Source organism: Carettochelys insculpta, chromosome 1, assembly GCF_033958435.1.
Source record: "Carettochelys insculpta isolate YL-2023 chromosome 1, ASM3395843v1, whole genome shotgun sequence".
Lineage (NCBI taxonomy): Eukaryota > Metazoa > Chordata > Testudines > Carettochelyidae > Carettochelys > Carettochelys insculpta.
In genome coordinates, this window is record NC_134137.1 from 363,166,794 (window position 1) to 363,455,151 (window position 288,358).

General features: G+C 43.8%; 1 protein-coding gene across 2 annotated transcripts; it reads right to left on the reverse strand.

Moving 5' to 3' along the window:
* Positions 1-12,321: 12,321 nt before the first annotated feature.
* LOC142025035 (semaphorin-3D) lies at positions 12,322-240,838 on the reverse strand. 2 transcript variants are annotated; one of them, XM_075017431.1, is made up of 18 exons: positions 240,590-240,838; positions 178,077-178,268; positions 144,101-144,261; positions 130,193-130,255; positions 127,287-127,406; positions 120,020-120,113; positions 110,129-110,257; positions 103,511-103,653; positions 70,527-70,641; positions 69,021-69,090; positions 61,487-61,631; positions 44,868-45,090; positions 41,795-41,883; positions 39,364-39,405; positions 37,348-37,505; positions 35,557-35,621; positions 32,831-32,970; positions 12,322-20,064 (listed from the first exon to the last, which is right to left on the reverse strand). In XM_075017431.1, exons 2-18 carry the CDS (start codon positions 178,225-178,227, stop codon positions 19,648-19,650), a joined length of 2,325 nt encoding a protein of 774 aa, XP_074873532.1. In that variant the 5' UTR covers positions 178,228-178,268; positions 240,590-240,838; the 3' UTR covers positions 12,322-19,647. The 2 variants fall into 2 exon arrangements, with proteins under 2 accessions (XP_074873532.1, XP_074873542.1); XM_075017441.1 differs by lacking the exon at positions 240,590-240,838 and adding an exon at positions 193,469-193,705.
* Between the last annotated feature and the right edge of the window lie 47,520 nt (positions 240,839-288,358).

Consider the following 288,358-nt stretch of genomic DNA (forward strand, 5'->3'; position numbering starts at 1 on the left):
CAGAGGGAGCTGCAACTGCCGTCATAAGAGCTAAAGCCCATGAGCTGAAGACCAGCTTATGCTGAGCAAAGCTGTAGAGCAGAAACTTCACTCTCCCTAGTACGTGGTCTCTGCCTCTAGGGTTACACCATGAAGAGAGAATTTGGCCCTGAGTGCCAGGGTTTCCTCCAACCTCCTATTATTCCTACCTTGGCAATTCATTCCTATTAAGATCTTCAGCAAAGTTTTAACTTGATGTCTTTGCTGATGTTTCTTCATCTGTACATTGGGTGTAATGGCATATATCTGTCCAAGAGGGGGATTCTGTGAGGTTCAGTTTTTCAACATCTATACAGTGTTTTAAGGTCCTCTAATGAACAGGGCTGTAGAAACACAAACTATGTATGCTCCTTTATATATGTCATGTAATATAAAATCATAGGAGAGTCCCATGCTATGCACTAATATCTTACTAGAAGAGCTCATGTGCTTTTTTGCAGTGAGCCAAAACACAAGGGGAAATGACCAATCTAATATAAAATAAAATAAAATATCAAATAAAAGCAGACATATTAGAAAGGGATTAGCTGTTTAAAGAGGTGACCATACACTATCTTAAAAATGTAGTTGAATGTTTACCCTGAAAATACAAAAGCTCATAGGATTGGAATTAGAACAAAAACCACTCAAGGCAAGTCTGATTTTCAGATAGCTTCTTAATATAGAGCTTCCACCATGAGGGGTTAGAACAACATGATGGCAAGTTACTCCCACCTGTATTTTATTTAAGGCGGTTACTGAATGATCGAACTCGGCTATGTCTATACAGCAATTAAACACATGAGGTGGGTCCCTATCAGCTTAGTAATGCTTATGGTGCTTGGGTTGCAAGACTGTAAAATTGTGGTGTAGACATTCTGGCTAGACTAGGGCCTGGGTTCTGGGCCCTGAGCCCAAATATCTGTACTACAATTTTACAGCTCTAAGCCTTCTAATGGGGGCCTGTCACAGTGTTTAATTGCTGTGTAGACATACCCTCAGGGACATGACCTGGGACCTTTCTTCTAGCTGAGTCAGTAGATGCTGTACTAAGTTGTTTCAGCTGGAAACCAGTCTTTGCATAGTTTACAGACCCTCTAATCTACTTCCACTAATTCACCAGTCCAAAGAACAAAACTCAGTAACTTTCCAACTGGCTCAAAAATCCCCACAAATCAGTGTTATCTGACATTTATCTCTCCTGTAAAACAATATCTGATGATGCAATTATAAATACTTTTAGCTACACCATCTAATTTCAAAGCTTGTCACAATATCTGGACATTTTTTGTGTGTCTTGATTGTATTTAATTTAGTAGGTCTAAGGTGCTTCAGGTATCAAGTATATGGTGTGTTACATTTAATATTCAGTTATAGAATTTGACAGAAAGTGAGATCAGAGATTACACTGTCTGAAGTTGTCTCAGCTTTGTTGGCTTGGACTTATTTTTTTCCATTGTTCAGACATATAATGCCAGTCCTAAAAACCTGAACGCGTCCCATTGCTTCATTCGGAGCATGCCAGTGGAATGGTATGTGGCAATGAATTCTCCAAAATGTATCGTTATATAGTGTTGTGGAATTAGAGAATGTGTGCAGTGAAATGTAAAAGTGCATCTTAGATATAAAGCAAACACACAATGTCCAGATCATCTGACATTTGTTCTGACTCAGCATCCTCTGTAACACTCATGTCCCACGTAAACTCTATGTCTAGATTGCAGTGTTTTGTCCACAGAACTTTGTGTCAGAAGATATCTTGTGACTAAACTTCTGTCAACAGATTGCATCCAGACCACAAGCCAGATCAAAGGAGCTATCTGCTCTGTCAAGAGAGTGCAGCCAGAATGCCTGGCTGTGCTACCATCAAACCGACAACCCAGGACCACATCAGAAAGGGTTGCAGGTCACCAGTTCCTCCTCTTCTTCTCTGAGGATGAGACCAAGACAACTTTTGGGGAAGGTGCCCTGGGTGCAGGACTCTACATCTGTGTCACCACTCCCACCCCCTGTGCACAGGCAGCTCTTGAAGCACCAACCCACTTCTGACTGGTGGGACTAACTGGTCATGGAGCAGTAGGATGAGCAGCAGCGGCTCCAAAACTTTTGAATGTGGAAGGCCACATTCCTGGAACTCTGTGCCTGGCTCGCCTCTGACCTCTGGAGATGTAACGTACACCTTGCAGCCTGCCATCCCCGTGGAGGAGTGGGTCACAATTGTCCTCTGGAAGTTCTCCACCCCTGACTGCCACCACTCAATGGGGAACCAGTTTGGTGTGGGGAAGTCCACCGTTGGGGCCCCCTCATGAAGGTATCACACTCTTGGGCTGCCATCCATGTCCCAGGGTTTTGGGGGCAAGAGTGTCCTGCCAAAGGGCGATCCCTGGGAAATGGAGTGGGAGTTATGAGGGGTGGAGTTACGGTTGGTGGAAAACCCCATCCCTGGAGGACTGTGACATCTCATCTGCCCTGATGTGTGGGAGCACAACATCCACCAAGTTGTGGGGCTTTCTATTCCCTACACAACATTGTGAAGAAGGGAGAGGCCTTCCTTCTAGAGTGTGGGGTGGCCACCAGTAATGCGGTGCATGCCTATGAGCAGCTGAGCACAGCTGTCATCCACCAGGTCCATCAGGACAGGCTGCAGATCTGTGAGGTCCTCAGGGAGACCTTCTCCCATGGCCCTCAGTAACACTCTCTGGTACAGTGCCAGTGGAGGCCTCAGGCCCACAGTCCTAACTCATCCCAACCATAACCCCTCCCCTAATCCCCAATCCCCCACAATGTAAAAGGGATGTGGCTGTGGTGAACAAATAACTGCTTCACTAAAATAAAGAAAGATGTGTCCCAAATAATAACAAACAACATACAATAAAGTGAAGTGCAAGGAACTATTTACAGTGCAGGGGGACTTGAGACGGGGGAAGCTCTCAGACCTTGGATGGGGTGGGGGGAGCAGGACCCCGAGCTGCCAGCAAAGTGTTGAGATTTTTGACAAACTGCCAACCAAACACATTTTTGTGTGGGTGTGCCACCAGTTTTGTCAACAAAAACCAGGCTTTTGTCAGCAAAACTCGCTAATGTAACCATTGCCCCAGCCATGAGGCACTACAGTGCTATAGATGGATTCTGTTGACAAAAAAAGCTGTGTGGATGCTCTGGGGAGGTCTCTGTCAGTAGACAGGGCATCCAGAACACTGGGCAGCCCTGTCTGCTGTGCTTCCGGGTGGCTGTTTTGCCAAAAGAGCAGCCCTGCTGTCTAGCTGGTCTGTCAACAGAGCTGAGAGTTCTCCCAATTATCTTTTGTGTGTGGCCATATTCTGTTGACAAAAGTTTAATCAGGAAATCTCTTCTATCATTGTAGTGTAACCGTAGCCTGCGAGTTTTGCCATACTGACTTCAGTTAAATTAGAATTTGCCCACCAGAGAGGTGATATTGAACTGAAAACCTTTTCCAGGAGGTTGTAATATATTTCATAGCTAGAGTATCAGTTAACCACAAAGGCACAGCAATGCTGCTCCCTCTCTCCCTTCCCCCCCACCTTCCCCTACCCCCCGCCATATAATGAATGAGTTGCACCATCAACATTGCTGAAGGACAGAAGGAAGTTCCTGTTGGTGTTCACCGATGGGGGAAAGCTTCCAAAATCAGGCCTTGATAGAGCATCCTGCCCTACTGTGACATAGATTATGGGAGTCTCTTTTGAGCCCACCCCACCAACCATGAAATAAAGGTCAGTCATTGCCCTTGCTATACACTGTGTTCACAGAGCAGGATTGCACTGTAAGTCAAAGTGACAGCATACCACCATCACATTACTGATCTTTATTTCTGTGACCTTTCATAATTTTTAAGCCCACTTTCTCACTATCACTAGTCAACACGCTATGCTACCTACTTGTTTTAGACTTTTTCCTAGCCAGGACTGAATTAAGCTGCTGAATGTAGTCCCGATTTCTATTCTGTGGTCCTGTTCAGTGTCGTTATCCCACCTCCCTATGGGGTAATAGCAGGTTTCAAAGTTAAAATGAATGACACAGTTGGACTTATTGCTTGAGACTGTGTGCAGACTCACCAGAATTGGTTACATTTGGCTCAGGTTCTCAAGCTTTTTAATGGGAACAGGTATTTTGAGCCCATCAAGAAACTCTATGAGCTGGTATCATAGGCATTGGTGTCTTAGGCATTGGAGTCCTAGGTATCCCATGAGCAAAATAGGTCCTGGAACCCTATGGCTCAGGCTTTCCTGGGAATAAGTGCTCAACCATGTGATGGAGGCCCACATGACAAAGAGTTTTCATACTCTGTCTTGTGCTAATCCAGCTGACATGCTAGCATCTAAATCATCAGTAGGTGCAAAAGGAATCTTTTTATGAAGGAGCAATAAGGAGCAATAAGTGGCAGTGCAGAAGACATTGCTGCAACTCCCTTCTGCTCTCATTGGATTTCTCCTTGGACCTCTGCAATAGCTATACACTAATATACTTCTTCTGTAAGCTAAGGCAGGGTATTTCCCTCAGAAAGTAATAATATCTGCAAAAATGAAATTGTGAATCTTCAGCACAAATGTGAAGAGTGTGTTCTTGTATGGATGCAAGACCTGACATTCTAAAAAGTCTTCAAAGCACAAGCTACAGACATTCATAAACAGATGTGTGAGTTAAATCCTTCACATCAAATGGCAAGACTTTGTCACAAATGAGGAGCTTTGGAACAGAGCAGGACAAGAACCACTTGATATTTAAATCAAGAGAAGAAAGTGGGGATGGCTGGGCCACACTCTCAGAAAACCATCATCCAGCACAGTACATCAATCTCTCAAATGGAATCCACAAGGAAAATGCAAAAGTGATGTCCTCAGACAATGTGGAAAAGATCTACTGACTTCTGTTGAAGGACAGCAACTGGGGAACTCCTGGAATCAGCTAGAAGATTTGTCCAGAGACAGAGTGAAGTGGAGGAGACTTGTAGATGGCCTATGCTCCATTTGAAGTACAAAGGCTTATGTTTTATGTCAATTCCATTTGAGGCACATCCTATCTTTCTGATACAAACAAACCCTTACATTGTTTTAAGTTATGATAAAAGGAAGCTGTATTCCAAATTTGGTAGTCCTAGCTCTTATCATTTAGGAGGAGTTCCTTATCAAACAGGTAAAGAGGCAAACTCTCTAAAAGGTATAGTAGATAATGAACAAATTTAGTAAACCCTAACCAGTAAAGGTACTAAGTAATTCCCTGGAAGTTTATGAGCTTTGATTCTGTAATCAAATGACCCATCTCAGTGCAACAACTAAAAACAAACTGTCTTTTTTTTTGTCACTCTCAGCAAGTATTTTGAAACCATCCTCTGCAATATTACTTACATAGTTTACACCATCAATAGTTTGAATCTCTAGCACCTCACCTGTATATTCAAAGACACTTTGTTCTGTGTCTCTCCTCAGCAGATGATAACTGTCTTTGCTGCTTCATTCCTTTCCATTGCTATCATTGCCTCCTTTGCCTCCTCCTGCATTGCTCGTTGGCTTTCAATAGTTTTTTTCTTTTTGTGAGTTTCCCTCATACACTTTTAGATGCAAACTGGGGGCTTTGTTCCCAGTTTTACAGTTCAGCACTTTCTACATGCACAGCAGCTTATCACCTGGTTCTGCTGACACTGAAGTGAGCCAGAGGTTTTCCATGAACTTCCATGGAAAGAGAATTCAGCCATTTTGAGTACACAGTCAGCCCTTAAAATTACACATTAAGATGACATTGTAGATCATTCTGCTCTTCTCAAGTTATTTGTATTTTGACCAGCTGAATGTTTAATGTCATCTTGGCTCATTGCTCTGAGGCTGCACCTTCTCCAATCTTTCTTTATTTCCACTGCTCTAGTCTACATGGCTACTTCTGCACTAGGGGAAAACTTTGAAATGGCCATGCTAATGGCCAAATTGGAGAACACTAATGAGGCTCTGAAATGAATATTCAGCACCCTATTAGCATGCTGCTGGCCACAGCACTTCGAAAGTGCCGCATTTTGCTTGCGCGCATCTCGTCTACATGGGGGTCCTTTTCGAAAGGACCCTGCAAATGTCAAAATCCCCTTATTCCTATCCGCTGGCAAACTGGCAAACTGCATGTGGCCCAAGGACTTCTTGCAGCTGATAGGAACAAGGGGATTTCAATGTTCTCAGGGTCTTTTCAAAAAGGACCCCCGTGTAGATGAGCCATGCGCAAGCTAAATACGGTACATTCGAAGTGCCATGGCCGTCAGCATGTTAATGAGGCGCTGAATACTCATTCAGCGCCTCGTTAGTATTCGCCGAGTTGGCCATTAGGATGGCCATTTTGAAGTGTTCCCCTAGTGTAGACGTAGTCCATGTGTTCTTATCTTGCTTTCCTCACCATACTGCGGGGATGGACAATAAGAAGACCATGGGCCACATACAATTTGCCAGGGATGCCTGCGTGAAAAGGGCTGTATTTACCCATGCGTCTGCAGGTCCAACCAAACCAATTGCAGCCCCTGCTGGCTGTGATGCTACTTAAAAATATGATTCAAAAACGTTGGGTTGATTTTTTTTTTTCAGTTTTCCCGCTTGTTTCCAAACCTTTCAGCTGAATTCAGTTCACATTTTCAGCCGTTCCTGAACAGCCACCAGGGTTAGAAAATACACTTCTTATTTTAAAAAATAAATAAATAAATAAAACTGAAATTCACTCTTAACCCTTGACTCGAGGAGTTGAGAATTTAAGAAAACATTAGATTTCGTGAGCCTCATGACGAAAGCATGATGACTGGTAAGCAGCATGTCAGAGTTACATCAGGTATGAATTTAACATATATTTTGTAGACTATTTGGCTTACCATAAAATATTTTGGTTTAAGTACAGGAAACCATTGGATGCCTTGGTCCTCTTTGTTTTCAAATCTGTGCAAACTTAGGTGAAGTATTTGTAGAAGACTTTCACAGGTTTCCTTTCATTACTTCACTTACAATTTTTATCCAGGCCTATTATTTGTGCTCCTAATGGATCCCACAAACAACATACTCAGGTTCTATAAATAATCAGCTTTGTAAATACCCTTTTAATATAAACAAAGTATTAAACTAGATGTATTGGAAATGCCATATGACTGTTAGGCAGTGTGGGACTGCAGACCTGCTCTGTCTTTTGAAACTTTCTCTATTTTTTGCTTTTCTTTAAAGCACTGTGTTTTGCTTAATCATGCCACCTCCAGCCAGGGTCTGCAGATAATTTTTGTTTTTGCCAGTAGATAATTATGATGTTCTAAGTGGAAAAAGCTTGAATCAGCACCAATAATTTGGAGTACAGAAAACAGACAATATAAAGACTTTACATTATCATTTTTGAGTGGGGCTAGTTACCTTAAGCTAAGGTGGTTTTTATGTGATCATAAAAATCTCTGTGAAAAATCCCCAATGTCAAAAAGGGGTGATTTTTGTCTTTCAGAAACACAGTATCTATTCAATGATAAACAAAATTTTAACTTACTCTTTTTTAAGGAATAAAGGCAATTTTTTATTGCTTTTTTCTCTGACATACTGTTTTCTTGAGTACAAACTAATAGTTCAGGGCTCCATCTAATACTGTCCCTTTGCACCATTCTGTGATGTCAATGGGCCAAGTATCTGGTGGGTCTAACATCAGAGAATTCCCACAGTTAATGTTTTTTTTTTCATCTCTACTTTCTCCTTTTGTGTTTCCATACTTTTTCTTTATCCTATTGCAATAATCAATAATGTTGGCTTTGAGTACAGCAGGTCAGAACATATTAATTTTAAACAAAAATATGTTCAATTTTTAAACAGTTATAAGTGTAACTCCAGAAAGGTCCAAGGGAATTTCAAAGCTTCGACAGACTAATGACCCATATCAGACTAGCATTTGTTGTCTGGGAGGCTTAATGGTTATAGAATCATAGAATCATAGAAGGCCAAGAACAAGTTTTCTCCTTCCTCCTTAAGACTCCATTTTAAGCTACGTCTACATGTGAATGCTACATCGAAATAGCTTATTTCGATGTAGTGACATCGAAATAAGCTATTTCGATTAATAGCATCCACACGTCCTCCAGGGCTGGTGCCATTGACGTTCATCATCGACTTTGGGCAGCACCACATCGAAGTAGGTGATGCAGGGGAGCGTCTACACACCAAAGCGGCCCACAATGAAATAAGGGTGCCAGGAACAGCTGCAGACAGGGTCACAGGGTGGACTCAACAGCAAGCCGCTCCCTTAAAGGGCCCCTCCCAGACACAGTTGCACTAAACAACACAAGATCCACAGAGCCGACAACGGGTTGCAGACCCTGTGCATGCAGCATGGATCCCCAGCTGCAGCAGCAGCAGCCAGAAGCCCTGGGCTAAGGGCTGCTGCACACGGTGACCATAGAACCCCGTAGGGGCTGGAGAGAGCGTCTCTCAACCCCTCAGCTGATGGCCGCCATGGCGGACCCCGCTATTTCGATGTTGCGGGACGTGGATCGGCTACGCGTGCCCTACTTCGACGTTCAATGTCGAAGTAGGGCGCTATTCCCATCTCCTCATGAGGATAGCGACTTTGACGTCTTGCCACCTTATGTCGATTTCAACTTCAAAATAGCGCTCGCCACGTGTCGACGTGGCGGGTGCTATTTTGAAGTTGGTGCGGCTGCTTCGAAGTAGCCGGCACGTGTAGACGCGGCTTTAGATACCTGAAAACCGCTATCATGTCTCCCCTCAATCTTCTCTTTTCCCAACTAAACAAGCCCAATTCTTTCAACCTGCTTTCATAGGTCACATTCTCTAGATCTTTAATCATTCTTGTTGCTCTTTTCTGGACCCTCTCTAGTTTCTCCACATCTTTTTTGAACTGCAGTGACCAGAACTGGACACAATGCTCCAGCTGAGGTCTAACCAGCACAGAGTAGAGCGGAAGAATGACTTCTCATGTCTTGTTTACAACACACCTGTTAATGCATTCCAGAATTATGTTTGCTTTTTTTGCAACAGCATCACACTGTTGACTCATATTTAGCTTGTGGTCCACTATAATCCCTAGATCCCTTTCTAGTGTAGTAGTTCCTAGACAGTCTCTCCCCATTCTGTATGTGTGAAACTGATTGTTCCTTCCTAAGTGGAGCACTTTGCATTTGTTCTTATTAAACTTCATCCTGTTTACCTCAGGCCATTTCTCCAATTTATTCAGATCAATTTGAATTATGACCCTATCCTCCAAAGCTGTTGCAACCCCTCCCAACGTGGTATCATCTGCAAACTTAATAAGCATACTTTCTATGACAGTATCTAAATCATTGATGAAGACATTGAACAGAACCGGTCCTAACACATACCCCTGCGGAACCCCACTTTTTATACTTTTCCAGCAGCACTGAGAACCATTAAGAACTACTCTCTGGGTATGGTTATCCAACCAGTTATACACCCACCTTATAGTAGCCTCATCTAAATTGTATTTGCCTAGTTTTTTTATAAGAATATCATGAGAGACCGTATCAAATGCTTTACTAAAGTCTAGGTATACCACATCTACTGCTTCTCCCCTATCCACAAGGCTCATTTTCCTATCAAAACCAGTTTACCAGTAGGCCAGCCCCCCTTCCAAAGCAGGCAGGGGAATGTTAAAGCCCCATGGGCTGCTGTGGGACTGGATGCTTCAGCCCAGTAATATTAACATCAGTTCCTGGTGGATAATCGCAGCTCCCCACTGCCCTCCCCACCCCCCACACCTTTAATTAGTTAACCAGTTAAATCTATCATTTAACCCGTTAACCAATAAAATGAAACGTTACAGCCCTAATTCTAATATCTGCTGAGAGTTAGTCATCCTAGACTTTCCTAACCTAAGAAAAAGGTATTGTTGATGGTCACATCTTTTACCAAGTTAGGACAGAAACTCTATGCCACTGATCCAGACTCTGGGGTTATATAGCTAAGACAATGCACCATATGTTCAACTTGAGATTTTGATCTTACACAGTGACAGCTGGAAATGACTTTTATTAGTCTTATCTTTGAACAGGTGAAATGCACAAATGAAACCAGAATGTGCACATTTAACTAGATTTTCAAAGATAACACCAACAGGGTGACAGAATGAACAAAAGAAAATATCAAGCATCTTGTCTCTGGTAAGTTTTGTTTGATATGATTCAGCAGAGAAGCACACAAGTGCGTGAAGGACTAGGTTGTATTTTTGCAAGAAGATAAATTTGTATGCAATCATGTAAGTTTTTATTGTAAGGAGTGTTAAGGTTGCACATAGCATGACCAGGTGAGCCATTTTTAAAAGGTCACTCCCCTATTTAAGCCTTGCTGCAGGTGTCCTGTCTTTTTCTTAAAAATGAGCAAATTGTCCCCCCTATTTCCTGTCTCCCATCCTAATGGCAGGTCCTGCAGCTAGTCAGATTCCTTCTCACCAGCTGCCTGACCACTGGCTCGGATTGCAGGGTCCATTGGGAGTGCAAGGCTAGAGTCAGGGCAAAGATGCAAAGCACAGGGCTAACTGCTCCTCCTGCTGGTCTTGGTCACATTTAGCCTGCCCCTGTCACATTTCCAGCTGGCTATGGCTGCACACTGCAGTGTCTGGTATGTATGAGCATACACCAGGCAGCCGCTGGTTCCAGGTTGCCTCTGCTGCTTCTGCTGCCTGCCCATCGGCCTTTTACGTACTCCTCCTTTTGCAGTCCTCTCCCTGCTTTGCCTCTTTGTCTTCCGCACTCCTCTGATCCTCCCTATCCTGTCCAGTGTGTGAGTCCCTCTCCCACCGCTGTGTGGAGAAGCAGCCCCTGGCCAAATCATTAGGCTCCCTAACAGCCTGACCAGCAGACTCTTTCCTTTCCCCGCTGCCTCTGGTTGGACCATCACCTCTGGAATGTGGAAGATCCCATTCAATCCTTGACATGATAGCCAAGATGGTGTCATATCTTATCCCCTGTGGCTAAGTGCAGAGAAGATCTTGAAATACACCTTCACCAGCAAACAACAACTGCTCGGAGTTAGGAATGCCAGTTCTGGCCACTGTTTCCAAACAACGTATTAGTTGTCAGCTACATAACCATACAGAGAAAATGTGGTACTGAGAGTCGTCCCTGTGAGCAACTGGCTGTTTACTTTCCCCTCACTCCAACATTGGATCAAATACATTACTTGATAGGAACTTAAATGAGTGCCCGTCTCAGGCTGTCATTAATATTATAAATGTTGTTGTGTGTGAATAGGCCCCAGAATTCTTCCAAATGGCCAGATTCCACCCCTCCTTCATTTTCTCTCTTTGACCTGTGCCTTGGGCCCTAATGATTTCACAGAGACTGGCTGCAGAATAATATACTGTTTGGTGTAAGCAACTGCATACAGAAAATGTGTAAAAGCTCCTTACTTGTGAAAGGAGCTCATAATTAAAAGGACATGGCAAATCAGAGACTACACTAATGAGCTGTAAGTTTGCCACTACCCCAAAAACCTTTTCAGATAAAAATAAAAGTGTCAATTTAATGTTCTTTCCTGTCTTCAGGTGCTCCTGAATTAGTGCTGTGCTTTTGACCCTCCCAACTAAATATGTGGCTAAAGAAACCAATGTAATGATTTATTTTCCTCCCTCTCTTTTTTCTTCCCTGTTGAGCAGCTTGCACGATGTAGTGAATAAATAACAGCACAATTCACACACCGCTGAGTTCAGGCTGCATTACCAGCTGCACCCAGCACCAAAGCCTGATCATACTGAAGTCAATGGCAAGTGACTACAATGGCACCAAGACTGTCCCCACACAGGGGATCACATCAGACACTTTACTGAAGTGGAGCCACCTCTGTGCGAAAGGACACAGCAACTGCCTGCAGTCCTTATTCAGGTCAGCTCCAGTAGAAGTCAATAAGATCGTTATTTAAGATTTGCTCTGTTGACATTGGATTAGTTCCATAGGCCATGTCCATGCTACAGAAGTCTGCTGGCATAGCTACATGGGTCAGCAGTGAAAAGAGATGTGCTGTGCTGGCAAAAGGCCCTAGTGTAGTATCGCAAAGTTGTCCTTTTACTGGGGTAGCTTGTTCTGGTCAATAGGCAGTTTCATTATTCCAAAACAAAATTGGAGCTTTGCTGGAAATATTGCATTTGCACTAGGCCTGCTTTGCTGGTATAGTATAAATATATCACTATGCCAGTAAAGCACTCATACAGCAAACATGCTCTGTGTCTTGCCCCTTCTGTCTCATGTTGCAATCATTGTTCTTTGGAAACCTATATTTTACTATTTGGAGTGATTAGGGGAAAAGGAGACAGCAAAAGTTCTGTCAGCATTTGCTTTTTATTATAATAAAAACAACATATACATTTAACAATGTCAAGATACTTTTGGATTATAACATTGGAATTCCTCCTAAACCAGCATGACTGCAACATGCTAACCTGGTCAATGTCCATGTGCAAAGCTTAGTTGCCTAAGTAGGGATGTTGTTGTAGCTGCGTCACTTTCAGGATGTGAGGAAAGATCTTTTTATTGGATCACCTTCTTTTGGTGAAAGAGACAAGCTTTTAGGTTTACTCAGATGGAAGAGCTCTGCGAAGTTCAAAAGCTTGTCTCTTTCACCAGCAGAAATCAGTACAATAAAAGACAATGCCTCACCCACCAGGGCTCTATAATTAGAGCTAGTGATTTACAAATGGACCCTCTCCACCAATTTCCCCCATACTCTTCTATAAATAATGATACTGTACAAGTGACAGCAACAAGGGGTCCTGTGGCACCTTATAGACTAACAGAAATGTATGAGCATAAGCTTTCGTGGGTAAAGACCCACTTCGTCAGATGCAGAATGTAAAAGTGAAAGTGACTCCCGTGCAAAGAGTCAGTTGATGCACCAATTAAACCTTAGAAAACAAGTCAGGGATAGGCGATAAGCAGCCTGTGAACGAGATACCAGGGTTAGTTAGCTTGTGGTGGGCCACCAAACACTTTATTCACCTAAGCATTCACAAGTTCAGCTCTTCACAGCTCCTGTTGACCATGGTTCACTATTCCTGGTCATTGGAAGCTGAAGTCTGTGGTGTGGGCTGAGCTACCGCTTCCCACAGCTACACATTGGCTGGGAATGGCAAAGTGAAGCCAATGGGACTAGCCCTAATGAACCGCATCTGTCCTGCAGGCTCATCCCTTATTTAAGTGGTGCATAGTTCTTGTGCTGGGCTTCGGAAAGAGCATGAACTTTGACCTAAGTAAAAATATTAAGCATTACTGCCAGAATATGAGGCATTAACCATATCCCTTTTGGTCAGCCGGTTTGGCCTTGACTTTCGTCATGAGAGCATTTGGAGAGCTTCTGAGCAGTTTCCTTTCTTCCCAGCCAAACCAATCCTAAGGCATTTAAATTTCTCTGCCATTAACTGGGGAAAAGCCTGCATCTTCAAAAAAGTGACTGACTATATTGTAAATCAGTCTCTCTTGATTTGTGTGTTACATAGATTTCTATACTTCTCCAACAGTAACATATTCCAGTTTTCATGATGTCAAGATGTTGAGAAACAAACTTAAAATGACCTTTTAAAATATACATTACATAAACGTCTCTTCAATTTAAATCATGTAAGAGATCATAAATAACAGAACATAAAGAATGTTAAAGCCATTTAATTTAAATGTGTTGTTTTTTAGAAAATATGAGGCAATTTTCATCTTGTTATAATTTCTGATATTTCCATTGTTTCCTGAATTTTCTTGTGCAAAATTCATTTTCATACTGAAATTAAAAAGGTTATTTTTTGTATATTCCTTTTCACTAACGGCTTGTCTATGTGGGGAAGTTAGTATGTGAATTTAGAATGTACTAGCTACTGGTTTGCACTTAGTACACAGCAAGTGTGGCCACAAGTGGAGTTAATGTGAAGTAGACAGTATGCAGTAGCTACTCCACACCAAATACACTGTGCCTTTTTCCTCATGTAAACAAGCCCTAAGATGGTCAGTCAAAATTGGCCATGCACCCAGCTCCCCAACTCGCTAAAATATGTAGTCTGAAAAAAGCAACATCTAGGCAAATCTTTTCTTTCCAAATTTCCATTGATTTTTTTTTAAATGGAAAAGTCTCAAAATTGAAGGTTTTATTTATTTATTTGTTTGTTTTTAAAGAAATCATTTTTGGAAAATGGCCACACATTAATAAAGTGTTTTCCTGTTAAACTTTGATAATTTCTAGGTATCATATCTTTGGAAAATTGCCACACATTGATTAAGTGTTTTCCTTTTAAAATTTGACCATTTCTAGGTATCATAATTTTTCAACTTTTGATAATGGATTTTATAAACTTAGGTGGTGCTTTGAGGTATTGTAAATGAAAGTTTGGTAAATTCACCTTGATTTTTAGCCAAGAGCCAGAAATATGGCCCTGCCCATGAGGTGCTGAATGCTGTCAAAACTCATTAAAGGTGTGAAACCCACACAATTTAGCAGACTATTTATCCAGCTAAGCCTTCTGTTTCATTTGCTATTACCACATACGTTGAATCTTCTGAAAATGGCTGGTCTTGGACCTGCTTCCATTTAACAGCAGGAGTAGCAAGAACAAAATGATATAACACATAAAGCAGCCAAATATGCTTACACAAAATGAGAATAATGGAGCAGAATATCAAAAACCACCGAAATCGAGACATTTCTGAGTCCATTAAAAATAAGATGGCTGCCTATGAGAAAACAGATGACTTTCTTGGCATGGACTGTTTGAAACCTTTAACTAGCAGTTCATAGGAGTAATAAAAGTCGCCTGGAAAAGTTTTTTCTCATTCTTACATCATCCAAAAACTTTGCCTTAAAGCACAAGAGACATTGGTTTTAAACTGTGGAATTGTACACAATGACAACACAATAAAGAACAAAAAGACCAACTTTAAATAGGAGTTTCAAACTCTCACTACTGAGGCAAATTTCTCCTTCAAATCAGTGATATGTCTTTCAATATCTAATTTACATCACTGTCCATCACTGAATAGTTTTGTGTCAAAACATTAGGAAAATTTGTGGAAAATCTATACAAATACAAGTTCCAAAGGGAAAGAAATGTTGTTAGAGATGATCTAAAAGGGCCATCTAGTTTGCTGAACATTATACACCAAGCAATGAGCCAAATTAGAAAATTGTCATTGGTTTTGCTAATCTTTTTCTTGATGTCAGCAAGTGTTTGTGTGAGGAGTGAACAAAAATCAAGGAAGGATTTGGCCCAACAGCATTAGCTAATCATGGAAGCCTAAATCTGAGTGACATTTGCAACACTAAGGCAAAATATAATAAGGCACCACTTACATTTTTATATGTTGTAACAGAATATAGTAGAGGAACATGTGGACTTGATTTTCTTTTCACACACTTCTAATCCTGTTAACTTCCACGCAGTTAAATCCAGACTCTCATCTGTAAAATGAATCTCTACACAGTTGACTATACACAAGGCTGTCTTGGAATAACTTATTATAATTACTTTGATTAGTTGAAAGATATATTCCTCCAAAGCCACTATAACTTTGGTCGCTGACATCAACGGGAGACGGTTCTGTAAGTATTTTCATCTCATATTAATCAGTTGCAATACTCTTCTGTAAAGCATAACATAAAATGCATCCAATTGTTTATATAACAAGTTATACATCTTTCAGCAATTTACTGGTAAATTCAGTTTCCACTAATAATTTATTAATTGTGATAAGAGATTTGTAAATATTAAATGCATATCAAGACATACACATTTGATTAAAATTTCAGAGTGTTTTAAACTGTGGGCCAACTCTGATTTCACATGAAAGTAAACCAAGAGTAATTCCATTAAGCTTAATTGAGTGCATCAGTATAATTGAAATAAGAATCAAGTCCAATGACTATTCCTTTTTTTCTGCTAATCCTATTGTCTGTTTCATTTTAACTGACTTTAGGTTTACAATGGTATTTGGGACCCCGTTGGATCTTAAAATGTTTTTATCAGTTTTCAGTATTCTAAATACTATCCAAGCTGCACTGGCTGTTCTGTCAGCCCATCTGAAACTCAGGCAATGCTGGTTGTGTCATGAAATGGGATGAGAGGGAAGTGTTTTATCTGTTGGTGGTGTTATTCTGTGGTGGGAGAATAGCATGTATTATCGATCAGAACAAAGTATTATTTTTAAGTCTGCACTAGGGGATCTGTTTAAAACCTTCAGATATTAATGTGGAGGTGACTTTTTGTATGTTTTACCCAGACTTTGGTTAGCATTACTTTTATTGAGCCCTATAAGGAGGCTGGGTTCAGTTTCAGTTTAACTGTGAGCCTGCTGTGGATCATGTACAGCTCATATGAATGTTTAAAGGAAGGGAATCCTTTCCTGAGTTGCTCTTGATGCTACAGGGGATTGTATATAATAGAGGAATCCATTGCTTTTCCTCCTGACTTTGGTTATTGACTAAATAAAACACAACTGTCTAAAGAAGTTTCTTCTTACCCTTCTTCACTGTTCTCTGGGATGTCTAGCTAGTTTACTGGTCTCCATTGCTCATTGGAATCATTGCCAGGGTATTATCTACTGTGTAAAACAATGTGCTAGTTCACGGAATATCACTTACGAAATGTACTAACTTCAGATTTTTATCGGTACAATATTATTAAATACCCATCCCAGGGGTGGTATGAATTCAATGAGGCATAATGATTAATAGGCTATTTAATTTATTTTCTCTGAAAGGAAGTGGCTTAATTCCCTGCTTGGGGATCACTTTGCTATGTCACCCAGGAGCAATGATGAGGTAGTCCTCTGAGAGAAATCCCACCACAAGACCATTTAAAAAAATCTTGAATTTGAGAGTAATAACATTTTAATTCAGTCTTCTAAAACTCACATCCCCAGTGCTGCAGCTCTTAGCCCCACACAGATCTTGTTGAAGCTGACGGAGAATTTTGGAGGAGGATTGTAGCACTAGGCCCTGCAAAATTATCTAAAACTATTCTGTTCAGGTAACAAGAAAGATGACACAAGTAGTGAACAAACAACAAACATCTTACGTAAGGTTAAACCCTGATCTCTTATGTCACTGAGTAGGGCTGCTGGAGTCCAGTGGTTCTACTTTTATGAACATAGGTAAGTAGGATTTAGGCTGTAATCAATAATTAAAATATTGAGTTTGGTCCTTCTCCGATTAACTTCAGTGGGAGCAGGCCATTTGGCAGTAAGTGTAAGAATGGTCCACGAATTGATTATTTGGTGCAAGCACCTTAGCTTAGTGACGGCATGGCACCACTCATTCCCACAAAGTCTGAGCCTGAAAGACACTACACTGGACTGATAAAATCCAACAAGGAATACATTGGCGGCAAAAATTTTTGTAAGATATTCACTGTTTTGAGCACCTCATTTTTGGGTGCTCAACTTGAGAGTTCTTAAAACAGCCTCATATTTACAAGATAATACCCCTACAGAGTTTCAAATTGAGCATCAAGCTTAGCGGCAGCCAAAATCACTAGTCTCTTTTGTAAATCTTGGCCTAAAGGCCTATTGCTGTACAAGCTTACTTCTGAGCACAATGCTTACTACTGTGAAAGGTTCTATGGACATGAATGGATTAGTAAGAGTAGTAAGGATTAAACTTACTAGAAAGTGCCTAAGCATCTGTCTCTTTGATTAAACATCCTGTACAATGAAACTCCCCAATCATCTTTTATAATATTTAACACTTTCAGAGTACACTATCAAAATCCTGTACACAAACTACATAATACCTTCTAATTAACTAATGTATCTCTTAGTGAAAGAATAAAAAATAAAAAAATCTAAAATTAATGACACGTTACCTCTTGCTTTACACAATACATGCACATTCAATTTCAGTTTGTTTTTCAATAAACTTGAGTCAGCTGAGGTTCCTTCCACAATCTAAAAAATGGATCACTATAGTTGTATCGTTTATCACAAAGGAAATGTACAATACCACAGTTATTCCTTAATGAACTGCACACCCATTACATGGGTTTCCCACAGACTTTGCTCTCAAGACACGTAGAATGAACCAGTGGAGTCTGTTTTGTTAGTATCCATCAAAGCTTTGTTCCATGTGAGGCAATGGTTAATTTGTCATTTCACAATCAAAGAGGCATGAATGGCAAAAGAGAGGAGGTTTGGGACAGTGGGGGAGAGGGGCAGAGAAGGACAAGAAGAGGTGATAAGCCTGATTTTGATCTTGCCTACGTTAGCGTAAATTGGGAGAAAGTCCAATGTATGAAGCCAATGGAGTTACACTGATGCAAATCATATTTGAAGGAAGCACAATGTCTCTTGTTCATGAAAGCAGATTTATCTTATCAAAGAACAGAAAATAAAACTAGGAACATATTACAAATGATGTTACTGGAAATTGCAAAGCTGCTCATCCCTAACTTCTACTTCTGTTTATTTACACTTGGGTTTTTTGTTTTTATTTAACTCTAATAAAATAGTATTATTTTAAAAACAGAATATCTTGCTTGAAATACACAAGATGTTTTAAAAAACCACAATATCTTGCTTGAAATACACAAGATGTTTGAAAAAAAAAACATAGACTATACAAGTCTGAGAAATTTCTGCTCTTTCCCCATTTATATACCTGGTGTAAGAGCATTGTCAGTTTCTGTCTGTCACTAAATATATTTCCTCATTGTCTTTTGACATCAAGTTCAGGAGGGTTTTTGTGCGTATGCATTCTTTTTTTTTTCCTGAACAAACTAACCATGCTCCAGAAAATGAAGCTAGATGTTGGTTAGAATTGCAGTGGTGAACAGAGACAGTCAGGGATAAAATTTTCAGAGACAACAGAGGTGGAGGCAGAAATTTGTGCGCACACCTTCCACCGGCTGCTTAGCAAATTTACTCTCAAGCATCTTGCTGGGAGGTTCAGTTTGAGTCAGCATTTCATTTCAGCACAAGGACTGCAGACTGGCGGCTACTTGTGCCCTAATGAATAAAATGTTACATTTCCTCCTCTTAAAATGAGATTACATTTTAATGAGGAAAACGAGCATTACTGCTCAGCTGATATTTAATTTGATTTTTTGCTTTGCTTCCCCACATTAGCAAATGCCACCCATGATCCTAAATATATGCCCAGTGGGTAATTTGGTTTAGTTTTGTAGATCTGTCATCAAAAGACAGTATTTATATGGCACCTCCCATTCTTTCAAGATCCCAAAGCAGTTTTATAAACACATCCGCCTACCCCTGAACTGCAGCCAACTCTGGGGAGGTGAAGGGAATGTAGCAGTTGATTAATAATACACGTAACATACACTTTAAATCTCATATTAAAAATTGTGGCAGGGAAGCCGAAGAATACTGACATGACATATTTCATGAATAAGCCTTCTCAGACTTTTCACTAAGTGTTAGCCACAAAATCTGAATTTCTGGAAATAAAACAGATTTCAAACTATTGTCTTGAGTGTGGTACTCCAATAAAGAATTTGTCTTTTGCTATAATATTCCAGTAATACAGTGCAGTCCTGTACAGAGCAATAATGCTGTGTGTTATCTAACTTCAGTGAGAAGCAATATTAATTAGTAAGAAGGATGCACAAAACAAAACACAGTATTTTTGCTTGTTAATCGTCCTTTCTTTAAATAGACTATAAAAGCTATGCAGTATGTGGGCTGCTGGCAGGTTCATGGTGCCTTCGATTTCGCTTTTTCTTTATCTCCTGCACGTGCTTCCATTTTGCCCCACCTTTGTTCCGCTGCCGCCGCTTCTCCCGGTACCACATCTGTTCACAATACTCATCCAGGCTGAAGCTGGGGCTGCTGACGAGCTGGATGTAATCCTTGTACCTCAGCCGTGACTCAATCAGCAAATCTCTCACCCGTCCCTCTTCACCTTCCGTTTTTTGAGTGCTTTCCATTTGCCCATTCTCAATGACATTCAGATTTAATTTCACGATGGTGTGAATGAACGTGTGCTCCTGCGCTTTGCAGTAATATGCACCTGTGTCCTTTCTCTGCAGGCTACGGATCAGCAGTCCGTACTCTGTTTTGATGATCCTCTCATCTGCCTTCAGCTGTGAAGTTGGACCAAGCAGAAAATAATGTATTAAAAGCACAGGAAAATAAAATCTGATTACAGGTTAGGTGGAGAGTAGGGAGATGGGTTGGTTGGTGGCCTTTTACTTCTAGGTCATGGGCACAGAAATACCTTTGATAAACAGCTGTGTTTGCAACCATTTGAATCTCAGAATTCTGCTGTTCAATTGATAATTATAGTGTCATCAGCATGCAGTGAAAGTGCATACAGTCCGAGAGGATGGAGACAGCAAGCAACATAAATTTAAACAGACCCAAACAACATCAAGGTAGCCTACCTTTTTGAAAGCAAGAGTTGAATAGCTAGTGGGACAAATTCCATTAGACAGTAAGCTCTTCAGGGGGTCTGACAGCTTCCACAGGCCCTCAGGTAAGCTGTGAGGCGGGTCGGGTCCACACCCTGGAAGGGCTGGAGCCTTGTGCAGAAGAGGCAGGGCTGATGGCATCCCATAACCAGCCTTCAAAACCACACATAGCGTGGGGCTTGGTTCTGCAGCTGCAATTTAAAGGTGGCCCAGGGCTTCCACAGTAGCAGGAGCCCCAGGCCCCTTTAAATAGCTGGACCATGGGGCAATTTTACCTTCCCCCCCACTCCATTTGCAGGCTTGATTCTGTTTATACAACATGTAGCACAATGAGGCCCTGGTCTATGACTAGGCTGCTCAGCAGCATTCCCTCTGTTATTTTTCTGTCTATGGACAGAATAAATTTTGTTATGTGCACCAAGGCATGAGCAGATGTGCACCACCAGAGAAAAACATGCCCCTGGCTGTGGGTGGCTGTGGACACTCTGCTAATCAGCTGGGCTGCACATGAACCTTTGCTGGGCTGCTGCTGAAATGCTTAGCTTACAGGGAACACTGGTGCTCAGCCATTACTGGAATAAATGTAATAAATGAATAATAATAATAACAATTAGGCCCATGAGTCTTATTTTAATCTGACACTGGGTTTACAACAGTCTCAACTTTATTAACTTCAGTGTAGTTACTCTTCATTTACACCATTGCAAGTGAGACCAGAAAAATGCCAGTCAGATTAAGTGAGAGAAAACCCAGTGCAATTATTTATCATGGAGGGTTCAGGAGCTGTGAATGAAAAAACCTAGAAAAACCTGAGATTTAAAGAGAATTTCTATGCAGTATGTACCCTACTCCCTGCTGCTTTTGTGAAACTGAACCTACGGAAATATTTGCAATATCTGGCACAATATAACATATAAGCCAGTGGGGTCCTGGCTCAATATAACTTGTGCCTGAGGTGAAGAGCCACCCATGCTGTCAGCTACTTGCAAATCTAATAACCTACAAGTGATTTTCCAAATTACTTAAGCCTCACAAACTCTCTTTGAGGCACAACCTCCCTCTGAGGTTAGGAGCTTTGCAGATGAGGGAACATGGCTGTTAAATGAGTTGCCCAAGGCCACACACAGACTCAGTGGCACAGCTCTGTGTGGCGCTCCGACTCCCAAGCCATTGCTCTAATCACATAATCCAGAACATTCATTCTGAGGTAGTGATGTTCCACAAAAAGCTTCCACTTCTGAATGTGCACTGTTCTGATGCTGCACGGAGGGTATGGGGAGAACAGCAGTGAAGGGACAGTGATTCAGCTTGAGTAGCCCACAGCACAGCATGTGCTTTAAGCACATCTTGAGCAGTGCTGGTGGCATTGTTATCACAAGGACTCTGTTTAACTCACTATTGTGCTAAGTGCCTGACTAGAAAGGAGAAAGAAGAAGAAGAAGAAAGAAAGAAATCTAGAAAATGTTCTAGACTATAAATCTGCCCTTCCATCTTATTTCAGAGGATAAAGATCAGAGATACATAAAGATGACTAAATTAATTAATCGTAATGGGTAGACTACACACTGTTTTTATGTGAAAACTCTTTACACTATTCCCCATGCCCTTACGAATGTATCATCAGCATCATAAAAAAACAACCATGGGCTCAGCACCTGTTGGTGTCTGATGCCTCTCTCACTATTTCCTTCCCTCTTTCCCTGTCCAGTGGGGAGTGGCTTAGTTTCTGTAAACTAGCTCCACTCCAATCTAGTATATCATCTACCCATTCACTGTGGGGTCTGTCTCTCCTATTCGAACTGTCCATTATGCTGAATACCAGGGTCTTGATTTTTCATTCATTGTTCATTCTGTAAACATGCCCAAATAGCTGTAACATCCGTTGTATAACCTTCTCCAGTAAGTTCTCTTTCGGCTGTATCTTCCTATATAATTCCTCATTGGCGACCTTCTGCATCCATCCTATTCTCAAGATTTCTATAACAAGTCCTCTCAAATGCCAATATTCTTCTCTTTGAATTTTTCATTATCACCCTTGTATCACATCCATACAATATACTGCTGAATACGTGCGTTTTCGAGATGTTCAGCTTCATTCCTAAGTTAATTGCTTTGTTCTTCCAGATCATATCCATCTCCTTCAAATTCACTCTTGCTGTCACTATTCTACTCGTTATTTCCTTCTCACAGTCTAGATTATACATTATGTTGCTCCCCAGGTATGTGAACTTTTCTACATTCTCTAGTTCAATGCCATCTACACTGATCTTCTTTCCTATTTCCTTATGTCAAAATACCATTGTTTTTGTTTTAGCAGTGTTCGTAATCAGTCCATATTGCTTCCCTTCCTCGTTTAGCACCTGCACCATTTTGCTAGCTTCTCCTCATCTTCTTCAATAACTATATCATCCATAAACCTCAAGTTATTAATTCTTTTCCTATGCACAGATGCCCCTTCTACCTCTTCCTTGATCTTGTCTATTGCTCTCTCTGGCTGTGTGATGAAGATATCAGGTCTCCTTGTCTCATACCTCTACTCATTCTAAACCAACTTCCCAACTCCCCACATGTTCTCACTCTGCCTCCGCATCGTCATGTATATCCTTCAACAACCATATCAATCTGCTATCCATTCCGTATAACTCCAACACTGACCAAGTCACTTTCTGATCTATACTGTTGAATGCCTTCTGAAAATCAAGGAAGCAACTGTAGACGTTCTAGTTCTTTTGTCAAGCTTTCTCTGCTGTCAATCTTAATGCCAATATCTGCTGTATGATACTTCTATCTTTTCTGAACTCTGGTTGCTTGTCCACTAGATGTTCTCCTACGTGTGATCTTAGTCTCTCTGTCAGTATCATCATCAGCAGCTTGCTAGATGACTCATTATGGCAATCATTCTGCAATTGTTGCACTCCAATGTACTTCCTTTCTTGTGTATTGCCACAAGCATGGATCTTGTGCATTCCTTAGGTGCCTTATAGATTATGCGTCTATCCTATTTACTGGGCTCGCCACCATGTAAGCTAAGCCACTCATCATCCAGCAATGTGCAGCTGCCTATGTGCCATTTGGAAGAGAACTCAGGAGGTCATCAAATCCAAACCCAGACTCAAAGCATACCCAATCCAAACTAAATCTTCCCATTTAGGGCTTTGTCAAGGCAGGACTTAAAAACCTCTGGGGATGGAGATTCCACCACCTCTCTAGGTAACTTAATCCAGTGTTTCACCACCCTCCTGGTGAAAAGTATCAGAGGGGTAGCCGTGTTAGTCTGCATCTGATGAAGTGGGTCTTTGCCCACAAAAGCTTATGCTCCAAAGAAATCTATTAGTTTATAAGGTGCCACAGGACTTCCCATTGTTCCTCCAGGTGAAATATCTTTTCCTAATATCCAACCTAGACCTCCTCCACTGCAACTTGAGACCATTGCTCCTCATTCTGTCATCTGTCACCACTGAAAACAACCTCTCCCCATTCCCTTTGGAATCCCCCTTCAGGTAGTTGGACACTGCTATCAAATCCCCTATCACTCTTCATTTCTGTAGACTAAATAAGCTTAAATCTCTTGGCCTCTCCTCATACGTCAATGACCCACTTACAACAAAGAGCACATATCAGCTACCAGAGAGATAGAGTGTTCTACTGAACAGAACCTAGCTCTGACAGCTGGAGCTTACTTGTGGGTTCTATTTGGTTCTGTCACTGACACATAATATGACCTGGGTCACATCAGTTCTGGGCTTCAGTTTCTTCATTCAGAAACTGGCAATAGTAATTGTTACAGCACCCCAAGGGTGAAGGGAGGCTTATTAAATAAGTGTCTGGCAAGTGCATTGTGATCCTTTGATACCTGGCACTATACAACCCCAAAGTTTGTCTCAGTTAAACTAGATTGGTCATGGTCAAAATGTAAATAAATTAGAGCAGCTAGCAATCGTGCAACAGTAGGATGATAGACTAGTTAGGTAATTTAACAAGCCTTTTCCTTTACTTGATTCTATCATGTAGAATAGTATGTCACAAGCTTTTCAGGTTAGCATGCCCTTCTTTGAAGTAAAAGTTGTTTGTAAACCCTGTGCATTTATTGTAAAGTAACAATGAAAATGCATCAGTGATGACAAAGACAAGCTTATATAATTTATTTGTGGGTATCTTTGGCCTTATTGGGAGACAAAACTTAACCCTGAACAGTAAGGCTGTGGAGGCATTGAGGGAAGGAGATTTTTCTTTGGTTTAGATTATAATAAAATGTTTAGTGGCTTGCAAACCTATTTCATCATCTGAGGCTCTCTAGCAGCAGAATTTAGAGCAGATTGGGGGACTCTGTGACCTCCAAAGACCTATTTGCCTGCTGGGGTTCATCTGAGACAGCGTGCTCTGGCCACATCTCTGATTCTGGAGGGCAGACAACCTGCTACAATAGATTATGGTGACCAGATGTCCTGATATAATCAGAATCACCCAGTATTAGAGGTTTTGTCTTGTATATGCAACTATACCTCCCCCTGAATATAAACCTTTACAATTTTTCACACTTGCTATCTGGGCAACCTCCCTTAGCAACACATCATACTTCCTTCAGTAAAGGAACCTCCAAATGGTTGCTTAAGCTGGTTGTACACTGGTGCAAAGAGATGAATGGGCTCAGCCCGCTGTCAGATGAAAGGACGGAGAGAAGAATGGAGAGCCTGGAAGAATCTAGAATTGGAAAAAGTGCTCTTGGGTCACTTTGTCTGTATCCATACTAATTATTACGGGGTATTATTTGCAAAACAGTAATCTTCATGTGCTATTTGACAGAGTACAGTTATAAATGTGCTAAACATTGAAGTTCCACCACTTCCCTTGGGAGCCTTTACCACAGTCTACAAGACCTAATGTGATTGCATTCCTTAATATTAATTCATCTGTACCTCTGTTTTTAATGAATAGTCTTGATTAATGATTTATGGTGATTGTCACCCTTTTCTTTTCTGTGGCTTCACTGTTCATTCCTTTTTTATCCTCTGATTGAGCCACACTTTGTTACAATTTTCTCTCCCACTTCTCTTTTTTACTAGCCTGTTGATGTTGTTTTACCCATAGGTTCAGAACTCATACTGCCTTTCCTTTCCACTTTTTCCCCCACAGGACTCCAGAGTTTCATAAACACCTGGCGTTTCATTACTTGATAGTCAATCTTTAACCTTTCACTTGAATATTTAATTTCTTCTTTAGTTCCTGACCTGCAGACATAAAAATTTTTAAATGTTCAGTATAGTGAGAAGCCTGATTTTTGTAAGAGATATCATATTATTTCTGTCCTATGTGGTTTCATTATTTTCAGCATATCATGGTCAACAGTTCTGCTGGAGCTACAACTATTTTTTCCCCAATACGGAAGGCCAAATCTTTACATATGAGTAAGTGTTTTGTTTAATCAGGACTAAAATTGTGAGCCACAGAAATTAAGCAGCTAATTATTGACTTTTGCCCACTTGTCTTCTCTGGTATCATGGAGCTGCTTTGCTTCATCCTACAAATAGGTTGTAGTGTGCACCGTATATATTCTCAATGCCACCAGAGTTTGAGAGTATGCTTTATGTTCTTTCAGCAGCTTTTAAACAGTTTCCCTCATTGATATAAAATATTATATAAAACATGCAGGGCACAGGTACAGAAAATGCCTGACAAAGGAATAAGAGGTTCATTGATATTCATTGGTTCATTTTTGCAGCATTAATTTAGCAATGGGGGAAACAGTCACTGACAAAAGAAGGCAAACCTTGAAACAGCAAGATGGCAAACAACTGAGCATTGAAAAGTGGTATGGCATTAAGCTGGGTCAATTTCTTTTGTCCAGTGTTAATGCTGTGTCCACAAATAATTCACGTCAACTCTTTCACAGTTAAAACACTGCACCTGTCTGTTAGAAGACAGAGGCCTCAGAGCCTGCCTTCCCTCATTAATCAACATGTTTGTCAGAGGCTGGAAATGGGTGACTGGAGAGGGACCACTCAATGATTACCTGCTCTGTTCACTCCCTCTGGAGCATCTAGCAGTGGGCACTGTCAGAAGGCAACATACTGGGCTAGATGGACCTTTGCTCTGACCCAGATTGGCCGTTCTTATGGTTTTATGTTTGTAAGCTGACATTGCTGTCAACTCAAGTATATTTCCCCAAGAAAGCACATCACACCATCAGCTTATGGTTAAAAAAAAAAGAAAAAAAAAAGAAAATTGATTCCACCTTTCATTAAATTCAACAGCAAATAACTCAACTTTATACACCGTCCCTACCGGGAAACCTGTATTTTAATCTACCACCTTTCACTGGGCGCCCAAGACAAAAATCCCTTCTTAAGGGTCCAGGCCTGATACATGATGTTCTGCTATTAAATTTTTACTCAGTAATAAGGTCTATGCTCATAACTGCTCTTTTCACCCAAACTTCGCCCTCTTCTCCCTTCTACTTTCATTTGACTGGGTGCTGGGTTGGATAGTCACAGAATCTATTTGCAGTCACCACCAAAATCTCATGCCCATGAAGTCATGGCCAGTGAAAATAGGCTATAACCACACAAAAATCATTGACCCACTGACTAAACTGAGACCAATGCCTCACTCACCAATTCACCACCAAAAATGGCAACAGAAGAAGATAGAAATAACTGCCAGATGCAAAAGAACACTTTTCCATCAAACCAGGGCAAATTGCCTCCCTATCTCCAGTATGGTGACCACAGCAAGAGAGTTCAAAGTCCTACCAAACACACACCTTGCAAAACTTTACCAACCAGGCCCGACAGCCCAGTCCGTAGCCAACAACAGCACATGGAGGGACAGCACAAATGAACTTCTGTTCAGGAAGTTGAAATATTCTGTAGATCCCCACTGGGTTATCTTCCATTCTCCACACCATGCAAGGGTAACTGCCCATAGGTAGACTGGAACCTATGACCTCTGAAGCTTAGGGCAGGCTCCTCTACAGTTTGAGCTAAAAGCCAACTCCTCCACAGCCAAGGCTCTAAAAGAGACTCCTTCTTTTTCTCTTATCTAGGTGCCATTATATGGGACAGTGACCAAAACCTAGGGGAGTGGGTTACACAAGGAGTAAAGCCATATCACTGGACCAACCATCATTTCAAAATAGGTGGCTTGTTCTGTCTGCTGCAAAGGGTCATGATACCCTAGCAAACCTGCAGCAACAGGAGGCTCAGGGTCAGGGCTAGTCTAGAATTTTTTGAAAAAAAACATAGGCAGCCAATGTTAACAGCTTTGCAGGGAACCCATGGTTTGTTTCTCTGGTCCTGAAACCTATCATGTATTTAATACAACACATAGGAATTTTAAAAGGAATAAACAAACAGACACACTTAATTTGCAGGAAATTCAGCACATTAAAGTTTTATGAGCAAATCATGTACAGACTTAGTATTAAACTAAGTCACAAAAACATGCTCCCAAAAGTCAGTGACTAACCCTCCCAATATGGGAATAAACAGGATCAGTTGCGTGAGCAGAACTAGATACAAAAGCACCAGATAATTGACTCATGACCCCCCAGACTGCAGGGAAGTGCTCTCCCCCTGGCACCAGAATGACCTGGTGACAGCTCGTGGACTGCAGGAGATCCTGTCCCCTCCCATAGGCCATTCTGACTGGAAGTTGGACTCTGAGCCATGACCTTAGAGGTGAAATGCAGGAGACATCCTGCTGGGCCAAAGGCTCCCAATCTAGTCTGGATTTTGCCCTTTCTCTCCCCTCAGGAAACTGTATTACATGTTATGGACAAAACATAATCGTCTATTTATATAGTAAGGATTAAAGATCTGCTGAAACATTCCAGCTACACCACTGTAACTGGAAGTCTATAACGTAAGTTCCAGGTGCACTGAGTCATTTGTGAGGCATGGTATCGTCATCACAATAAGTCATACCTTTAAGACATTCACTGAAATAACATTCAGTGTTATTAGGAAATATAATGCAGGAAGAGAGAGCAGAATACAGAATTGTAATGGGAAAAGTTACAGCAAAGTATTGACTGAACAGAGATCTGGCTACATAATAAATACAACTACCTTATTTTTGTTACCTATAGTGCTTTGATCAAAGTAAAGCATATTTAAAATATCTCATCTTAATGCCACTTTATGTTTGAATATTCTATAGTGGCCATCCGTGTGGTATCCAACATCGAGGGCAAATTTGAACATTGGTGCCTAAAAATAGGCTATCTCAGTAAGAAGTGTGTACGATTAAGAAATGTCATATTGAAATCATTGATGCTAATTAACCCTCGCTAAACTTGAATTTCCTGTAAATCGCCGTGGGGTGGGCATTTTTCCCTGACAGAATGCAAGTTCTACAGACAGAAAAGCAGCAGAAGCACCTGGAGCTCCTTTTGAAAGGTAAATCCTCAGGATGAGGGGGGGCAGGTTTAAGCCTGGTAGTGAGTTCAGGCCATGGGAGAGGGGCAGAGGGGCTAAGCCTTGGGTGGGTTGGAAGGATGGAATTGAGCCAGGACCACATGGCCCTGTGGAGGGGTTGAACCAGAGCCATGTGCGATTGGTAAGCTGGAGCTGCGTGTGGGGTGGGGTGAGCTGGAGCCGTGGGGGTGAAACAGGGCAGAGGGTGAATCAGGGCTGTGTGGTGTTGAACCGGGGCCTGGGGGAGTTTGAACTGGGGTCATGGGGGGGGCATGGAGGGTCGAACTGGGAGTGTGAGGGAGTAGGGGTTCAACTGGGGGCCACGTGGTTCCAGGGAGGTTGAGCCAGGGCTGGGTGAAGCAGGATATTGAATAGTGCTTAACTCACATTAATGCGAATTAAGCACAACTTGAAATCGTGCATTTTGAGGGATTACTATAGCTGGTGCTCAGCATCTTTTAAAATCAGACATTTATTTAGATAGCTTCAGATCAATTTATTTCACTTCCCATTGGAAAATGCACCTCTATTAATTTTTTCTTTATCTTTCAAGATAGCAACAACTACAGTTACAACAACAACGCAAAAGAACAGCATTGTTGTAGTTGTGTCAGTCCCAGAATATTAGAGAGTGAAGGTGGACAAGGCATTATCTTCTACTGTACCGATGCTATTTGGTTCAAGACCACTTTGAAGCATTCACTGGCAAGCCAGGAGATGAGGTAATAGTTCTATCCTATCTCTAACTGCTATGCTCTCTAAAGTAAAACAGGATTTTGGCCGGGAACTGTGATGGGAAAAATAGTATACCAAAAAAAAAAAAAAAAAAAGGGAACATGGGCTCCAGAATCTAGTAGTAACAGCATGTGGTAAGAAACTATTTGACTGCAGTTAACACTCATAACACAGAAAATCAACCTGGAGAATTTTCTTATAGTTTGAGTCTGAGGGTTAATATGCCATGTTAGTAAAGTTTTGCTTTTCTTAGATAAACACTGTTTTTTACTCCCTCTGGGGCATCTGGCATTGGCCACTGTCAGAAGACAGGATTCTGGGATAGATGGACCTTTGGTCTGACCCAGTATGGCTGTTCTTATGCTTTTATGTTTGTAAGTTGACATTGCTGTCAACACAAGTGCATTTCCCCAAGAAAGCACATCACACCATCAGCTTATGGTTAAAAAAAAAAAAATACAGGGCAAATTGGCTCCACCTTTCATTAAATTCAACAGCAAATAACTCAACTTTAGGTTGTTTACATAATTGTTTACATAATGTCTCAGATTGTTTACATAATGGGAACCTAGTGAACGTTGTCTTGAAAGGCTGAAAATGTGTTCTGGGCGCATATTAAAGATGTAAATGCCATATACATATGCCTATATCCCTGTATGGCCTTCATACCATGTCCTTGGCTCAACTTCTCAAACCAGCCAGGGAATCCTGTGGCTCCGGAGAGGAGTCTCTGACTGCACAAAACTTACATCACTGACTCTACACTACGTGTTCTGAGAGCCCAGCCTAGGGACTGGGGCCAGAGCTTGCTGGAATATTGATTCTTCTGGGCTATTACATGTAGATGATAGTCTGCCCAGTCCTTATCTTGCTGTCATATAACCAAAAGCCAATTTGCCCTTAAGCCAACTCCAAGAATAAGTCAGATGGAGAGGCAGCTTAAAGGCACCTTTGCTTTGTCCACTACCAGTTACACTGATTGAATCTTTGATTTCTATTAAATAAATAAATAGTTCTCCCCTGAACTGGGTTGAACAAAATCCAGAGAGGAAAAGTCAGGAGTCAGGAGTTTCAATTCCTGATTTAGCTATGGACATGGACATTAGGCACACGCCAACCCTTTTGTATCTCATTTTCTCAATATGAAGATGATAATGCTTAATGAAAATACTTTCAGATCTAAGAGGTGTTAAATATTACCATTATTAGATATGCTCCCTTCAGAGGTAAAATCGGGTTACTTGTGATGAGTAAATCTTTTGAGAACCTTGGTTAGGTACTATAGAAGTGAAAAGCTGTTTCTATAATCACTGTAGTTCATCTAAGCCCCAGTTCCCGGTTATGGAACATAATTCAGCGTGTGCATAACTTTAAGCATGTGCTTAAATTCCCTTGAAAAGAACGAGACAAATAATTGCCTAATTATTTTCATATATTGTGTTGGATGAAATCATATACTTTAGAGCTTTTCTGAGATTGGCCTCTAGTGAGGTAAGGAATATAGCTTCATGCACGAGGGATTTGAAGGTAAAACAATTAGGGCAAGAATTACAGTATTGCTGGAGTGCTGAATAAAGGCCTTCCAAGCTGTAGATAGCACAGTTTTTCAGTGTAGCCACCTGTATTTATTAGTGTTCTTTGGCCATTCTTCAGATATATCAGCAGGCCTGATGATGAGACTATAATATAATTTTTCAAGTATGCAGTGTTGATAGATGTCAAAGATAGTGTTTTAACCATTGTAACTTAATCTAACATATTGAGCCTGAGGCATGACATGTACTAGATACAGGAATATATTTGTTGTGTTCTCATTCTCAGTGGTAAAGCTCACTTTGCTAAGCTTGATTACGTAGGAGTTAGTACAAAAAAAAAAAGCACCCCAAAGTCAGAGCCTAAAGGCAGTCCTGTTCTTAGAAATCATGTCGTAGAAAAACAGCTGCAGACTAAGCAACTTGCATATAAAATACATTATCTGATTGGCAAGGCTACTCACCGTGGCACACTACTGATATCATAGCCCTCATGCAGCCTTCCGCCCGGCCACTTTTTCCACAGAGCCTAGATGGTGCCCACAGTCCTCTACAATACACACCATAATCCCATACAGAGCTATAACCTCACAAGACTCAGCCATGGCTAGACCTCTTGCTCTGTAGACAGAAAGATTAATCTTGCCATGGCAGTCAATGGGAGAGTTGCCAGCGTTCACAATGTAAGGCAATGGTGTATATTTAGTAGTTTAATAGTTCTTGTCGGATTTTCATATTTAAATTCTGCTTGAGCTTGAAAGAAAAATTATTCAATGTGGTTCCAATACAAAGGCATAACTATCTAAAGAGTGAGATGATCATTGAACAATAAAGCACATCTAAAGATCTGGACCAATTTATCTATCCCTTTTCATTCCTACCACAATTGTGATGAGTACACAGGTAGTAGGGAGTGGGGCTGAGATGGAAAATGGCTTGTGTGAGGGCAAAAGGCCCTCTCTGTGACAGGTCCTTAGGTTTGAAACTCTGTCCAAACCAGTCCTAGTTTCCTGACATTCAAGACATGCTCTAATGTCCTTTTTTTCCCTTTTTGTAGCTATGAAAAGACTCTGTGGGAAATTCTAGAGACTATAAGGCAGGAGACAGCTTGGGTACTGGTCCCAGTCTGTGGATTTAATTCCACTGGGAAATAAAGGAATTCTGAAAACCACCACACCTTCAAGGTGTGTGTCTTCAACCTGCCTTTTTGAACTTAAATGCAAAGGAGCACAAACATTTAAAAAACCCCAAACAAAACCCAATCAAACTAAAAGTCACCTGGCTGTATATTCTGTTCTCCTTCTAGGGACAGAAGAGAGAAAGAACAAACTTCACATGAGAGATATTCCTCAAAACACTTGATTGGAAGGTTCTAGTGTGATGAGGATGGTATGGAAGCTTACAGAGAGTAGAAGATTCTGAATATGTTTTGACTGCTGAGTTATTCCATGTGTCAATTATTGGGGGCAAGGGTGTTTCTGAAGAAGTCTGTCTTTTCAAAATACTCCCAGGAGTACTTAGAGCAAAAGTTATTTTTAAATGAGTTTATTAGTCAGAATAAATAAAATATTGTGCCTATGGTACAGTGCAAATGGCCTCTCCCCCACCCCCTCTATGCCCCAGATAGTTGTACCAGAACACTACATGATACCTAAGGTGAAGGAACAAAAAAGAAAACATTTACTAATCCCAGCAGCTCCTGCCTTTGAATACTCTGGTGAATTCTCCACAGAGGAAGCCTTGATGCTTATTGCTCACCTCCTCTCGATGATCTTCTCCAGAGCGTTGAATATACCACCTTATAGAAGCTTGCTGGGATTTAGGAATGCATTCCAGAAAAGTTGAATTAAATTCAATGCCAAAAATCACCTTTTCATCAGCAGTTTCATGACTATTGCCTGGAAAGCAAACATGGCACAGAAGATTAACCCTGACCTGATTTTTAAAGCAATGGGAAAATAGGCTGATTCGGAACAGATGCTCTAGGAGCAAGTGAATTATAAAAAAAAAAATAGCAAAAGGAAACTTAACTTTTAGCTTCAAATATAACTGCCAGGATTTAGAGGCAGCTGCTACCTTTTCTCCAGTGCAACTGTTTTCTAGAGAGGTTAATAAAATCTGTAAGGCTGACTTGCTTAAAGATATACAGCCACTGTCAGTGAAGTTAATATTTTCCCATCATTTTCCTTCTATTCCATCCCCTTTGCAGGCAGGGGAGAACGAGCAGCACAGAGGTGAGGTAGTTATGAGAAATGGTTTTACTTCCACTAATTTGGAGAGCCACTAAGGACTGCGTCAGCACCCTGCATACATTAGAGCAGCCTGAAGGCAACTTTCATTCATTTCTTTTAATGGCCATCTGATAGCCAGTGATTTCTGAAGCTCAGTGTGTTCTCAATAGGGCACGGAATGAGAAGAAAGAAGACTTGGCTTCTTCTCCAGGCTCTGCCAATGATTTCCCATGTGACCTTGGAAATGTCACTCCACCTCTCTGCACCTTTGTTTCCTCTCCCATTCTTTGTCTGTCTTGTTTGTTTATATTCCAAGACAATTATTAATTATTGCACCAGAGAAAACACCCAACCAACTGATTAAGCTAGTCATAAATTCCATTTTGCCACCATAGGCAACATCTACAAAGCAGCCTTATTTTAAAATAAGCTCTTCTGAAATAGCTATTTCAAAATAGGTGCTGTTAAGACAGGCAATAGCACTTATTTTGAAATAGCTATTTCTAAATAAGCACTATCCTGGTTGTGTCTACACTTGCATTCCTCTTTCAAAAGAGGAAGTACAAATGAGGGAAATCAAAATGCAAATGATGCACTGATTTACATATTTTTGCTTCATTTGCATAATCTCTTTTCAGAAGAGATTCTTTCTATCTTGTTTCAGGAAGAAGGGGTCTTTCGAAGACAGGGTTTACATTCAAACAAGCCCATCTACACTGCTTTTTTTCTTTCAAAAGAATCTCTTCCGAAAAAGAGATTATGCAAGTGAACACAAGATATGTAAAACAGAGCCTCATTTGCATTTTTGATTTCCCTTGTTTGCATTCTTCTTTTGAAGAAGCCCCTGTGTCTTAACAGTACCTATTTCAAAATAGTTATTTTGAAAAAGGCGCTATTCCTCCTGAAAAGAGGTTTACTGATTTCAAAATAACACACCCACTATTTTGAATTTATTTTGAAATAGTGTGTGCACAGTGTAGGTCACAGCAAAATTGTTTTCAAAATAACAGCTGTTATCTCTAAATAACTTGTCTGTGTGGCTGTAGTCCCACTGGGCTCTGAATTGAGCTCACATTAGTGCAACATCTAAATAGATTTGTACTTGTTCAACAAGGACAATTATGCTGATAACCATTTTTCTACAGATACCCAACACCAGCTCTCAGGATGGCAAACCTTCAGTCTGTGACATACCTCAGGTACCTCTGTGAAGTAATTGTGGATGAATCCTGAGTGTGCAATACCAGTCCCATTGAAATCAATGAGGGTTTGGCCATTAACTTCAATGGACTCAGACTTTCACCCTGACTTTTTCGTGATGCCTGTGGTGGCTATGCACAGTGGGAGCCTACAATACCATAACACAGGCTGACCAGTCTATGATCTCATGGCAGACAGCCCTGCTTCTTGTGGTGACACACACTGAGTTCTACAGCAGGTTTCCAGCACCACAGGGGCAAGTGAACAATTGGAGATTGATCAGAGTGAGCTGCTTCTACTGCATCAAAACTTAAACTCAGCAATACTACCAATATTGTTGTGACTGGGTGGTTCATTTTCACAATGGAATGTAAAAATCCCAGACTAACCCAAACTTCAGTTTTGAATGTTTTTAATTTATTTTATGCTGCCACAGAAATCACAGAGTAACCGCAGGAATTAGCATTGACAGTACATATTGTAAGTGAACAGCAGCAGTTGCCAAGGGAGTGAGCGAGACTGCTTGGCAGCTGGGAGAGGGGGAAAGAGAAGGTTTTGTTAATACAGGGAGTGTTTAAGTAGCTGCAGGAAAGGGGAACTGGAGGGTTTGGCAGCTGGAACAGGAGTTTGGGAATTTTGTCAAGAGGAGGAAGAGGGAACATTTACTATTTCCTCAGTGGTTTTCTAACTTGGTTCTCTCTCTAGATACACTTCAAGGGAGCAAAGGTACTTGCATCTCCCTTATGGTATGGCCTGAGATATTCATGTCAGTGGCCTCATTTTCTCCCCTCATGCAGCTTTCTGCTGGTGTCGCTCTCCTATGGGGCATGTTGAGGGAGTAGTTTTATCCATTTACTTCTTTTAAGTTCCCATGGCTCAGTGAGTCTAACTGCTGAATGGGGGCTGAAAGGGGAGTTAGACTATTGAGGAATTTTCATTGCTTGGATGTTAGCTACCCACATATCTCCAGAGGCCTAGCTCCAAAGAGCAGAGTAAACAAGCAGACACACTGACCATACTCATCTTGTCAGAGAAAGAAGTGCAAATACTTACCTTCTTCCACATCCCAGCACTGAGCAACTGGGTCTCCATATCTGACATCTTGCCTCCTGGCTCGCCTATGGCAAGAGCATTAAAATTCTTAACACTTCAAGTATAATTGGTGGACTTTGCTAGCAAAAGGCAGAGGAGCCTGGCAGAGGTGGGACTGCAGCACTCCTGCCCTCTTGTTGACTATTACAGCCCTAAGTAAATCCAGCCTCACTCCCAAGCGGGTAAGTGGCACAGGGCGGTTTGTAAAAATGGCACAGAGACAGGCCTGTGGTTTACAAAAATCACTGTGGGGAGAGAGATCTGCCTAGAAGAGGCCGAGTGCAATTTAGTGGCAGAAGCAGATTCTAAATCAGCTGTAAGAGCACAGCCAGACCTAAGGGCAGAAGAGATGCTGTGATTTGGTAGGGATGGATCACCATGGAGACCATCAGAACCCTCCACACTGTATCATTTAAACCTACGAGGCTTAACAGACCACATTCCAATTCAATGGCCAACAGAGTGTCATGTCCACGGCTGAATTTCCAAAACAAGCAATGCTGGAGGAGACCAGGTGCTGGTTCAGAGACAACAATTTTGAGAATAGCAGCAACAGAGTTTGGTTTGGGGAGCTTTATGCAAAGATGAACAGAGCAGGAGACTGGGAGTCAAGATTCAATTCTCTTCCCAGCTCCACTACTTAACTTAGGCTACGTCTACACGTGCACGCTACATCGAAATAGTCTATTTTGATGAATAACGTCTACACGTCCTCCAGGGCTGGCAACGTCGACATTCAACTTCGACGTTGGGCAGCACCACATAGAAATAGGCGCTGCGAGGGAACGTCTACACGACAAAGTAGCACACATCAAAATAAGGGTGCCAGGAACAGCTGCAGACAGGGTCACAGGGTGGACTCAATAGCAAGCCGCTCCCTTAAAGGGCCCCTCCCAGACACAGTTGCACTAAACAACACAAGATCCACAGAGCCGACAACTGGTTGCAGACCCTGTGCATGCAGCATGAATCCCCAGCTGCAGCAGCAGCAGCCAGAAGCCCTGGGCTAAGGGCTGCTGCACACGGTGACCATAGAGCCCCGCAGGGGCTGGAGAGAGAGCGTCTCTCAACCCCTCAGCTGATGGCCACCATGGCGGACCCCGCTATTTCGATGTTGCGGGATGCGGATCATCTACATGTGCCCTACTTCGACGTTCAACTTCGAAGTAGGGCGCTATTCCCATCCCCTCATGGGGTTAGCGACTTCGACGTCTTGCCACCTAATGTCGATTTCAACTTCGAAATAGCGCCCAACACGTGTAGCCATGACGGGCGCTATTTCGAAGTTGGCGCCGCTATTTTGAAGTAGCGTGCACATGTAGACGCGGCCTTAGTGATCTTTGAGTGAATTGCTTCACCTCTCTGTGACTGTTGATAGGTTTCATTAGAATATTAGTCCTTAAAAATTGCATTTATTGATTCCAAGGGGATACATCTAATAATTTTCATTCTTCAGATGGAGAAACTGAGGCACAAAATGGCAAAGTGACTTCCTCAGAGACACACTGTGAGCCAATGTCATAGATGGCAACAAGACCTTACAAGAGCAAAACATAGGAGTGGCTAAGGCTACGTCTACACTAGCTCAGAAGATTGACCCACTCACAGCCAATCTTCTGGGGTTTGATTTCACTTGTCTGTTGGGATCACACTATTTTTTCTGGCCTAAAATCGCAGTGGGAAGCTCTGAAGCCCTTCATGCAGAGTACCTGAGTGGTGGATTTTCCAAAGGAGCTGTATACATGTTCTTACCTTTTAGAAGTTGGTGCATATCTGGAACATGAGTTTCCATCCCAAGCACAGTATGGGTCTCTGGCAAGGCAGCAGTCTGCACAGTACTTCCCATAAGTGTCACATCTGTGCAGAGAGAGCTGTACCAATCCATCTCTGGAACCAATGTACAATTGTTGCTGCAAATCAGGCAAAGTGAATGATTTAGAAGCATTCCTCAAGCAAGTTTTTAAATGCTCCCGTTCTCAGTAACACTCTCACAATCTTTCAGTCTTGGCCCAGAATTTATTTAAAGGAAAAGAATTTCACATTCACTGTAAAATGTTTCTCGGGTCACTGAGTGTGCTGGCCAGTCCCATCCACTTCAGATGACTTGACAGTGAAAATGGGCTATGCAACTGGAAGGACTAGGATCTATAACACTGCTAGGATATTGGCACATATTTAGAGTAGCAAAAATCAGCAGCAATCCCCCACAGCAACAGTTACTTTATTAATAATTTAATAAAGAGGAAGCCAGGTTAAGCTCAACAGCCCTTGGGCTTTCTTCTGGTTTATGTCTTATGTTCCTAAAAGCAGGACTGCTAAATCAATTTGTATAGTGGGGAAGCTGAGAGCCAATGAACCAAACTTTAAATCCAATATAACCACTTGAACCTCCAGAGTGACACAGCACCCCCCCAGTTCCAGCACCTGTGCCTAAAAGCTCATGCTTCAGGTTTTCAGAAGGTCACCTGCAAAGATCTAGGAAGGATTTTCTCCTTCCCATGTATTTTTTCTCTCCACCCTCCACCTCTCCACCCTCTCCACCCATGGCTGGAGTTGGAATACTTCATAAGGCAGTTCAGTGTCCTGAGGTGGCATGGGACACTTTCTTTCTTAGGGGCTTGGCAAGCTGGTTCTTTTTCACAGGTCGTAACTGATCATCGTATGCAAGGCTGCAAAGGCATTTTTTCTCAGGTCAGGCTGACAGGCTGTAACCACATCACCCCTCCCTTTCGGAAGGGGCAGGTAAATTTGAAAATGCAAATGAGGTGCTACCATGCATATGCAGATACTCATTAGCATAAAGTCAGTCATGTGAATTTTGAAGCTGCTAACTTCAAAGTGCTAACCAGCAGTCTAGCCATGGGTGCTTTGGAATACGTGCCCAACACTGAAATTCCCTTACTCCCAGTTCCCAGCTATTGGGGTTTTTTGTCTTTTTCTGTAGCATGGGAGTTCAGGGCATTTGCTAAGATTAGTTGGGTATATCTCACCTAACAATTTCTCTGCCATTGTAGGGACCTTGGATACTGTACACCTCAGTCTCTCTGCTATTCTGTGCCTGTAGCATATAATAGTTCAGTTTAGACTGGGAGGCAATATTTTGTTCTAATTTCAGTTATTGGAGGCAGTGTGCAGAGGTGTGTTGGTAGCTTGTGACAGATTAGATAGTTTGGTTGTCCCATCTGGCTTTCAGCTATGGCAGTGATCCAGAATTCAGCACAACTGGATGACGTCAGACAAATAACTTTCCCTCTCTGTCCCTCAGTTCCATACTTGAAATGGGAAACAACACCTCTCTTCTCCCACCTTTTGTGATTTGCTCATTTACACTGTCATCTCACAGAATAGGGACTACCAATTACTGTGTATACAACAATGCCTGGCACCTTGGAATCCAAACCGGTACCACTTGTAATACCATTACCATGAATAATAATAATAATAATAATAATAATAATAATAATAATAATAATGTCCTGTTGAATTGATTGACTATAGAGAGTACATTTTTTGTGGTGTCTAGAAATGTGTATGTATCAACTTCAATCACAAATCCCACAGGACTAACGAAGTGTATCTATGACTAATTACTAATTTGCACATGCAAACTACTATTTGTGAGTTAATGTCAATTTTCCATGCAAACTAGTTCACACATACACTTTCCAGATGCTTAAGTGGCAACCATTAGAAGTTTGGCAGAGAGAAATTGCTGAATGCTCAGAATACCAGGCTCGTCATTGTGAATTAAACAAATTGGTGAGTTACCTGCTTCAGGGATATCTCCATAGATGAGATAAATGATGGATGCTGAAAAATTAATGAGTGAATGTCAGGATAACTATTAATTTACTTTTTCATCCAACTTTAATACAAAATATGAAATAACTTAACACCTGCCTAACAAAATAACGAAAACTCCCAATCAATTTAATTGGCTTATGCAGATGTAAAAAAAGATCAGAAATAACAAAATACTTGTTTTCAAAAATGCACACCAGCAAATGTTTTCTGCTACTTGCCAGTAGATGGCTTATATCCAGAAAGAAGTAAATTACCCTGTGCCAAGGACCAAAACTAAGTCTAAAAACTCCTCTTAAGTACTATACTAAAGAGCTAAGTATGTCTTAAAGTATGCACAGGTAAGTCTTCTGCACCAATGGTGAATATTACCTCTAGTGAAATAATTGTATGTTGGGCCAGTGACTGTAGTAAGAACAGGATGGTCCTTGTATATTTTTATGCTTTATTTCATAATGCAACATCTATGCCTATTGTTTAATTGTGATGTGACTTTAGGAATAATGAATGGTTTGCAGCTGCTCTCTCCTCTTTAGTTTTTTGCATTAAAAATGTAGAAGCCAAATTCAGAAAGTGGGGGGATGTCTGATGAGAAAACCCCAACCCTTTCAGTGTTAAACATGATATGGTATATCTGCCCCGATGTTATGTTATAAGAATGCAGCAAATTGGTGTGCGCACTAAAACGCCTGATTACTTGGCAGACTGTTGAGCAATCTTGGTATTTTCAATGTAATATTTGTAATTGGTGCTCATGGCAGGGGAAAGAGGATATTCAGAACCTTTAAATCAAGAGGATTCTCATCCAATAGATGATGAATCAAAAGACACATGGAGAGATTAACTCAGTAATATCAGTTTTACAGAGTCCGTACTAGTGCTGGGTGAACTCACTGCACTTGATTTTCAAAGTCACTTGACCACTGTGAGTTAGAAAGTACAACTACGACCCCCCTGTTTTGTGCTTGCACTGCACTTAGGAAAGAGTCTATGGAGAAGAAAGAGCAGATGTGGAAGAAAGGAAAACACTAGCTAATCAGTAAGATGAAAAATGAAGTAGAGCTGGATGCAATGAAAAGGGAACAGGGAGAGACTATTCAAAAGAAGAAGAGAGAAACATTGTAGTGAAAAATATATCCACAGGCACATTTTGTTCTCCATTTCATGGGTGTAAATCCAGATCAGCTCGCCAGCCATTAATCAGGATTTATGTCAGTGTAACAGAGAGCAGAATTTGGCCAAGTACATATGTCATTTATAAACAACTCACTGCAGTTGGCCTGACTTAGTGGATTATTTATTTCTCTGACATTCTACCAGCATTACTAACACCAAGCACACAAAGGTTTGCATAGTGCTTAAAAAACTCAAGCCAAATCAAGAGGTTGATTTAAATATCATTAGACTTTAAAAAATAGTAGACACATATTGAACCTCTCCAGTCCAGAACTCTCTTGTCTATCAACATCCATGATCCAGCATGATCTTAAGTTAGCCAGATGTCCACTTAGCATGGGTGTGGCACAGTGTCTTGTGGGCCCATAGAGTTTGTTTGCAGCCATCAGTCCTGGCTCTGAGTGTTTGCTGTTATTTAACTCTAAGTTACCCCTAAATGCCTTTTAAGAGCCCCATAAGCAGTGTGAGTGTGGTAATGCTGCTAGACAATATTGACCTCCTGTGGTCTGGCAAATTCTCTCATTCAGCACTGGTCAGGTCCTGAGAGTGCCAGATTAGAGAGGTTCAAACTATATTTCTTTTGCTTAATGGCTTTTGTTTCTTTAGTTTTTAACCTTGATAGTTTGGTATTTGATACTTTTGGTACTTTTAAGGTTTTCTCCACAAGTATGAAGACTGGAAACATTCTTAAATGATAATGGGGAACACAGGGCTCCAGGAGCTGAGACTTTAGGGGAAAAAATGCTAAAAATCAAGCAGCACTGGTGAGATGTGTGAAAAAACAACAAGATTTGACAGAAGTGGCAGGAGCTTGAAAATTCAAGTTATTTTTGATTTAACCCCATTTGGAAAACCCAAGGATCTCAATATTAAAAATAAAATACGTTTGGGACCTTGCACTAGTTCTGAGAAATTAATTATTTCACAGGTTATAATAATATATGGAGATTCACATCTCACAGAGCTGGAAGGGACCTTGGGAGGTCATTAAGTCCAGTCCCCTGCCCTCTTGGCAGCATCACCAAGCACCACCCATTTTTTTTTCTTCCTCTTGTTGGCCCCAAATCCCTAAATGGCCCTCTTAAGGATTTAATTCACAACCTTGGATTTAGCAGGCTAATGCTCAAGCCACTGAGTTATCCTTCCCCCAGAGTACCCCTAGGCTTAAAACTCCCCTAATCTCTTGTCTGATGTTGTTTAAAGACCCAGCTGTTACACTTACCTTGAAAATCTGCAGTTCTTCCAGTACTACTTCCTCCATAGTCCATTTCTCTTTTTTAATACTCACAACTTTCAGGACTGTTCCTATGTCTAAAAGAGAGACACAAAGTATAAAAACACCGGCTGTGTTTCAATATTTCAATGTATTCAGGAGTTTGCCTTCTAAATACAAGTTCAGCCTCTGTAGTCTGGCAAAAACCATAATCCGGCATGATTTTAGTTGGCCAGATGGCCACTTATCATGGATGTGGCCAAGTTTTCCATGGTCCCATAAAATTTGTTCACAGCCACCAGTTCTGGCTGTCAGTATCTTGTGCTCTTATTTAGATCTAATTTAACCAAACATGTTTTGTAAGAGTCTAACAAGCAGTGGAAATGTTGCTAATGCTGCTACACAACATTGTCCTCCCATGGGCCATCAAATTATCCTACTTGCCACCAATCAGGTCCCCAGGATGCTGGACCAGAGAGGTTCAACCTGTACATTTGTCCATCCTAGGTACTTGTATGGCCCCTATTTTACAGATGGGGAACAGCTGCTCAGCAAGACTAGCCCACTGTGATACCACAAATGCATGGGGAAAGCAGAGAATTGAACAAGGGTCCACTGTGTCACAATCTAGTTTTAGCCGCTGAATCTTCTTACTTTTTCACTAAAAACTTCTACTTAAACTCATTTAGAGACCATAAAAGACCTGAAGTCCTTTGCTGAACTGGGTTCTTAGTGACGCCCACTATGCTGTGTGGCTGGATAAGACTTAAACCTGAATTAAAAAGCTTTTAAAATCAACACAAACAATTGTTTAAGATCCCAAAGTTTGGAATCCTCATACCTGCTCAGGCCCAAATGTGGAATCTGACCCAAAATCAGAGTTGTCTCTCATGCAAAAGTTGTAAATGACAGAGGAATCCTTTATTTTAGCTTAAATGACTCTTTGTAATCAGTTCCATGATTCTACTTTTCTGTTGTGAATAAATTCCAGCCATAATAGCATAGGGACACCACAGAATTGTGAGGCATTTAAATCGGGGGTTGGCAATGCATGACACCCTTCAATATGAAGCCCAGTTGAGAGGTACGCCAGAAAAAGGCCTTTAGCAACACTCACATCCTTCCTGGTCCTAACAGGGAACCCATGAGCTGCATAAAGCCTTGTGCAAGGATTATATGTCTTCCTGACAGTATGCAGAGTACATAGGGAGGCAGGCTGGAAGTCTAGTGAGCTGAGCACTGCACTGAGTGTAAGGCATGCTGCAGTTCTAACCCTGCTCTATCACTGATGTACTGAAAGGCTTTCAGAAACTCGATGCCTCCTTTTTCTGACCTCAGCAGGAATCCCAATACCTCCCTACCTGAAAAAGATGAAATTCATTGACATTTGCAATACCTTAAAAAGGCAGCAGATTTCATCATTTCCTGAGACTCCCCAGTAGGGTAAACTCCAGTTGGTGGAGTCCCAGATTTGCAATGGACCTAACAAATACTGCCCCCATATAGACAGGCTGGTGGAGGGTCATGGCCTGGATGTCTGGAACATGTAAGCTGGGACTGAATCAAGCCCATGCAATACTAACTATGAAGTGTACTATTCAGGGGGTGAAAGTAGCCTAAAATTTCTTAAAGGAACTGTTCTATGGCAAGGTCCCTGCCAGCTCTTTAAATAGTTCCCTGCTGGCTTTTGCCACAGCTTAGTCAGCTCTTTCTGGAGCTGCACACCAGGCGCCTGCTTACTTTCATCTCTGGTAGAATTAAAACAACAGAGAAATACATTTTAAAGCAAAGCAGGAGACTACAGCTGATGACATCACATGTAAGTTCAAAATGTCACTATCAGCCTTCTGTTTTCAACATCCTAATGTAGGCTTCTGCAGATACAAAGGGTTGCAGCTGGAACATCTGTACATAACAGGCAGCCTTTCTAAATGCTCCAGTCACGTTGGTTGAACATATTCTAAGCTCTTGATCATCTGGTGACCCAAACCTCCCAAGCTATTTGGTGTATTTTTATGCACTCATTATATTACCTTTGAAATGTTATCTTTCAGCATGAATTACCAGAGAAGAGATTTAAAATACAAAATGAAATAAAACTTGCTTCTGATGAAAAAGAGCCTCCTTTTTAACTAACAATGAGCTGGAGCTGATAATTTGTCTCTGTTCTAATCATGGAGCACCACCTAGTGGTCCCATAGCACCTAGCCACTTGCAATTCTCAGCACTGAAATAAAATTATAAGGAAGAAATAGATGTCAGTGCTATCTATCAGGAGGTAACCAAAAGAAGATTAGTTATTGAGCTAAGATACATTCATTTCATATGAAAACCTACCACAATGGAGGACAGGACAAAACTGAATATGAATTATACATATTGGGGAACTATATGTATCTCAAAGAGCTAGATGGGACTTTGAGAGGTCATTGAGTCTAGTCCTTTGACTCACACAGGCTTTGACTCACCATCCATCCCCCTTTTAATTTGTTTTTGGTTTTTTTTTAAATCTAACATGTCCCAGAGCCTCTCAAGGACCGAGCTCACAAGCCCAGGTTTAGGAGGCCAATATGCTAACCACCAAACTATGCCTCCCACATTACAAAACATCTCAAAACAATATTCTATGTGTTAGGCAGCATATCTCCTTTTCTGAATGTATGTTTAATTTTGTTCTTAACTTTTCTTTGTATGAAACGTGAATGATTATGTGTGTCTGTTGTGTGTATGCTTCAGAGGTATCTTACACTTGAAGGGTAGGGATTCGAAAGTGCATAATTACTTTCGTCTTTTGATTGCTGTCCAAAAGACTTCATTCAGAGAAGCAAAGCAAAGAAGATCCTCCAAGATCAGGGAAGGGCTTCCTCCTGGCAGACTAGCATTTCAGCATACGAAAGAACTTTGCTATGGCTTTTGCTTTCCCAGTACATCTCACTCTTCATTTATTTGCCTGAAGTGTGTGGGTGCTGGAAGAAGGGGAATAATTTTACCTCTTTTATAAATGGATCCCATTTACATTTTTAACTTATTCAGCTTTTCTATGATGTTACCCTGGAAGAAATATGCGAGCTCTTTAATTTACCTGTGCCTAGGAATATAACATCATATTGCCCATCTTCTGCCATGACATGATCCACCACAATCTGCGTCAGCCTATAGTCCACATTGATTCTAGTGAACACAGGTCCTCCAGTCACTGGGAAAACCGACTTGTACATCAGTGGATGGCGTTTTATAAAGCTAATGACATCATCAGGAAAATCTCTGGTAGATTTAATCAAGGGGTCATATGTTTTGCTTGGGCACTGAACGTAAGGGAAAAAGAAGATAAAAAGAGAGGATTACCAAAAATATTGATTATTGTGAAGGGTTCATTTGTGTGCTAGGAACACATTCACAAACAGCACAGGGAGATAAATTACTGTTTTGAATAACTGAAACAATTCACTTGCTTGAACGACAATGTATAACTTATGGGGAGCTGTGCAAAGCCCACTGAAATCTGTCGGAGCCCCTGGGTACAAAGCCCTATTGGGAAACAAACCACTTGTTTATGATGTTCTTAAATATGAAATTACACATGTAACTTTAGACAATCATTGTTTTGTTGTTGTTTAAACGTTGGTGTAATGTGTGTCTGTTGTAACTGTTTGCTTGACAGAGAGAAACTCAAAATTTTATCCGGAGGGAAAGTAATTTGGCCTAGAATTGGAATAGTTCAATGGTGTTTCAAGTTTTCTAGTCGCCAGGGCATGGAAGCACACTGGGGTGGTCAAAAAGTGCACCCAAAAAATCTTCATTGGATTCATCAGCATGACCCTTTCCCAATTCTCCTCGCCTCTTTGTTTCATTTTCCATGTCTTTAAATGTCAGTCTCTTTAATCCTCCTTGCTGTTTTCCTCCACTCTCATTAATTTTCCTTTAGCTTCTAAAACGATCTGAAAATGTATCATATGTTCCACTTCTTCTGAATCATATTGATTTCAGTCATTTAACTCACACTCGCTTGCACCAGTTTCTGATGTCAGTTATTCACCTGTCCAGTCCAGGGATCCATTCTCAGCGAAAACTTCCACTGAGGTCAGTGGGAGTGCAGGTCAGGTGCAGGTTGGAATAGTATGGATTGGCAGGCAGTTCTCGAAGGAAGCCTTTGTCTATCAAGCTTTAACATGAAGCTCAAAAAGGGCAATCGGGATTCAAGCACCCAGACTCTATTTCCCTCATTCACATAAAAGAGTCACTTAGGCTACGTCTACACTAGCACACTATGTCGAAGTAGCCTATTTCGATGTAAGAACATCAAAATAGGCTACTTAGACACACATCCTCCGGAGCTGGTGCCATCGACGTTCAACTCTCCCCGTCGAAATAACGGGTCAGGAAAGCCCGTGGACCAGGTCACATGCTGGACTAGCCCTTCCGGGTCAACAGCAAGCTGCTCCTTTAAAGGGCCCCTCCCAGAAACACCCGGCCTGCACAGCACGAGGTCCGCAGGGTACTCTCCACACTCTTGCAGACCAAGTCACAGCAGATATGGACCCCAGCAGCAGCAGCAGCAGCAGCAGCAGCAGGAAGAGGCCGCCCAGTTGTTTCTGCCAGAGGATCCCTCCCTGGGGGCAGACGGGGACGCCCCTGACCCCCGGGCTCCCCTCTTCCTCCCCCGCCAGCTGTTCCCCCACCTGTGGAGCTATCCCAGCAGCTCCAAGTGGTGGGAGGAGCTGGTCATGAAGGATTGGGACGAAGACCAGTGGCTCCGGAACTTCCACATGTGCCGCCAGACCTTCCTGGAGCTCTGCCAGTGGCTCACCCCCACACTGAGGCACCAGGACACCCGGCTGTGGCGCACCCTCCCCGTCAAGAGGAGGGTCGCAACAGCAGTCTGGAAGCTGGCCACTCCAGACAGCTACCTCTGTGTGAGACACCAGTTTGGAGTGGGAAAGGCCACAGTCAGGGCTGTCATCATGGAGGTAAGGAGGCCCGGGCACGCACCTACTGGGGGGCAAGGGGCCGGGTGTGGGGCTGGGGAGGGAGAGCCGCCGGGGAGGGAGGGAATGCGGGGGGGGTACCCGGGAAGGTGCCCAGGAGGGGTCCTGTGGGGAGGGCCCTGGGGCACCCTGCACACCCTCATGGGCACCTGTATTCCCTCCCCACAGGTGGTCCATACGCTCAATTCCATGCTGCTCCAGAGGGTCATCCAACTCAGGGTCCTGGATGCAGCCGTTGCTGGATTCACTGCCATGGGGTCCCCGAACTGCTGCAGGGCCCTGGATGGGACCCACATCCCCATCTGCGCCCTGGACCACAGCGGAGGAAGATACATAAACCTCAGGGGCTACCACTCCATGGTCCTGCAGGCCATGATGGACAGTCGGGGCCACTTCCAGGACAGGTAAGTGGGCTGGCCTGGCTGCACACACGAAACCCGTGTTTTTAGGAACTCAGGCCTGTGCCACCAGCTGGAGGTGGGGACTTACTTCCCCCAGAGGGAGATCCCTCTGGGGGACACCACCGTGCCCCTTTGCCTCGTGGCAGACGCAGCCTACCCGCCCAGCCCTGGCTCATGCGCCCATACACTAGCCACCTCAATGCCAGCCAGAAGCAGTTCAACGCCCACCTGAACCACGCACGCCAGGTGGTGGAGAGGACCTTCAGCTGTCTGAAGGGCCGCTGGCGGTTCCTCCTTGCCCAACTGGACGTCAGCCTCCAGAACATCTCCCAGGTTGTGGGTGCATGCTGCACACTCCACAACATTGTCGAGAGCAAGGGGGAGGCTTTCGTCCAGGGGTGGGTGGTTGACGCCGGCACGAGCTTCCCCCAGCTGGCTGCCGCACCCAGCCGCCAGGCCCACCATGAAGGGGTACGGGTCTGCAAGGCCCTGCGGGCCCACTTCAATCAGGGAGACACCTGAGCACCTCCCTTACCCTCTCCAGAGGACCCCCCCACACACAGCCCGCACTGCCGACACACCGCCCCCAACACCTGCATGCCACCCCCCAAACAAGCACATGCCTCCTGTTATTTGGAAAATAAAACCTTTCTTTTTTGAAAACTGCTAACTTTGTTTTGTGCACAACAGAAACTGCAACCAATATACAAAGGGGCCTATCAGTCTGGGGTGGGGGTAGAGGGGTACAACCCTCGGAGGGTACGGCTCGCAACGCCCCCACCCGGTGTCCGCGGTCCCTGGCGTGGCTGGCTGGGGGCTGGGAGGACCAGCAAGTATGGCCAGGATGCCTCCACTGGCCAGTCTTCAGCCCCAGTGGACTCTGGTCCTGTGGAGCTTGCAGGCGGTACAGCAGGTGGGGCAGCCAGCGGCGAGGTGGGTGGGGTGGCAGGTGGGACAATGGGTGGAACGGCAGGGAGGGTGGCCCGGGTGGCAGTTGGGGGTGGGAGCAGGGCGATGACCTCCTGGATCGACCCGGCTATCTCCTGGAAGACCCCCATGAAGTCCTCCCATGCCACCCACCGCCAGATGGACTCCTCCCTGTTGAAGCGGAGTCTCTCCTCCGCCACCTCTGTCTGCCGCCGGACAGCTGCCAGGAGCTGGGGGTCCACAGGGGCCATTCCCAGGGTCTGGCAGTGGTGGGACCGTCCCGCTGGCCTTAGGGGTGTCTCCAGGCACTGGTGGTGACTGACCTCCGGCAGGCTGTCGGGGACGATGGAAGGTGCCTGGCTGCCAGGGGCCTCAGATGGTGCAGCTGCAGAGAGGAAGAGAGGGAAGGAAGGCTGTTAGTACCGTTCCCTGGCCTGTGGCCCATTCCCCCCCCACCCTTTGGGTGCTGGGTCTCCATCCCCGTCGGTGGGTGTGATGTCCCTGTTGGCTGTCCCCATAGTATTGTCCCCCCTCCCCCGGGGTTAAGGCACAGTGCTGTCCATGGGTGTGGGTGCTGATGGGCGCTGATGGCCGTGCTATCATCCTGGGACCGTGCTGTGGCTGGGCAGTTGCAGATTGGAGTCGGCTGGGGGTGTGTGATGCTCCCAGTCATGTCTAGCGTCCCGCTGCATGGCCCGTGGGTGTGTGCCCTGTGGGGTACATACCTGGCCATCCACTGCCGCACTCGGGGGATGCCCGGTGGGCGGACGCCCAGCTGGTGCTCCAGTAGGGGAGGTCTATGAGGAGCCCCCTGCCTCCTTGCTGCTGGACCCCTCTTCCGCTGTCCTGAAGGGGGTGCTCCTCGGGTGGGCCCTGGGGTGCACAGCTGACATCCAGGCTGGACTCCAGCTCCGAGGCCTGCTGAGGCTCGTCGGCCATGGTGTCAAGGGTGGCCGGGGGGGAGGAGGTGTCCCAGGGGCCCAGGATGGCCCTGAGCTCCCTGTAATAGGGGCAAGCAGTGGGGGTGGCCCCAGACCAGGTGGCCGAGTCCCGGGCCCGGGCATACCCCTGCCGCAACTTCTTCACCTTACTCCAGACATGATCCGGAGTGGGGGCAGGGTGACCCCGGGGCAGCCAGGCCTTCGTCCAGTTAGGCAAATGCTTCTGCATTCCACCGCTTGCTCCCCATCATGTGGAGCACCTCCTCTTCACCCCAGAGCCCCAGCAGGTCTCGGAACTCGGCCTCTGACCAGGAGGGGCCCCGCCTCTTTTTGGCCCCCCGCTTGGCTGCCAGGGGTGCCTGGGTCCCCTCAGGAGGGGAGTCCTGGGGGCACTCAGGGTGCTGGCTCGATGCCATGAGTGGTGGGTGGATGGGTCGGGGCCTGTAGAGGGTGTGCAGGGCTAGCACGTGTGCGCGCTGCTGCCTGCATGCTCTCAGCTTCCTGCCACAGGAAATTCGGGTCCGTGGTGCTTTAAAGGCTGCTGCATGCGGGGACCATAAAGCCCTGCAGGGGCGGGACAGAGCGTCTCAACCCGTCCGCTGATGGCCACCATGGAGGACCCCACTATTTCGAAGTAGCGGGATGCAGATCATCTACACACCTTCAACGTCGAAGTAGGGCACGATTCCCATCTTCGGATGGGAATAACGATTTCGACGTCTCACCACCTAACGTCGATTTCAATGTCGAAATAGCACATGGCACGTGTAGATGCAACGGGTGCTATTTCGACGTTGTGCTGGCTACTTCGAAGTAGCCGGCTGGTGTAGATGCACCCTTAATGACACTTGTTCAAAATAGTAACTTTGGGGATTTGAGATATATCCATAAATGGGTGTGAAGACACAATCAGGCTCTTCAAGTCAGGTGAGTTTTATCTGGCATATAAAGCAGCAGTAGCCTCCTAAAAAAGAAACTAGTTTGGAAAAAAAGTGGCTTTTGACTAAGATTACCATTTTCGAAAGCATCTAAGTGATCTAGCAGCCAAAACTGCAACATTCTAAAGTGAATTAGGGGAATATTTTTAAAGATCTTCAGATGCCTAGAGAAACAAATATTAGGAACTCAATGGGAATTAGGTATATCTGAAATCTTTGGTGCCCTCAATACTTTTAAAATCTGGCTTTTAAGGCAGTTAGGAACCTAAGTCTCACTGAAAGTCAATGCAGCTTACAATTCCATGTGCCTACTTGGCTCAGATTTTAAGATATTTAGTCACTTAAGTCCTGCTATCCTTAAAACACTGTTGACTAAACGACTAAACGCTAAATAACTCAGGAGGTTCTGAAACTTCTACTCTAGGTTCTTGAGTAGTTACACCAGTGAAAGGCAGAACTGCACTTTATATCACCATGTAATCCATTTCCTTTCATTTAGTGTCAACCTACAATTTGATGTGCCGCTGTGGCCAAAAATGAAAGACTCAGCTGGAAAATACAGTTTCTCTTGCATTACTGCCTTAGGATAGTCATTCACTAGACATCTTTGGAAAACAGAATTTGGCACTAGCAAAGAAAGATGAGGACATATGTCAACAGGATAGTGTAGAAGTCTCGTTTGGAAATATATTTTCTTTTGCTGTTATTCCTACTGGTGTTATGCCAGTATTTACAGAAGGTCTTCATCCCCTGGTTGCCAGAGCATGATCACCCATGTTCCATAGCCTGATGTGCTTTCAAAACAAAAGTCATTACAAGGTTGCTCCCTGGAGTTTCGCTATAGTCAGATTCAATTGTGAAGAAAATGATGTTCTTTTAATACAAGGAATTTCTAACAGAATAATTTGCTTTGATATTATGTAACAAAGGCTACATCTACTCTAGCCCCTTGGAAAGGGGGACGTTAACAAGACACTTCAGGATATGCGAATGAGGCACTGCAATGAATATGCAGTGCCTCATAAGCATAATGGTGGCCGTAACACTTCAAAAGTGCTGCTTTCACTCATGCGCGGCTTCTCTACATGGGGTCCTTTTTGAAAGGACCCCGCACACTTCAAAATCCCCTTATTCCTATTTGATTATAGGAATAAAGGGATTCCAAAGTGTGCGGGGTCTTTTCAAAAAGGACCCCATGGAGATGAGCAGGCTCAAAGTTCTACAGCCACCATGATGTTAATGAGACACTGAATATTCATTGCAGCACCTCATTAGCATATCCTGATATGTCTCATTAGCATCCACTTTTCGAAAGACTGGTGTAGACAAAGGCAAAGAGAAATACGAGTGAATGTGATGAATGGAGTAGTGCCCTACTTCGAAGTTTAACTTTGAAGTAAGATGTGTGTAGAAACTCAACTTCAAAGTTGCTTACTTCAAAGTTGTACTTCAAAGTAAGCAACTCCAAAGTTATTTTTGTAGTGTAGACACAGTCATGGTGTAGTTATCCATTTTCATTTTCTTCACTGGAGCATGGATTAGCATAAGTGAGAATAGAATCAAGATGATTTCTCTGGTTCCAGATGTTCAGTAGCTCCCATTTATGCAATTTATTTTTGCTCCTTTGTTTATTTTTCTGTGATTTGCATGATCAGATGCTAAATATGTTATAATTTATGTGGCATTGTCCACATATTCAAGGGCTCTTTGTGTGGCTCCTCTGTTCACAAATGAATCCCAGCCAGTCTGTTTTTTTCTCCTGAATACAACAGTGAAAATCTAAATTAGCTTGAAAGACTGCAAGATGTGATATATGTTTGGAGGGCTAGTATGTGAGGCATTTAAACATCTTACTAGATATGTCTGTGAGGAACAACAAGAGACACAGGCGAAGGGACATCTGTAAAATCTGTGTGATAAAGAGCAAAACACCTACCAATATGGAAATGAAAATGGTTATATTGCTCCCAAAGGCCTAGATCCTTCAGTGTGCAGGGTTGGAATTCCCTGCCTGCACACTTCAATGGGCCACCAAGGACACTTGCACAGACTATTGGCTGGAGTGGGGTGTAAAGGCCTGGCACCAAGCTCTCTGAATTAGTGGAGTCCTTCTAGTGATTTCATTTGGCTTTGAATCATGTCCTAAAATATCCTGACCATTAAAAACAGCTGGCCAGGTGCAACTCTGTTGTGCTTGGCAAAGCTAGCTGTGTTGATAGGCATCCCTGAGAGTGGCACGGGATACTGGAGAAGAGAATGAAAACTGATTCTCAACAACCAACAGGACTTTGGCAAATCACCAAACAGCTGTTCAAAGTATTCTCCACCTATCATTATAGAACAATCTCTGTAGGCTTGGGTTTCCTTTTCTACTAATCATCATGACACATGATGTTAAGGGCTAGGCAGAAAAGTGGGTGAGTGTGGTGGCTTTTTATCTCTTGGAACCTGAGGTTACATCCTGGCACCAAGAAAATGAGAAGGGTGATCACCACTCATTCCTTAAAGGACATTAATATATGTCTGGAAGGACTAGACTGTGTGCATCAGACATGGAAACACAGCTCCCATGGAATTCAGTGGCAGTTCTACATTCACATCAGAGGGCACAACACTGGAAGATTAAGGATCCTGAATGTGGTGCCCTGCAACACGAGATTCTAACAAAAGAACTGTAGGAAGTGGACATGACAATTGAATGACCGGAAGTCCAAGAACATGATATATATGATTTTGATAAGAAGAAGATGGGTAACATCAGTACAGCAGTGCCGAACTTTCCAAGGAGCGGATATAGGCTCAGAACACAGTCTAGTGATTGCAACATCAATGTAAAACTCAAGAGAAAGTGTAAGACATGGTTTAAGAAAAGAAGAAATGTGGCGAGGCTCGGAGAGGAAGAAATAGGAAATGGGTACAGAGGAGTGCTTGAAGAGAAGATTAGGAATGTGGCCGCAGAGAAAGACCTAGATAAGAGAGTCAAAGGGATAGCCATGGTGATAGAAGAGGCAATTGAGCAGACCTTTCTGGAAGAAGAGAAGATCAATAAGAAGTGGATTACACAGGAGATACTGAAGTTGGTCCAAGAGAAGAGTGCTTTGAAGATCAGAAAGGATGTTTCTGAGAGGGCGGAACAGCAATATACGGTGAAATGCAATGAGTTAAGGAAAACGGCCAGAAAGACTAAGGCAAAATGGTTAGAGGAGCAGTATGAAGATATACAGAGGCATTACAGCAAATGTAAAACCAGGGAGATGTACAAAATGATTAGGAATATTAATAGGAAGTGGCAGCCGAAGTGGATGGTGGTCAAAGATGAGAACGAAGAGGTGCTCATGGACAATGAGAAGATTATGTAGTGATGGACGAGATATTGCACCCATCTATACAAAACACTGTTGGACCCAAGTGACTCAGAGAGACGAATGGAAAGAGATATCTCAGCTGAGCATTGAGAGCGAGACCTGTGTTTCAAAGGGGGAAGTAGAAAGAGCAGTAAAACAACTAAAGAACAACAAGAGCCCTGGAAATGATAAGCTTACAGGAGAGATGATTAAATATGGCAGAGAAACTATGATTCAGGAAATACACAGACTATGGGTGCATCTACACTAGCCGGCTACTTCGAAGTAGCTGGCACAATGTCGAAATAGCACGTGTCGCGTCTACATGCGCCGTGTGCTATTTCAAGGTTGAAATCAACGTTAGGCATCTAGACATTGAAATCGCTATTCTCATCCGAAGATGGGAATAGCACCCTACTTTGACGTTCAACGTTGAAGTAGGGCGTGTGTAGATGATCTGCGTCCCACTACTTCGAAATAGCGGGGTCCTCTATGGCGGCCATCAGCTGAGGGGTTGAGAGACACTCTGTCCAGCCCCTGTAGGGCTCTGTGGTCACCACGCACAGCAGCCCTTAGCCCAGGGCTTCTGGCTGCTGCTGCAGCTGGGGGTCCATGCTGCGTTCACAGGGTCTGCAACTGGTTGTCGGCTCTGTGGATCTCATGCTGTGTAGGCCGAGTGTGTCTGGGAGGGGCCCTTTAAGGGAGCAGCTTGGGGCTTTGCTGGCCCCTTATTTTGACAGGGAGCACTTGTGTGTGTGGATGCTCCGCATTTCTTTCCTGGGCAGCTCCTTTCGATGTTCTCTGTCGCTACTTCGACACTGAACGTCGATGGCACCAGCCCTGGAGGACGTGTATACGATAGGCGTCAAAGTAGCCTATTTCAATGTTCTTATGTCGAAATAGGCTACTTCGACATATTGTGCTAGTGTAGATGTGGCCTATGTGATGTAGCATGGAAAGAAGGGAAGGCACCTAAGGAATGGATGAGATCTGGGCAGTGACAATACACAAGAAAGAGGTGCATTTGAGTGTAAAAACTACAGAATGATTGCCCTAACGAGTCATCTAGGCAAGGCACTGATATTGGTACTGACAGAGAGACTAAGATCACAGATAGAACATCTAGCAGGGGAGTAAGTGGGGCTCAGGAAAGATAGAAATACCATACCAAAGATACTGACACTAAGATTGATAGTGAAGAAAGCTCAACAAAAGAACAAGGACATCTACACTTGCTTCGATGATTTTCAGAAGGCATTTGACTGTACAGATCAGAAAGTGACATGGATGGTGTTGGAGTTGTACAGAGCGGATAGCAGATTGATACGGTTGTTGGAAGATATACATGACAATGTGGAGGCAGCGCTGAGAACATGCAGAGAGTTGGGAAGCTGTTTTAGAATGAGTAGAAGTATGTGATGAGGAAATCCGATATTGCCAAGTATCTTCATCATGCATCCAGAGAGAGTGATGGACAAAATCAAGGAAGAGGTAGAAAGGATATCTGTGCACGGGATAAGAATTAACAACTTGAGGTTCACAGATCATGTAGTTATCACTGAGGAAGGTGAAGAGAAGTTAGCAAAAATGGTGCAGGTGTTAAATGAGGAAGAGAAGCGGTACAGACTGATTATGAACATCAATAAAATAAAAACAATAGTATTTTCAGATAAAGAAATAGAAAGAAAGATCAGTGTAGATGGGATCCAATTAGAGAATGTAGAGAAGTTCACAGATCTGGGGAGCAACGTAACTTATGATCTAGACTGTAAGAAGGAAATAGCAACTAGAATAGCAAAAGCAAGAGCAAGTTTGAAGGCGATGGATAAGATCTGGAAAAGCAAAGCAATTAGCTTAGAAATGAAGATGAGCATCTTGAAAATGTGTGTATTCAGTAGCATGTTGTACACCTGTGAGAGATGGTTGATAATGAAAGATTTGAAGAGAAGAACATTGGCGTTCAAGAAAAGTTGCTATAGAAAGATCCTGAGAATAAGATGGACGCAAAAGGTCAGCAATGAGGAACTATATAGAAAGATACAGCCAAAAGAGAACCTATCGCAGAAAGTTATACAACACAAGTTACCTCTATTCGGTCATATTTGCAGAATGAACAACGAATGACAAATCAAGACCCTGGTATTCGGCATAATGGACAGTTTGAATAGGAGAGGCAGAACCCACAGAGAAGGGGTAGATGATATAGTAGATTGGTGTGAAGCAAGAATAAGGGTTTCATAACCACACAGCTGGGGGAGGCAGGGAAAGATGCAGTTGCCCTGCAGCAGGTATCCCTGGCAGGGGCTGCTGCTCTAGAGAATAGGGCAGCCACCCCATAGAGAAGCTTCTCCGCACTGGGAGCTGCCTCCCCTAGGTGTGGGTTGCCAGAAAACAAAGCATCCACCCTGTGGCTGAGCTCACTGGCAGTGGGGGCTGCTGCCCATGGAGGAGTTCCCCTGCAGCAGGAGTTGCAGCCCTGAGACACTGGGTGCTGGGGAACTGGAGCCCCACAAAATACAGGACAATTGGCCCATTTTCTTTGAAAAGTCTGTGAGACAGTTTAAATAAGGGAGTCTCCTGGTAAAATGGGTCAGGAAATGGTACATTAAACTTTTTCAACTGTAAGTTAATTCAGATTAATTTGGTTGCATGATTAAATTTGTAGTATAATATGCTTCTGAGGACATCACACAAGAGGCAGCACTGCGGAGTCAAAATTATTTGTAAATATATGCTGACATTTTCAAAAGTGGGTGACAAATTTAAGCCCCCTAAATATATTTTGTATCAAAATTGTGACAGCTTTGTAGCTTTTATTGAAGTCAGTAAAAACTGCTGGATGCTTGGCACTTTGAAAATCAAGACAAGCATTTGGGTCGTTTTTTTTAATACAGACACCAAACATGTGCATTTCCCGGCACCTCTTGACTTTAAGAGTGCACCTTAAGTAGTGCATTGATGTTGACTTTACATCTTTAAAAAAATAAATGTGTCTTTATGCATATTTCAACATAAGGCTAAAGTGTCAGAGTTCCAAAAGCAACTATATCTCATTTTCCAAAAATGGTATCTGAACTGAGATACCTACATCACATTGAAAGTCAATAGGATTTGAGGTCCTAAGTTTCTGGGTCTCTTTTAAAAACTGAGAAGTAGGTTCCTAAGTCATTTGGGGTCATTAAACATAGTACCCAAACTTCTGTGTTTGATTTGCAGAGCATAAATTTCTCATGTTTATTCTGCATTTTGGTTTCCAACCCTGCCTTCCAACACCATCAGCGTATCTCTGTGTATAAAGACAGCACAAAATATGCAAGAGAGATCGCAGGGAGGTTCAGAAAGCACAATTTTGCACCAACTTTGTTGACATGTCATGCAGGCCCACTGCGTAGGCACACACAGGGGGCAGCAAAACAGCAAAGCTGGTCAAGGACTAACTTTTTTTTTAAGAAAAAGAAATATGATTTAAAAAGCTCAGATTCCCCTGCCTGATGCCTGATTACAGATTGAACCAAATGAAAAACAGTGTTAGTTCAGGTGGTGGTTGGAATCAGCTGCTCCTCTGTTCAAAGTTTGTTCTATCGAGTTCTACAGAGTGCCTTAAATGTGCTGTATCACTTTTCTTGTAATATGTTGGTATTGTTGATATTACAAAATAAAGGTAGAGAACTGCTTTTAGGTAGGCTGGAATAAGAAGCATCCACTAAGTGACCCTTGACTTTGCAGGCAGCAATATAGTGATCCCCATAAAGCTTTGCAAGTGCAAAAGTCAACTAAGGTTTGCTGAGTTCAGAAAAAATGTTCATAACTCAAAGATGATTCATATCAGGGAATGCATATGAGTGAGTAAGGAGGTGAAGGAGGTTTCCTCAGGAAAACAACATAAAGTGAAATGTTTCACTTACTCGGGCCTCCCAATTAGAGCGTGGAGATCAAAGGAGAGATGAATCGGAGAAAAGACGAATACACTTCAACCCACAGAGATCAGGAGCAACAGGGAGATTAGTCTACGCTTAATAAGTGAAACTGGGTAACCTCACTGTCTGATGAATATGCTTGTTACAGCAGTAAAGCAAACCAGAAAGTGGGCTGGTGGGAGTTTTTGGCAGAGAGTGTTGACTTTAAAGGATGCTTCCCATGGGGCCGTGCACAGTTAGAATGAGATGTACAATATCCCCACTGCCTGCATCTGCATCAAACCAGCAGAGGGGACATGAGCAGTGAAATGGAATCATTGTTAGTTATGGTGAGGAGCTCTACAGCAACATGAGAGAGGCACGGAGTAAGAAAGAGATGAAATCTAAAGAACCTCATTTAAGTTAAAATTTGTGATTTTTTTAATTGCAATGGTTTGAAAAACAAAGTGCACAAGCATACAGGTTTTGTGACATGCTTAGACACTAGTGATTATAGCTATTAAAGTAGACCAATTAAAAGTCTTTGTCCCCATAAATTGTTGAAAATACTTCTATTTTGCCTTCTGCCTGACAGCAATTTTATAAAGCTCTGATTATAAAAATGAAACCTTCAGAATACATTTCCTAGTGTAGACATACTCTTAGTTTTTTTGGCTGACTACTCAGTGTCTTAAAGGCCAGGTCTACACTACCAAGAAATTCAGCTTAAGATATATAAGTCCACCTGCAAGAACTGCATAACTAGAGTTTTCCTACCTTAGGTTGCTGTTTGGCATGGCCCCACTACAGGAGTTCAATGCGAGAAACCTTCCCACTGACTTCCCTTACTCCTCATGACTGTGAAGAGTACTGAAGTCAATGGAAGTATCCTCAACATTCAATTTACTGTGACCCTGCTAAATGAGCTAAACCGAACCCTGAAAGATAGACTGTAGAAGTGTCAGTCTACATGTAAGTATAGACTTGCCCCTAGTGACCACAGAAGATATGCAATCTCTGTTTTTAAGAGGCAAAAGCAAATCACAATGTAGTAGGCTTGATTTTCAAATGGATCTTCATTTCAGATCTACCTTCTGTTATTTTTTATTTGTCCCTTTTTTCATCTCCCAAATTCTAGTAAATGTCACTTATTTCCTCCTGGTTTAATTTCCATTTTTTCCTGGAGATTCCATTTAACAACACTGACATAGGCACAGATTAAACAGGCATATATCATACAGACTGTGTCTACACATGCCCCAAACTTCGAAATGGCCATGCAAATGGCCATTTCGAAGTTTACTAATGAAGCGCTGAAATGCATATTCAGCGCTTCATTAGCATGCAGGCGGCAGCGGCGCTTCGAAATTGACGCGCCTTGCCGCCGCGCGGCGCGTCCAGACGGGGATCCTTCTCGAAAGGGCCCCACCTACTTCGAAGTCCCCTTATTCATGGGGCCCTTTCGAAAAGGAGCCCCGTCTGGACGCGCCGCGCGGCGGCAAGGCGCGTCAATTTCGAAGCGCCGCTGCCGCCCGCATGCTAATGAAGCGCTGAATATGCATTTCAGCGCTTCATTAGTAAACTTCGAAATGGCCATGCAAATGGCCATTTCGAAGTTTGGGGCACGTGTAGATGTAGCCACACTGACCGGTCCTAGGAGTGTGGTATATCAGTGGTACTTGAACTAACACAAGAGGGGAGGCAAACAATGCAAGGGAAAAAAAAAACTGAAGCAAACAAGGGATCCTGTTACTGCTGTAGTTTTTAGTGTTGTGGAGTTATGATACCATGGTTGTGTTGGGAGAGCTCTGCTGAGCTAAATTGCCACAGGAACATTTTTATCAAAATGCCATTATAAGCATGGTCACTGGATATATAGTAAGCAGCTTTGTTTGCTGAGGTGATATCTGTCAAAGTAGGGTAGCAGTCTCCATATGCTGTATAAATGCTTAAAGGAAAACAATGCACCCCCACCCCCCTCAAAGCCCTAAGGTAATACACTTCACACTATATTCATTTTTAAACACTCAGTAGAAATATAATGAGTCCAGGAAGAGCTCTGGACACCCAATTGTGTCTCAGCATTTATGCAGATCTTTCCAGTTTCCAAATACTAATATATTAATGGCTATATTGTACTTATTTTGCATAGTCCATTATGCTACTCCATGCTCGAGGGACTAGAGGTAATATTTGACCATGAAAAGCAGTGACTTCAGCACCCAGGGAGTCTAGCAAGTTTTACTAGTTCTCTTGTAGGCAAGGAGGTATTATGGCTTCAACTATATCTTTTGCAGGTCAACCGCAGGACCAAAAATGATGAAGGATGGACCCCATCATAGGGCATGCTTCACCCATGGACTTACATACTGTGACTGATTCTTGGACTTTGCATTCCCTTATGGGTGGTGCTGACAGAGGACACTTATAGACTCATGTTAAATACCACCCACCCTTTTCCATGATAAGGTGGATTACACCTATATGTTCTTAAACTGTGTCTTACTTACTCTTTTTTTACCTTATCCTACCCTCAACCCCCAGATCCTACATCCTTTATGCTGTTAAACTTTTTTTTATTTTTTGTTTTTAAATGGTAGCTACAGTAAAACCCTATAGGTAACTGAAAAAGCATGGCTTCTACTTCTGAGTACCTCAAATGCTGGAGGCCAGTTAGAGACATATTGTGCTTGATTTCTGAATCTCATCTCCCAGTGAAGTGAGAGTTCAACTCTGGCTGTAGGTATTTCAGGTTGGGCAACCATAAACTATGGCACCCTAAATTAGAGGCCTCTGTTGAAAAATTGGATCAGAATGCTTACCTGTTTGTATGTGCATAACAGGATCATCTGCCCCCTTATAAGCTGGGGGCGGGGGCGGTCAGCCAGCTCTGTTCAGTTATCAGACCAGCTGGGAAGGGGATAGGACTCAGAGAACTCAATTGGAAAAGAAGCTGCGGAAAGGAAGCTGGAAGAAATGTGTTGGTCAGAAGAATAACACTCTTTTGTGTTATTTTGTGAGTTTTGTGTTTAAATTAATAAAATGTGCCTTCAGGTGTGGGCCTGAAAGAGCCCTTTGGCAAAGCATTAGTGCCTTCCAAGGCTGACCAGACAAGCAACTTATAATGTGCTAGTATTTACCATAGATGCCTAATTTCCATTAGTTTCTGGCAATTGCTGAGAAAGGAGAGTGGGGGTAAGATGAACAGAACACATAAGAGTGAAAAATAAACCAAAAGGAAGAGCAAAAATTAGATCATGAATTACTGACTGAGACTGAGGCAAACTCAGGCTATAAGATTTGTCTTTGATTTTCTCTGTCATATAATCAGTTTCTCACTGAATGTGTGGTTGCGTGGGATTTTGATAGGAAAGGAAAAGGCCCCGACGATAACCTCTGTTAAGAGGCAGGTTGCTCTTCAAAGAAAAAGTGCTCCATCCAGTCTATATTTATATGTCTCAATCTACAGAGGACTGCTTTTGCTCTCCTCAGTTCCAGCTTGGAACTCCCATGCTTCTCTACATGCGGCTAAGCAGGTCCCGACTTTTCTCAGTCAATAAAATCTGGGGAGATGTGTCATTTTCTGACCGCTTGAAGTATCGGTCAACCTTTTTTCCACTATTTGAAATGTTCATTAAATCATAAATTTTGAAATAAAGGAAAGTTGTGGGTTTTTTTCTGCTGTTTCACCTCAGGGTATGTCAGGTCATGACTGGGAAGTATTTCCTGATTAAAGCTGTACTTTTTATTCCCATTAATTTTTTTTACCAGAATAGCTTAAAATTATGACAATTTATTATTTATGTTATTTCAGAATACCTTATTTTAATGATGGGGTTGAAATGAATGGTCACATCTAAAGGAACAGAATTTTATGAAAAGCAAAGATGGTAAGATATAGCAGAACACAGAAAAGCGAGATTTAAACAAAATGTATCATCATTTAATTTTCATCAAAGAAAGGTATTTATGAAGTGTTGATATCTAAGAGAGGATCTCCACGTACACAAAGAAATATCACCAGGAGTAGCTCAGAATGGGAAAGAGGATCAGGAAATAGACAGTCTGGGCACAATGTTATCTCAGAGAAACGGAAGAGTTATATATAAGAAGGGGGAGGTAGAAGCCTGAGCTGTCAACATGAGGGAGGGTTGAGAGGATAATTTAAAACATCCTGAAAGGAAAATGCAAGTTACACACTCAAAAAATAAAATATGGGATAATAGTCATCATGTAAAAATAGAGATATATAATTAAAGAGGCACGTACAGTACCAGGCCGGGGATATGGAATACGTCCTTCATATTGCACCCATCGATGATCCACACTTTCCTTATGTGCATAAGGGCCATTGAAAACAGCTCTGATATCAGCCATGCTGTAGACACAAACTGCAGAGCCCTTGAATACAGAGCTGAAAGAAATAAAACATGTTTTGAAACACATTTTTTAAATTTTCAGTATAGGTCTGATCCAAAGCACACTGAAAAGAGTTAACAGATTTCCCCTGAATTTGATGGACTTTGAATCAACACCCATACTAGAAAATTATTGTAACTGTCCTGTGGCACCTTATAGACTAACAGAAAAGTGTTGAGCATGAGCTCATGAGCACAGACTCACTTCAACAGGTGCTGGTCATGGAAGTCTGCAGGGCCAGGTATAAATAAGCCACAGCAAGGCTGGGGATAACAAGGTTAGCTCAGTCAGCAAGGGTGAGGCTTACTACCAGCAGTTGATCTGGAGGTGTGAACACCAAGGGAGGTAAAGCTGCTTTTGTATTTAGCCAGCCATTCACAGTCTTTGTCTAATCCTGAGCTAAGGGTGTTGAATTGTAGCTCAGCAATTTCTCTTTGGAGTCTGGTCCTGAAATTTTTTTGCTGTAGGATAGCTACTTTTAAATCTGCTACTGTGTGGCCTGGGAGATTGAAGTGCTCTCCTACGGGTTTTTGTATATTGCCATTTCTGATATCTGATTTGTGTGCGTTTATTCTTTTACGTAGAGACTGTCCAGTTTGTCCGATGTATATAGCAGAGGGGCATTGCTGGCACATGATGGCATAAATTATTTTGGCAGATGTGCAGCTGAATGAACCCACGATGGTGTGGCTGATCTGGTTATGTCCTGTAATGGTGTTGCTGGTGTAGATATGTGGGCAGAGCTGGCAACGAGGTTTGTTGCATGGATGGGTCCCTGAGTTAGAGTGACTGTGCTGCGGTGTATAGTTGCTGGTTAGGATTTGCTTCAGGCTGGTAGGTTGTCTGTGGGCAAGGACTGGTCTGCCTCCCAAGGCCTGTGAAAGTGGGGGATCATTGTTCAGGATGGGTTGTAAATCCCTAGTGATGCTCTGTAGAGGTTTTAGCTGAGGACTGTAGGTGATGGCTAGTGGTGCTCTGTTGGTTTCTCTCTTGGGCTTGTCCTGTAGTAAAAGGCTTCATGGAACATGTCTGGCTCTGTTGATCTGTTTTTTCACTTCCTCAGGTGGGTATTGCAGTTTCAAGAATACTTGGCAGAGATCCTGTAGGTGTTTGTCGGAGGGGTTGGAGCAAATGCGGTTATATCTTAGTGCTTGGCTGTAGACAATGGACCGTGTGGTGTGTCTGGGATGGAAGCTGGAGGCATGCAGGTAGGCACAGCGGTCAGTGGGTTTATGGTACAAGGTGGTATTGATGTGGCCATCGTGTATTAGCACCATGGTGTCCAGGAAGTGGATCTCCTGTGTAGACTGTTCCAGGCTGAGGTTGACGTTGGGGTGAAAGTTGTTGAAGTCCCCGTGGAATTCCTCCAGAGTCTCCTTCCCATGGGTCCAGATGATGAAGATGTCATCAATGTAGCGTAAGTAGAGACAGGGTGTTAGTGGACGAGAGCTAAGGAAGCGCTGTTCCAGGTCAGCCATGAAAATATTGGCATATTGAGGGGTCATGCGGGTACCCATAGCTGTGCCACTGATTGGAAGGTATATATTGTCGCCAAATCCGAAATAGTGGTGTGTGAGGATAAAGTTACAGAGCTCAGCCATCAGATGTGCTGTAGCATCATCAGGGATACTGTTCCGGACAGCATTTATTCCATCTTTGTGTGGGATGTTGGTACAGACAGCCTCTATATCCATGGTGGCTAGGATAGTGTTTTCTGGTAGGTCATCAATGTATTGCAGTTTTCTCAGGAAGTCAGTGGTGTCTCGGAGATAGCTGGGAGTGCTGGTGGTATAGGGTCTGAGGAGAGAGTCCACATAACCAGACAGTCCTTCAGTGAGAGTGCCAATGCCTGAGATGATGGGGAGTCCAGGATTTCCAGGTTTGTGGATCTTGGGTAGTAGGTAGAATAGCCCCGGACGGGGCTCTAGAGGTGTGTTGGTATAAATCTGTTCTTGTGCTTGTGTAGGGAGTGTCCTGAGCAGATGGTGTAGTTTCTTAGTGTATTCCTCAGTGGGATCTAAGGAAAGTAGCCTGTAAAATCTGGTATTGAAGAGTTGTCTGGAAGCCTCCTTCTGGTAGTCAGACCTGTTCATGATGACAGTAGCTCCTCCTTTATCTGCCTCTTTGATTATAATGTCAGAGTTGTTTCTGAGGCTGTGGAGGGCATTGAGTTCCGCACGACTGAGGTTGTGAGGCAAACGATGCTGTTTCTCCACAATTTCTGCCTGTGCACATCGGTGGAAGCATTCTATGTATAGGTCCAGACTGTTATTTCTACCCTCAGGAGGAGTCCACGTGGAGTTATTCTTCTTGTGCTGCTGGGAGGGTGTCTGTGTAATGCTGTGCTGGTCAGTGTTGTGTTGAAAGTATTCTTTGAGTCTGAGACAGCGAAAGTAGGCTTTCAGATCACCGCAGAACTGTATTATATTTGTCTGGGTGGTGGGGCAAAAAAAGAGCCCCGGAGAAAGACCAGACTCTTCTGCTGAGCTGAGTGTGTAGCTGGACAGATTGACGATATTGCTGGCTGAGTGAGTGGTACCACTGCTGTGGCTCTGTGTGGCAGGCAGGAGTTATGTATGGCATAGATTACAGCCTTGGCCTGATAAAGGCTAATATATAAGGTACCAGTAAAGCTCTGCTCTGCTAGATCCTAGGTTTGGTCACTTTTGGGCCATTATGTAGAAAAACAACTTTTATTCTCACAAAAACTGCAGTCCTGTAACACCATAAAGACTAACGCTTTTATTTATTGGTAATGAATTTTCATGGGTAAGACCCGCTTCCTGAGATATCTTTTATCCTGGTGGCTGAACGACCCAGAGACCTACTGTTCCTAATTTTGATGAGGACGTTGGGGTGTTAGAGAGTGAGGGACAGCCCAGGACATTTAGTTTGTATTTAATGTTCTATGTTGTAATTAAAACAACAAGGAGTCTAGTGGTACTTTAACAAATCCACTGGGATGTTATACCTATTAACTACCCTAACAACCTAATAAATTTGTTAGTCTTTAAAGTGCCACCAGTCTCCTTTTTGTTTTTGCTGAAACAGAAGGACATAGCTACTCCTCTGAGACCTATATTTTCATTCTTGAACAGGAATCCAGAGTATTACACAGGCATGTGGTAGAACTGTAAATAATAAATAAATAAAATCTTATGTTTCTTTTCTAACAAACGCAACTGAATTATCTATGTTCAAGCACAGGTGCTGGGTGCTCATTTTACACATGGGCTGTGTCTACACTAGCCAAAAACTTTGAAATTCCTATGCAAATGGACATTTTGAAGTTTACTAATGAAGCGCTGAAGAACATATTCAGCGCCTCATTAGCATGCGGGAGGCTGCGGCACTTCGAAATTGATGTGGCTCACCGCCACGCAGCTCGTCCAGACGGGGCTCCTTTTTGAAAGGACCCTGGCTACTTTGAAGACTCCTTATTCCCATCTGCTCATCGGAATAAGGGGACTTCGAAGTAGCCGGGGTCCTTTCAAAAAGGAGCCCCATATGGACGAGCCACGCAGCGGCGAGTGGTGTCAATTTCGAAGTGCCAGGGCCGCCTGCATGCTAATGAGGCGCTGAATATGTATGTGACCTTGGGCAAGTCAGGTCATTTTCTGTGTTACTCACCTGTCTCCTGAGCCCCCTTTGATAGTCTATTTAGATTATAAACTCTTCAGAATAAGAATTCTGTTACTATGTGCATGCTCTGAATACAGCACGAAGGCATCCGAATCTTGGCCTGGGCCTTTGTGTGATACTGTAACACAAATCTCTAATAAAGGGTACTACAAACTGATACAGAAATTGTATCTAGAATGACTGCATTCCATGCTATCTGCTGCAGATAGATGGGTTGACACACAAAAACTACATTAAACATTATTAAGATTGGAAGTCAAACACGCTAAAGTTAGGAATGCCAGAGTCAAGGCTTCCTGTGCAAACTTAACTTGTTCCTTGTGCACATGAATTATGGATACTGTCTGTAATGGTATGATCACATGATATTTTATCTGTAGGACTTGTGCCTCATTCAGTTCACAAGAAGCAGAGTGCTCACTAAATCAGCATCTAAATACCTTGTAACCTCATTGTTCAATGTGTGGCTTCATTTACTGAACTCTATTCAAGCTGTGCTCTGAAAAGAGAATTATTAATTTCCTCTTTGGATTTTCTGTGATTTTCATTGCTATAATAACTGATTGCTTCACAAATGCTAGTTATTCTTCGAGCAAGTTCTCATCCTGCCAGGGAACGGGATAATATCTTATTACCACCCCCACCTAAAATGATAATGTGACACTGCATTCTCCATTAAAATATTATTATGACACAATTATGACAAATATTGATGCATTTTATGTATAATAAGTCATGGGAGGTGTCATTGGCAAGGTTATGATTTCCTGATATGATTATCTAATTTGTATGGTGCAGGAGATGTGACACTCCTGCCACCCTTCACCCATCCCATCTGTAGGAGAGTTGAGGCAGCCACTCTGGGACCCCCTAAAACACAGATGGCTACTTCAAACCATCCTACAGCTGTGGGGGAAGGGTAGCTCAGTAGTTTGAGCATTGGCCTGCTAAACCCAATCCTTGAGGGGGCCATTTAGGGATTTGGGACAAATAGCTTTTAAAAAAATCTGTAAGATCTGGCAGAGATGGTGATAGGTCCTGCTGTGAGTGCAAGGGACTGGATTCAATGACCTCTGAAAGTCCCTTCCAGTTCTATGAGATAGATATATCTCAATATCTCATAGTTCTATGAGATAGGTATATCTCAATATTATATATGGACAGGACAGCTCTGACCTCCACTTCCTTAGGGAAGGTGAATTCATGTGAAAACTCCTTTGAACTCTTAAGTCTCCACTGATCAATGACAAGAGTGTGGGGGAGGAAAAAGCAAAGGGAATATTAAAGGAACATTTTTGTTGGATTGTGTTTTAGTGACTTTTCATCAGAATGCCAGATTTGTGACTGGGAAATTTATATCAATACATGTTTTTTAGTAGGCCAAGATTTTTAAAATGCTAAGGGTATCTCACATCATTGCTATCTTGAGAGGCCTTCATCTTGGGAAGTTTCTGTGCTAAATATGTGTTATTATTTTTACATAAGAATGACCACACTGGGTCAGACCAATGGCCCATCTAGCCCAGTGTCCTGTCTTCCAACAGTGACCAATGCCAGAAGGAAATGGAATGAACAGAACAAGCAATGATCATGTGATCCATCCCCTGTCATCTAGTCCCAGCTTCCAACAAACAAGCTAGGGACACTCACAGCCTGGTATTGCACCCCTGCTTATCACTGCTAGTAGCCATTGATGGACCTATCTTCCAGGAAATTACTTCCTTTCGGTTTTGAGACCTGCCACTTATTCATTTCATTGGGTGATCCCTAGTTATTTTGAAATGTGAAGGAGTAAATAACACCTCTTTACTCACTTTCTTCACACTAATCAAGATTTTATAGACCTCTGTCATGTCCCCAACTTTGCAAGCTGAAAAGTCCCAATCATTTTAATCTCTTCTCCTGTTTCATACAACTAATCATTTTCATAGCTCTTCTCTCTACCTTTTTCAATCCCAATAGACTTTGGGGGATGGGGTGACCAGACTGCACACACACCATTCAAGATGTGAATGTACCATGGATTTATACAGTGGCTTTATGATATTTGTCTAGCTATCCTTTTCCTAACGATTCCTTACCTCCCATTAGCTTTTGTGATTGCTGCTGCACATTGAGTGGATATTTTCAGAGAACCACCTACAATGGCTGTGATATCTTTCTTGAATGGTAGCAGCTAATTTAGACCCCAACATTTTGTATATATCAAGACTGTGTTTTCCATTTGCACTACTTTGCAATTATTACACAGCACAACATCACCCTCACATTGGCTCTGACAACTGCCCCCAGCCCCATGTAAATTCAACCCCACCACCCCAAATTATAACCCTGGATAAAATTTTATACAATTAATTCCTGCCATATGAAAAAAATCTATTTAAGGCAGGGGAGTGACATCATTGTGGTTCTTCACTAGCTCTCTGAAGACTTCCAGAGGAATAAAATTGACCTGGGGGAAAGTGCAGTGCTGAACCTAGATTAAATAGTTCTTTAGTCTGTAAAAGGAACACACTGAATTTCTAAGATGTCAGCCATCTTGCCCATTAAGCATCTGCAATCTCTTTAGCACGTTAAGCTTAGATTGCCTTTTTGCATATTTGTTAACTAATCTGCTGTGATCTTTTGGGTAACTCAGTCAGCTCAAATCTATCTTTTATAATTACGAAATGTATTTTTTTGCTTTCTTAAAACCAGCATGTGGGAGTCAAAATTGGGGCGGTAAGGTGCTATATATTCCTCTCCACACTGAGGGAGGGGTTGAAGTTCATGAGTTTACACTCTATTGTGCCAGGTGCAGCATAAAGTGGTCATTTTGGGCATATACTCCAGAGGGCGATGCATGCCTGAGGAGCTGGGAAGTGCTGGAGCCTTTATATTCAGAGCTGATCTGAAAGTACTGCATGTATGGCAGTTTAGGGCATGTCCTCACTATGAGGAAGATCAAGCCAGTTAAGGTCAATCTTCCGGGTTTGATTTTGCACATCTAGTCAACAGTCAACTACTGTATGCCTCAATATAATGAGAAGTATGTAGGTCAACGGGAGAGTTTTTCCCATTGACCTCCCTTTGTGACAATGACCAGATAAGTCGATTGTAGATAAATCAATTCTAGCTACATAATTGCCATAGCTAGAACTGTGTATCTACAGTTGACTTTAATGTCTAGTGACCTGGCCTAAGTGTGCATGTGCTTGGAAAAGTGCTGGCTAGAGCTTGGAAGAAGACTTGGAAGGCTGGTCCCAGCAGTGCAGTGGAAAGGGAACTCAAGTTGGGTGGGTCAGGCAGGCTCAGTGGTACCCCAGGTCCTGCCGTCACTCTGGAGGTGATCTGGCACAATCGCTATAGAGGGCTTTATTGCCAAAAGTGGCTTACAGCTATGTTCCCCTGAGATGTGATGTTGTTTGATCTCACGACATAATAACAGCCTGGCAGAAGATAATGTATTTATTTCACTAGATGCTTTTGGATATAGTGCAAAGTTCATCAACTTTTTTATATTTTGAAATTCAACACCTTAAAGATTTTTGGTAACAAAACCCATTGTTTGTAAACAGAATTTTTAAAAAGAAGGCATTTATTTAGATGCCTCCATGAAGCACAAATTTAGGTCCCCATTTTTGAAAACATTGGCTTGGGTGACTAGAGATCTTCTGGCAAATTTCCTTTGACTTTAAGAGGTTTTATCTGGAGTGAAGACTTTAGGATTGGGGTCAAGGGACAAAGGTGACTCTACACATACCTTGTAGTAGTGAAGACTCCATACACTAGAGGGTTTCTCTCATCTCTTGTGGAAAGTAAGAATATATCTTCTGCAGTGGGAAAAGTTTCTTTTAATTAAACAGCCTATAAACATTTTCATCGTCATGTCATCATTTGGAGTTTTTTAAACATAAAATATTTTCTTATATTAGGTTGTTTTTGAATATTTTTGTCCTGTGAATTGTACTGAAGTTCCAATTTCTGCTGTCTGCTTTTTTTTCCACCACCTGGAATCAGCTGAACTTCTCCCCAAATAGGAAAACAGGGGTACAAATAACAGGACACAGTCTTAGTCACTCTTATACCAACTCTGTATCAAGAGCAGGCCTGCCAACTGCTGGGGAGCAGAGGGCAACTGCCTTGGATCCCAGTGATTCAAAAGGCCCTGGACTTCTGACCTCTGCTACTGGGGCAGAGGTGGTACCCAGAGCTCCACATGCTTCCAATTGCTGCCAGAGCACCACACAATGGCTACATCTACACTAGCACACGATGTTGAAGTAACCTGTTTCGAAGTAAGAACATTGGAAGAGGCTATTTTGACGTGTATCATCTACATACACTCTGGGGTTGGTGCCATCGATGTTCAACATTGAAGTAGTGATGAGGAATGTCAAAAGGAGCCTCCCCAGAAGGAAATGTAGAGCGTCCACACACACAAGCGCTCCCTGTCAAAATAAGGGGCCAGCAAAGCCTGCAGATGGGGTCACAGGCTGGACTAGCCCTTCTGGGGCAAAAGCAAGCTGCTCCCTTAAAGGGCCCCTCCCAGACACACTCGGCCTGCACAATATGAGGTCTGCAGAGCCGACAACAAGTTGCAGACCCTGTGCACACAGCATGGACCCCCAGCTGCAGCAGCAGCAGCAGCCAGAAGCCCTGGGCAAAGGGATGCTGCACATGGTGACCACAGAGCCCCCCAGGAGCTGGACAGAGCATCTCTCAACCCCTCAGTTGATGGCCATCATGGAGGACCCCGCTATTTCGATGTAGCAGGATGCAGATCTACACACGTCCTACTTCGACGCTGAATGTCGAAGTAGGGCGCTATTCCCATCTTCGGATAGGAATAGCGATTTAGACATCTCGCCACCTAACATCAATTTCAACGTCGAAATAGCGCACAGCACATGTAGACGTGACGTGTGCTATTTCGATGTTGCGCCAGCTACTTGGAAGTAGCCGGCTAGTGTAGATGCACCCATTGTGCTTCAGGTAGCGCTAAGGGCTGAGGATGGCTATGTTGCAGTCCAAACAGTACTGAGGGCTGGACGTTCCTAGCCCTGCCCCTTCCATCCCAGGCCCCATCCCTTCCAGTGGGGCCTGCCCTCTTTGCCCAGTGACCAAGTGAGGCTGTTGGCACCCCGATCAGAAGAGTTGCCCATAGTATAAACTGGTGCAAGTGAGAATCAGAACACTCCTCTGAGTTTCTGTAAATCCAGACCTCAAAACTGATTACAGAACAAACCAAAAAATCATTTAAACTTACGTAGCTCATCAAAGTACGTGTCTGCTCCCTCAGGGCCAGGTATTGAGCACACCAGTCTTGCTTTCAGGAATGTTGTCCACTTGTTTATTAGACTCCGCTGACCTCCCATGTCATTCTAATTAAAAATAAAATGGTTTTACCTGACGATTAAACAAGGAAGTTTTGTACACAAGCATCTAAAATTTCTGTTGATCCTCTTCTGAACAAAATTTTTAGCCCATATATTCCTATTTAAAGAAAAAAAGTGAATAACGGGAAATGATTAACACAAACATATATGTCTCAAGCAATGCATCTCTTTGCATGTGCAGAAAGACCTGTTGTATTTAGGGTGCAGAGTGGTTTTCTTTAAGCTCATTTTTTAGTTGAGCTTCAGGGTAAAGTTGGAATGGTTTGGTATTATCACAGTTGTGATTGTGCTCTTTTACTCCTTGTGCTTAAAAAAAGCCTAGTTTGAACAAATAGACTTTAAAAAAATCAGAATTTGAACAAAATGAAAGCTTTGAAAATCCCCTTGTTTACAAACTAATCATTTCCAGCACAAGGAAGTTAAAATAATACATTTCCCCCATTATACTACAATCTATTTGCAAAGTTTCTTTGAAAAACTCTCCAGTGGAAATGCCCAAAGCCAGACCTCTTCCAAATACATTGTGTCTTTAATAAAAGGGAGTAATTCTGGAATCAGCGTTTCTCTAGGAATTTGTTTACGTGCAGGATAATGTTGAAGATAGTTTGGGCCGAGGCCCCAAAGGCAAAACACTATGCCTGCCAATGGTTGCACAAACATGCACATACTATTTCTTATGTGCACACAATTCTTAGTGAGGTTTGTGGAAGGGCAAATTTTGGTCACATTCTAACCTACATTTTTGGTGAAGGAGCCCACTATATTCCATTATAGATAATTTCCCCTAAGCCACATGTATGGCACTAAAAGGCGATCTCAAAGTTTAGGGAATTTTTATAAAGTATTGATAAAACAAACAGGATAACATAACCAAAGCTGTTTCTGCAATAATAGTATGCATGACACAATGTACTCATCAATTGTCAAAAATGAAAAAAAGGGAGTTGATTCAGGAATAAAGTTTTAAATTTTTAAGAAGCCAACTACAAGGATTTTGTGACTGGATGATAACTATTACAGACATTCAGGAGCATTATCTTTAATTTCAAAGTTAACTTCACAAGAGGCTTGTCTACACTACCTACCTTCTTCGAAGGGAGGATGGTGGTTAGGGTGTGAGGAGTTTATTAACGAAGTGCTGCGCTGCATATGCAGCACTTCATTAAGCTAATTCCCACCCCACGCCACCCCACCCCTGGCAACTTCGAAGTTTTAAACTTCGAAGTACCGGCTAGCGTCTAGCCGCAGCTCACCTGACGGTACTTTGTAGTGCCGGGGCAACTTCAAAGTCCCTTTACTACGGCTAGACGCGAACTGGTACTTCGAAGTTTAAGACTTCAAGGTTGCCGTGGGGGAATTTTGCTTAATGAAGTGCTGCATATGCAATGCAGCACTTCGTTAATAAACCCCAACACCCTACTTACCATCCTCCCTTCAAAGGAGGGAAGTAGTGTAGACATAGCCAAGGAGTTATCTTTCTCCTGTAATGCATTTTCCATTAACTAACCGTTGTCTCCTCTTTTCTTTTTTTGGTATGTGCTTCTTTTAAATATTGCAGCTCAGTTACTTTCTCTTTTATTATTATATTGCCTTTTGAATCACAGTTGGTACAAGAACTGTCACCTCTCTGCTTAATTTTCTAAAGTCCTTTCCTTCCCACAGGTTTGCATCTTTCCAAGAGATGTATTACACAGGTGTCAAAATTAGCAGCCTTTAGTGACTAGTAAACCATGCACTGTATAGCTGTGTCTACACGTGCACGCTACTTCGAAGTAACGGCACTAACTTCGAAATAGCACCCGTCGCGGCTACACGCGTCAGGCGCTATTTCGAAGTTAACTTCGACGTTAGGCGGCGAGACGTCGAAGTCGCTAACCTCATGAGGGGATCGGAATAGCACCCTACTTTGACGTTCAACGTCGAAGTAGGGACCGTGTAGACGATCCGCGTCCCGCAACGTCGAAATTGTGGGGTCCTCCATGGCAGCCATCAGCTGGGGGGCTGAGAGACGCTGTCTCTCCAGCCCGTGTGGGGCTCTATGGTCACCGTGTGCAGCAGCCCTTAGCCCAGGGCTTCTGGCTGCTGCTGCTGCAGCGGGGGATTCATGCTGCATGCACAGGGTCTGCAACTCGTTGTCGGCTCTGTGTATCTTGTGCTGTTTAGTGCAAGTGTGTCTGGGAAGGGCCCTTTAAGGGAGCGGCTGGCTGTTGAGTCCACCCTGTGACCCTGTCTGCAGCTGTGCCTGGCACCCTTATTTCGATGTGTGCTACTGTGGCGTGTAGACGTTCCCTCGCTGCGCCTATTTCGATGTGGTGCTGCGCAACGTCGATGTTGAACATCGACGTTGCCAGCCCTGGAGGACGTGTAGACGTTATTCATCGAAATAGCCTATTTCGATGTCGCCACATCGAAATAGGCTACTTCGATGTAGGCTTCACGTGTAGACGTAGCCTATGTGTGTGTTCTGTTAGAGGCACAGCTGAACACTCTGCCACAAGCAACAAAACATACATAAACAGTAAATAGCTCTGAATTTGGCAGCCTGTTCAGCTAAATTGCATCATATTTTTCCACTAGTGTTCTCTTATTAGCTCACTAATGAATGCTGCACACTTTTCAAAGACTCTGACTAATTTCTAAATGTTTTTCTGGGACTTGGAGTGAGGCAGGGCAAGCAAAAACAATGAGAAGTCCTGTGGCACCTTATAGACTAACAGATGTTTTGGAGCATAAGCTTTCAGGGGCAAAGACCCACTCTGTCATATGCAAAACATCTGTTAACCTATAAGGTACCACAGGACTTCTCATTGTTTTTGCAGATGCTGACTAACATGACTACCTCTCCGATGCTTGTCACCATGCTGGGAAAGCAGTAAATGGTGAGAATGCACTGGAAAAACAATACGAAGGAGAATGTCTGAGAAGATGAGAGCAGAATCTAGACATCCCACTGCTACTACAACCCAGAAACTATACAAATGTGCCTCATGATCCTCAGGTCCAAACAAGTAAGGGTAAATTAATGTTAAACTCATTAGCAGTTCCCCAAGTCAAGCAAATGCTTCAGTACATTGATCAGGGCCTTAGCAAGCAGCTGAACCTATACTACACATTGCCAATAATACTTAATTTCATGTGCCAAAATGAGGAAAGTCAGTGTCTTGTGACCTGTTGACTCCACATGGACTATCATTTGATGATCTATAAAGTAACCGCCTGCTGCAGAAATTAGAAAGGGAAAAGCTGTTCAGCACATATCCTCTGTCCTCCAGCCAGAGCTCCTATCCTTCCAGGCTCCTCTAGCTGAAAGAGGCAGAGAGATACAAAGAGCCAGGCACAGGAGGGACACAGGAGAAGGGTTGTTTTTGAAAACATGAGTATCTATCTAACATCCAGCTCTACATCTCTTTTCTGTCATATCCGCATGATGCAATTTGCTGTTCTAATGCCTTCCCTGATAGTTTCTAAAAAAGATTAAGCTGGAAAAGAGAAAAAGAAAAAGTACAGGTTGAACCTCTCCAGTCCAGCACTCTCTGCTCTTGTAACAATGGCCGTCTTGCATGATTTTAGTTATCCAGATGTCTACTTATCATGGATGTGGCCAAGTTTCCTGGGGTCCCATAAAGATTATTTACAGCCACCTGTCAAGGTGCTCAGATGCTACGTCAGTGGGTGGCAGATCACTAAGTCAATATAACAAAACCTTCAGAGGCTAGGCGCACAGTAGATTGGAAAGAGTGTGAAAAGGAAAGGAAAAGAGAAAATTAAGAAAGGGAAATTCATATTGCAGAGGAAAAGACCTGCAAGAGGAGGAGACTAATCAAGCAGGAGAGTAACAAGAAATAATTTGAAATGGGAAGATCCTCAGCCAGATTTCAGCTAGCATGAACCAGCGGAGCTTCACCGCTTGCCTTTTTTTACCCTTGCTTTCCTCTTTCAAAAGAGGCATGCAAATGAGGGAAATTGAAAATGCAAATGAGGTGCAGATTTACATATCTGTCATCTCATTTGGATATTATTATTTCAAAAGAAGAAAAGCAGAGTAGACAGGGCTCTTTTAAAAGTTATTCCCATTTTCAAAAGAAACTTTTTTCCCATAAAAATGGGAAGAAGGTTCTTTCGAAGATGGGGTTTACTTTTGAAAGAGCTTAATCTTTTTTTTTTCTTCCTGAAAGAGCTGCACTGTTTTTCTTCTTTGGGAAGAAGTGCTTTGGAAAGAATATGCAAATGAGGTATCCGGTATGTAAATATGCACCTCATTTTCATTTTCGTTTTCCCTCATTTGCGTGACTCTTTTGAAAGAGGAATGCAAGTGTAGACTCAGCCTTTGACTGCTATATTTTGGGTGATGGGGCAAAGCGTACACATGTACACATATACATGCACAATGAAGCCAGTTCCCTTGGCTCACTGGTGTGTTCTCCCCCCACTGAGAGTGGTACCTCCCTGGCCAATGATGGAGGCGATGGGCTGTCATCATGAGGGAGTCCCACTCTGTCACCAGCTGCTGCAGTGGAGTCATGCTTTGGTGCTCCAATAGCTACCTGCCTCCTGGGGCTGTTGCTGATGCTGAGGAGACACCATATCCTGGGTTCTTGCTTTCCCCCTCTCATTCCTGTCCCTTTCACTCCCCTTTGTTCCTTGCCTCATCCTCCAGCCCCTTCTCTTCCCCTTGCCCTATCCCTCAGTCTTCTCCCCACTTCCTCCCACTCCTCCCCTTGCAAGCCCCACCACTCTCTCCTTGCCCTTCCCCTCATGGACACTCACCATTGTCGAGGAAACGGGAGGGCACTAGGTCACAGGAGGTGGTATTCAGCTACCAAGGAAGCAACCCTTGCAGGAGATAGGCTGCTCTGTCCCACTTCCTGCAAGCTGAAATGCAGGGGAGGTGCATTGTTGGAAGCACAGAGCGTACTTCCTGAGAGAGCTGAGCAGAGAAAGATCAGCTGCAAGACAGTTTGGTGCTCACAGAAATCAGGACCGGGGGGAAGTGGCACATGAGCCTGTGTGACACCATCTACACGCATACCTCACATCTGCTTGGGGGAGCAACATTTCCCTTCACCCTCCAAATTAGGAGCATATGTGCCACTGATTTTAATGGAAATATACTGATCCACATCAGCTGAGGATGTGGCCCATCATTCCTACAAAATTGTAGGCTGTTGGAGTAAGAGGGAGAACATAATAAAGGGTCTTTCACCCAGAAAAATCAGTAGAGTGGGCTGGGGGAAGAGCAGATACTGCAGTTAGATGAGACAATGGCAGGAAAAGATGGCACAGGAAGATGAGTTTAAGGCTAAGTCTGCACTGGCACTTTACTGCAGCTTCCTGGCTCAGGGCTGTGTTTAAAACAAAACAAAAACCATAAAAATAAAACAACAACAACAAAAACAAAACAAAAAAACATGATTGAAGCACAGCAAGTTACAGAGCTGTAAAGCACCAATATAAACCAGACTACAGTACTGGGAGCCACACCTCCAGTGCAGCAAGTCCTGTGGCACCTTACAGACTAACATATTTTGGAGCATAAGCTTTCATGGGCAAAGATGTGCAGGTGCATGGGGAGGGGTTTCAGAGAAGTATTTAAAGAGGGGACCCCCCCCTCTTTAAATACTCCTCTGAACCCCACCCCCATGCATCTGATGAAGCAGGTATTTGCCCGTGAAAGCTTATGCTCCAAAATATCGGTTAGTCTACAAGGTGCCACAGGACTTCCTGGTGTTCTCGAAGATACAGACTAACACCACTACCTCTCTGATACTTCCAGTGCAGTTACCTACTCTGCCCGTGGAGGTGGTTTACCTAGACTAGAGCTCTGGGATTGCTCTCCCAGGCTACATCTACATTGTAGTTGCCAGTTTACAGTTCAAAATAAGCAACTATTTTGAAGTTTCTGCTACCCCCTCATGATGAGGAGTAGCGGAAATGGAATGCCGTGCTATTTTAAGTGTAGTGAGTAGCTGCAGACTTGCTATTTTGGGTTACTACTGTAATGATCATCCACAGCCCTAATGCTCCCTTTGTGGCCACACTGCTGCACGAAAGCACTGCAGTGGCTGCACTGTCACAACTGCACTTTAAGCTTTTCTACATTTAAAAATATAAGTGTACTTGTTGAAAGGAGGAGGGGCAGGCAGAATACTCTGGTTTTTCATTCTAAAATTACACCCAGACTAGTCATGCCACATAAGCAGCCCAAAGGTGTCTGAAATCTTATCTCTAAGTTTCCCTGTCTATAGCTCCTGAGCACACTAGCTTAGCAGTGTTTACAATGAACTTTGCTGCATTATAGAAGAAGGCACTTAAAGCTGCATATTTCTTTCTCTACATAAATAAAGATTTAATTAGCACTTACTGCTTTGTAATCTGACATGTTGCAACAGATACCAATGCTTGCTCCTGAAATACCTTCTTCTGTAATAGAATGAGGTGCCTGTAAACTGCTACTTGTGGATCTGGGAGCTAGCAAAAGCTTTAAGGTACACAGCCAACTAAAAACGAGACAATTTATTTAGAACGGTTGGTCTGTTTTATTTACAAATACAAACTAACATGGCTAACCCTCTGAAATGAAAACAAAAGCAGTCAAGTAGCACTTTAAAGCCTAGCAAAATAGTTTATTAGGTGAGCTTTCGTGGGACAGACCCACTTCTTCAGACCATAGCCAGACCAGACCAAACTCAATATTTAAGACACAGAGAACCAAAAACAGTAAGCAAGGAGGACAAATCAGAAAAAGATAATCAAGGTGAGCAAATCAGAGAGTGCAGGGGTTGGGGGGAAGGTCAAGAATTAGATTGAGCCAAGTATGCAGACGAGCCCCTATAGTAGTCGAAGGCATCCTTCAGTCTGCATAGACTACGGATCGCGCCCTTTAAAGTTTCAATTGAGGACTTCATTTACAGCGTCTATTGTGACTATGAAGACCCACACGAGAGTGACAGTCCTTGCTGGATCTCTTGAAGATGTAGTGGAAGTCCTTATTGTGCTTTCTGTGTGCTCGCTTCTCCTCTGCTAGCTGTCTGATCTTCACCTCGCCCTTCTGAAGGCCATTGTGTAACCCCTGCCTCCTTCTGCTGCGGTCGTCTGCTAGTTCTTCCCAGTTGTCCAGCTCGATGTCTACCTCTCTGAGGTCTCTCTTGCAGACATCTTTGTAGCGCAACTGGGGGGCGTCCGGGAGGTCTTTTGCCAGAGGCTAGCTCACCACACAGGATGTCTTTTGGAATCCTTCCATCATTCATCCTGTGGACGTGGCCAAGCCAGCGGAGTCGATGCTGCCAGAGGAGGGTGTGCATGGTTGAGATTCCAGCTTGCTCGAGGACGGCGGTGTTGGTCACTCTGTCCTTCCATGATATTCCAAGGATGCACCTGAGGCAGTGCAAGTGGAAGATGTTCAGCCTCTTTTCCTGGTGGGCATACAGGGTCCAAGTCTCACTGACATAAAGGAGGGTGCTGAGGATGCAGGCTCTGCAGACTTGCATTTTGGTGTGAGTTTACAGCTTGTTGTTATTCCACACTCTCTTGCTGAGTCTGGACAGAGTTGTGGCTGCTTTTCCGATCCTCCTATTTAGCTCAGTGTCCAATGACAGGGTGTCAGTGATGGTGGACCCGAGGTAAATGAACTCGTGGACGACCTCTAACATATAGTTGTCATTGCTGATTGATGAGGATTCAGCAACATCCTGACCGAGTACCTTTGTCTTCTTTAGGCTGATGGTAAGCCCAAAGTCCTTGCATGCTTTGGAGAACTGACCCAGCAGTTTTTGAAGCTGGTCTTCTGTGTGAGACACTACAGCAGCATCGTCTGCGAACAGCATGTCTCTGATGAGGACTTCTCGCACCTTAGACTTAGCTTTCAGCCTTGCAAGGTTAAACAGTTTCCCATCAGATCTTGTGTGCAGCAAGATGCCCTCTGTTGAAGATCCAAAGGCATGCTTCGGGAGGAGTGCGAAGAGGATCCCGAACAATGTCGGAGCAAGCACGCATCCTTGTTTGACGCCGCTCCTGATTCTGAAAGCATCCGATAATGTGCTGTCATATTGGATGGCTCCTCTCACGTCTTCGTGGAATGACTGGACCATCTTGAGTAACCATGGAGGACAGCCTATCTTGTGGAGCAGTTTGAACAGACCATCCCTGCTGACCAAGTCAAAGGCCTATAGTGACTCAGAAAGTTCCCATCACAATTTAAACCATGTGTTAATGTGCCGAATTTGAATATAAAAGCCAGCTCGGCTGCTTCTCTTTCCAGAACGGTGCGATAATTCCTCTTCAGTAACACACATACCTTTAGGTCATTATGGGGCATTTAGGTTATTTATGGGGCATTCTGTCAATGACCTAAAGGTATGTGTGCTACTGAAGAGGAATTATCGCACCGTTCTGGAAAGAGATGCAGCCGAGCTGGCTTTTATATTCAAATTTGGCACATTAACACATGGTTTAAATTGTGATGGGAACTTTCTGAGTCACTATGGCCGCGTCTACATGTGCCGGCTACTTCGAAGTAGCGGCGCCAACTTCGAAATAGCGCCTGTCATGGCTACACATGTTGGGCGCTATTTCGAAGTTGATATCAACGTAAGGCGGCGAGACGTTGAAGTCGCTACCCCCATCAGGAGATGGGAACAGCGCCCTACTTCGACATTCAGTGTTGAAGTAGAGAACGTGTAGTCGTTGCATGTCCCGCAACATTGAAATAGTGGGGTCCTCCATGGCGGCCATCAGCTGAGGGGTTGAGAGATGCTCTGCCCAGCCCCTGAGCTCAATGGTCGCCGCGTGCAGTGGCCCCTTAAACTCCCCGCCCCTGCCTTCCTGTGCAGAAAGCTGAGAGAGCATGCAGGCGGCAGCTCAGCCACGCGGCCAGCCTGCATGCTCCTCTGCAGCCACAACAACCCCCCAGTGCTGCGATGGCTGCGCCCCAGCTCCCTAAGCACCCCCAGGGCACCCCCCCAAGCGGAGCCAGGGCTCCCAGGCTGGCAGCCAGGCCGGGAAGCGGCAGCGGGGCCCCTCCTGGATGGAGGACGAGCTTCGGGACCTGCTGGGGCTCTAGAGTGAGGAGGAGGTGCTCTAGGTAATGGGGAGCAAGAGGCAGAACGTGGATGCGTTCAATCGGCTGGCCGAGGGCCTGGCCCCCCGGGGTCACCCTGCCCACACTCCGGATCATGTACGCAGTAAAGTGGAGGAGCTGCGGCAGGGTTACGCCCGGGCCCGGGATGCGGCCGGCCTATCTGGGGCTGCCCCCCTCACTTGTCCCTTTTACAGGGAGCTCAGGGACATCCTGGGCCCCTGGAACACCTCCTCCCCTCCGGCCACGTTTGATACATGAGCCGACGAGCCCCAGCAGGCCCCGGAGGTGGAGTCTGCCCCAGAGGTAAGCCCTGCACCCCGGGAGCCCCCCCAGGAGCCCACCCCCGGGGCACCGGAGGAGGAGGAGGGGGAGTCCTCCTCGAGGGATGGGGGGGCTGCACATCGTCATGCCGTCGAGGAGCTCCAGCCAGGCGTCCGCCCACCAGGTGTCCCCTGACCATGGGAGCGGACCATCAGGTATGCACCCCCCCGGTGCGCACCCCTGGGGTTGAGGGGCAGGGGCAACAGATATGACCAGGGCCCTCCACATGCCCAGATGACCATGGCCCCAAGGACAGCAGTGGCATGTCCCTCGGAAGAGTGCATCAGCCCCTGACCCCCAGCACAACAGTGCCATGCCCCATCCCCAGGGCTGGGGGGAGTGGAACCTCTAGGGTCCCCCGGGGGGCGGGGGTGGGACACCCATCATCATCATCAGCAGCATCTCCCGGGGACGTGGATGGGGAACCTGCAGCAGAGGGGTGGGGGAACAAGGGCCACAGCTCGGGGCCCACACTAACGGCTGTGTCCACTCTTCTTCCCCCCCGTGTTCCACAGCTGCACCATCGGAAGGACCGGAGAGCACCGGCGAGGTGTCAGTGGTCCCGGAGAGCCCACCGGGGCCATCACGCCAGGCCAGCCCCTCGGCAGAGGATCAACCAGCCCCACGGCGGGGACGACCGTGGCCCCAGCACCACCACCGGACGGCGACGGACCCCCAGCTGCTGGCCATCCATTGTCGGCAGCTGGAGGTCGCCGAGCAATGTCTGCGGGTGGAGGAGCGGCGCCTTCAGCTGCAGGAGCGGGTGCTGGCCTGGCGCCAGGAGGCATGAGGGGCCTTTATGCGGACATTCAAGAGCATTGCGGACTACCTGGCCCCCCATGCCACGCCAGCCGCCACTCTGCCCACCCTGCCCGCTCCACCCGCCGCTCCACCCGCTCCTCCACCCGCTGTCGCACCGCCACTCGCCACCGAGGGCCCTTCCGCCGAGGGGGACCTGGGGCCAGCTGACACCCGCCGGCCTTATCTCCTGGTCAGCCCAGCCCCCAGCCAGCCCCGGCGAGCCCCAGCGCTGGACATTAGGGGGTGTGGGGCCCAGGACATGCCCCCCCTTTGTATATATTCCCCTCAGTTTTATGTTTGTTTGTAAATAGTTTCTATTAGACCCCTGTTGTTATATTGTTGTTGTTATGGATGCTGATACCTGCCCCCCCATGTACATAGTTCTCCCCTTCCTTGTCTTCCCCTTTTTTTCTTTCATCTTATTGGAATTATAATATATATATATATATATATATATATAATATTTATTTGGCCTGTAAATATTTAGTTAAGATATTGATAATAAAGAGAGTTCAACAGAGATCTGGTTTTACAAACAAATGTCTGTTTTTATTTATTTTCAAGAAAGGTGGGGGTGTGTGCTCTTGGGTGCTTTGTGGTGTGGGCGTGGGGGCAGGGAGTGTTGTGGAGGATGGGGGGGGCGCAGTGGGGGGCCTGCCAGCGTTCACCCCACGGCCTCATCGAACTGGGCCCGCAGGGCCTCCCGGCCCCGGGTCCCTTCGGGGTCCACCTGGCGACTGGGGTCAGCGGGTGGCTGCTCATCGGCCCTGCCAGCCTCCACAGCACAGCCCTGAAAGAAGTCCTCCCCCTTGCGCTCGATGAGGTTGTGGAGGGCGCTGCACACGTCCACAACCTGGGGGATGTTGGTGAGGCCTGCATCCAGGCGGGTGAGGAGACACCTCCAGCGCCCTTTGAGGCGCCCAAATGTGCGCTCCACCACCTGGCGCGCATGGTTCAGGCACAGGTTGAAGTGCTTCTGGCTGGCTGACAGGTGGCCTGTGTAAGGGTGCATGAGCCAGGGCCGGAGGGGGTATGCCGCATCTGCTATGACACAGATGGGCATGGTGGTGTCCCCCACAGGGATCTCCCGCTGGGGGATGTAGGTCCCCGCCTCCAGCCGGCGGCACAGGCCCAAGTTCTGGAATACCCGGGCGTCGTGGGTGCTGCCAGGCCAGCCCACATATATATCCAGGAAGTGGCCCCGGCTGTCCACCAAGGCCTGGAGGACCACTGAGTGGTAGCCCTTCCTGTTTAAGTAGCGTCCTCCACTGTGCTCTGGGGCGCGGATGGGGATGTGGGTCCCATCCAGAGCCCCGAAGCAATTGGGGAAGCCCAGGATGGCAATGCCCGCGATGGCAGCATTCGGGTCCCCAAGCCTCAAGAGCCTGTGGAGGAGCAGGGCGTTGATGGCGCGGACGACCTGAAGGGGAAGCACATGGGCGAGCACCAATGAGGTGCGTGCAGGGTGTGTGTGGCCCTCCCCTGCCAGGGCCCCCCTCCCCTCCCCTGCCAGGGTCCCCCTCCCTTTCCCTCCCGTCCTCTGCCAGTGCCCCCCTCCCCTGCCAGGGCTGCCTCCCCCTCCCCCCGTGGGCCCTCTTACCTCCATGAGGACAGCCTTGCCGATGCCAAACTGCTGGCCCACGGACCGGTAGCTGTCTGGAGTGGCCAGCTGCCAGTCAGCAATGCCGACCCGTTTCTCCACCGTGAGGGCATGCCACATGAAGGTGTCCTGGTGCCTCAGTGCGGGGGTGAGCCACTGGCATAGCTCCAGAAATGTCTGCCAGCTCATGTGAAAGTTCTGGAGCCAGCGGTCGTCGTCCCACTCTCCGAGCACCAGCCGCTCCCACCAGTCGGTGCTGGTGGGGTAGCTCCACAGCCGGCAGCGTATGAGGTGGGGGGGGCGAGGTGCTGAAGGGTTGGGGGTTGAGTCCTCCTCCCCTGTGGGCAGCTCCTCCTCTGTGGCAAGGATGTGCTCAGCTGCCTCCTGCACGGCATGGAGCAGGGCGAGCACTGCTCCTACAGGGGCGGCTGGGTGGACCTCTGGTTGCTGCTGCTGGGGGTCCATGACTGTGTCGCTCGAGGTGTGTGTGCCTATGGGTCTGCAGACCGTGTGCTGTGCAGGCTGTGTGTGTCTGGGAGGGGCCCTGTAAGGGAGCGGCTAGCTGTTGCCCCGGAAGCGCTAGTCCGCCCTGTGACCCTGTCTGCAGCTGTTCCTGGCACCCTTATTTCGATGTGTGCTACTTTGGTGTGTAGACGTTCCCTCGCAGTGCCTATTTCGATGTGGTGCTGCCCAACGTTGACGTTGAACGTCGACGGCACCAGCCCTGGAGGACGTGTAGACATTATTCATCGAAATAGCCTATTTTGATGTCGCTACATCGAAATAAGCTATTTCGATGTAGCATGCACGTGTAGACGTAGCCTATAGGGGCTCGTCTGCATACTTGGCTCAGTCTAATTCTTGACCTTCCCCCCAACCCCTGCACTCTCTGATTTGCTCACCTTGATTATCTTTTTCTGATTTGTCCTCCTTGCTTACAGTTTTTGGTTCTCTGTGCCTTAAATATTGAGTCTGTTCTGGTCTGGCTATGGTCTGAAGAAGTGGGTCTGTCCCACGAAAGCTCACCTAATAAACTATTTTGCTAGTCTTTAAAGTGCTACTTGACTGCTTTTTGTTTTGATAGTGTATAGACTAGCACGGCTTCCTCTCTGTTACCTCTGAAATGAAAGATACTCTAAATGTTACAGAAGGCCAAAAACTATGCGATAATTTTCTGTCATTAGCACATAGTTTCATGGAAATAAAGAGGTTTTGCTGGAATGTGGGAATTTCAATGAAATTTGCAAAAGGAAAAAGTTGAAGATAATTCTTTCAAATGTTTCTTTGTTTAGATGATGTGGAAATGCTTGATTTTGACCCTCTTGGGCTACGTCTACACGTGCACCCAACTTCGAAATAGCTTATTTCGATGTTGCGACATCGAAATAGGCTATTTCGATGAATAACGTCTACACGTCCTCCAGGGCTGGCAACGTCGATGTTCAACTTCGACGTTGCTCAGCCCAACATCGAAATAGGCACAGCGAGGGAACGTCTACACGCCAAAGTAGCACACATCGAAATAAGGGAGCCAGGCACAGCTGCAGACAGGGTCACGGGGCGGACTCAACAGCAAGTCGCTCCCTTAAAGGGCCCCTCCCAGACACACTTTCATTAAACAGTGCAAGATACACAGAGCCAACAACTAGTTGCAGACCCTGTATATGCAGCACGGACCCCCAGCTGCAGCAGCAGCAGCCAGAAGCCCTGGGCTAAGGGCTGCTGCCCACGGTGACCACAGAGCCCCGCAAGGGCTGGAGAGAGAGTATCTCTCAACCCCCCAGCTGATGGCTGCCATGGAGGACCCCGCTATTTCGATGTTGCGGGACGCGGATCGTCTACACGTCCCTACTTCGATGTTGAACGTCGAAGTAGGGCGCTATTCCCATCCCCTCATGGGGTTAGCGACTTCGACGTCTCGCCGCCTAACGTCGATTTCAACTTCGAAATAGCGCCCGACGCGTGTAGACGTGACGGGCGCTATTTCGAAGTTAGTGCCGCTACTTCGAAGTAGCGTGCACGTGTAGACGCAGCTTTGTTTTGATTAATTTCATTTTGACTCTTAAAATACAAGTTTTTATATTTGATAGTTATATATTTGACATTACTAATGTGATTTTTACCCTACATATAAGAAACGTTTTAGCACCATCTAAACTAAATGTTTCAAGGTAAACTGATATTTTCAAAAATTTCTTTCATAGGAAATATCAGCTTTGTGTTACGATTTATGAGAAACCCAATTGTGAAACATCAGAATTTTCTGTAGAATGGAAATTCCAATTTCTACCCATCTCTAGTAACTATTCAAATATTTGAGGCAATGCTGTAATAGATATAGTTGTACTAGGAAATTTAGGTATAATGCCCCTGTGAAATCAGGAAGCATGATCTTCAAAATTAAGAATATAATATTTGTAGGAGAGATGAAAGCTGGATACTGCAGATTTTATGCAAATAGCTGTACTGGTGTGCAAATCAAATCAACAAATGAAAGTCTGATCTTCCCTTTTTAAAGTGAATAGAAAGACAAAAACTTTAGAGGAGATGTATCAGATTAAAAACCTTTAATAATAATTGACACAATTAACAACTTTTGGCATTGGGTGTATATTATAAACTGCAACTGATCTTTCTCATTCACGTCAACATATAAATGTAAATGCATTCTATCGACCAAATTAATGTATTGTTTTGATTAAAAATATAACAGAGTTGCTCTAATCTTCAATTTATAAGAATCAGAAAAAAATATATGTTTACTAACTGTGTGGTTATAGGCAAGTCATCCGAGCATTAGCCTATTTTACAAGTCACATCTATCACACTATTATTGATGCAGAAATGTATGGATTATAATTAAAATTAAATTATACATGTTCTTCAATCACTTTATATAAATATGTAGATGCCATTATTGTAGCTGAATCAAAATTCATAAATGTGTGCCTTGGAATACATTAGACTGGAAAACAGATGGCTCTAACAGTGAAAAAGCACCTGAACCTGACTAGTTCTTAATCTCTCACTTGGCTCTTAAGTAACATAGCATGTAAGAACAGAAAATGCAATTTTTTATGAAATCAGTAAACAATGAAGACCTCAGAACATGTAATACATAAACTTTAAAAATAGTAATTATCCTGAACAGCTGCATAAATCAAACCAGGCAATGAGTGGAATTCAAAGGAGGCTATTAATTAGTGCCTCTGGCAAGATGCAAAAGGACCTTCCAAAGTGAATTCCTGGCATGAACAAAAGGAAATACCAGCAAACAAAGGAGAAAAGATCTGGAACTGCAAAAGACCCTGGAGCTCTAGCTAAGTGATAGATCCACCAAAAACAAATGAAATCTGAAGGAACAGAGAGCAGCACTATGGAAAAGTTACCAGCAGACCAATAAAATTCTATCGAGAAACTGCCAGCATTCTAATGTCTGAAGTTATGCCTCCAAATACACAGTTCCTTTGTGGCACTCTAAGTACTACAGTTAAATATCTTTGTTCTGGCACTGTCCAGCTGTTCAAGGTACTGATCACACACAGGAAGGCACAGTCCCTTCCTCCAAAAAGCTTATCTTTAGGATCTGATCCAAAGCACACTGAAGTCCATGAGAAGACTCTCATGATTTCACTGGGCTCTACATCAGGTCGTCAGAAGATCAGCAACTAAAGAAAGATAGGGATGAAGAAAAAGAGAAAGGTTGAATAAAAATATACGTGCATAAGTGTAAATAAAACAAAGGAGGGGTCTGTGATTTAGATACCAAGCTAGGCCTCGAAGCTATGTGTATACAACAGCCTAAATTCTAGGTGAGCTACGCAATTTGCACAGCTTATTTTGAGCATAGTTCAAAATACACTGTTTCGGTATTTGGTGCTGTCTAAACAATGCCAAATATCAAAATAAAACATTCTTTCAAAACATCCCTTACTTGTCCTGAAATGAGGACTACAGGGACATCAAAACAGTGTGCCCATTATTTCAGACTACTATCTCGAAATAATGGGTGTGTGTCAAAGACACGGAGTAGCTATTTTGGGATATTCAGGTATCCCAAAATAGCTCCACAATGTAAACATAGCCTGAGAGTCCTAGGTCAGCTCACGGCTCCTTGTGTGACTTTTACAAGTCATTTTCTCTTTCTTGCTATGCCTTAGTCTCCCATGGGGATAATTCTGTCTTATATATTTAGATGACTCCTTGAAATGGTGTTTGTTTCTCACTATATGTTTGTGTGTTTGGCACAAATGGCTCCAGCAGTGGCTGTGAGTGGGACTGTTATGGACTCAGGTATTTTGAAATAGCATGTCCAGACACATAGAGACTATTTCAAAATAGTGTCATTGGACACTGTAATGGTTTATTTCAAAATAGCGCTACCCCATGTCTTAACAGCACCGATTTTGAAATAGTTTTGGGAGTAAGGGAACTTCGAAGTACCCACAGCTACATTGTTTGCTGCCACTTTGAAGTCAGCAACTTCAAAGTTCATGCAGCAGGAATTATGCTATGAGGTGCTGCTTATGCAGTGTGGCACCTCATTGCTATTCTCTGATCTGGCTTGTTTACATGCCCCCTTCGAAGGAGGGGGCTAGTGTAGACAAGCCAAGATGTTCTACCCTTGCAGAATCATAGCAAACCGAGATCAACTTTAGGAGCTTTGTTGTTTAAAGGTTATTGCTAAATTAGGCTTGATGGATAAAGATATAATTCTTCAAATTAATTTTTTCTAGGTTTTAAAACAACAGATATTATCAAGCAAGAAAACTACAGCATTAGGGAAAGTGAAAGGGGCTCAATTTGAACAGGCCACTTTGCCTGTGTTAATGGCTTCTGACTGAAATGTGAATGGGAACCACTACTATTTTAGTTTTGAGTTCCTCTTCCTTTGACAGAGTGTCTGTTGCTTCTTTTAGAGCTGTAATTTGCTCACAACAAATGTGCAGAACTATTAGGCTTGCCATGAAATCTTCACTCTCATTTCAGAAAATATTTTCACATCACAGCTAGAGTTCCAAACTGGAAAGTCTCACCAGAGAGCAATGAATCCACTGGAATGATTAACATTCATAACAGAAAAGTCACCCAGGTCCATAGGCTGAGGTGAAGTGACAGAGATTACAAAAAGTGAGTAAGTTTTGGGACAGGATGGCTGTTAGACTTCACTGGGCCCTGGACAAAACGTGCGAGGCAACTCTATGCCCCTGGAAGGCTGTTGGAGTGGCAGTGGGGAGCCGCAGACCCTTTTAAATTACTGAACCCTGGCCTTTTCAACTCACCCCCATCACTGGGCTTGTTTTGAGATAAAAGGACACATGAATCAGAGCTAATATGCAAAGTGTCCTTGAAGGAACCAGGAACACAATTCTCATGTTGCAGTTCCATAACAGGGCTTCGGCCAATATTTGATTCTTTCTCAAAGACTGCATAGTGAGAGAGTTGTTCATGCTCAGTACTTGAGGTTAATTCTCTATGACAAAGCAGCCATGCCAAACACATCAGTTGATGACAGAAACTGATACTTGGTAACAGTGTTAACAGTCCAACTGGGAGAAAAACAGCAAACCAATGAAGAAATTATAATCATTCATCTTTCTCTCATTTAATCTTAGTCATATGATCCATCTTCATAACATATATACATTATTGCTCTGGTTTGATAGAAGGAAGTCGCTAATGTCACCTCAAAGTCTCTTCCAACCTCATTAATTGTTATGCATCAAAATATTGTTTCCTTTGAGGACTGTCTCAAATGAAGTGGATGATATGTGTGGACGAGAGGTGCAAACCAGCCTGTGTCAGTCTCTAGCAGAAACACTGCATGATGTCCTCCTTAACCTTTTAGCTAATTCTCACAGATGGGCATCACTTTTAAACTACCTGTGTATCTTTTTCCATATTCCTTCCTCCAGGCCACTGAGGATTTGTGCAAACAATACTAGGCTAATATGCTACCTGTGACGCTCTGATTATCCATATCCATTTACCACTACTCTCTTCTCTCACTGTGGCTTACTCTAGCAACTTACATTAATTTTCCACATCCCAGAACAAAGCTGTCATACCGACTTAACTCCTGCACAGTGACAGATCAGTAGGGAGTCTTCTCCTGTTGACATAGCTACCACTTTTCAGGCTGTGTCTATCCTGCATATTTTTTCGATGATACTTATTTGATGTCCCAAGGTTGAAGTAAGTAAAGTTGAAAAATTGTATTCACACAGTCACAGCATTGTGAAATGAAGCATTTTCATTTACAGCCACAGTTCACAGGCAGAGTATTGCAAAAGATGCATTCACGTAAGCTGATAATAGATGTACATTGAAAGTGGGGTGAGGAGAGTCAATAAACGTCATTCACAGAGCTGGAGTTACTATTTTGGGGGAAAAGCCCTCTTTCCTCAACTTTTTGTGCATGGCAGTGCGAATGCTCCACATTTTTGAGGTTTTTTTCTGGATTTTTTTTTCTGAACCATCTGCCCAGCTCACATATGTAGACAAGCCTTCAAGGAAGAGTCTAGCTATGCTGACAGGACAAGTCCTCACATCAGCTTACAAAGGGTCTTCATTGAAGCACTACATTGGTGTCACTGCAGCCTTTTATACAAAGACAAGCCCTCATTCATTTATCTAATTATCTGTAGTTATTCATTAGTATAAAGGCTCTGTGATATCATTGGTGTGCACATTCTTAGGCTACATCTACACTAAATAATTTTGTAGACAGAACCGGGTTATGACAACGAAAATTGTGGAGCTTCTACACACAAAGGCTATGTCTACACTAGAAGCATCTCTCTACAGAAGTTACTGTCAACTAAAGGGCCCCCAGAGCATCTATGTGACTTTTTTGTTGACAGTTTTTGTCGACAAAATGCATTTTGTGTGTAGATGGTCTGAAAATTTTGTCAACAAAACCCCTGTTTTGTGTACAAAACTCTGTAGTGTAGATGTAGCCAGTATGTGTTTTGTTGACAGAAACTGTTGACAAAAAAGACGTGTTGGCATGCTGGAGGGCCCTTTTGTTGACAGAGCAGATCTGCTTTTATGTTTTGGTGTGATCTGTTGACAGAAGTTTTGTCGGAACATCTCTTCTGACAGTAACTTCTGTAGACAAATGCTTCTAATGTAGACGTAGCCATAGTGACTTCAATGGGACTTCTGAGTAAGCAAAAGATGATTGCAGAACTGGACAAAACTTTTATTCAGTACTTGGTCAAAAGCCTTACTGAAGTTCAACATAACAAACTTAAGCTTTACCCCCATTAGCTGTCATAGCTTTCTTACCCAAAAAAACAAGCCAAGTGTCTTTAACGTGGCCACCACCATCTAAATCCTTCCCCTCTGTCTCTGACTACTGTGAACCCATGCAACAATCTGTTTTCTCATGTTTCATTAAAATAAGCTGTACAGTGTAAATATACAAATAATATCAATAGGACTCAGTGAAAAATCTGCAAGTTACTAATGTAACACACTTGATCATGAAGCTACAGGCAAATCTGGTGACTAGATGGGTCATGTAATGCCACATTAGATTTGAGACCTTGGTTTAAGTGGTTTCAATTATTACACTGTGAACTGAATTTCTGAAGTATCTCAGAAGAAGTGGGCAAAGTAGTTCTGGAATATGTTGGTTTCCCACCTAACCACAGGGTGACCTCAGTGTTCATAAACACTAGATTTAGATTTAAATCCTGAAAGCACAAGGTGAAAGCACAGATGAAGCTGTCACAAGATCCCTTAGGGAAGCTATTACACTGAGTCCTTACCATCATGTGAGGGCAGCCTTCTCCAGCCACATTTCAGTGCTGCCCCGACCATGCCAAAGGGGGTTCCAGAAGCGATTTAAAGAGTTCAGATCTACCACTGCTGCTGCCATGATAGTTGCCATGGGTAGCCCAGAGGCTTGTGCCCTTTTAAATCAATGGTCCCCAGGGTAATTGCCACCTTTGCCTCTCCTCTTAGCGGCCATATCTGGAAGCTACAGGGATCAGAGTTGTTGGACCAGGTCTGCAGCCATACTCAGTCCATTAGGGTGTGATCTGTATGCTTCTTGCTGATTTTGAGCATTGGAGGCTGGGAGCTACAGCAGCAAGGCACTGAAATGAAGTCAGGGCTGTAGAGACAACACCCCTCACTAACATGGATTGCATCTTGAAACCTTGTCACGATTATTCAGTCTCTCTCTCTCTCTCTTTCTGGTTCAGTAAATTGTATGTATTCTCCTTTTATATTAGCATGACATATTTTTTACCATGTTTCAATCCATGAAATTTCACAGAAACTAATAAACATAGTGCTAAAACTCACCCGTGAGGGTCTGAAAATTATACAGGTACTTCCTTCCATCATGCCTTCACCAGAGCCAATAAAGTAAAGCTAGTCCAAAAGCTCTGACATAGCTTAAGGTCAGATACCTTATAGTCATCAGGGTCAGAAAAAAATGTTGTATTGATCTTGCTTCCTGCCTTGACTGTGTCCAAGACAACAGACCTTAAAAGGACAACATGCTGCTTGTTGATGTGTGAAAGCCGTCACATGGTACACACATTAATCTGAAAGTCCATAAAAGCCTTTGGGAGAGGGTGTTGCAGAGGTGATTAGCCAGCAAACCAGCACAGGGGGGATTAGATGGAAGCTGTTCTCAGTGGTTATAGGTGACAGAAAAATGAACAATGATCTGAAGTTGCTATAGGGGAGGCCTAGGCTGGATATTAGGAAAAAAACTGTTTCACAAGGAGAGTGGTGAAGTTCTGGAATGGGTGGTAGAAACTCCTTCCCTTCAATTCTTTAACTTCCAGCTTGACAAAGCCCTGCCTCAGATCGTTTAGTTTGGATTGGTCCTGCTTTCAGTGAGGAGTTGGACTCGATGACCTCCTGAGGTCTCTTCCAACACTAAGATCCTATGAAATGTCTTCAGAAGGAAGATATGCTTCCTAGAATTGGTCCTAGTTTGCAAGTGCAAATCAGACCGACAAGGAGTTGTGTCACTACCTGCCCTGTAATCTCGAGTGCCTGATGAGATTTTGCTGTTCTGGTTCCCAACCTGGGCTGCTTACAATCAACCTGGCAGCATACACATCATAATTTGAATGTCTACGCTAGACAGTTTGGGGTCAGCAAACTTCTGTCTTTCCAGCTGTGCCACCTTACTCAAACACACGGCTTCTAGTTACATCCATCTGTCCTCCAGTGGTGGCTTTGTCTATTCCAATCTCCATAGATCTGAATTTCTTGCCAACACTGTTACCTCTGCTGGATCATCTGGAGTACCATCTGCGTGGACAACTGCCTGGGCTGTAGGAGAAAAAGGGACCCACTCTGACACTCAGCCTGGAGCAGATGCTTCATCCTGCTTTCTGGCATGTCAGTGCAGCATAGTCATCAGCTGTGACATTCTGATCAGTTGCTGACTGATCTCGCTGTGCACACAGCTCTTTTCACAGCTTCTTGGGGAGTTCAGCACCTGTTTTATTGTCACACCTGCTTTTTCTACTTCTTGCTCATCTTTACAAGCTCTTGTGTTCTATTTCCCTTACTCAAAATAAAGGAACAGAAAATAATAAAGCCACAACCTTTCTTTGTTCCCAGTCTTTTCACTTGAGAGTCTTGTTCACAACCAGTCTACCAGAATCCAGATTGCACTCTGTACACCTGTGTGCTAGAAAACCCTGGTTCTGCAGCTCTGAATGGTAGCAGCCTGTCTATAGCCCCACAGTTCCATTCTGGTGATCATTAGCTTTGATTACTTTACTGCTATAGGGTAGCCCAGTTCTCCCAGTCCTGAATATTCCCAAAAATGTGTGTTCTGGATGGTTCAGATCTTAAACTTTGCTGTTCCTGTTAAGGTGTGAATATTCAAAAGTGTATTTTTTTAGCCTGAAATACTTAACATTTCAGCTCTGCATTGGTTTAAATTATCAATAAAACAAGTTTATTAACAGAAGTAGATAAGATGTTAAATGAATTCAATATAAGAGATACAATTAAAAACAATTACTAGCAAATAAAAGTGAAAATACATGTTTAAAATTTTAGATTTTTAACCTAGCTAAGTGTGGTGCAAAGCTCTAACTAAAATAGAGACTGACCCTCACCTTGCTCAGGAGGTATCCCTCAGGCCTAAAGGTGCTGGAGTCATAGCCTATGGTTACACTGAAGCAAACCACCAGCAGCCATATGCAAATGGGCAGTCTCAAAAATACAAATTGCCTTTCATTGGCATATTCGCTTACCAGCAGACACTGCCAACGGTACAAAAAAAGCTGTGTAAATGTGGTTCTGACAGGGAAAACCCCTCTTTGTCCGCAGCCTCTTATGCCTAATTTTTTCCAGGTTTTTTTGTGCCAGCAGCAGCGTCTGCTAGTGAGCGAATATGCAAATGAGCAGCCATTTGCATTTTTAATACTCTCTATTTGCATACTGCTGCCCGCGGTTTGGCTCATTGTAACCATAGCCATTGTCTTCTTAGGTGAAAAGCGATAACGTGGAGCTTCATTTTATCATTCAGTGAATCTTTAAAGTGGAGTCTTCTGAAGGTTATCCATCAAAGCCAAGTCCATCCAAATAGAAAAGAAGGCAACACTATGGGCTTGTCTACACTACCACCTTCCTTCGAAGGAAGGATGGTAATTAGGGTGTTGGGAGTTTACTAATGAAGGGATGCCATGCACAGGCAGCACTTCATTAAGCAAATTTCCCCCCCCCACCCCGCGGCAACGTCGAAGTTTTAAACTTCGAAGTACTGGTACGCATCTAGCCTCAGCTCACCCGCTGGTACTTCGAAGTGCCAGGGCAACTTCAAAGTCCCCTTACACCTCAACATTTTGAGGGTCAGTGTGAGCTGCGGCTAGACACGTGCCAGTACTTCGAAGTTTAAAACTTCGAAGTTGCTGTGGAGGGGAATTTGCTGAATGAAGTTCTGCCTATTCACAGCAGCACTTCATTAGTAAACTCCCAACACTCTAATTACCATCCTTCCTTCGAATGAAGGTGGTAGTATAGACAAACCCTATGTCTGGTAGTAAAAGGAGGCTTCATGTTCTTCCTTCCCCAACTTGTGTTTATTAACATGAAAATTGTTCTGTTAACCATCTTCTCCCCTTGCTGTTTTGAGGGCCTTCTTTAAAAATCACTTAGGAAAATTAGATGTCTGTAACTCACCAGGGCCTGATGAAATGCACCCTAGAATACTCAAGGATCTGATAGTGGAGGTATCTGAGCCTTTATCTATCATCTTTGAAAAATCATGGGAGACAGGAGAGATTCCAGAAGACTGGAAAAGGGCAAATATAGTGCCCTTCTATAAAAAGGGGAATAAGAATAACCCAGGAAACTACAGGCCAGTCAGCTTAACTTCAGTGCCAGGAAGATAATGGAGCAGGTAATTAAAGGAATCATCTGCAAGCACTTGGAAGGTGGTAAGGTAATAGGAAACAGCCAGCATGGGTTTGTAAAGAATAAATCTTGTCAAACTAATCTGATATCTTTCTTTGATAGGATAACAAGCCTTGTGGATAGGGGAGAAGTGATAGATGCAGTCTACCTAGACTTTAGTAAAGCATTTGATACGGTCTGTCATGATATTCTTGTCAAAAAACTAGGCAAATACAATTTAGATGAGGCTACTATAAGGTGGGTGCATAACTGGCTGGATAACCATACCCAGAGAGTAGTTCTTAATGGTTCTCAATCCTGCTGGAAAAGTATAACAAGTGGGGTTCCGCAGAGGTCTGTGTTAGGACTGGTTCTGTTCAATGTCTTCATCAATGATTTAGATATTGGCATAGAAAGTACGCTGATTAAGTTTGCAGATGATACCAAGTTGGGAGGGGTTGCAACTGCTTTGGAGGATAGGGTCATAATTCAAAAGGATCTGGATAAATTGGAGAAATGGTCTGAGGTAAACAGGATGAAGTTTAATAAGGACAAATGCAATGTGTTCCACTTGGGAAGGAACAATCAGTTTCACACATACAGAATGGGGAGAGACTGTCTAGGAATGACTACACCAGAAAGGAATCTAGGGATTATAGTGGACCACAAACTAAATATGAGTCAACAGCATAATGCTGTTGCAAAAAAAGCAAACATGATTCTGGGATGCATTAACAGGTATGTTGTAAACAAGACACGAGAAGTCATTCTTCCTCTCTACTCTGCACTGGTTAGGCCTCAGCTGGAATATTGTGTCCAGTTCTGGGCACTGCAGTTCAAAAAAGATGTGGAGAAACTAAAGAGGGTCCAGAAAAGAGCGACAAGAATGATTAAAGGTCTAGAGAATGTGACCTATGAAAAAAGGTTGAAAGAATTGGGCTTGTTTAGTTTGGAAAAGAGATGATTGAGGGGAGACATGATAGCAGTTTTCAGGTATCTAACAGGGAGTCATACGGAGGAAGGAGAAAACTTGTGCTTCTTGGCCTCTGAGGATAGAACGAGAGGCAACGGGTTTAAACTGCAGCAAGGGAGGTTTAGGTTGGATATTAGGAAAAAGTTCCTAACGGTCAGGGTGATCAAACAGTGGAATAAATTGCCAAGGGAGGTTGTGGGATCTCCGTCGCTGGAGATATTTAAGAACAGGTCAGATAGATGTCTATCAGGGATGGTTTAGGTAGTACTTGGTCCTGCCATTGGGGCAGGGGGCTGGACTCGAGGTCCCTTCCAGTGCTAGTGTTCTATGAGTCTATGTAAAGTGAGGTATACACACATTCCTTTGTTAGGATAAGCTTGTTGAATAACTTTTGTCTAGGCAGGGATGTCTGGTTTCATATCTGTAGTAAAAATATCATATAGGAGGAATTCATATCTTTACATATAATGCTGCTTCATATATTTCACCATGATACTACTGACCAACAAGTTATTCATTTTCAGATGATACCTTGAATGGAGTATTTTGTGCAATTATTACAATGGTGTGTACAGCAGAAATACAGCAGTGGTTTTGGTCACACCCACCTTATATTGATCTAGACCACATTTTCCTGGTAGGCTTATGTGAATTTCATGTCAGATGGTGCCAAAAGCCAGGCTAAAACTCAAGATATATCATGTCTACTGCTTTCCTACTATCCACCAGGCCAGAGACACTGCCAAAAAAGGAAATTAGGCTGGTTTGGCATGATTTTTTATTTTATTTTTGTTATTTATTGCATTCATTATCCTTCAGTGTTTACAAATTGATCTTGTAATAATTTGTTCCAGTATCTTTCCAGTTATTGAAACTGGGCTGACTAGTGTCTAATTCCTTGGGTCCTCTTTGTTCCCCTTTTTAAAGACAGATACTATGCTTATGCTTCTCCAGTCTTCTAAGATCTCACCTGTCCTCCAGGATTTCTGAGATTCCTTTAGATAGTTCCTTATTACACCCTAGGATGAATTTCAAGGAATAACAACATTTTTTTTTTATTTTAACACTGAGCCTTAATGATTTTGTCTGCCAAATGTCTAATATACATTCTCAGCTGGTGTAAATTGTGCAAATTAACTTGAGGTCAATGGAGCTCCAATAATTTACACTGCCTGAGGATACAGTCTTGTGACATCGATGGGAAAAGTTTCCTATAAAGTGTGAAACATTTTCTATATTTAAAAAAATACATAAAAACTTAGGTAGGATTAATCTTTAAAACTGATATTTTTGCCTTTCACAGATAATCCTTCCTTGAATGAAAGCAAACAACTAGCAATGTTACGCTTGATATTTGTAGGAACATCCCGTTTTCCTGAAGCAGAACAAGAAATTCCGGGTATGGCAGATAAGCTGGGTTTTTTTTGTTTGCTTGTTTGTTTTTGTTATTGTTTTTTTTTTTTTTTGTTAAAACCAAAGTAGGAAATACCATTTGTCATGATAAATTATACATTTTGGTTTGGACATGACTGCTGAAAGCACTTCCTCCCCATTTATAATGATATCCTTCAGGGATATACAGAATGCAAGTGACGTAAACTTAAATGATCCCTTTTCAGTGCTTTCGTGGCTGCATTATTGCAAAGCATGCTTTAAGATAGTAAATATAAGAACAGTCTTCTGAACAGAATGTGTGACAGCTGTTTGACTCTGGGCAAAGAACTTAAAGTCAGATTATTGTAATCTTTTATGTCCTGAAATAGCTGGTCAAGAGGAATGCTCTACAGAGACGACTTCCCTAAGGGAGAAGATAAGTGTGAGACTGTATTGTTCAGCCAATGAATTCAAGTACAAAGTGGTTTCTACTGTCTAACCTCTTATATTAAAGACACAAGCCTTTTGGTGTGTTTACTGCCTCTTCTAATTTCAGCATGTACCTCAAACACTAAAATGTAAGAAGCGACTTAGGAAACAATGAGACAGAGCAGTGAAGCTCTAGTTGAATGAACTGTAATTATGCACACCAAGCATATCATTTAATTAGTTCCTGGTCTCCTGACATAGAGTAGTATGTTGTGTTGCTGTGGACATGGTAGAAGGAAGACAAAAGCTCAAATTTAAGGAAAACTCTCTACATTAGTTGAAATTTAACTATCAAGTAATATTGAAGGGCAAGTAGGGCTTTTAACCACACAAAATGCATCACAAATTTAACCATAGCTATGGACACCTATGCCTGCAGCTATAGAGATTTAAGTTGACCAGATTTGGCACAACATGTCAAGGCATCTAGAGAAGATACATCAGAACCAGATCCAGGGAGTTTATGCTTTACCCATTATTACTATGTTTACACTGCCTAAGTATAATCAAGACATATGCACACACAGTGCAGATCATATTTTTTCAAGAGTTCTGCACCAGAATGTCCCATCTTTCCTTTCTTAAGTGCCATGCCAACTGATATAGGCGATCATGGCCCTACACCCCTGTCTATTTTGAGTGCTTTCTAGCATTTTTACAGTGATTCCGCACCGTAATGAGGAAGTAATACTATCCCATAATTTCTTTCGCTGCCTACCCTTGCCACGTTTACCATCTAATTTCCCTGTCGTTACTAGGTGTTCAAATCTTAATTGCTTCATTACAGCCGTGTCTACACGTGCACGCTACTTCGAAGTAGCGGCACTAACTTCGAAATAGCACCCGTCACGGCTACACGTGTTGGGCGCTATTTCGATGTTAACATCGACGTTAAGCGGTGAGACGTTGCAGCCGCTAACCCCATGAGGGGATAGGAATAGCGCCCTACTTCAACGTTCAACGTCGAAGTAGGGACCGTGTAGTCGTTGCGCGTCCCACAACATCGAAATTGTGGGGTCCTCCATGGTGTCCATCAGCTGAGGGGTTGAGATATGCTCTCTCTCCAGCCCCTGTGGGGCTCTATGGTCACCGTGTGCAGCAGCCCTTAGCCCAGGGCTTCTGGCTGCTGCTGCTGCAGCTGGGGGTCCGTGCTGCATGCACAGGGTCTGCAACCAGTTGTTGGCTCTGTGGACCTTGTGTTGTTTAGTGCAAGTGTGTCTGGGAGGGGCCCTTTAAGGGAGCGGCTTGCTGTTGAGTCTGCCCTGTGCCCCTGTCTGCAGCTGTGCCTGGTACCCTTATTTCGATGTGTGCTACTTTGGCGTGTAGACGTTCCCTCGCTGCGCCTATTTCGATGTGGTGCTGCGCAACGTCGAAGTTGAACATCAACGTTGCCAGCCCTGGAGGACGTGTAGACGTTATTCATCGAAATAGGCTATTTCGATGTCGCTACATCGAAATAAGCTACTTCAAAGTAGGCTTCACATGTAGACGTAGCCTACATGTCCTATAAATTTTGCTTGTCTTGTCCTTGTTCTCAGTAGCAACGATTTCCTACACTGCGTTTCAATCAAAATAGACTCATTCTTCCTCTCAGCTGTCCATGGAATAGGCAGCATCCTCCTTAAAAACTACATTTCTGTGTCTTCAATGGACTTCTCAGCTTGCTTGTTGATTGTCCATGCTTCAGACCCATATAATAACATTGGCTCAACATAACATCGCAAAACTCTTTTCCTAACTTCTGATGATAATGACTTGTTAGTGAGGATATGTCTCATTCTCTGGAATGCAGACTTTGCTTGTGCAATTCTAAATTTAACTTCCATTGTACACCTACCATCTGATGTGATATAACACCCCAACTATTTAAGTTTAATCACCTGATGTATAACTATCCTGTTTGCACTTATGTTGCACCCTGACATAAATTTGCTTTTAGTTATTATTTTAGTTATTAGTTATTACCAATGATTCTGTTTTAGCAAGGTTTAACTTAAGTCCCTTCAGCTTACTTTCCTATTAATTATGTTGACTAATTCTTGAAGATCCCTTTCATTTTCTGCAATTAAAACTGTATCGTCAGCATATCAAAGATTATTTAAGTTGTATCCACCAATATTTAACCCAGGAAGACCTTCTATTGTTCGCATAATCCTTTCACGATATAAATTAAAAAGATCTGGCAAAAACACACAACCCCGTCTAAACCCCATTTTTTATTTTCCTACAGTCACTTAGTTCACCACACATTCTTACAGTTGCTGTTTGATCCCAATATTCCCATTTATTCTTAAACCCCTTCCATCTATGTCCAGTTCTGCTAAATTTTTTATCATTTCATCATGCTTTACCCTATCAAATGCTTTCTCAAAGTCTATAATGCATAAATATACGTCCTTTTGTACTTCTAATGCTCTTTCTATTAATGTGCCCTTTAGGTTCCCTAAATGAAGTAGGCAGATTTTTCAAAATCACCCTCACCTATTAGGTCCCACTGTGTGTGTTAACAGGACCTGCTGGACTTCGGGCTGTTTTGAGAACTGGTGAGCAACTATGTCTGCTGAGTACTTAGCAATATCTCATCTTGTACGACCAGCAACCATGTACACATTGGAGATGTACACACTATTACACACGTTCATAACTCCCACTGTGGGGGGTGGCATGCGTATAATACAATGGAATCAGTTCCCCTGAAATGTTCATTGGACTGGAAAAAATGAAAACGTAAGACTGAAAACATTATTTTCTACAACACCACTACCCTAGAAACTTGATCTCATTTGAGGCTCAGATATCCCTAGTCATTAGGACTTTTTACGGTATTTTTGATTTTATTAGGATATGTTATCTGTCCTTTTTCTCAGTAGAAATTGTGAGGAGAGGGGGGTTACCACTAATGAATCCCATCTTAATATAATCTCTCTGTGCTCTAGCTTTCCAGATTCCATCTAAACATTTTCCCCTAATGCATTAAGTACTTGCTCATAATTAACAAAAGCCACATCTAGTAGTAAATTATATGTGTTTGCCTTGCCAGTGTTTCATTAATCATACTAGTGTGGAAAACCCAATTGAAGTTTGTCAATTCTTTTTGTTCACCTAAACACAAACTGCTATGGAGATCTGGTGGCTTGGTTTGTTGCAAACATTTGTCAACCCAGACTGGAAATTCGTAGAACCAGTGGTCACTGATGTTCCAACTGGGAATTTGTGGAAAGAAGAATCCTGGGTTGGCATACACACATATGCGTGCACCCACTTTTTTTGTTCTCCTGTGCAGGAATGTGTTTCTAGCTCATTTGCCCTTTTCATGTCTCTTTTTGAATCAAGAAGTCTTGCAATTAATTTGATTTTTTTTTCCCTCAAGTGTCCTTAGGAAGCTAATGTTCACTGTTAGTAGTAGTAATTGATGCTTCAGACAACACTCAACAGAAGATCAGCAAATGAAGAAATAGGCACAACAGTACCATAGAAATGCAGCAGATTTACCTCTGTAATTACTTCATGCAGGGTTTTTTGCTGTGGTCATTTTGTAATCAAAACATAATGTTTTCAAAGTGTACTAATATACAGACATTGATACTATTCCAAAACACAAAGAAAAGAAACTAAACATTTCCACTATTACATTAGAACTCCTCATATTTTCAATATTACATTGGCCACTCCATGGAAACTGAATAAAAAACACAGTTCCTAATTAACTGCTCCATACTTTAAAAAACAAACAAATAAACAAAAAACAGCTTTGTGTAAACTTTTCCAAGGCTTCTTAAATCCATGGAACCAATCACAAACATACAGGGGATGGTTACATTAGTGAGTTTTGACAACAAAACTGGTAAACATCCACACACAAAGGCCATTTCTACACAGGCAAGATCTTCCGGAAGAACAGTGCCTTCTTCCAGAAGATCTGTGGAGCTTCTACACATGTAAGATGCTCTTTTGGATTTCTTCTGGAAGAAGGTGCCCCCTCTTCCGGATTCAGTATTTCGTTCCAGAATCAGGAAGAGGACCTTCTTCTGGAAGAAGGCATGTGTAGATGTTCCTGGACTGCTTCTTCCGGAAGAAGCAGTCCTCCATGGTGGCAGCCTGCTGGAGAGCAGGGCTGTTCTAGACACCCCCAGTGAGCATCTATGGTCCCCAGGTCCTTGCAGCCTTTAAAGTTGCAAGGACCCGGAGACCCCGTGGCAGGAAGCTGAGAATGTGAGACAGGCACCATGTGCAGAGCTGCCTGCCACACTCCACTGAGGCTCTGCAGCACCCAGCAAGTCCTGACTTGCAGGGATGGCTAGCCACCCAGTACCCCAAACCGCCCAGGGGAGCCCCAGGAACCTGGATGAGGGGAGCCAGAACCCCGAACGGGCTTCAAAATGAAGGGCCCCCTCCCGGACTGAACCAGAGTTCCAGGACCTCCTGGGGCTCTGGTGCGATGACAATGTCCTCCGGGACACCAGAGGGCAACAGAGGAATGCCCCAGCCTTCGCCCACCTAGCCAATGGCCTGGCTGCCTGTGGCCACCCCTCCCGGACACCAGAACAAGTGCGGTGCAAAGTGAAGGAGCTGCAGCAGTGGTACATGCGGGCCCGGTACAGTGCCCGCAAATCTGGCTGTGCTCCTGCTAGCTGCCCCTTCTACTGGGAGCTGCAGAACCTCCTGGCTACAGATGATGCGTCTCCTCCCTGTGTCACCATGGAGACAGCTGCAACTGAGCCCCCTGCCACACTGGAGGAGGGGCACAAGGGACCTGCCACAGTAGACATCCCATCTGATGGGGAGTCCACAGACAGTTCCCTTGTCATTGCGGTGCCCTCCACCACCAGCAGCCAAGTCCCCTCCAGTAGGGCTTCACCTGACATATACGAGGCCACCTCAGGTGAGTGCGCACAGTGGAAAAGCACAGTGGGGGGAGGGGGACACCTGGGCCCCAGCCCAAGGCCCTGAAGCCCTAAAGCCCATCCCGGGTCAGGGCCTAGGGCACACCCATGCCTGCGAGCACCACCTGGCTCCTTCTCCCATGAAGCACCCCCTGAGCATGCTGAGGTTCCCTCCAGGCAGCAGAGCTGCATCTGGAACCCCACAAGGCTGAGCTCCCCCCAGCCCACAAGGCCATTGCTAGGGTGGGCCACTGTGGATAGCACCCCGGCTCTGGCATCATGCCCCAGTGGCTGCTGCGGTGAGTGCACGCAAGCCCGCACGGCGGCCCCCCCGGCACATGCCCATCCCATGGGTCTGTGGAGGGGGTAACCAGCTGGGGAGACTGGGGCCATGCCACTCAGGTCCCAGATGTGGTACTGACTTCCCCCTGCACCCCCACCCTCCCTCTCTCAACAGCAGTACCATCTGAGGGCGGGGGCAGCTGGACGAGGAGCCCGGGGCCCGCCAGCCCCATCCAGGCTGGAGGACCCAGCAGCCCACCAGCTGGGCCTGCACCAGCCCCCACTGCGCGGTGGCCACTGGTGCACTGTATCCGACGCAGCCGCCATGAGGAAGAGGTCGCGGCCTACACGGTGGCCCTCTGCCAGCAGAACGCCCTTACCGAAAGACGGCTGGCCCTCGATGAGAACGAGCTCCAGTGGAGGCGGGACACTTGGGCGTAGGTGGTGGGAATGCTCCGCACAGTGTGCAGGGCCCTAGCAGGCCAGCCCCCAGCCCCCTGAGCTACCCCATCTGCAGTCCCCCCGGCTGTTCCCCCCATAGTGCCCTCCGAGGTCCTCTTGGCTGTCCCTCCTGTAGCACTCCCTGAATCCCCTGCTACTGCCCCCCAAGCCCCTCCCGGCTGCCCCCCAGCTGTCCCCGCTACATTCCCCCCAGCTCCCTTGCTGGCTCCTCAGCTGCTCTTGTGCTCCCAGCCCATGACCCTGAGGCCCTGGCCGCCCTATTGCCCCCAGGCCTGCCCAATGCTGCACTGAAGACCTTGCAGCATGGATTGTGGCCATGATGGGCCCTGTGGAGGGTCACCAGAGCCACAACCCACCCCCCTCTGGCACCTCCGCTGAGACTGGGCAAGATGCTGACCGTCCCAGCCTGCCAGTGCTTCCAGCCCCATCAGTGCCCCACAGGGGACCTTGCACCTGGGGTGGGAGGGGCGACCGCGGGCACCAGAGCTCACAGCCTTCCACCCCATCCCTTGATTAGGGCCCCCCAATATTCCTGCCCCAGTCCCCATCCAGGTGTAGGTGCCCCTGACCCCTTACCCCCATGTATATAGTTCACTCCCTATCAGGCTTTGGTTGTTACTTTTATTATTCACTATTTACTATTTACATTTTTCATGTTGGGAATGGTTCAGGGTTAAATATATGGTAGCATTCAGCACCCCCTGTATCCCTGATTACTGTGGGTGAGGGTGTGGGGGTTGGGGGGTGTGGGGTGTGCACATGGGTGTGTGTGTAGGGGGTGCCTGTGGGGAGGGGTGCAGGGATTAGTAGTCCCCTCTCCTGAATGCCTCCTGAAGTGCCTCCTGGATCTGGAGCTCATCCTCAGTCAAGCCAGCAGTTGGGGGCTTTGAAAGTTTGAAAGAACTTGCTATTGTATGTGTGGTTCTACAGCAGCAAAAGATGAATCAATTGTTATTCAGATGCATCGTTATTGATCATGCAAATATTATGTTTCTAAAAAAATATGCTGACTTACTGAGGATCAAACCTATTTTGCTTTTAAGGCAAGTGAATTTTAGAGATCATAAGTAACCCATTATATTGCACATTACTAAGACAGTATTATGGACTCAGTTATCTCCTTGCAGGACAAATCTGAAATTTCATAAAGGAAAAAAGTTTTCTTTTTTGGAAAAAAAAAGAGAGGAACAGAAAGAATGTTCATTTCCCACCTTACAAACTCTTCCAACTCGGGAAAGGATTGCTTTGTCAGAGGTACTGCTATCTTGTGATATTTCTCGGAAAAAGAAATATACTTTGTCATCATCTGGATTGTATGTGTCTGGGATGGGATAGGTTCCAATAAATTTTGCTCCTAAAAGAAACCACACAAAACAAAAACAAATTATTAAAGAATGAAAAAATCTCTAATACCTGTAAGCTTTGTGCCTGCTCAAAAGAAATTCAAATGCCACTTAACTCATTAGCTGAGAACCCATAGCTAAGGTTTTGTGTTTCTATTCGTGGTGCACATTCACAAATGCATCGGTGCACATAAAATTTATTCCTCACATGGATAAAAAAAATCCACACACACATGGAAAAGATTAGTGGGAACATTGCTTCAGACCAAGATTTTGTGTTTGTGTCCTTGGAGAACCTCATGGTGAAATCATTGCATCATCATGGGCACCTCTGGGAGAAGTTTGGCCACAAGACTGTATTGGCCTCAAAAGTATTTACATCTAATAGGGTAGCTTTTATTCTTCACACTGTATTCTTTGGCAGAATACTGGATTGGTATCTTTGGTTGCCATTGTGAGTTTACAGCATTAATGCCAAATTTTTTTAAAAAAAATCATATACTATGATACACAATTATTTAATTTTAAAATGACAACACTTAGTAGTAATCCAGGGATATAGGAAACTACAAATATTTATGAGAGATGGTCTGCAAGGGCGCAATATAACCTCGATTTGTTTGCATGACTCATACTCAAATATTAATAACAGTTGTACTCAGCCAAAAGTTTCCTTTGCACCTGTGCTAGGATGGCCTATGAAGTCAACAGTGCTGAAAATGTTTTGCTAAGACAATTGCTTCATATGTCCCTTGTCCTGCCGTACAGTCACATTTTCAAAAGTTCACAAATTTGGCAATTTCACTTTGTTTGTGCACTCGAATCAGAATGTAACAAAATGACAGATATTTTAGCCAGTGAAGCAACAACAAGCAAAAACATTCAAATACATAAATAGAGGGGGGGATATTCAGGGAATTGCTTTAAAATGCCCTGGTAATCTGCTACAGTGGCTGAGATCCTCAAGGAGCATTCAAAATACCTCAGAGGGAGAAGGCCCTTAACTGTGGAATTCATTTCCCAAGGCAGGTCAGACAGAGCACTGTACCTCTAGCCCTGACAGGGTGCAGTTAAGTATCTTTTTCCCCAATAGCTTGGCTGGGGAGTAGTAAAGTGGGGACAAAACAAGGACAATGTTGGAGTAAACTGGTGGTTTGTAGGAAATGATATCTTTATCTGCCTCTGTAAAGAAGTTAATTGATTCATATTTAAATGTTTGTTTAAATTCTCAGTATGTTGATGCCAGAGGCTAAAATATATGGGTCAGAACAATCATTGTAATAATCCTGCTTCACACTGGTATGACTCCAGGGAGTTTTGTTAGTGTAAAATTGGATACAGGAGATAATTCATGACAGTATTTTCAAATGAGACTAAAGAAGTTAGTCACCGGATTCACACCCAGCCCCTTTTAGGTTTTTCTGAAAATCCAAGCCCGAGCCATTAATAAATGCACTGATAAGATTCCAAGGTGGTTACTGGCATATAGGGATAACGGGAAAAAGAATTCTGAAAAAAATCCTTAATAAACCCTTAATACAGTCAGATTGTTTTAAACTCTGAATTCCGTTTTTTTTAAATTATAATTTTACTGGATTACTTGCCAAATTAAATCTCAAAATAAATGCACTAATATCAATTCCTGGAAAAGATTTAAGATGATCTGAAACAAATTAAATAAAGGAACAGGAATATATAAGTAACGAAATACTTCAAGATGTAAATTCACAATTGAAAACATGAAAGTTAAAAGTGACATCCAAACAATCTGGAAAAGGTAATCATACACACGTAAAGATATAGAAATCAATGTAATAAACAGATCATGATTTTTTTTCTTTTTTTTTCCACATGTCCTTTCATCTTTAGTATCCCTTTCACACTATATACAAAAACAAATATAAAAATCTGTGAAATGGGTTTTTGTGTGTTTTATAGAGAAAACAAATGGCATTACTATACATTTTAGATAGTAACAGAGAGAGAGCCATGCTAGTCTATATATTATCAAAACAAAAAAGCAGTCAAGCAGCACTCTGTTCTGGTCTGGCTATGGTCTGAAGAAGTGGGTCTGTCCCGCGAAAGGTCACCTGATAAATTATTTTGTTAGTCTGTAAAGTGCTACTTGACTGTTTTTTTGTTTTGATATACATTTTAAATAATTGTTTACATTCTTAGTCATGTCATATGTCTCCATTCTATCAGGTTACTGATTTCAATAGTAAGAGAGTAAAAAAATAATTTTGGGGGGAGTGTATGAACAAACAATAAACTACTGAGATGATATATGAAAAGCAAGGCTTGGTAACAGATGATACATTAAATCTTGGCACTGCATGAACTTTTTATAATTTGCTCTGGTGGACTACTGAGAGCAGCAACAAAATTATAGGATATTCACTAATGCAGACTATATCCCTACTGTTGTATCTGATTACCTACTTTATATGGTCCAATCCATTATTATAGGATTGCTTGGTTGAGAAGCTCAATAAAGTTTATTCAGCTGAGTAAGTTGTATTAAGACTCATAGCAAACTAGGACTCATGAGGCCTGGAGACAGAGTAAAGCACAAGAATAGAGAAGGCCCAGAAAACCAGGAAATGAAGGGAGCAGATCTGAAGCAGCATGAGTTAGGGGAAGTCACTTTGCCCCAGTACCACAACTTTGGGCCTTTAGATTGCCTGATCAGCCATACTGTATGCATTGTAGAGAAGAAGGGCAGACAAGCCCTGGTGCATGCTTCCCACGTGTCATACACAGTGGGACAAATCCCCAGAGGTTAATAATATCCAGGGAGATGTTAATGGCATTAGATCCCCAGGCAAGCGAGAGGAATGTGCAGTTGCTTGGTGCATGTGCGTGTCCCCACATTGCCTTAGGACTCTTCAATCTTCACACAATCCTTCCCACTGCCATTATAGTCAAGACTCTGCTTGTCTAGGGCAAAACAGATCCACAGAGCTTCAATCTAAGGCCCAATCTTGAGAACAGATTCATATCTCTTCTGCAAGACTAATGGTGACCCAGAAATCTTTGCCTTCTGCATTGTTTGTTGTCTCCACAGGAAGGAAACTATAAAGCTTCCAGAAGTATTCTCGCAGAGCTGGCCCAGAACTCAGAGACTACGTCTACACTAGGGAGGTTTTAAAAAAAAGCCAGTGCTCTTTCAAAAAATCCGTGGCGCCTCCACACACAAAATGTGCTTTCGATATTAAATCAGAAGAACAGAACTCTTCTCCCGGTGGCCTCTTCCTCTCTCAGATGAGGAAGAGCACCTTTTTCTGAAAGGTTCTTTCAGGAAAAAAAAACACGTAGACATCACAGGGGCCTTCTTTTCCAAAGGGCAGTCCTCATGGCACCAGATTTTTCAGTCCCTGGCCCATTCTTCCTAAAGTGCAGGGGCTGTGTGGATGCTCTATACCGAAAGGATGGATCAATCTTTTTGATCTGCTTTTTGGTATGTGGACCTGCTCTTTGAAAGAAATTTTTCAGAAGAGATCTTCTGGAAGAACTTCTTTCAAAGGAGCACTGTAGTGCAGTGGGCCAGCTGGTAGCATGGGACAAGGCTCAAAGCAAACTAAGACCAGCCTGCATTTTATTTAAAAAAACTGAAACTTGAAAAAGCTAATGTGCTTTATTTATAGTACAACCCCCTTCGCAGTCAGACAAACCCACAAGCCATACGTTTTTCACTTATCCCGAGTAAAGCATGAGTCACCCCTGCAAGTTCTATATTCCTAATTACACAAGCACTTCAATATGTACAGCCATTGCTGGAAGTCTAGTATGTGTGTGGTAAATGGATAGTGAATTTAGATTTTTTTCAGGATTTTAAATCAAGTAAAATATTTTCTTAACACCAAAATCTACTGGAATCACAAGGGCTATGTCTACACAACACGGTTTTGTTTTGTTTCGTGACAAAACAGGTGTTTTGTCAAGAAAACTTGTGAAGCATCCACATTAAAAATGTGTTCTGTCAGCAAACTGTTGTCAGCACTCAGCACTTCTGTTGACAGCCTTTGGCCTCTCCCCAGTAAGGCAAAAGAGACACGTGGATGCTCCGGAGGACCCTCTGTCAACAGTCTTCTAGGTCAATGGGCAGCCATGTCTGCTGTGCTTCCAGTCAGCCGTTCTGTTGAGAAAGCAGCCAGGCAGTCCAGCCACTCCCCTATTGACAGAGCAGATTGATTGTTCGATCCACTTTTGTGTGTGGACATGATCCGTCAACAGAAGTTTTGTCAGAAGATCTGTTCTGACAGTAACTTCTGTCAACAGATCACTGTAGTGTAGATGTAGCTAAAGTGTATGTGACTAATGAACTAGTGATGCACTGAGTATTATGTCATAGAACTAAATGCAGAAAAGGGGCAAAATATTTTAACTTTCCCCAGAAAAACTCATTTGAAAATATTAAAACTACCTAGCTTCTATTTATCTGAGTGTAGTACACTGCATGGATTGTCTATGTCAAGTTTCAGACATACGGTACTTGTAGTCTTTAAATACATCTGGAAAGAGAGCAAAAATCTGACAAAGATGTTGGAGGCTCCATTATTTACATGGTATGAGATAGTTTCTTTACCACAACCTAGCATACTCAGTTGTTTTTAAAACTCACTCGTCTTCATATAATGCACACTGTCCTTAGGAAAGTTCTCACAAATATGTTACCTCTTAGGGAAACAAAATACATTAAAAAAAGTCTAACAAGCCAAACCCTAAACCTCAGAAATAAAACACATACACCACTGTCAATTTTTTCATTCTATGTTGCACCATTTACTGTTCTTTTGCATGTTTAGGGTCCAATCCTAACAACAGACCATGTAAAAAAAGAATGCTGTAGGCAAAATGCTTGTAGGATAGGGCAGTTAGTCTGTAAGGCACAGAACACCTAAGGTATGAAGGTGTCAAATTCCCATTGATTGGCACCTAAGGATCTGTGGTGATCTGGGTCTCTATTCTTCTGGGCAGCAAATTGAACTTTGTAATATGCTTGTGCCATTCATACCATGAACAAATAAATTCATCCTCCCGCAACTACATTAAATCTTTTCTATAATACTTTACATCTCAGAAACAGGGTAACCCTACAAATTTTTATACATAAGTACTGGTCAATGTCCAGGGTTCTAAGCTGGCTGGAGAAGGGGTAGGCTGCATCAAAACTCCGGTAAGGAACCAGTCCTGGCCTCAGCTGGCTGCAACACTCTCTAGGGATGCCTGCCTCTTCTGGAATGCACACAGAACAGGTCCTGCCTTCCTTCCCTGCCAGACTTGCCCCTCCCTCAGGAAGAGTAGCAGCTGGTGGTCTGCCATGCAGAAAGAGAGGTGGGATGGAACAGGTACAGAGGCAGCCAAGGGAGGAAAACAGGAAACAACAGAGAGGGATGTCAACAAGCACTAAGGGAGAGGAGAGGTTCCATCTGTTTGGCAGGGTATTACCTTCAAAGCAAGGAAGGGCTAAAGATATTTTAGGCTTCTATATATTTCCCTGTCCAGATGTGTCTCCTGTTAAATAAGTCCAGTAGACAGGTTTTTTTTTTCTTTTCAGTAATGGAAAAGGCACCAGGATGGGGGAATGCGCATAAGTTGACAGAACTGTGAGGCAATTGCATGAGAGAAGATTGAATGAAAATAGAAAATACTCTTGTTAGAAGGTTAACAGGCACAATGATCCCTTTCAGAGGGTAGCTGGGGAGAAATTCACTTACCCCTGCGGTCAGGAGGCTCTGGCTTTACAATTTCATACATAATACATAATAGCCACATGGTCATGCTGCATCAGGGCCCAGTGTTGCCACATTTTTAAGGATAATTGATGGCTGAAAGGGGACACCGTCACATCTCCTGATGGAAAGGCATTATCACAGTGGGTGAAGTTTTCTGTGCCACTCTCTGTGCGGTTTAAGGATGGCCATTTATATAGGGTTCATTCCTTAAAAATGGTTTTAAATGGGCAAAGAAAAGCAATTGGTTGCTTAGGAAGCAGCTTTAAAGCTCTTTAAAGCAGCACAAGTTATTTTTTCTCCCTTGGGAAAAAAAAAGAAAGACATCCTGCCTAAAAACGATGGAATTTCTAGCTTGAAATCTCAAAGAGCTATGGGAAGCGGTTTTTAAATGAGTGATTGCAACTGTTTGGTTAAAAAAATATTATTCCAACAACACTGAAAAACTAGAAGCACTTATGCTGTGAAATTATTTCCTACTACTGTGCTATATATAGACTCACAGATTATCGGTGGAAAGAACTCTTAGGATGGACGTACACTTCAACTTGCTTCCGTTGCAATATTTTCCCCTCTGGTACATTTCTCCAGCACTTTCTCCATTCTACCTTTAAAGAACCATAGTTGGAAATAGCCAACGAGGTAACCTTACTTATGCTTTTATGTACATGTGTTTAAATAAGAATGGGCCTCAGAACTTTTAAAAGGCAGAGACGATGCAGTCAATGACAACATATGTTTAATGTCGTACCGTTAAGCCAGTAATGCTCAGAAATGTCAGTTCTGATGTAATGGTGGTCATGAGAAGGGCCCAGAGACCGTGTTAAAGCTGTATCTTTGCCAAGGAAATCAGACGCTGTCCCAGCATAGAGGTACTCATCTGTACAAGAGAAAGAAATAATAAGGGTTTCTTCCAGATGGTGGTGTACATAATTTAAATTATTCCAGTGCTGAGACATGAATAAAGTATACATATTTTATTCCACTCCTTTATTTTAAATTCAAATATCTGATTCTATAAAGTTATATAAAGGACAACATTTTCAAATATGTTTGGTGACTTTGGAGCCAGGTTCCATTATCAAAAGCAAATTAGACACTAAGGAGCCTAAATCCCATTGATTTTCAGTTAGAAAGAATTTCCGAAGACCCTTAAGTGCTAAATCATTTCATGCAGACAAGTATTTCATACATTGCAAACTCATAATGATGAATTTTGATATAGGGTCCCAGTCCTGACCACTTGAAAGTAACTGAGCCTCTTTGCTTGCATAAGGTGATGATTTGTATCGCAGGGAAACACCATCCAGAGTTAAGCATAATGGAAGTCACAGACTGTTTCAATACATTGCACTGTTCCAGCTGCAGCTGCAGTTACCATTGATTCCTCTGCTCAGGTTTCTGTATGGCTCTTAGATTCCAAGGCCAGAAGGGACCATTGTGATCATTTAAACCAACCTTATGTGCAGCACAGGCCACAGAATTATCCCAAAATAATTTCTAGTAGATATGTGACTTCTTTCATGATATCTCAGCACACAAAGGAGCACTAAAGACCAGAACAATGTTTGCAATATGAATTGTTGATTCCACAGTGAATTCCATAATATCCCTTAAATGTTCGCAAAATAAGAAGCTATGTTTATTATGCATGCAATCCAGACATGAATGGCAGAACTTTAAATTTCGCAGCATTCATATAACACATGCAGAAGGACCCTTTGCTTATATTCTGACCTGGGTGAAAACATGCTATTTGATGTCTGTGCAAAGAAATCTTATCCTAAAAGTAATCACATTTTTTAAATTTTCTTTTGTAAAGAGAAAAACACGTATTAAAAATTAAATGCATCACCCAATAAATATGAACCAAACTAACCTATTTTGTAAGTAAGTTTAAAATACATCTTTCAGACAGCATGTCTCCTTTGTGCAGTGACAATAGGACATGCTGAAAGGTAAATGTCAGAATGAGGAATGGATGATATAATTAGTGTTTGCTAACTGACAGGCATTCAATGACTGATAAATTGGAATGGCTTAAAGAGAATGCCCGTCCTCACTTAACCTCCGTTGACAAAGAGCTTTCAGCACTTAACTTATTCTCTGGTATCCTGGGTTCCAAGTTCCTGTCGTTTCCTATAAAGACTTTGGTAAACAAGACTTTTTTAATGAAGACATATAGGCTGCTTCTACACTAGCAAGTTCTTTCAAAAGATTGTTCAAAAGAAGGGTGCTCTTTTGAAAGAGCCCATGGAGCCTCAACACACATGGGCCATTTCTACACAGGCCACTTTCTTCGGAAGTGGCATGCTAATACAGAGAGTGAAAGATGCTAATGAGGTGCAGATGCAAATTCCTGCATCTCATTAGCATAACATCACGTGATTTGGAGTCCGGAAGACCATTCTTCCAGACTCCCAAATGCTGTGTAGAAGCGCAGCCACCGGGGGGGGGGCTTCCAGAAGGAAGTGCTTCTTCTGGAGGCCCCTTCTTCCTGAAAATTTTTGGGAAGAAGGGGCCACCGGCAGGAGGACTTCCTTCCAGAAGCACCCCCTGGGGCCGTGCTTCCACACAGCGTTTTGGAATCTGGAAGAACAGTCTTCTGAACTCCAAATCACGTGACATTATGCTAATGAGGCATGGGGAATTTGCATCCACGCCTCATTAGCATCTTTCGCTCCCTGTATTAGCATGCCACTTCCAAAGGAAGTGGCCTGTGTAGAAATGGCCCATGTGTGTTGAGGCTGCATGGGCTCTTTCAAAAGAGCACCCTTCTTTCGCTCCTTGTATTTTCGCTCCCCGTATTAGCATGATACTTCCGAAGGAAGTGGCATGTGTAGAAATGGCCAAAAAGTGTTCTTTCGAAAGTAAATTGAAAGAATGTGATGCTTCTTTAAAAATGACTCTTCCTTTCCTGTGTCAGGAAGGCTGTTTCTACACAGGCCACTTCCAACATGCTAATACACGGAGCGAAATATGCTAATGTGGCGCGGATGCAAATTCCCCACACCTCATTAGCATAACGTCACGTGATTTGGAGTCCAGAAGACCGTTCTTCCGGACTCCAAAACACTGTGTAGAAGTGCAGCCCCGGGTGGCCTTCCAGAAGGAAACCCTCCTTCTGGAGGCCCCTTCTTCCCAAAAATTTTTGGGAAGAAGGGGCCACTGGAAGGAGGACTTCCTTTCAGAAGCCCCTCCAGGGGCCACGCTTCTACATGACGTTTTGCAGTCCAGAAGAACAGTCTTCCAGACTCCAAATCACGTGACGTTATGCTAATGAGGTGCGGGGAATTTGCATCCATGCCTCCTTAGCATCTTTTGCTTCGTGTATTAGCATGCCACTTCTGAAGGAAGTGGCCTGTGTAGAAATGGCCGAAGAGCACTCCCTTTCAAAAGTTTCTTTTGAAAGAAAACATGTGTAGATGCTCCTTGGGGCTATTCTTTTGAAAGAACTTCTTCGTTTTTGATCCCTGGCCTGCTCTTTCAAAAGAGCAGGGGCTGTGTGGATGCTCTCATTCGAAAGAGCAGATCATTCTTTCGATCCACTTTTTTGTGTGTAGACACACTCTTTCGAAAGAAGCTCTTTTGGAAGAGATATTCTGGAAGAGCTTCTTTTGAAAGATCTCTGTAGTGTAGACATAGACATAGTGAACAAAGTTATAAATATGTGCTTCAAAAAGCTTTGTGCAACTGGGTAATAGTATAAAAATGTCTAGGTACTGTAATACCTCCGTGATTAGTCATGCAAGGAAGTATTTTTAGAATTGGGTCCATAGATTTTTAAAGTAATAACATAGGCTGTGTCTACACTATAAGATAATTTCGATATACAATAAAATCGAATATTTCATCTCTATATCATGATTTTGAATAAAGTGTCCACAAAGCTTCTTGAAATTTGATCCATCTTTTGTCCATGTTGAAGCTCTGCATCTCCATTGCCCCATACTAGTTCAACAGCATGAGCACTGCATTGTGGGTACCTATCTCACACTTTCTTACCCCTGGTTGCTTATTGGTGTTTCAGATTGGAATCCCAGAATTAAAATCACTACCCCATAATTCACTGCATTATTGACCACGTGAAAAAAGAACCAGAGATCGTGCCATTTCCTGCTGCAGCATTGCAGCACAAGCATGGATCCACGAATGCTCCAAATCATAGCACAGATCATTTTGGCAACCACAGAGGCTGTCATGCGATTTGATCTTCAATTCCAAAGCTCGATGGAGCTTGTCTATCCTAATGCTGCTGCTGTTGCTGCTGCTGCTTATGATGATGATGATGTTTTGGAACTGTAATTGTACCAACTGTGGACCAAGAACACCGAGCTGGTGGCTGCCATGAGTGCATTGATGACAATGGAGCAGCAATTTTGGACTTGAGAGACCAGCACATATTGCAGGTGTGTGGTAGGATCACATCATTTTGGAGCCCTGGGATGACCAGCAGTGGGTTCTGAACTTTCACATGTGCAAGTCCACCTGTATGGAACTTTGTGATGCACTGGTGCCCACCCTGAAGCACAGCAACACCAAAATGAGGCAGGCTTTAATGGTACACAAGTGAGTGGCAAATTCACTGTGGAAGTTTGCAACCCCTGACAGTTACAGGTCAGTGGTAAATCAGTTCAGGGTGGGCAGACCTACAGTGGGGTCCGTGGTGATGGATGTGGCCCATGCAATCTGCCAGTGTCTCCTCAGGAAGACTGTGAGCCTGGGAGATGTACAGGCTATAGTGGATGGCTTTGCTGCCCAGGGCTTTTGTAACTGTGGTGAGGCAATAGATGGCATGCACAACCACATCATGGCCCCAGCACACGTGGCATCAGAGTATATTAATCTAAAGGGGTACTTCTCCATCGTCATGCAGGAGTTGGTAGATCACAAAGGTCATTTTACCAACATCAGTGTTGGCTGGTCAGGGAGGCCTCACGACACGTGCATATGCCAAAGTTTGGTGCTGTACTGAAAGCTCCTTGATCGGATTTTTTCCCCGATCAGAAAATCAAGATCAGCAACGTGGAGATGCCCATTGTTATATTGGGCAACCCTGCTTACCCTCTGCATACCTGCCTGATGAAATTCTACAGAGGAGCCCTGGACCCCAGCAGGGAAAACTTTAATTACAGATTGAACAAACACAGAATGATCGTGGAATGCGCCTTTGGATGTTTGAAAGTGAGGTTCAGATGTTTATTGACCCATTTGGGTGTTTCTGAAGCTAATGCCCCCACCATTATTAGAGTGCGCTATTTTGAACAACATATGTGAATCAATGTAGGAGAGTTTCCTGCCTATATGGCATTCTGAAGTGGAGGCAATAGGCAGGGCTTACTCACAGCCATCTACACTGCCATTCACCAGTACCCATGCTCAGGCTTCGGCAGTAAGGGATGCTTTTGAAAAACAGCTTTATGAATGATATGTAATGCACATGGTACCTATGTATGTCTCTGCCACTATGCCAATATATTAACTGTGCCATAATAAATGAATGCTGTTTTTTGGTGGGACAAGGAAGTTTCACTACCTCTCCCCCACACTACCTGGTTCCCTCAGCTGTGTGTCTTCTGCCATTAAGGGAGTTTCACTGCCCAGCTGTGCCTTCAGCAGTGCTCACCCTCCTCCACAATGCCCAGTTCCTTCAGCTGCATGTCTACTGCAGACAGGGGAATACCAGTGGGCAGCTGTGCCTTCAGTGGCACTCACCCTCCCTGCACCTGCCCATTTTGATTTGTGTTTCCTCCACCCACTCCTGAAGGACAAGAAATCACACTGAACTCAAAGGAATAATTTTATTTTGTGGTTAGGAGATGTTTAAGTGCTCAGGAAAAGAAGCCTTCTCAAGGGTGCTTGAATAGCCTTTTGCAATGGCCCTTGGGGACGGAGTGGCAGGGTAGCCTTGCCCTACCTCCCCACATAGGGGGACCCTGGTGACGAGGGGGTGGGTGACCTCCCCTCAGGGCATTCACTTCATGGATCATGACAATGGGGGGTGGGTGCCTTCTGCTCAGGGGACTCATCACGGAGAATGCGACCACAGAGGGTGGGCGCCCTCTTCTCAGGGGACTCCAGCCAGTGGGTATCAGTTGATGCCCTGCTGGTTTGGGAGTCCCTCTGCAACTCAAGCAGGGAGCACAGGCTCTCTGTCTGCTGAGTAATGGCCATTATAAGCTTTGCAGCGATCTCGGTCTGCTTTGCTGCAACCTCAGTATGCTTTGCCATGGCCTCATTCATTTTGAACAGTTGCTGCTGCTAAAGGTCAAGCATCCTCTCGTGGAATTTTTCTTGACTCTAACGCTGCTCAGCTGTACTGTGAAGCCACTGAGCAGTGTCCTTTGTCAAGTTCTTACACTCTGCATGAATGTTTTTCATGTGCTTCAGGATCATATCTTGTTTTGCTTTCCTGCATCTCCTGTTCTTTTTCTGCAACACCAGGCACTGGGTCTGGAAAAGGAAGGTCAAAATTAAGATACAATTGACATAATGTGCTTTGAAGTGCACTGAATGGGTCTTTCTGTGTACTATCACTAAAAGTATACTTTTGAAGGACCCATGGGTTATTAAGGATGGGACAGTAGGTATGCATTTCACACTGTCTCACTTGCCACCACTTCACCAGCACATTGCTTTGTGGACATAGTAAGTTATAAGCAATCATCCTATTTTGGTGGGAATGGGAAGGTCTGCAAAGCAGGGGCAGCCACCAGGCATTCTGCCCAGGTGCCCAGTGTCAGTGACAAATGAACAGCTGCACTGGGGCTTCGATGCACAATAAAAATAATGTAAAGAAAAGAAAAATAACCAAAGAGAGGCTGGATGTAAAGGGACAGGGGAGAGGAAAAGCACAGCAGAGAAACCCCCTGCATGGCACAGGTGATTCCTGAGAAATGAAAACAAATGCTGCTTGGTAAGGGACATGGGAGAGGAAATGCCCAGCAGAACCTGGCAGCCATGTGACATGGCGGGGGTGGGGTGGTGCGTGAAAAATTAAAAGAAATGCTGGTTGGAAAGGAACGTGCAGGGGGACCCCCCCGCCCCCGAGCCTGAAAACTGCATTGTGGGGTGGGGAACGGAGTGCCCGCCGGCTGCAGCAGGCCAGCATAAAGGGGCATGTTAAAAAATAAAATGTGAATTCCCATACTTCCACAGGTTGCCAAAGAAGACAACGTCCTCCTAAAACTAACAGACATGGAGAAAGAGCAGATACTCCTGCTGTGTGACAAAAAGCATAGAAAATTTGCTAAAATGCTGTGTGGTGCCATGACACCAGATAGCTATTTGGTTGCCTGGCATGGCAAGGTGTGCTACCATGGAAGACGCAACAAGTCAGGCCTGCCCAAGAATCTCATGAAATAAATGCAAGAGTGCCTGGATGAGACCTTCCAGGAGATCTCCAAAAAGGAGACGCATTCCACCCCAAGAAACATTAACTCGCTGTTCTAAGGAACACAGAAGCACAGCTAGCAAAGCTGTACCTATGCAAAACCCTATAGCTAGACCCACCCACAACCCACTTCTAGCATGCAGAATAAAGACTCACCCAAACTGCTTGCTCCAGAGGGTTTGGGGACTGCCGTGCAGGTGACCGGCATGGACGGGACTGCCACGGAGGGGCCCACTGTGGAGGGGACCAGTTCCAGGTCTATGGTGAAGAGCTCAGGGCTGTTTGGAACTACTTCCTCTGACCTCTGCTCCTTGCTCCCTTCCTCCTTTCTGTTTCCCTCTTCCTCCAGGCCACACTGCTCCTCCATGGTCAACCTGGAATCCATACTGGAGCCTCCACAAACGTCATCATTCAGTTCGGTCTCCATGGTAGGGTCATTCCCCATAAGCATGTAGATCTGTTGATATTAGTGGCAGGCCCATGGAGCTGCCCTGACCTCTGGCTGGCTTCCCGGACTTTTTGATAGGCCTGACGGAGTTCTTTCACCTTCATCAAGCATTGTGTAGAGTCCAGGAAGTAATCTCAGGCTGCCATCTTGCACACCATCTGATCATAGACCTCCATTCTTCTCTTGGCCACCCAAAGTCTCTTCACCACCGATTGGTCTCCCAAAATGGCAATAAGATCCAGAATCTTTTGGTGGGTCCAAGGTGGGGCTCTCTTGTGAGCCTGAGAAGTGCTAGTCAGGCCACTACCCTGAGTGCTCATGATTGCAGTACAGAGCTACTGATAATTGCTACCTATGCGGTGTGATAGCTGCCGATGTGGTGCAATGTGATTAGCAAAGGGATTTTTCATAATGAACATCCTTTTTATTTGAAGGGCTAATTTTCATTCAAATTCAAATTTAATCCAAACTTCATGGGTTTACTTTGACCTTCTTCCAGCACGCCTGACAGCAGCTTCCGCACTAGCCTAGATTCAAGATTTTAAATTCGTGATAGATGCTATACCCATTCCGTAATATCGATATTCTCTAATTGGCATTATGGTTCAATAAATCAAGTTAACTGTTTTATGTGTGAAGACAGTCACATTTTAATTTCAAGCTAAAGCCTTGACATTCAAATTTATATCATAGTGTAGATGCAGCCATAGACTCCAAAGGATGCATTCAAATCTGTCCCTGTATAATCTAGCCAAAGGAACTAGTGTTTTAATCATAATGTATAGCTACCATGTGGAGCTTACTGCCACAAAATATTGAAGACAAATGTATTGTAAGATTAAAAAAAAGATTATACATTTATAAGGAAAATGAGAAGATTCCCAATTACATTAAGATATAGAACTATTTATGAAAGGTAGAATTCATAGCTCTTGTAGAGTGTTTCACAACTTTACATGTCAAAGCGCTTCACAAAAGAGGTCATTATCATAGCTCCTATTTAAATACGAGGGTAAATAGACACCAGTGAGGTCACAACTTGTTCAACAAAGATCATCCAGCATTCTTGAAGCAGAGCTGGGAACAGAGCAGTGGTCTCTTTTTATAGATTCTAAATCCAGAAGTGTTTCACCTGAAGTTCTGCCTAACACTGGCCATAGAACTTCCACCAAATAATTGTGGTTTGAATTAGAGCATCTCTCTCTTGGAAAAATATCTACTTTTGATTTTAAAATTGCAAGTGATGGCCAGTGTTCCCCCTATTTTTTCTCCATCTGGGGCATAATAAACATTGTTATGTGCACCAAGGTATGTCTGGATGTGCACCGTCAACAGAAACACATGATACCCACTGTGAGCTAGGCAGCATCTGAATCTTTCCTGGGCAGTCACCCAAGCGCTCAGCTTACAGGGAACACTGGTGATGGAGAAGCCCCACAACAATTGGTAAAATGTGCCAATGGTCGTACACCTCATTTCCAGTCTGAATTTGCATAGCTGGAACTTCAGCCATCAGGGTCTTGGCCCTCGTGGTTCCCACTGAAGTACCCAATCTTGGTCCAGTGCCCAAGCCACTAGGACAAACTGCTTCTCTTATGTTTAAGGCCATGGACTAATTGAAACACTAGGAAGAAATTCCCTCCTACGGGCAGGTGACTTCACAGTATTTCTTGTACTTTCTCCTGAATCATTTGGTGTTGGTCCTTGTGAGGTAGTGGATACTGGACTATCGGGGTCACTGCTTTGATCCAGAACTGATGTTCTAAATGTAATGGTTTAATAAATTGAAACATGGTCACTTTTTCACTGCAAGAGACTTAACAGAGAAGTCAAAAGTATTTTATTGCTTCTGAAATTAACAGCTAGTGCTACAATACATTAGAGTGTTCTGTCAGATTAGGAAAAAAGAGAACAGTAGGTTTTAGAATCCCTTTTTAAAAAGACTTCATGGCCATTTAAAAGTCCAAGGGGCTCCTGAGAATGTTAACCACTGGCTTTAATCTATTGTTTTTAATAAAGGAAGTTCTGGCCCTTCAGCTGGGTCAAGATCACAAATCAACTATCTTATTATTGTAGAATAAAGGCTGAACATTAGTCATATTCTTTATATAACCCCAAGTGTCTGACACTTTAAAGCACAATCACCACACCTCTTTTGCTGTAAATGAAAAGGTCACAGTGCTTCATTCTTATCTAATATTCATACACTCGATGGACAAGTTAAATGAAAATCATCCAGGGTTCTGAACCAAGCCACGACAAAAGCATTTCTTACACTAGTTTGAAATCCAGAGGTCAGGGTGACATTCCATGGCACCAAAAGTCAGACCGCACAGCACTGACAACCAGGCAAGATGTTCTTAGACTCAGTACCTCTGAAGTGGCTACACAAATGTAGTCATTTATGCTGATGACTTCATGTGTGTCAACAAGCTTTGAAGGGCTGACAGTATTGATAATACCACAGAAATCCGGAATCATTCTAAGTGCTGAATGCAGATTTCTGTTCTACGGAAATAACTGGGTAAAAGAGGATGCCAGCTTGTTTCTAAACAGGCAGCTTTTCCATTTATTGGGTCTTCTATCTTCCTTTTAGCCTTACTGAATTCATTTTTTTAAGCACAAGTAAACTGAAGGACACTGTTGGGCCAAGTCCTCAACTAGTAAAAATTGGCAAAGCATCAAAGTCAGTGGAGCTTGGCAGATTTACTCTGGATGATATTCTAGCCCTGTCACCTTTTAGTTAAATAAGATTTGGATGAACGCACAAGACAGAAACATTGGTGAGGTTGACTTCTCACCTGTCATTACTGAAGCAAATGGCTGTTGAGGATCAAAAGGACATTTCAACCTGCCAGACTCTAGGTTCTGATTGTCCATCCTGAATATGGTTTCCTGAGAATAAATGCAAATTCATTAGCCAGGTGTCACTACAGAAAGCGAGGCAGTCTCAGAAGTATTGATCTGCTCATGTATGAAGTAACAGTCTGTTAGACAGCATATGTCCCATGTGTCTGGCCTTCATGTCTGTAGTTTTATAGATCAGCTTTGAATCTGGCTTTTACATTCTTCATTTTAATGCATCATGGTAATTTAAGAGAAATGAATCTCATAAAAATAAACCAATCTGAAACAACATGCATTGTTCAACTCCATCCACCCAGATTAAAGGCTGGATTGTGCCTTAAAGGCAGAAGGCTGTGTTGGGGAGGGAGTGCAGACAGAGGGTGCAGCAAACAGGAGGGGTTCTGGCTGCCTCCACGTGTATTTCTCGTGGGGCTCTTGAACAGAGCTCACTGCTGACACAACTCAGCCACTCTTTCCATGAGGACAGCATATGCTCTCCCGTTGTCATCTCTAGGAATCTATTGAAGCTGGGGGTGCTAGCATGGCTCACTGGCTCCAGTCTGCACCTAGATAGCTGCTAGGCCCTGGGCAATGGCACCAGGCATAATGCAGGATAGCGAAAAAAAGAATCATCATTAGAAAATAAAAAAGTTTTTAGAAATAATGTTTTTAATCAGTTTTAATGTATTTACCATGTTGCTAGTCCTGTACTTTCAGCCCTTTTTGTAACTTTAAGTGGATGTTTGGTACTTACTGCCTTCACTCGTTTCCCATTTGTTTCACTGGCATTATTTTCCATTAAGAAATTTCACATTTAAAATGTTTGTCTGTGCTGGGAGCAAGAACAACGTGCAAGTCCAGGGCCTCCAGATGGGATAGTCTCATCTTGGAATGTTTTACCAGTTACAACAGTATAATTATGCCTGCATCATTTATCCGCTATTATTATACTGATATAACTTGCAGGGTGGACATTCTTATTTTGGAATCAAGTGGCTTTTCTGAGTTAGCTTAAAACTTCTTTCAAAGCAACATAAGCTAAATGAAAAAGAAAATACACTCATAGGCTAGGTCTACAGGTGCCCCTTCCTTTCGAAAGGGGCATATTAATGGGCAGATTCGAAAGATGCTAATGAGGAGCTGCAATGAATATGCAGTGCCTCATTAGCATAATGGCAGCCGCGGCGATTCAAAAGTGCAGCTTTTCGAATTGCGTACCACCCTTGGAGACAGGACCTTCCGAAAGGAGCCCCCCGCCATTTTTTTGAAAACCCTTCTTCCTATCTGTGATTGGAGGAAGGGCTTTCGAAAACTGGGGGGGGGTCCTTTCGGAAGGTCTCGTCTCCATGGGTGGTACGCGATTCGAAAAGCTGCGCTTTTGAATCGCCGCGGCCACCATTATGCTAATGAGGCACTGCATATTCATTGCAGCTCCTCATTAGCATCTTTTGAACCTGCTCATTAACGTGCCCCTTTCGAAAGGAAGGGGCAAGTATAGACCCGGCCATACTGAAAGAAAAGAATCCACATAGGGACTTCTATCTCTATAATTGGAGTGGTTTAAATTAATGTACTAGTTTCTACTGATAGAACTTTCCTGTGGAGACAGACTCTAATCTCCTTATTGAGACAATAGCACAAGCTCAAACACAAAATTGATAAGCAAATAGTTTGGGCTGTATTTGGGACCACATCTATATTCCACTGCTTCGAATTGCCATAAGTCAAGAAAGTTGAAATGGTTCAACCACATTACCCTCCTTCAACATGGATGGCTATCTGAAGTCACTGGGACCCCGTGCTTTTTAATCACATTGCTGTTTTTGAAAATCTTACCCTTATCTGCCTAAATATAGGCTTAATGCCCCAAATGGCTATTTTTGAACAGTATGTAGGGGGAAAAAGAAAACTTTGTTAACATAGTGAAGGACTAAACAATGTTGCATTGTTAAAACAAAATCACTTCAGTGCTAAAGTGACAAAGAACTGATGTTACTAGAGGAAAATTTTCAATAAAAATACCAGTTTTAGCCAGTGATTCTGCAAACACTCATCAGCATGCTTAATTTTATGTATGAGAGTACTCCCATCGAAATCAATTTTACAGTCTGTGTGAGTAAAATTATGCAGCTGCTAAAGAATTTGTTAGATAAGGGCCTTAATTTTCCATATTTTCTTTTGTTTTACTTTGTATTTTGCCTGGTGTGGTGAAGTGAGATACCCTACTACAAGCAGGATTTAAAAGCCTCTTCTGCATTTACAGTTTAGTTAATCATACATTTTAGTCTAAAATCACAACAACATTTTCTAATTAATTTTATGATGTTTCAACGTGATTTAAATCAATTAAAAAGTAAAAAAATCAAGTGCCTTTGATGAACTGTTTAAATCACCTTGTTTTAAATTACTCCACCCTGTTTTGAGGTCTGGCAGGGAAGCTACTTACATGCTCATACAAAGCCATGTACAATGTAAATTAACAAGCTAAATCCATTAATAACCTACACTACTACACTTGCAGGTCAACACAAGGCATCTTACTTAGACCTAGCTGTGGATGTGTCTTTACTTAAATTTGGCTCCCAGTGATGGAAGTGCCCTCCATGGCATCTGAATAACAACCATCAACTCCCCGAATATCAAAGTCAGTGTAGTTAGGCCAACACAAGGTATATCTACACTGTAAAGAAAAAACTTGTCTGGCATCTGCCAGATGACTCCCAGAGGTAGCCCAGAGAATCGTGGCCAGTGGGTGAGGCCCATGGCAGCACACTGACAGCAGTCCCAGGCAGTGGGCAGTGGATACTGAGATCATTTGGAGCAAGGCACCCTGAACCCTATTGGACCCAAAGCAATCAACTTGCTCGCCTTGCCCTAAGTCCAGGCCTGCTGACTTGGACTTGTGTGGCGTGGGATAAGGGGATGCTACATTCCACTGTTGTCTTCTGGGCTCAGCTTGGACTCCACGCTCTAGGATCCTGCAAGGTGGGAAAGTCCTAGAGCTTTAGCTGCAGCCTAGCCTGCAAGTCCACACATCAGTGAAACAGCCCCATAGCCTGAGTCCTGGCAGCCTAAGTCGGTTGGCATGGGACAGCCATGGGACTCTCATTGCTGTGTAGACATATTCAAATGTCAGTGGAGATACCATATTACTCATATCAGCTGTTCGTGGTCTCCAGGAGCTTTTGCATGATGCTCCACATTGACCACTCTGGTCACCATTCTAACCTTTGTGGCCCAGGGGACAGGGAGAGAGGAGATAGCCCCTCCTGTTTACAGCCCTGTGAACTTACGAAATTCCTTTTCCTGGTCACCTGACTTCTGAGCTCAGCTAACATCTCTCCACTGTTGTGTGCAACTGTCTAGGTGGCCATGCTGGCTACATGCTGCAGACACATTTCTGCTTCGAGTAAATGGGAATTCTGAGATCTCCTGGGCCTGTAGAGAGAAGAAGTTGTGCAGACACAGATCCAATCCAGCTACAGAAATGTGGCCACCTAGAAGCAGATGACTGGGAGGATACTAGAGAAGAGTCACAGCAGGCACCAGCACCAGTATTGTGTGAAAGCCAAAGGGACATGGCAGACAAAGCAGGCCAGGGACCCAGTGGATAATTGTAGACCTGCCACTTTACAAATTGCTGCAAGCTGTCCTTGGTGGATACCTCCACCCCTCTAAGAACACTGTGAATATTCCCACTTAGCCTGATTCACAGGCCCCTGCTCTGAAGATCAAGGAGGAGATGAATGAGTAAGAGGAAGAGGAGTATGGGGGGACAAGCTATAGAGGATCCAGCTGCACAGAAAGCCAGGACACGTCTTTGATTCTGCAATGGCCCAGCCAGTTGAGACAGTCAAGCATGGGCGAGCTTGATGTAGGGGAAGGAACTTCTGGTAAGTATGTAATTTGCTTGCTATTACAAGCTCGGAAACCCCCAAGGTAGCAGGACACAGCTGTTGATTTACATTTCTTTTTTCCTTGAGGCAGAAGTAGAACAACCAAAAGAGGTAGAAATGCTATCTGCTTTTCATTCTCTTTAGAGTTATGAGTTTGGTGTGGGTAGAAAGAACTGTAATCAGCTCTGAGGTGTGAAATATCACCTAAAATTGCCACTACCTGTGGAAAACAGAGCCAATAAGTATTCTCTCTGCAACTATAGCCATGCCAGCATGGAAAGAATCAAGTCCTTTGTAATATAGGTACACATTCCGTCCTTTAACCTTGTTCTCTCAAACCCTAACCTTCTCCCACTTGGGGAAGAAGTAAACCTGGCCATCTTCTCACAAAGTCACCAAAGCCAACTGAAGCATCCTGATGCAGAAAAGGAGTTCCAAGCCTAAAGATCTCTGATGGAAAATGGCCTGTTGCCATTCCACTCCCATTTCAACTTGGTGGCTGTCAGTATGAACCCCTCAGAGGATCAAAACTACAGACAGGGTGGTCCCTAAATTATTGAGGACACAAATCATTCAGGGCTTCCTACATCAAAACTAAATTGCTGAATTTCACTCAGAAATCAACAGGTATACAGGGCAGAGCTCAGGTAATTAACACACAACCTGACCAAAGCTTTTCATGTTGCTTTCAAGGCTGTAGCAAAAGGCAGAAACTGGGCCTAGCCCTGTTTACCTAGCAGTCAGTAAATGTTTTGGCTTTGACTTCAAGGAAAGCAAGACTGGGATTTTAATCTCCTCAAATTTAATTGTGTGATCCCTGAGGTGACTTCATACTGTTTCAAAAACAATACGTACAAAGACTTTAAGTGACCTGATGGGTTCTGTCTCATCTGTTGTCAGAGCGCTGGCATCAGATGGCAGACAGCTGACAGACAGGCTGGCAGGTTTCCAAGGCTGTTACTACACTGACAGATTTCGGAGACTCATTAGAGAAAGGAAGAATATCTTGAGCCTTTGCTGTCCTAACAGCAGATTAGTGCCTAGACTCCAACAAGGTCAGACTGAGCTTGTTCATTATAAAATACACATGATTGTAATCAAGACTTAAAAAACAAGAAGGAATCCAGGTCAGTAGCAATTTTCCGAGTTAACAGGTAAGAAACCTGAATTCAGTTACAAGTCTCAAAGGATAAAGTTCCGTTTTTGGCACAAGATGCAACCACAGGCAAATCAATAAGTTTGCAGGGAGAGTATGGGCTGGCTGAATCTGGCCCCTGATCTCTCGCTGCTCAGGAGCTAAGTGAGACACTGTAGAGGCAGTGGATTTAGCCTGTTATAGTCATGCAGCAAGAAGAAGGGGAATGAGTACCTCATGCCAGTCAATGCTGCATTGCACTTGCTTAACAAAGCTGCATGCAAAGGGTACTCTTCTGTGGGGCTTTGGGTGCTAGGGTAAAAATGAGCTCTCTTTAGGGATACAGAGAGAACAAGGGTGTGGGAGTTGGGGAACATGCAGGAGAAAAGTTTCAGTTTGCCAGTCCAAAAATTCTCTTTCCGCTGCTGTGACACAAGAAGCACTGCTTCGTATAGCAGTACTTTGCCTTTCTTCCAGAAGCACTGTTGTGAGCTAAATTCCCTTTGAAATCTTAGGGAAGTGGGAAGATGTTGCTACGATGTCTTTACACAAGAGAACAATGTAAAAGGGCTGTGGACAATGAAGAAAGTTCCTGTAAAGTCCAAATCAGCCCTGGGAATGATTTCCTCACTGCAGGCACTGAGGCAAACGGCCTTCAGAGAACCTCCTCATAAGCCCTGCCATAGGACACATGCTGGCAGAAGGGGCAAGACAGGGGCATGACAATGGTCCTGGCAACACTATGGCACATAAGAGGCCAGCAGACTGCTGGGAGATGGGCCCCTGAGACTAGCCTCTCCAGCCTGCAGATCATGCCTGGGTCAAAGAACTGCAAAGGTGACTTAGTTTTCCTCCCCTTGGGCTGGGAGTTTGCCTCAAGTCACTAAATAAATATGGAGATATACATATCTCATAGAGCTTGAAGGGACTTTGAGAGGTCAAGTCCAGACCCCTGCCCTCTTGGCAGGGCCAAGCTCCATCCCTGACATTGTTTTGGTTTTTCAATCTATTTTCTCCAGGCCCTTAAATGTCCTTCTCAAGAATTTAGGACACACCCCTGGATTTACAAGGCCAATGCTCAAACCATTGAGCTATCCCTTCCTCCCACCCCAAGCCTCTTTTAAGCTACCTTGTATTTAAAATACTCATGCCTCTTACCTGGCTGGAAAAATCTGTCCTTGGCATTGTGCCCCAAAAGAATTACAGGCATCTGGTGTTACTGCATACTTTGGCAGGCTGTTGCTTACTTTATATTTAAGGGAGCTGGCCAACGTTATGTTGGCTTTTGGGAATCACTGGCTCAGCTGACAAGTCTTTCAAGGCGAAGTCACGTTCAGGAGCAATACACATGCAAGAGGGCTCTGCTGTGTGTTCTAAAGGTTTGTGGGGGGCGGGGGGGCTGTGAGACTGACTCCTCTGGGGAGGTTGTGCAGCTACTCAGCACTGACTGCTAACAGATTTGAAGGAGGAATTGGAGACACAGCCTGTTGCGCTTCCCAACTGTCATTTCACACACAAGTGGCAGCAATTAGACCTGTCATCACCCCCATAACTTTCCAAACACCGTGAGCTAAGCGCCACCACACTGTCCCCCTTTGGCTTCCTTGCTACTTCACTGCTCTCCCAGTGCAATGGGAAATGTGTTATTTCCACTGGGAATGGCTGGGTCTAAAGCCAGGCCTGGTGACTGACAGATTATACCCTATCTGGTGACTGGACTAAGTAAAACATAGTGGTTTGGATGGTCCCAAAGCACATAACTGGCCAGTGCAGTGACAGTGGACTTAGAGATGGCTACTTCCACTAGCAGAAGCAACATGTTGCAATGCTGACCAAAAAGCAGGGAAGGAGAAATAGGAATCAATAAGTGGGAAAAGGATTTGCTCGAAAACAAGACAGCTGGGTTAAATGTGCTCTTCACCTAATTAATCTTTGGAAAGTGTCACGCTAAAGACCTTTGTATATTAATTCTTCTTAGGCAAAGAGCTTTGTTCAAGTGCAGTGTGCACACAGCAAATGTGAGAACCTGAGTTCTTATATGACCTGTAAAACCCACCATAACCCTGCTATTTATACAAACTGCTGTCAGCTCATTTTTTATATCACTCAATGTTTTAAAATAAATGAGGGATGCTAAGCAGGGCTAGAGACATTTCTTGTCATGCACCAGTGGTGGGTGGATTTAATTACCTCTTTGTGTATTCCAAGTTCAATGTATCCACAGATAGGGTGGAAGGCTCCTGTGCCACAGACATAAACATGGGTCCGGTTGTAGGGTTGAAGAACTCGTATAAAATTTGCACACTCTGTCTGTTGTGAAAAATGGGAGACAAGTTAATGCTTTACAACCATGCACATAGCAATGCTCAGATTTGGTGCCATTTATTTTTGCTCTCACAGCTACATTTCATTAAGCAATGGTTAGTTTAACATTTTTTTAAAAAGGTTGTAATAGCTAAAACATCAGCACTGCCCAACTCCTGTACAGTTCATCCATCTGGCAATGACTTTCATGTTATACTGATTACTTTCTTATTATACTGGTATGACGCCATGAAGAATGACAAAGTACTTGGTGAAAGTCTAGTTTTGAGGAATTCTCTATGTACCAGTCTGTTGTAATAAAGCTCCAGTCTTAACAATTGTCTGGAAATGGGAACATTGGCAACTGATTCCAAAATGTGGTGGGCCCAACATTTGGCTGCTCCCTTGGTTACCCTGTCATTTTTTCCAGTGAAGGACTCAGTGCCAAAGGTTAATTGTGGGAATGGATGTGGGGCCCTTCATCTGAGCGACAATCCTCAGAGCTGCAATCAACTGTTCAAGAGTGCATTATGTCTATATTCCCCTTCCACTGACCCTAACTTATTGGCCAGTCAGGACTGGGACAAATCTGTTACACTCTGGTGCACACTAGACAGCAATCCTAAAACACAAGGAAATCTAAGAAAGATAGGCAGGTAGGTGGCCAATCAAAACATGTAATGACATAAAACAGTTAAGTCACCAACAGGCTGAACAAAGCACCATGGCAGGTACGCAGAAGTTGTCCCTGAGTAACTCCAAACATCCAATGTTACGTGCAACACACACCCCAATCATCCGAAGGTTCATGATCCTTTTGGGGTAGATAGCACCAGTGTTGTCCCTGGACACTCTTGGTCCTCTCTGTTCAGTTGTGCAGTGACTTATGTTGTGGCTCTCCACTCCAACGTTATGGCTTGGAGCCGGAGTAAAGGGTAAGCAACAGCTTTGCAATAACTGAGGGCAAAAAAGCAAGCAACAAAGCTGTTCATCTGCTTATTTCTAAGCTAATGTAATATCTGTTGTCTAACTTCTGATGTGGGAGGAAAGCTAATGAGAGGAAGTATGAGGTGACAGCTACAAAGTGTCACAAAATAAATATTCACCCCTGCTTCTTTTATACAAGAGGACAGAGATGGGCCCACCTCCAAAGTTTGCATACAGACCAGGACCAGAGAATTCCCAGAGCATAGAGGAGGTGTTGTTCAGATCTGATATATTTCAGAGATGAGTGGCAGCCTGTATGTTAGGATCTCAAATGGAACTTCCCCAGGCATGAAGTATATTTCAGTCATGGATTTTAGCATGGGCCCATCCCTTAAACAAAAATGACCAGTGGAGGCCACTGGGTTAGACAGAAGAGAGGCGAAGAAACTTCATATGTATGAGTGAGGCATATTTCACATTCTTCACAGCATTTTTTGTCATTCATAGGGAAATCAGGATTCTCTGCACTATACAGAAGACAGAAGGAGGGTCTACACATTACACAGAACGAGAGGGCCCACCCCTTTGTGATGTGGGACGGGGGCAGGGGTGACTGGTGCCTAAGGCAGGAAAGGGCTAAAGGGGCTGCAGTTGGTGTGGGGGTGTGTGTTCTGGGGAATGTTCATACTGACTACTGTGTGATGCATGAGTAGATGGGCTGGCAGCAAGCTGGGGGTGCAGTGGGATGGGATGGGGACACAGGGAGGGAGCACAGAGTTGTAACCCCAGGGAATGTTCACACTGACCTCAGTAGAACATTTGAGGAGACTGGCAGCAAGCTGTGGGGGAGCGGGGCCTACAGTCAGCGTGGGGCACTGGGAGGGAGCTCAGAGGTGTAGCGGGAAATGCTTCAGGGGCTGTGGTCAGGGGGGCAGGGGAAATGTTCACACTGACTACAGAGGGACAGACATGCACGCACACATCTCCTTTCATAACAGTGTAGATGATGTGTGTTATTACAGAAAAGGGGACTGGGGCAGCATAGAAAAGCTTTTAAGCCCACAGATTTTATTTTAAACCACTGTTAATTACAGCTCCCTAGATGTAACCACCCACTGGTGGACCTGAACGTGGGACTCTGGAGCTTAGTGCATGAGGCTCGATACTTGGATCTAAGTGCCACCTGCCTCTAACCTAAGGCTATAGAGGAATCTTATCATTTCTCTCTGTAAGTGGTTTCAGTCCCACTACACACAGCAACGAAACACATGCCTAGGTGTGTGAGTCACACATGAATTAAGTTAATTTTGAAAATGTGCAAGCCTGATGTTTTGTTAGTGAATTGTAATAAAGCTGTGTTCAGTATATTTCTGAGGAGAAGGGACCTGTTTTAACTGTCACGTGAGATATATTTTTATGAAACAAGAGGATCATACAGATGAGACATTCTCATTCACTTTAATGGCTTTGGAGAAGGTCCACAGTGACTATCAAAGGATATATTTCATATTTATTCACCTCTCAATACGACCTGTATTTGAAGTTGTGTGTATGCTGACAGCAAAGCACTGCTCTACTTGGTGCTGTTCCACATTCTCCTGAAAGCATCAGCCCTTGAAACAGAGATGAAACTACTCTTTTAAGTTAATGATTTCAATAACAGTTGCCTGGATTTTTTTTTAAGGAAAAAGGCTAAACTATCAATGGGGTGTATTTTGTGCATTAAATTACAGTAAAATAGCCTGTGTATTTGCTTGCCCCTTTTCAACAGCTGCTTAATAATCAAATCTAACACATTTACAAATAAACACATAACTATATATTGTTACCAGCACCAATAAAGAAAAAAAAAAATCTGAACTTACCTGGGTATCTTTCCCAGCTAGTTTGCATACTTCCACTTTCTCTTTTGCTGCAGGCCAGTAAATCTGTAATGCATTTAAAAGTGTTTTAGGACAGAGATTTTGCTGCACTTCATTGTTTCTTGTGATTTTGTTCGGGGTATTTCACTGTAAACAGCAGTTCACATAGCCTTGCATATATTTAAAGAACTGTATTTGTTGAAGAGGAGAATAGTGGCTATACAGATTTTAAATACTATGTTGCCCAGTGATTATTTTTTCATATTATATACCCATTTTTAAGGTAACCTTTAAGACTCTTTACCCATTTGCATAATTCATATGTACTTTTAATCCACTGAATTGTGTCTGGATCACAGGAATGAAATGAACCAAATTCAGACAACTAAAATCTATAGAATTACAGCCCAGGCAAATTTTGTTCAGTGAACGCAGATTTGGCAAAGTGGTTAGAAAAATATTTTATATATATATATATATATATATATATATATATATATATATATATATATATATATATATATATATATATATTTATATATACACATGTATTTTCTGCCAATTTTAAAATTAAAAGCTTTTTTGTTTGAAAAGCTAAGCATGGCTTTAGGGAAATCTTTAGAACAAAAAGGGTATTGATAAAAAATGTATAGCACACAGTTTAATAATCTGACTGATCAGCAGGAACTGAAGTACAGTAAAGCATATAAGTTTCGAAAATGACATACATTATGTAGAGTAGAATGACATGCCATACTTATACCGCCTCTTTTCTTTCACACTTAGAATCCTGACATATGGAAGTTTGTATTTTTGAAAATATAGGTACAGATCGTTAGGTGGTATAAAGTTTCAGAGCTCTATTTATGTCAATAGAGTTACCTTTCTTTATGTCACAGGGGAAGCTGGCCCATTTATTTCAATAAAGCAATCAAAACAAAGCACTGTAAAATATATGTATGAATCCATCGCATAGGAAATAGAAACTTTCGATAAGGAGGAGGGAAGAGGAGGAGGAAAAAGTAGATTCCAAAACCAACATGATTTCTTTGCTCTGAGGTGACTAGGGATCTTTAGTCCTGCTTTTTTATTATTTTAAGACAACCTTAGTGTTAGGATTTGTTTTATGATTGACGGTTAAGGGGCAGAAGGAATTTGATATGGAAGGTCTTGATCAAATGCAAGTTAGGAAACATCTAACGCCCCATGAGTCCCAAAGTGATTTACCAGTAGCCAAGGTTCTGACAGCATAATGTTCATCTTGAATTATACTTTTATCAAATCCTAACCGCACCATGGCTGAGACTAGATGTGTTATATTAAAGAGGAGACACTACAGGCTTCGGTGTTCTCAAAAAAAAAAGAAAACCTGATAAGGGATTTCAAAGATTGAATTCACGGTACAGTAATTAACTTAAAGGAAATTTCTCTGTGCTATTTCAGAGAGAAGAAAGAGCATACGATTTATACTCAATTATGGTGAGCTTCAAAAGGTTCAGAATTAGCATTCAGATAAACATCCAAAATTGTAGAGTTCTGGACATCAGAGCATAGAGGAGCTGTGCTCAGAGTAAAATCCAAAAGCTTGGAGACTTAAGCGGCTATCTGGCACCACTTTTACTCATCAGGGCTTCTCTAATAATGTTATCTTTCAACAGCCCCCTGGGGACCATTATTGCAGAAGGGGCTGGTTGGAGTGCAATGCATTCCAGCCACATCCCCTCTGCCAAGGCATGTCTACTACACCAGCTCAATTCCACACCATTAGGGCAGCTTGAAGTTGCCAGAGCAGCCTTAACACAGGCCAAGATCTTGCTCCAGATGTTTATGTGTAATGCTTCTCTGAACCATGCCAATCTTGCAGATCTTCAAAAGTGGGCTCAGAACAACCTCTCTTGGTTGTATTCTAGCCCTTCTTGTTCTCCTTTCATCCAGAAAGAGGATGTGCTGACTTCTGTAAGGAACTTAATTTCATTCCCATATGAACAAGGGACGTGCAACTAAGACGTGCATTTCCCTTGCTGTAAAAATACAGCCATCCACTTGCAATTAGCTTTGTGGTAAGAAACTATTAGTACAAGGAATTCAAGTTACATAAACAGTCATCCTCTCCACTATAGGTGATGCGCGGGGGCTACAGGGGGCCATATTCACCCCCCCAGTGTCACCATCCCCTGCTTCCAATGAGCGCGGGAGAGGTCCTGCCCCTATCCTTCCTAGCTCATGCTACTCTCAGGAAGCACCATTCCCGCAGAGAGGGGGACTGCCCCGCACTCAACAGAACCAGTGTAGCGCTTCCACAGGAAGAGGCAGGTGGGGAGAGGGCAGGGCAATTAAAAAGCAGGAGTGGGAGGGGCGTAGGCATGGGCAGAGAAGTGGTGGGACATGGGAGAAGCATAGGTGGAAGGGGGACAGGCATGGGAGTATAGGTGAGGAAGGGCCAGGGCAGAAGTATGTTGCAGTGCCTCCTCTGGAATGCCTGCATGGATAGCCTCTGCTTTCCAGCAATATTGACTTTAAAGTAAATACAAGGCCTTATAGAGGCATCTGGGGAACTGGAGCTCTAATTTACTCAGGATGACACGATGAAAGCACCTAAGTCTGAGGGTCTGAAATTTCAGACATGCCAGCACAGCTGTTTCCAGGACGTACAGTTCCAGAATGTTTGGAAGAAAATACTGCGGTGTTGTCAGGGTGAGATGCTGGAGTGGCCAAGCAGGAAGGGTGGAAGTGGGATGGCTTGGGGGAGATGGTATTGGTTTCAATATAGTATGCAGTAAGCAAGGTAAGATATTCAGAAGGGTGGACCATAATTTCTGGGCAATCATTTGTAGGACTGAAGCTAAAGGCATGGTAGTATTTATTGTGCAAAATGGACAGATCAGGTTGGGACATGAACACTCCTTGCCATGCTGACTGAAGAAACCGACACAATTAATCCAGACTACAGAAGAGTCACTTGGTTTACATACTGGCTACTTGACAGCCTCAGAGTTTAGCCTTCTAAAGGCACAAATCAGTCACTGAAAGCTGGCTTAAGTACTTCATCTTAACAATCCACTTACAATTAACCATAAAGGATTTAATAGTATGTTAGCTTGCTTTTCATATGAGAAATGAGAGGTTCCCTGAAAGTGCCTGTTCTAAAATATAACAGGTCAAGATTATATAATAAATTATAAAGTATGATCACAGAGCTGAAGCACATTTCATTCTAGATGTGCTCAAGTTAAAGACTAATTCCCCAGTCTTTTCTTGCTAACACTGGCTCTCATGAGTAACTTTACTTACATCAGTGGTCTCACTGACTTCTCATGTGCACCACGTGAGTTACCTGCATAAGCATTTCCAAAATCTTAACTATCAACTTTAGACTGAATGAATGTCTGCAAACTATGATTTAGTCAATAAAAGTTATGGGGCTTAATATAATATAGAAGTAAATGGAAAAAACTGGATAAACAAAGTCATACAGGAAGTTAACCTAGACACTCTAGTGGTCTCTTCTGACCTTAAAATATACAAAATCAATCAATCAATCTATGAATGGCTTGGACAGACAACGTCAGTGCAAAACTCACTTTGTTCTGCAAGATGCAATTAAAAATTACTTACAAAAGTTAGATGTCTGCAAGTCACCAGAGCCTGATGAAGTGCATCCTAGAATACTCAAGCAGGTGATAGAGGAGGTATCTGAACCTTCAGCTATTATTTTGAAAAGTTCTAGAAGTTGGAAGAGTTTCCAGAAGATTGGAAAAGGGCAAATATAGTGCCCATCTATAAAAAGGGAAGTAAAATCAACCCAGGAAACTATGGATTAGTCAGTTTAATTTCTGTGCTGGGAAAGATAATGGAACAACCAATTAAGGAATTCATGTGCAAACAACTGGAAGCAAATAGTGATAGGTAACAGCCAACATGGATTTGTAAACAACAGTTCATGTCGAACCAATCTGATAGCTTTCTTTGATAGGATAACTAGTCTTGTGGATAAAGGAGAAGCGGTGGATACGATATAACTAGACTTTAGTAAGGCATTTGATATGGCCTTGCATGATCTTCTTAACAATAAACTTCGCAAATTCAACTTAAATGAGGCTATAAGGTGGGTGCATAACTGGCTGGATAACCATTCTCAGAAAGTAGTTGTTAATGGTTCGCAGTGATGCTGGAAGAGCATAACAAAGGGAGTTCCACAGGGGTCTGTTTTGGGAATGGTTCTATTCAATATCTTCATCAACTATTTAGATATTGGCATAGAGAGTATGCTTATTAAGTTTGCAGATGCTACCAAGCTGGGAGGGGTTGCAACTGCTTTCAGGATAGGATCATAATTCAAAAAGATCTGAACAAAATGAAGAAATGGTTTGAGGTAAACAGGATGAGGTTTAATAAGGGCAAATGCAAAGTACTCCACTAAGGAAGGAAGAATCAGCTTCATACATAACAGAACGGGAAGTGACTGTCTAGGAAGGAGTATTGTGGAAAAGGATCTAGGGGTTATAGTGTACCACAACCTAAATATGTCAAGAATTTGATGCTGTTGCAAAAAAACAAACATGATTCTGGGATGCATTAACTGGAGTGTTGAGAGCAAGACATGAGAAATCATTCTTCTGCTCTACTCAGAACTGATTAGGCCTCAGTTGGAGTATTATGTCCAGTTCTGGGCACCACATTTTAGGAAAGATGTGGAGAAATTGGAGAAGGTCCAAAGAAGAGCAATAAGAATGATTAAAGTTCTAGAGAACATGAACTACGAGGAAAGACTGAAAGAATAGGGCTTGTTCAGTTTAAAAAAAAAGAAGACTTAGAGGGAACATGGCAGAGGTTTTCAAAACCTAAAAGAGGTTGCAAGAAGGAGGGAGAAATATTGTTCTCCTGTACCTCTGAGGACAGGACAAGGAACAATGGGTTTAAATTGCAGTGAGGGAGGTTTAGGTTGGACATTAGGAAAAAATTCCTAACTGTCATTGTGGTTAAGCACTGTAATAAACTACCTAGGGAGGTTGTGGTATCTCATCAATGGCAATATTTAAGAGCAGTTTAGATATACATCTATCAGGGATGGTCTAGACAATGCTTGGTCCTGCGGTGAGGGCAGGTGACAGGAGCTGATGACCTCTCCAGGTCCCTTCCAGTTCGAGTGTTCTATGATTCTATGATATGCATTCAACGCAAAATTAGTGTAATCTCTTACTGATCAAAGTGTTTCCTCGAAGTGAAATTCATAAATGTTCATGACAATGAATAGGGACAAATGCTATCATGCATTTACCCTGCTAAAATTTGTCATCAGGTTGCAGTAGAAGTATTACAGAAAAAATTAGTTTTCATTCCATAAATCCCACCAATTATCTACTATATATTTTACAAAGTTTGTCTGACTGTCTGCTTGATCAAGAATTCCTCCTAGATGGTCAGAGCTCAAACCACCACATTTGGTTTGCAGTTTCCTCTTATCATAACTTCAAGCAATGTAAAGATTTGGTTGTCCCAAGAAAATGGGATGTGCCTGGAATGGGATTATTTCTCAGAAAAGAGACAGAATCACCAATTCAAGTATAGTCCTCAAAACTGACATAACTGAGCAAATGTTGAAAGGGACTGAACCAGAAAGGCTACCTTTACCCTACAAAGATCTTTTGAAAGAAGCCTGTCCAGAAGATCTCTTCCAACAGAACTTCTTTCAAAGAGGTAAAGAGTGTGTCCACACGCAAAAGAGCATATCAAAAGAGCAATCTGCTCTTTTGAAACAGAGCATCCACACAGCCCCCCGCTCTTTCAAAAGAACAGGCCAGGGATCAAAAAATCAGGCACCATGAGGACTGCTCTTTTGAAACAAAGGGCCCGAGGTGCATCTGCACAGGTTTTCTTTCAAAAGATGCTGTCAAAAGAGGGTGCTTTTCCTGAAATGGGAAAGGAAGTGTCGATTTTGAAAGGAGTGCTGCGCTCTTTCAATTTACTTTTGAAATAACACTTTATGGCTGTTTCTACACAGCTAATACACAGAGTGAAAGATGCTAATGAGGCGTGGATGCAAATTCCCTGCACCTCATTAGCATAACATCACGTGATTTGGAGTCTGGAAGACCATTCTTCTGGACTCCAAAATGCCATCTAGAAGCACAGCCCCAAGGGGGCTTCCAGAAGGAAGTCCTCCTTCCGGAGGCCCCTTCTTCCAGAAAATTTTTGGAAAACTTAAAAATCCTAAAAAAATAAAAATGTACAATTTTTAATAACCAAGATCCAAAATAAAAATTAGCTTCATAAAAATAATACAGTATTTTTGAAAAAGACAAACGCTTCAATAAAGTATGTACCTTTTCCTTTTAGTTTTTTGAAAAAATTGAGTTAAAGACCTCTCAATGCTGGGTGAGTCACCTAGTTGCTTGTAAAGTGCATGGGAAGCTTAGGAACCCTAAATATATCTGAAGATTGTAGATTAACTAGCTTAAGTGAAGAATGCAACTGTATTAAAGATGTTTAATCATTTATTTTTCTTGGAGCTTATATTTAAGGAAGATCTAAAGGTCAAAGCTGACTTCATAGTTTCACAATTTTATCTTCTGTAGATCTGATCTAAAAAGGTACCCTGTTATGTTAAATAATTATATGAAGATTTTCTTAAATTTGCTTATAGGAAAGAAATTAAAAATAGTTAATAAATGAAGGATAATAAGATCTTAGATGGAAAAGTGAAAGACAACGTCCCAAGAATACAAAATTAAAAATAAATATCTCATACGCTAGGGCCTTGTCTACACTGGCACAAAACTTCAAAATAGCCATGCAAACGGCCAAATCAAAGATTACCAATGAGGTGCTGAAATGCTTATTCAGCGCACCATTAGCATGCCGCTGGCCATGGCTCTTCTAAATTGCTTCTTTTTGCTTCCACGTAGCTCTTCCAGATGGGCATCCTTTTCAAAAGGACGTCACCAGCTTCAAAATCCCCTTACTCCTATCAGCTCACAGGAATAAGGGGATTTCGAAGTTGGCAGTTTGGATGAGCTGCGTAGGAGTGAAAACTGGCAATTTCTAAGTGTCGTGGCTGGCGGCATGATAATGAGGTTCTGAATATGCATTTCAGCGCCTAATTATTAATCTTCGATTTGGCCATTTGCATGGCCATTTTGAAGTTTTGTGCCAGCGTAGTCATAGCCTAGTTGCCATTTTCAGATGTAGCTCTAAACTGATTTCTGGTTACAACAAAACACTAGATGCACACACGTCTCAGTTCAGGAGCAATTAATTTTCTGAAGAATAAAATTGCTCTTATTTCTAAAAACATATTTTACTCGAGAAAAGGAATCGTGAAAATAAAAACAAACAGAAGAAAATACACATGTGCACACACATACACACACACACAAAAAACTAAACAAATAAGGGTAAAAAAATAAACCCCTTAGCTTATCCTGTAATTAATGTTTTAAATAATTACTTTGCTTTTTTCTGACTTTTATAGAACCACAAAACATAGCTGCAGCTCCCTAAAATGTTAGGCACATATTCTTTCCTCCTTTTGTGTATATCAGCCGTACAGTTCCACACTTTCAACAGATATGTACACACGTAATCATCTGATTCCTACCCTTGAAATGTATATCCACAGACTTACATCTCACAGGACTTTTCAAAGATATATATTTATTGCTGACTGAAAAATGGGCAAAATTAAAAATGCGTTGCTCACAAGCTACTCAAAAAGGAGACCTGATTCTCTTTTTGGCTGGCATAACTAAATCAGTAGTGCATTTTATTGCTTCCCAATCACCATACACAGTTAAAACATAATCAATAAACATGCCCTGGAAGCTGCAGAGAACTTCTCAACTTGGATGATATACTTCACAAACATCCTGTAACAATCTGCCAAGTGTCTGCAACAGAGTAACCTCTGATTGGAGGACAGTGGTGGGACCTATAGACACTTTTGATTCATAGATTCAGAGCTGTCCAGTTCCAGTTTAGAGAGGTTCAACCTATACCTTCTCTGCCAGCCTGGAGCCCATTATCTCTCTCTCTCTCTCACACACACACACACACACACACACACACGTGTGAATTTAGTCACCCCTTAACCTTCTCTTTGCTAAGCTAAATCGCTCAAACTCCTTAACTCTGTCATGATTCATTTCTGAACTATCTCCAATATATCAACATTGTATTTGAAATTGTGGATTTAGATTTAGACACAATATTCCAGCAGTGGTCACACCATTGCCAAGTACAGAGATAAAATAATCTCTCTGCTCTTACTTGGGATTCCCCTGTCTAGACATCTAAGGTCCTAATGCTTCTGGCCACAGTGTCACACGCGGAGCTCATGTTTAAGTAATTAGTCATCAGAACCTCCAGATTTTTTTTTTCATTTGAAGATTATAGTGCAGTCTCTTAAGTATTTTACCTTAGGACTTGGTTGCATTTAAACTATCAATTATATTAAAAGAAAATAAATGTTTCCTAGCATTTTTATTTTTGTAAAATACTGAGGCGGCAGTGACTGGGAGCACTGGGCCACTTTGAAATGCCATGGCCTCTACACAGCCATGCTCCTTGTCCTTCCCTTCAGCAGTCCTGTTCCCTTTTCACTGATGCAGAGAGCTTCTTTCTGCACCTTGGGTCTCCACTGTCTGATCCTCTGCATAGGAGGTAGGAAGCCCTATATCTAGTTCCCTGGAGGGCACATGACCTGCAATTAAGTTTCTTAGCCTAATGAGTCTGATAGCCTCACTTGTATGTGTGTATGAGCCCTAAGGTTGAGTGTCTGAATACAGGCCCAATCCAGCATTACTGCTATGCTAAAATTCCCAGTAGTTCAGTACAAAAAAATCCCAGTGAATTACCTGAATTGCCTGAAAATGGGTGGCAATATGGGGCCTTTATCAAGTGTTTGTTTTACTGCATGAGGACATGGAATGCCCAACAGTGAAAAGAGAGAAATCACAAGATTGTTAATCCACATGCTGCCCTTCATATATTCACATGGTATTGCCACAAAACAAGCCGCAAACCACGGATGCCCTAAACAACAACAATTTGTGACCTCATGTCAGTGCGCACTGTGGCAGGTCAAAATAACACGCTTCAAAGAAGCTCGTGGAGATGTGACATGTTTATCTGTTTGGCCCATATGTGGATGTGTTTTCTAGCACTGACAGCTCCTGCAGGTTGGCAGCTTTTCAAGAGTTTGTCAGCCCTCGATAGTGTTCTTATTGCTGCAGAAATGGGTGTCTCACTTTAGATTGCACAGTGATAATCACTCTAACATGTAACCCTGCTTACATGACTGAGGGATGTAAGTACATGTGAGGCAGAGGAATATGGGAATTCCTGTGCAGCCTTTTCAACAAGATTTGTACAATTGATTGGTTATTTGCTTTGTTGATTTATTTATTTATATCTAAAATAATATGTCAAGGCTCTAGGTGTCCTAACAACGCAGAAAATAAAATGGATCCCATCAGTATTGAAGTAGTTATTGAAGTGGCAGCTCAGCCAGCTTGGTGCCTATCAGAACCCCTTTTCATCTCTCCATCATTGAGGGTAGCACACCCCTATCAAAATTATTTGTAATGCCTTTCTTTTGGTTACCACTGACTAGTCGTCAAGTATATCATCTAAGAGTGACGTTGTAACAAACAACCACTCCTGGTCTTTTCTGTCTACTTATATGCTGATTTTGCAGTTATTATTTATTTGAAGAGAGTCACAGGATCTCTTCTTTATAAGCAGCTTGTAATGTTCATCAAGCATCTTAAGGTCTTTGGATGAAGGCATTAAGGCATTAGGACATATGTATATGAAATCTCTTATATATATAAAGCCCCGTGGAATTTAACAAAAAAGTATTTAAGGGTTTGTATGTCCTAGGGGATGGCACAAAAATGCTATCCCTGCTGTAGAAAGGTGATCCAATCTTACTGAGTGCTACAGATATCTTCAGATATCTACAAAATCCTACTTAATTGGTCTATAATTGTACAGGTATTCATGCCTTTTAAAATTCTAGAAGATGATCACCACTGAAAGTACTGTGCTGAAATGAGAGTGGTTTTTCACTGATACCACAGCTGACACAGTAATAGGTAGAAGTTGTCAGTCACCTCCACAATAACCTGCAACAGAGGTGAACAAACTTATGTGAGGCCCCACTTTTCACCTCTGAAATTAGCAGGCCCACCTTCCCGCCCTGTCTAGTGCAATCTAAACTAATCAAAAATTGGGTTATGTTCATAAGAAAAAAAAATCCCTTTCAGCATGTATAAGAAAATAAGTATGTAGAATGTAAAAACTTTATTAATTGGTATATAAATGCAAAAATACATGCAAAGATGCATGCAAAAATATCAACATTCTCAATGATAGGGATGAGCCTGAGACCCAGTAGCTTATCTTGGTGTGCCCCCCTTTTATGAAATTTCATGCTCCTCTGAGGGCGTCTGTCCCCTGACTTTGCTCACCCCTGTCCTAGAATAAGCTTATTAAAAGCCACAGCAACTGAAGAAACTGCATACTGAAAGAAAAGGGTGTGGGGAGTATGTTAACTGATGATGAAACTGTGATATGGCAGAATACAGAGACTATGTATTTTTTTAAAGTATTAAAATAAAAAGTCTTGAATTCCTGGATGAAAATTTCACAGTAAGAGTTGCTCTGTCACTTTCTGATATTTATAATTAACTAGGCTGTAACAAAAAACTGTACAAATGCATTTAAAAAGAAAAAGCAGGGGGATGGGTCCTTGCTGTTGAGACTTCTTAAATAGTATTCCAGAAATATAATTTTACCTGATCAGACTCTACAAAGTAATTTTGGCAAGCATCTATCTATCTATCTATCGATCGATCTATCTATGTCATTCTAAGAGTAAATGGGGGATATTCAGGGTTATAACTATTCCTCTGAATTCAGCAGCAGCTGCCCCACAAAACTGAGTAACTGAGTTTGTCTGTACATTTCTAGATACAGGAGGGTTTTAAAATTCAAACATTGTTCATGATTGTTGTTTGTTTGTCTGTTTGTTTTAGAATGGAAACCTTAGCATTAGTGGTACAAACTTTCATTTTCATTGCAAACTTCTTTTGCCCTTCTCAAACCCTGTGGACAGTGTTCTTGCATCATCTTTCTGTAGAGTCACTTGTAATTGTACAATTTGCAGCAGACATTTAATATCCTAATGTGTTGCTTTAATCCCTAATGGACGTATCAAGCACAATGCAGTTTTTCAGAAGACTTTCAGTCCGAAGAGTACAAAAGACATACTTCAGACCCTTGTATTCCCCACATGTGTGGTTTCCTCACACAGGGAAATGCTGGAGCTCAGCCGAGTGGCACAGAGCCAATCAAAACCACAGTCAGTCTAAACACCACATAGACAAACACTACATTCTGACACTTTATGCTACTGGAGAGTACCTTTTGGCATTGAAAGATTTTAACAGGCTATGACGTATGTGAATCTCTCTCTCCCCCATCACTGTGTAAATACATTCTGATTATGGGTACAAGCACAAAGCAGATAAGACAGGCAAACTGATACACTCATGCCAATATTGTCCAATTTGAATGCCTAAATTAGGCATCAAAATCCATATTTAGGCTTTTAAATAAATGGTCAGTATACAAAAGTGCAGACCCTCCCACTGAAAATTATGGGATAAGTAGATTCTCAACACCTTTGGTCACTAATTTAGTAACTGAAATATACCCTATGTGCCTGTCTTATTATAAAACTCAAGACAGTTAAAGAATGAAAATGGGGTTTGATCCTGGAGAACTGCACAGATGGCCTCCTGTGAATTCAGCACCTACTAAAATCTGCACATTTTATTTAGTTACATATTTGAAATTATCGCTGTGTAAGTCCTACATTCATTTAACGATTTTGACTTATCACAAATCAGTTTCAGTTTTACTTTAAAGTGTGTTTACACACTGGAAAGCAGGTGTCTTGGTAATTAATAGTCTCAGGAACTTCAGCCCAAATGCTTTGTGGTACAGTAAAACTTCCACTGAAATCCGTGGGAGTATAGTTAAAGTAAAGACTTGTTAGAAAGGCGTGAGATTTTCCTTCTCTTGTCCTGCCCAATTTCCAATGCCAGAAATTCAACCTCGGATAAGAAAGAGTGTGATAGAAATAATTCTGTAATCCCAAACTCTCTCTAAATTGATGAATGGCATTTTCACATTGACACAGTTCTGACTGTACTATTGAGGTTTAATGTTGAAAATGATCATTTGGAAAAGCCTACAAGAAAAGAAAGGTACAAGAAAAACAAATTAGTTATTCAGTTTGTGAAGTTTGGTATTGGAACATTTTTTTGCAATGATCTCATATGTTCCATTCAGACAGATGGGCCCAAACACTCTTCTGTTGCCCATGTTAACTCCAGATTGAGTTATACTGATATACCCCACCACAATATTCACCTTTTTAGCTTCCTGATATATTTAAAGAAAACATAAAACACAGCAGATGATTTAATGTTCTTTGGTCTGAACGTACATGTGACAATCAAAAAACAATTTTAGTTAGAGAGGTTTTGTGCTAGCAAGTGGATTTTATATTCTAGACACCAACCATGTGTGCAAAAACCATAAAATCATCACCATTCCAACTGGAAATACTCTGGCATCCTTCTCTTAGATTATTTCTACACTAGAGAGTTTTGTTGACAAAACTGGTATTTTGTCGACAAAACCCACGGAGCATCCACATTCCCCAGGTGTTCTGTTGACAGTTAATCAACAGAATGCGGCACTTTTGTCCACAGCATTCTGCCACTCCTCCATGATGCAGAACACCTCTGTCAACAGAAAGCCAGCCTGAACATTCTGGGTGGCCTTCTGTTGACAGGCAGGGCTTTCAAGACACTGGACAGCCCTGCCTGCTGTGCTTCCACTTGGCCATTTTGTGGAGAGAGAGGCCGGTCAGCCCAACAACTCTTTGTCAACTGAGTGGATCACTCTTTCGATCTGCTTTGCAGTCTTGCTGTAATCTGTCAACAGAAGTTTTGTCGAAGATATCTTCAGACAGTAAGTTTTGTCGATAGATTGATCTACTGTAGACATAGTGTTAGACATGGTTGAGAGGTAACAAAAGTAAATTTACCTTAGGCTACAGATATGGGCTATACACACTAGCACCCAATAGAGTTTCCTTGGAACCCAAATAATTCTGATTATTAATACTGTTAAGAATATCTAAATTGCCTTCAAAATGTTGAGTGTCATTGAAAACACAGCAGACTAACATACTAATGATTATATTCTATACTCAGTTAGACCCATAATCCCAATTAAGTCAGCAAGGAACGACAGAATTGTCCTCACATCTGTTTTTCTTGCAAATGTTTCCATTAGACCATAGTAAAGAAGAAACAGATACTTTGAGAGGTGTCCTTACCCATTTGTTTATATTTTGGTTTCATGCAATGCACAGCTCCTATAGTATCTGACCTATTTGAAGAGAGGTAGCTGAGTTAGTCTGTATCTTCAAAAACAACAAGAAGTCCTGTGGCACCATATAGACTAACATATTTTGGAGCATAATCTTTCATGGGCAAAGACACACTTCATCAGATGAATCTGACGAAACAGGTCTTTGCCCACAAAAGCTTATGCTCCAAAATATCTGTTAGTCTATAAGGTGCCACAGGACTTGTTGTTTTTGACCTATTATAATCCTTTATTGCTACAATGTGTCACACATATTGACAACCTCAGTTGATTAAAAGAAAGCCACGTGACAATGGGAGGTAGGATTATTAAGCGCTGTCATGACACCTCACATCTTGCTTTGCCATTTACCAGAGAAGACAGAAAAAACAAAAATAGAAAACTAAGTCATGGAAGGAGCTGAAAATACACTTGTTAGATGAACTGTGCAGAAAACAAACTGACCTTTTTAACATTTTTGTTTAAATCAACCAAGCTGAGCAGAAAGATGTGGTCTTTAGCTCCGATGAGCAGCCGGCCCCTCTCCTCATCTAGCAGCAGAGTCCGAAAATCCAAACCCTCTGCTGAGCCCAGGAATGGGACACAGCTGTTTGAAAGCAGCAAGTCTGTGGGAAAATGAAGAAAATCTTTATAATCAAATGTTTACATATGACTCATTGGTGTCTGTTATAAATATGTGCACCACCATGGAAGTTGCTGGTGAGATAACTGCAGTGGACAACATAACTTTCTGAAGTCATAAGATAGTTTTTGTTATCCTCGAACATGAGAGTTTTTTTGGCTTTAAATTGAGTTAATTCACTTTCATAAGTGATTTTCATGTGTAAAAAATTGTTAATAAGGAATCAGACTTTTGGAAGACATTGTCAACATGGAAAAGGCAAACTTTGGAAGAAATTTGCTACATTTTTTCCTACTTGTTATAAAATCTGGCCATGTTATAACTATGATTCTGTATTTTAATCACCATTGTTAATTATTCACTCCAGTCAAGGATCAGTAGCTCATTGTACTAGGCACTGTACAACGTAAAGAGAAGGACAGTCATTGATCCAAGTAGCTGTCAGCCATGATGTAACAGGTGGCCCAAAGAGATAAAACAAGAATGGAGGGTATTTGAGAGGCTGAGGTAAAAATAAATTTATCAAAGTTTAGAATAACAAGTCAGGCAACCTGGCTGAGGTAATAACTTTTTCTGAACCAACTTCTGTTGGTGAAAGAGACAAGCATTCAAGTAACACAGAGCTCTTCCTCTGGCCTAGGAAAGGATCACAGCTAGATACAAGCTCAAACAGATGGGCTAGCATAAGTAGTTATCATATATTGTAAGGGGCCATTCAAGATGAAGCGAGCCATTAAAATCCCTGTAATCTAGGAGAAAAAGATGGGGGGAGAGGTTATGTGGGTAACAGATTGTTGTAATAAATCATACATCCAAGCGTCTTTATTAAAACCATGATTTGCAGTGCCTAGAAAATTTATGAATTTAATCTCCCAGGCTTGTCCTTTAAAGGGTTGTGCATCTTTCCTTTGAGCCTGGCAACTTAAATTCATAAGCTAGACCCTGAAAAAAAATGTCTTGTTAAAGACACCAGATTTATGGCTTATTGCAACAATCTGTAACTCTGGCCATGTCTGTAGGTACAGCACTGAAGTGGTGCAGCTATACCAACACAGCTTTGCAACTGTGGAGCATCTGCATTACTCTCCCATCAGCATAATGAAACCACCTCCACAAATGGTGGATGCTACATGAGCAGGATAAGCTCTGCCACTGACATAGCACTGTCCTTGTGAGCACATATGTCATTATAACTTATATTGCTCAGATACGGGTGGTATATTCACACCCCTGAGGTCCAGGGGGCAATGTTGACTTAAGGTATGCAACTCCAACTACATTAATAGCATACCTGGAGCTGCTGTACTATAGGCTGAGGTTTCATGGCATCCCTGCTGTGGGGGGTCAAGGGGAAAAACTCTCTTGTCAATTCCCCTCACTCTTCTCACTCTGGTGGAGTATCAGAGTCAACAGGAGTGAGATTAGCAGTCAATTAAGTGTCTCTTTACTAGACCCACTAAATTGACTTCCTGGAGATCAATCTCTGCAGCATCTAGAACCCGGTAAGTGTAGATAAGGCCACTGAGAAATAAATATTGCTGACAGGGATTGTAGGATAGATACAGGTCAGTAAGCCTTCTTTTAGACCTACAATGACTAGGATGCTAATAGGCCACTTCACCTTGAAAGGTCACTTAAAATACCCACCAACTTTTTATGTGCTCCATCTTGCATTTAGCTGTGACAGTCTTAGGTTATGCCTATACTGATGTCTATGTTGGCAAAACTTCTCTCACTCCGGGGTGTAAATATTCCACCTACTGAGTAACATAAGTCTCACCAACACAAGTGTTTGCATCCATGGCACAGTGTCAGTGGGAGAACTTCTCTTGCCAGCACAGCTTCTGCTGCTAGCAGAGGATGTTTTATTATGGCGATTGGAGAGCTCTCTGTTGTCATCATACAGTATCTTTGTCAGCTCTGCAGCAGTGGAGCTGCATTCTCAATGTAGACAGTCTATGTACTTGTCCCAGGCCTGAGGAAGAGCTTTGTGTAGCTTGAAAGTGCTCTCTCTCTCTCTCTCTCTCTCTCTCTCTCCCTGCCTCTCAGAAGATGATCCAATAAAAGACATTACCTCACGCATCTTGTCTTTAATGTCCTGGAACTGACCTGGCTATAACACTATGTAGCATAAACAGTCTCAGTTTGCCGTTTGCTTATGCAATACAAGTGTGTCTGTTGACATACAGAAGCACTGTATTAACATTTCACACAATCTAAGCAATGTCCGTGAGACTCAGGTATGGCACTAAAAGCTTGTCTATACTCACCAGAAGTAACACAGCAAAATTGATCTCCCTGGGGTCAGCAGTTGACCCCTCTACTCCATGCAGCTGACATGAGACTATAGAGGCTAAGTCTTCACTAGGGAAATAAGTTGATTCCTGTAAGCCAACTGTAGCTACACAAATATCGTAAAATCTGAAATCAACTTATTTCCCCAGTATATACTTAGACTAAGGTATAGTCTTGCAGAAGGGGTCAGTAGAGAGGTACTGGTCCAGTCAATGCTTAAGGAAGCTGGCACGGTGCTTGAGCCATACACCAAGGCCCAGCTCCTCGAAGGTAATTAGCTGCTTCCCTTCAGGAGCATTGGAGGAGCGCAGGTGGTGTAACTGTATGAAAAGGATCCACTACTGTCCTATCAGCAGGGGCAGGAAACCCACTGCTATGCCCACTACCCCACACTCACCTTGTCCTACCTGAGCAATCTAGAGACTAGGCTTGCATTGATCTGTTGCCTTTGTGTGACATCCAACTTGGCCAGTGCTGGGGACTGAACAGAGGAGCCTTCAAATCTACAGCATCTGTGTCCACTACTTGAGCTCCAGAGCTACATTCTCTGTCATGGGCTTTATCTGACTCTGTAGATTTGGGTCAGAAGGGAACATGTAATGTTTGCCAATCAGTGGATTACACTTCCGTGCAGAAAACCACAAAGGCGATGCCCAAAACCAGCCCGACAAAGATTGATGACCTTCCTATGAGGGACTTTCTGCCTAGGAACCTCTTCCAGAAATCTCCCTGGGGAAGGGAGCATAAAACAGAGCTAAGAGTAATGAATTCATCTACTCATGGTCCCAATAAACATCTCTGTTAGCATCACTGACCAGTTCTCTGACTCTGAAATAGATTATTATCCTCATCCGCTTGGCGTAAAGAAAACAAAACAGCTCTGATTTCTCTTTATTATATGTCCAGCATGTGGCAGTACTAGATCAATTTCCCCTTCATGCTGTGGAAGAGAGCCCTAATTTGAACATGCTTAAACATGTGCATACATTATTCCATGGCCTGATGTCTTAAATGGAGCCACACACCTCTTCTGGGTGATACAAGATGAATCCAGGGATCAATAAAACCATATTAATGTTCCTTCTTTCCCATGGTGAGTGGACTTCTATTTATTTCTCTAACCACGTGATTTATTCACCCAGCTCATGATAAAAAATATTAGTTTGCTTTCACCAGAAAAACTCCCCATTCAACAAGATAAAGAGAAAATCCCAGTGCGCTCTTTTGCGAAGAGAGATATGGCAGACGCTGTGGACTAATCAAGGATTAAGCAAGTATTATGGGGAAAAACATTACTACAGAAGAAAAAAACAAACCTTTTATTATTATTCATCATCTATTGAGCATATTGCTACTAGCATTTAAAGCTTTCTCATTGTCATCTTTATCCATGAAGGCAAAGTGCTATCATCTTGCTTACTGCCACATGTTATTCCAGCACAATCTGCAGACAAACTGTCCCATCCTGCAGCTTATGTTCCCTTACATGGGATTTGTTTAGTATTATTTGGAAAAATCTTAATTTAGACTAGGAAAGTAATTCAAATGTTATACCCTAAGCTGTTTAGGGCAAGGGGTGTCTTCGTGTGTGCCTTTTAGAGGCAGCACTGCTGTTGGAATTTAGCAAATAAATAAGATTTTCAAAGATCTGTCTCTTACTCACACCAAGAGCCAAGAAAGGAATTAGAGTAGCACAGGGTGCTGTGAACACCTGGACCCTGTCCAGACTTCACTTCACACTAGTGCAGGCTAAAATGCAGTTGCGGGAAAATCAGTACCAAATTTTCAAATGCAGACATGTTTATGCAGCCTGAATATATAAATATCCATGTACACTCATCCCTTGTTAAACAAGCACTTTACTTACAAGTACTCACTTAAACGAGGGACACATATACTTACCTTTGTTCACTGGATGAGTGAACTCCAGCTAACATGAGCCTAACCCACTCCCCGAGGCTCCAAACCACTGCACCCTGACTCCCCCACTGGCCTCGCAGACCCCAAACCGCCGCAGACATAACCCACTGCCTGCACCACACACCCAAACCACCACAGCCTGAACTGCCCCACCCATCCCCCCCGCCCTAGCCCGCCTCAGGGACCCAGCCCTCCACCAGATTTTAGCCCTTCCTCCTGCTTATGGCCCCAAACTGCCCCCAGCCTTTACACCTCCCCAACCCCCCGCAACCTAAGGTTCACTTACCTTTCAAAAGCAGTGCCACATGCTACCACTCCTTCACCAGGTTAGGAGCACTAGGAACCAATCACAGACTTTTACCTGTATTTTAATGGTAATTTAGTGTCCCTCTTACAAGTTTTTACCTCCAAGCAGAAAGTTGGGAACCAATTGTGCTCATATAGCAAGGGATGGGTATCTAAACTAAGGCACAGCATGCACTGTTAGCTTACCTATACTGCTCTGCCAAGAGGAGGGGATTTATTCTCTGTGATCCAATCATTTATTGGCTTCACTTCAGAGGCAATTATCATGATTTTTTCTTTTTAATCCGTGTGTGATGTGCACAGCTGTCCATTGGGAATTAAAAGTTGTTTAATAGTCCTTCCAAAATTATTATGAATATTATTAGTGTTCCTGTAGTGCCAAGAGACCTCAGTCAAGAACAGAGTCCAGTATTTCAGAAGCAGAATATTATAGGGAGAAGACTGTCTGTGGCCTAGCATAAAAGAGTAATGGTTTACTTTAGGCTCCCTGAGGCTGCTTTAACTTGCACAAACTGTGGTCCTTAAGGCACCATTCACCAACTGAGCATCACCTGAGAACATCATGTTCCAGCCACTGCTCCCTCCTGCCCTTCTACACCCATCAGCTTTACATCCTCCTGGGACAAAAGGGACAGTGGAGACCAGGGCGTCTGGCCCATAGTATATATAAATCTCTGCCCTAACAATTTAACAATCTAGAGTAAAACAATGCGTAAAATTTGGGTGTATGAAACAATGGATTGGCTTGAGGAGGAGAGATGAGAGAAACAGTGAAGAGAATCCATGGCTATGCAGATCAGCCATAGATAATTTTCCGGGATTCATTTTAAAGAAACAGTATCTTTTAATCAGCCACTATCAGATCTCAGGGGCTCATATTCCTGTACCTCCACCAATGTGATATAAGCCAGCAATGCCCCTCTGTGATGTATACTGGACAAACTGGACAATCACTTTGCCAGAGAATGACACAAATCTCACATTAGGAATCTGAATACACATAAACCCATCAGTGAGCATTTCAGTGGAGTAGACCATAGCATCCAAGACATGAAAACCTGCATCCTAAAAGTAAGAAACTTTACCACCAGATTACAAAGGGAGACATCTGAATTGGAGTTTATATTCAAGTTTGACATGCCATGCCTTGGTCTCAGTAGAGCTAGTAATTACCTTATAAGAACAGTTTCCCCATTTTCGATAACCATAGTAACCTCAGGCAACTCATGTAACTTAATAGACACTTGAAGTGAATGATTTTCTTGACCCTCTTCCCCAACCTTGACCCCCTCCTTCTGTCCTATATATCCGATTCATCAGTTTTCATTTAATTTTTATTATCTTTCTGTTAAATTCTCATTGTGCTAGTTTCCTTCTATCAGAATTTCCAGATCTGAAGAAGTGGATCTGTCCCACAAAAGCGCATCACCTAATAAATCATTTTGTTATTCTTTAAAGGGCTACAGGACTGCTTTACACTATCAGCTGGTGCATTTTAACAAATACGCCCTCCGTTTTTAGCCCCAAGTCTCATCAGCACAAAATCAAAAAGATAGATTGTGTGATATGTCTAAATGACAACCATGACCTCATTTCAATCTGAATACTAGTACAGTAAAACACGATTTGAATCTGGGTAGCCAGTAATAGAAAGCTACTGTCCTCTCCCACTTGTATCTAATTACCATTTCTGATAAAATCAGTCAACATGCTAAGATATACAAAAAAGGAACCCAACATATCTTATGAGAGGGGAGGAATGAGGAAATGGTTTCATTTTTATTTGTTTAATTGGAAGGAAATATCTCTGCAATGAGCATCCCAAAAGGCTAATACGTCATTCCTTTTCCATGAAGAATACAATCAAGAAAACTTAAGTAACCATCTAAGGCATCTACTAAGGCGAAGTGAAAGGGTTGTCTCATGACTGAAACACTTGACTGGGAGTCTGGGAAACTTAGATGGATTGCCCATTACCTCGTGCTGTGATTTATCCTGCAGGGAGGATACAAAATGTTATCAAATAAAGAAAGGTCACATTTCACGCTGGCTTTACACAGTTGTAAATGACAACACAAGGCGCAAGGCAGCGCAAGAGCAGTGCTTCTACTTTTAATTACATTACTGAAAAACCCATAGACTCTGCCTATTGCCACTGATAGGATTAAAACTGAGACGTGACCCATTAAAATTTGGCAACTCAGCATTAGCAGAGAACTGATTAAATTACCGCCAAAGTAATCATTACAACTACTCACTTTAAAAAGAAGCCAAACTTGTGGGTCTTCCCCAACCCCCTTTGGTAAATCTATTAAAGATTATCAAGGATATTAAGATGATCAAAGTTCTCATGAGAAACAGCCCTGTCCACTGCCATCCAGGAGAATTTATAGTTCCTCAGAGAAATGTGTAGAGCTGCAGCACAGTATCTTGACTAGTCAGTGGCTGGCTGATTCCAACAGTTAAAGGGTGTTCTCATGTTGCAGAGGAACAGAGTTAATTATACATATGGTCATTTATTAATGTACAGTGAACATTCACATTAAGAGGTATGCGTTCTGTTTTATTAAGGATTAAAGTCTTTAACATTTCCTCAGAGGTTCCAGCTGGGTCATTAAATCAGCATGCAGCTAGTTCCTTATCTAACTTAATGTTTGCCTATTAAGTGGTGGAAACTAAAGGCAGGCTATTATTTTTATTAATGGAGAAAAGTGTCTCTGTAGAACTGACTGGCCATATCAATACCATTATTAGCTGAGAGTACAAAATGCTTTTCGTCTAAAAAAAAAACATCCAATTTCTTATGCATGAACTTGCTGCCGCTTACTTTGCTTACCTGGACTTTACTGTGTAACCCCACCCTCCACTTGCAGTTGTACAGATAAATGTATTGATTTCATTCATGCAGTGTGGGGCCCTTATTCCTGAATAGTGTTAGACTACATCTACATTACCCAGAAGATTGACCATGGGTGGGCTGATCTTCCAGGGTTTGATTTTGTGCTCCTGGTAGAGGTGCATGAAATTGACCTATCAGGGATTTCCAGTTTACCCCTGTACTCCTTGCTATTGCAAGGAGTAAGAGAGGTCAATGGGAGAAACTCTCCAGTTGACTTTCCTTAGTGAGGCTGGCCAGGTAAGTTGATTGCAGACAAGTTGATTCTAGGTATGCAATTGCTGTAGCTAGAATTGCACATCTGCAATTGACTTACCTGCCTAGTGCAGACCCCACCTTAGGGACACTGATAGCTTTAGCCACTCAATTCAATGATCTAATGGGGCTTCTAAATTATGGGCCAGGTCCTCAGCTGGTTTAAACTGTCACAGCTCTACTCATTTCTAAAGAGTTGTATTCATTTACACCTACTGAGAATTCTGCCTTAAAAAGAAAGCATGTGTGTATGCACACACATTCGTATACACATTTTTTAATATCCTGTGACATTTTTCTCAGAAGAATGATGTTAGTGCCTGGAGTCCTGACTAAGCCACTATTTTAAATTTCTAACAGTGTCCAGAGCTGCAGAATGAAATAGATAGGTGTGGTGCACAGAGCATTCGCTATTTTCCAGTAAGGACAAAACAATTCCCTCTGACATTTATGGCTCTCTGGTTGAGTTGCATTCCATTTCCAAACAAATTTTGACTAGAGAAACAGCTGCACAAATAACAGTTAAAGTATTATTATTCCAGAGATGATTAAATGCTGGTTTGTGACTTCATGTTATTGGTGAAAAATGCAAAATGCCTGGTTCACAAACTCCATGCAGCCAAACTAAATAGTTAGCTGTAGACAGCACAAATGAAAATGTATCTGAGTGAAACATTTGTTATTCTGAAGAAGACCTCAGGCGGTGGTTTTGCACAGGTTCCCTTTTTCCTAAAGCAGCCTATCTTTCCTGCATTACTGCCAAATAAAGCAAAGTCATCTTTGTTACCAAGGTAGATCAATTTGCAGATTTTTTTAAAGGAAACTGTGGTCATTAAAAGTTACAGACAGAAAGTTTAACCTAGCGCAAATTATTTACAACCATGCCAGCTCCAGAATGTCATGGATGGGGACAAGCCACACCCCACCAGCTCATTTACATGAGAGGACATCCTGGAACAGAAGAAAAGAACTCCCACCATTCAGATAAAACTCCATCTGGGAGTGCTCACGAAAATGAGCTTCCCACCACATTTGTTACGCAGTTCCCCAATCACAGCACTGGACATCTTGCCTCTCCCAAATCCACCTCCCACAGCTCGCTAAGGCAACTCGTCTGCAAGCCTCAGACAGAGTGTGCCCCATTTCACTGGAGTCCATCTGTCTTCTTCTCTCTTTCAATTGCCTTTTTATTGTCCCTAATCATAGGGGAGTTGCTGAGATGCTCTGCTCTCTAGTATCTCATCTAACCTGAAAAAAGGGGATGAATCATAACTTTGATGGGCTTTTCTCTTCCTCTCCTGACTCCTCACAAAATGGAGTTGCCAGCCAAGAAGAGTCAAATCCATGTAACTATCTGCTCTACCTTTTAAAAATTTTCCTTACATTTTTAATTGAGGCTCAGGCATCTAAAGAACATCACATCCCTTTAACTGGGATAATGGGGCTACTTATTATGTTTGCTGCTGAATCCTAAAGTTGTTCCTAAGATCTGGAGTACAGTTTGTATTAGTGGGGTAGGGAGGACCACTCACTCACAGCAGAGCTGTTCAAGGACTTGTGCTATCTTCCACACTCATTATCAGGATTTAAATTTCAGGAACCTCCCATCAATCTAAAAATTGTGAAGGGTGAAAGTCTTTCATCTATTTGGCCACAAATCCTCACACTTCTGTTCCACACTTACTTATCAACCAGTAAAAATGGAAGCAACACACCACACAGTGCAGTTAGGGATTGTCCTCAGCCTTGCAAAGAGGCATGAACTGGCGGGTGGGGAGGAGTTCTCAGAGCTAGAAGTGTACAGGTCCTATACAATGCACTGTGAGATGGGTTGAATTAGAGACAACAACCTCCTAGCCCAGGGAGCTCAGAGGTGCAGTAGGTCTGTAGCAGTGGTTTATTTTTTTCTGGAGCAATCAGATTACACAAATGAACCTATAATATTAAAGAGAGTGTTGAGAAAAAAACATGTTTGGTGCTGAGGATTTTAAATATGTAAAAGTGTCATCAGCACGTGGTAAGGAGTGCATAGAAATAAAATCAGCGCAAAGGAAATATTTTGTGAGTGGAAAGGTCGACAATGTTCTCTTTTGGCACCTTACCTGAATGATCTGAGTTAAATGGGCTCCTTCTGAACCTCTCTTTTCCACTGCCACTTCTATCCTCATCATCCTGGCCTGCCATTCCTCTTCCATACAATGTCCTTAACATGTTTATTTGATCAGAAGATCTCAAATTCAAACCAAACTATGTTCTCTGTGGGGACTGCAGGACATGCTACAAAGACTAAGGCTACGTCTATGCTACAAAATAAATTCAAATTTATTAAAAATTGATTTTATAATGCTGTATTTTTTAAATTTGGTTTTGAGTATCCTCACTTCCCACAGGCTCCCAATAAATTCAGCATATTGCTTCCATGCTGAAATCACCAAACACTGACTGTTGTAGCAGTGCATCGTGGGAACCGATCCCACAGTTCTCTCAGCCCCACATTCTGAGCTGGGAGCCAGATGCAGCAGCACTGTCAGTTTCCCAGGTCCCACTAATATTGAAGAGCTGGGAGCCAGGTGCAACAGTGCTATCAGTTTCCAGGCCTCTGCAGCTTGGGGGACCTGGGAAACTGACAGTATAGCAGCCCTGGTCAATTTCCTGGCTGCTGTTAGTAGCAGGGAGCGGAGAGCCAGGTGCAGTATGTAGCTTTGTGGCATACATATGGACACTTGTGGAGGCTAATACATTTGAATGAAAGACCTGGCATTTCCACACTAGTCTTTATTCAATATTTTAAACTCGAGATTGACTTTATACCCGTCCATTAATATCAACATTTTGTTATTGACATTAGGGCAGACTAAACTGAGCTAATGACATTTACAATGAAGACAGTGACGTTTTAATGCTGAGCTAACTCCTCTAAATTCATTTTTATCTCATAGTGTAGACGCAGCCTAAGCTTAAATAGCTACAAAGCTATGGACTAGGACTAGCCAAGGCATACAAAATTTTAAAATGGCAGCACTCTGGGCCCAGTAGAAAGCTGATAGATTCAACATGAGATCTATCGTGGGACATGCATTAACTGCCATTAATAGAGGCCAACACACAATAAATGCAGCATTTGGCCACTGCTGCAGTGGTTCAGCAGAGAAGTAGTCTTTCACAGTTCAGATGTTCATGTTGCACAATTCTGGTCAATACAGGTGTTAAAACTGTAACATAATAATACTTAGCACTTACAACAAACAGTGCTTTAATTTTCCAGAATGCCTCACATACAACTATCTTGATATTGTGTCTCATTACAAAACAAAATAACTGTCATTACATTTGTCTGCAAAATAGCACCATTTTTTAACTTATTTTGCTTTTGAGTTACTCAGAAAGGGCTGGATTGTTTTCCAACAGTAAACCCTATTATCTAAATCAGATTTTGCTTGTTTGCATTGCATTGCATTTAAGTCCAAAATTTAACTAAAAATAGCTCTTTTGACGTTCACTATTTATTCTTCTGTGATGACTTTTAGAGAAGAGTTTGCTCTGTTTACAAAATGAATGATGTTTTTACTCACTGCTAGGTCTTCAGGACCAAGTGAAGTTCATTCTGCCAGGCATTTACATTCTGCATTCTGCCAGGCATTTACAATATCACCATCATCTGGACATAGCTGAAGATACAGAAGGCAGACTATAACTCAGAACATTGTCCCCTAGCTGTACTGGCTTTGAAGTCCTAACATGAATCAATTTTTTTTCTTGGAAACCACATGCATGGCTCTAACAGATTGCCCTGCTCCTCCTCAGGGTATGTCTGCATAGCAAAATTATGTTGAAATAAAGCCCACTATACCAAAATAAATTGTGAGCATCTATACAATGCAACCACGATTTTGAAATAATTTCACAATAGCAAATGGCTTATTCTAATTTGCTAAATCTCATTCAAGAAGGAATTGTGCCTATTCCAGAAGATATTTTGGAATAGGGGCTGTGTAGACAAGGAATAGGGGATATTTTGAAATAAAATATTCCGGAATAGCTTATTCCAAAAACATTCTAATGTGTAGATATAGCCCCAGAATCTGCTTCTACAATGCCTCTTTGAGCAGCCCAGAAGATGCTAAAGAGGTGCGGATGTAAATTTCCCACACCTTATTAGCATATAGCCAGCTGATTTTGAGTTTGAAAGAAGATCTTCCAGACTCCAAAGTAGATGTGTAGACACGCGGCCCGCAGTGATTTTTCCAGAAGGAAACTCTCCTTCTGGAAGCCCCCTCTTCCTCAAAATTTTGTTTCAGGAAGAAGGGTTCTTTTGAAGGAGGGGTTTATTTTCAAAATAGCCCCATTTACACTGCTTTCTTTCAAAAGAATCTCTTCTGAAAAAAGATTATGCAAATGAAGCATGAAATATGTAAATCGGTGCCTCATTTGCACTTTTATTTCCCTCATTTGCATTCCTCTTTTGAAAGAAGAAGGCAAGTGTATACAAAGCCCATGGTATAAATCCAATTTAGAAATAAGCCATAGTGCATCCAATGGCTCTATTTCGAAATAGGCTCTGTCTGTGTAGACACTGTGTTTTGAAATAGCTTAGTGCTATTTCAAAATGCATTTTGTGTGTAGCAGCAATATTTTGTTGGACTTTCTGTTCTGGAACAGCTTATTGGGGAACAACAGAGTTGTGCAGACATACCCTAAGAGCAAAACCACCTTCAGCTACCAAAAAACAAAGTGAACAGTAATAGATTAGCATAATAAAAATTCTGATGTGGAAAAATACATTATATTCTCAGTGAAACTGTGTTATTGATGGAGCAGAAATTCTGATAAAACACCTAGATCCAAATATGTAGGGTTTCTTTTTTCTTTTATTTATGTGTTTTCAACCAGTGTGCCATAGTACATCGGTGTTCTGTAAGAACTGTCCACATGTGCCATGAAAATTCATCAATTTCTCCATGCTGTGGCTGTTTGCAGAGCTGCCACTGGGGCAAATTGATGACCCCAGGCCAGCTGGTGCTCAAGAAGGAAAGCTGCCTGAGTCCCAGCTGGCCTGGGGTTCATCAGTTCCCCCCGCCCCCCCCCACACACACAGTGGCTCTTTGCACCATTACAGTGAAGGGAATTGCTGACTCTGCAGGACACTCTTGACACCAGGAAGCAGCTGAAATGCTGTCTCCTGGCCTGAACAAGCTGGCAGAGAGCCTGCCCCGACTCCCTGCTATGGCAAAGGGGAGGGAAGGAAAGGAAGAAGTCTGTTGGAGCTGGGACATGTTTTAATTGGTACATCTTGGCTCCAGTGGGCTGGCGGGAAGGTGAGCCTTCAAACAGTGGATACTTATTTACTCAATAACCCTAGCACGGTGCTGAGCAGATTTTGAAAATGTGTCTGTGCTCGCGATCTAAGAAGGTGTATTCTGTGGTGGATTTGAAACATTAATGCGCTTAGTCCATGTTTAGCAACATTGCAAACCTCTCTAGTAAGATTGTAACCACAGTGAATGCAAGTAACTGTGACATTTATGAGCAACTGATTCACCTGAAAAAAGAGGATGTGCCATGGAATTGTTTGTCTCATTAAAGTATGCTGTGTTACTGAAAATTTCTTCTTTAGAGTACTGGCTAGCACTACCAACCAGGACTGGAGCCACAGTGTGCTGTATGATAAACACACAGCCAGACCCAAACTACCCCTTGATGAGCATACAGTGTACTTTAACACAAGACACAATAGATCAGAAGGAATGGGGCAGGGAAGATAAAGGAGAAAGTTATAAGAACATGGGCCAGTTGTGTGCACTTCTGCCAGATTATATCTGATTGGTTTTAGGTTTTTTTAAAGTGACATGACGTTTTAAACTAAATATTAACTACAGGGTAACATTGCAGATGAAGAACTGCTTCAGATTCCCTCCTCCCAACATTGTCTACATGTTCTATACATAACCTTTGCTGCCAGCACGGCATCCACATAGAAACCCACGTTTCTCATCAGATGATCTCAAAGCATTCTACAAAGGAAGTCAACAAGATGATGCACGCTGACCATATGGGGAAAATGAGGTAGACATGGAGACACTCCCAAACATCCAGTGCCAGAACACAAACTAATACTAAGAAATTCCTGAGTCCCAACCTACTACTTGACCAACTTAGCTGTGCTGTTCCCCTCCTGTACTGAGTTAATAGCCCTGGAGATTGAAACCCTTAATCCAATCACTGCAGCACAGACAGCAGTGCGTGCTTCTCCAGGAGAGCTGGGACCCATGCCACAGCACAAAACTCCTGCCTATCTAATGCATGTTTCTCAGTCCTTAAAATCCTCTCTACCACTCTCTCCATGTACTTATCCCCTTGCTCCTGGATAATCTTCACAAAATCCAGTTGCAAAGAGAACAGTACAACACAAAACCCTACTTAAACCCAGATTTACTTGAATACTTGAATAGGAGCCAGGCCTGACCAGCTAGCAGCGCTCTCTATAAGAAGGGAGCTCCCAGAGACCAAGGGGTGAGCAGCGAACAGGGGGCAGCAGATAACAGGGAAGGAATTTTGCCTCTGGGAGTTCGCCGAGGGAGGAGCCCCGTGTTTGTTGTCCTTTTCAGGTATAGTGTTCCACCTGTGCCCTGCAAGGCAGCACTACCAGGAAAAGGAGTCTCTGAAGAGAAGAGCCTGAAGAGCAATGGGGGAAGGTGGACCTGGGGGCACTGAGAGCAGCTGGGGGGAGAGGGGCCAGTGCAGTGAGGAGGGCGGAAATGGAAGCAGATGGGGGTAGTGGGTTGGGGAGGGTCCTATGGTGATGGTAGCTGGGGGGAGGGGCGGTGAAAGGTGAGGAGGAGGGTCCTGGGGATATGAGGTCATTGCTCCACAGGGAGCTATGGTGACTCGCGGTGACAGAGGTATGAAGTAGTAGGATCCTTAACCACATTCTTCACACCCCACTGCCTTGTGGGTTATCCTGGGAAGGAGAAAGGCTAAGGGAGTAAACCCTGACAGAAAATCCAGAGTGGAGTCCGTAGGAGGTTCGGTGTCAACTTCTGGCACTGTCCCAGCAACTCCTGCTGCTGAGCTGGTACCAGACGTGGAGGTTATCCTCTCCTTTGGACGATATCAGTAAAGCTGAGAGGGGGACACTGGTGTCTGGGCAGCCCAGAGTCTCCATAATAAGTGCCCAGGCTCGCGCCCAGAGAGGTACTCCGGCATCGCTGAACAGCGTTGCATCAACACAGGAGGCAACAGATACCGGTTATAAGCTCTTGCTTGATTGGCGTAGAGAACGAGCGCCAGGGGTTGCCCTCGACAGTGGGAGAGATCCTCGCATCTCACCAGACAGTCACCGCCCGCCTCAAGCTGGGCAGCCCCCAGCCAATAGGGTACTTTCCCGCCACAGTTCAACTGCCTTGCTGGGTGCGTGAGGCTTAAGGTTCCTGAACCTGACAAGTGACTGAAATTTGAGCACCAGGCAAACCAGTAAGAAAATCAACAAGAAATGAGAAACATCAACAATTTAAGCTTGCTTGCTGGAATGTGCAGACCATGCTGACTGGCTTGACTGAAGATCTTCAGGCCATCAGTGACACCCGCAAGACCATTGTCATCAACGAGGAACTGAAGAGGCTCAGAGTTGATATCGCTGCACTGCAAGAGACGCGACTCGCAGATTCAGGATCTCTAAAGGAAAAGGACTACACCTTTTTCTGGCAGGGTAAAGCCCAAGAAGAACCCAGAGAGCATGGTGTTGGCTTTGCTGTCAGAAACACCCTTCTACAAATGGTTGATTTAGTCATGGGCAGATCAGAAAGACTTCCTCAGATCACGCTTCAAACTTGCGCCGGTCCCGTCCACCTGATCAGTGCTTATGCTCCAACCCTGTACGCCACACTAGAAGTAAAAGACAAGTTCTACGGCGTGCTTAGTGCTGCTGCAGCGCAAATACCTGCTCGTGAACAACTGTACATCTTGGGTGACTTCAATGCAAGAGTTGGAGCTGATTGGGCCTCATGGTCTTCCTGCTTAGGACACTTCGGTGTTGGAAAAATGAATGACAATGGACAGCGTCTCCTTGAACTGTGCACGTACCACAATCTGTGCATCACAAACACATTCTTCCAAACGAAGCCACAGCACAGAGTGTCGTGGAGACACCCACGCTCGAAGCACTGGCATCAACTAGATGTGGTCATCACTAGGCATAATAACCTCAAAAACGTCCTTCTGACACGCAGCTATCATAGTGCTGACTGTGATACAGATCACTCGCTAGTTTGCTCCAAGCTCAAGCTGAGACCCAAGAAGCTGTACCGCTCTAAACCTGCTGGAAGGCCCCGCATTGACTCCAGAAAGATGGCAAACTCGGAGAAAGCTGAAAAGTTCAGAAAGACCCTCCAGGAAAATCTGCCCTGGGGGTGCCGATGCGACATCCAAATGGCAACATCTGAGGGATACAGTTTACAACACGGCCTTGACAGTGTTTGGAAGAAGAACTAGAAACACGAATGACTGGTTCGAGGATAACTCCGATGAGATGATTCCAGTCATTGAAAAGAAGTGCACTGCACTCCTGGAGTACAAACGCTCACCAAGCCAGAGTACCCAGGAAGCACTTAGAGAGGCCAGAAGAACAGTACAGCAGACAGCCAGGCGCTGTGCCAACAACCACTGGGTCCAGCTATGCAGCAACATCCAGACCTGTGCCGACTTCGGTAATCTCAGAGGAATGTACAAGGGCATGAGGAAGGCGTTAGGACCCACCCAGAACAAGATGGCACATCTGAAATCCAAATCTGGTGAAGCCATTGCTGACAAAGCCAAACAGATGGAGCGCTGGGTTGAGCACTACTCTGAGCTGTACTCACGCGAGAACGTTGTGGTTGATGCAGCCCTCGATGCCATCGAGCTACTACCAGTAATGGACAAACTGGATCAAGAACCAACTTTGGATGAACTGAAGAGAGCCATCGACAGCATTGCAGCAGGAAAGGCCCCTGGTCAGCATGGTATACCACCAGAGGTAATCACATGTGCCGCGGACACACTCCTGGAACCCCTACAAGAGCTACTGTGCCTGTGCTGGAAAGAGGGTGAGGTTCCACAGGATATGCGCGATGCTAATATTGTAACGTTGTATAAGAACAAAGGAGACAGAAGCGACTGAAACAACTACCGTGGAATCGCCCTCCTAAGCGTCACTGGTAAACTGTTCGCTCGCATCATCCTTGGCAGATTCCAGAAGATTGCTGAGAGGGTGTACCCCGAATCGCAGTGCGGATTCCGCGCAGAGTGGTCTACCGTTGACATGGTCTTCTCTGTAAGGCAGCTGCAGGAGAAGTGCAGGGAGCAGAGAAAGCCACTCTACACAGCCTTCATCAACCTGACCAAGGCCTTTGACTTGGTCAGCATGGATGGTCTGTTCAAACTGCTCCACAAGATAGGCCGTCCTCCATGGTTACTCAAGAGGATCCAGTCGTTCCACGAAGACATGAGAGGAACCATCCAATATGACAGCGCATTATCGGATGCTTTCAGAATCAGGAGCGGCGTCAAACAAGGATGCTCGCTTGCTCCGACATTGTTCGGGATCTTCTTCGCACTCCTCCGGAAGCATGCCTTTGGATCTTCAACAGAGGGCATCTTGCTGCACACAAGATCTGATGGGAAACTGTTTAACCTTGCAAGGCTGAAAGATAAGTCTAAGGTGCGAGAAGTCCTCATCAGAGACATGCTGTTCGCAGACGATGCTGCTGTAGTGTCTCACACAGAAGACCAGCTTCAAAAACTGCTGGATCAGTTCTCCAAAGCGTGCAAGGACTTTGGGCTTACCATCAGCAAAAGAAGACAAACATACTCGGTCAGGATGTTGCTGAATCCCCATCAATCAGCATTGACAACTACATGTTAGAGGTTGTCCACGAGTTCGTTTACCTCAGATCCACCATCACTGACACCCTGTCATTGGACACTGAGCTAAATAGGAGGATTGGAAAAGCATCCACAACTCTGTCCAGACTCAGCAAGAGAGTGTGGAATAACCACAAGCTGTACACTCACACCAAAATACAATTCTACAGAGCCTGCATCCTCAGCACCCTCCTTTATGGCAGCAAGACTTGAACCCTGTATGCCCACCAGGAAAAGAGGCTGAACATCTTCCACTTGCGCTGCCTCAGGCACATCCTTGGAATATTATGGAAGGACAGAGTGACCAATACCGCCGTCCTCGAGCAAGCTGGAATCCCAACCATGCACACCCTCCTCTGGCAGCTTCGGCTCCGCTGGCTTGGCCACGTCCACAGGATGAATGATGGAAGGATTCCAAAAGACATCCTGTATGGTGAGCTAGCCTCTGGCAAAAGACCTCCTGGACGCCCCCAGTTGCGCTACAAAGATGTCTGCAAGAGAGACCTCAGAGAGGTAGACATCGAGCTGGACAACTGGGAAGAACTAGCAGACAACAGTGGCAGATGGAGGCAGGGGTTACACAAGGGCCTTCAGAAGGGCGAGATGAAGATCAGACAGCTAGCAGAGGAGAAGTGAGCACACAAAAAGCACAATAAGGACTTGCCAGACACCCACTACATCTGCAAGAGATGCAGCAAGGACTGTCACTCTCGTGTGGGTCTTCATAGTCACAATAGACGCTGTAAATGAAGTCCTCAATTGAAACTTTAAAGGGCATGATCCATAGTCTATGCAGATTGAAGGATGCCTACTACCTACTACTACTAACCTGAACTGCTAATAGGATTCCCTACCATTTCAAAGATATGTATGTACTGCAACTACCCACAGGCAGAGTAGAACCTGGGATCTCTAGAACTTAGTGCAAGAACCTCTACACTCTGAGCTAAAGGCCAGCTGATTGTCAATTAAGGCTATAAAAGAGTTGCTCACTCTTTCTGGCTATAGTTACACTAATGAGTTTTGCTGACTAAACCCTGGTTTGGTCAACAAAACTCACAGAGCATTCACACACAAAACGTGGTTTGTCAACAAAACTCAGCACTTTTGCTGGCACCATTCTGCCTCTCAGCCATGAGGCATAATACTGCTGTTGACAGATTCTGTTGACAAATAAACTGTGTGGACACACTGGGGGGCCTTCTCTTGACAGGCAGGGCAGCCAGAGCAATGGGCAGCCCTGTCTGCTGTGCTTCTGGGTGCCTGTTTTGCCAAGAGAGTAGCCAGGCAGTCCAGACACAATGCTGACAGAGCCGAGCACTCTTTTGATCAACTTTTAGTGTGTGGCCGCATTCTGTCGACAGAAGCTTTATTGGGAAATTTCCTCTGACAGTGACTTCTGTTGACAGCGCATTGCAGTGCAATCATAGCCCCTCTGTGTAAATGGTCTTGGTGCCACTGCGTGGGACAGTGAGCCACACATAAGTAAGTGGGTTACAATTGCACAGAGACTTGATATCAGTAAGTTACTCTGAGCAAGTACGTTAGCAGAGGCACAAATTTTGGCAAAATCCTGCCAATGAGTTTCACAATATTCCTGTTCCTTTCTGGCTGACCTATCTCTAAACAATATGATTGTCATCTCTCCAGGGTTGCCTTTGAGACCCCAGAAATTAAAGATTAAATCCATCAATATATCCATACAAACTTGTCAACCCTAATAGATAAATATCACATATATATGACCAGAAGTCCAGTGGAAGATATAATATGTAAAACGTGAGTTAAGGCCTAGTCCCATTCCCACTGACCTCAATGAATACACACCCAGGACAAGAGCAAAATTAATTCATAGTGAAAGACTAGGAAAAAGTTTTCAAAAGCAGTTGACATAGGCCTAATTCTGTTTCCACTGAAGGCAGTAGGAATTTTACCATTGAAATCACTGGGGACAGAGTTAAGCAAGCACTTTTGAAGTCCCACCCTAAAATGCTGCCATACTCATCCCTCGTTCTTTCAGAGAGGTCACTCAGTAGTCCTCTCTCTTCCTCCTTTTTACTTGGTTCAACACTCTCTCCAGATTCCAGTCCACTTCTTCTCTCTCTCTTATCTTCAGACATTTAATCAAGTGAACTCTCAAAATTATGGTACAGTGTATTGTGCACACATTTTTTTCTTATACAAGCGAGGTCCTTGTGCAATTATGCAAATAGAAAAGTGTTGTGAGCTACAAGCTGTTTACATTGCTGTGAAGTTGATGTGAGTCAGCTCTTTAAGGTTATTCTTAGTTCAACTGCCATGTAAACTGCTGATGTCATTGAGTGGAGGTTGCCCTGAAGGACATAATATATGTGATAATGATAAGAAAGAGAATACAGCATATGGACAGATCTGTGCTCCAAGTTTTCTAGCTAAAGGAGGAGGGAATGAACGGATTGATTCTATGCATGTGATCAAGCAGGATAGTGCTGCCCATCCAAATTCATTTAGCCTTGATTTAAGTTTCAATGTTAGCTGGTTTCAGAAAGCATCTTTCAAAGACAAAGGTAAGGATAAAATAAGATTATAATAGCTAAGCAGCATTCTCAGCCAGGCCTACATAACACAGCATACAACCACGGATGTTTGTTTGTTTTTCAAGCATCTGGTTCTATTTGTAATGGTTCCAAATCAGATTAAATGACAAGTGGTAACACTTGGCACTTACATAACTCTTCTCATCTATGATTCTCAAAGTGCTTTGCAAAGCATGGAACGGCAACTATGTAACATGGGACTCTAGTGCAGCAGATCTGCTTGTTCCTTATGTGTATTCAGAATTACATCAGCTGACTTTTGTCACAGCTGTAAATATTTAATACTTTTTCCTCCACTTAGTCCCATACAGCCAACACGGCTATGAACATGTCAGCTTAACTATATTCCTTCTTGCACATCATCAGTAGAACAGTTCACTTAGTTGCTATCCATTACATCTCTGCAAATGCCTGCAGTGGAGTTTCTGTTGGCTTAAATGAAGATCAAGGAACTACACCACTGTAACTCAGTTTTGCAGATGTACATGAGTGATGGAAAGATTTCATTTTGACTTAAAAGGCACAGGCTGAGTACATAGGGATAGAGGTTAATTGTATTTTTGCTTGCAAACAGAATATATTTAATAAAGAAATTGACTAGAGACAGTAAAGCATGGAACTTTGCAATGCCATTTTCACAGGATAATTTTGTTTTAGTGCTTTATTATTGTTCATGGAAGTTACCAATTATGGGTAAAAAATTTCAAATGTACCCAAGACAGCAAAATTTTATCCTCTTGGCAGTGTATGCCTGAATGGATCACTCAGACTGTAGAAGGAGGAAAACCATTCTCATCTGTACAAAGCTGAAAGCTTGTAAAACAAGGTTCATTCCTGTTCAGGCATTACAATTTACCTTATCCTCTTGCAACATACAGAACAGATACAAATACCGTTCTTTCAAAGAAAGTTGAATAATGACGTAAACAACTGGGGACTTAATCCTGCTACAGTTGATGTCAGTGGCAAAATTCACACCAGCTTCAGTGTGAGTGGATCTCAATTATACAAACAATCTTAATGAACACAATGGCTACGTCTACACGTGCACCCAACTTCGAAATAGCTTATTTCGATGTTGCGACATCGAAATAGGCTATTTCGATGAATAACGTCTACACGTCCTCCAGGGCTGGCAACGTCGATGTTCAACTTCGACGTTGCTCAGCCCAACATCGGAATAGGCACAGCGAGGGAACGTCTACACGCCAAAGTAGCACACATCGAAATAAGGGAGCCAGGCACAGCTGCAGACAGGGTCACGGGGTGGACTCAACAGCAAGTCGCTCCCTTAAAGGGCCCCTCCCAGACACACTTTCATTAAACAGTGCAAGATACACAGAGCCAACAACTAGTTGCAGACCCTGTATATGCAGCACGGACCCCCAGCTGCAGCAGCAGCAGCCAGAAGCCCTGGGCTAAGGGCTGCTGCCCACGGTGACCACAGAGCCCCGCAAGGGCTGGAGAGAGAGTATCTCTCAACCCCCCAGCTGATGGCCGCCATGGAGGACCCCGCTATTTCGATGTTGCGGGACGCGGATCGTCTACACGTCCCTACTTCGATGTTGAACGTCGAAGTAGGGCGCTATTCCCATCCCCTCATGGGGTTAGCGACTTCGACGTCTCGCCGCCTAACGTCGATTTCAACTTCGAAATAGCGCCCAACACGTGTAGACGTGACGGGCGCTATTTCGAAGTTACTGCCGCTACTTCGAAGTAGCGTGCACGTGTAGACGCAGCTAATGTGAGTAGGAAGAAGTCAGGTGAAACTGCCTAATTCAGTGTACAGCATGAGCATTGCTCTGGTAATCAGGCCCATGTAGTGAATAAGGTTGTTGTACCCATGCTCCCTGGCTCATTTGCAGAAGTTGCAAAAGCAATGAGGGGTCCTGTGGCACTTTATGGACTAACTGAAATGTATGAGCATAAGCTTTCATGGGCAAAGACCCACTTCGTCGTGGTCTTTGACCACAAAAGCTTATGCTCATACATTTCTGTTAGTCTATAAGGTGCCACAGGACCCCTCATTGCTTTCGCAGATCCAGACTAACACGGCTACCCCTCTGATACTTGCAGAAGTTGGTATATGTGTAGTGAAGGTAATGGGCTTGTAAAAGGAGATGATATTTTCGTTCAGGAAAATGACTACAACCTTAGAGAGCTGTGTTGAATTCATGTATCTGCTACAGAATTCTTGCACAATGCTGTATAGCCAACAGGGGACCTCTTACAGTGTAGTATCTAAGCTACTAAAATTGATTAAGATGATGTGTTTTACATATTCAAGTGTTAGAACTGGAGTCAGCAACCTTTCCAAGGCAGAGTGCTGAAAATTGACCTTTTGACCTCTGTGTATGGTCATAGTGCCGGTGATGTTTTTGAAGGTCACTAATAGTCCTACTTACAATAGCTTCTTTAATAAATAAATTAAGAGGCAGAGCTTTACTGTTAAGGTAGTTGTTGGCAGCATTAGCTGATATTTTGTTAATCCACTGATGGCATGGCTTTCAGCAAGCTCCCAGCTGCGTGGGGGCAGAGGGGCAGGGCTGAGTTCCTGCCTTGCATGCTGATCAAAACTGATTTGCATGCCACCCTTGGCACATGTGTCGAGGGTTGCTGACCCCTGTGAAAGAGTATGTTCAATGGCATCCTAGGTATACCACATTGGGCACCTAAAATTAGCACACACTTTTGACAATTTTGTCCTTCATCACTGTGCCTCTGTCCCCTCCTTGTAACCTGGAACTAATAATGCCACCTAGGATCCCAGGAATGCTGAGAAGATCCATTCATTAATGTTCATGAAGTAGTCAGCTACTATGATGAGAGCATTACAGAACCCCAAGAAGACACTTAATTTTGGATCCAACTTAGTGCAAGCACTGCATAATCAAAAGTCCCCAAATGCAGTCCATGAACTCCCAACATGTGCAGTCCTTAAAAGCCAGGTTTGTTTTCACTGTAAATGTCTTCTCCATCCTTCTTCCAAGATAGTCACCTAAGAATTTCCTTCCAGGGTTTCAATCTTGTTCTTCCTTGTGAGAACTCCCACAGCCTGTCTGCTGGGTGCATATTTGCAAGGGAAGCAATACCCACTCTGCTACTTTGTGGCACGCATTGGTGAAGAATGGGAACCCTTTCTCTGCTTCCTCTTTCTATGATGTTATTTGTCCCTCAGTTCTCGCTCTTCAATTTTGAGCCAGCAGGCATCTCCCTCTTCTGCCTTCAACCCTGTCTCTCTGGCTAAGGGACACCAGCCAGCAAACACCATGTGTTGTTCTTGCCTTCAGCTACTCCCAGGAACCAGCTTTCTACCTGGCAGCTCTTTTGTTCTGTCTTTCTCCTGTCTGACTGTTATTTTAAAACCCACCCAGGTGTTTCCGCACCTTCTTAATTTGCCTAGCTAAGAGAACATGGAATGGAATGGGAGAGCTGAAGCCAATTCATTTAAAGCTATGTTGTCCAACCAGTTTGAAAGCAATAGCCACATTATACTGAAAATATATTTATTATTCAAGCCAAGTAGTCACATTCCACCAGCCAAATAGCCACATGGGACTAGTGGCTCGCATATCATATTGCACACAATAGCTGTGTCTACACGTGCACGCTGCTTCGAAGTAGCGGCACTAACTTCGAAATAGCGCCCGTCGCGGCTACACGCGTTGGGCGCTATTTCGAAGTTAACTTCGACGTTAGGCGGCGAGACGTCGAAGTCGCTAACCTCATGAGGGGATCGGAATAGCGCCCTACTTCGACGTTCAACATCGAAGTAGGGACCGTGTAGACGATCCGCGTCCCGCAACGTCGAAATTGCTGGGTCCTCCATGGCGGCCATCAGCTGGGGGGTTGAGAGATGCTCTCTCTCCAGCCCCTGCGGGGCTCTATGGTCACCGTGGGCAGCAGCCCTTAGCCCAGGGCTTCTGGCTGCTTCTGCGGCAGCTGGGGATGCATGCTGCAGGCACAGGGTCTGCAACCAGTTGTCAGCTCTGTGTATCTTGTGTTGTTTAGTGCAACTGTGTCTGGGAGGGGCCCTTTAAGGGAGCGGCTTGCTGTTGAGTCCTCCCTGTGACCCTGTCTGCAGCTGTGCCTGGCACCCTTATTTCGATGTGTGCTACTTTGGCGTGTAGACGTACCCTCACAGCGCCTATTTCAATGTGGTGCTGCGCAACGTCGAAGTTGAACATTGACGTTGCCAGCCCTGGAGGACGTGTAGACGTTATTCATCGAAATAGCCTATTTCGATGTTGGCTTCACGTGTAGACATAGCCAATATTCTACTTACAACAGCTTCACAAATAAATAAAGATGCAGAGCTTTGGTAGCCTTATCTGGTCTTCTGTTACTCATCAGGTGACATGGCTTTGAGCAAGCTCCCAGCTGCATGGGGAAGAAGGGGCAGGGCTGAGTTTCTGCCTCACATACCAATCAAAATTGACTTGCATGCCACTCTTGGCACCCCTCTGCAACACTGTTGCAGACAACAAAAAACATATCTCTAGCAACAGCAATCTGAGAAAATACTGTGGCATGCACAGGTGACCTTTATTCTTATTGTTGTGAGTTCTATTGTTCCAGAGAGTGATGCTCTTTGTGCTGGAGCTTTATATCATTTTTAGGTATTCTGGGCTCACACCATGAAGTACTATGATGATGAGGGCTGAACCCTTAATTTTATATATATTCTTGTGAAGCCAGTGCAGAGAGTGGTAAATGAACTTCAGCATTTTATACTAGTTTGAAGTCTTGTAAGTGCTGGTCTATGGGCTAAATTGATCTACTGTGGGTGAGAATCTTCAAAAGATTGTCATCTGCCTATCAATATCACCTTTGTCTTCCTTGGGTTCAGCTTCAGCTAACTATGTTCATCTTATAGAAGCACTGGCCCATCTTGATGATAGTGGTGAGTTCATATGTGGTGCATGACAAGTAGAGTGTTTCATGCCCATATTGTCAGTACTTGAGTTTATGTCACTTGACCATTTCATGGTTGCATGGGGATGCTGAAAAAAAGGACTAGAAAAAGAACCAATCCTTGCAGAGGTGTGGTTTCCTATCACTATACATTAGGTACAATCGCATTTGCTGTGATCCAACTGACAGAGACCAAAAACTACAAGAACTTTACCAAATATTCATAAACCTGAATTACCCACCAGGAGAAGTAAAAAGCAAATCGGCAGGGCCAGACGGATACCCAGAGACCAGCTACTCCAAGATCAGCCCAAAAAAGCCAAGAACAGAACACCACTGGTCATCACCTACAGCCCCCAACTCAGACCACTGCAATGAATTATTAAAGACCTACAACCTATTCTTAATCAGGATGCTACACTCCAGAAGGCCCTGGGTGACACGCCTGTTCTCTCCTACAGACAACCTCCCAGCCTCCTGAAGATCCTCACGAACAGCCACAGTCTCTACCCCAGGAACACCAGTCCTGGAACTTTTCCCTGCAACAAAGCCTGCTGCCAGCTTTGTCCACATATCTTCTCTGGAAATACCATCACTGGACCTAACCAGGTTACTCACAGAATCATGGGCACTTTCTCATGCTCCTCTACTAACATTATATATGCCATCATGTGCCAACAATGCCCAGATGCTTTGTATATTGGACAGACTTCTAACTCCCTTAGACAAAGGGTCAATGGGCACAAAACAGACATCAAAACACTCCAGATCCACAAACCAGTTAGTCAACATTTTAATGGAATGGGGCATTCTGTCAATGACCTAAAGGTATGTGTGTTACTGAAGAGGAATTATCACACAGCTCTGGAAAGAGAAGCAGCCGAGCTGGATTTTATATTCAAATTCGGCACATTAACACATGGTTTAAATTGTGATGGGAACTTTCTGAGTCACTATAGGGGCTCGTCTGCATACCTGGCTCAGTCTAATTCTTGACCTTCCCCCCCCACCCCTCCACTCTCTGATTTGCTCACCTTGATTATCTTTTTCTGATTTGTCCTCCTTGCTTACTGTTTTTGGTTCTCTGTGCCTTAAATATTGAGTCTGTTCTGGTCTGGCTATGGTCTGAAGAAGTTGGTCTGTCCCACGAAAGCTCACCTAATAAACTATTTTGCTAGTCTTTAAAGTGCTACTTGACTGCTTTTTGTTTTTATACATTGGTTGTATCCCTCAAAGAAGAACTCCAGCCATTTAGTGCATTACCCTGGACCCTGTTGGTTCTCTTAGGGGAGAAAGAAACAGCTCACAGTAAACCATACTGATGTTACAGAGAAGTCCAGGAGGACTAAAATTTGGCTAAATTTTAAGCAACTGAAAACAGGCAATAACAATGGTAAATACTGGCCAACTTTAACTTCAGCAATCACTATCTACACTGACTGTAATGAAAGTTACCACTCAATGGCCGTGTCTACACTAGCCCCAAACTTCGAAATGGCCATTTCGAAGTTTACTAATGAAGCGCTGAAATGCTTATTAAGGGGACTTCGAAGTAGGCGGGGCCCTTGCAAAAAGGAGCCCCGTTGGGACGAGCCACACGGCAGCAAGGCGCATCAATTTTGAAGTGCCGCGGCTGCCCGCGTGTTAATGAAGCACTGAATATGCATTTCAGTGCTTCCTTAGTAAACTTTGAAATGGCCATTTTGAAGTTTGGGGCTAGTGTAGACATAGCCAATGAGAAGTAAGCATAAAACAAGTGCATCAAAATGCCGTTTGAAAACATAGACATTTGAGCTGCATCTACACATAAGCACCCTTTCAAAAGGCCAAAAATTGAAAGAGGGATTCAAAAGCATGGCATTCAAAAGATAGTGACTATGCATAAAAAGTGGATCGAACCGTCGATCCACCATTTTGAAAGATCATTGCGTTCTTTTCAAAGGAAGTCTCCACACAGCTTCAGGCACTCTTTCCAAAGAAGGGAGCCAGAAATGCCGCAGAGTGGGTCGCATGGCTAACAAGCCTGGGGCTGCAGCCAGCTGCTCCCTTAAAGGACCCCTCTCTCCACCCCTAGCCTTCATGAGCTGAGTGCTGTCAAGCTGCCCCCAGCCAAGCAGAGCTCAGCTTGCATGGGCATGGAGTCCCAGTTGCTGCTCCTGGCTGAGGACACAGTGCTCATGGAGATTGTGCCTGCATTGCCGTGCGTGGCCGTCATGGCCATCCCCTATCTACTCAGGTGGCCCCCTGGGGCCCTGGAGTTCTCCTGCCCAGGCCCCACTGCCCCCACCCAGTGCCCTGGCATCTCTAGAGTCACCCCAGCAGCACCAACTGATGGGAGCATCTGGTGGTGGGGGGGTGGGATGATGCCCGATGGATCCACAACTTCCTCATGGCCAGGCAGACATTGCATGAGCTCTGCCACTGGCTCTCCCCTGCACTCATGTATGAGAAAACCTGCATGCGGTCCACTCTCCCCCTTGAGAAGTGGGTTGCCATAGCCATCTGGAAGCTGGCCACACTGGTCTCCTACCACTCTGTGGGACACCAGTTAGGGGTGGGAAAGGCCACCATTATGGCCATACTCATGGAGGTAAGCCAGTCCTACATCACACATACAGGGCAAGGGACACCCTCAACTGAAGGGGGCCAGAAGGAGGCTGGAAATGCCCCACCACGCTCTCATGACAGCATATGTCCTTCCTCCCATGTACTTCGTCTGGGCCATAAACACTATGCTGCTCCATAGGGTCATCAGCTTGGGAGATCCAGATGCCATTGTCATGGAATTCACTACACTTGGCTTCTCAAGATGTTTTGGAGCCCTGGAGGGGACACACATCCCCATCCATGCCCCAGCACACAGCATCGGCCAGCACATAAACATCGAGGGCTACCAATCACCGGTTCTCCAGGCCCTGGTGGACTCCAGAGGCCGGTTTACAGACATCTATGTAGGCTGGGCCAGCCAGACACAAGACATCTGTGTTTTACAGAACTCCAGGCTGTGCCAGTGCATGGAGGCTGGCACCTGCAACCCTCAGTGGGAGATTACAGTCGGGGATGTCACCATGCTGCTCTGCATGGTGGCAGATGCCACTTACCCCTTGCAGCTATGGCTAATGTAGCCTAATATGGGCTGCCTTGACACTACGCAGGAGGCATTCAATGTTCGCATCTACCAGGTCTGCAATGTGGTTGAGTGGGCTTCCAGGCACCTTGAGGGGTGGTGGTAGTACCTCCTCTCGCGACTGGAGGTCAGGGTGCTGAATTTGCCCCAGGTGGTGGGCACCTGCAGTGCCCTCCACAACATCATGGAGGGCAAGGGGGAAGCCTTTGTCCATGGGTGGGTGGCCAAGTCCAGCCCCAGGTACGAGTGCTGTCCCCATTCACCAGGCCCAGCAGGATGGGCTTTGCTGACAGGATCCAGTGTCCCCCACCCACAAACATTTCCCACACACATCCACCCCTCACCACTCCCAACCCCACCATCACACCTGCATACCCAACCCTCACCATCCCTCCCCAAAGACCACAGCACAGGGGTGTTTGTCAAATGAAACATTTAACTATGCACTATGGTAAGAATCCGATAACAAGACAGAATGAACAAAAGCCTACCTACAGAGGGGAGGGGGTGAACAATGTACCTTGGTGGGGGTGGAAGGAACTTCAGTCTGGACGTGGGGCAGGAGAGATCACTCCAGGGCTGGGGTGGAAGGCTATGATCCTCGTTGGTCCCTGGGATCCCCTCCCTCCCTCCAGTCTGGGGTTCTCGGTGGGGCTGGAATTGGACAGGGAGTACTGGTAGGTATGGCCATAAGAGGTGCTCAGCAGGGGGCTCGGTGAGGGGTGGCAGGGAGGGCAAGGAGGCAGGACACATTGGCTGCGTGCTTCCGCACAATGCCACTAATGTCCTGCAGACTGTCCAGGATCCTGTCCCAGGCCAATTTCTGCCATTCCATGTCAGCCTCAGTGAGGTGATGGTGTCGCTTGGCCACCTTGGCCTGGTGGTTGCTGGCCATGTCCTCCTCCATCCACTGAGGGGGTCTCCAGACACAGCCCCCCATGGTGTGCAGCATGGGACGATGCCTGGGCACTATGTACCACCACTGGGGAGCTCTCTGGGATGATGGAGGACATGGGGCTCTCCTGGCCCTTGGATGGTGCAGCTGTATGGAGAGAAGGACAGCATGTCAGTACAGTATTATGGCCCTTGGGACATCATCCCCTCTCCTGGAGGCAACATGTCCCATCCAAAGGCATGGCAGCCATGGGGCATCTTGGGTGGGTAGGGGTTCCCAGACCATGTGGAACAATCCCCAGGTGCTGTTGAGCCTTGACTACCTCTTGCCATGCACATGGGTCATGGTCCATCGGTGTGGGTGCTGGCCGTTGCTGGCAGCTGTCACTAGGTGCTGGGTACCATGAAAAGCCAGAAAGTCCTGTGCATCCCCCTGCAACCTAGGGGAAGGATAGCTTAGTGGCTTGAGCATTGGCCTGCTAATCCCAGGGTTGTAAATTCAATCCTTGAGGGGGCCATTTAGGGATCTGGGACATATAAATTAAAAAAAGAAAAGATGGCTCTTGGTCCTGCCAAGAGGGCAGGGGACTGGACTCAATGAGCTCCTGAGGTCCTTTCCAGCTCTATGAGATGTGTATCTCACCCTACCAGCCAGGGTGTATGACCCCCCTGAGTACATACCAAATGGTCCCTCAGTGATGTCTGGCAGCACCTGGCTCATGGTCACCCAGTTGGATGAGCAGGAGGCCATACTCAACCTCTCTGTGGTGGGGTGCTGCTCCTCTGGCTGTGGCCCATCTGTGGATATGTCAAGGACAGCTGTTGGTGAGGAGCTGTCCTTGGGCCCTAGGATGGCCTATAGTAGGGGCAGGTGGGCACAGCTGCCCTGGAGTGGCCAGCCTCATCCTGGTCCTGGGCATAGCCCTGCTGGAGTTTCTTCACTTTACTGCAGACTTGGTCCACAGTATGCTCTGGGTAAAGAGGCCCTCTTGACCCCTATTTCTCTGAGGACCTCCTCCTCCTTCCAGAAACCAAGGAGGTCTCTCAGTTCCTGCTCCATGCAGGAGGGTGCCCTTCATTTTTCTCAATCCTGGGCTCCTGCAAGCCATGTGAGGTTTCTGAGGTGGGGCCCTGGGACTCCAGTGGTGGGTGGCTGCTGTCCATTGTGCCTGTTTCAACACTGAAAGTTTGGTGGGAGGGCATGCTGCAATCAGCTCATGCCTGTGCTGCTAGCACACTCTCAGCTTCCTGCCACAGGATTTCTGGGTCCTGGACACAAGGATCATAGAGCCCTGATGCTGCAGGCCAGAGCTTCTCCACACTCTAGCTGGCCAGTGCATTGGCAGACTCCTCTTTTGAAAGAGCAGGCCACGAAGCCTCTTTCAAAACAGTATTTTGTAAGTGGACATTCTTCCTGGTAAGGAATTGGAGTTGGGATTTCGAAGTCTGAACCATGTTCCTTTGACATCCTTTCAAAAGAACATGATTCACATGTAGACACTCCTCGCATTCTTTCAGTTGGGGGCTGGATATTTTGAATTTTCTTGCACGTGTAGATCCAGCTTTGGAGGCTCAACAGTTGACCAATATCACAAACCTCTGCATGTCTTTGACATAAATTGACAGTTACTTTCTGAACTTCAGGACCTTCCTGATTGTTCTTGCACATGAACAGAATACGACACAGTTTTACAAAGTTTCTTATGGATTCAAAACATGCTTTTAAGACCCATAAAGACTTTAAAATGGGTTCAAACCATTGACTTCTCTTTGGTAGTAAGCAGAGCCCTGATTTGCATTAGCATGTGTTCAAGTTGTATGTTTTTCATTTACTTTGCATTTCCATTGAACAAAACTTTACAGCCATAGAATGCTGAGAGAGCTTAGCAATGCCAGCAAGTTTTTTTCTCTACACATTTTCCCCCCATACTTTTGTTTTAACACAATTCAGAAGCCTGACTAAAGTACATTTTCTTTTACTTTTTTCTTCTTCCAATTGGGGAAAAAACAGAAGAGTGACCAAGCACTATAGTAATCCAATATTCCTCATATTTCCTTATTTCTGTATTGGCTTCATCTGTGGCAGTGTAGCTCTCTGAATTGGAATGTGTGTGCTAATTAGTATTCCACTCTGCTTTTTTTTTTCTTCCCCCCACAAGGCTAGGTCACTGAATTGAGATATAACAACCCATCCCTCTGGCCAAATTCAGAGCTTTATGAAGGTTGTAATAAAAGTTTGGGTCAGGACCTCAGTATCTGTCTTTCCCTCATTGTCATTCTTAATGACTCTGAGTATTTTCCCACGCCACTCCCAGCAGGCTTCTTTCACTTTTTTAAAATATTTCCACAACCACATTTTTCCTATTCTGATCTCAAAGTTTTTGTCTCACTCCTCTTCTACCAACCATCAGGATTTTGCAGGTGGTCAACTATATTTGAAGTACAGAATACAGTAACTTTGGTAATCAGTCCCACAGTGTCATCACGATGCAATGAGTAACACTGGGGAATTATTAGAAGTCAAAACGGGAAGTAAAATTTAAATATAAACTGCAGTTTTTTCTTACAATATCCATAACTCAATGTCAGATATTTCAGCTTCGGTGTTCATTGGCTTATATACTGCAACCGTTTCCCAAAACTATGCAAGAACAGTCAAGATCTCACATGCACATAAACACACCCACATATTTGCACACAAATACAGCAGATGAAACTTGTGAGTAAGGAGCAGTTCACCTGTTACAGTACTGACTGAATAAATAAATCCTTGTCGGTGTTATACCTTAAAATAGGCACTTCCTTATCTTTTCTGATGGCCATATAACCTCTTGTCATTTCAGAACTTCTTGGGACTCACGCTAAACATTTACATTGTGAAGAATAACTTGTAACTCTGTAAGCGAGAGCAGAATCAGAGCCCCTAATTACAAGCCACTGAAACAAGTTAAAACTAACTAGGTAAGCTTTTCTTCAACTAAGATTAACTGCATCAATATATCTGAATGCAATCAAGTCACCAAACTCCACTAAGAAAGTCTGCAGACACAGCAATAAGCAAATCCTCAAACTGGACTACTATCATGGTCATTAAATGATTAAAACATATATGTTTGTTTAAATTCAGCCTTTATCATTCTTACTGAGGACAGAATACAAGACAAAGGGTTCCACAAATGTAACTGCCAAACTTCCATGTGTGATCTGAAAAATCTCTCATGTGCACAAGTAAGAGGGAAATAATAAACAAATAAAAAAATAAACTGCCTCTAGATCTTCAGATCCCAGGTTGGGTTAGGTAAGGCAGTAGTTGGGGGGCAGGGGTGGGGAAGCTATGTATTTGCTAAAGTGAATTAATGTGTTACGATAGCACATTGCAAAACAATAATCATAGACTTTTAAAATGATATTTTTATGCAGACAGTTTCCAGTCAACTGTACATGAAATTTTATTTCTAATCTTAATGGGGGCAAGGAATTGGGTCTTAAATCAGGAAACTGATTCCCATAACAGGACGAAATATTTTCGAGTGGCTGCCCAAGTCATGTACATTCAATGGAGACCATCTAAAAGAATCAGAATTAGTTTCTTACTCATCATGTGGGATGGATTAATTTATTCAACTCTTAGTGATTGCCTAATGTTTGTCACATAAATTGGAGGATTGGGCCAAAAGAAATCTGATGCGGTTCAACAAGGAAAAACGTAGAGTCCTGCACTTGGGATGGAAGAATCCCAAGCACCAGTACAGCAGAAAGGGACCTAGGGGTTATGGTAGATGAAAGGTTGGATATAAGTAAACAGTGTGCCCTTGTAGCCAAGAAGGCTAATGGCATATTAAGGTACATTAGGAGGATCATTGTGAGCTGATTCAGAGACGTGGTTATTCCCCTCTATTTGGCACTGGTAAGGCCACATCTGGAATATTGTGTCCAGTTTTGGGCCCCTCCCCCAGTATAAAAAGGACATGGATGTGCAGGTTCAGTGGAGGACAACAAAAATGATTAGGGGGCTGGAGCACATGACCTATGAGGAGAGGCTGAGTGATTTGGGATTACTTAGTTTACAGAAAAGAAGACTGAGGGTTGATTTAATAGCAGCCTTCAACTTCCTGATGAGGTGCTCTAAAGAGGATGGAGAGAAATTGTTCTCAGTGGTGACAGATGGCAGAACAAGGAGCAATGGTCTGAAGTTACACGATAAGATGAGTAGGTTGGATATTAGGAAAAACTGCTTCACCAGGAGGGTGGTGAAGCACTGGAATGTGTTGCCTAGAGAGGTGGTGGATTCTCCATCCCTAGAGGTTTTTAAGTCCCAGCTTGACAAGGTCCTGGCTGGGATGACTTAGTTGGGGTTGATCCTGCTTGAAGCAGGGGGCTGGACTAAATGACCTCCTACAAGTGATTTTAGCTCCATCAAAAAGTGTACATTTAGCAAATACTTTGGAGTTTTTACTGATCATTATAAACAATCTCCCTTTAAAATGTATCTGAGAAACTTTACAGTTTCCTTTACTATCCCTCACCTCCAAAAAGATGATTTAATATTTTTGTCCCGCAGAAGAATGTATGTCTTTCATGGTATTGTTGTCTGCTTCTAGAAATAGTTGTGACAACTGTTTATTTTCATGTTCAGTAACAGAAATAAAGTGCCAGCAGCACCCCACAAAAGAAAAAGGGGAGCAAAAAGAGAAAGCTAAAACTTCAGATGGGTTTACCTTTATAGGAGAGCTTCAGTCTTGGAATATTTTGTTTTGAAGTTCCAGTGACTGGAAGGAACAGCATCACTAAGGATAATGCTGTGCAGACATGTGGCACTTTGAAAGATTTCATACTGCTGTTCTCTCCAGAGCCTTTTGTTGTATTCATGATGAAAAAAGCCTTTGGTTTTCACAAAATCCAAATGTAATCTGAAAGCAAAAAAAGAAAACATCTGTGTGTCCTTTGCATTGTTGCACACAAACTTTGTGAAGGCAAGCCAGACCTACAGTTAAAGAGTAGTTTAAGCAGAAGCCACTTTATTTGCCATAAAACTTTTGGCTCCAGTATGCACCAAAATTCTATAAATCTCTTTTCTACAAAACTAATTTGGTAGACTGAGACTGAAAAAATGTGGAAGGTTTTGAACATATAGCATAGCTAATATTTAAGTAAAAATTAAATATAATAACCATTAAAAGAACACTGTTTACCAAAATACCACAAGTTAATGCCTTGGTTATCACAATATAGAAACATCAGCTACTTTACATCCTTACATTGTAAATAGGTTACACTGGTGGTGGTAAATATGGGCCTACAAGTTTCTTAAGGTGTTCTCTGTGGCTATGTCTAGATGGCCAAGTTATCTCAAAATAACAGCAGTTATTTTGAAATAACTTTGGCATGGTCAAAATGATGCACATGCTATTTCAAAATAATGGGTTCGTTATTTCAATTCTGGTGAATGTCATTTCCTGTGGACTAATGCCTATTTCAAAATAGGTCAGAATGGGCCCCAATGACACTACTTCAAAATAGTTCTATGGACCCAGAAATGCTGTTTCAAAATGCATTTTGTGTATGGTTGTGTTCTTTTGAAATAAGATATTTCAAAATATCCATTTCATAGCTTGTGTGACTATGGCCGTGTCTACACTAGCCCCAAACTCCGAAATGGCCATGCAAATGGCCATTTCGAAGTTTACTAATGAAGCGCTGAAATGTGGAGAAAAGCTGGGTTTGGGGGTGTCAGGGGCTGCTGGGTGAGTGGGGCTCCAGGGAGAAGCTGGGTTTGGGGGGGTGGGGTGGATGTAGTGGAAAGAGCAGGCTGGGGTCAGTCAGTCCCTTGCCATTCCCTCCTCTTTAGCTACACTACCTGTTGCTCTTGCTACTCCTCCTGACCTTGATAAATGGAGGGTGCAGCCTGCCCCACCAGCCCTCCCAGACGCAGCCCAACTGCCTGGGTGCCAGTCTGTGCCATAGGCATGAGGGGGAAGCAAGCACCAGTGCCCTGCTGGGTGTGACTGACACCTCTTCCTGTGATTCACTTTACCTCCCTGAACGCTTATCTGTAGAACAGATCAGTTCGTACTCCTGCCTGTGAAGGAATCACACTGGCCAGGGGTTCAAAACAAAAAAGAAGTCCAGTAGCACTTTAAAGACTAACAAAATAATTTATTAGGTGATGAGCTTTCGTGGGAGAGATCCACTTCTTCAGACCATAGCCATACGAGAACAGACGCAATATTTAAGGCACAGAGAAACGAAAATAGTAATCAAGGTTGACAAATCAGAAAAATATTATCAAGGTGAGCAAATCAGAGAGCAGAGGGGCAGAAGGGGGCACGGGGAGTCAAGAATTAGATTAAGTCAAGTATGCAAAAGATCCCCTATAATGACCTAAAAAATTCCCATCCCAGTTCAAACCACATGTTAATGTGTCGAATTTGAATATAAAAGAGAGTTCAGCAGCCTCTCTTTCCAAAGTAGTGTGAAATTTCCTCTTCAGTAAGTCGCAAACCTTCAGGTCATTAACAGAATGGCCCACTCCATTAAAATGCTGGCTGACCGGTTTGTGGATTAGGAGTGTTTTTATGTCTGTTTTGTGCCTATTAATTCTTTGTCTAAGAGATTTTGAAGTCTGTCCAATGTACAAAGCATCTGGGCGTTGTTGGCACGTGATGGCATCGGTGGTGTCAGCTGAAGACCATGGGAACGTGCCTGTGATTCTGTGAATAACCTGGTTAGGTCCAGCGATGGTATCTCCAGAATAGATATGTGGACAAAGCTGGCAACGGGCTTTGTTGCAAGGAAAAGTTCTAGGACTGGTGTTCCTGCAGTATAAACTGTGGTTGTGGGTGAGAATCCTCATAAGGTTGGGAGGTTGTCTGTAGGAGAGAACAGGCCTGTCACCTAGGGCCTTCTGGAGTGTGGCATCCTGATTAAGGATAGGTTGTAGGTCTTTAATAATGCTTTGCAGTGGTTTGAGTTGGGGGCTGTAGGTAATGACCAGTGGTGTTCTGTTCTTGGCTTTTTTGGGCCTATATTGGAGTAGCTGGCGTTAGGAAGAAGGGGCTTTCGAAAACTGGGGGGTTCTTTCAGAAGGTCCCATCTCCACAGGCGGTGCATGATTTGAAAGCTGCACTTTGAATCAATGTGGCCACCATTATGCTAATGGGGAGCTGCATATTCACGGCAGCACCTCATTAGCACCTTTTGAACCTGCTTATTAACATGCCCCTGCCAAAAGGAAGGGGCTCGTGTAAACACAGGGATAGACTATGTCCAATTTGCTGTCTCCCGACCTGGATAATGCACTTTCTCTGTAACTGTAATCCATGTCAGCTGCCTTACCTGGTACTTAGTGTTTCTCCTCCCCTACCCCTTTCTCCTGGGCAGGCAAGGTGCAGTCTTCAACTGCATCTGCCTTGGCATGTTCTGTGCCTAGTGTTAAACCTCCAGACAGATTTTATACAGCTGGTGTCTTCAGGCCCTGGGCAGGCATGAGGACCTCATAACTATTGTAAATAAATGTGTTTTGCTATGATTTATTATGTAGCATATTTTATTTATTATTTTCTCTTTTTCTACAAAATAACTACTATGAATTTATAAATGTGAGGGGGTGCAATTCTATACTCTTGCCTCTGGTGCAAAATTAGCTAATTTTGGCACTGCCAGGGTTGTTTTAGTAAGGAGGATGGTTGTCCTCAGAAGAAGAACATTCTGACTGTCTGATTCAGGTTCATGCACATCACAGGCATTCTGTTGATCAGTCCTACAGGAGCACACTGTATGCAAGAGTTAAATACAGACTGTAGCTGAAAAAAGACTGGAAATGCATCCCACCTAGAGCTAAATTTGAAATATGTAGAGAAGTATAGAGAGAGCATCTAAATATATTATCTCCAGACAAAAACATCCACAGAAGTTCTAAATTTATTCCCAATCAACTGTATTTCAGATGACTAACTACAGCAAAACAGCAAGACATAATTCCAAGAAGACAATTCTTAGAGTTGGCTAGTTTATACTCCTAACTGCACCATAATCATGAACTGTGTATAGAAAACCTAGCCTTAACCAGAAGAGAAACTGGAAACATACATGACAGGCAGATGAATAATTCAGCAAATAAAACACAGCAAAATGTACTATTTGGGCTGACTTTGCAACCAGGCGTGCTTTTTAAATAACAAAGATTACATTGATTCAGAACACAGTGTAACTATGTTCTTTCCCCTCTCAGATGGGCAGGATATTCTGCTGATAGACAGTTTGGCAGAGAAACCTTTTCCTTCTCAATGGGAAATCTCATTATAAAGCTAACTTCATCTGAGAGCTAATACAGTATCCTTCTTAGCCATTCTCCAACACTGACTTTATAAAGCAGCTTTAATGGTAATTACAACACAGCAAAATGTGCCTTCTGCTTAGATTCATACATACTATTTTCCACAAAAAGCCCCACATTACTTTCCATGAACAAACAAAAAACAGCTGAGCAAAGCTAACACTAACAAAAGGACTCAGAGGGACAGCTGTATTCGTCTGCACCTTCACCAATAACAAGAAGTCCTGTAGCATCTTAGACACTAACAAATGTATTTATTAGGTAATGAGGTACCATGCATAAGACCCACTCCTCAGATATAGAGTAGACAATTACAATCCAGGGTTTATATGGAGAGGGAGAAGGAAGGAGGGAAAAAAGCGATGGTGTCATAATACAGATATATGGACAGAATTGGAATAGTGGTTTGCTGAGGGATACATTCATAGGTTAGTGTTTCTGTGGTATGGTGCATGGCTGCTGGTGAGTATTTTCATGAGGTTGGACAGCTGTCTGTAGGAGAGGACTGACATGTCAGCCAAGGCCTGTGAGAATGAGGAATCATGTTACAGGATAGATTGTAGATTGTCAATGATGCGCTGAAGGGGTTAAGCTCAGGGCTATAGTGATGACAAGTGGTGTGCTGTTATTTTCCTTGTGTGTCTATCATGAAGTAGGTGACTGCTGGGTAAAAGGAGTTTGCTAAACTTCCAATGGACATTATCTGCACATTCAGACCCCCATCCTAAAATTATTTTTATGACAGCACAGGAATTCCCGCCCCCTGACTCTGTGCTCACTGCTGCTTTTTGTTTTGATAGTGCAAAATCATGGTCTCTGTCTGCCACCAATTCAGCTTCCAAAATATCTGCATCCTCTGTATTTGGAATACAATTTATACCTCTTCACTAGATTTCACTCGAAAAGGACCAAGTGGAACAAAGAGAAAAGAAAGAAATGGAAAACAGAGGAGAGGGATAGACAAATGAGGGGAAGGATAGAGGCCAGTAGGAAGTAATTATGTTAAACAGAGAAAAGAAACAGCTGTAGAGATTATAGTAAATTAAAATAGTATAAGGAACTGTATTTAAAAAACATTGTGTGTAAGGCTGCAAAAAAAAAAAAAATCACTGAAGAAAGGACACCCTAAGATATTGAAGAAATGAGTGGAGACTACAGGAAATAAAAGAACAAAAAGCAGTTGCCCCCCTCCCGCCTCGAAACAGGATTTATCATCTGGTAAAGCAGGAAGATGACATAGTAATTCATGGAAGGGTAAACAGGGATAAGGACAGGATAAGTCCAGAGTGATCTGGATCACATAGCAAGCAGGGCTCATTAAAAATATGAGCCTTGATGAATCCAATGCAAGGTCAGACATCCAGGGACAGAGGGTGACATTCTGACTCTGCTGAAGTCAGTGCCAAAACTCCCATTCACTTCAGTAATGCCAGGATTTTATCCAGAGAGTGAGGATCATGTTGTAGAACAGGCGACTGTACTGTGGAAAGCTGTGATGTTGAAAAATACTATATGAACATAATGATGTCTTCCATGGAACCTGAGCCTTTGAGCAGTCACCCAGGAGAGATGCAGAGCACTGACAGCCATCCCCAGCAGGCAGCATGTGTTTCTATTGGTGGTGTACATCCACATATGCATTGCTACTTGATTATTTTGAAAGAAGTTGCTCGCGTAGATGCAGCTTACATGTAATCATTCCCAGTCAGACTCAAACCTGGGACCTCTGGAGCTTAGTGCATAAGCGTCTACAGTTTGAGCTAAAGAGCCAGCACCTTCTCAGCTAAGGCTGTAGAGGAGACCTGTTCTATGGGTAAGTGGTCTGGGTACCACTACATGAGAGAGCAAAGCAGTCCCCTAGATGTGTGGGTTACGTACGTACTACCAGTGAATTCTGCAGAATTGTTTGCCAGGCTTTAGCATGTAAACTATAAAACTGAGAGATGGGGGAAAGGCTTTTTAGTTCACAGTTCTAACAGATTTTGGTTTCTTTTAATTATCATTTCTTTCAATGCTTTTGGAACACTGCTTTATACCATATAAATTGTCAACTAATTGTTGCTTTATACCAACTAAATTGTCCATCTATATTCTGTGAAACCTTTGGGAAAAATTATCTTCAAAGGTATTTAAGAAAGGATAGGTTTCAATCAACCAAGTTATGGCCCTGCTGGGATGATTTTTTTTTAATTCCTATTTTATCTTTTTAAGGAGACATTGAGAAAGAAATTTTTGGCTAGTGTAGACATGGCTCTTGGGTGCAGCTACATTAGGAACTAACTTTGAAGTTTGGCGCTACTTCAAAGTAGCCAGCAGAGAGTCTACACATGCTTTCCTTACTTCGAAGTTAATGTCGAAGTAAGGGACCCCAACTTCAAAGTCCTTACTCCATTCCCAGGAATGGAGTAATGCCCTACTTTGAAATTTAACTTTGAAGTAGGGTGTGTTTAGATGCTCAACTTCAAAGTTTGTTACTTTGAAGTTGTGCTTTGAAGTAAGCAACTTCAAAGTTATTTTTGTAGTGTAGACAAGGCCCTTGTGGAGTAACAGAGTGCTTGGGATGAATAGTCACAGAGAGATAGGCAAGTTAGTGTGTATCTTCAAAAAACAAAATCAGTCATATAGCACTTCAAAGACTAGCAAAATAATTTATTAGGTGATAAGCTTTCATGGGGCAGACCACTTTTTCAGATCTCGAAATAGTGCTAAAAGTGAACTTGCACAACAAATATATAACAGAGAGATAGAAAACAAAAACAACAACAACAAAAGAAAGCTGACAAATGAGCTACAAGGGGGTGGCGAAGGATAGGAAGGAGGGAGAAGAAAATTACTTACTGCAAGTATCTATAGAAAGTGTCTCTAAAGTGCTACACGACTGCTTTTTTGTTTTGCTTGGGATGAGTAAGGATATCTAATTATTAATTTAAAATATGTTAATTTTCACTAACTATATCATTACCAAGAGATTAGAACTTCCTTCTCCTATCATATAACAGAGCTTTCTGCCTGTGTTACATCAGGATCCAATTTATCTCAAGCCTAAAAAATCAAAAGCTGTTTTGGGAAGGATGCAGTGTCAACGTCCTCTGGGTCTAAAAGAGTCATTCTGGGGGGAAAAAAAAAAATCAGGGATCAGCACCTCTCTTACACACAGAATTATCTTGTGGTTTGGTTTAGACCACAATAGATTTGGGTTTTGGTTTTTGTTTTGTTTGTTTTGGCCTGATTATGAAGTGAGAACACCATACGTGCAAAGATGAATCAGTTCTGAATGGGGACATAAGACTTTTAACCTCTTAGTTTCTGAGTAGATGAGTGCTTTTCATTCATCTTTGTTGTTGTACGACCATCACAGTGTGAATGAGCGTTTCTCTTCCAGAATCATGGATCTTTAAAATAAGAACACTTACATATATGCTGTTTTCATCTTTACGGTGGGTTGCCCTTCAAGGCCCTACTCACCCAAGAATTTGGGCAAGGTGAAATACATATCAGGACCTCCCTGCTTTGCTGCTTAGATAGCAGGGGAATGCAAAATCAGTACATAGATCCTTGCTTTTGAGATTGCTGACTATTTCAATTTCTGAAGTAACTGAGAACAAAAATTGAACATCATATTAAGCCAAATCACCGATGTTCATCTCAGTGTGTAACTGGGGGAGGAAGAAAAAAATATACCTGTGTGCAAACATACACTTTATAAAACCTTTGTAAGTGTACCAGAAGCTGGAAGCCAGTAAGAGGGTGATCTGCTCTGTACTAACAGGCATAAAGCCACCAAGTAAACAAGTTAAGGATCTGCCTGACAAACTATATTATTCCATTGTATAAATGATTAACAGTAAAGGTGGTATTTTCAGTTCCACATATTCAAAAATCACAAGATAGGAGCAAAAACAAGTAATAGGATTGGCTTAAAAATAATGAGATTTTAAAAAATAAATACATTTGGAATCTTACGATTCTTACGATTTGCCGTCTGGGTTAAGAGTGTTTTACTTGTCCCATTTTTATCTCATGACTCACTAAAAAGAGCCCAAGATTCTCACGTAATCATAGGGAGTCCAGGAACCAAAGCTTTAAGAAAAGTAGCATTGAATGTACTCTAGACCTGCTCTTTAAATCTAAGAACCAAAGTAAAACATGGATGTGTCAGACAAATCTGATATATCAAACAGCAACAAGTCACCCATGCAAAGCCAACAGAAAGACTCATAGAGCCGTGTGGCCTTTGGAACGCCCCCAGGCCTTGATAGTAGGCAGATTCAAAAAAAAAAAGTTAAGAATAAAAATGGCTGACTCTTGTAAGCCTTTGAGTAATCCTTCTTACACGAGTAGTTACATCAACTTCATTGAGAATGCTCATGATAGTAAGAATTACTCATGTGAGTAATAGTTTTCACTGTCCAGTCCTTAGGTTTGGTATGTAGCACAGATGGTAACTAATTGTCATAAGAAGTTTGCTCAAAGGTTCTGGAGACGCAGTCAAGGCCATTCAGCACAGGTAAATCTCTTCACAAGACCTTTAACAATCTCTCTCTGCCATGAATGCCCTCTATGGCTACAAGGCACGTAGGAGTTTTTTTGATTAACTCACCTACATGAGATATTCCATGCTGCTCTAGTGCTTTTAAACTCCTGACCCTTTGGATTAAAGAGGTATAGTTCTCTCTTCACAGCTACAGCTCAACTTCGGGAGGAATTCAGAGCCATCCAAAAAAAAAATTAAGCTAGACATAATTTTAAAACAAGACAAAAAAAAAAATCTTTCAGTGAGGTATTTAAAGGGTGACAGACAAAACTGGAGCTTACAAGTACAGCCACCAAATAAATTAATATTTATTACACTTCAGCCTTACAAAGACTGACCTTGTGAAGGACAATCTCTTCTAAAAACCACAAGGAACAAAATATATTATGAAAACATTAGATCAATAATGTAAAAGAAAACCACAATATTTTGTACTTATATTGTGTCTTTCATCAACTCGGCATGCCTAATAAATAATGTATACATGCTTCAGACATCCCTCAGGACATTGAAGGTAATTATCTTGATTTTACGATTGGCAATCTGAGACACAGAATGGTTAAGAGCCTTGATAAGGAGCAAAGATGGAAATAGATCTCAGAATTTGTGATTACAATTCCCAGCCTTGAAGAAAAGGCTCACTGATGAAAGACATGATGCATTAGAATTCAAAAGGAATTAGGTATTTGCAGGAAAAAAATTGCAACTATGAAGAGTCCAAGATATTCCAGCAATAGAAGCACAATCACAGAGGAAAGGAATCTTTAGAACGGCTTTGCCAATACACCCAAACCTGTATGTTATGCATTTTCAAGAGCAAATTAGAAATGAATATTTGAAATCTCTACTTTGCCTTTCCAATGTCATGGTTATCCACTCCCCCAAAGTACAGAATTTGTACTAATGACAATGAACAGGAGTTATGTGTTTGGTCTGTGGGCTAAATCCTGGCCCTGCTGATGTCAGTGGGAGTTAGGACATGGACTTTAATGAGATCAGAGTGTGTCCAAGGACAGATCTATGCTTAGTATGCTGCAGTGCCATAGCTGTAGTGGTTCAGTGAAGACATTTTTACACTGTTTGCACCACTAGTGGACTGTTTCCACAAATGTTTAAAAACCAATTAAAAAAGAAGCTCTGAGGACTACTCCACAGAAATAGGAACGGGCAAACCTAGGGAAAGTCATTTGAATGAGCATCTTTAAATTTAGGAATTTATAGCTATAGGCAGGTACCTAAATAACTGTTGTATTTTCAAAACTGCTCATTAAAATACTTACAGGTACAAAATTAAACATAACAAAATCTACAATGTAAGGAATAGCCGAAGGATAAAACAAAAGTAGCAAAATAAATAGATGCTTTATATGCCTCCTAAAATATATTAAAAATTGCAATTTTATGAGTTGTCTAACTGACTCACAAACTGTAAATTGATCTATGTCATTTTAATTTACTTTTGTTAATGATCGCCTGTCTAAAAATCATGTAAATTGTATATTTTCAGCCAAAATAATAGTTGTAGGTGATTTGCTTCTGCTGGTCAGTAGCACATAAGTGCTGCAGCATAATCCATGCCATTACCCTAAAACCGGATACCTTTACAAGGTGCCTCTCAAAAGCAGATTTCCACCTGGCTTAGTCATTGCTCTTTCAAACTGATACCTCAAGGAATGGATAGGAAAAATTGCAAAAGTCAGCCAAATAGAATATTAATCTAAAGTGAAAGGAAAAACACTGACAAACTACATTCAAGTCATGTAAAGAGTAAGGCTATGTCTACATGAGAAGCCTCTGTAGGCAGAAGTTGCTGTCGGAAGGGGTTTCCTGGCAAAACGTATGTCGACAGATCGCATCTACACATAAAAGCAGATCAAAAGAGCACTCTGCTCTGTTGACAGAGAGGAGCCAGACTGCCTGGCCCTCTCTAGACAGAATGGCTGACTGGAATCTCTGCAAACAGGACTGCCCGCTGAACTGGAAGCCCTGTCTGCCAACAAAAGGGCCCCAGAGTGTCTACATGGCTGGTTTGTGGACAGAACACCATCGAGAGAGGCATTTTACCAGAAATGGGAGAGTTATAACACTGCAAGCACATGTGCCAGGTTTTGTCAACAAACTGTTGATAAAGCACATTTTGTGTGTAAACACTCCAGGTGCATCTACACTAGCCAGCTACTTCAAAGTAGCTGGCACAACGTCGAAATAGATGTTAGGCGGTGAGACATCGAAATCGCTATTCCCATCCAAAGATGGGAATAGCACCCTAATTCGACGTTCAACATTGAAGTAGGGCATGTGTAGATGATCCACATCCTGCTACTTCGAAATAGCGGGTTCCTCCATGGCAGCCATCAGCTGAGGGGTTGAGAGACACTCTGTCCAGCCCCTGCAGGGCTCTATGGTCACCGTGTGCAGCAGCCCTTAGCCCAGGGCTTCTGGCTGCTGCTGCTGCAGCTGGGGGTCCATGCTGCGTGCACAGGGTCTACAACTGATTGTCGGCTCTGTGGATCTCCTGCTGTGCAGGGCAAGTGTGTCTGGGGGGGCCCTTTACGGGAGCAGCTTGGGGCTTTGCTGGCCCCTTATTTCGATGGGGAGCACTTGTGTACGTGGACGCTCCACATTTCCTTCCGGGGCGGCTCCTTTTGATGTTCCCATCGCTACTTCGACATGGAACGTCGACGGCACCAGCCCTGGAGGACGGGTAGACAATACTTGTTGAAGTAGCCTATTTCCATGTCCTCACTTCGAAATAGGCTATTTCAACATAGTGTGCTAGTGTAGATGTAGTCCCCATGTGTTTTTCCCCAACAAAAGCCCAGTTTTTCTGAGAAAAGCGTCTCTTGTAGATGTAGCCTAGGAGAATGTGGGCTTGTCCCACAGATTCTATGCCAGAGTGAGCCCTAGACCAGGCCCCAACTCACATCCAGGTCTATATTCAACAGTGTCTTCATGTCCCAGCATACCAGTCCAGTCTCAAGAGCCACAGCTCTTTAGCTGAGCCCCTTCTGGATTGACAGTAAAAAAACAAATGAAAAATAACACAAAGGAATGGTTCCACAGCTGAATTAAGAATCCTCCTCCAGAGGGCACTAGTCAGTATGTGCTCCTGAGAAAAAAAAGTTCACAAATAAACAGAGAGGATAGTCCCCTCTTCAGTGAGTCACCATCAGGCCCTTCTTCTCTAAGAGGAGGAGGATATCAGACAGCATTCATTGAAGGAGCTCCTGTCTTCAGTCAGCTCTCTCTCCAAGAGCAGAGGAATCAAGACCTGCTCTCCTCCTGGTCTGGCATCAACTTAGCTGGGTTTCTCACTTTAAAGAATCTCCCTCCAATTCTTACTGGTGTGATGGCATGGGGCAACTTCAGCACAGATGAGCTCATTAATTTTCTATTGGCCAGTTAAACACCACCTGAACATAAATTTCATGGACTGAGCTTACACGTATCATTGCAACCAACAGCCCTCAGGAGTCTTTTCCCCTGCCTTATTCCAGGCAGATGTTAGCCAGGGATGCCGTTATAATTCCAGTTTGTTACAAACATTTATCAGTAAGCACATCACACATGTTCCTCTCAAGTCCCACTCATAGCTTCTTCTGAGACAAGCATCCATAGGTCAGTGACTGGAAGGCATCTAGCCAATAACATAACGTGATGATATGGAAAGGGAGTGTGTGATCTGAAGACCAGTGACACCATTCTAAGAGCTAAATGATAATGGTGAGGGCTCTGGAAATGGTAATGTATGATTTAGGTCTGCAAATCACTATGGTTGTCAGCATCCTTTGCCACATGATCAGTTATGCACCATCCACCACAGTTTGCTTGTTTTTACTGGCTCAGCTCATATTGGCTTGGAGTTCAGAGATGATGGAAGGGAGTTGAGATAGCGGGCACCATTGTTGCCCTCTGCCAAAAGTAAATATCTTGGTCTGAGAGCCGTTTATTATGACCACTGTCTTAGATAACATGTAAATTGCCATTAGCCACATTTGGAACTTTGATTCAATTCCCATTCCCCAGATGATTCCACAAAGCAGCTTTTCAAAATGATTTTTCATACTGAAAGCATTGCAAATGCAGTTACATAAACCCTTGCCACTTCAAATGCTTCAGCTATGATCTTCATGTCTCATGGAGATTTTTATACATTAAAGTAGACAGCAAACTGAGGATTGCAGATACTTCCCAGAAGCAAAGTTAATACTTGGCTGTTGGGATAATCTTCATGTTTTTATCAGGGTTCATATGCTTTTTTACACACTGGTAATGTAACTTTGATTTCCAAATATCCATTTAAAATGATTAAATAAGACAGGCATACTGGGATCTGGAACACCTTACAGTTGATCACATGTACTGCTCAAAATTGGAATCAATTATCAAAAGCTTCTCAAACTTCTGAGTTTCTTGTATAATGAGTTCCTAATCTGTAACATCCACTGCGTTTGCAAAACTGACAAGGTTTCACAATGCCAACAATTGCAGTTCACTTGTATTGTTTCCTGGGTGTCTAATGCTGGCGTCACAGAATCATTATTGTATTTGTTTAAAAGTATCATTAAACACTGGTATAATGACAGTCTTAATTAGGCAAAATAATGTTTTAAAAAATGCTTTCAAATCCCAGAGGAAAAATCATTTAAAATTTAAACACTTGTTTTCAGTCTTAAAGAAGTTCCTCCCAAGGGCACATAATACTATTTACAAACAAAGTTACACAGTCAAAACAAAAAGCAGTCAAGCAGCACTTTAAAGACTTCAGAAGTGGGTCTGTCCCACGAAAGCTCACCTAATAAACTATTTTGCTAGTCTTTAAAGTGCTACTTGACTGCTTTTTGTTTTGATAGTGTATAGACTAGCACAGCTTCCTCTCTGCTACTATTCAAAGTTACACAGGAGACACACAACAGTAAACAATCCAAAGAAGCAGAATCTCTTCTCCCATCTCTTCTCCTACGATGCCCCGAGTAACACAAGATGAGGTTGTGTTGCAAATGCAGTTACATAAACCCATACTGGCAATATTTTGTAATGATTCAACACTTGAATCTACCTACTATTGATAATGGGCCATTTCCACCTTGCTGAATAGACCTTGTCAGCTCTGGCCCTCCCTTTTACTGGGACCCCACTCTTTAAATACCCCTCTGAAACCACCCCCCCACTCATGCATCTGATGAAGCAGGTCTTTGCCCACAAAAGCTTATGCTCCAAAATATATTTTAGTCTATAAGGTGCCACAAGACTTCTTGTTGTTCTCGAAGCTACAGACTAACATGGCTACCTCTCTGATACTTGTCTTCTTTACAGTAGCTTTCAAATGATGAAATAGGAAATTGTGCTGCTAGTTTAATGGTACCATCTGAGATGTGGGTATCCTTGAATCTCAGAGCTATCTTCTTTCTGTCTCTGTCTGGCTCTCTTCCCCATAACAATGTGGCTGACAATAGACAAGGACTTCTGCAACCACTAAAGAGGTCACATATGCATTTTGATTCACATAGTCCACTTGGCCTAGAGCTAGAGTGATTTTCCACAGCTGAGTTCTGGCTAATTATGCTCATATTAGAACCTAGCTATAGACAGTGATTTTAAATAACAATAATAGTGAATCACTGGTCATATGTATTTTCACTGACATAATGCTGGATTTCTCAGAAGAGATCTTTTGATGTCAAAGCATAGTTGAAATATCAAAATTCTTTCCAGTACTTATCTCCACTACTATTATCTGCAGCTGCTTTCAAAAGCTGCTGCCTTTGGTATCACTTACATTCCCACAGGAATACAAATCTCTGTGAAGCAAGAAACAAAGTAAAATATTCCAATGGGAAACACGCATTAATGTTTTTGATGCTGAGTGATAATTTGCAAGTGTTACACATACTGAATTCTGTATTCTTTTGTACATTTTGTGACTTTCATTTCTTCTTGGACTGTTAATTTGAAAATATACCAAACTAAAACCAACTGAAAGAGCCGATGAATTCAGACTCAAGTACGGCGTATTATCATTCTAGTTCTGGCCACTGGACATCATGCATGTGCAAAATTTATTTCAAGGCACCAAAATATTAAGAAAAACATCATCAAGAAGTAACTATTGAAACTGAGTCTCTCTCCCCCTGCCCCCTCTTTGGAATCAAAGGAAAAGTGAAATAGTGAAATTGTCAGCAGTAAGATAACATATGTGGTGGTGTAACGAGGGATATTCAATTCCTTAGCAGCAAATGATACTGCTAATATCTCTTGTAGGTTATTGGCAGAGATGTAGTACTCCTGTCAACCCCCTTTCACACAGCGTGATTCTCCCTCTGATGCCAGCAAGACCCCTTACAAATTTCTGTATAAAATGGTATCTTCCATGTACCATGACATTGTACGTACAGGCCATATCTACACAAGCAACCTCTGTTGACAGAGGTCACTGTCAACAGAGAAACCTCAACAGTACCTCTGTCAACAGATGGCATCTATACACAAAAGCAGATCAAAAGAGCAAGCCACTCTATCGACGGAGAGTAGCCTGACTGCCCTGCCCTCTTTCGACAAAATGGCTGACCAGAAGCTCTGCAAACAGGTCTGCCCAGGGAGCCATAAGCCCTCTCTGTCCACAGAAGTGTCTACAGGGGCACTCTGTTGACCAAACACTGTCAACAGAGGCATTATACCTGATCGGAAACAAGGAAAACTGCCGACTGAACAGCTGAGTTTTGTCAACAAACTATCAAAAGAACGCTTTAATTTTGCAGATGCTTAGCAAGTTTTGTTGACAAAAGCCCAGTTTGGTCAACAGAAGCTACCCATGTAGACATGGCCAATGTGTGTGTGAGATCAAAAGTATCCAAAAGTGCAGGAACACTGCTCCTGTAGTCCTGCCCCTCAATCTGATAGAGTATCAGCTATGCTTGGCAAATCTACTTTGGCTCAGCCCTCCAATGGCATCTCACAGGATAGCAGAGAGTTCAGTAACACTTTCTATCTGCCCTCATCAATGTCTTCAGCTACAGTTCTGGGCCCTTTAAATTCAGCTGTTTACTTGAGCTTCCACACAATCCCTGTTCTCTTTTCAGGATTGACATCACTTCACTGACTGGCAAGGGAATCCATGCTCTCCTGCTACTACAGGCTCCAAGCGAAAGACTTGTAAACAGCAGCCACATACCTCTCCCTTCAATTAATCATTGCTACTTCCCTTAGCCTATTCCCACGTGGCCCCTTTTCCTTCACCTTACCTCAAAGTTCACCAGCCCTAGCTCTCTCCCAGCTCAAGGAACTGCATCCAGAACCAAACCCTGGTTATCCCTCAGACGACTTTAGCCAGGAAAGATCTTCTTCTTTAACATTCAGCTCCCAGCTAGGAACTGAGATGCTAAGGACCTGCAGCTCCTTTTTATCTGATCACTGCTTGGCTTTGATTGGCTGCTTCCATGCAGCCTGTCTAGGCAAGCCTGGAGGGCCCATCTTTATGGCTCCTTTCCTCTGGTAGGGTGTGGTAGGATGAGAGGACTCCAACAGGTGTCATGAAAGCTTGGGATGTTTCTTCACAGGTATTCTTGTCCTTTAGTTGTAAGATATTCATATTAAGATATTTTAAAGGCTTTAACTTCAAAATCAACCAGCATTATAGAAATGAAAAATCCTAAAGTATTGATATTTAATTGATATTTAATTTCAAATAATTTCAAATAATTTCAAATAATTTCATTTCAAAACTCACAATAATTATAGAAATGAAAAATCCTAAAGTATTGATATTTAATTGATATTTAATTTCAAATAATTTCAAATAATTTCATTTCAAAACTCACAATAATTATAGAAATGAAAAAGTCCTAAAGTATTGATATTTAATTTCAAATAATTTCATTTCAAAACTCACAATAATCACAATTATTTGATCTGAAATTTATAAAAACAAACAAAAATACCATTACAACAAAAAAATAGAGTACGTAAACATAAGTTCTTATTTGAATCCTGTTGTTAGTCTTGGGCATTGCCATATCTCCAAAACATGCGTCGATTGAGAAATCCCTGACACTAGTCATGGAGTGTTCAACTCAAGGGATGACAGAAACTTAGATTCAGTGACCTCCTGAGGTCCCTTCCATCCCTATCATTCTAGACCATCCAATGCTTTCATTTAATCACAGACCCTTAAAAAAATCAAGAAAGCAAACAGAAGGTCCGTACCTGACATGAGTGTAACGAAAAGGCTAAGCATAAAATGAGATACACCTAGCAAGGGACTTAAAAGGATGTAAAAAGACATTCTAGAAATACTTTAAGAGCAAAAGAAAGATGAAAAAAATACGACTCCTCTTCGCAGAGAGAAGGGAGATCTAAGCACGGACAACATCAAAAAAGGTGGTGCTGTTTACTGCTTATTTTGCCTGAGATTTCACTAAAAAGCTATATTGTCAAAATAGGAAATGAATAGATTAAATAATATTCAGATAACTTAGATGTATTCAAGCCAGCAGGGCCTCATGAGTAAAACAGAAGTATAAACTCTGGCAAATCAAATGTAAAGGTATAATTAGTCAGGCTGAAAAAAAAATTTGAAGAGCAACTAACAAAAAAACAAAAACACAGCAGGTTTTCTCTTTTAACTACAAAAGAAGCAGGAAGCCTGCCAAACAACCAGTGGGGCCAGAGACAATTGAGGTGCTCAGAGCATTCTGGGAAGATCAGGTCATTGTGGAGAAGATGTGATGTGAGGGACATGTCCACATCTGGGCCTTTTTTTTTTTTTTTTCTTTTGGTAACAAATCTGAGGAACTATCCCAGATTGAGGTGTCTGTAGAGGAGGAGAGGTATCAGCTGGAAGAGATAGGACCTGAGAACTTTAAGACTGAGGTAACCAGTGAAGATAAAGGGACCAGGTGGGAATAGTATCAGGGAAGTAGAAGCAATGAATTCCAAGGAGACATATAGGGCTGCTATTTACAAGTTCCTGGGTTGGAACCTGGACTATTGGGTGAGCCTGGGTTCCCTAACCAGCCAGTGACGTGATTTTAACCCTGAGAAGAGAGCAAGGTTATTTGAAAGCCGAAGCAAGTGGATCAACAGTAAAAAGTCACTAGGAACCGATGGTTCTCACCCAAGAGTTCTTAAGGAACTCAGATATGAAATCAGAGAACTATTAAATGTGGCATGCAATTTATCGCTTAAATCAGACTCTGTACCACATGACTGGAGGACAGTTAATGTAATGCCATTATTTTAAAAAGGCTCCAGAAGCAGTACTGGCAATTACAAGTCTGACAGCCTAACTTTAATGCCAAGCAAATTGGTTGAAATTATTGTAAAGGCCAGGTAATTACTGGTAAAAATATAGAACTACCAAACACATACACTGAGGAAGAGTAAACGTGGCTTCAGTAAAGAGAAATTGTATCTTGCCAATCTATTAGAATCCTTGTTCGTAGCTAAACGTGTGGAAAAGGGTGATACAGAGAACAGAGTGTACCTGGATTTTCAGAAAGACTTTGACAGTGTCCCTCACCAAAAGCTCTTAAGCAAAGTAAGATGTCATGGAATAAAAAGGAAAGTTCTCTTGTGCATCAATAAGTGGTTAAAATATGGGAATAAACAGTCAATTTTCACAGTGGGAAGAATTAAATAGTAGGATCCTCCAGTGCTATTCCATAGATTCATAGGTGATCTAGAAATAGGGTAAACGATATTGCAGACAATATTTAATTATGCATGGTAGTTAAGTCCAAAGCAGGCCATAAAGAGTTAGAAAGGGATCTCACCAAGAAGGCAACTGGGAAACAAAATAGCAGATGAAAGTTAATGGTGATAAATGCAAACTAAAACATATGGGAAAACACAATCTCAACTATACATATGACGCAATCAGGTCTAAATTAGCTGTTATCAGTAAAAAAATATCTTGAAGTCATTGTGGTAAGTTTTCTGGAAACATCAGATCAATGTGCACCAGCAGTCAAAAAAATCTAACAGCCTGCTAGCAACCATTAGAAAAGTGATGTATTATATAAATCCACTAGAAGACTTACCCAGCATTGCCCAGGACCAGGGCCAGCCCAGGATCGGAGGACTGGGAAGGCATACAGGCCACCCACTAACATAGTCCGGGGCCATCCCAAGGTGACGGAGTGTGCACAACAATCAGCAGTGGCTCCCTGGCCAGGCTGGGATGGTAGGGGCCAGGCTGACAGCCAGCTGCCTCCCCTGTGGTCTTACATGAATATTTCTTCCCCCAGGCTTGCTGCCCTACTGCGGTCATGCATGAGCAGAACTGTCTCCACAACCACATTACTCCTTTTCTGTTTGATATAAAACAATCCTATTCCAGGCACCTCTCACTATCTCGGCACAAACAAACCCTGACCTTACTTTAAATTATGATAAGAGGAAGCTGCAAACCAAATGTGTTGGTCCTAGCTATTGTTGTTTAGGAGTCATTCTTAAACAAATGGACTCACAGGTAGATGGACAGACAGACAGGCAGCTGCATGTTTCTAAAGTATGTAGTAGGGCTATATACCCACAACTTGACCACTGCATGTAGTTCTGGTCACCCCCCTTTCAAAAAGGTATATTAGAATGGAAAATGTATCGGTAAGGGCAACAAACATAATTAGGAAAATTAAACAGCTTCCATGTGAGAAGAGATGAAAAAGACTGGGACTGTTGAGTTTATAAAAGAGGGGGATATGAAATTAGTAGGTTTAAAACAAACATAAGAAACTAGTTCTTCACACAATGCATAATTTACATGTGGAACTTGTTGTCATGGGATTCCAGGAAGGCCAAAAATATAACTGGATTAAAAATAGATAAGTTCATGGGGGTAGGTCCATTAATGACTATTTGACAGGATGGCTAGACATGCAACCTCATGCTCTGGAAGTTTTTAGGTCTCTGCTTGTCAGAACCTGGGAATGGAACACTTTGGGATAGGGATAGATCACTTGCTAATTGTCTGGTTCTGCTTATTTCTCCTGAAGCATATGGCACTGGCCACTATTAGAAGACAGGATATTGGGATAGCTGGATATTGGTCTGACTCAGTATGGCCATTCCTACATACTTATGAAATCACCATAGTATGATTAAGGAACTAACTGAAGAAATCTCAGCACTGTTGGCAATTATCTTTGAGAATCCATGAAGAAATGCTAAAATTCTAGAGGACTTGAAAAAGTGAAACATAGTATCTGTCTTTACAAAGAGGAACAAAAAGGGCATTGCGGGTTATAGACCAATCAGCTTAACTTCAATACCTGGAAAAGTATTGAAACTAATTATTAAATGGACAGTTTGTAAGCAGCAGAAGGATAATAGATTTATAATAAATATTTGGCAAAAATTTGTCAAAAACTAATCATATCAAATCAATATTATTTCCTTCTCAGATAGGATTAGTGACCTAGTGGATAATGGAAAAGCTGCATACATGAAATATCTTGATGTTAAAAAAGGCTATTAAGAGAGACCTACATCACAGTGTCACATGCAAAATGGAAAATGTGGTCTAAAAGACATTACCATAAGCTGGGTGCATAACTAGCTCAAAATCTATATCCAAAGACTAGGTATCAATGGTTCACTGTAAAACTGTGAGGCTACATCTGATGAGGTCTGGAAAGTGTCAGTCCTCAGTCTATTACTACTCAATATGTTCATTAACTACTTTGATAGGAGAGTGAAGAATATGCTTGTAAAATTTGTGGATGATAACAAGCTCACTAGCACTTTGGAATGCAGAATTGGAATTCAAAGCAACTTTGACAAATTAAAGAATTAGTATGAAATCAACAAGATGAAGTTTGTGCAAAGTCCTAGGCTTTGAAAGGAAATTCAAATTTCAACTATAAAATGAGCAGTAGCAGTGTTACTAATGATCTGGGACTAGAGTGGAATAAAACTTGACTAGGAGTCAATGGCATGAGGCAGTTGCACAAAAAGGTTTATAAATATGGCTTATGATGGAATATTATAAAACTGGCTGTGTTTGGTCATGAGGAAAAAAAGCCTGAGGAGTGACACATTAACTCTCTTCATATATGTTAAGGGCTATTATAAAAAGAACAATGATCAATTGTTCTTTTATGTCCACTGAAGATACGACAAAAAGTAATTGACTTAATTTGCAACCAGGTTAGATTTATGTTATATATTATGAAATTTCATATTGTGAAGATAGTTAAGTACTGGAACAGGGTTGCAAGTGAGGTTGTGGAATCACTGTCCTTTATAATAGTTTGGACAAACACCTATCAGGGATGGTGTAGGTATATTGGCTCCTGCCTCAGTGTGAGGGGATGGGGCTGGACGTCATGGTCTCTCATTGTCTCTTTTAGCACTGTTTCTATGATTCTATAAGTGTATGGACTCCCAGGAGTATTCCCTATTCAGCATGTGAGCAAGTATGGTCTACACTAATTAAAGCTTACAGAAAGACCTCAAAGATATTAGAGTCCTGGAGCCGGCGATGAAGGCATGATAGGTGTGATAAAGGAGCACAGTGTTCTGTTGAAAGGCTCTGCAGATGATGGCTGGTGTGGACCTTACATTTGCCATATAGTAATTTCCTGCCTTAGGTATGCGAAAAAGATGATGTTTCAGATATCACGGCAAGTTGTCAGCAAATTCTGGATTTTTATTGAGACCTACATTACTGCAAAATCAAAGAACAGTGATGGATTACATTTGATTAGAAGATGAGAATTAGGATTGTATTAGATTAGAATTACTTTGGAGGGCATATGCCTTCATTAAACAATTCAGGTGTCTCCTCCACCCATTATTAAATACTTCCCCTATCTAATGACCATGACTTCCTTCTCAGTCAAATTATGCCACAAACAGTTCAGACCAGCCTGAGAAGGACCAAAGAAATCTATGGAATCTGACAAGTATCAGAGAGGTAGTGGTGTTAGTCTGTAGCTTCGAGAACAACAAGAAGTCTTGTGGCACCTTACAGACTAACAGATATTTTGGAGCATAAGCTTTTGTGGGCAAAGACCTGCTTCATCTGATGAAGCGGGTCTTTGCCCACAAAAGTTTATGCTCCAAAATATCTGTTAGTCTGTAAGGTGCCACAAGACTTCTTGTTGTTATGGAATCTGATTGTAAGAGGAATTGCTCCAATCCCACCTTCTCAAAAACTTTTCTTCAAAAAAGGGAAATTCAAGGCAGTAAAGCTGATGGTGAGATATTGCAATTCAACAGTATGAGTTGAAACAGATCTTGCTTACTCTTTGCTGGCAGCTTACCCAGTTTAAGGCAATTCAGTCACAGTGATGCCAAAGTTTCTCTCCTTACCTTAACCAACTGTGAAGGAAACAAATCCAACTGACAGGCAGCTGGGTACAACTCATAAAGCACATCAGAAACCATTAGAACTGAAAGTAGATAAAAACCAACCAGAAAAAATGGCAAGTTCCTTCCCTTCAGCTCAAACACACTTCCCACAGAAGTAATTGCACTGGTCCAGATCTAACTGAATGTATCTGATAAATAAATTGAAAGTTCCTCCTGAAGAGAAACATTCCACTAAGTTAACCAAGTTAAGAGAGTCTTGATTTATCAGTCTGCTGACAACTCAGAACAGCGCAGCTGGTTTGGATTTCTTAAGATGTCATGGGACTCTGGGGAGCAACTGTATGAAAAGAAGCTTAAGAACGTGGCAGAAAAGGGGGATGATTACTTCAAAGATGGCTTAGATTAGTTAGAGATGGAAGAGGTGCCTAAACACAAATCCATCGGGGTTTGCACTTATGTATACAAAATACTGCCCTCAAACATAAAAGACCTATTAAGTTGATACTTACCCAACAACAGACACAATTTGGAGGCACAAACTCTGGCAAGATTGTAACATTTGCAAGAGGTCCTCAGGGGAGGGCAGCCACATATTTATCTGTTGTGTCAAATGTAGTAACATTGTGACAACAGTGCAGCATAACACTAACTGTGAGACAATAAACAATACAGTAAAGCCTTTAAAAATCCTAAATGCAAATCACAGTTGCATTTGCACTGTTTCCAAACACTGGCAGAATTACTACAACTAAACAAGTAACTTTAAAAAAAAATTCCCTGTTGGCAGTAATTTGAGAAAATCTGCTCATTGGTTGAATCTATCTGAGGTGAAACATTAGAAAACATATCTATCACAATGCTTTTTCTCTCTTGGAAGCTAGAGCATGGAATCACTGAACAGTAAAGCTCTTAAAAACTCTCACTGCAAACCAAGATACTGTAGCCATAATCTAAGGAATTTATGTGTGGATATGTATGTAACATACTAAGCCAATAAAATAATAAATGTACATTTTGTCATAGAGGGTCAAATTATTTCCTGCTGTGAATGAACACAGCTCAGCTGAAGGCAGAGGAACTGTTATCAGTTATACAGGCAGAGAGTTTGGTCTGAAATAATGTGAATAATATAATCATTGACACCAACCCTGCAAACACACACAGGAACAAAATTACTCACAATGAATCCCTATGATCTCATTTTCCAGAGTTTGCAAGGCTGAATCTTTACTATGTACTGCAAAGTGACATGCAAAACATTATGTAAGGGCTAGAATACAAAATACACTACAATCTCTCCTTTATTGGCAATTTCACTGAATTCAGGTCCCCTTAGAAAACAGGACAGAGACACAATTTTGGTAGCAGTAATCTTGGCATGTTAAAATAAAACATCCTTTTATCCAATAGTTGACATTTAAAATAAGCACTTTCATGCTTTCTCCAATGCAGCCTGTCATGCATAGGCGGAGCTCCTCTTCAATATTCATAAAACTAACCCAGTATCCTCTTTCAAATCCCTCCCTAAAACTCTCCTTTACCATTAGGCCTTTTAAAAACTTGACAGGTAAGGAGCTGATATGTGAACACTCCTGCCTGTCATTCTCGATTGTCTCATTGTTTCCTTGTGTTTTCTTGTCAGTCTTTCTGTATCCATCCGCTGTCTTTTGTTTTATACTATTAACCCTTGTGGCAGGAACCATTTTTTTGGTTCTGCAGTAGTAGGCCATGATGGGCCCCAGGCACAAATATAACACAAGCAATAATAAAAGGATAAAAAGTAGCAGTATACAACCTTCACCGGAAAGCACCATTCTGTCTCTGACTGTGCATTAATTGACCTATTTACCATTTCAGTAAACACCAAAGCTATTGCACAAAACAAATACCTGACAAGAAAATGTGCTTGTTTGCAAAAGACTCATAGAAGTATCAGCCGCCTTATGCTAGAGCGAGGAGGCTTACGGATGCTGTACCTTAGAGACCAATCATGCATCAATGCAGTCAATGAGAGTTTTCCCAATGACAGTGTCAGCCAGGTGAAGGCCCATTGGTAGGAATACAGGTGAGAGGCCTGTGTAATACAATACCTCTGTGTTGATCTGCAAACTAATAAGCCATTGCATAATGTTATGTCTTGCCCACAGCAAGGGTGAGCTGTGGAATGTGTTTTAAACTACTGCATACCTAGGTCCCAGCTCTGCTCCCAGGGAAGTCAGTCAGGCTTCTTCGGATGCCTGTTTGTTGTTCCTAAGAGGTTCTTAGCTTATTTCTCATGGGGTGAAGTAGTGCAGATACAAAATATGTTCTAATGACTCTGACCTGGAATTAGGCAGATAATACTGTAAAACTCCAATGCTTTTTCATTTCAAGCATCACATTCCAGATGAGTGTTACATCCTTTTTCAGGATGACTGCACATTGGTTATAATTCACAAGCAATCAGAATTGTATTACACACGAACGGTGATAATTCAGTGCTGAATTCCCCATAACCTCCCAACATCATGCACTCTCTTGGTATGCTTCCATGAAAGTTCAATTATTTAGTTTGAACCAGGCTGATACATGCTTTAGAAATGTGTACAGTCAGACAGATTTGTCACTATTTCCACTCCACTGCAATACATTTTTAGCTATTAATTCTGAAGTTCTCCCTTCGCTTGTTCTCTAATGGATATTTCTCTATATTATATTGAATTTCTACCTTCCTACCAAAAATTAAAGGAGATTTATGACTGTCATCAGCATGGACTAGTACCTGGGTATTGCAAGACTGTAAGCATTATGGGGTAAGAAAGACATTTTTCTTGTTGCTTTGACTTAATGGTTCTCATACTTCATTGCATCACCCCTCCCGCAGCGTCTGAAAACAAAATTACTACATGACCCCTCCAGGAAGGGGGACTGAAGCTTCAGTCTGCCCCAGGCCCATCACAAAGGACCAGGGGGTGAGGGCAAGAGCGAAGCCAAAACTCAAGCATTACTACCCCAGGAGGGGAGGCCACAGCAGAAAGCCAAGGGCTTCAGCCCCACATAGGTTGCTTGTCACCTGAGCCCCACCACCCAGGGCTGAGGCCCTCAGGTTTCACTTTCCGTCTGAAGTTGTGGGGCTTAAGCTTTAGTTTTGGCCCTGAGCAATGAGGGTCAGATGTTCTCCTTTTCCGGTGGGGACTGGGCTTCCACTTTGGGCAGTGAGGCTCAGGCTTTGGTTCCAATAAGTCTAACACCAGCCCTAGAAACTCTTTTCAAATGGGATTGTGACCCATTTGGGAGTCCACACTCACCGTTTCAGAACCTCTGCTGTAATTGAATAAGCTCTGTGGACCAGAATGTCACCTGGTGTAAATCATATTAGATCCACTGATTTCAAAGTCATTACACAAACTGAAGCTGGGTGAGGGTCTGGTGCTCCAGCATTAGCGTATTTTAAAACACAGATATCCGAAATGCAGAATGACTCTCCTTGCCTACAATTCTGAGTTATCATAATATGGCCAGCTACCTCCCACTGGACAGAAATAATAATTCATGGTCTTCCTAGTCCAGGCTAGGTGAACAAAAGCAGAATTCATTGTTACAGTGAGATATAAACCCTAAGGCCACCGTTTGTTACGATATTTATTGATCTGCAGTGCTGTCCCATTCATAGGATGAGCTGGTGTGGCAGCACCAGGCCCCACATTTTCAGGCGCCCTGTGGATGCCTCATCCATCCTATCAATGGGAGGAGGAGGATTACCAGAGGCAGGATGCAGGCGGCAGATGCAGGTGGCAGCAGTAGCAGGTTCAAGGGATCACCTCCTCCTCTTCCCCCACACTCATCATGCAGCGATCCAATGCATCATCCCAGTTTGCTGATCCTCGTTTCTCCATGGGCAGCTGGAGGCCTCCCAGATGCCCCTGGAAAAGCAGGGCTCAGTGGGGTGAGCAGCCATGGTGGCATGCCATGGGGTGAGTGGGGCAAGTAGAGGAAGGGAGGCCAGTGGGAACAGTAGTGGAAGGGTAGCCAAACTTCCTTGGACTACCACTGCTGTCTGCTGCCTGGCCCTGCCCCAGGTAATCCCCACCCAGGCTGGCTGGGGAGGAGGTCAGAGATCAGGGTGGGGATGGAGTGGAGGATGGGGCAGGTCAGCTACAGAATATAGGATTAGATTAATAGAACTGCCCAGACTATATGCAGGAGGATCTTTTATTTAAAAACAAAACACAACAAAACAAAAAAAACCCACCTGTACAAGGATTTTTATTCTAGAGGAAAAACTAGGCTGAAATGAAGGAGTCAGTGCTAGCAACCAGCATTCATTCCTAAAGGCTTTATCCAAGGGAACTAGTCCCAATGGGAGTAGAAATGCCAGGGGGATGCTGAGATTTTCTCTTTCTTTCTAAAATGAAAGTTTCCAGCCATTTCCTTCACAAATATACCCTTGGAAATGCAACCAAAGGAAAGCTACTCTTTAGAGCTGAAACCTTTTTACTATTTGTTCCTAAGATCACAGGCTATTCAAAGACCCCTGACAGCCACGCATGACTAGCTTTTGGGTTCCAGATAAATCAAACCTTAGCCACTGAGCTTTTAGAAAATCCCACATCAGTTCACAGTAATAGGCCGCAGTGACTTTTTCCTGATGTTCAGCCTAATGTACTATGTCTTACGCTCCTTATTCAGAGTATTCTGTCCCTATGCAGCTCTGCATGCAGCTCCCACTAGCTAAGCCCACAGAAAGGAAACAAATGGGAATAAACATAAGCATACTGATTAATGATCTCAAATTGTTAAACACTAGTAAAACAACAAGCTTTCCCCCAGTATTGTTTTACCATCCTTTTCAAATCGGAGTTTCATGAACTAGTTTCTAAACTTAAGATATGCATAATGGCCTAATGGAGAAGCATTAGAAAATAGTTAAAACTAAAACAAAGTTACAAATACTACTACTGCTACTACTACTACAAGTTAAACCTCTCTAGTGTGACACCTTGGGACCTGACCAATGCCAAATGAGAGAATTTGCCAGACCTCAGGAGATCCACATTCTCTAGTAGCATTACCAACACTTCCACCACTTCCTGGGTTCTTAGAAAACATTTGGAGGTAAAATAGAGCAAATTAACAGCACAGAACACTGAGAGCCAAGACTGGTGGCTGTAAATGAACTTTATGGGACCACAGGAGACTTGGACACGCATATGGTAAGTGGACATTGGGCTAACTAAAATCACTCTAGATAATGGATGTTGCTGAAACAGAGAGTGCTGAACGAGGGGGGTTCAACCTGTACTGTGACTACTACTACTAAGATTTATATCTCTTTGTGAATATTGTTTATTAATGCCTCAGTGAAAAAATATATGGGATCCTTATAATACATATCCGTTGCTTTAACTTTAACTGCTTTAACTTTTACCCAAAATTCAAGATACTGTTAAGTTTACTCAACAAGGGTCCACTTATTCGAGTCTCAGTGTCAAGTAAGATTAAGCTTTCAAGAGGCTGACTGAAGCTATCACACAAGGGGATCAAAGGCATACTTCTGCCACAAGAAAAAGCACTTTGAACAGCAGTGTGCACGTCTGTCAGCAGCTTGTCACTCAGTGGCTTATAGCATCAGACTCAGTCACAGATTCCTCATTCAGGTAAATATTTTGTCACAATCCTGACCTTACCAGATAAGGCCTGTCCAGCAGAGTTGCAGTCTGCATGCTCCAGAGGGGACCCAAAGAAGTTATTATTCACCACTTCTCATCACAAAGCTCTATTCGTTACCAGCCAAAGTTATTTACTCTGTGATAGTTCAGACTTTAATGGAGGTGGAAGACGTGCTTAAAAAACAATCATGCACCCGTTAAACTAAAAGGGTTCAGCAAATACCCCAGGAGCATTGGAGCAAATGGCTGTTTCTGAGGTCTCCTTATGGGACATCAACACTACAGCGATCTTTCCAAAGAAGTTCTTCCAGAAGATCTCTTCCAGAAATACTTCTTCTGAAAGATTGTGTCCACACACAAAAAAGCAGATCAAAAAATCAATCCGCTCTTTTGATAGAGTGCTTCCTCACAGCTCGTGCTCTTGTAAAAGAATGAGACAGGGATTGAAAAACACAGCAGCACGAGGACTGCTTTTTTGGAAAAAGGGCCCCCCGGGGCACCTAAATGCCTTTTTTTTTTTTTTTTTGAAAGAATCATTCAGAAAAAGGTACTCTTCCTCATCTGGGAGAGGAAGAGGGCTGCAGAAAAAGTGCTGTGTTCTTTCGATTTCAGACTGAAAGAGTACATTTTGGGTTTAGGCACTCTGTAGGTTCTTTCAGAAGAGGCCCAGTTTTTTCAAAAGAATTTGCTAGTGTAAATGTAGCCAAATTGGCTGGAAGCTGACTCTGGCAGACTTATTCTGCTCCAGCTAAAAAAGTGTGGGAAATGAAGAAAAAGAGGCAATTCTGCATCAGACTAGACTAATTAACGTGGATTTTTTTCTCTTAAATGGTCCCTTTAATATTCAATCCAAACCAGAAATGAAATACTTGTAATCTTAAGGGCATGCAATAAGGCTACACCATGCAAAGATCACTAGTGCTGGAGTTCATTTTTTTGGGTTATTTCAAAAGTTTTAATCAGAGTGGTTTAAAGAAATGCCCTTTGTCCTACTCCAGTGGCAGAATTATAGCATGGGTGCACCCCAAGTGTTGCACAAGTAATAAAGACCAGATTTAGACACCTTTATTCATACTGAGTGCTACTGAGATTAGGGTCCCATTGTGTCAGGTCATGTACAAACAGGAAATAAGAATCAGTCCCTGTCCCCAGAAGCTTGCAGCCCAAACAAAGCATGGGAGAGGAAAACAGAAGCACAAAGTGGTGTGTACAGGCCACTGGCAGACTCAGGAACAGAAACAAGGTCTCTTGCAACCCAGTCTGATGTGGTCTCCAATGAAACACATTGTCTCTCACAGAGTACCTGCAGTGGAAACAGTGGGACTGCTTGTGAAGAAGTTACTCTTCTCCAGCATGCATAAGGCTGGAGGAGATGAGCCACATGAAAGTGAAAGTGCAAACTGGGAAGGAAAGGGCATGCAAATAGGGCAAGAGTCACACCCCAGCTTCCTACAAACTGATTGTTCAGATAGACAAGACTTTCCTTAAGCTTTCATAACCTGAATCTTAGACTAAAACCCCAGCTGATTTTTACCACAAAGCAATCCATTTATTTTCAAGGAACTGTTGACAGACCTTTGAACAAAACTAGGCAGTCATGTGCCACAATGAAAACAAACAGGGCTTTGCAGAGCTTTAATCAAACTGTGCTTCTAAATCACAGTTGTTTTTACTTCACTGTATTTGTTTTGAGTCCTCATTCCACTATTTGCTGTGGGCCCCTTTTAAAAAACTCCATGTGTCAGACTAGAGGAGACAACATTCTCATAGGCTATATTGCTCGTGGGCTGCTCCCACTACATCCTCAGGCTAATGACCCAATACACTCATCCCTTGCTACATGAGTACAATTGGTTCCCAACTTTCTGCTTGTAGGTGAAAACTCATAAGAAGAACACTAAATTATCAACCTGGTGGCAGGTTGAGTCTGTGGGACGGACGGGGACCGTTAAGACTGTGGTGGGTTGGGTCCGTGGGGTTGGCAGGTGGGTGGGGGGCATTCAGACTGCTGCAGGTTGGCTGCACAGGGCAGCACAGGGGGCCAGGCTGAGGCAGGATGGGTGTGCGGGCTGGCGGGGAGGTCAGACTGTGGCAGATTGGGGCCGTGGAGCTGGCGGGGTTTCAGGCTGCAGCAGTTTGGGTGTGCGTTGCCGATGGGGGGGTCAGGCTGTGGTGGGTTGGAGCCATGGGTAGGGGGTTAGGCACATATTAGCGGGAGGGGGTAGTTCACTCGTCTAGTGAACAAAGGTAGGTATATGTGTGGTACCCAGAGGCACTGAGCCCTCATCTGAGGTGAGCGAAGTCTCTGCTCTACAGCCTCGGCTGAGAGCCAGCTGGCCTTTAGCTCATGTGATAGAGTGCAGGGCTTTAGACCCTATGCTTGAAGGCCCAATCTGTGGGGCTGACAACCCAGGTCTGTTGGTGTTACAACTGGTACGTTGGCTGGGAAGAACTGCTGGACGGTCTCAGAAGCTCAGGATGCACGTCCTCAGCCCAGGGAATCATATGTACCCACAGGCACTGAGCCCTCATCTGGGGTGAGTGAAGTGTCTGCTCTACAGCCTCAGCTGAGAGCCAGCTGGCCTTTAGCTCACGTGGTAGAGTGCAGGGCTTTAGCTCCTATACTTGCAGGTTCTATTCCTGGTACTGGCAACCTCGTGTCTGTCAGCATTACATATGTATCCCTTGTTTTAGCAAGTAATCGTAAGTTAAGTATTTGTTTAACGACAGATGAATGTACTGCTCCCAATTATTTAATGGCAAGCATACACTTAGCCCTTCTCTTACAGGTCCAAAGTGGCACATGATGCCTGAAGTGAGGTGGTCTAATTCTTTTATTAAGCCAAACCCTAAAAGGAAGTACTTTATTGTTTGTAATTTGCCATAGTTCATGAAGGAAAGGGTCTCATGCAATCTTTGATGGCTGAGAACAGGCTGTTTGCCACCCCATGTTTGTTTTATTTTAACAAACTAAGAGACTGAAGGTTCTGTAACTTCATTTTTCTCCCCTACTCCAAAGATCCTGTGGATGTTTCTCTTTAATTTCATGGTTTTGCTCCTTCCATGGGAAACCTTCTTCCTGGTGTGTGAGAGAGAGTGACAGACAGGGAGAGTAAGTGTTATGGCCTGCCTCATTCTGCCCTTGCTGAAGTATTCTATTGTTCCCACTCTTCCTAAGAGGAATGGAGCATCTTTTTCTTTCCTTTGTTATAAAAGTTTTTTTTTTGGCTCTGTGGAAACCAAGATCTCTATCTTCTAAGGGCCAGTAACAAGTGGCAATTGGACATGTAATCCCACACTGGGATGGAAGGCGTTAAAAGTCTAAACTGGGCCCAGCTAGTCCCAACCCTCCAACTCTGCATGTCATGCTCCAAATGGAGCCAGGGTTGAAATGGGAGTGAACAAGGTAGGATCTGAAGAAGTGGGTCTGTCCCACAAAAGCTCATCACTGAATAAATAATTTTGTTAGTGTTTAAAGTACTACATTCCTGCTGCTTTGTTTTGTTGGAGTATAGACTAACATGGCTACCTCTCTGTTAAGGTTTTGAAGAGGGAATAGTGCAGACTTACCTATTGCTGAAACTTGCAAGACCCTTTTCTATCTCCTTCTCTGAGGCTGGAAGCAGAGAGAACAGTGGTGGGAAGCAACCCACTGAGGGTAATGCAGAAGTTCCACAACTATCCCCAGGCCTCTGTTCTGCTGACCCTCCTGGACTGGAGACTGGCAGAGAAGGTGCAATTACTTCCCCCACAGCAGCTGAGTGGATGCTAACCCTTAGGGCATCCAGCCCACCCAGGACCCAGCTATACAAGCACTTCAGTCTATTGCATAGCTAAGACTATTTGTCTACTTTCCTACTTAGGGAGGATTTGAACTCAGGCACTCCATAGCAAGATATGGTGGAGCACGACTTTAGCATAGTTAATGTAATGCCAACAGATCCACATTGCCACCACCAGGGACTGAACCTACCATCACAAGGGCTAAAGCCTATGCTCTACTGCATGAGCTAAGGGCTAGCTGGCTCTCGGACAAGGCTGTAGAGCAGAGACTTCACTCACCCTAGTATGAGGGCTCAGTGCCTCTGGATACTAGATGCTTCCCTGGGCAGAGGAAGCACATCCCAAGCTTCTGAGACCTTCCAGCAGTTCATCGCAAACAAGCCCCCAGTTGTAACACTCACAGACCCAGGTTGCTAGCACCAGGGATTGAATGTGTGATCATAAGAGCTAAAACCCTGTGCTCTGCTGCATGAGTTAAAGGCTAGCTGGCTCTCAGCCAAGACTGTAGAGCAGAGACTTCACTCACCCTAGTATGAGGTCTCACTACCTCTGGGTACTACACTAAGAAACTACAACTGCGGCTAAAGGCAGTGGGAGTTCCATGGGTTCAGGATCTCTAAAAATCAAGCCATAGAACAACACAGTTAAGGCAATGGCAGCCATCTGACATGCAGAAAGACTAGTATTGTCTTCTTACATATTAAAACCCTAGTGTTTAAAAAAAATCCAGACCAAGGCACAAGGACAAGCCAACACAAAGACAAGAGGGTAGTTACAGGATGTCAGAAAAGCCCTCCTCTCCCTATCCCAGTCACGTGAAAGGAGATCAGTCAGTCATCCCCAACCTAGATACTTCCTGGAACAGCTGCCATAGGCCCAGCTGGTGCTAGTACAGGATCACACAGGTGCAGCTGCGTGCAGCCAAAATAGGAGATTTTGTTTCCTGGATGCATGTGTTGTGTTTGAAGACCTAATGTTAACCTAATGGACATGAGCCAGCTCCCACTGAAGTCAATGGGGAGACTCAGGATGTGCTTAAGAACTCTTTTTATTTGAGTAATTTGTGATGTGACATAAAAAGCAACCCAGTGACTATTACATTTCATTTCATTAGGCAACTCGCCAGAGAGTAGATAGACTCAGCAATGATGTGTGCAAGTGTAACCCACATGCTATAGGTGTGGTTCCCTGTTATAGGTGTGGTTCCCTGCAAGTGTAACCCACATGCTATAGGTGTAGTGACACCTAATGCACTTACAGAGAGAAAGAATGAGCCTTCTCCACCACCCTAGCTGAGAGCCAGCTGGCTCCTAGTTCAGGCAGTAGAGGTTCCCGCACTAAGCTCCAATGGCTCTCAGTCTGAGGCTATCTGCGGGTAACTACACAAGCTAAACTCTACATACTCTTTTGCAGGTAAAAAATCTGCTTAGGGACATTGATTGCTGTTCTTATATTAGAGCACTATAAGATCTCTGTTCAGTACCATTCACAGTAAAATGGCTGGGAATATTATCTCCACAATCCAAGAGTTTGTGCTTGCACTCTGCAGTGCAGAAGTCATGCCTGAGCCGAGGTCTCTCACTTAGTAGCATAGGGGGCTACTCTCTGAGCTGGACCTGGTAATACCTGCATTTTTATGTACACAGTAGGAAGAGAGAAAAAAAGCAGAAGACAGCCTGGGGCCATGGTAAAGTAATTTGACTAAGCAGTCTCCCTGGGAAGCCTGGAAACTATTGTATTGACAGTTAAGAGATTTTCCCGATTCCACTGGCTCGTAACACTGGCAGGTATGACAGACCAGTCAGAGGTGTTGGATTTTGTCTGTAAGAAGGAGGATGTCTAAGCCACTACTTTCCATTCACCTTCTGGATTTTAACTGGAAGAATCCCAATAAGTTTGCTCCCTGGGGAAATGGATGTGAAACAAGTAAAGGACATAGGAGGGCTCCAGCTCTGCCAAAGCACAAGCTTCAAAGTGATATAAGCACATCACTGCTAAACTAAGAATGTCCACAAAACCATACAAATTTACCAAGGGTATTCCAATGCTAATGCAAAACACCATCTGCATTTGACTGAACCATATCCATCTCCTGAAATATAAGCAATCAATTATCTATAGAAATGAAATAATTGTAAGAGGACAAGTCACTAAATCTCTCTGCCTTGGTTCCCTATCTGTAACACAGGGAAAATAATACTAGCTTGCTCCCACCTAGGCCAGTGGTACATTTAGAACGTAAGCTGTTCAGAGAAGACTCCATCTCTACAGCAATCTGTCGACAGAAATTACAGTCAGAAGATATCTTCCGACAAAACTTCTGCTGCCAGAGCATGGCCACACACAAAAGCAGATTGCGCTATCATTCTGTTCGTTCAACAGAGAGTGGCTGGACTGCCCAGCTGCTCTGTCGACAGAATGGCCAACTGGAAGCACAGCACACAGAGCTGCTTGGTGACCCAGAAGCCCTGTCCATCGACTGAGGGGCGCCCTGAAGCATCTACCCGGCTTTTTGTTGACAGATTCTGTTGAGAAAGGTATTCTGCCTCATGGGGGAGAGGCAGAAGTCTGTCAACAAAAGTGCCAAGTTCTGTCGATTTACTGTCAACAGAGCACATTTTTAGTTAGGATGCTTTGCAAATTTTGTTGACAAAACTCTCTAATGTAGACGTAGCTTCTCTGTGTGCTGTATGTGCAACAGAACCCTGATGTTGGACCAGGTCTCCAGAAACTACTATAATACATTTGATCACCATCAGCATAATCTTTTCTATTGTGCATTGACCCTCCCTGCCTCCGAACATGGTGTCTATCATACAGCTACATTCTAGTATTTAATTTCACCATACTGGAGCTGCATGAACAACCAGTGCCATATAGCAAGAGAGGAAGTTGCTGCAAATCTCCAGTGTAAAAATTGCCCAGACATGGAAATCACTTTGCAGTTGTTCCCAGGCATTACTTCAATTTATTTATGTACTTTTTGCTCTTGGGAAAACTTCCAAACCAAATCCGATAAAGCCTGGTCATCCTTACATAAGACATATTCTCCCCACAGTTGTCCATCACCTGTGCAATGCTTCCCAGTGTTTCACACACACACAGCATTCTTTGGTTGTCACACACATACACAACATTCTTTGGTTGTCACACACACAGCACTCTTCACTTGTCTTAGAATGTCTGAGCTGGCAATTGCACAAGCCAGACATCTGACACCACTGTAGTTTACTGTTAAAACAGAACTTGAATCTCAAGAACACTTATGGTTGTTACCCTGGTACTGTTTGTATTGGTCAGTGCCTTGAGGCCTCCATTAAGCTAGGCACTGTGTGCAGATGTAACAAGACAGCCTGTGTCCCCTTGATTTTAAATATGACAAAAAGACTCCAGGTGGATAAAACAGTCGGTGGAGCAAAGGTGAGATGGTTATGAACGGTGTTAGGAATAGTGTAATAAGCAGCAGACACAGCTAACTAGGTGTATGCAATCTTGTATTCCTATTACTTTATTTTTTCTCTTCCCTCTGCCCTCTCCACTGGTTATGCTCTGTCCACCTGGGCACATGCATAAATTTTCACTGACTTATTAGTTATAATTTGCCATTAACCAGGACCCCACTGTGCCAAAGAAATTCCTTACAAAACTGGCCCGTGCCTTGTAAACGCTCAGAGGTAGGGCTGCCCTCTACATTTATACAGCTCCAACCACAATGGGTCCCTGATCATAGGTGATGAGTGAGGTAGGCAGGGGAAGGCATTGCCTTCCAAAAATTGCCTACATTTCTTGCCCTGCATGGTGCAGCAGACTGGCTCCCTGTCTGCTAGGAAAGGTGGAGACTGTGTCCTGGCAGCCTGACACCCCAGTGTCCAGGAGTGCTGGAGCTGTGGCATGGTAGCCTGGATGCCCTGTTGCCCCAGTCCTTCAGGCAGCCAAGAAGGATTGGGCTGGGATCGGGCGTGCTTGACCCCAGAGGAGGAAGGGCCTCAGGAAGAAGGGGTGGAGCTGGTGCTTACCTTCCCCAGGAGGGCCTTCACTCGCCATCCAGGGCCCTGATCCTCATCTGGGCTTCAGGACATTATAACTAACAAAGCAGTGTCCAAATCATTAATACTATACACGGCCACTATGAGTATTTTATTTATGATTCTCTTCCTAACCAGAACCCTTGAAAATACATTTTCCACATCTGACTTCAATGCAATATAGCATCTTCATATTCTGACACTTCAGAGCTTAAACCTAATGTGACGGTGCATGTTTAACATCTCCCTGTAACAGTGAATAATAACAGCACAATACTTTGGAATTACACAGCATTGAAAACACATTGTAGAACTATTCACAGAATGCTGGCGATGCTCTGCGGTTTTCAACGTTTTCTGTAATGCACTTGGATACACTAGAGTTGCTTCACAACAGCGAGGCCAGACGCCCATTTCCAGATCCACCCCACTTCCCATATATACATAGTCAGCCCCAATCCTTTTCGCAGAAATGAAGGCATGGATTCTGCAAGCTGTGCCATGTGGGCAGTGCTTCTAAGCCACCAATGGTACCACTGAAAGCAATGTGGATTCGGGAGACTGCAGGAGTAGGACAATGTGGAGCAAGGCCCTGGACTAGTAGAGAAGCTTTAATTTAAAAAAAAAAAAAAATGATGTTCCCAGACTTCATGGAAGTGATGATAATCTTCAAACTGATGGAACTATGAGTAAACCATGGGCAGTGCTGATTTCCTGAGTCTGCAGACAGATTTGGCTACACTGGGAAAATGAGTGATGTTTTAATATGTTTTAATTAACAGGCTTTTAAACATCACTTAGCACCTGGTGTGGGCTAAGACAATAAAGAATTTTAAAATGTGCTAGCTGAGCACAGTTAAGCTTATCTGCAGCTGGCACACCAGCTTGGTCATCCCCTCCGAAAAAAGAAAGCAAAACTGGCAAGATAAGTCAATGGGAAGAGAAGAACACAAATGGAGGCAGAAAAATATCTCATTGTCATGAGCTATCACTTGCCCTACAGTCAAGAGGAGACACTAACCAATATGTTGCTGGAGTAGTGGCAACCAAACCACAGAAAAATCACTGCTGGGGGAAACATTTAGTGAAGCACCAAATGAATATGTGTCACCCATTTAGCTCACTGACATGAAGCCCCATTTAGGTAGAATATTGAGGAAATGTCTATATAGATGGCATCCAGAGGCATTGTTCCCTCTAATCTTTTCCATCCACGTGCAGAGTAATTTATTTATGTGCACTGAGACAAGTGCAATGGGAACCACCAGGAGAAACAAATAAACTAGCTGTGGGTGCTCTGCTGATCAGATGGGCAGCATCTGAATCTCTCCTGAGTGATGGTACGAGTGCACAGCTTACAGAGAATGCTGCCAATAGGACATCTCAATTCAAGGGTAGCCTCCCACAATGACTGTGTGTCTAAATGGGGATGCTTCTCTCGCTACGCAGTAACGCTGAGATTTACCCCATGTCCGTGCTTGCTGTTGCTTGTCCACTCTGCTGTGTATGGATAAGATGAAGAAGGGCTGCATGACAGCTACTTAGTGCTATGGCAGCTGATGTAGAAAGTTGAGAAATGTGATCTCCCCTTTCAAAAAAATTTTTTTTTTTTTGAGAACGATACCTTCATGATTTCTCCAAACTCAGCATTAAACCCCTGGGTCTCTGTGTCAATGGAATCCTGGTTCTCCCCTGCTTCTTGGCTAGGACCCAGTCAGCAGAGGGAAAAGGAGTTGGGGGAACAAGAACTGGAGGGGATTCACTCTGCATGTGCAGAGCTAGTGCAGTGAGAGAATTCAGAAAGCTGGGAGGGATGCTGTGTGAGGAGGAGCTCCATAGAGGTAAGGGTGGTAGTGGTACAAGAGACAGGACAGTGAAGAAGGCCAATACTTCAAAGGCTACAAACCAAAAAGAGAAATAGGACAGGTAGAGAGGGTGTTGTCTATCAGTGTGGAGCATAATAACGAATGAGCAATAACTGACTGAGTCACAGCTATGTCTTTAGAAAGACAGACCGCCTGAACCTGTCTTCCTTTGAAATCTTGGACTCGTGTGGTGTAGGAGGGGCCTCTGGTGGGTTATCCCAATATGTTTGTCTCCTGTATCATACTTGCTAAACCTTGCTTCAAAAGGCCCCACCCTATATCCGCTCTGCTAATGGACCTCCCAGAAGCCACGCTGGGAGCTCCAAACATTTTCGAAGCTCTCCTCTGAACAGTTCACTTTTGTCCCATGTCTCTTTTTTGAGGCCTATAATTTGCCATGTAGGGAGCTGCCATCTATGGGAAAGCATTGGTCACCAACTGGACTATCAGAGAATCTTATAAAACAATTACTGATATTATCAAAGCCATTAGGGCCAAATTTTGAAAAGAAGGCCAGAAAGAAAAGCCATTTCTCATTTAAACACTCAGGCCCCAATCCTCAAAGGTAATTAGGGTCCTAATTTCCAGAGAAATTAGAGGGACTCAGGTGCCTAAATTCCTAGGAGGATCTGGATCTTAATGGCTACAACAATTGCTTCTCTTACTTTGTTCCCACATGAAAAGTTTCTTACAATATATGGACTTTATCAGAGAAACTAGTGATACCTTCTGACCTGTGCAAGATCTTCCCTAATGAAATTATTGTCCTGTTGAAACAAAGTGAAGTCCTCTGGTACCTTATAGACTAACAGGTTTTTAGAGCATTGGCTTTCAAGGACAAAAGACCCACTTTGTCAGATGCATCTGATGAAGTGGGTCTTTGCCCATAAAAGCTTAATGCTCCAAAATATCTGTTAGTCTATAAAGTGTCACAGGACTTCTCATAGTTTTTGCGGATACAGATTAACACAGCTACCCCTCTGATACTTGTCCAGTTTAGTTTCAAAAACTCCAGGTGGTAAGGTTTCTACAACTTCCTTTAGGAGAATATTCCAAAGGATAACGAATTAGTCACATAGATTTTGTCATTTTTCAGTCTAAATCATCCCTTTCTCAATTTCACCCCGTTATCCTTGTTTACTCTGCCTTTTATCTGTTAAAAATAATTATATATCACCCTGACAACAGTCTGGGGAATTCACAATCTTCCACTGCATTTTCCCTCACAGTACCAGTGTATGGAAGAATAAGTGCATTTATGAGTATTTTACAAGTGGGAAACTGAGGCACACAGAGGCTCTCAGCACAGCTCTGCATGCTGTGCCATGGATCCCGCCAGCCTCCAAGCTGCCCGGAGCATGCTGCGCAGCACTCCAGTGGCAAATGAAAGGGTCTGAGGTTCTGACTACTGTTGCATCTGTGGTACGGGCAGCCAGGAGCCCTGGACCCTTTTGAATCATTAGACCCTAAGGCAGTTGCCCCTGGCTTCCCCTGTTGGAGGGCCTGATTGAAACTATTCATTTTACATTGTATAATTGGGCCAGTGAGTGTAAGGATGGATCCATACTACCGGGGTGAGGGCATTTCCCTGAGAGATGTATAACAACTGCTCCGAACCCATCTCATCAGGCAGAGGGGAAGTAAAAGTCACAAGGGAGTCTTGCTCTCTTCCTCTGTTGTTCCATGTGGAGCTTGGCTGATACCTAAGTCAATATCATGAGGACAGCTTAGGCGCCTGACTCCAGACAAGGGGCTTCTAGCTGGGGAGTGCACAGGCCAGGCATAGGCAACTTATTCTGTGAGAAGGACCAATTTTATCTTCTGGTAATAAGATGCCCAAAATAGTGTCCTGCTTCTTGGATTAATCATGAACTGCCCTCAGATGTGTACCTCCAAGGCTCCCAGTGACATCAGCAGCAGCCAAATATGCACATCCAAGGACTGACTATGATCCAATGCATGATAGATAAGCTGGAAGCATTTTATAAATTAGACTGAATTAGCTCCATCTCAGATCCTGCTACAGGGGTGCAGCCTGCACAATTTACATACAGAGAGGCAGCAAAAGCAAAGAACTGAGCTGTCCTTGAGACAGAATTATCATGTGTGTGAAACAATTACAGCCTCACACTATCAAGCCCCGTGAGAAATATGAACAAACATATCTTTTGGATTACACATTTGCTATTTTCCTTTACTGAGCCAGAAGCCTTGATCTTAAACAAAACCAATTCCATCCCTTCCAGGAACCATCATTAAAGCTAATCTACATTTTGTCTTTCAAAAATGACATGCACCGTTCCATTGTCAAAAACACTTAGTTGGAGTAAAGCACATTTGTAAGCAAGATTTTTTTAAATGACTATACAAGGTTTTGCACATGTTAGATTCCCAGGCTATGTCTACACTAGAGAGTTTTGTAGAAAAAATTGGAGTTCTGTAGACAAAACTCAAGGTGTGTCTGCACACAAAATGCATTTTGTTGACAGAAACTGTCAACAAAAAGGATATGTAGATGCTCCATATGGCTCTTTTGTTGACAGAGCGGCTCGAAAGATTGATCTGCTTTTATGTGTAAATGTGTTCTGTCAACAAATGTTTTGTCAGAACATTTCTTCTGACGGTAGCTTCTGTAGAAAGATGCTTCTAGTGTAGACATAGCCACTGAGTTTTACACCAGAAGGGCCAAATAAATCATCTGATCTGACTTCCTGTAAACAATAGACCATAAAATTTCAAATTCACCTAGCTAATTTTGGGCTGAGTAAAACATATTTTCCAGGAAAGCACCCACCTGTGGTTTCAAAACATCAAGAGATGGAGAACCCACAATGATCCTTGGAAAAAAAGACCTGTCCAAGGACCTTCATCAGACTAAGGTTCTTAAAGTTTCCCGTACAGTGACCTACCCACTAGCTTGCACTGCCTACCCTCATTTTTTTTTAAATGAGGGAAAAATATCTATATAAAAATTAGATAATTTTGCTGAATGAGTAGTCTTCAAAGCAAGAAAACATCACTTGTCCAAGGCACTGCACAGGACATAGGAGTTGACATGGTAGATCAGACCAATGAGCCATCTGAGTCACTATCAGAATAAAAACTGATGTGGGCTTAAGCATTTTTGGAAGAACATGATCTATCTATCTCTGCAGATGACCTACACTAAACCTTCTGTCCATTAATGTTCCTTTCCAGTCTCCTCTACCTCCCCATGCACAAGCTCTTTCTCATTTAGACACACACGCACAGCATGAAATAGAAATACAAGAGAGTGATAGCATAGGTTAAAAGGATCTGTTCTTCCATGCATCAGACTTACCAGTTAACGTAAAGGACAATGAGGATAACACTGCACGCACTGCAAAACCTTGTGGAATCCCCCAGTATATATTCCAATAGGCCATAGTACTTTCTGCTGGCATTTATACTAAGGATGACAGTACTACTCACACTGTGTGTCACTCTGTCCCAGTTATGCTGGCTTCACAGGCTGCTTCTCTATGCTACTTAATAAAGAGGAATATGCTCCTTCTTTACGTGGAGATCGATACATTTATCTTGTCAGTGGCAAGGCACACACTCTCCTTTGTAGCATGTGAATTGTAGAAGAGGAGACTGATAATTTGAATGAACTCAGCTTCATTTTTAAAACAATCTTTTAAAATTTCATTAGTAGGATTCATCATAAAGCTTTTACTTTTAAAAAAAAAACTTGTTTTTCTTACGTGTCCTGAAGCTTTTCTTCTTCTCAGCAGTAAAAAAGGAGGTATGATACACTTGGATAAAGGCACTGATTCAGCATACTGGGACTTGTCTGTGCTAGAAAAATTACTACCAATATTTCAGTAATCATCAGCAGCGAGTGCTTCTGCATCAAAACAGCCATGTCGTAAATGCTAATGCAGACAGACAGGACTCAGGCATTTTTACTCCTGTCATGAACATCTGCCTAGACCTGAGACTTGTCTGCACCTGAGCTCTCTTAATGTTGGCAGCTTAGCATTCATGTTGCAAGACTGTTGAAATATGGGGACTAATTTGGATGTACCCTTAGGGATTCAGCTGCTGTTTTCAGTTTTCCTCTGGACCATTATTTGGTGTTAGCTGGATACAGCAAAAATATGGCTGCTGATTTACTTTTAACCATGAAGGAGATCTAAATCCTAACAACAAAGGAAAAGGGAAACTGAGAAGGATTTGCAAGTGGAAAGGATCTATATTTTACCCAGTGGCTTGAAATGAGCTAGGGAACTGGTGCAGCAAAGAGGAACAGGTGGACTGTTCAAGGCAAAAGCAGAGGAAAAGAGCCTCATGCCACAGTAGCTAGTCTGTGTGTAATAGCCAGAGACAATGAAGAGTGGAGGACAGAAGAGACTGCATGCCAAATGCAAGATCACCTGTGGTGTCAAAGCAACTGAGGAAAATTTGGATTGGTCTGATTTTTCCCTTGCCTGAATACCATTTATACCAAATATCTTGTAATAACAGTGGAGCAGCTTTATGTCTTCTCTGAAGGGCCGTTTCTATACATGCCACTTAATAAATGGCCCAAAATATGCTAATGAGGTGCAGAAGTAAATTCCTGGTACCTCATTTGCATAGGGTCACATGCTTTGGAATCTGGAAGAAGCTCTTCCAGACTCCAAAACAGCGTGTAGAGGCACAGCCACTGGGGGATCTTCTGGAAGGAAATCCTTCTTCCGAAGGCCCCTTCTTCCTGAAAATTTTCGGAGAAAATGGCATGTGTAGAAATGGCCAAGGAAACATATATACGTGATCCCTATAGTGGAGCTACAGAACAGAGTAGGGTTGGAGACATTTTCCAGACACCTACTATCTAGGAGACTAAGGCTACCTCTACAGTAGCCTGGAAGATTGACCCTCTCAATGTCAACCTTCTGGGGTTTGATTTCTTGTGTCTAGTGGGGATGTGTGAAATCAACCTCTCAGGGGTTGCAGTCAACCCCTTTAACTCCTCATGAGACACGAGGAAAAAAGGAGGTCAACAGGAGAAACTCTCTGGTCAACCTTCTTCAGTAGGGACAGCCAATTAAGCTGAGCACAATATGTCAATTCTGGCTACACAATTGCCGAAGCTAGAACTGCGTATCTGCATTTGACTTACTTTGCCTAGTGTAGACGTAGCTTAAGCCTACTAGCCCCAGGGTCAGGAAAGATGGGGAAAGTCCCTTGTGTGGTCTAAAGCCTAGGATGCTGTTCATAACTTTCCCAAGCCTCAGCCCAATGGCACTCCAATCATCCTTTATAGTCTCACTGATGCCCCCAGTGTTCTGGATACCACCTAGAAGATTGATCAGTGTCCTGTCAATTTAATTTTGCTATTCTTGCTGCTGCTTACGAATGCTGTGAGCTGTAGCAGAATCACAGAGCAGTAGGTCTGCAGACTCAGGAATACACCACCACTTTGGTTTACTTTTGGAAGATTATCTGTCTTGGATATGTGCATTCTAGAAAATATTGGGAGACTTTAACGTGGGGTGATTTTAGAATAGTAGTTTGTCTTTTTCCTACGTATCCTTAATTTTGCAAGTTTCATCAGCCTCTTGTCTACGAACTGCCTATTGTGGTTTTGGCCTAGTGATGCAACCCTTCCACAACGCAGAAATCCAGTTTGAGATCATGTTCTGGCTATTATACTAGATCTTACTTTTTTTAATATGGGTTTTATTGTTTTTCTCACTGGGACAGTTTTATGAGCCACACATCTCCTTTTCATATCTGTAACTACAGGACAGTAACCATGGCCATAACTCCAGCATAAATCAATGTAGTGTAAAGACACTCTGGAGACAGACATAATTGAACAGTCATAATTACAAGTCTTTTAAAATGACAAGACGTCTAAGAAAGAAGAATCAAACATAATTTAAACTGAACAATTATACTTCCTGATTTAAAAGAACAGGTGCTGTAAACCTCCTTCCCCGTCCCCTTCCAGCAATAGTTTGGGACTAAACTTCCAAACACTTCCCACAATCAGCTCTGCCCTGGTGACCCTTTGTGTTTGTATTGAAAAAAAAGTAAGAACACCTCCACTTTAAAAGAAAGAACGTGTTTCATCAGGATTGAGAATTCCTCCTATCTGATATCGACGTATAATCAGAGACCCTGGACAAAATGCTGATTTTGCCTATGCTGATTCTTTCAGTGGCAAATGTACCTGTTTTGGGTCTTTTACCCAAAGTGTATTCACACTGTACGCTGAAACTGAAAATCTGAAATTCCTCATGAACCTTCTAATTAAGGTAGTAGGTGTTACTGGACGCTTCCCAAGATATAAGGCCAAACACTCTTGTACAAATCAGTGTAACACCATTGACTTCAGCGACACAACTTATTTATTCCAGCTGAGGAGCCAACTTGTGAAGTCCTGAATGCTTTAAAATTGTGGGCCATGAAATGATTTATAATTGCACCAACCTTACCTATTCCCTACTTACAAGCTCTGGCATGTCCTCAAAGGGGGACTTTGTTTTCCTATCATGAATCACAGCTATATGCCTCAGCTCTTGCAAAAATGGACTTCCCACACAAGTGTGTGTTCTTGGGGTTTGTTTTCCAGTTATTATCTCAGTCATTACTAAAATAAATCCCGACACTTAAATGGAGTGCCACACTCTTGTTTCTCTTGTTGTGTCTTGAGAACTGTGAGATAAACTGCAGAATTTCATGACCTGCTCATATAGATAGGGAAATTATTTGACTCATTTTACAATCAACTCATGATATATTATTTTCAGATGATGTTTGGGTGAGGAGCTAAGGGGGAATTTGTCATTGATTTTGTTTTAACACTGAAGATTTTTGCATTTGAAGGTTTATTCTTGAGAAATTGAGCCTTTTCCCACTTTCTTGCCTAATGATACTTTGTACCAAAACAGCTCCATCCTCATGAAGATAACATATATATTTACCAGTATTAATGACCTAAGCCTCAAACACCCTCTGAGATAGATCTAGTAAAGAGTGTTATGCCCATTTTAGATGCAGAATGAGGCACAGAGACACATGTTTTCCTCTACAAGCAAACACTACGTTTTTGTTCATGGAATTTGATAGTTTTCCTTTAAGCATTGGCCCCAGTGGAAATGGGAGATTAGAGCCTACAAACCAAATACCACCTAAGATTCATCCGTTTCACTGTAGATCCATGGATTCTAGGATCATTCGCATGAAGACCCAGTCTCCCTACAAGATAGCGCCACATAATGGCTACATCTACACTAGCCCAAAATTTCAAAATGGCCATGTAGCAGTTATTATGGTAGTTAAGATGTACATTGAACTTTTAGCAAATATTTTAAAATAAATAAATGAACAAAAGATATAATCTAAAAAAATAATGCTAAATTACTTTGCTAGTCCCTGGAACCTCTGAGGGCTACCAGATGAACTTTCTGGGCTATGCAGCTTCAGAAACTACATCTTATTGGCTGTATCTACACTAGCACAGAACTTTGAAATGGCCGTGTAAATAGCCATAGGAATAAGGGGATTTCGAAGTTGCCCAGGTCCTTTCAAAAAGGAGTCCCGTTTGGATGAGCTGTGTGGCGGCGAGCTGTGTCAATTTTGAAGTGCCACGGTTGCCAGCATTCTAATGAGGTGCTGAATTTGCATGGCCATTTCAAAGTTCTGTGCTAGTGTAGACACAGCCAATAAGATGTAGCCTCTGAAGCTACATAGCCCAGAAAGATCATGGGGTAGTCCTCAGAGGTTCCAGGGACTAGCAAAGTAATTTAGCATTCTTTATTTTAGATCATATCCAACGACAGGGTGTCGGTGATGGTGGACCCGAGGTAAACGAACTCGTGGACGACCTCTAACGTATAGTTGTCAATGCTGATTGATGGGGATTCAGCAACATCCTGACCGAGTACGTTTATCAGCCTAAAGCAGACAAACGTACTCAGTCAGGATGTTGCTGAATCCCCATCAATCAGCATTGACAACTATACGTTAGAGGTCATCCACGAGTTTGTTTACCTCGGGTCCACCATCACTGACACCCTGTTGTTGGACACTGAGCTAAATAGGAGGATTGGAAAAGCAGCCACAACTCTGTCCAGACTCAGCAAGAGAGTGTGGAATAACAACAAGCTGTACACTCACACCAAAATGCAAGTCTACGGAGCCTGCATCCTCAGCACCCGCCTTTATGGCAGCGAGACTTGGACCCTGTATGCCCGCCAGGAAAAGAGGCTGAACGTCTTCCACTTGCGCTGCCTCAGGCACATCCTTGGAATATCATGGAAGGACAGAGTGACCAACACCACCGTCCTTGAGCAAGCGGGAATCCCAACCATGCACACCCTCCTCAGGCAGCGTCAACTCCGCTGGCTTGGCCACATCCACAGGATGAATGATGGAAGGATTCCAAAAGACATCCTGTATGGTGAGCTAGCCTCTGGCAAAAGACCTCCCGGATGCCCCCAGTTGTGCTACAGAGATGTCTGCAAGAGAGACCTCAGAGAGGTAGACATCAAGCTGGGCAACTGGGAAGAACTAGCAGATGACCACAGCAGATGGAGGCAGGGGTTACACAAGGGCCTTCAGAAGGGCGAGATGAAGATCAGACAGCTAGCAGAGGAGAAGCGAGCGCACAGAAAGCACAATAAGGACTTGCCAGACACCCACTACATCTGCAAGAGATGCAGCAAGGACTGTCACTTGCGTGTGGGTCTTCATAGTCACAATAGACACTGTAAATGAAGTCCTCAATTGAAACTTTAAAGGGCGCGATCCATAGTCTATGCAGACTGAAGGATGCCTACTACTACTGTTCAACGTGCATCTTAACTACCGTAATAATCTGTTGACAAGAACGAATGGGAGAAATACCCAGATCTGGACAAAAAGTAATGACATCTGTGACAGAAATTAAAGAGGGGACTGTCCTGGCCACAAGAGTTACTCTAGCCTACTGCAAATCATTCAAAACATGCTGCTAATACCATCTCCCAGGTTCATTACTCTAAAATCTACTCCACTCTTATTCATTTGTATCCCTTCTCTGGCTCCTGCTTCTCTACAAAGCTCTTTCTTTTCCTTCAAGTTCTTTTATGGGCTAGTTCTACCTTCTCTGCCTAATATATCATGCTATGTGAACGTAAGAGCTTCCACACTGAATCAGATCATAGTCCATCTTGCCCAGTGTCCTACCTTGGGAAAGGGCTGATCCCTGAGCTTCAGGAGGAGTGTATAGAACATGGCTGCTATAGAATAATCTACTCCTGTGTTTCACTCCATTACTACTAGGACACTGATGCCCATGTCCCCTCTACCAGCGATGCTAGTCTTCATCAATAGTCCATTCATTTCTGCAAACATATTCATGCTTTCTGACATGTTGCCTCTTAGGAGGAGGTCCCTGTAAAAACCCTCATGTTATCCTATTGTAGATCCCTACCAGGATGCCTACACAACACAAAACTGCACAGCTGATGTGCTAAGATGATTGTTGATCTTACTAAGAATTTTTTCACTATTATCTTTTCATCTGCAATACCTGTTTCTTACTCTTCTCAATGGGTTCAAACCATCTAAGGTACTTGTTCCACAGGCCAGGGCTCGACACGGTTCAACAGGTTTAAACCCTTGTGGGCCACCAGGTGCTTTATTTACCTGTACATCCACAGGCATGGCCTCTTGGAGCTCCCATTAGTCATGGTTCTCTGTTCCCAGACAATAGGAACTGTGGGAAGCAGCATGGACCAAGCCACCACTTCCTGCAACTCCCAGTGGCTGTACATATTGAACAACAGCCAACAGAAGCTGCAAGCAACAATGCCTGAAGACTCAGAGATACATAAAGCATTTGGAGACTCGCCAGGGACTAACCATGGAGAGCTGCATCCAGCCCAATGGCCATGTGGCCCACCCCTGCCACAGCCATGGTATCAAAGCACTGCACAACTGTTACTGTATTTATCCTCACAACACCTCTGTGAGGTAGGGCTGTGCAATTATCCTTGTTTTCCAGATGGGGAACTGCAGCTCAGGGTGACTAAGGTTATGTCCACAGGGCAATTACTATTCTGGGATACAAATGCAGCCTGAAATAGCAACGCTGTGGCTTTTCTTTGCACTCCACACTGTGCTGCCACTTCGAGCATGGTATCCAGGTTCCAGTACCCATCTTCATACGAGGGGTAACAGAACTTTCAGAATAGCTGCTTATTCTGAACTCCAGCACCAAGTTAGGAATTTCAAAAGAATTTATTTTGCAGACAATTTGACATAGCCTAGGAGCTCATAGAGGGATTGAACTCCGGTCTCCCAAATACTCGGTAATAGCATTAATCACTAGCCAGCCTTCTTCACTGATTGAGAATTGCCATGGGCTAAAATTGTAAACACTTTATTAGATGACTGCCCTGTGCTTATTACAATTGAGATCTGCCTGTTGCCTCTGGAGGCTACTACAATACAAATACATAAATAACAATAATCATTTTGATTAGAAACTGTCCCCATCTTAGCAATGAACTGAATTTACAAACAGAAACGAAAAAGCCCAAAGATCCCTATATTGAACAAACATCCCTAATCAACGCAAAGGTTTCTTGACAAATATAGAAAATGGATACAAACATACAAGCATCTAAAGCTTTTTTGCAAATATTTTCCATGAAACATCAAAGGATCTTTCATCAAGAAACATAAAATGATTCTGTGGAAACAAAGCCCTGGAGTTACTTTAAAGGAATATTTATGTTTTTAAAAAAGGTTTCCAGGCACTTGTTGCAGAAACATGAAAGGTCACAAGACTGATTAAAGGGTCAATTTTGTGTGAAAGAGTGTGAAATTTCAGCTACTGTAATGCTGATGTATCAGTAGTCAAGAAAGACAGGCTCAAATTGGAAAATCCTCAGGGTATGTTTACATTGCAATTAAACATGGTTTGCCTGTGCCAGCTGACTCAAGGTGGGGTGGGGGGACTCCAGCTGTGGGGCTATAAAACTGTAAAGTAGATTTGGAATCAAGTAGGAGTCTGGGTTCTGAGACCATCCCCTTCACCGAGTACCAGAGCTTTGGCAACAGCCTGGGCCCCGTCATCCACACTGAAATTTTATAGCCCTGCAGCCAGAGTCCACTTAGCTGACACAGGCCACCTGCAGGTGTGTAACCCCAGTGTAGACACTGCTAGGCTACGTCTACACGTGCACCCAACTTCGAAATAGCTTATTTCGATGTTGCGACATCGAAATAGGCTATTTCGATGAATAACGTCTACACGTCCTCCAGGGCCGGCAACGTCGATGTTCAACTTCGACGTTGCTCAGCCCAACATCGAAATAGGCACAGCGAGGGAACGTCTACACGGCAAAGTAGCACACATCGAAATAAGGGAGCCAGACACAGCTGCAGACAGGGTCACGGGGCGGACTCAACAGCAAGTCGCTCCCTTAAAGGGCCCCTCCCAGACACACTTTCATTAAACAGTGCAAGATACACAGAGCCAACAACTAGTTGCAGACCCTGTATATGCAGCACGGACCCCCAGCTGCAGCAGCAGCAGCCAGAAGCCCTGGGCTAAGGGCTGCTGCCCACGGTGACCACAGAGCCCCGCAAGGGCTGGAGAGAGAGTATCTCTCAACCCCCCAGCTGATGGCCGCCATGGAGGACCCCGCTATTTCGATGTTGCGGGACGCGGATCGTCTACACTGTCCCTACTTCGATGTTGAACGTCGAAGTAGGGCGCTATTCCCATCCGCTCATGGGGTTAGCGACTTCGACGTCTCGCCGCCTAACGTCGATTTCAACTTCGAAATAGCGCCCAACACGTGTAGCCGTGACGGGCGCTATTTCGAAGTTGGTGCCGCTACTTCGAAGTAGCGTGCACGTGTAGACGCAGCCCTAGAGACCAAGAGTCCATGCCCCTCCTGTTATGCCTGAAGAAGAAGCAAGTTTGCAATAACTCACCACAACCTATCATTGCCAGCACACTTTCTTATTTTCTTTTTCTTTCAAGTTGTGGTAACTTTGGGATCAAAGCATATCACTCTAATCAAAGCTTTCCTGTATTATACGGCATTGCCAGCAAACATAAAACAGTTACAAAGATTGTAACAACCCAAAGATAAAGATCAACATGAAGATTAAAATATATGTCTTAGTTTCTTTATTTCTAGCAGACACTTCGGCATTTACATTGAGAATAACATAGATCCCTTTTGACCTAAGCATCTAGACAAAAAAATCAGGGTCCATTTGGTTCTTGCAGATAGGAGCAGAAATTGGTGAAGTTTAGCAGAGGTTGAATCTCTCTTACCCAGCACCCTTGTGATCTGACCAGTGCCAAATGAGAGAATTTTCCAGACCAGAGGCTCAACATTGTCTAGCACATTACCAACACTTCCACTGCTTACTGGGCTCTGAGAAGACATGTAGGGATAATTTTTCAGAGCCAGGACTGATGACAATAGACAAAGTTTATGGGACCACAGGAAACTTGGCCAAAACCTGATATGTGGGCATCCAACTAAAATCATGCTGTATTACAGATGTTGCTGGACAAGAGAGTTCTGAATGAGGGAGGTTCAACCTGTATTTACTTTGATTCAGTCTTGCTTATTTACAAGGAATGTACATGATTCTGCCTCTCTAAACACAGAAAGAACCAAACAGGTTACAGCCCCATGTCTCTTTAGCTAGCTCCAGCCCAGAACCATTCTGAATGTTTCTCCAGGGTCAAACCATGCTTATAGGCTCCTGCCTGGCTTTCTTCCTCCCATGTGATTCTCTTCCATCCTTCCTCACACACAACTGCAAAACATTCTCAACCTACTCCACCCAGAAGTCCTGAGTGGGTTCACTCTACCCTCTCAGTCTTATATGGGCATGGAGGGAAGAGCTAGTGAGCAACTTATCCTGAGTATGTTAACTGAAGAGTTAACTGAAGAGTGCATTTGTGCATTTCCAGGCCCACCAACAAGGGACAGGGGGACAGGTGCACAGGGGCCCATCATTTCCCCTTGAAATACCACAGCAGGAGCACTGATCTGTGGCTCTGCGTAGGGAAGAGCGAGACCGTGTTCCGATCAGAGCTAAGGGCTAACTGTTCTTGGCCCTGACCCTTCTGCCCTTGGCCCTGCCCCTTCCAAGGGTGCGGAGCTGAGCACTGCTCCCACCTTGCGCTAGGGCCTGCGGTGTTTGTTTGCCCCGCTGCGTATTTCACAAACAATCTTAAAGAGCTCTGTGATCCAAGAAATCAGGAGCTCCCCTCGTCATAGCAGTGTTCTTCTGGGGGTCAGATGCAGAGAAAGAAATGCTTCTTTTTGGAAGAGAAATAATGCTTTGCATTTTCTCTCATTTCATTACACCACCAAATGATGAGACACAAGGACAATTTTACAGAGTGTGTCACTGACAACTTCCAGGGGGACAATATAAACTTGGCATGTACATGCCATTAGATACAGTTGTTCAGAGCGCTAAACTCTTAGCCAGCCATCAGGGTGGACAATTTGGCACACCTGGTATCGAAATCATGCTTGATATTTTAAGGACCTGATCTTACAATTACTTTGAAGATTTGACTGAAGAAAGTATCCTCATTCACGGCAGCATTTATGCACAGACTTAGCTCTAAATGTGTGATAACATCCTTCACAGTCTCACAGTCACACTGTCCACATTTTTGGAACTGGATGTTTCAGGAAAAGGGAGGGTAATTTCCTCACCCGCTCTCCAAAAAAAAAAAAAAAAAAAAGCACCCACCATCCCGCTAGACTGAATCATTAAATATAAATTTTTAAAGGGTAGGGATTTTTTTTCCCACCACATCTGCTTCCTGCAGAATTCCAATTTGCCAACCAATTGGAAACAATTTCATTGCAGCTTTTATCTTTTTAAAAAAGTGGGCACATCAAGAGAGACAACACACACTGCTCTCCCATCTTTCTACACATACACACATCCAAGAAAAAGGCTAGAATACTAAAAAGTGCTGTCTTGCATAAGGGCCAGGGCACAAATATTACCAAAGAGCAGAGCAACATGTACAGCAATCCAGGAGGGAAATTCACACCCATTCATGGAGCCACAGATGTGGTGTGCATAAATAAACAGGCAAAAATGCAGCATAAAGCTCAGGAGGAGGTTCTGGAGGAGCCAAAATAGGAGCTGCAACCTGGTGCACTCAATGTAGGCATGTGCCAGGTTCTCCTTCATGAACACACCAGCAGAGTGACCAAATATGATGTGAGCTCCATCAACATGTTTGAAGGTGGCTCAGTTAGGAGAGGGAAATGCTAAATGGAAAGAAAAGTGAAGGAAAAAGAGACAGTGAGGGAAAAAGCAAGGCAAAGGAGAAGTGGGAGTGGGGAGACAGGTGTAAAGTGAAGCTGAGATGAAGAGACTGAGGGAGGGAGATAGGGAGGGAAAGAGGACTGGTGCAAAGAGGCAACAAGAATAAGGCAGAGAAAGTCCCACCAGAACTGTAGAACAGTTTTGTTACTAGGTAACAGTATCAGCAGGACTCTATATTTTAATCGGATTTTCCAGTTGTGTTGGCAGGGTTACTGGGTGGAGCAATGACTTCGCTAAGGTCACATATACCACTGTCTAGGTTTTAACGCCACACCCATCACCAGAAGAATTAAACATAGTCAGTGATTCAACCCAGATGGAAAGCCAGGTTCCTCTTTGATTTCTGTTTGCTCTGACCAGGTTTAGGTTGCCTCCATAAAACATTTGGCATTTTCTGTAAAAGTCCACATTGTCCTGATCACAACACCAAACTGAACTTTTACAGGCATGCCTCGATTCCAAAGAGCTGACTCAATATGGATCCGTTCCATTTTATGCTGGACGCCTCTATCCTAGTGAGACTATAATTTTACAGGGTTTAATCACTCACAGTTAGATAGCATGTGAGGGATTATGCAGTATGCCATCGGGTATGTGAAAGTAAAAACAGAGGACAGGTGCTTTTAGATTAAATACAGTAGGATGGAGGAGAGAAAGAAGAACATTAAGGTTTTATGTGTGGCTAATTTAAACATTGACTCATTGCCATTACTAAGTCCGCAACATATGAAACCCAGATAATGTTGTTAGAGGGGCTATTTAAGCAACGTGACTGAGGTTCAGCACTATAAAAAGATTAAAATAGCTTGCACAGCAAATACAAGTTTAGCTTGCACATAAATTAAATGGAGGCACTGGTCTTCATGTTTCAGATCACTTGGGGAACCTTTCTTCTGAGCTTTTCTCTTGCTTACTGGTAGCTGAAGAAATTCCACCAAGGATGAAAGCAAATATGTAACACATTTACTATATTTATTTAGTTATTTAGATTTCACAATGGCTGTGTACCTTAATGCTTTAACAGGATTAAGAAGACAATGAACCAAAATCTAGCTCTGGCTGAAATGGGCTGCTTTGACAAAACAAAGCATCAGAAAGCCTGTTTAACCACCTTCCTAAGGATTTCCCCATGTAGGAAAAAACCAATGACTTCGATTCTCCAGCAGAACATGCGCCACCTGGAGAAGTGGAGCTTAAAAGAATGAGACTGGCCACACAAGCAGGTGGGTGGGAAGTTTTCCAGGAGGAGGAAGGCTGCTAGACACTACTCAGATAGCACGGGGAGGACAGTCTAAGCCTCCCTTGGTTGTGGCAGAACTGACACTACGGCTACATCTACGCTAGCCCAAATCTTCAAAATGGCCATTTCGAAAATTACTAATGATTTGCTGAAATACATATTCAGCACCTCATTTGCATGCCAGCAGCCGCGGCTCTTCGAAATTGTTGCATCTCACTGCCATTCGGCTCATCCAGACATGGCTCCTTTTCTAAAGGACCCCAGGAACTTTGAAATCCCCTTATTTGCTGAAAGACAGCTGCTCAAATCTGATGACTAGAGAGCACTTCCAAGGACTAGAGGCAAGTGGACTGTAATTGTGCTCTGAAAGGAACCAAGGAGTGACTTGAACTCTCACCAGGAACAGTGAGATTGCCCGTATGTGGGGGATCCAGCAGGTGACCCGGGGTAAGAGACTACAGATGAGCCCTTGCTGAGTATTATCCAACCACAACTGGAGGAGAATGAGGGCAAGTCTATCTGTGCCTGATAAAAGAGCCTTGATACAGAAACAGATTCCTCCAGCAAGTAATAGGGTACATATGTCGAGATAGACCTCAAACATTGATGAAAGTGGATGGTGGATGGAGTGGCAATGACAGCGGGACTACCACCAGTTCTAGCAGCAGTGGACAACTCAGCAGTAGGTCCAAGCAGTATAGCAATAGCAGCTGCTGAGGGAGGTGACTTTCCAGCATCAAGAACTCCAGAAGCATTTGCTGCAATAGCTAAGACCTGCCCACAGCTTATGGGGGAAATATCTACTACCAGAGCCAGTGAAGCTGACCAAGATGGGCCAAGGACAATTTTGAGGCTTTCCTTACTGCCTTTGAGAGGGTGACATCAGCCTATCAATGACATCTGGTGCACTGGCATTGGTGCTAGCACCATATGTGATGGGACAAGCACAGCTGGCCTATTGTAACCTTGAACCCGGGCAATCTAGAGATGATAATTAGGTGAAATCTGCGATTCTAGATTACCCAGGTATCAGATGTCCTGGCAACACTTTAAGAGCTTAGATACACCATGAAAAGGCACTTCCCAGGTGGTGACACAATAATTAAGAGCATTGGTGATAGTAGCTTTGTGAGAAGAGTGTTCTGGGGCCCAAGCTGTAAAGTTGGTTCTGGTGGAGCAATTTGTCTCCACAGTACATGTAAGGGACTAGGAGTGTGTGCTTCAGCATTGCCCTGAGTCGCTGGACATGGTACAGCTCAGGGAGAATCTTCTCACAGACAATGGGTAGCTAGAGATAGGACCAGTGCAGCCTCTACCCAGCCACCACCTATGGCCACCAACTATGGTGCCCACTTGTAAATCTTACCAGACCCTATTCCTGTGATCTTGATCACTTGCATAGAAGGGGGAATTACTCAGAAAGACATGGGGATGAGCTTGCATGAATTCGCATCTGTATACCTGCCCTGTGTTGCAAGCACTCAGGCTGGAGTACTTGAGCCCAGACAAAAGTCCCATGGGTCAGTCAGACTTACTCCCCTCCAGGAAGGAGCTCACAGGGTACAGTCCCGGTAATGTTCTACTCCTAAATGCAATAAAGTCATGAGAAGAGAAGTCTCCTGTTGATGGCATGTGAATGTGCCTGGTCTTGGATGACAGAAGTGAGGGCCCACACGAGGGCTCCCCCACAAGATGAAGGTCCTATTATGTGTCAAAGGGAAGGAGGAACAGGGACTTGCAGATTTAGGCTGTAGCCAAATGGTGATGTAAGCTGCACTGGTTGGTTAGATAATTGCGCCAGGAGGTAATGGTTTGCCTGCACTGCACTGATGTGAAGCCTTAGCCTTAGCTGACCAGAACTGACTGTGGCAACCTACCAATACTGATTCAATTACTCTAGCCCATAAATTATGTTACCCTGAGATTGGCCCTCCTCTTTCAAGTTTTTGATGAACTGACAAATACAGCAGCTGAGCCCCATGACAGTCTCCAGGTAGTGGACACCATCCTTCAAGCAGCTGGAGGATGATGAAGACACCACTGCTCCCTGAAGGGGATGTTCCAAGGACCAGAACTTGCTGTAGAAACACATACCATGGACCTCACAGCCCTATTGCAACGGGAAACTTTCTTTCAAGAACAGTGTAATGATGCAACACTTGGTCATGCCCAAGAACAAGTGGCACCCAGGGATGGAGAGAGAGCAGGTGCCTAGCACCTGAGACAGCACTCCCACTTCATGCTGGAAAAGCAGCAGCTTCATTGAGTGCAGCAAAATCTGTACTAGGGATTAATGAGAACTCAGCTGTTGGTAAAGCTGGTTAAGTATTGCCGAGAAGCAATGAGATGCTCATCATATTCTCTGTGTGGAGCACCTAAGGTAGAATAAGATCTTGTAATGGTTGCTGGGTTGCTTTTTCTTGTGGAAGTGGGGTACAGCATAAGGTTAGGGAATATTGCTCTTCCTGTCCTTAGCTCCGGTATATGGAAGCTAAGAGAGGGCCAAAGACTTCCTTGGACACAAAGCTATTAGTGTAAACCCCATTTGATAGAATAGGGATGGACATTGTGGGGTCTTGATGGACTACACCACTCAGTATCTGAAAGCCATCCCCTTGAGTTCAGATAAAGCAACAGCGGTCAGTCCCGCGCTGATGAGACTCTTTGCACACATAAGTTTCCATGGGAAATATTAATTGATCATAAGAATATAAGAACAGCCGTATTGTGTCAGACCAATAGTCCATCTAGTCCAGTATCTTGTCTTCTGATAGTGGCCAATGCCAGGTGCCTCAGAGGGAATGAACAGAACAAGATTCATGAAGCAATACATTCCTAGTCATCCATTTCCAGATTCTGAACAGCTCGAACTTCCTCTTGCACGCGATGCATGAGCTATCCTCCCTCTTTAAAAGCAAAGCCTTGAAAACATCAGTATACCACCTGTAGAGACAGCTTAATGAAAACCTTTAACAAGACACCAAGGCATGGGTCAAAATGGACAGTCTGGACCAAGCCTAGACACTAGGACCAACTCTTTCCATTTCTCATTGCATAAGAGGTAAAAGAAGACTATCCAGGGTTCTTTCTGCTCTATGAATGCCTGACCCACAGATTCTTGCATGTGTTGCAAGGAGGTTGGAAAGAGTGAGATGCACACATGCTCATTGTGACCTAATACATTATATGGTTCAGGGAGCCCCTTAAGACACTGACCTCTTGAAAAAAGAGAAACTCAACTGAACACAAGAGAAGAAAGACCAAGGATACAATCAAAGGACACACCTACAAATTTTCCACCCAAAAGACAGGGCTCTGTTACTATTGCTGTCTTGATAGACCCTCAGTGACCCTGTCTGCCTGAAACATGGACTCCTACCGTTACATGAGGCCTTTTCATTAGATCACAAGATCAAGGTCTTGCAAGCAATCAGAAACCTGACTCCAGTATCCTCCATGAGTCTGGGAAGAAGACACGGGATACAACATCATCTGTAAATGTGACTGAGGCAATTTGGTAGAAAGAATTCACAGCCCTTTCCAAAAGGATGTGGGAGGCAGTAAGAGATGAGATGCATGCCATGAGGAGAATAGGCGTCAAAGAGCAGTGACTGGAAGAGCCATATTCCTGGTCCACAATTCAGATGGCATGGTTTGATTTTGTGTAGGCTTTTGCAAGGTCGATGTCGTTGTGAAGTTTAACATCTAGTCAATGCTGAGGGTGGATGAGCTCTTAGAACTGTTAAGCCCATTGCAATATCTCTATAAAATTGACCTTACAAAAGGCTCTCAGCAGATTCTCTTGTCCACATTCTCAACTCCCTTTGGCTATTTTGATTTCAAAACTAAGATGTTTGAGCTGCAAGTGATTCCAGCAATTTTCCAGGACCTCACGAACTCAATCCTTGGAACCCAGCAGCAAAAGAACATAAAGAGGCCATACTGGGTTAGACCAATGGTCCATCTAGCCTTGTATCTTGTCTCATATGGGCCAATCCCGGAAGCTTCAACTGTTTGGCAATTTAGGGACAGCTTATAGTATGAGGTTGTGCCCCTAAACATCTTGGAGAAGTCCCATTGATGAACCTATCTGCCATTAACATAATGGGTTTTTAATCCAGTTAAATTTTTGCCCTTGACAGCATCCTTTGGCCATGAGTTCCACAGGCTCACAATGCATTGTATGAAGAAGCCCTTTCATATGGTTGTTTTTAAAGCTGCTACTAATTCATTTCATCTGGTGAGTCTGTTATGTGAAGGAATAAATCATACCTTCTTATTCACCTTTTTCATACCTTTAATACTTCTATAGACCTCTATTGCATTCCTTCCTTTAATCATCTGCTTTCTGACAGGAACAGTCCCACTCTTTTAATCACCCCTCCTGTGGAAACTGTGCCATATCCCTAATAATTTGGTTGTCCTTTTTTTATCTTTCTCAATTTCAATATATCTTCAAGACGAGTTGACCAGAACTGCATGCAGTATTCAAGGTGTGGAGTGTCAGAGATTAATATAGAGGCATTGTGGTATTTATTACAGGTTGAAGCTCTATAATCTGGAACTCTCTCATCTGGCAACATCCACAATCTGGTATGATTATAATTAGCTGTACAACCACTTATCATACTTGTGGCCAAGTTTCCCATGGCACCAAAAATTTTGTTTACAGCCACCAATCCAGCCTTTTGGTGTTGTGTGATGTTATTTCGCTCTAATTTATCCCTAAATGTCTTCCAAGAGCCCAGTACGCAGTGGAAGTGTTGGTAATGTGCTAGACCAGTGTTTCCCTAAGTGTGGTACATGTACCACCAGTGGTACATGAAAGGATTTCAAGGGGTATGCGGCAGAAAATAAATTACCAAAAATCAGGAGATAAGCGCTGGAATGGCACTGTAAGAGGGGGCACTTCAATAAGGCCAAAGTCCCGAAAGGGGTATGCAAATGTTTTAAGTTTGGGAAACACTGTCCTAGACAATATTGATCTCCCGGGCAAATGCTCTCATCCAGCAGCGATCAGGTCCTGAGGGTGTCAGGCAAGAGAAGTTCAACCTGTATTTTATTATTTATCCGTTTGTCAATTGTTCCTAACTTTCTATTGGCTTTTATGACAGCTGCTGCAAAGAATTATCCACGACAAATCCCAGATCTCTTTCTTGAGGGCTAATTCTCAGTTTAGAGCCCATCATTCATCATTTTGCTTGTATTGTTGGGCATATTTATTTTCCAGTGTGCATTACTCCATATTTATTATCACTGAATTTCACTGGACAGTGTGTAACCCAGTCAATTTGAGGTCCCTTTGTACCTTTTTACAGTCAGCATGGAAACCAACTATTCTGAGTAATTTTGTGTTGCGGGAAGATTTTGCCACCTGCAGAACACGCTTTGCCTGGAGAATTGGAGCTTAAAAGGATGTGACAGGCCACATGAACATATGGGGAGTTCCCTTGCATCACAGAACCTTACTCTGAAGATAGCTGACATGGATTAGAGTTAAGTGAACTGTAACTGGGCTCAGAAAGGAACCTGGGAATGAACTGAACTCTCGCTGGGATCCATGAGTTGGTCCAAGAACGGGTGTTCCTCGAGGGAACCCAGGGGAAAGAAACTAAGCAACTACAGTTATGTCTGGGCTGATTGTAAGCCAGCCACAGGCCAGTATTGTGTGTCTGTCACCAAGTGTCTGTAGAAGCTGCCATCAGGGAAATGCGGGGAAGCACAGAAGAGCCAGCTGATGACTATCTGATCAATCAGTCTGTCCGGTGCAGGGTGTAAATTACACAGGCCTTCAGGATGCCTAAAGATATGATCAGGACCACTCTGGTACCCAGCCAGCCCTAGGATGAGGGAAGCAAAAAGAGTTTAAACACAAACCACCTACAGGTGAGCACCCAAATTTCTGGCTACACGAACAATTTGACCTTAATTTCTCTGGGTCATAGTTCCCCACCCGTAAAATGGGAGTAAACAATAAATCCCTACCTCACAGGGGACTGGTGAATTTAAACTCAGTAATCACAGTAGTGTGTTTAGGTACTATAGTACTAGGAGCAAGATCAGCAGATGCATTTTGTTTTCAGTGTAAATCAGCCAAGAAGTCTGAGGCACTGGGGTAATATTTTATAGAAAATTTAAGCAAATTTCCTTTGTAAACTCTTTTTTTCCTTGGTAAGAATATGGCATCTGTTTAGATAAAAGAGGGCAGGCAAAGCACTTATATGCAGATTTCTAAACGTATTTTAGTCACATAAGATGCCAATACAGTCTAATTCACACTGAAATAAAGCCTAACTTCTATGGAAATGAATGGGAGTTGGGTACTGAAGTGTTTCTAAAAATTCCAAGAAGCATCTTGACATGCCTTAAGATACCCTTAAGTATTTACAGCATTAGTCCTTAGCGGGAAGTATTCCCTTTGACCTCCCTCACTCCTGGTAGTTTCAACTAATTGGCTGTCAACTGGACAAAACTTGAGTGAAAGACGAAAAGGAGGGTTCCAAGCCTAAAAGACAAATGCCCTAGAGCAAAAAAGACAGTACTTTCACACCCAAATTACTCCTGACTTTAACAGGGTTTTGGATTTAAAAAAAAAAAAAAAAGCAGAATCATTCAGTAATTCCAGACATTGTAAACACAATGGCCCAGATCTTCACGTGTATATAGGGTTCTAATTTATATTGACATCAGTGGGAATTAGCTGCTTAACTTTTGGGTAACACAGTAGGAACTTCTGCACATATAGCATCTTATTGTACGAGTATGGTGTTTGTGCAGGTTAAGCTAGAGAGGCTCTAATTTACCTAAATTCTTGTGACTTGCTACTTACTTCCACTTCTGTTACATTATGGATGGTACCTGTAATCTGTTTGGAGTCTATTTTGTAGCTTGGGGTTGAGGAATTTTTGTGATTCCTTTGTTCTTTGGTTGTTTTTTAACGCTTTGGTAACAATAAGTTGTTTTGTATTTTTAATTATCATTATTATCAGTGCTTTTCTCTGTTAAAAAAAAAAAGGGAAGCCAGTACTCAGCTGGCTCCCTGCCCTCTCCTCCCCCTCTCCCACAGCCTCCTGCCAATCCTGTGGCTAGTGCTGCTGAAGTGCTGATACTCAGTACCAGCAAGTACCAGCACAAAAACAGGACCAACTGTTATAATGATTGCATGTTAAATGTGCAGCATCCCAATGGTTTCAGAAGGGGACACTATAAAATACATTATTTACACTTATTTTTTCTGCCATAACTTTGAAACACAAATACACTCAAATCTCTACTCCATTCAAGTTAATTGCAAAATTCCAACTGACTTTAATGGATGCAATTCAAGCCACTACTGACATCTGTAGGTACCTATCTCCCTCTGAAAAAGCAATGTAAACAAAAAAGATACATCATCATTTTCTCATCTTCAACTGCGTAAACTACTAACAGACAAAAATGAAATGAACCATATTTCACACATAGTAATAATATCAATCCAACCTAGAGAGATATTAGATTACTATTTTGAAGTCTCAAACAATTCACTAAAGATTAAAATGGAATCCATTAATCTTTTCCTGTTGAGTGGAAATGCAAAGGTAGTAAAAGGTGTTGGAGAATATTGTTGCAACTAATGTTCTAGTTTGCACTTGCGTAAGTAATGTGTCAAATGACAGAGCGATGAGCAGCTTGGGAACCACTTTCTGATCAGACAAGAATGAGCTGCGTAGTATGTGGTCTGACGGTTCCCAATCATCCCTAGTGTTCTTGAACAAATTCTTTTTGTTGCATTTTGTTTTATGGAAATGTAAGTGGCTACTTTGTGATTCTTCAACACCCGACAAAGACTAATTGCATTCCACATCCTGGAATGTTTCAGCTTTAGAAAGAGCAAAAGCCATATTCAATATTTGTAATGAAACACTGACCTTTAGCGGCTACGCCTGAGCACCACCTATGCCTGCACAAAGCCACTATCCATCTTGTTGCAAATTTGAGAACATTAGCAAATCATTTCAGTTAACAACACAGACCAAGCTGGCACTGGAAGACTACACAGATGGAGGCATTTGGAGAAAATAAAACATAAGCTCCATCAAGCACTTTGCTGTAGTAGCTGAGCACTGAGAAAGAAAAAATTAGCTTTGATCTCAGCAATTGCAATTCTGGAGTCCATCAGAGTTGCATGGATACACATCTCCGTCTCCATCCAGGTCATTTCTTCTTCTCTATTGTCTAAGGAAACATTTCAGCAACAAGTGATTCAAAAAGCACTAAGGAATTCCACACAGGTACATGGGCAAACGAATCTGTCAATCTGTATGGTCTCTACAACCATCATCTGAATACCTAAACTCTGGCACTCTTCCTGTGTCCTCCAAAGTGGTGCACTTCCCACTTCTGGGAAAGAAAGGTCAATGTAATGCTAATCTGGTGCACGGCCATGTTTCAGCCATAACGCCTGTCCTGGGAGGACACTTGCAGTCAGTGGCCATATTTGCTCCCTCCTTCTTCACCCCTGGGAAAATCTCCCCCCTATACACTTTCACTCTCCTGAAATCCAATCAAATAAAAAAGCTGAACAAAGCCTACTGAGCACCGATACAGCATTTTCCACCTGATGAACTCAAAGCATTTGAAATGCTCAGTAAATGTATCAGAGGGGTAGCCCTGTTAGTCTGTATCTGCAAAAACAGCAAGAAGTCCTGTGGCACCTTGCAAACTAACACATTAGTGTTAGTCTAGAAGATGTCAGAGGTCTACTAGGGTTTTGGTTTTTTTTTTATGGGGGGGGGTGTAAATATGATTATCCTGATGATACACGTGGGTAAGCTGAGGGACAAGGAGGGATTTGTTCAGTGTCACACAGCAGTGGTGCAGCCTGACTCCCCATCTCCTACTCCAAGCCTTATTATAAATGTGTATTGTCCATCTGGGTTGTTAATATTAATTATCCCCTAGTTGGACACTACTTATCTGCAGTGTATTACACAAATGCAAAGCCAAAACACCTGAGGTGATGATCTGAGGAGCCTGAACAAGGCACCTAGCATGCTTGGGTCTCCACCCAGCAGCCAGTGGCGCCCCCACTGTTGGCTGTTAAGGCGTCCGCGGACCCAGCTATGTAATCCCGATGAGCCGCTGCTCAGTGTCTGGCACCTGCACGGCTCTGCCTGCGGGATGGAGCCAGCACCTGCGGGGAGCCAGAGAAGAGGCTCCCGGCGCATCTCAGCAAACGCTCCCTGCTCAGCCGGCCGAGGGAACTCAAGCCAGCCGCCTTCTGCGGGGAAGTAAGGCGGGGTTGGCAGAGAGCCTCGCAAACGGGAGCGGTTTGCTGGGGGAGACAGAAGGAGGGAGGCTGGATCCGGACACATCCTGAACCCACTTTCCTGTGCAACTCAGGCCCCGAGCAGCGCCTGCAAGGCTGCCCCGGGACCGACCGACCGATCCGCTCAGGCCGGGCTTGCTGCGTGCAGGGTGCCCGCGGGCTGGCCGGCCCCTCTCCGGCTGCCTGTCCCGCGGAGCCGCACGCAGGCTGCCAAGCCAGCCGGCTCGCGCAACCAAGCGCCTCCCAGAGCGCACGCAGGCGGCTCTTCCTGGAGTGGCTCCCCCAGCTCCGGCGCGTCTCACCCGCTGGAAGCCGCACGTTGCGGAGCGAGTCGCTGAACAGCGCAGAGCCCCCTGGAAGGGAAGCCGGGGAGGGTTTGGGGGGGCGGGGGAGGGCGGATTTTAGACCTGAGTCCGGTTTGCAGCCTCCCCCCGACCTTTCGGCGAGGCTCCGATCGGCTCCGGGGAGACTCGCTTCCCCGCCTGCCCATCACACCCCCATCACACACACCCCGGCCAGCAGCATCCCAAGCCCCCCCCGGCTCTCCCCGCCTTCAACCTGTCACAGCTGCGCGCAGGGCCCGATCCGGGGAGGGGGAGTTGTCAGTTTCACCCTGAACGCCCCGCGGGGCGTTCAGGGTGAAACTGACAACTCCCCCCCACCCCCACTCCCCGGATCGGGCCCGGCGCGCAACTTTCTTGTCGCGCCCCATAGCGATCCCTGCCAAGGCAGCGCCGCTGCCCTCCCACCCAGCCCGCCGCTGCCCCCCCTGTGTCCCATCCGACTCTCTCTTCCCGGGAGCCCGCGCCGGGAGCCTGCCCTGCCCGCGGCAGCGAGGCTCTGTACCTGCTGTACCCCCGGGAGCTGCTCCGGGCTGTCGACCAGCGAGGAGCCGCCGGGCCGTGGCTCCTGCCCTCACCCGAGCGAGCGGCGGCTGCTGCTCCCCGCAGCCAGGGTGCAGAGGGCGCTGCGGGCTCCTCTCCCCGCGCGGCTGGGCTGAGCTTCCTCCCCAGCGCGGCTCCGCTGTCCCCCTGCGGGCCGGCGGTGGCTCTTCACGGCCAGTTTCCTCCTTCCATCACCCTCAGCCCACCCCCGCCCGCCGTGACACACACCCACCCTCCGGCGAGCTGGCTGGAGTTCCCGCACACGCCTTCCCCCACGTGTCAGCCAGCGCTCACAGCCGCCGCCGGCCTTCGCCTTCCCCCCAGCCTGCAGTGCGCAGCTTTGGTTTGTGCCAAGTGGCTTGGCAAACCGGCAGCAGCCCTTGGCAGGTGCCGCCGACCAGGAGGGCTGAGCAGTGACAGGGAGGTGGCCCTGTTACTCTGTATTCGGTCGGAACAAAGCAGCAGCCATGCAACACTTTAAAGACTAACAAAATAAAGAGTAACAGAGAGGGAGCCGTGTTAGTCTATATACTACCAACACAAAAAGCAGTCAAGTAGCACTTCTGATTTGTCCTCCTTGATTACTGGTTTTGGTTCTCTGTGCCTTAAATACTGAGCCTGTTCTGGTAGGGCTATGGGCTGAAGAAGTGGGTCTGTCCCACGAAAGCTCATCGCCTACTAAATTATTTTGCTAGTCTACTTGACTGCTATTTGTTTTGAAAAAAATGTGAGTTCAATGTTCAACCTGTGTAAGCAAATGTCTGTAGGATGTCTTTCTGGCTCGGTTTATAAGTGTGAATACACAGCCAGGATAACAGTAACATATTTCAACATTTTTAATGAGATGGACAACCCATACACCCAGCAGCAAATTTCCTTTTGGAAATTTCACACCCACGGGTATCCATCACCCCCCTACCACTTTGTGCACCCCTGCTCTACAGTTAAAAGCAAGAGCCCAAAGCCACAGGCTCTTAGCTATGGCTGTAGAGTTACCCACACAGGGGGTGTGGTTCACTGTCCCACCTGGTAGCACTTATGGCACTTATAGAGAGAAAGACTGAGTCTCCTCTACAGTAGCTAAGAGCCAGCTGGCTGTTAGCTCAAATTGTAGTGGCTCCTGCACTAAGCTCCAGAGGTCCCAGGTGTGGTTCCCCCATCAGTGGTTACAGCCACATATTGATTAACCTTTAAGTAGTCTCAGTGGTGCTAGAAGGTGACACACACATTGTCATTGCCCAGGTCCCAGCCTGGGATGCAGAGGTGGGTATGCCATAACCATCCTGGGCAGAGGCATCGGGTACTAACACTTCGGTGGAACCTAGCTGCATCGCTGAAGGCTGCAAAAACTTTCATCAACTTAGGCAGCCCTACTGCTATGTGCAGAGGGGTTAGAGGAACAGAAGGATTGTTCTGCTCAGCTAGAGCAGATGGACTCACTATATCAGTGGAAAAACCTCCTTCCAGCAATGTAGTGTAACGCTGGCAGGCAAAACCAAACTTGGGACCTCTCGAGTCTAGTGCATGAGCCTCTACCTCTGAGCTAAAAGCCAGCCGGCTCTCAGCTACAGCTGTAGAAGAGACTCATTCTTGCTTTCTGTAAGTGATCTATGTGCCACAACATGGGCCAGTGAACCACACCTGATAGGTGTGAGGGTTACACAGGAACTTGGGAGCATCTACACTACAGCACTAGAGTGGTACAGCTGCAGCTCCATAGCTATGCTGCCGTGAGTTAGATATGGCCTGCAGCCATCCCTGGGGGGTGTGGCACCTGGGGCAATCCCCCCACTGCTGCAGGGCCTGCCCTACCTCTGCTTTACTCTTCCCCCAAGCTCACCTCTGCTCTGCCCCCTTCCTGCCCCTGCTCCACCCCCTTGCCCAAAGCCCCCTCCCCCCAAGGAATGAGATCTGGGGGCTACCAGGGGCCTGGTGTGGGGTGTCAACTGTGGTCTGCCCCCCTCCCACACTCACTGTAGTGGCAGGAACTGAAACAACCTGGTAGCATTCTTCAAGCCGTTCTGCCCCACCATCCACTCCCTGCTTGCTGCACTCTGCTTTCTGCTTCCGTAGTAACGGGGAAGGCAATGGGCTGGGAGAAAGCACAGCAGCAGGACGGCCGGGTGTGAAGCAGTTTGCCAGATTGCTCCAGTTCTTGATTTCATGGTGAGTGGGGGACCTGACCGCTGCTGCCACTCTGTTCCAAGTTCCCAAGATAATGCCTCAGGCAGTCTTTCCCCACATGGGTCCCATCCATAGGATGGTTGAGGTGGCCTCCCCAGGGCATGCCAAAGTACATGGCGTGAGGTGGCTGCCATGACCTGTTCTATGGATGGCATGACTGTGCCTGCAGCTAGTGAATGGAAACAAAATAAGAATGCTAGATGTCTGATTTGGCCAAAACGGGATGGGCAGTTGCCCATAACTAGAGTTGCTCAGACATGTTATCTGCTTTCAGCAGAACAGTAATAGACGAGCAGATGTGTTCTCCCTTCCCCGCACACCCCCCATGCTTCTCTCCACACACATTTTTTTTTTGTTTGTTGTTGTTGTTTTGATTCTTGGAATGCACTAGGTCAGTGGTTCTCCAGCCTTTTCATTCTTCAGACCACGTCCTAAGAGAAAACTCCTCTCATGGAGCCACCGTTCCAACCCAAACCCTCTTCCCAATGCTTAGCTCTCAAAATATATCATTCTGTGGCTGGCCAGGATGATCCTCACAGACCACAGGTTGAGAACAGCTGTACAGACTTCATGGATAGTATCAAAATATTTCACAAGCAGGATGCAGTAGGATCCTTCTCCAAAGTGTCTTTATTCATCCTACTGGAAACACATTAAAAATTTCCAGTTTGCAGTTGGTTTGGGAACAAATGAATGGCTCCGCCAGTGAAAAACAGGAGACCAGTAAAGAAGTCCAATACAATACACTGGTAATTTCCACCAGGTCCATGTTCCCCAACAAAATTCTACCCTCAGTTACACCAGTTCCGCTTCAAAGTAATTTGGGCTGTATACAAGGAAAAGAAGGCAAACATTGGACCTATACCTGCATTTTAAATGGTCCCTTTATTACAGAAAAGTAACTTGATACTTATTTATCTTGCCAAGTTCCTCATCACAGAATCTGATGTTATGGCAATGTTATTTTAAGCTCTTTGGGATAAGGAACATATTTTTGCTGTGCGTGTGCAGTAGTTGGCACAGTGACATCCAGATCCATGGCTGGGTCATTGAGCTGCTACCAAAATATGAATAAATAAATTACCTTAGGATTTATAGTAAGTTGGCTGGACACTTGGTCTTAAACAGAGCTAACAGTTGCTGATTCACAGATCTCATACTAAATGCTTCACAGTAGAAACACATTTTAAGGAATGACTTGAAGCGAGGCAGGGCGGTGGTTCACTAAACCGGGAGCCATAAAGATTGCCATGTAAGAAGTAATAGCTTGATTGATTGATTGATTGATTTGATTGATGTTGTTGCTTTAAGGGGTTGCAAAAATGGACTTCATACTTGGTTTCCTTTATTAAATTGATAGAAAACACAGATGATCTCATCACAAAAATAATTGTAGTGCTGATCAGAGCCTTGCTTTAACCCCTTGCCAGCTACTGGTGTCAGAATCCCAACAAAGGTAAAGCCCAGAACAGTGGCAAACACAAGGCTGGGAATAGCCAAAGACTTCAAAGTCAGGCCCAGGTCAGAGTCCATGCCAAGGGTCATAGTCTGAGTCAGGTTTCAGGGTTAAGTAAGGAGTCAAAGACAAAATCAAGCCAACGTGAAGCCAGTAATTCAAGAGCAAGGAGCACAATTGGCCATCACAACTACAGGAGATCCACGCTATTGTCTGGACACTACCTGGAATGCTGTTTGATTTATATGGGACAGGGAGCCAATCAGGTGCAATGAGGCAGCTGTCTATCAAACCTTTGAGGTGGAACTTCCCATGACCTCTGTCCACAGCAGGTCATGGCAATGGAGCAGAAGTTGGTAACAGCTGCTGCTGAGTGGCCTGGATCTCTCAGTTCCCTAGTAGTACTACATGCCTATGCTCTAGACCTGGGGCAAGAGGGGAGGGCTTAAAACTGGCAAGTTAGAATATGATAATGGCTTATACAGTGCAAGTCAGAAGTATTTTTTAACCCATAGAGATTACCTCTTTTCCTCCCAGTTCACAGCCAGATTGAAAGTGAAATCCAGGTAAATTGCATGTACCTGCTTTGTTCCAACACACAAAATTAATTGAATAAGAATTAGGGATGCCACAGGACTGATAATGTTAAAATTCCTACTCACTTTCATGAGTGATTTGCCTCCTCAGAACTATTGAAGTGGACTCTACATTGCTCTCAAAATGTCTGATGAAATACCCCTGAGAGGTGCCATGCACCATCCACATGTGTTATAATCTGGGCGAACAGATGCCCCTCAGAACTTCCTAGGACCTGACTCAAAAATTAGAACTATTTCAGATGAAAGCCAAAAAATTAAGGTAGCATGAAAGAGTCTCCTTTTCTTATTTCTGAACACAGCCTGCATTGTCAGTGCAACATCAAATAAAATTGTTTGGAAGTTTTCTTTCAAAGTCCTCTTTTCCTCTTGTGTTTCATTAGAATAAGCTTTCTGAAATTGAATAGAATCAATAACATGTCCAAAATATGCTAAAATATATGATAAAATTATTAGTTCATATATTTATTGAAGCTGATGAAACCAAGATGCCCTCTTGTGGCTATTTGACAGTGTGTAGCAACTGTGCATATCTAATAATAACGGTCCCTTCCATGTAGAAGGAACATGCACTTTTACAATGTAAGCTAGGCAAAGCTTTAAAAGCACTCGCAAGGCTGTGCAAGGTCATGCCTTTAGGAGCAGAATGAAAAGATGTTCAGTGTCCACAAAAAGAATCCATTCTAGATTCGGAGAGTACAAAATGTTCAGCCAAAGTTAGCATAGTCTGTGAATTCATTTTTGTTCACAAAATCTCACAGGGGAACTACAAGTGTCCCACCTTGTATGACAGATTTTCCCAAATGCACTGCAAGTGGCGGAAGATTCAGTAGCTGGCCAGTGACAGCAGGAAGGTGTTTTCTGAAGGAACGCTTGTGGGCAAAAGTGAGGTACACAAGTTCCAGAACTTATGGCACATTTCCTTGAGAACCTCTGGGTTGAATTCCACTATCTAATTCACCCAGACAACCCACCAAACTTCTAACGGATTAGTGCTGTGTTTAACTGTGCAAGGCTACGTCTACACATGTATGCTACATCGAAATAGCTTATTTCAATGTAAGGACATCGAAATAAGCTATTTAGATGAATAATGTCTACAAGTCCTCCAGGGCTGGTGCCATCGACGTTCAACATCGACGTTGGGCAGCACCACATCGAAGTAGGCGCTGTGGGGGAGCATCTACACGCCAAAGCGGCACACATCGAAATAAGGGTGCCAGGAACAGATGCAGACAGTGTCACAGTGTGGACTAGCACTTCCAGGGCAACAACTAGCTGCTCCCTTAAAGGGCCCCTCCCAGACACACTCAACCTGCACAACACGTGGTCTGCAGAGCCATAGGCACGCAGTTATGGACCCCCAGCAGCAGCAGCAGCAGCAGCAGCAGCAGCAACAGCAGCAGCAGCCAGAGGTCCACCCAGCCACCCCTACAGGAGCAGTGCTCCCCCTGCTCAATGCCATGCAGGAGACAGCTGATCACCTTTTCATCGTGGAAGAGGAGCTGCCCCCAGGGGAGGAGGAAGCAACCCCAGACCCTGCTGCGCCCCGCTGCACACGCCGCCAGCTGTGGAGCTACCCCACGAGCACCGACTGGTGGGAGCGTCTGGTGCTCGGTGAATGGGATGATGACCGCTGGCTCCAGAACTTTTGTATGAGCCAGCAGACATTTCTGGAGCTCTGCCAGTGGCTCACCCCCTCACTGAGGCACCAGGACACCGCCATGCGGCGTGCCCTCAGCGTGGAGAAATGGGTCGGCATCGCTGTCTGGAAGCTGGCCACTCCAGACAGCTACCGATCCGTGGGGCAGCAGTTTGGCGTCGGCAAGGCCACCGTCGGGGCTGTCCTCATGGAGGTAAGAGGACCCACGGGGAGGGGGAGGCAACTCTGGGGGTGGAGGGGAGCCCTGGGAGGGGAGGGGAGAGGAGGGGAGCCCTTGGGGGGGAGGGGAGGGGAGCCCTAGGAGGGGAGGAGAGGGGAAGGGAGGGGAGCCCTGGGAGGGGAGGTCCAGACACATCCTGCACACCCCTCATTGGTGCTCTCCCATGTCCTTCCCCTGCAGGTCGTCCGCGCCATCAACGCCCTGCTCCTCCACAGGCTCGTGTGGCTTGGGGACCCGGATGCTGCCATTGCGGGGTTTGCCACCCTGGGCTTCCCAAATTGCTTCGGGGCTCTGGATGGGACCCATATCCCCATCTGTGCCCCAGAGCACAGTGGAGGACGCTTCTTGAACAGGAAGGGCTACCATTCAGTGGTCCTCCAGGCCTTGGTGGACAGCTGGGGCCGCTTCCTGGACATATATATTGGCTGGCCTGGCAGCACCCACGATACCCAAGTATTCCAGAATTCGGGCCTGTGCTGCCAGCTGGAGATGGGGACCTACATCCGCCAGCGGGAGATCCCTGTGGGGGACACAACCATGCCCCTCTGCGTCATCGCAGACGTGGCGTACCCCCTCCGGCCCTGGCTCATGCACCCTTACACGGGCCATCTCTCAGCCAGCCAGGAGCGCTTCAACATGCGCCTGAACCACGCGCGCCAAGTGGTTGAGCACACATTTGGCCGCCTCAAAGGGCGCTGGAGGTGTCTCCTCACCCACCTTGATGCGGGCCCCACCAACATCCCCCAGATTGTGGGCGTGTGCAGCGCACTTCACAACCTGGTGGAGAGCAAGGGGGAGGCATTCTTTCAGGGCTGGGCTGTGGAGGCTGGCAGGGCTGACGTGCAGCCACCCACTGCCCCCAGTCGCCAGGTGAACCCAGAGGGGATCCGGGTCCGGGAGGCCCTGCGGGCCCATTTCGACCAGGCCGCTGGGTGAACGCTGGCAGGCCCCCCACTGCATCCACCCATCCTCCACAACACTCCCTGCCCCTACGCCCACACCACAGAGCACCCAAGAGCACGCCCCCCCCAACTTTTCTAGCAAATAAAAATAGACCTGTTGTTCGTGAAACCACAAAACGTTGAATTATTATTATTATATTATTACAACAAATATAAATATTATATATTATATGGATAACCAAAAAACAGTGGAACACAAGGAAGGGGAGAACTATTTACATGGGGAGGCAGGTATCATAACATAACAGGGATCTAATACAAACTATATACAACACAAGTAAAAGGGGATATGTACAAAGGGGGGGGGCACGTCCTGGGCCCCGCACCCCCTAATGTCCAGCGCTGGGGGTGGGCGGCCGTGACCCTCGCCTCGGCGTCAGCCCTGGCCAAGGCTGGCTGGGGGCCGGGTGGACCAGCAGATATGGCCAGCGGGTGTCAGCAGGCCCCAGGTCCCACTCGGCGGATGGCCCCTCGGTGGCAGACGGCAGTGGGACGGTGGGTGGAGCAGTGGGTGAAGCGGCGGGTGGAGCAGGCAGGGCGGGCAGAGCGGCAGCTGGCACTGCATGGGGGGCCAGGTAGTCCGCAATGCGCTCAAAAGTGCACATAAAGGCCCCCCATGCCTCCTGGCGCCAAGCCAGCACCCGCTCCTGCAGATGGAGGCGCCGCTCCTCCACCTGCAGGCGCTGCTCTGAGACCTCCAGCTGCCGCCGGAGGATCGCCAGCAACTGGGGGTCCATCGTCTTCCGGGGGTGGTGCTGGGTCCGCCATCGTCCCTGCCCTGGGGCTGGTCGGTGCTCCGCCGAGGGGCTGGCCTGCACTGATGGCCCCGGTGGGCTCTCCGGGACCACTGACACCTTGCCGGCACTCTTCGGTCCCTCCGATGGTGCAGCTGTGGAACACAAGGGGGGAAGAAGAGTGGAGACAGCCATTAGTGTGGGCCCCAAGCCGTGGCGCTTGTCCCCCCACCCCTGTGCTGCTGGTTCCCCATCCCCGTCCCTGGGAGATGCTGCTGCTGCTGCTGATGGGTGTCCCACCCCCTCCCCCTGGGGGACCCTAGGTTCCGCTCCCCCCATCCCCAAGGATGGGGCATGGCACTGTCATGCTGGGGGGGCAGGGGCTGATGCACTCTTCTGAGGGACATGCCACTGCTGTCCTTGGGGCCATGGTCATCTGGGCATGTGGAGGGCCCTGGTCACGTCTGTTGCCCCCGCCCCTCAACCCCGGGGGTGTGCACCGGGGGGTACATACTTGACGGTCCGCTCCCACTGTCTGGGGACACCCTGTGGGCGGACGCCCTGCTGGAGCTCCGGGACGGGATGGCGATCCAGAGGCCCCCCGTTGCTGGAGGAGGATTCCCCCCCCCTCCTCCTCCAGTATCCCAGGGGTGGGCTTCTGGGGGGGCCCCTGGGGTGCAGGGCTTGCCTCCGGGGCGGACTTCGTCTCTGGGGCCTGCTCGGGCTCGTCGGCCGAGGTGTAAAGAGTGACCGGCAGGGAGGAGGTGTGCTGGGGTCCCAGGATTTTCCTGAGCTCCCTGTAAAAGTGGTAAGTGACGGGGGCAGCCCCAGATCAGCTGGCTGCATCCCGGGCCCGGGTGTAACCCTGCCACAGCTCCTTGACCTTACTCCTGACGTGGTCAGGAGTGCAGGCAGGGTGACGCCGGGTCGCCAGGCCCTCGGCCAGCCAAGCGAACGCATCCACGTTCCGCCTCTTGCTCCCCACTACCTGGAGCACCTCCTACTCACTCCAGATCCCCAGAAGGTCCCGGAGCTTGGCCTCCATCCAGGAGGGGCCCCGCTGCCTCTTCCCCAGCTGGCTGCCAGCCTGGGAGCCCTGGCTCCCCTTAGGGGGGGTGCCCTGGGGGCGCTTAGGGTGCTGGCGGGCGGCCATCGCAGCCAGGGCGGGGGGTTCTCTGGGCTGCAGGGAGGCGTGCAGGCTGGCCGCGTAGCTGTGCTGCCACCTGCACACTCTCTCAGCTTCCTGCACAGGAAGGCAGGGGGCAGGGAGCTTTAAGGGTCCCACTGCACGCGGCAACCATCGAGCTCAGGGGCTGGAGAGAGCGTCTCTCAACCCCTCAGCTGATGGCCACCACGGCAGACCCTGCTACTTCGATGTTGCGGGACACGGATCAGCTACACGTGCCCTACTTCGACGTTCAATGTCGAAGTAGGGCACTATTCCCATCTCGTCATGAGGATAGCAACTTCGACGTCTCGCCGCCTTATGTCGATGTCAACTTCGAAATAGCACTTGCCACGTGTAGACGTGGTGGGCACTATTTTGAAGTTGGCGCGACTACTTTGAAGTAGCTGGCACGTGTAGACGCGGCTCAAAAGTAAGATACTGGATCCTTCTTCCCGTTTCCCTTTCCTTCTTTCATGTAACCAAGTTTAAAGCAGAAGAAGGCATGAGTTAGATGATCAAAATGGTCTTTAAGAAGTCAAAAGTAGGGTAAAAGATAAGTCATGACACAAATACTGTTCAGCTATTTAATACCCTGGTAAGACACCTAATTGGCATTTTAACAAAAAAAAACCATTTCCTTCCCAAGTGAATTGCCATTGCAGAAACAACCTCTTACTAAAAGTTATAATGGAAATATGCAACTACAGCATGACTGTCAGGTGCCAATATGCTGTTAACATTTATGTTTATGCAGAGCTACATATACAGTACTACCATTTCTTCTATACCATAAATCTATACAGTGCTGCACAATGGGTCAGACAATCCAACAAAATTCTGTGGACTGAATATTTTACAATCTAAGAGTCTAATCCAGGGATTAGTAACCTTTCAAGGCAGGGTGCCAAAATTTGACCTCAATGTATGGCATCAGTGCCGGTGATACTTTTCAAAGTCACTAACAGTTCTACTTACAACAGCTTCATTAATAAATATATTAAGATGCAGAGCTTTACAGGTTCGGTGGTGGCTGGTAGCATTAGCAGGTCTGTGGTTAACCCATGGCTTTGGCTGTGAGCAAGCTCCCAGCTGTACTTTGGGGAGGGGCAGGGTTGAGCTCCAGTTTTGCATACTGATGAAAATCACTTCAAGTGCCCCTCTTGGCACCTGTGCTGCGCATTACTGACCTCTAATCTAATCCAATACCTATTGAAGTCAGTAGGATTCTTTCCATTTACTACAGTGTGTACTGGATCTGGCCCTCTTGGCTCATGCATAATATAGGGTAACGTCACATACAGCCATTATAGTTGAATGGTGGAGGAGGGTATGGAGTGGGGAGTCATACAGCATGAACTATTCAGTAAGGAAAGGCCTCCTGAAAGTCCTGAAAGAGGGATTTGAAGGAGGGGAAGAAAAGCTAGCATTAAATTGGATTGTTATTTTTCAGTCTGCCCTGGATAAGTGCAGTTTACAGCTCTGAGAGTCACAATTCAGTCCTGATCGCTTGGAATTGGAGGTGAAGGAAACTAGAACAGCCCTTTTCTAGGCACTGCTTAATTTTCACCATATCATCTGTGCTGGCCGAAGAGTGGAGGGGGAGAAAGGAGATACTGCCCACTCTCTCCTGCATACAGGATGGGGACTGGCATATGTGCAGAGGCCAGGCCCAATGGTGGGGGAGCCAAAGAAGGGGGAATTGCCATGGGGCCCTGCAATTCAAAGAGGTGGTTGTCCAGGAGCCTCTGGCCCTTTACATCTCTGCTGAAGAGTGCTAAGGGTGGCTCTAAAGAGTGAGAAGGAAAAGCATGGTGAGCTCCAGGTGACATGGAGGTCTGGCTGCCCTGCCCCTCAGTTCTGCCTGCGTCCACACTCCTTCCAGTGGCCTGTGGAGGCCATCAGCTCCCCTGCCAGAGACTGTTTTACCTTCAGCGCTATTAAACACAATGGAGGCACTCGCGCAACAGAATGTAGGATCTTTGTGCCCCTGCACAAGTTCACAGCCCCCATCATGATCAGGGGAGGGATGTCATTTGTATCGTGTTGAGGGGGGAGTAGTTGCACTCCCAGAACTTGCCACCATCCCACACTTTCATAGAGCTATGTATTCCACTCTCCCCCGCTGCAGCTTTTCAGGCTACAATGTAATTATGCATGTTGCTCTATACATTAGCACAACTTTGCACCCTCTCCAGAATTTTGCTGCAATGATGTCCCACTCATGAGCTGGCTCTTTGCTTTCCCTACAATATAGCTTGAGCAGAATCTCCACAGTGTTCTTTTTAGGCAGTGGCTGTAAGAAGACACTGCTAGCAGGTGCTGATTTCTAGGTGTTTAATACACGCTTTTGGTTTTAATTTAGACTTAACAGGCAAAGGCAAATGCGTGACATCTGAATACATTCTCCTGTCCATTGGGATGCAGACCTATATGGGAAAGACACACAGAAGAGAAACAACTTACAAATATATTCTATTTCACAAAGTTAAGTTGTTTGGGTGTTTTGTACCTGTCTTTGTTCTGTAACCCTATTTTTCAGGTTTTTCAAAATCTGAATGGCTACGTCTACACGTGCAGCCAACATCGAAATAGCTTATTTCGATGTAGCAACATCAAAATAGGCTATTTCGATGAATAACGTCTACACGTCCTCCAGGGCCAGCAACGTCGATGTTCAACTTCGACGTTGCTCAGCCCAACATCGAAATAGGCGCAGCGAGGGAACGTCTACACGTCAAAGTAGCACACATCGAAATAGGGATGCCAGGCACAGCTGCAGACAGGGTCACAGGGCGGACTCAACAGCAAGCCGCTCCCTTAAAGGGCCCCTCCCAGACACAGTTGCACTAAACAACACAAGATACACAGAGCTGACAACTGGTTGCAGACCCTGTGCCTGCAGCATAGATCCCCAGCTGCCGCAGAAGCAGCCAGAAGCCCTGGGCTAAGGGCTGCTGCCCACGGTGACCATAGAGCCCCGCAGGGGCTGGAGAGAGAGCATCTCTCAACCCCACAGCTGATGGCAGCCATGGAGGACCCAGCAATTTCGACGTTGCGGGACGCGGATCGTCTACACGGTCCCTACTTCGACGTTGAACGTCGAAGTAGGGCGCTATTCCTATCTCCTCATGAGGTTAGCGACTTCGACGTCTCGCCGCCTAATGTCGAAGTTAACTTCGAAATAGTGCCCGACGCGTGTAGACGCGACGGGCGCTATTTCGAAGTTGGTGCCGCTACTTCGAAGTAGCGTGCACGTGTAGACGCAGCTAATATGTAGCAGCAGAGCTGGGAGATGATAGATAAGAATCCGCTAGGCATACTAAATGATTGACGAATCCAACAATAAATTGCTGCTTGTAACACAAAGGGGAAAAAAACCTGGTTGAATATCTAAATTTATAAAACTGTGTGTTTCACAGTCACTACGACCAAGTCTACACGGCAGAGCTATTTCGGGGTATCTCAGCATCTTGAAATTACTGCTCCATGTCTTGGAAACATGCCCATCATTTCAAAATATTTTTGAAATAACAGCTATGCTATTTTGAAATATTTTTCGAAATAGTAGTAGTAGGCATCCTTCAGTCTGCATAGATCGCACCTTTTATAGTTTCAATTGAGGGCTTCATTTACAGCATTTACTGTGACTATGAAGAACCACACGAGAGTGACAGTCCTTGCTGCATCTCTTGCAGATGTGGTGGGTGTCTGGCAAGTCCTTATTGTGCTTTCTGTGTGCTCGCTTCTCCTCTGCTAGCTGTCTGATCCTCATCTCGCCCTTCTGAAGGCCCTTGTGTAACCCCTGCCTCCATCGGCCACTGTTGTCTGCTAGCTCCTCCCAGTTGTCCAGCTCAATGTCTACCTCTCTGACGTCTCTCTTGCAGACATCTTTGTAACGCAACTGGGGGTGTCCGGGAGGTCTTTTGCCAGAGGCTAGCTCACCATACAGAATATCTTTTGGAATCCTTCCATCGTTAATCCTGTGGACGTGGCCAAGCCAGCAGAGCCAAAGCTGCCTGAGGAGGGTGTGCATGGTTGGGATTCCAGCTTGCTCGAGGACAGCAGTGTTGGTCACTCTGTCCTTCCATGATATTCCAAGGATGCGCCTGAGGCAGCGCAAGTGGAAGACGTTCAGCCCCTTTTCCTGGCGTGTGTACAGGGTCCAAGTCTCGCTGCCATAAAGGAGGGTGCTGAGGATGCAGGTTCTGTAGACTTGCATTTTGGTGTGAGTGTATAGCTTGTTGTTATTCCACACTCTCTTGCTGAGTCTGGACAGAGTTGTGGCTGCTTTTCCGATACTCCTATTTAGCTCAGTGTCCAACGACAGGGTGTCAGTGATGGTGGACCCGAGGTAAAAGAACTCATGGACGACCTCTAACGTATAGCTGTCAATGTTGATTGATGGGGATTCAGCAACATCCTGACCGAGTACGTTTGTCTTCTTTAGGCGGATGGTAAGCCCAAAGTCCTTGCATGCTTTGGAGAACTGATCCAGCAGTTTTTGAAGCTGGTCTTCTGTGTGAGACACTACAGCAGCATCGTCTGCGAACAGCATGTCTCTGATGAGGACTTCCCGCACCTTAGACTTAGCTTTAAGCCTTGCAAGATTAAACAGTTTCCCATCAGATCTTGTGTGCAGCAAGATGCCCTCTGTTGAAGGGGTACACTATTTTGGCATCTCTGTACACCTCATTGCAGGAGAAGTAAGGGATGCCTCAAGTTAGTGCAGTGTTTTGACATTTGTCACTACAAAGAACCTTTGAATGCACTGTGGCTTATTTTGAAATAGACTTTATTCCCTGTCTACACAGCCCCTATTTTGAAATATCTATTTCAAACAGGCACCATTCCTCATGCGGTGAGGTTTACCGGTTTTGAAATAAGGCATCCGCTATTTAGAAATTATTTCAAAAGAGCAGTTGCATTGTGTAAACTCTCACAAAATTATTTTAAAATAGCGGCTGCTATTTTAAAATCACTTTGCTGTGTGGACACAGCCAAAAAGAACTTAGACCCTGACCCATTTCTACAAAAGGAAGAAGATGCAACAGGTATATCTATACTATTATAAAAGGAGAAGTGTCCATCCATCCATCCATCCTTCCATCTCACACTGGCTGGGTCCCCCAGGTCAGAGCTGCTGGTAGAGCTTTGCTTCTGTCAGCTTCTGGCTCCAGGGATGCTGGGATTCCCCTGGCCCCAGCCATGTCCCTGAGGCTGGGGATGCCAGGCTTTCTCTGGGCCGGTCCCTGTGGCTGGAGCAGCTGGATGGGCTCTGCTCCCAGGCAAGCTCCCAGCCCAGGGGATGCCAGGTCTCCAGGGTTGCATCTGTCAGCAGAACTCCACACTCTGGCCAGCTCTTGTCCCTGGGGATGCTGGGGTTCCCCCAGTCCTGGCCAGATCCCCAGGGCTGCAGCTGCCAAGCTGTCACATGACTGGATTTTTACATTGGATCTGGAAGCCATTTTAATGCCCAGTGTGGATATTGGCCCCAGAAATTGCACTAAGGGGATCATGTGAGGTGTCTGGTGAAAGCTAATGACACCATGAATCTATGAATGCTAGTTATGTGTCTGTATCATGTATTATGTAGTTATAGACTTTTAGCTCTGCAGCTGTATGACAAATGTTTCAGTGCTGAGGTTCACAAAGGGAGGTGGGGCTCAACTCCAGCCAGGACAATAAACTGAGCAAAGGCCCAGACGGCTTACACCCATTTTGTGATGATGGGATTTTCCCACTGGGACTGCAACAAATGGAAGCTCAGCACAGAGGCTCACTGGGTCAGGTAGTGGGCCAAGACCTCTGGAGAAGAATGGAATTTTCCCTCTGCGTATGAAAAACTATAAGATGGGCCTTGGCAGGTACTTTCTTGGTTCTTCAGTCCTCATGAATTAAGCCTGTGTGGACTGGGGGCCCATCCATCAGAAGGATCAGCAGATGACATCACTGACCTGCATCAACAGCTGCAATTGATGGATGTGGAGTATTTCTTTAACAATTCTTCTCTGTAACTCTGTTCTTTCTTTCTGCTTATTAATAAATCCTTAGATACTAGATCTAAAGAATTGGTGAACGTGTTGTTTGGGTAAGATACAAATATACACTGACTGGGGTCTGGGCCTGGGCTGTTTGGGAACTGGAAGAATCTGTGTGGTGTTGTGTGAAACAGGCTGAAGAGACTCTCACCTGAATTTGGGGGTTGTTGATCTCGGCTTACATAGCAGATGAGAAGTCTGTGGGTTCACCTGTGTGGCTTCTGGCTGGAGCTGGCAGAGGTGCAGTGTGGCTGGTTGAACTTACCTTAATGAGAAGGAAATCCAAGCCTGGGGCTCTACATTGCCTGGATTATCAACATAGTTACCCTGGATTGATTCCTCTAGCTGTGCCCAGAAACCCTATCCTATTACACATGCTGAGCCTGGCTTGGCCAGTGTGTCTGGAGCTGCTGGTGTGTCTCCATACCCCAGCTGGCTCCCAGCCCTGGGGCTGCCAGGGTTTCCCAGCGAGCTCCAAGCCTGGGAACCGCCACATGGAGACAGGCCCTGCTAGTATTTATAAAGAGAAGTCAGGCCTGACATTTAGTATACATATACTTTGAAGCTGGAAGATATCATTTCCAACTTGAGGAAACATAGCTGTACTCGCGCTGAACTAGCTAGGGAACTACAAGAGAGGTGCAGCTGTAGCAGCATGGATAGCAATAAGACCTAACTGCCCTAAGTACATGCTTAGGGTTTTGGATCCATAGTCAGGGCAGCCAGCCTTTCCAGACTACAGGACTACATGTCTGTATTTAGTACGCGTGCTCAAACAGAACTAGCATGAGTTGGTGTATTTGGGCTGGAACATATACTTTCCAATCCAGTCTGGACTTACCCTATATGACAATGTAAGGCTTCACATACCGGTTAGGTAAAAATGGAAGAGAAAGGGAGTGTTCTTCTTTGCTGCTTAATACATGACAAGATGCCAATTTTTAGCCATGGTAGATCTGATCCTGAAATGGAATCCATTTAAATTCTACTGAAGTCAAGGGCATTTAACGGGGCTCAGCATCTCACAGGATTGGGCCCAAAATACATTAAGATATGTGAAAGATTAGCTCACTTCTATTTGCATTCCTGCCTTCACTGGCCCAGCTTTGCACATGGTTGTGATATAATGAGGTAAGCACCTGCAATTTCCATTGCCTTAATGAGAGCTACGAGTTCTCAGTGAATTTCACAATCAGGACCAAAACTTGCCTTTGCACCATGGCCACATGAACAGGAATTTTGGGCAATGATCAAAGGGAGACTCTGAGCACAGATATTAATTTATGTAAAATAAATACTTACTCAAAGGCCTGTGCAATGTCTATGCCTGTGCTAAGTAGAAAAAGGTGCAAACATACAGTGCTATTTGTAGGGTAACATGGATCAGAAATGTATTTGCATAAAATTCACTAAAATGCCATCTTCCAGATCATGCAGACCATACTGTCAACTTTCTTTGCAAATTGTGTGACCTTTTATTCATTTCATACCCACTGGCGCGAGTGGCAGATCTCCATGAATAGAAGGGCTATCTACACAGCAATTAAACAGCTGTTTGGCCCAAAGCAGGTTGCAAAACTGTGGATGCAGCCTGGACTCTGAGGCCTTACCCCCTTGTTGTGGAGACATACCCTGAGGTTATGTCTACTCTACAGTGATCTGTTCACTGAAGTTATTGTCAGAAGAGATCTTCTGGAAAAACTTCTGTCAAAAGCTGATCGAAAGAGCAATCCTCTCTGTTGACCGAGTGGCTAGACTGCCCGGAGGCTCTCTCAGCAGAACATCCAACAGCAAGCTCAGCAAACAGGGTTGCCTGGTGAACCAGAAGCCCTGTCTGTCGACAGAAGGCCACCTGGAGAGTCTACACGGCTTTTTTGGTGACAGAAACTGTTGACAAAATCATTATTCCTCATCACAGAGAGGCAGAATGCTGCAAGCGGAAGTGCCGAGTTTTGCTGACAGACTGTCATAAATGCATTTTGTGTGTAAACATGCTGCAAGTTTTGTGGACAAAACCCCAGTTTTGTTGACAAAACTTTCTAGTGTAGAAATAGCCTTAATGCCTGAGCCTGTATTTTCTGAAGTCAATCAATGCCAAAAACTGACCCATTGAGCTCAATGGGTGCAGCATCAACCACTGTTCGTGCTTCTGTGAGGCAGACAGTCCCTCAGCAGAAGGTAATGGGGGAGTGATAGCTCAGTGGTTTGAGCACTGGCCTGTTAAACCCCACATTGTGAACTCAATCCTTGAGGGGACATTTAGGGATCTGGGGCAAAAAGATTTAAAAAAAAAAGATGGTGTTTGGCCCTTCTGCAGGGGATTGGACTTGATGATCTGCCAAGGTCCCTTCAAGCTCTATGAGATGTGCATCTCCATTAAAATAATAAAAAAAGAATGAACCTGCACCCTTAGGCCTAATGCTCAGTCTACTATGTGAGCAAGAAACCAGATGTCTCTCAGCTAAGGCTCTAGAGTACAGAGTTTACTGTCCCTTGTGAGTGATCTCAGTGCCTCTGGTGCTACCCTTTGATAGTTATAACTCCCATTCAAAAGGAGCTGAACTCACATTAAATTATCTCTTTGTGTTTCCCATGAAAATGAGCATCACAGCAAGAAATGATTTCCCATAGTTTCTTATCTCCAAACACAGGCTTTCCAGTTCTATTTATCTTTCACATGAACAAGGCTGTGTGTTCTCCTGACTGTCACTTTTAATATCCAAAATAGGTACTTGTGGTTAATTGAAGAAAAACATTCCAGCAAAGGTACAAGAGACAGAAAAAGCTCCTTCTGGCTCCAAGATACAGCTTTTACCTAAAGTGCCCCCAATTTATTATTTATTTTGTATATTTTTGTTTTTTACCTGATTTAGAGTAAAACTCACTCCGAGTGATCATTTTTCAAGAAAAATATCTGCTAAAAGGAACCACATGTCTGAATGATTTATACGGTGTTTTGGGAGGACTCATAGTCTTTGCTGAAAGATTGTCTCTGGTAAATGCTAACTTTGAGTGCATTATGAGATTGTCTTTTCCTAGCAAATGTTAAATTAATAATAGCTTCTTTACAAGAACATACTGTTTAAAATTGCTTATACCTGATTTTGCTAGGCTTAGGTAGGCCAAACACAATTTGAAAGCCAGAGGTCATCTTCGCACTGGTTCACAAGGGAATAAAAACCTGAGTCCTTGGGGTATAATTTTACTAATTCCCTTTTGCCCATCCATTTCCTTCTCTCTAGTATTTCATTGAAATCCACTCCAAGGTGTGTTTCTGCAAGGGCTAGATTTACTGACAGAGTGCAAATGCTGAACGTGAGGTTACAGTGCAGACGTATGTTTGAAAAAATAAATTAATTTAGCAAACCAAACTAGAATGTACTGTTGTAGTGGCCTAAGCATCGGCTTTGAAGGACCTGAATTCCATCAAATGACAGGGTCCAGTAATGTCTTCCAATGTAGACAAACTGAGTCTCATGCTGATTTTTGCTATTTTGTTGGGGCTCCTGGGCTAAACCAGTTCAACTGCTGGCTTTCTTTGCATGAATATGGAATCTACCCTATGTCCTCATGATGGAGGATTTCAACTATTCAGACATATGTTGGGAAACTAACACAGCGAGGCACAGACTATCCAGGAAGTTCTTGGTCTGCTTTGAAGACAATTTTTTATTTCAGAAGGTGGGAAAAGATATGACGGGATATGATTTTAAGAAATAGGGATGAACTAGTTCATAATTTTAAAGTGGAAGGCATCTTGGGAGAAAGTAACCATGAAATCATGGAGTTCATGATTCTAAGCAAATGATGAAAGGGAAAACAGCAAAATAGAGACAATGGATTATAGCAATGCAAATTTTGGTAAACTCAGAGGATGGGTGGGTAAGGTGCCATGAAAGAGTGTTGGCAGTTTTTCAAAGACACGTTATTAAGGGCCCAAAAGCAAGCTATATCACTGCATAGGAAAGCTCCTCCTATTCTTTCAAGAGAGGGCCACCTACACGTCCAACACCTTCTTTCAAAAGCAAAGCAAAAGAACAGGGCACAGACAGTGAAATCTGAACCCTGATCCCCTATCAGGAAGATCGTCCCTTTTCAACAAACTAAATAGAAAGAGTGCTCATGTAGACACTCCGCATCCCGCTTTTTTGAAAGAGGTGTCCTCCATGATGCTGGTCAGCTGAAGTGCGGGGCCACTCCAGCCAGCAGCAGTGGGGCTCTATGATCCCTTCGTCCAGCTGCCTTAAAGCAGCACGCATGCAGGAACCCTGTGGCAGTAAGCTGAGAGCATGGTAGGAGCAGCCCCAGCACGAGCTCCAGGAGCATGGCCTCTGCAAAGCCCGGGACCAGTGGCACGCAACCGTGGTCAGCAGCCAGCCCCCACAGGAGCCCCAGGCCCCCGCCCCCCATGATCCCTCGCAGGGCTGCCAGGGTTCTGGGGGTGGGGAGAAAAAACACAGTCCCTCTCGTGGACTTAGAAGGAGCTGAGAGACCCCCTTGGGCTGTGAAAGGATGAGAAGGTCCTCCATGAAATGGGCATTAAGTGGCAAAATGCCACAGCATTTGCCTGCCTGGCCTGGGGCCTCCTGATGAGGGGCTACTCAGAGCATACAGCAGAGCAAGTACACTCCAAAGTAAAAGAGTTCTGCAGGGCTATGCCAAGGGCCAGGACTAGGCCAGCTGCTCCAGGGCAGCCCCAGCTACTTGCCCCAGCTACTGGTACCTCTGGGGCATCCTGGGGCCCCAGGACAGGAAGTTTTTGGAGAATGTTGGGGATAACATCATGGTACAAATGCTGATGGAATTGACCAGGGGCCGTGAACAACTTGACTTGCTGCTCACAAACAGGGAAGAACTAGTAGGAGAAATAGGAGTGGGTGGCAACTTGGACTTAGTGATCATGAGATGGTAGATTTCAGGTCCTTACAAAAGGAAGAAAGTTGAGCAGTACTATACAGACTCTTGATTTCAAAAGAGCAGACTTTGACTCCCTGAAGGTACTGACAGGCAGAATCCCTTGGGAAATTAAGATGAAGGGGAAAGGAGTTCAGGGGAATTGGCAATATTTTAAAGAAGTCTTGCTGAAGTCACAGGAACAAGCAATCCTGCTTTATAGTAAGAAATGCAAACATGGTAGGCAAACAGCTTGGCTTAATTGGCAAATCCTTGGTCAGCTTAAACTCATAAAGGATATGTATAAGAAGTGAAAACTTAGACAGATGACTACGGAAGAGTATAAATATATGGCTGGAAAATGCCGGGCAGTAATCAGGACAGCAAAGTCACAATTGGAACTGCAGCTGGGAAGAGATGTGAAGGGTAACAGGAAGGATTTCTCCAGGAATGTTAACAATAAGAGGGTTATCAGGGAAGATGTGGGGCCATTACTGGAAGAGAGACACAACCTAGTGACAGATGATGTAAGAAAAGATGAAACACTAAATACTTTTTTTGCCTCAGTCTTCATGGGCAAGGACAGCTCCCACACTAAGGTGCTAGCCAATGCAGTATGGGAAGATGGAAGGCAGCCCTTGATGAGGAAGGAGGATGACCTTGAATGGCAGAGCGTGGTGTGGGACAGGCTGCTGACTGCCCTGGAAGGCATCGGCACCATGCTCCAGGAGCATGTGGCCAATGTGGTCTTCCTTCTGCCCCCCCAAGCTGCCCCCCACCAAGCCTGCTGCTGCACCCCCACCGAGCCTGCTGCCACCCCTGCTTTCAGTTCCCCCCCACCCTTAATTTCTGGTGCTTCCTGCCTCCCCCCACCCTGCCAGGGACCCCGCACCCAGGGAGGCAAGGGATCCCGGGGCTGATGGGGGTCACAGCCCACTACCCCAGCCCTGGACAGAGCCCCTCCACCCTGTCCATGCTCAGAGCCCCCCCCCCGCAACTTGACACCATCTTTTCCACCCTGTACATAGTTGCACGTACCTTTCAGTTGTGTATAAATGTTTATTTTACATACACCGCCTCATGTTGCGCTCCTCAAGGAGGGATGGTGTGTAGCAGTTGTGTGGGTATAGTGCTGGTGGGGGGGGTAGTGGAGTTGGGTGTGGTGGTGTGGGGATGGCGAGTGGTGGATGTGCATGGGGGATGGGTGTGGGGATGGGTCACAGATGGCCATCTGAAAAGGCCTGCCTGAGGGCCTCCCTAATGTGGAGGCCGTCCTAGTGGGCCTGGTAGATGGGGGCGGTGCTACTCATACCCAGTGCCAGCCTCATTGCCCCTCCCAGACATAGGCATCCCCCTTGCCCTCCACAGTGTTGTGGAGGATGCAACAGGCACCCACCACACGAGGTATGTTGAGGACCCCAACCTACAACCTCGCGTGGAGGCATCTCCACTGCTCCTTAAGGCACTTAAAGGCCCACTCCATGATGTTGCATGCGTGATTGAGGCACTGGTTGAATGCCTCCCAAGTGGGGTCAAGGTGACCCGTGTACGGCTGCAAAAGCCATGGCTGGAGAGGGTAGGCCATGTCTGCCACCATGCAGGACATCGTGGTGACTTCCCCCCACACCGGGATCTCCTGCTGGGGGTGAAGTTGCCAGCCCCCATGCGTTGGCAGACCCCGGATTTCTGGAAGACCCGGGAGTCATGGGTGTGGCTGGACTAGCCCAAATATATGTCTGTGAACTGACCTCTAGCATCCACCAGGGCCTGGAGGACCACCAAATAGTAGCCCTTTTGGTTCATGTATTGGCTGGTGCTGTGTGCTGGGACTCAGATGGGGATGTGAGTGCCATCCAGGGTGCTGAAGCAGTTCAGGAAGCCCAGGTCCTTGAAGCCTGTGATGGCAGCATTCAGATCCCCCAGGTGGACTACCTTGTGCAGCAGCATCATATTGATGGCTCTAATGACCTGTATGGAGGGGAGGGGGACATGTGCTTCTGTGAGGACATCGCAGGCCATCCCTTCTGGCCCCTGGCCCTGATCTGCACCCTCCCAGCCTGCCCCCTGCCCACCTGGACCCTGCAGCTGTGGGTTCCCCGTGCCCCGGTCCCCCCATCTGCCCATGGTGGGGCATGTGATCCGAGCAGGCCTTAACTCCATAAGTATGACCCCAACGGTGGCCTTGCCCACTACAAACTGTTGTCCCAGGAGTGGTAGGAGTCCTGGGTGGCCAGTTTCCAGACGGCGATCATGACCTGCTTCTCCAGAGAGAGAGTGAGCTGCATGCAGGTGTCCTGGTGCCAGAATGCAGGAGCACGCCAGTGGCAGATATTGTTGAAGGTCTACCATGTCATGTGGCAGTTCTGCAGCCATCTCTCATTGTTAAACTTCCCCAGCACAAGGAGGTTCCACCAGTTGGTGCTGCTGGGGTTGGTCCAGAGGTTCCGGGACACCCAGAAGGGAACCCGACAGTGTCCAGGGCAGGGGGATCCCATTTCCCTGGGGGGACTGCTCAGCCACCCAAGTAGATGGGGGATGGGTTGCAACCACTTTGGAGGATAGGGTCATAATTCAAAATTATCTGGACAAACTGGAAAAATGGTCTGAGGTAAATAAGATGATATTTAATAAGGATAAATGCAAAGTACTTCACTTAGGAAGGAACAATCAGAGTCATATGTGCAAAATGAGAAGTAAATGTCTAGCAAGGAGTACTGCAGAAAGTGATCTAAGGGTCATAGTGGACCAGAAGTCACTATGAGTCAATGGTTTGATGCTGTTTCCAAGAAAAAAAAAGCGCAAACATGATTCTGGAATTCTGGAATGCATTAACAGGAGTGTTATGAGCAAGACACAAGAAGTCTTTCTTCTACTCTACTCAGCACAGATTAGGCCTCAGTTGGAGTATTGTGTCCAGTCCTTGGCATCACATTTCAGGAAAGATGTGGAGAAACTGGAGAAGGTCCAGAGAAGAGCAACAAGAATGATTACAGGTCTAGAAAACATGAACTATGAGGGAAGACTGAAAGAACTGGGCTTGTTTAGTTTAGAAAAGAGAAGACTTAGATGGGGTATGACAGCAATTTTCAAGTACCTAAAAGTACTAAGGTGGAGAGAGAAAAATGTTCTTCTTGGCCTCTGAGGATAAGACAAGGAGCAGTGGGCTTAACGTGCAGCAAGGGTGGTTTAGGTTGGACATTAGGAAAAATTTACTAATGGTCAGAATAGTTAAAAACTGGAATCAGTTGCCTAGGGAGGTTGTGGAATCTCCCTCACTGGAGATATTTAAGAGCAGCTTAGAAGGGCATCTATCAGGGATGACCTCGGCAGTGCTTGGTCCTGGTGTGAGGGCAGGAGACTAGAATCGATAACCTCTTGAAGTCCCTTCCAGTTCCATGATTCTATGAGTGGATGGGAAATTCAGGGAGATCAGAAGAGGCCACACATCATGCATTAATATTTTGATTATGTGCATAATCCACTGTGAACTGCATCTTAAACTGACAGGGTTTAAGTTGTGGGCTGAGCTTGGGAAGTGTAGTAATACTCACCACTACCTCTCCCTGGGTTTGCTCTCACTGTTTGTAAGGTGGCAGGGATTTGCTCTCTGCAATGCTTGCATGGAACTTGCTCTGTGTCAGGTGTCTCCTTAGAAACAAGCTTTCTCCTCACACTTTGACTGCAAAAATTTACATTCAAAATTTGCAATAACCGTACCTGATTCTAGCTAAATGAATATATTTCTAATTAATGTTATGTACTGCTCTTTCCAGTACAAATGGTGTGTGCAGTTTTACACTAAGCTTAATTCAGTTTACATCAGCAACATTTCTTGATGTGGCTATATCTGGCTGCCTTTCAGTCTTATGGCCTATGGTTTAAAAAAATGACAAATTCATAAATTTAGCCTCATTGAAACCATGTGCATCTACATCAAAGTATCCAATTATTCAGTGGCTGTATCAAATGTGATGGCAGTAACTTGAACTCAAATTTGGACAATCTGGAATGTTGCTTTATATAAAAAAAATCTCTGGATACAGAACTTGATATTGTGGTTTGGGTAGGTACAGTCTCACCCTATCAAACTGTAGTTATGAAGTCGTAAGTGTTACATGTGTTTTGGTAGTTAGCCTTTACTTTCTCCTTTTGAGATTGATTCTGTGCCTAGTAAAGTCTGTGCAGCTTCTGCAACTGACTGCAGTGGAAGTCGAATCTTAGTCTGTTTTAAAGGAGCATGAAGATTAAAGCACTCTATCTTCTCTACGCAAAAATGCTGACTATTGACACCACACATAGGTGTTAGTGCTTTGCAAGTGCACAAAGACACACATGCAAAAAGAAAGATGTTTACTGTTACCTCTGTCATGATGTCCAGCAAGTGTCTCATAACTAAGCCCCACTAGGATCCTCAAACCTGGAGAATTAGTCATTGACTTGCCTACTCAGCAGGGCCTAGAGGTGTGGTCTAAGTACAGGCAGGCACTGAACTAAGGGCTGGAGGGAAGGGCCTAGCTGCCTCAGGAAGGGTAGGGATTAGGACCCCTGCTTCTCCTTGACATCTGCTGTTGGCAAGGACAGCTTCCCACCTAGGCTACATCTACACTACAGAGATCTTTCAGAAGAAGCTGTCCCTGAAGATCTCTTCCAAAAGAACTTCTTTTGAAAGAGTGCATCCACACACAAAGAAGTGGATCAAAAGAGCTATCTGCTCTTCTGAACGAGAGCGTCCACGCAGCCCCCACTCTTTTGAAAGAACAGGGCAGGGATCGAAAAATTGGTCCTCATGAATCATGGAATCATAGAATACTAGAACTGGAAGGGACCTTGAGAGGTCATTGAGTCCAGCCCCCTGCCCTCATGGCAGGACCAAGTACTGTCTAGACCATCCCTGATAGACATTTATCTAACCTGTTCTTAAATATCTCCACAACCTCCCTAGGCAATTTATTCCAGTGTTTGACCACCCTGACAGTTAGGAACTTTTTCCTAATGTCCAACCTAAACCTCCTTTGCTGCAGTTTGAGAAAAAGAGTCCACAGAGCATCTACATGTATTTTCTTTCAAAAGAAGCTTTTGAAAGGGGGTATTCTTCCTGAAACTACAAAGGAAGAGCAATTTCAAAAGGAGCACCACAATCTTTCAATTAAGTTTCAAAAGAACATGTACTTACTATTGTAGACACAGCCATAGTGTTCTGGCTGTTGTGACTCCTATTTGTAGGAGCCTGTCTTTCTCCATGCATTGTGTAGGCATCTGGGTCTCTAAGGGCAAGTCTAGACAGCAAAGTTATTTTGAAATAATTATCCTTTCATCTACACAATGCAACCAGTCTTTCAAAATAATTTGAAAATAGCAGTTGTCTTATTTCAAAATAGGTAAACCTCATTCTAGCTGTGTCTACACGTGCACGCTACTTCGAAGTAGCGGCACTAACTTCGAAATAGCGCCTGTCGCGGCTACATGCGTCAGGCGCTATTTCGAAGTTAACTTCGACGTTAGGCGGCGAGACGTCGAAGTCGCTAACCTCATGAGGGGATCGGAATAGCGCCCTACTTCGACGTTCAACGTCGAAGTAGGGACCGTGTAGACAATCCGCATCCCGCAACGTCGAAATTGCCGGGTCCTCCATGGCGGCCATCAGCTGGAGGGTTGAGAGATGCTCTCTCTCCAGCCCTTGCGGGGCTCTATGGTCACCGTGGGCAGCAGCCTTTAGCCCGGGGCTTCTGGCTGCTGCTGCGGCAGCTGGGGATCCATGCTGCATGCACAGGGTCTGCAACCAGTTGTCGGCTCTGTGGATCTTGTGTTGTTTAGTGCAACTGTGTCTGGGAGGGGCCCTTTAAGGGAGCGGCTTGCTGTTGAGTCCGCCCTGTGACCCTGTCTGCAGCTGTGCCTGGCACCCTTATTTCGATGTGTGCTACTTTGGCGTGTAGACATACCCTCGCAGCGCCTATTTCGATGTGGTGCCGCGCAATGTCGAAGTTGAACATCGACGTTGCCAGCCCTGGAGGACGTGTAGACGTTATTCATCGAAATAGCCTATTTCGATGTTGCTACATCGAAATAAGCTATTTCGATGTTGGCTTCACGTGTAGACGTAGCCTCTATGAGGAATAGCTCCTATTTTGAAAATAGGGTCTGTGTAGACAAGGGTTGTGTCTACACTAATGAGTTCTTTCCAAAGATTTTTCAAAAGAAAGGAACTCTTTCAAAACATCCCACAGAGTGTTTACATACAATAAAGTGTTCTTTCAAAAGTAAATCAAAAGACGGTGGTGCTTCTTTCACAATTGTTCTTCCTTTCTCGTTTCAGGAAAAGTGCCCCTTTCAAAAGCTTCTTTTGAACAAAAACCTGTGTAGACTCTCCACAGGCCCTTTTTTTTCAAAAGCGCAGTCCTTGTGGGGCCTGATTTTTTGATCCCTGGCCTGTTCTTTCAAAAGAGTGGGGGGCTGTGGGGAGGCTGTCTGTCAAAAGAGCAGATCACTTTTGATCCGCTTTTTTGTGTGTGGATGCACTCTTTTGAAAGAAATTCTTTCAGAAGAGATCTTCTGGAAGGGCTTCTTTCAGAAGAGCTCTGTGGTGTAAACATAGACAGGGAATAGAGTCTATTTCAAAATAATTCATAGTGCATCCAATAGCTCTATTTCAAAATAGGCCCTATGTGTGGAGACCCTGTATTTTGAAATAGCTAAGTGCTATTTCGAAATGCATTTTTTTGTTTAGCAGCTTATTTTGAAATAATCTATTCTGGCATAGCTGTTCCAGAATAGTTTACTTCAAAATAAGTTTGCTGTGTAGACATACCCTAATTCAGAGTATGTGGATTTCACTGGGCGAACATGGGTGGGATTCCCAGAAGTATTGTAGTGCCTAATTCTCATCAATGTCAGAGGGAGCTGGGCTTATTTATGTGATGTGGTCATCAATTTGAAGGCCAGAGAGGACCATTATGACAATCTCTTCTGTCCTTCTTCCTACCACAAGCCAGAGAATTTCACCCACAACTATTCCTGACTCAAACCAACAACTTCTGAATGAGCTAGAACACTTCAGATGTCCAGTCTTAATTTAAATAATTTGAGTGATGGTAAATCTATGACACCAAGCTAGGAGACAGAGATGGAGCCATCTTACTGTACCTGGAAAGACCCTACGCAAAATGTATCCTGAACAATATAGACTAGTTGCAATACCCTTATACAAAAGGATTCCTATGTTTAGATTAAGCCAAAACGAGAAAAACAAAAACTACTTAAATATTTGTTTTTAGTTTTTAAAAGACTGATAAAAGACCATCTTCCTGTTCCCCTATGTTATCCCTCCTTCCCCTACCCTCTAGTTTACACCGTCCATTCTGCTCATAAGCTAAGAATAGTTATCCCAGTAAGATATAAATTTTACCAGCACGTTACTTCAGTAGAATACTTTGTAAACTAAATAAAGGGTCAATTCCTCTGCTGGTGAAAATAAGCATAGTTTTGTTGAAGTCAATGGAACAACACTAATTTATACCATCTGATGATCTGGCTTGATATCCTCAGAATTCAGTAACCAGTTCACATCTTTGCTTGTTGCATAAAATATGGTGTGCAACACACAATAAGCTCTATGCAAACCTTTCTTAACAGCAGTCTTTACTACACAGTCTGCCGTAGTTCAGTGCACAGTTTGTTCTATATTTACTGCAATGTGTTTCCTGCTTGATCTTCCAACCTAATCTCTTTAATATTCACTTTATTTTTAATTAGGATTTGGCTGATTGCATCCTGCTACTTTTAAAGAATTCTCTGTAAAGGCAAAACTCTCATCTTACTCCCAGATAACAAAACTGGACTTGCAGATTCTGCCTATGCTAGCTTGGCATTGTCCCCTGGCTAGATGAAGCTAGTCTGTGTAACCACATCAGCTTATTACTCTTACAAGCCTCTTCCTTCTCATAGGTTGTTATGGTTGCTTATTAAATCCAGATGCAAATTAGATTATAATTTCACTTGGGCACATCCCATCTTGCTGTGCTTTTTGGATACACAACAAACCTGTATATCTGAATGGCCTGGGGGATAGTGGACACTTTTGGATACCTGGGAATGGGGTTAAAAGGAATTGCTCTTTTGAACTGCAGTTGTATTGATATTCAGAGATAGGGTGAAAATGGAGTAATGATGCTTTTTTTTAAACCAGTGACTTTTATTGAAGAACTTTACCAAGTTCATTAAAGAGCAAAAATGTATTAAAATAACTGGGCATTCTGATTTATTTATTTTAAAACTGACTAATCACAAGGCATCTCTGGAATTGGAACTGTTCAAAACCACTATACAAATGCAAAGCCATTGATTAGCTCTAATAGGCACTAGGCACCTGATTGAAAAACGATTGGCAGTTAATTAATGGACATAGGGCTATGGGAAAACACTGTGGATTTGGCTAACATTATATGTAATGGTAATCAGGTTTAGCTCACAACTGTTCTGCCTCCTGCTGGCCATCCTGGGAATTAGCTCTCCAGCAATGCACCTTCATCTAGTGATGGCCCACCCTCATCACTTCTGCTGTCTTCATGACTCTGGGACCCAAAGTCCCTGAACCATGGAATCCTCTTCTGGTCATGAGCATATGGTTGTGCCTCAGTCAGTCCTTCCCCTCTTCCAAGGAACCAAGAGTCCTCACTCCCATCACTTGCCTCAGTGGCCAATTGCAGTCTGGATATCAGCCATGCTCCTTGTTCACAAATGGGTTCAAAGAATGGTGAGGAAACCTGTATCCACCCCCTATTCTAGGTACCAATCCAGGCACCCTCTAGGAAGCAACCATACATTGTTTGTCCTTAAACTCCCTCCATTCTTTTCCCTTGGCTAATTCTCTGTAGACCTTCCAAGACATTTGTATAAGAGCCCTGAATATGGCGATCCTCTGACTGGAGTGTCATCCTGCTCCTTGACCCAGCCCTGCATCACTCTGTCCATGGTGCTGGCCATCCAGATAAAGATTATCCTTGGCTCTTCTGAGCAGTCCTTGATATATGGCCCTCACTGACTCTGATTGGCTATTCCAGCAAGCTTCTCTTTGATTGGCTCTCTGAACAAACCCTTTCCTGATTGTCTAGGTTCTGTGCAGTCTCGCTAAGGCTGCCTTTATCTTTATTCTGTCTCTGTGGTGCAGCTGCCCTACCACACACCTTCTCCCTTAAGACCACACAGCAGGGGCGGGATCTCTATGGTCCCAGCTTCTACTGAAGCTGGGATCACAGGAGGTCATTTTCCTGCTGCAAGTTCTCCACCCTCTGGCCTCCCTCATACAGCAATTGGGTCCCCACCATAGCCTGCTTGGCTCCCATGTGGATTCCCCCGTCTGAGAGATACTGTAGCTCATCTAACTCCTGGATGGATTCATATAGAGGTACTTGCCAGCATCCCTTGTTTAAACCTAACATGAAGATTAACTGGGCACATCCCATATTCTCCAACAGTGAATCTGTGCATGGCATTGGATAGTTGTCTGAGTGAGTTATAGCATTTAGCTTACAGAAGTACACACAAAAGTGGATTTCTCCATTCAGTTTGGGAACTAGGGCTACTTGAGATGCCCATGCACTCTCAAAGCAGTTAGTAACACTCACCTCTAACATGTTCTTGATCTCCTTCTCTGTAGCCACTTTTGGCTGAAGGAGCCATTTGGTGAGGTTGGGCTCTGACACGGTGAGCATCAGCTGCATTAATGGAGTGGAATGCCCATTTGGTTTGTACCAGGGAGGCTGAGAACATTGGAGTGAACCTGGTGCACAGTTCCACAATCTGCCACCACTGCTCAGAGCCCAGGTTCATGAAGAAGGTTACCACTTCTACTCTACCCTGGCCTTTCCCATCATAGTAGGCTCCTTCAGGCCATTCAGCATCTTTCTTCTCCAGGGTGGTAAACTGAAGAACCTTGGAATTCTGTGTAACAAAAGGGCTCTAGAAAAGTAACATGATATACTTTAGGCTTAAGGTCAGGGCCCAGGAAGGCAATGAGGTAATTAATTGCACGTAGGCACTCTTGGACTGTGAATGGTCTGTATCAGGATGCTTCCGTCTTATTGTCCTGGAGAGCCTTCAAGATCAAGACTTGCTCCCCTACCTTGAAGGACCACTCTCTGGCATGTTTATTATACTAGGCCTCTGCTTTTGCTAAGCCTTCTGCAAATGCTTTTGAGCAGGGTTTAACGAGTCTCGAATAGCGTTTTGTAGGTTGTGTACAAAACTCAAAATGTTATTTCCTGGAGGAGGAGGAGTCCTCTGTCATTCCAGCTTTAAAAATTCCAAGGGGCCCTTATCCTAACAGCCATATACAAGTTCCAAGGGTGAGAATCCCACACTGGGATGTGGGACATCTCTATAGGCAAACTGAAAGTGTTGCAGCACTAAGTCCCAATCACTGGAGCATTTGTTCATGAATATACATATCATGGCTCTCAAAGTTCCATTAAATCTTTCCACCAGACGATTTGTTTGGTGGTGGTAGTGTGTGGCAACTAGGTGTTTTATCCTGTGAGCTTCTCAAACACATTTCATAGTCTCTGCTAGGAAACTAGTCCTTGAATCTATGAGGCTTTCTGAGGGCCAGCCCACCCTAGCAAAAATAGCTGTTAGTGCCTGGCATATGTTTCTGGATGTAGTGCTCCCTAGAACTACTGCTCCAGGCCATCGGGTGGCAAAATCCACAAGTCAGTAAGCACTGTTTTTCTCTTGAGGTCATTTAGGGAAAGGACCCATATTATCCACAGCTAAACAGTGAAATGGAACCCCTATTATGGGGCATGTTTGGAGAGACGTCTTGACCTGGTTTTGGGGCTTTCCAACCCACTAGCACACCTCAGAAGACTGGACATAACTTGACACATCCTTGCCCATCCCTTCCTAATCAAATGACTTTCCCACTTGGTCTTTGGTTCTGTTCACCCCAGCATGGTCGGTAAGGTGATCGTTGGCTAAGCTAAAGAGTTTTTCCCTGCACTTAGTTGGAACTATCAACTGTCTCTGAGGATTCCAGTCCTCCTTGTGCTCACCAGAAAGAGTCTCTTTGTATAGAAGCCCTCTTTCTATCACAAATCCGGATATCATAGAAGAGCTCAGAGGAGGTGGGTTGCTTCTGTCCACCATCCAAACTCCCTTCAGGCTCTCATCAGCTTCCTGTTCTGCTTGGAACGGCTCCCTCACTGCTGGAGATGTCAGCTCCTTACTGGGATGTGGGCTTGGGCTGGTCCCTCTGGAAGCAATCTAGGTGAGGTGGGGTGTTTTGCTGGTTGGGAACTGCTTTCTGCTGGTTCACTGTGTTGAGTTACAGGCTCCGGTGGTGCCTGTGTTGCAGGTTTAGTCACTGCTGCAGGCTCCATGGCATTCTCAAAATTTAGGAAGAAAGTCTTCTACATTATTTGCCACCTGGTACATGGGAAATTTTCTAGGTTGTTGGAGCAGGAGCTGTGGCAAGGTGGTTAGATGGTGACCCTGGAGCATCTTGCTTCCTAGTCTTGCCCAGTTCAATTTCTGCCTACTTCACCACTAGTTCCACCTCCGTGTGCCTCACCTCTGCTTCCACTTGGGTGCACTTCTTCTCCTCAAGCCTAATCTCTAGGAAGAATTCTATCTCCTCCTCAGTTGGAGGTCTGCTGCCCTTAAAGACACCCACTTGTTGTACAAGACTTCCCCGTACGGGGACTTCACACCCTGATCTGGGTTTGTCTTTGCCTGGGTGTGCTACTTTGGTAAGATTGATTCTTTGGGCCTATTTTGCTTGACCACAAACACATGCACCGGGCTGTTTCCCTGCCCTATTCTAGCCTAGCTATCCACGTGCCCCAAAAGCTAGAAAAAAAATAAACTGTTTGGTTTGGACTCTCTGGCTTTCTATGAATCTTCTATGTGCCTTTGCCCCTCAGGAAGCCACAGAAAAAAAAAAAAAGAAAAAAAATCCCCAAACTTCCAGATAGCAAAAGAGAAAAAGAAAAGTCCTTTTAAAATCCTGAGGTCTGTGCTCCTGATTCCAAGTGATCCCACCCATGCTGCCACCATGTCAAGGCTGATGCCCACCCTGGCACTCCAAGTGCAGAAGGTGGGGGCCCGCAAGAGACCTTAAAAGTACCTTGCCTCTAAAGGCTTCTGCTTAAAAGCTTCCCAGTGTCTGGGAATCTGTGACCTCAGGAAGATTTTATGCAGAATCCTACAGAGACAAGATATTTTAAGGTCTGTTGAAGACCCCCAGCTTTTGCTTCCGGACTGTCAGAGTTGGGATCTGCCTTGACAGGCCTGTTCTTCAATTTCCAGAACAGGAAGTCTAGAGCTCACAGGAAAATCTAAGTCTGACCTTCTGATCCTTCACAATTCAGAATTCCCAAACTCAAACCATTGGCCACCTGTGAGGCTTGTGGCGTATTTTGGAGAAGGTATCAATTTGCTGCCCTCCCCCATGCCATTCTGACCCCCACTTCCTTTCTCAGCTCCCACCAGCTCCTTCCTCACTACACCCCCAGACACCCTAGCCCTCTTCTTCATTTTAGCTCCAGGATTCCAAATTCTCCCACACTTTGACCTCTGCCTTCTGTGGGCCATGGCGGGGACTGTGTGTTTGGGGGAGATGTCTTCCCTTGCCACCAATCCCCTTCAGTTCCTTCCCTTCCCCCCACTGTTCACATCTGCCTGGAGCCTAGAATCTTAGCCCAAGTCTGCCCCCACTGCTTGGGAAGGGGCGGGTGCTGGAATGGGGTTGGGAGCATTTTTCTGGCGCACAATAGGTCATCAAGGTGTACAAAGGGGAGTTTAAGACAAAAAAAAGTCAAGAACCCCCTTACCTTCTGACCTCAATATCTCCCTAAAAATCCTGGACCCAATGAAATCAACAGCAAAACTCCCATTGGCTTCAACAGCACCAGGATTCAACCCTATGAGTATAAATTTGGTCTGACTCTCAGATAACAATAAAGGCCCCTAAAAAGGGTTTTATAGAATCATAGATTTGTAACCGTGTTGCTAATAGTCTCTGCAGTGTAACAACATAATTTAAAGTATGACCAGCCTGATTGAAAATGAAGGATGCCCTGCCTCAGGATCATTTGGAGATCTTCAGCTCTGGCAACACGAAAGCACTTAGGCTCTTTGCATTCTATTACAGTTTTAAAAAAATTGTCTTCTTTAGAGCAGCTTTCTTGGTCTGCAGAGCCTGGTTGGAGTTTCAGCTCTTTGATACTTTTATTCAACATCATTCACCAATTTAGTTTTATGCAACATTGGCTGTTTGTGAAGCACAAAAGCATTTTCTTTGGCAACTTTATTCAGGCCCTAAGGTTCACATGCTATAGCTTACAAATAACGTAGCATTTTATGTTTCAAACCCCAGCAAATTTACATCACAGGTGCAAGTTTTCAAAACTTGTGGTTCTTTAACTTCAACCTAAAGAAAGATACAACTACATCCAGTTACATATTCAAATTGTAAATTACATAGCTTCATTCACTTGAAGATCTTGTCTTTTTGTTTCTTGAATTTAGAATAAAACTCTAAAGACAGGCAGACTTGGCAGGCATTGGGGCGGTTTCTGGAGAGATCTAAGGAACATATGTCCAGGGTTTGTGGCAGCTGTGGTATAAATGGGTTCAGTATTCAGTGGTTTGTGTCTATGGAATATCATTGGACACATGCATAGAGGCCTGTTCTTCATTTTCCAGAATTGGAAGTGTAGCGCTCACAGGAAAATCTAAATCTGATTTTTTGATCCCCCCCAGTTAAGAATTCACAAACTCAAACCATACGTGGCATTAGTGTTTGTTGTGTTTGTGTGTGTGTGTGTATTTTAAAGGAATGGCCAGTAGTTTCAGCCTTAATTTATGGTGACAGGTTTAGTTCCATGCCTTTCACACACAGAGAGAATCAAATCCCATGCATTAATCAGAGTTCAGGCAAGGTGTGGAAACTACATTCACAGGGAGAAAGCGAGAAAGGTTTTACAAAACCTTGTATTAAATTAAATAACTGAGGCTATTTTGGACTGAGATTGATAGATGTGAAGGCCAAAAGGGACCATCATGATCATCCTGCCTGACCTTCTGCATAACACTGGCCATAAAACCTGTAATTACTGCATCTAACCCATAACCCATCTTTGAGCTAATGCATATCTATTAGACATCCAGGCTTGATTTAAAGCTTTCAAGTGATACTGGAACATTCAGATTCAGCATTTGAAACCTAAGCACTGCAGCATGGGGGTAGTATATAAGATCCAGACAGAAACTGTTGAGACATCACCTAAGGTAACTGCATAGTAGATATGCCTCAGTCTACTGAGAAGTAATGCAATGTCCAGAGGTGGAAAAAGTACCCAAAAAAGTTATTTGAGTAACTGGTTGAGCAGCTGCTTTCACTTCTGGATACTTGAGTACAATCAAAACATGGTATGTGTGTGTGGCTGTGTCTCCACGTGATGCTTTTTCCAGAAGCAGCACATTAATGAGCTAACCATAAGATGCTAATGACGCATGTGGTTCAGAGTCCAGAAGAAGCCTTCTAACTCCGAAGTACACATGGAGACGTGTGGCCCGCAGGGATCCTTCAGAAGGAAACCCTCCTTCTGGAAGCCCCTTCTTCCACTGGGGGAAGAAGGGGCTTCCGGAGGAAGGGTTTCCTTCCAGAAGATTCCCACAGGCCATGCATCTCCACTTGTACTTTGGAGTCCAGAAGAGCTTCTTCGGGACTCCGAACCGCGTGCCGATATGCTAATGCGGCATGGAAAATTTGCATCCACACCTGATCAGCATTGTCCAGTTAGCTCATTAGTGGAGATGCAGACTGTGTGTGTGTGTGTGTGTACTGTCACTCAAGTAGTTTTCCAGAAGGTAACTAATCCCAGTAACTTGTACTTAATTACATTTTCCCCAAAGCAGCTATACTTTTATTTAAGTAATTTTTGGGTTCCTTTTTCACCTCTCGTAATATTATATGCAACAAATTATGATGAACATGTTTTCAAGGTATAAAATAAATTTATTTTTTTCTAATTTTAGGGAGAGATTCTCAGATGTCCTGAGAAGCCACATCTCCAAGCCAACACTAATTGCTGAAACTTAGCAGAGGTCAGGGTCAGGCCCTCAGTAATAATTCACAACACCACATTGAAACAGAATGTACCTGTGTTACTCTCAACACTCAGCATTAATAATCTTTGTATAAAAGTATGCCTTGTGAGAGATTATTTGAAAACTCAGGCAGTATCATCTTCATAAAGTGTGGGGCATCATTGTATGTAAAGTTACAAGATTTTGCTGTATAAGGTTGTTAACAAAAGTTCCAAACCCGGTAGACCTGTTCTAATTGAGGTTGGCAAACAGGTCTATCCTAAACCAAGGGATGTGGACTCTACTTAACTTGCACTTAACGCCAGTTAGGAGTCATCAAGCAGGAAAAGAAAGAAAGAAAGTTCATACGGAAAAAAAAACAACAGGAAACATCCTTTCTTGATGACTCTCTGTCTCCTGGGGCTCAGCTTGAAATGTTTTAGAAGAGAGAAATTGACACCGTAAAACTGAGGATCAGATACTTCACAAATGTGTGTGATGCTCTATACCTCGTGGGAGCGCTGCATAACCCTCATATTTCTCATTGATATGTAATTGTGCTACTGCATCTAAAGTATGCCATGTGAACTACTGGAGAGTTTTGAACTGCTTAAACTCAGTGTTCTATGTATATGTAGTTTGGTGCATATGAAGTTACGAGATTATGCTCTGTGGTTGTCAGTAACACATGCTGTAAGTAGGGGAATCAGCCAGATATTATGCCTTGGGAGGTGTCAAAACAACCATCAACAACCATTGTCCAGCAAGGGAACTATAATTCAATGGCTTAACTGTATTGGCCCATGTGGAATTGCTCAACCTTGCCTAGGAACTTTGCAATGGCATAGCTGCATTTGTGTTCTACAAGCACATGGAGTACGGGTATAAAACCAAACTCGGCGAGCCTATGCTTCACCTTTCTGTCTCCCCCACATGTACTGCAAGCAACAAGAACACTGAGGCTGTGATCACACTTGGCCAAACCTTCTAAATGGCCATGCTAATGGCCAAATTGAAGATTTCTTATGAGGTGCTGAACTGAATATTTAGCGCCTAATTAGCATTAGGACACTTCTGGATGTGGGTCTTTGAACACACCACTTTCGAGTGCACTCCACTCAGCATGGCTACATGTGGGTCCGGAAGCGTGCAAATGCTAATGAGTTCTAAGGAGGTTCTGAATATTTAATTCAGTGCTTTATTAGTATTCTTCAATTTGGCCTTTAGCATGGCCATTTCGAAGGTTTGGCCAAGTGTGACCATAGCCTGAGAAGACTGAAGCCTTTAGCCAAGAGGACTGGCCCGTGTTTCAAGAGTAAAAGCTGTATACTATGAACAGCAACAGCTAGTGGCATGAGAAAAACTGCTTAATCCAGTTTTGTCCAGTCTAATACAGGGTTGAGAGTTTAGACTGCACATTTACATACTTTTTCTTTCGGTAACTAACTCTACCTTTTTACCTGTCACTTAAAATCTATCTTTGGTAATCAGTAAACTTGTTTAAGTGTGCATGTTTACCAGTGAGCTTGCCTGAAGTGTTTGGTAAGTCTGATTGCTCAGGTTTGCAAAGGACTGGTGTGTATCCACTTTCCATAAATGAAGTGGTGAACCGGTTAATAAATGCACACAGTTCATCGTGAGCAGTGGAAGACAGCATATTCTTGAGGTACAGTTCAGGGAGCTGGGGGGATTTGGCTGGTATCTTTGTGTGATTCAAAACTGGCTCTGTGAACATTCATACAGTCTAACTGGGTGTGGGGTGCACATACTGTTGTGCTGAGTGATAACAGGGCTTGGTGGGGTTTGCTGCTTGTCACTAGCATGGTGCTGTGAGAGACAGTAAGGGGCACTGCAGTCCAGCAGTTCCGGGCTGAAAACTAGGCATAATGTCATAACTTCTTCTTTCTCTGCCTATCACATTCACTCCACCTGAAGTGGCAAAGCAGCATTTTCGCACTCTGGGAGTAAGAATCCTACCCACAGAGTTTGGTCAATAAGACAGCTGAAAACATGTTGTGAGAATCTTTGCTTGAATCTGAGATAGTCTGTTATGTTAGGTAATAGTGATGTTTTTATTATTATTATTTCTTATAACCGTATCTGATTTTCTTGCCTCGTTACTTGTGCTCACTGAAAATCTACCTTTTTTGAAGTTGATACACTTGTTTTTATTTAACCCAGTGCATTTAAATTGAAGAATCTGGGAAACTCCATTGGAGTGACAAGTTTTGTGAGTACTCTTCTCTTAAAGAAATAACTGTATAAGCAATAATTTACGTTGTCCAGGACAGAGCTGGGCAGTACGAGTCATATATTTCTGGGGCTATATCTAGTACTAGGGATGTGGTGGGATCACTGTGAGGGGTAAACAGGGCTGGCAAGAACCCTGTGTGGCTGACAGGTTGCAGCTACACAGGGTGTGACTCGCATATTAGAAGCCTGTTTGTGAGCAGCCTGGGGGGCAACTACTTCAGCAAGGCTTTTTAAGCTACCCAAAGCTGCATGGCAGAAATGACACAGCTGCTCATTAGTCTTGCTTGTCACACATTAAATAAAAAACTCAACTGAGAATTCTCTCTCCTTCAGATCCACTTATTTTCAGCTTGTCACTGTTCCTGTGAGCACCGTATCCTTTCCCCAAACACTCAAGAAGAAAGATGTAATCACATTTACAATAGTTTAGATGATATGTGTTCTAAACTACAGACCAGATACTCTTCTGGGGGACATAACCTCACCAATATGTAAAGCAAGATGTAATATAAGAATCTGTCAGATGTTTGAAACAACATAGCAGTGTTACTATTTTTCATTGGCAGTCTGATAAGTGTTTTGGAAGAGGCATGCAATAACGTCAACTAAAATCCAATCCTACCTTCCTTCTGCAAGTGGCAATGGACTTAGAGTCCCATGTATTAGTAGTAGTTCTGAATGTACAAGTAACTTCCTTTGTGACAGATCATTTTATCATTTTCCATTGAGAAGATTTCTTGCATTCTGAAGCAACTTATGCTTACCATCATTGGAAGCAGGCTGCTGAGGAGATGGATCTGTTCAGGTATGGTAGTGCAGTTTCTGTGCTCAAAAAATGGATTTAGTTATGTTACCCTGAGTGTTTAGATTTCTTTAAAACAAATACGTTTGTTTTGATGAAAACACATGAGAAAACATTATTATTTTACCTCCAGATTTAATTTCCTGTGACAACTCCTTCTGCTGACATCTATGGTTGACAGAAGGTGCTTGGGGGAAAGAGAGATGCCAGAAAACTCTAGGATTACCTCTTGCACTAAGGATCGAAAATCTTGGAGTGAAAATCTTGAGTAATATACATAGGTAATTTAGCTGCACTTTTCAGGTAGCTTTGTGGAATGTTTCTTTTCTATACTGTATTGATGTAATGTTGCCCCTTACAGAAACCAACCACGCTATAGGTTTAAGAGTGACTATTTCATTTTTGGGAGTCAGGAACAAAAACTCTCCAGAACAGGGTACTGAGGTCTAAATCCTGGTAGTTCTCCTGTTTTCTAAGGATATCAAATAGCAGAATGTTTATTAACAAAAAAGAAAAAAATAGTCATTTTCCATTGTGAATAAAAGCTGTTCAATACGTTTTCCGGTATTTTGAATATTTTGCACTTCTATGCTATTTGCACATGTTTGGAGAGACAGTTTTTGGTATGAAATGGTTAATAATTACTGGCCACATGCATGCTCCAAATACCACAATCAAGTGAATGCAATAAAATGCCTTAAAAGCACTAACATTCTTTGGAGGGATTATTTTTTTTCAACACAATGGATCTAAAAGTAATATGAACTCCAGAAGAGTTTTTACCTTGGTTTTAACTTACATTAAATTATTTTAGCCTTTGGCTTTGTATCATCGTTAGCAAAGTGAAGTTTGAAGCATCTTCTCCTTAAACATTATTCATGCCAAGAGAATGATTGATTATCTCTGTATGCAATGAGTGTATTACTTGCAATGTAAAGGCATTTCTTCAGTTTTTATATCCATAGTTCCTTATACTTGTATGGCAGTTTGGTAATAACATGTTTGTGTTTTGCGTCCAGAGCTGAAACACAGTAGGACAAATTTTACACATAATTTTCATGTTGTCATTTCAGGACATGATGGGCCCAATCCTATTTACTCTATCATACTAAAATATCCCATTGTATATCATCGGGGGATGTCATACATGCCAAAGAGGCAGAATAAAGTTCAGTGAGTATCACTGCAGAAATATTTTGCCTGTGGGTGGTTTGTTGACTCTTACATGATTGACATCATAGCTAACACATATCACTATAAAAATAAATAAAAAGGTAGACATCATTCCAAATTAGACACATTTAAATGGAATGCTTTAGTTTATTATGGCGATCTCTCAGTTTTTCCTGTTCACAGCACAAACCTCCAATAGGGTTTTGAACACAGAATATCAACAGACCTCTAGTCTGGAGTCATTTCTCCATTAGCAGTTAGCAATAGGAGGTTACAGTCTTCCAGCAGCTCTGACATTAGAAGGGAAAAATCTCCAAGTATGTTCGGTTATTAAAGTAATATCTCTGAAAGTAGACTCAAACACGGTCAGTTATACCCGTACATCTCCACTGACATGTGCAAGATGAGGTTGAACAGTGCAGATTCTGGTCCCAGAATTTTAGTTCGCAGTTATATATCTTTACAAAGATTGGAATTAAGCATGTCAATTATAGAACAAGTTAAATTCTAATTGCAGTTGATGCTTTTTTTAAAATCACCCTGCAGTCCCCAATTAAAGGTAAAACAGAGCTGCTATACATTTATCCTTGTGCAGGTTAGAAAATGTAACTTCAACATATCCATTCAAAAAGGTCAGACTTGGTCAGGGAATCCAGAAAACCTTTCCTTTTTATTCCACATAAAACTAGAGGTAAGATTACACAAAGTAGATTAAACTATATGGAGAGAATTTGCCATTTTTCAGGCAGTTGGAGAGCGTGCCTTGTTACCAGGAAATTAGTTTACTCTCCCCACTATCTGAAAGTGTAATTTTTTCAAAAGTTTTAAAAAGATTTCTCCAGTGCCTCACTAAATTTAAGATCGATTTACTCTTTAAGTGACCCATACCCAGTCTTCTATTCACTAATTCCCTGCCTTTTTCCATTAAGATCAGGTTTGAAAGCTCTAAAAAAATCATTAAGTGTTAGAATAATGGCAACATGACAATGTTTTGGCTTGCTATTAAAAATATACATTTATTTCATACCTCAAAAGAATAAAAATGACTATAGTTCACATATTAGCCTGATAGAAAGAGGAGCCTTGAAGAATTTTGATTTATGCCTATGGAGCCAACAATTTCAGCAATAAACATAGATCTCTGGAGGGATTTGTCAAGATTTGCTCTCAAATATACATACATTGATGAGTTTATTGCATTCAAATAAAGGTAAATCATTATGAAGTGGTGTGGAGAAGATGGACGAGCTAGGCCAACCAATTACCAGGCAGTTTTATTTGAAGTAAACAGTGCACCAGCTGAAAAGGTGGGATTTTTTGTTTTAAGGGATATAATCTCATAGACTGTCTTTTCGGCCCTACCAGTGTTAGCTGTGTTCATACTGATTCTGCAGGAAAGAGACAAAAACAGGAATGATATAAGAACTGTTCTTTATATGTTTTCATACTTATCACCATAGTAACAAAACACCTTCCAAAAGTGCACTGAAGTAAATAACATTTGTCATGTTGTGTTCATAGGAAATTTTGCAAATTTTTAATTTCATCAAAACAAAACTATTTGTCAAGGCGTCTTCAGTTTGATCAACTTCCCAGATCAAAAAGGTTGAGTGAAAACAAAAGAACAAACAAACAAACAAACTTCAAAAGTGTCCAAGTGTTTCCTTTTAACATGCTCAAATTAAAAAAAAAAAAAAGTAACCCTTCTATTAATGCCAGATGCCTGCCAGAAGGGCCAGGTTCAACTCCTGGGGTGTTTCCTATCAAGGATACAACCAACCGGCTCAAGCCCCCACCCAGTGGCCTGGGACAATATCACCCCACGTGCTGGGTGCCTGTAAGGTGGTTCTCCCCCCCTCACAAGCACAGAGTCTGAGATAGAAACAGCTTGTTTAATGACTATAACCTACCCCAAGGTTACAGTGACAGTTGCAGTTTATCTAAGCAAAGAAGAGACAAACCCCTTTACCAAGATACCATCCCCATATGCAGTAGAACCAAGTCTCTTGCTGGGGTTCTTGGCCCTTTACCCCACACACAGTTACAGGGTGTACCTCCTGCGGTGCAGTCCTGAACCCAGAGCCCAGATACATCACCCAGGCAGTACCAGCTGTCCACTTGTCTGCAGCATCCCCTTGCTGCCACCTGCTGCTCCTACCAGCTACCCGCCAGTCACTATCCTCACCCCCTTACCGATCACACTGCTAGGGATAGCCCTGAGGCAGAACCCTGTGATTTCAGCTCTGCAGGGCCTCAGCTATCACTTTGTGATTTCAGCTCCTAATATTTCCAAGAGAATTTCATAAACACCCTAGTATCTAGCTTTACCTTTCAACAGGTGGGGAAGTCTACTTAAGCCAGGCTTATAGCCAAGGCATCGGCAGGGCCAAGGCATTCAGCAACCAAGCTTAACTAACACCCCTTCCCATCTTCTTTACAATGCTTTAAACCAGGGAGCCCTGTGCAATCAATGTCTTATGCAGCTATAGCGACTGCCTTGTCCCCCACAACAACCCAGAGCATTGATGAGATCTCACAACTCCCACACCGAGTGTCAGCTTAAATTGTGATTCTACAACAACATGTTTACAATAGACCAAATCTCATGGCTTACTTGCTACCCATTAGGCTTTGCCTGAAAGGTATCACACATGCACACCTTTGCATTCTCATGCAAATGATCTCTTGGAGACACATTCCTCCCAGCCTCAGTATCACACATGCCTCCCTTTGCATTCTCATGCAGATGACTTCTGGGAGACACATTCCTCCCAGCCTCAGTAACCTTGCATTCCTGCTGCCACATTCCCTACAAAAAAAAGTGTGTCAGTTTGGAAATTTAAGCTAAAGGTAGAACTTCTCTAATTTGGAACTCTCTCATCCACCAACATCCATAATCCAGCATGATTTTACTCAGCCAAATGTCCACTTATAGTAGGTATGGCCACATTTCTTGTGGTCCCATAAAGTTAGTTTACAGACACCAGTTTTGGCTTCCAGTGTTCTGTCCTGTTATTTAGCTGTAATTTAGCTCAAATGTCTTCTGAAAAGAGCCCAGGAAGCAGTGGAAGTGTTGGTAATGTTGCTAGACAATATTGACCTTTTGTGGTCCAGCAAATTTTCTTGTTCAGCACCTGTCAGGTCCCAAGGGTGCCAGACTAGAGAGGTTCAACATGTAATAGAAAGAAAATAAAACAATTAAAAAAGAAACAAAAAAAAATCAGGTCTGTGATTACAAATTTGACTTTTGGGTCTGATCTGAGTATGTGCTTTTGGAGTGGAAATGTTAAACTTCTGAAATCTTCATGGGATAGGAAAAGTTTTCTTACTAAGCTTTAGCCATCTGTGATTCATTCTTTCTCCAATCCACTCTGATGGGTGGGGGGGTGGGTCAGGGGGAGCAACAATGTAGTGCTTTGGTTTTTTTAAATGTCTACAGTGCTCTTTGTTTATATTAGTGTGATGTGGTGTGTATACCCTGCACTGGGACATAAGGGCTACGTCTACACGTGAACCCTACATCGAAGTAGCCTATTTCAATGTGGCGACATCGAAATAGGCTATTTCCATGAATAACATCTACACGTCCTCCAGGGCTGGCAACGTCGATGTTCAACATCAACGTTGCGCAGCACCACATCGAAATAGGCCCTGCGAGGGAACGTCTACACGCCAAAGTAGCACACATCGAAATAAGGTGCCAGGCACAGCTGCAGACAGGATCACAGGGCGGACTCAACAGCAAGTCGCTCCCTTAAAGGGCCCCTCCCAGACACACTTTCACTAAACAGTGCAAGATACACAGAGCTGACAACTAGTTGCAGACCCTGTGCATGCAGCATGGATCCCCAGCTGCAGCAGCAGCAGCCAGAAGCCCTGGCCTACGGGCTGCTGCACATGGTGACCATAGAGCCCCGCAAGGGCTGGAGAGAGAGCATCTCTCAACCCCCCAGCTGATGGCCGCCATGGAGGACCCTGCTATTTCGATGTTGCGGGACGCGGATCATCTACACGTTCCCTACTTCGACGTTCAACGTCGAAGTAGGGCGCTATTCCCATCCCCTCATGGAGTTAGCGATTTCGACGTCTCGCCGCCTAACGTCGATTTCAACTTCGAAATAGCGCCCAACACATGTAGCCGTGATGAGCACTATTTCAAAGTTGGCGCCGCTACTTCGAAATAGCGTGCACGTGTAGACACGGCTAAGGAGTTAAAATCTTGTAGATGGAGGAAGTCCCACCCCTCTTGCCAGACTGGGCATGCTCCAAGTCCTGACGCAGTATACGAGGGAGAAGTTCAGCTCAATCTGTGCTGGATGTTGGAAAGGAAAGACATGTTTAAGGAACTCCAGAGGCAATCTAGTTGGAGATCCAGACAATGAGAGACAAAGACCCAGAAGAGTGTTTGAAGCTTCTAAAGCCATTGAAGCCTGGTGTGGGGGAGACTGGTGTGGTGGAGCCTGAGGATCTAGAGACCAAGTAGATCACCCCAATGCCAGAGCTCATTGGAAGAGAGCCAGGGAGGGTTTGTAAGTGGTGGATTATTTCCCCATGGCCGTGTCTACATGTGCCCCAAACTTCGAAATGACCATGCAAATGGCCATTTCGAAGTTTACTAATGAAGCGCTGAAATGCATATTCAGAGCTTCATTAGCATGCGGGCGGCAGCAGCGCTTCGAAATTGATGCTCCTTGCCGCCGTGCGGCGCATCCAGACGGGGCTCCTTTTCGAAAGGACACCAGCTACTTTGAAGTCCCCTTATTCCCATGTGATCTCTGCATGTTGTAGTTAGATTTTCTGCTGTACAAATGGTGGGTTATTTCTGACATATCCCTGGGTCAGGCCCCATTGGAGTAGGGCTATACTACTGACTCTGGCCAGTAGACTCTGGGCATTAGGCTGTGCTACCCTGTAACCCAAGGGCTGTGTTACTGACTCTAGCTATTAGGCTATGCTACCTCAATGGCAACCTTGGGACAATTGCAGATGAGAATAGGAAGTGGGACAAGGAGAGCAGCTCTAAACATCCCTGGCTATCAGGTTACTGGCTACCTTTTGAAGAGGGTGGGTCAGAGCCTGGTGAAGTGGAAGGGCCTGGGCTTCCCTAACCCCTGAATATCATGGATCTAAACTCTGACTTCTAGACCATGCTCCTCTACCAACCACCTTGAGTGATGATCATCACAGGACCTAATTCAAACTCTGCTAAAGCTAATTAGCTATGCAATGTTACATTTTGTTTTTCAAAGTTTTGTGCAACTTGAAAAAAGAGAACAAAATAAAGAACTAGTACAGATATAAATTGGCACATTACAATGCATGGATTTGAAAGAGAGAAAGGTGGAAACATTTTCCGTTGGCTAACTTGTCTGCAAATAATTTATTAGATTTTGTCCATGTGGGATGCAGGCAGGTTGTGGAGCTAGCTGGCCATGGAGTTTGGAAGCCCAAGGCTCTCTGAATCTTCGGGCAACTACTAATCTTGAAAGCTCTGACAACTGTTGACGTCTAAGTGTATTCTTGTCAGTTTAATTGCTACTGTTCAGTGGTGGGCAGCCCTGAAACTATCCAAAGTCATGTCCATTTCAGGCAGCACCTGGGGCTCTGGGAAGAAACTCAGTTTTGAAAACACCATGGAATGTTCCCAGTTAACAGGTAATTTAAAATGTCAGTTTCCCGTAAACCAGAAGTTCTGAGTTTTGGCCAGCTTTAAAGATGACACTCTTCCATGCTTTCTCACTGCCAAGATATATCTGGGTTTCTGAAAATAAAGCAGGTAGGATTGTAAGCTTGGAATCCAGTTTAAGAAAAGGTGAATATTCTTTATGTAGCTTTTACTTAATTACCCTTATTATAAAACACATGCTTTTTTTTTCAAAAGCTGGAATATACAGTACTCAGGGGAAAGCAAAAACAAAATATTCTTCATTTCTCTAGTGCTTCTTACTAATAACTTTGCGTACCATATAGTGTCCTATCTATGTTTACTTGTAAACAGCACTCTCCATTCCAGGTCTGCTACAGCCTCAGATGCAAGAGAATTATGGTTTTTGTCATGTCAAAACATGAGGCTGTTAATCTTCTTATGCAGTAATTATTTTTTTCTGAACCATTTAGGTATATGTGAGGAATTCAGACTACATCTACCTGGGAGAGATACAGACACAGTGTGGGACATTTTATTTCCTAGGTGCCATATTCTAATATGGATTGACACAAACCTTGTCCCACATCTGTACTGAGGCAAATGCCTCCAAAAGATGTACTTTCAGATCCAAGCACAGAAGCAATTCTGAATTAAAAGTAATTGAGTAATGGGAGATAATGTATCCATTATTAATGGCCACCCACCACCTTGTTTCTTAATCAACAGTTTCAGGTTAGGTTTATACTTCCTACTTCCGAGCCACCTTTAAGTTAATAAGCGAAGGTATGTTAGACCAGTGACCACTTTCTTCTCCATACAATAACCCTTTTTATAACAAAGTACTTTCGGGACCCTCTGGTTCCATCTTGTCAGAAAGAATGTGAGGTTGGTTATGAGTGCCCAAAACCTGTTTGTGATAACCCAGCCCCACAAATATCACCCCATGTTAGTTCAACTTCCATTATCCCAAGGAATAACAAATATTTACCACCACCGTCAACTCCCACAAGAGAAAAATGGATGTTTTCTGAACAGATTATGCCCTTTTAACCCTTTATCTGAATACAGTTTTGAAGCATGTAAATGGAGATGGAATCCTGCCAAAAAGGAAATAGTAAACCTTTTGCACTTCCCCATATAGGCTGTGTGTACATGTGTCAGATCTTCTGGAAGAGAGCGTTTACACACAAAGCGCTGTCCAAAAGGATGGAAATGTAGTTAAACAAAGTTTGCCTTACAAAAAGGAACTGGTGTCAATTATTTACAAAGGAGCATCTGAGCAGTGGGGGCATAGAAACCTGGGTGGGGAAGGGAGGGGTGGGGCCTCTACTCAAGTTATGGGGTGGAGAGCAGTGAGCCCCAGCACCCATGGCTGCCTCTCCCATCCCAGTGTGCGGTCCCTGCCGGGGCCCTGATGGGGTGGAGAGCATGGGAAGGTAGTGGTAGGCAGCCTGTTGCACAGCCTCAGTGGGTCTCTGTGGCGGCCGTGTCCATGAGGTGGCAGGGCAGGGAGGTGTCATCCCCTGCTAGGATGTCCTGGAGCTCCCTGTAGTAGAGACACCTTGCTGGGGTGGCACCGAGCAGCGGCTGCTGTCCCTGGCCCATATAACCCTGCCTCTGTTCTTTGATTTTGCACTGGACCTGGTCTGCAGTCTGGGCAGGATGGTCATGGGCAGCCAGGGCTGTGGCCAGGTGGGCACAGGCAGGGGCATTCCTGTGGTGCCCTGAGGTGCTCCTGAGGACCTCTTCCTCACACCAGAGTGTGAGGAGGTCCCTCAGCTCTGGTTCAGTCCAACCTGGGGCCCTCCTCTTCCTTAGGCACTCCCCTTCTGGGCTGCCCTTGTCAGAGTCCCCAGGGGTGCAGGGGAGCTCACTGCTTGCCATCCAGTTGCTGGCATCACTGCAGGGGTGGCAGGAGTCTGGGTGCAGGAGCCCAGCACATGCTGCGAGCCTCCACAGCTGCTGCTTCCTGCTGCAGGGTTTCTGGGTCCTTGCAGCTTTAACTGCTGCTGGAACCAGGCACCACAGAGCCCCCAGAGGATTGCTAGATTGTCTCCAGGTTCTGTCATGGAGCCGCCATGGCGGACCACTTCTTCTGGAAGAAGTGGTCCATGAGCATCCACACATGCTTTCTTCTGGAAGAATCTTAGAAGCATTGGACTGGAAGGGACCTCAGGAGGTCATCTAGTCCAGCACCCTGCTTCAAGCAGGATCAGCCCCAACGAAATCATCCCAGACAGGACATGTGAAGCTGGGACTTAAAAATCTCAGGGATGGAGAATCTACCACCTCTCCAGGCAATGCATTCCAATGCTTCACCACCTTCCTGTTGAAGTAGTTTTTCCTAATATCTAACCTACACCTCTTCCTCTTCAACTTCAGACCATTACTCCTTGTTCTGATATCTGATGCCACTGAGAACAGTTTCTCTCCAACCTCTCTAGAGCTCCCCTTCAGGAAGTTGAAGGCTGCTATTAAGTAACCCCTCAGTCTTCTCTTCTGTAAACTAAATAGGTCCAGATCCCTCAGCCTCTCCTCATAGGTCATGTGCTTCAGACCCTTAATCATTTTTGTTGCCCTCCACTGAACCTGCTCCAACATATTCACATCCTGTTTATACTGGGGGTCCCAAAACTGTACTCAATATTCCAGATGTGGCCTCACCAGTGCCAAATAGAGGAGAACAACCACTTCTCTAGATCTGCTCACAGTACTCCTCCTAATGCACCCTGTAATGCCGTTAGCCTTCTTTGCTACAAGGGCACACTGTCTACTCATATCCAGCCTTCCATCCACCATAACCCCTAGGTCCCTTTCTGCTCTACTGCTGCTTAGCCAGTTTGTTCCCAGACTATAAC

What these genes read in the sequence shown, in the direction of transcription:
- LOC142025035 (XM_075017431.1), bottom strand. Translation starts at nt 178,227, where the DNA reads ATGAATACAACAAAAGGCTCTGGAGAGAACAGCAGTATGAAATCTTTC. An exon ending in TGAGCATTACTGGCTTAACG is followed by an intron (nt 103,654 to 110,128) that starts GTACGACATTAA and finishes GGTTTCTTTTAG; the next exon opens with GAGCAAAATTTATTGGAACC. An exon ending in GAGTTGGAAGAGTTTGTAAG is followed by an intron (nt 70,642 to 103,510) that starts GTGGGAAATGAA and finishes ATTTTTAATTAG; the next exon opens with AATGACATGGGAGGTCAGCG.